The 237,019-nt window shown below is 41.2% G+C and overlaps 1 protein-coding gene across 1 annotated transcript; it reads right to left on the bottom strand.

Annotated features, from left to right (window-relative positions):
* Positions 1–11,456: 11,456 nt before the first annotated feature.
* SCUBE1 (signal peptide, CUB domain and EGF like domain containing 1) lies at positions 11,457–219,140 on the bottom strand (the record flags this gene model as incomplete). Its single annotated transcript, XM_084262753.1, has 23 exons — positions 219,050–219,140; positions 216,174–216,296; positions 183,434–183,562; positions 159,849–159,983; positions 106,629–106,754; positions 97,957–98,073; positions 95,069–95,158; positions 77,307–77,423; positions 56,881–57,003; positions 34,696–34,812; positions 31,212–31,334; positions 29,671–29,790; positions 28,084–28,176; positions 26,570–26,686; positions 24,086–24,244; positions 22,834–23,037; positions 21,240–21,401; positions 18,187–18,354; positions 17,155–17,316; positions 15,489–15,686; positions 13,272–13,424; positions 12,672–12,751; positions 11,457–11,609 (listed from the first exon to the last, which is right to left on the bottom strand). The coding sequence occupies exons 1-23, from the start codon at positions 219,135–219,137 to the stop codon at positions 11,457–11,459; spliced, it is 3,057 nt and encodes a 1,018-aa protein (XP_084118879.1). The 5' UTR covers positions 219,138–219,140.
* Positions 219,141–237,019: the final 17,879 nt, after the last annotated feature.

The raw sequence follows: 237,019 nt of genomic DNA, 5'->3' as shown, positions 1-237,019 counted from the left end.
GCTCATGTTCTGCAACTATACAGCGCTGTTCTGCAGTTGAGGATCCAACACAGTCTTCAGGTTGGTTATCTGAATAGCAAATGCAGGCAAATCTTCCTCTTCACCTGAGACTGTCTGCCTCACCAAGTGCTGTGTTCCCACGCTTTCCCAGCATGAAGGCTTTACTAGGATGTCACGTAAGAGACTTAACTGGTTAAACAGCAGAAGGTGAAAAAATATTTGTATTTCCAGAGTTCTTGACTAGGTTCCTGACATGTTACTCTGAATTTGAGCATGTTTTTTTGCTAATATTGCGGTTTGGAAAAAAGAGGGTGGCTGTGGTGACAATCTTGCGTTAGTGGTATAAAATGTAAAGATTACATCACTTACCGGTCCTTACTAGGACTTGCTTACTGCAAAGGTTCCCAGTGCCACCCTTCCCTCATTGCCATCGGCTCCATACATCATAGCACGTTATGTATGCACACAGCATGACATGGTTCTACACAGCCTGTATCGAGTATAGCAAGTTACACGACTTGGAGGTTTTGCATAGATTTTTGGTCGCTACCCAAATAGTGTCTCAAACTGGAAGCGTTTACTAATGCTGATCTGAACTAGTTGGTTGTTTAATTCTTAAAATGACTTTATAAAAATGAGAAAGCTCCCAGCAAATATGTAATAATAGTTTTATAGTTGTCATGGTTTAACCTGCAGGCAGCTAAAACAACCTCGCAGCTGTTTGCTCCCCCTGCCCCTCCCAGTAAGATAAGGGAGAGAATCAAGGGGAAAAAAGTAAAACTCTTGTATTGAGATAAAGACAGTTTTCTATGACAGAAAAGGAAGAGAATAATAATAACAACTACAACAATAATAATGCATCTACAGACCAAGTGATGCACAGCACAATTGTTCACCACCCACAGACCATTGAGGTCCAGCTAGTTCACCGTGGTCTAAACCCCTGGCTGGGTTCCTGCAAGTTACATATTGAGCATGACATTGTATGGCATAGGATATCCCTCTACCCAGTTTGGGTCAGCTGTCCTGGCTGTGTTCCCTCCCGTTGCTCTGTGCTCCCTCAGCCTCCTTGTTGGGGCAGTAGGAGAAGTGGGAAAGTCCTTGGCTTAGTGTAAATATTGCCTAGCAACTGCTGAAATACTGGTGTGTTATCAACAATGTATCCTAAATCGAAAACACCAGCTGCTAGGGAAAAAATGCCCCATACTGGAAGTGTTCAACACCAGGTTGGATGGTGCCCTGGGCAACGTTGTGTAGATACAGGCGTGGAAGTTGGTGGCCCTGCCTGTGGTAGGGGGGTTGGAACTCTGTGATCCTTGGGGTCCCTTCCAACCCATGCCATTCTATGATTCCATGATTCTAAATTAACTACATCCCAGCTGACACCAGTAATTAAGTTAAACTTTTTAATTGCCTAAAAAAAAATTAAAAAGTCAGAATTTTTTCCCTAGACAGACCAAGTAAGAGGAGTGGGATGTATTTTCATTTCTTTAGTCAGTAGAGCCACAGTGATCATGCCCTGTCCAGAGGCAATGGGAACGTGATCCTGCTCCAACATGAGATTTACATAATTCTTGTTCTCACCAAGCGCAGGCAGGTGCTTTCTCAATGCCTGTTTGCACTTCCACCTCACTTTGGGTAGGAGTTCTGGCCCCTGGCCAGCAGTCTGGGGTTCCAGGCTGTTTGAGTGAGTTTGCAGGTCTGGATGCAGGCTACACTGCGGCTGATAAACTTGGAGTGATAATAAAACATGGCCAGAATAACTAGGGTTAAGCGTAGATAAGATCCTGAGATGCAGAAGCAACGCTAAGTGGGCTATTCCCTGACTTTGTTTAGCAGATACTTAATGCAGTCTTATCCAACTGCTGTCCTTGGCAGCCTTACTCTGCTTTTTTGCTGGAGTGATTCCTGGGGCAGGGTGCAGAGTCTGTCACTCATCACTCTCCTGTCACCTTTTCAGCCGCCAGCTGCGCAGTGAGGCTTTGGGAGCAGTCATCCCTACGCTCTGGTGTCGATCACCTGTGATGCCAGGCCTGTAGTCCAGCGATAGCAGTGCCGGCCTCTCATCAAAGCAGGTATTTGTGGATAATTTTTGTAAAGAAGAGGTACCACAGTATATTATTCTGATTGTTTTCTTAGAAGAGCGACTAGTTTGCAGTCCCCAAACAACTGCAGCCCTTACTCAGGCAAAGTGCTCGCTAAATTTAATGGGTTACTTTATGTAGGTATTTGCAGGGAATGAGCAAGGCTGAGCTTCCCAGCACTACCCCAGTCTAAAACAAGAGAACTTAGCCTTTTGGCACTACCTGTAGGGGGCCCGCCCCATGCAGCCCCTGTGCCTCTCTGTCACAGGAACCCTGATGACTTATCCACCACTACCTCATTTATTTCCTCCCTGCAACAGCCCCTAGCTCGAATTTATCATGAGTTACCATATGCGAAGCAGCATTTGCCCCCAACAAATGCAACTAGAGTTTTATAAAGTTTTGCTAGTCAGTTTCTGGCTTTATTCCAGACATTTATGCCTATCTGATCCCAGTAGATCTGATGTGCATTCCCCACTTCATTTACCTGTTGTTTCATGGTAGAACCTTTGGCAATATGTCATGAAAACCTTCTCCTGAAGTGAGGTAGGGATGTAAGGGGCAGAAGAAACCAAATATAATAACAAAAAGGAAAGGAGAGGATGTATTTCTGGTGCATTTTACAATAGGTGCTGTAATAAGTTATCAGTGAAACCATTTGCTTTCAAATAAACAGCTTTCTCAACAATGAAACGCTCAAGTTCTATGCATAGAAAACTGAGATGGGAACTTAGATGAGAATATGAGAATAAAATTTCATGTGCTAGAAATACCTTATCAGAGCTGTATTTGTAGCCTAAACCCTCACAGATGCTGTTATAGCAATGCAAATGTATAAAATAGAGGGAAAAAGAAACTGCACCCAGGCAGGGGAATGTCTTCTAAAATGCTCTGGGAATCATCTGGTTTGCAGTGTACAAAAAGACTTGAAGACCTGGTGCCAGAGATTCACAGATGACTGCCCATTTAGACGATAATTTTTTAACAGGCAAAAATGGCCATTTATGATGATTTGAAAGGACACAGCCCTTCTGCAACACCAGAAGTCAGTCAGTGTTGATGGCTAAACAGAGAGAATAATAAATGTATGCTGAGCCTGCCTTCACTTACCTGCTGGGTCACGCTGGAGTGCTGTTCATATGTTTTTGTGTGCTTGTTGGGAAGTTGTGAGAAGATGTGAGCTGAGAATGGATCCCTCCGTGATTCCCAGTGGGCAATGCCTATTTCAGTGCACTAGCATCTTGTACTGAAATGCACATTTATCACAACTGCTGGACTTTCAGTGGCTTTTGCCCGGGTCTGCAGGTATTTCATCACCAGTAGTTTGACTTCCAGTGACCTTTAGGAACTTCTGAGTTCAGCTTTTCTCTGTCTTTGATAGGAGGAGCTGACTTTTCCCATTATCCCTTTAAGGCTCTGAAGCTATAGAGATGAATAATATCCCATATGGCACTGTCTGCAGTCAGGTAACAGTGTATCTTCTGTATAGCTGTATCTTCTTGGAGTGTAATGAGGATAATGAGGATACTGCCTGTGTTACCTGAGTGGACTGCTACTAGCTGAAAAAGGCAGTAGCTGATTTTTTTTGCAGCCAGTCGGAATGTGGCTGTCTCTCTTTATGCCTTTCAAATTTGCCAGAGATATCCATAGTCACCAGTCACATTGATAGTGTTTATATAATTTACACCATAGATAAAAGCAGAAGAGCAGGCTGCCATGCAATAAATGCTTTCTCTTAACAGGATAAACTGCTTACGTGAGAGTATCAGCAGAACACCACACACTGTGCTGGGACTTATATGAGGTCTCCCACCTGTTCTACAGCAGGTGGCTGCTGTAGTGCTGGCAAAGCTCTGCAGGCCGTGCTCACCTCCTGACAGGCACTGCTTGCTGAGTGGAGAACCTCTTAGCAGGCTTTAGTAACATCTGTGCTTTCTGCCTGGCCTGGCCTCCTGTGCACCCTTAATGACAGCTTGCACTTCTTAAGCGGCGAACGATGAGTTAAATCAGATCTGAGCTATCGGTGTCACTACAGATAGTTGGTTTTCTGTCAGTCTGTCTGTTAGCAGCCATTTTCATCACTACCAGCAACAGGAGCCTCACCTGGGCCACTGATTGTACAAATGCTACTTGCTTTGTAATCTTGGACTGCAGAAGTGTAACCATCATTGTAAAATTCAACTGCAGGAGGGTGGAGGGGTGGGGGCTTGGACAAAAACACTCTTCCTACAGCAGGACTAGAAAGGGAAAGGACACTTTTGGTCCCTCTTTAAATCTTACTTGTGGATGCAAATGTAGTTTCTTCTCAACATAGTCCTCACTGGGACAAGCAGCAGGTGAGTTTGGAAGTTACCAGTCTTCTCGACAGCTTGTGGTGGGATAGCCCATCAGGCCACTGTTCTTTCCATGCTCAGTAGAGGGTCTCTGGAAAGGGCAGCTGTACAATACATGCACAGTAATGTCAGAGTTGCTTCATGAAATGGTTAAAGGTCCTGGAGGGATGCTGGTGATGTGATGCTTTGCTGTAGCCAGGGTTTCTTCTCACTCTGCAAAACTCTCTGTGAAGTGCATTTGGAAGTTAGCTCAGTGTCCAGCACTGACAATCTCCAGGTGCTTGATGAGAAAGAAAAGGGTTCTCTGTTGCTTAAAGATGAAAATTAGACCAAGATGTGTAAACCTTATAAAAAAAGAGAAGTTCTTTTCTGAATCCAGCCTAGATTACACAGGTACGTGGAGCCTTTTCCATGTACAGAAATAAATGGCAGGCAGGTATGTCTGTTCCATTTTATGTTTATTATGAAAGTGATTTTAACAAAAGTTTTATTACATGCTTCACTTTGAGCTCTGACATAGAAATCAAAGCTATTAATGTACAGAGGCAAAAGGAAATGTATTTTCTTATAAGGTACATTTACAACAACATTTTCTACTACAAATCTGACAGTATTGTTAAAGTATCGGTAAAGCTTAGACCACTGTATTTTATTTTCTAAGTATCAAAATTTGTACAGTTATTCACTATCTTTGCTCTAAACTATCATGGTACATTTCATATGGAAATAGCTGTTTGTACATAATTTACATTGGTAATAAAGCTTAGAAGTCCCAGCAGCATCTACAAGGGTTTAGTTCAAAACGTCACTCGTGCCCACTGATTTACACAGAACAAATGGGTACAGAAACCAGTATCACACATACAGGTGTTTCCCCCTGAAATCGAGTCTATCAGAAGTTCCTGCCTAACAGATGGTGGAGGTGATCATAGCAAACTTCATGCAGGTGAAACTACCGGTGACCTCAGTGGCAGTTTTGCCTATAAAAGGCTCTATGAGCCGATCCAGCACAAGGTTTTATTACTCCCACTGCTGCCTAGGCACACAGAGATCACATACTTTCCTTGTCTTCATACTGTATTGGGCATAATCTTTTGAATTCCCTTTTATTTCTGAATTTTGTGTGGTTTCTCATCCTAACAACAGAGGAAGAACTAGCCCTAACTTAAAAATACATATCCTTTTTATGTTACGATGATGGCAAGCACTTCAGAATGAAACTTTGAGAGTCAATCCTATGAAAATTAGAGAGTTAAACTGCCCCAGAAAACTCTTCCCATGATGCCAGTGAGACTGTGGAAATAACAGCAGCAAGAATCTGGAAGGATGAATCTAACTACTGACCACATCTGCCCCAGCCTCCTAAAGTACCTTTTCAATCATCGTGGTGAGTATCTGCTGCTGTCAATGCAAATTAATGGCCTTTCTAAGGTATAAAACATAGGAAACAGTATTTACAAAATAAGTTTAATTAAAAAGGCAACAAAAACTCTAAAAAAAAGGTATTTTCACAATCATTAAAATAAAGTTTAATCAAGCAAAGCTTCTTCTTTTTCTAGATATTGAGAAATTCAGCTAAAATTGAATTGCAACTGTTTGTGTATCTTTGAACTTGTTATCTCCGCTTTCTGAATACAGATGGTTTAAATTATTACATCTACAGGTACTTCTGTACATTTTACTCTTGTATATTACATATTAATTTTATAGATTAAAAGCTTAGTGATGAAACAGAATAAATAAATGAAATAACAAACTGGAATTGTATATATTCAGATACATAGATAACAGTTTTTTGACATTAAAAGTTTATTTCCCAGTCTGCTTCTATTCCGATGAAAAATGTTATGATAAAACATGAGACTTCTCACTGAATCCAAGTCTCATACTGAGGAATAAGTTTACATAAACTTATGGAAATTTCCTTTCTTCCATAAATTCTTATGGGAGACAAAAGTATAATTTCCCCCCCAAGTGCTTACAACAGTCTCTCTTCCTAGGAAACTATTTCATTACATTCTCAAAGTATTGAGAGTCTACAGAACTTCTCCAGTTACTACCATTCCTGTCAAACAGTGGTTTTAAACTATGAATAAAATGCAGCTACTCGAACCCATGACACAGGTACAAGTAACTGCATGTGTTGCTCACTCCCAGCTTTAGAAAACAGCAAGTTCAGACCTCAGAGGTGACTGAGAAATTTGCCACTGGTTTCAGTTGTTGAAGATTTCATTCCAGCTTCTTTTTAAGAACACTCAAAGGCATTTGGAGTCCAGACATGGGAACTGCCACAGAACAGTTAGGTTTTGCTGGCAAAAATCCGTCAGCAGTTCCTGTATAAGAGCCATACCACTACTTTTGCTATTGATGTTTGTACCTTGTTACCTGCCAGCATAAGACCAGGTTGATAAAGGTAAGAAAGTTGAACCTGTTAGGCACGCTTCCAGAGGGGCATGGGGTGGGGTTTGGCTTCCCTCTTTGAACGTTTAATGTGTGTAACCATGCTTCTTGTTCATGGGGCATTCTGCTTACACAGGGCTACAGGTGAGCTGTGCTCTTTCAAAACCAGCTGACAACTCAGACTGCAGATCGTCTGAAAACTCTGCAGCCCAGCCTGTTTTTAGTAAAGCTAGTCTAAAACAGAACTAAACCTAAACCAAACCTTACTACATAAGCTAGTTTTAACTAACCTTATTTGCTTTTAAGTAAGCTGATGTGTTGGAAAGATCAGTCTAAATCTCCAGGAGTTACAACACCCCCCTGTGATTTACTTTTATTCTATAGGGGATGCACAATGAGGAAATGTTGTTTCTTTTGAAAAGCTGGTCTGTGGTTAAATATCTGAGGTGTGGTGGAGGAAGGCAGGCAGGGCAGGAAGATGGGCTGAAAGAAGACTTCAGCGCCTTCAAATCCAGTTTCAGTGAGCAATACCTTCAGGCAAAATAATTACTGCTATTGCAGGCGGCCATCTACTGAACAGCAAATCCTGGTGCTTGCTGTACTCAAAGGACAGGCACAGGCACCCTGCCCACAGCAATCCCTAACACAGTTTAGGGCTCAGTTAGTACCTTCTGATTGTTGCAGTCTCCTGGACTGCAGCAGGTACCCAGGCAGTGATTTGGTGGCACATGAGAAAATTCAGGGATGATTCACTGCTACCTCACTAAAAATAAGTGCATTATTTAAAGCAGGAGGAGAGGCCTAAAGTGGTAAGTGCTACAGGTGTGGCTTTTCAGCATCCACGTATTTGCAAACTGACACGGAATTGGGCAAACGGGTGGCCTTCGGTCCTCCTGCACTAACACATAAACACGTGACCACACCTCTCCTGCGTGCAACATGCAATTCTCTAAGAGCGGTTTGCACTGACTGAGTATGTTCAAATGCAGTATTTCATGTTTAGCTAGTAAGCCAGATTTATACATTCAGCAATGTATTGGCTGACCTCATGAAGCTGGTTTTCTTAAAGGTGCCCATACTTCTCCTTGCATGGTTTTTGGTTCCTGAGTCCCTAATGCGTCTCAGTCTTCCCCACAGAAGACGACACGCTTTGTTGTAGTTATTACATAGTAGCAATATGTTCTTCGACTCCTGACAATAAAGACATCCTACTCCTACATTAACAAAGGAAGAGCTGAGCTCGCCTTCTGTTTGGTGACTGCCGGTTTTTTGTAACTATACATCTTGTTTGAAAGTCAAAGCATTTTTAACTTCTAGAGCTGATATAAAAATTCTGTGCTGGTGCACCTATCAGCTGAAATCCATTCAGACAGTCCTATATACCACTTGTTGTTGCTTATTTCATTAGGAATTTGCATATCCAAAGGCATTCCTATGCAGAGCTGCAAACATTCAAACCTGATTTGGTTTCTAAATCTATCACATATGAAGCCCCTATATATTCAGGAGCATTTCACTGTATACTTTTGAAGGCTGAATTAGTCTCTCTTTCACTGCTCTTGGCAACACTAAAGCCCACATGTGCCCTGAGTGCCTTGTTGTGGCTCCGGGGAATATGAGCTAACACACACTCTCAGGCTGTCTGTCAGGATGAACTAGGCAGAGCCTGGTTTAGTCTAATGAGGCTGTAAGTCAGGGCGAGTTGTGCCAGAGCCAAACGCAGCTAGTCCCTTCCGAATTTGCCTTTCACAGCTCTACCAAGGACCCGCTAACCAGCAGCCACAACTGGGCCCCGTCCCCCTTGCAGCCGCTATCCGGCAAGGCATTCCCCATGTAGCTGAGAACCTGAAGAACTACATGGTGCTGCCAGTGGTTTCAGGCCTCACAAGGCAATTACCCGCAGGGCTCGTCCTGCTTGACATCAGTGTCGTTCAGCAGAATTACACCCAAACACGTGGGTTGTTCAATAAAACAGTTTAGCAAGGATTTTACTAAACTCACTGCACAGCATCAGGTTCCAAAGTTTGCCTACTGACGTTTGAAATACTAAAGATCATTGTAAATTGTTCAGCAAGCGAGGAAGTTCTTTTTCTCCCTGCCTTTCCTTTATTTTCCTTCATATCTGTCAGCAGGATCGCTGCAGTCCTGACCCATTCTAATCATTCTGGGTAAAATCTCAGACTTGGAAATACTGTTTGGCTGAAGTAGTTTTTTAAACTCTACACTTATGGATGACTAAAAGATTAGATACGTGCACCTAAAAAGATTTTTGCTCTGTTAAGGTTTATTTTTTTTCCTACAAATAACACCTGTGAGGGAAAAATACACACGTAACTTCTTTTTTTTTTTTGTTCCAGGCATACATCTAATCTAGGACTGATATGTTCTCCTTCAAATGTCTACCTTTAGTAACCAATAATGAATATTTAATAAAAGCAGTTTCTACATCCTTGTGAAAAATTAACTTAAACAGTATTTTAAAAAGGAATTTTATGGAGATGTTACATTTTGAAATGAGGATTTTTATATACACACAGACACACACAGACACACACACATATGTATAAAAGAAAAAGAGAAATCTTGTCAAAGACTTACAGTCCATGAGAAAAATGAGCTGTTAGGCCCTAAGTTGAAACTGTTCAGGCACAGAAAGAAAGAAAGAAAATAAATATTCTTCAACAGAGAAGGCAGACAGGCCAGCAAAATCACAAGATGGCTAAGTAGAAAACCTCAGGTGTCTCTTGGAAATGGAATATTCAACCACTTGTAGCCAGCAGGAATCAACTTTGAAAATTTAAACAGTACTTGCCCAAAGGAAAAAAAAAGGGCAAGAAGAAAACCATAGCCACCCTTCATGTATGTCTTTGAGAGCATCCAAGAGTCTGTTCAACTACAGAGTACATACGCAAAAGAACCCACAGTGAAGCAAAACTACATGCTGTTTTTTTTTTTCTGAAAGGATGCTGGTGTGATAGTTAATTTCTTCTTGTGAAAAACTTGCAGGATCAAAAGAGAAAAGTGATATACAAAAGGAAGGGACTTTAAAGTAACGGCTGAAATCCTAATTAAACTCCCCTGCGCTCTCATTGAAATTAGCTCCTGAGCCAGGAAAAGAGCAGGAAATTTATTGTCATTTTAACCTGCCAGAACTGGCCACTGTGTGAGGGAGGAATGCCTGGCCGTGAGGCTAACGCTCTCTTGCAGACCATACAGTCCCCATGGCTGATGGGCGCTGTCCCTACAAATTTGTGGTGAAAGGGAGCTCCAGGTCTCTGAAGACTGCAAGGCCTGCCCTCCAACTCCTGCAAAACCACTTCCTGTTCACTCCCTCAACCCCCTAGGAGTCTGGGCCTGTGACATAGGTACGTTCCCAGCTTTTTAGAGACAGCAGGACCAACCAAGATCCTTCCTTGGTGAACTCCCCTCATGTGTGTCATCCTCAGGGGTAACTTTTGGGTCTGCACGTGAGGGGTGCCCACGCAACAGGCAACAGCTGGCCCTTTACCAGACAGCAGCTGCATCTTAACTGATGTCACTTTTCCCGGAATAATATATGTTGAAAGAGATAGTCCCAGAGTAAACCATTATCCAGTATTATAAAACTCCAACAGGCTTCAGTTTGGTGTTAATGGAAGTGGCAAGCACTTGGAGAAGTCATTTAATCATCTAAGCAAAGTTACAAATAGATATGAGTAAATAGGGCACGTGGGAGTAAAGATTTAAGCATGGATAATATTTACAGTAACTAAAGATAACATTACTAATGTACCCACAAATAGAAGTATATATTTATATATTTATATATTGTACTTAATTAGATGCTCTATTAACAGAAAGAAAAACAAGACTACTACTGTTGTTCATTTCTCACCTATCCTATTGTAAATGCCTTCAAAGGGACCACCCAGTGTACAGAAATACAGACCTAAGTCTGTTTCAGTAAAGTAACTGACAGTGGCAAACCTCTGAAGAAGTTTAGAAAAGGACAGACAAAAACATTAGAACATTAGGGTGTGGGACTTAATCTTATGTAATTCATAAAACAAAATTATACATCTGTTTTGTTGGGTTTTTTAATATTCCTTCTTTTTTTTTTTGCTTTTGATTGCTACTTGGGCAGAGGTTCCACTAAGCCACAAATGAGAAATAACAAAATTTAGATTGTTTTGTTTTCTTCTAAAGATTCAAATATAAACTTCAAGTGCAATTCAAAGTCCAAAATTATTTATACTACATACTTCTTTCTACAACAGAACTTATCTGCAGGTAGTTTAATCAGATTTGAATAGATTACTTCTTTGCTTCGACAAAACTTATTGTTGATGAAGAACAAAAAGCCAGAAAGAATATTTCCTACATAATGTAATTTCAAATGGAAAGTGAAGAGATACACTAGTGCAGACACAAGTTTGGATCTTAACTAGATGCACTCGGGGATGCACAATTTTTTTGGTAGTAAAAATCCCATTCAGAACATTGGCTTTTAACAATTATAAAACATTATAGGTATTCTTCAATATACAATTGAAAACAAAGACTGCAAAAAAGAGCCTTCAAATTAGCAAATGTTTCTACTATGGAGGAAAGACAATATTTCACAGGAATGCAAAGTAACCATAAATTGAATACCACTAGACTACTTGTATGGTCGTAGAAATCTGGAAACTTTTGATCGCAGTAGCTTTATAAATGATCTTGGAAACATCTCTTTTGACTCTTGTGCTGTGTACTTGAAATAATTTTGTGGGTGTGCCAGTACATCAAAGAGAGCTTTAATCAGCTTCTTGTCCTATGGGAGACAACATATATATTAGATAAAAATAGCCTTTGGATTTAGTGTCTGCAGCTTTCAAAAGAAATGAACAGCCATCAGGGTGGTGGGTTTTTTTTGCAAAACCTGATTCTGGGTGAAGCAGCATAAGGAAACTACTCCATATTGCTGTGGACTTTTATCCTGATGAATCTTTCTACTGTGCCGGATGGTTTTCTGGAGTTAGAGTTCCTGGAAGGTCCTGAACTAAGAGGGCAGCAGCTGGGTCAGCCACCAACCGGCTGCAGAAGTTAGGCGCTAGAATTGCAAACTCCTCTGACCGCCCTTCCTGCCTCTTTCATGTGGTTGTCCAGGGACTTCCCACCACGAACAAGAGAGAAGGATGGTCTTCAGTGATGCTGAGCTCTTTAAGAGCCTTCTCCTGTACATTGACAAAGTTTTAATTTAGGGCCTCTATGGACCCTGTGCCTGACAGCTGCCTATACACTGCAGCTGGGACCTGTGTACCCTCAAAGCTCAAGTGGGAGAATGCAGGTGGGGCTGGGGCAGGAATGGCCAGGGAGATAAGCAGTTTCTGCCCTTCCAAGCCGTACATTTACATGGCTGAATTTTGCCTTTTTTCAATTTTAATTAGTGAGTTGTTATAGGTGGCAACCCAGCGGCCTTCCTCCACAATTACCTCCAGTGTGTTACCTGCACCTTAGGAAAACCATCCCCTGGACAGCTTACAATGTTGTGTCTTGCTGAGGCAGGGCAGCGATGTAGGTAAACACATTTTTTAACGCACAGGAAATTCTTAACAACTCATTTAATCACATGCCAGATGGAGGCTGAAGAAGGCTCTTCAAACAATAGGTTCTTCATTCTTGGTTAACTAATTATTCTAACGTAGCATCTTAATAGCATACATTTCGCTTAGTTCCTGATTCAGCAAGGGACGTATACACATGCTCAGCCCAGCTGAACTACTGATTTTGTGAAGCTTCGAATACCAGCATAAACCTCAGCAGGCAGAGAATTGGGAAATATTTGGTAAAAGGAATTCTTGGTTATGCTTAGATAAAGCAGGATTTTCTTTACCTTTAGAATTTCTTGATGATTTTCTGATGCATATAATCGTCCATCTCGAACAATGTCTTCTATTAGCTGTTGGTAATCCTCTGAAAAATAAAGATCAGTTCAATGACTGTTTGTGGCATCGTTTGGGAAGATAGCAGCCAGACATTAGCTAGACCTCTTCAAGACAGAGTTGAGAAATTGAGTACCCAGTTAATCATTCAGTGTTTCTCAAGCTGTTGCAGGCTAATTTTCAAAATTGTGTGGGTTACCAGTAGGACTTGACAAAGGGGGTTCCTAAAATGCACAGCAATTAATGGTATTCTTCATTATGCGTATGATAAATGCAAATTTAAGAGAGACTTGTTGAATTTAATGGGAAAAGGATTAAGTTTAAATAATTCTGTGTAACTTACTGTCCATCCTTAAAATATTAGAAAAAATATTAAAATTAGGTGTTAATTCAAAGTATTTACATCTGGTTTTAAGGTAACTCACTGAAAACAAGTTACATCAGGTTTTTCCTCATTTTTCTCTCCCTCTAATCAGTGCGAGAGATATTGTAAAGGACAATTTTCTGTATTTCAGATGTAACACTAAGATGGGAAACAATCCCATTCTCACCATCGTAAGTCACATAGGGGACCTGAAATCCTTTGCCACTGTTTCCTTCATTTGACTTGAACTGAATCCAGAGCTTCCTTGACCTCGAGGTAAATGCAATAGGTCTCTCGTAAGTCTGGCATGTTTCATATGTCGTAATTGAAGTAGGAGAAGCTAGAAAGAAGGTTAAACAAAGAAATGTTCTTTACAAAATAACTTTTTGTACATCTAGAGGTCAGAAATATCAATTTGACAAGACACTTCTCAGCTGACCTGTTCAAGAATGCAGAAGGGGTTTTTTTTTGTGGTAGAAGGACCGTATCTGTCTATAAGGAGAAGTAAGTTTTTCCACAAAGATGATGGGAACCCCTCTGTCCCACAGCAAGAACCTTAAGTAGACGGCAAGGTGCCAGAGATAATTTTTGACATTTATAAAATTACTATCAATATTACTTACTTTGTGTGCTACTCTAATATTGAATTCCAGGGGCCCTGTATGCTCGGCCCAGATAGATAAGAACAGGTCAGGTGCACCGCAGGCTGGCAAGGTAACCAGCTCCTTACATGGCCGGTTTGGGGAGTTCACGTGATAGCAATAAACCACTCATCAGAATGTAACAGCCCAATGTCGTGATTCTGATCAAAAGACAACTGCACACCAAGGAACTAGGGATCCACAGGACAGTTAAGCTGGGTATGGCCAGGCCTGTGCTGTGCGGCCTGCGCGGCCTTCGGGCCTGTGCTGTGCTGTACAAATCCAATGGCTGCAGGAGAACCTCAGCCAGCTCAGTGTAATGAGAGGAGCTTGCTGGCAGCTCCCACTTGGTACTAGGTATTATACTGTACCTTGATATAAAAGATATTTTTATTCTAAAAAGAAGTGCTCATGAAAACAATGTTTCTCTTTGACAGCAGAGACGATCAATATAGTTGTTTTCTTGTAAGAAAATCCTCTAATAGCTCGAATGACCAAAATGGAAAAAAAAATAAATCAAAAATTCAAAAAAGCCACTCCACAGCCACAGGATAATTAGGGAAAATAACAAGTGTAACCTAAAATCTGAACTTGCTAGGGCCTGATTTAGCTTTCACCAATGTTAGCAAAAGGAGACCTTTAGTACAGATGGGTATTTGGATTCTTCAAGTGCAAAAATGTGGATATAACTCTAACTCTGGAGCTGCCATCAATTTTTCCTCAGTAGCATTGACAGCTGACTGTAAATGAGCTATGATAAATATTTGTAAGATCTACTCTTATGATACCAAACATACAGTGATCATGAAACTCTACTCTGAAAAACCACCCTCATTTTCTAGTGTTTTGGTACTGCTATTGGAAAGGAAGTGGAAGGCAAAGCTTTCCCTGATGCACCTGGCTTTATTCACTGTGGGAACCACAGTTTGGGATTAGGATGAGAAGTGATTTGTTTTGTTATAATAAGAGTTTTGCTTCTGAAGAACTGATCTGGACAGTCAGAATTTCCGTCCATCTGTAGTGAGCGGGTTTCTTCTTCTGATACATAGAGATGTCAACACAAGTCCTCAAGGATAAAAAATTGTGAAAAATGTTTTAGCAAATAAATGTAATGCACTGTTTTAGTAAACAAAATGCATTGTTTTAAACAAAGCTTCACATAAACAATCACCTTTCAAGTTTGGTGCTTCATGGGAGCTTTTGCAGTCCCTGAGAAGCTGGATGCCAGCACAGGGCTGAAGGAGTGCATCCCATCAGTGTCTCATCTTCAGAAGCTGTTGAATTAACTTCACAACGGAAGACACAGACACTCTCCACTCCACATAAAATTGGGAAAACTTTGGATTTCTTGAGGGTGTCAGGTGGACCGACCTGTGCCACTGCACTGACTCAGCAATAACTGCAGCATATATGTACTTGAAAAGGATGAGGGAGAGCACAATTTGTCAGATGAGGAGACAGCTCTCCCGCTATGACTCACATAGCTGTGTTGATTTCTACAGTGGCAGTGATTTATCCCACATGATAACTGGGACAGACAGAAGCCCATTAACTGCTCTCTGATTCAACCAAGACACTTGAATGATTAATATCACTCTGTTAATTGCTATTGATACAGCATTCTGTTTTAACTTGCTGTGCCAGTTCATTCAATGATCCTTTTTGAAACACTGGAGAGATGAAGGTGGCTGTCCCTTCAGTACGAACTCCCCATTCAGGGAGTTTGCAATAAATATTTATATAACCCATGCCTGGCAACTTACCACTTTTTCTCATTACTAAAACATCACCGCATTCATCTTCAATTGGGAGAAATATCTCGGGTACTACGATGAGTATTCTCCTCTTTGGGGGTGGATTTATATTCCAAATGCATTCAACATTAGCTGGGTAGTCTCCGGGATAGTTGGGCGATTCAATGTAGCCAGTGTAATCCCCAAGTTCTCCTCCACAGTGCTGGTCTGTGGAGAAACATAAATTAGCGTTTGTGTTAACTGATTAGCTAATTTGAGGTGTTTTTCTAGATCTGTCAAGAGCAAGTCTAAACTGCTCCTTGTGGCTTTAGAAATGCATCCATTCTCCAGCTGCCTCTTTGTTTGGCGTGGAAAGCCTTTAAAGGAGTACTTGATCTGCAGGGCTGCTCCGACTCATTTGCAAAACCTTAATCTCCAGTGTATAAACCGATTCAACGCTTCATTCAGGCTGCTTTAACATTTGATTGAGAAATGAACGCAGACAAGTAAACACGATCCCATTGTGGAGGTACTCACACAGTGGTTACCAGTGAGACTGTGCTGACATGCAGAAGGTATTCTGGTTTAGCCCGGCTTGTTTTTTAACCTGATTTAGCTGAATGAGGGTGATGATCTTAATAGCCACCCTTATCTTGATTACAGATCTACCTTGCTTTATCTTAAACCAGTTAATAAAGAGTCTCCATAGATGGATCAGCTTTACTTTCTAAGTTTTCAAAACTATCGGATTCGCCACAGAAGCCTGATTCAGTAAGTTACCTCACTGTGATCTCTCCAGGCCTACTCACCCACATAGAGACTAGATGCATGTTTAAATATGTAGCTTAATTGAAGCCTCAGTGATTATTCAAAGCCAGATACTGGCTTTAAAACAGGAAGCATCTAAAACAGCGAAGTGACAAGGATGGTTTTATTTTACAAGAAGATCATAAAACTTCGTCAAATTCCTTACAAATATCTAATTTACTCGAATTACATCAGAAATTATAAAAGGCTTCTGAGACCCACGGCACATAACCAGAATAAAAAACTTCTGACAGAACTGCACATGAATAGTTAGTTGAGGCGACACTGCCTCGTTGTTATAGAGATGTTCTCTTAAATGAGCATGGTAGAGGTAAAAAAAATTGCTTGCCTAAAGAATCAGTCAGTTGCAGAAGATCACATAAAATCACAGTGGAATCCTTGGGGATATTTAAAATGGAAACAGATGATAGGAGGAGGCAAAGTACTGAAAAAACGCCTGTGAGAAGATTTCACTGTCATGAGCAATTATGTGGCAGTCACAGTATGCACGATCATATCTCCCAGTATTGTTTAAGTATTATAAAACAGCAGTTATCCTGATAGAAGATATCGTGCTCAACAGAGACACAGAGCAATATGCATCACTGCAAGACAACCTACAACATCTGAGAAACCAAATGTAGTTTTGACTTGTAGCTGGCGTGCTGCCAGATTATGTGAAAGCTAAAAGTGGTCATATGCATCCACTGGTACTTTTGCAGGGGTTTTTCCCTCATTGTTTTCCCAGTTTTTACTATTCCCTCTGGCAGTAGACGTATGCTAACAAGGAAATACAGAACTGAAGTCCAGTGTGACAGGTAGAACCTTCAAGTTGCAGTTCAGGCCCAAAGATACACTTCATCTCTCAACTAATACAAACACAACTTACTTTTGCAGTGTGTAACATTAGTGGAGCCATCAAAATCTGTGCTTGTGTTGCCAGGGCAGGTGATGCAGTAGTTCTGACCAAATTCGGGCTGGTATGTTCCCACAGGGCATCGGATACATCTGTGTGTGGTGGAGTTGTAGTAGTGTCCAGGAGAACAATGAACTGTAAGGCATTTTCAGACACCGGCAATCTTTAGTGCAGAGAGAACTTTTCTTGATCCCTGTTTCACAACGTACTTGCTAGGCCATAAAAGGCAAAAAAGACACCAGCTCCCTGTATTTCCCACTACAAAGGACCTTCTAACTAGAATTACATTGCAAAGTCTAGAGCTAAACCCTTAGGAACTAGTAACACATGCTGCATATGTCTCCCACTGTATTTAATGCAGTGGTTTCCAATGAGTTTGTAATCAACAGAAGCTGATCCTTATCTACATCAGCTGTAAAAATGCCTTTCATGAGAGCAGGAGAGAGGTTTCTGTGAGTGTCTTTTTGCCAGGGCCAGCATGTCTGTCCAGTAACCAAACCAAAATGCATTTGGGCAGGTTCCTTCTTTAGCGTTCACGCTGCCAATTGACATTATGGACACCCAATGTGCTGCATGCTTACAGTTTCTGCCTAGTTCATTAATAGATGGTCTTTAACTCCATAGAATTTCTGTAGTGTTTAGTTCTTCTGATTTGTTAAATGAAAATATGTATGACATGAAGGCTAAAGCATTGTCTAATGTGAGTTTGTCTTATCTCTTGCCATGCAGTGGGGCTGATTCACTCACCAGCTGCAGTGCTGACTCTGCACCTGCCTGTGGGAAATTCCAAAGAAAACCATAATCCCTGTTCAGTCTCCACAACCTTGGGAGAACATTCCTAGTCTAGAGATTTCCCCACCATTTAATTTTATCACAGACTGTGTTTCTACATGCAGTGACTGTATTTGTTTGGGAGCCTTTCAAAGAAGCCCCTTGGCATTGACAAGCAGACAGACAGACAGGCAAGCAGCAGGAATACGAATTGTGGAAAGATTTTAGATTCACCTTTGGTTTCGCAGTCTTGGAAGGAAACGGCACCTTCATACTTGGTCACGAGGCCACCGCCACAGGGAAAGCAGAGGGTCCTTCCCGGTTCAGGCTGGTATGTACCAAGAGGACAGACTCTACAAGGTTTAAAACCATCTGAAGAATAGTGCCCAGGAGAACACTGCCCTAGAAAGTGAAAATTATCATCTGTGTTAGCGAGCTGACTTTTCTGGACAAGGTATAAAACCCAGCAGTAGTTAGCGATGCTTCCTGTAGCTTAAGCACGTGACCTGAAGACAGCTGCAGATTGAATGCTAACCTTACCTGCTGATTTTGTATTGTTTGGTAACTGCCTCCTAAAAACAACACTACTAAATATAGGTAGTTTCTTAATAAGCTCCTTGCTACCTATATTCCTGTTTGCTATATTTTTAGCAAGGGCTCTATTAAGATATTATTAGAATACTTCATACATTCACCAAGTCTTTAATCTGAGAATCTCAAAACACTTTTCAGGAAAATGTTAAACTTTGCACCATATCTATGAAGGAAGTAATTGTTTGGCTTTTTTTTTAATTATTATTTTTTATATTTCAATTTTATAGATAAGGAAACAGTAGATGATGGTATTTACCAGACCGGATGGAACCAGTCCAGCAACCTGTCTATGAGAATAGCTGACACCATCAGCTTTCCAGGTAGCTGTGAAAACTAGTGTTTGTCAGAAGCTCTTCTGCCAGAAATTGGTGATTTGTGTAAAGCAAAGCACTTTGTGAATGAGTCTACTGACAGATATGAGGTAGTTTCAAAACTTGCTCTCCAGGCAGTTTCTGAGAGGCATTTGTTGGGCTTGGGCTTTGCCAGCTTGAGTACTTTACTCCTCCGCAACCTACCTGAGAATCAGGCTGTCAAGTTTTTCCAGATTATGGCACTAACGCGTATCTTCACATCACTCCAGCCTGGGAGACCAGCACTTTGAGATGTCAGGTGTTCCCTGAAGCTGCCTAATCCCAGTACTTTGTAATTAGGCTTTCCTGAGAACTGAACAGCAGGCAGAAAACACTGTCTTGACAACCTGAATGTTGTGAGAGCTTTAGGTGCAGTTGGGGTCTTTTAAGAGCCCCGATACTTGCTGGGAAATGTTGGGGACACCCAGTATCTTGAGTACTTGGCACTTCAGATGAACTAGAGCTCCTGAGTGAAGTTCAAATTCTGTCCCTACAGAACTCAGACTCCTATGGACACTCCTATGGGACCAGGATCTCTGGGATTGAATTGCGCTTTCATCCCAGCTGGCTGTACCTGGCGGTACAGGTGGGTTTTAACACTGCTAAATACCCAGTGCTTTCAGCACTGATGTGTCTCAGTCCTTTCCTGTCCATAAGAATGAGGTAACTTGCTCCCTTTGTGCCTTCTGTATTGAAATTGCCAACCAAATAGATGCCCTGACTGCTGAGGTTTTCTAATTGTGTTTTGGCCTTGTACCTACAAGGATCCCATCTGAGTATCACAGGACCTTACTCACCTGCATCTGCAGCAGCCTCTGCGCAACAGAGGCTTAAAACCTCGTGCAGGGCTGTGTGTGCCTCACCCGTTGGGATGGGCAGTTCAGCCACAGCTCATTTCTTCCTGCACAGGCAGTACTGCTCCAGGAGTTACGATGCAGAAATGCTACTGACTATAGGTGGTGACTACTCTTCTAACGCATTTTAGGGAGACATTCTGATCTAGATACAGACTTTGACAGGGAGGTTTATGAAGTCTAAAACATATTCTCTGTTGCCACTTTCAGAGAAAGAGAAAAGGGGGGGGGGAGACCTGAGCCAAAAACTGGACTTTTGTGATCTGACAACAAACACCGAGACAGATCCACTCTGCAAAAATAATCAGAAGAGTTTCTTCTTGTTGAGTAGGACAATAATTCAAATGCCAGGCTTGAAAAAAAACATCTTTTTCCTCTAGTCATTGTGCTGCTTTGGTCAGTATACTAGAGTCACTCTTTAGAAACTCAGATTTTATTTTGATAATCTATGCTTGCTGGATTTTGGATAAATACAAATCAACATAAAGATGCACATTGATTTTGAGAATTTTCCTAGGATAGTTACTTCACATGGTAAATCAGCAAAATGTACCCTATGTTTGGACTAGAGATCCCTGAGCTATTTTTTATTCAGTGAGGAGCTGGGATTTGGACTCAACTTATGGGTCCCTTCCGACCCAGTATATTCTATGGATCTGTGATGCTAAGGGACATTCATTGTGTGTTCTCCTAAATATCCTTGAAGACAGCATTAATATAAATTACACATATGAGTTTTAAAGTTAGAACTTGCATAGCAGACAGGACAGATTTCTTTCAAAGCCAAATAATGTATTTACAATAAACTAAGTTTCACTCATCTGTAATGAAATAAGGTAAAATAATGAACATTTGTGTCTCAAAACGTTATCTTGATTAAGTTGCAGTAGGAGCCCAGGTCTCTTCTGAAACCAGGCATTACATCATTATCATCTAACTTACGTATCACAAAGCTGAGTCAGAGATGCTGCATCACTTGCCAGAAGCTGCAGTGAATTCGAGCAGTGTTGAAAATTGCAGTCATTAGCTCTGAGTCCAGGCTACAGATCCCTGCAGCGTTAACTATCTCAAAACGGTGATTGCCGCAGGTTAGACCAGGTAAATGGCACCTCATGCAAAGCATTAAATCAGCAGGTTCATTAGACTCACCAAATACGAGTCCAAAGTAATCCATCCCTTTGGCTCACAATATACCTGACGAGCCCTTGCAAGTCGAGGTATGTCCAGATTCCATACCTGACTTGAAGCCAAGTGCTTTGCTCAGCTTGCTCATCTCCATACCATAACTCACATTGCGGTCCCGTCGTCTTGTCGGCAATGTCAGCGGATGGAACAAGCATCAACATTTGTGTACTGCTTGTAAACGCACAGAGGTTTCTTCTGTTACCTTTACAAGACAGAAGTGTGGTAGGCTCTCCCCTCTCCTAGCCTCTGTGCCTCACAGGCTGTGTGGTGACACCTAATCTCTTTATAATCAAATCAAACTTGCCTCCACATTCTGACACGTTCCGGGCGCCTGCTACTCCTTGTCCATCGTTACTTGGGCAAGGCTCACAGGTAAGTTGACCTTCTGTGTCTTGGTATGTTCCTGGCGAGCAAGGAACGCACTGATTATGTTCTCCACTATAAAAGGTGCCCGTGCTGCAGGTAACTGAGAAAAGAAAAGGGGAATTTACGTAAGGACCTTAGTTTTGATCACATTATTTGCCTTTATATCAAACATTTAGAGACAAAGGACCTCCTTGGCCCCAGTATTAGAGTGGTTTAAGTTTCGCATATGTTAGTCCAGGATCCTCACCTAATGTAAACAGGCCCATCCCCACTGTGGTCTAGGTCAGTTTACATCAGGGCAAGGTCCTCTGTCTACTGTTTAGGCTGTTTAATGGCCTTGTACTGCACAGAGTGCTTATCAGTTATAACTTGTTAATAAAGCTGATGCAGTCTTAAAAGGGTGTACTGTGGTTTAATTAAAACGGGTGCATAAGATATGGGAAGTGATTTGAATTTTTAGTTTACATTATTTACGTGTTGGCTTTATGGCAGATGACTACAAGTTTCTGAGATGGGTTCTGGAGATTTCTCTGAGGGCAATGTATATCCTCTGTGATATGTTATGCCTCTTGATACTCAAATATCCCAGCTGGGAGGCATTTTAAGTATAGATATAAATACACGTGTTTGTCTTGCTGCAGGGGTGCATCAAACATTTTGCTCTGCTGGAGTTAAAACATGTGGGTTTCTAGACACTAACAGCAAGTCTTTAGGGTCAGGGTTCCTATATGATGAAAACAGCCTCAGAACTGAGTCATCTAGGGACACCTATCAGCTCTGCACTTAACTATTCTGTTTTAGCTTGTAAGTCACTTGGTGTCTATAAGAAGATGGAAAGATAGATACGCTGTCCTTAAAAAGATGTCTTGGTGATTAGAAAGTGTGCAGTGCTGAGAACAGCCATTAGTAGGCTTGCCCCAGCACCTTGCCCCCAGGAAAGCACTAGAGCCTCATAACCTGGGAGAGGGCTTAAAGATATGAGGTATTGTTGTGGTTTTACCCTGGCTGAGAGCCGAGATCCACACAGGTGGACAGGTATTTTACATAAAGTTAATATAGATTTCTATAGATTCCTTTTTTTTTTTAATTGGACCTCTTGGGTGTTAAATATAAATATGCCCATAGATGATGGATTATTTGGTGGTGAGGAGAATGAGAAAGGTGATTATATAGAAGTAAATACACAACACCTAGGCAAACATACTGTCATTTTACAGAACTAAAATCATGTTTTCCTAGGATGCTGGGAGTAACTGGGAACTAATTGCTTACACTACTTTGTGGCAGGCCTTAATACCAGCTGACAGCATGGGAACGGGTGCCTATATATGCTTCTCTGGCTTTCCTGCAATCATTTAAAGAATCTCCTTCAAAGTCTTATGAACCATCGGAGGTCCATGGACACATGCTGAGAGATAGTGATCTAAATCCTCTGTTATCTCCTAGATTTCCTGCCTGGCTCACTAGGGACAAGTTAATTTTCAGGTTGCTTGTTTTGGGGGGTGTGGCCGAATAGTGTTGTCGGGACTTACCGCATTTTCCATCCTGCAGCACTTGCCCTGTACTGCAAGCTTCATGCCCTTCAGTAGCTTTAGCTGGCTTCTGAGCCACTTCATATTCTGTCCCAGAAAACTGAATGTAAAATTGCTGTTTATTAATAGATTTCCTCAATGTTTTGATTGCAGTTTGCAGCTTCTGCTCCATCCTTTTCCGAACACAGTCAATGTTACAGGTGTCTAGATGGGAAATGATAACAAAACTAGAAGCAATTGAGATTCATGTTTAAAAAGAGGTGCTTAACAAAAAGCTTAGCCTGCATCGCCTTAGGATGACACTGTTTGCTTCACTGACTTCTATGTATATATTGTAGAAGCAACTCACTGTATTCAAAACCAGGCCTTTTAAAGGGCCAGGACAGTACTCTGAGGTCCATCAAACTGAGTTTCTCAGCCTGTGAGTATACACAGAGTGCTGATATCTTATCTCTAGCATTAAGAAATCTGGTTATACTGAGTGCCCAGGGAGACAGCTGCAGAAAGCATCAATCCCACTGGGCTGTACTGCCAGATCTGCATTCAGTCTGCCACCACTAACTTTTTTTTTATTTTCTCTGCCTGTGCTTTATCCAGTTGATTAGGAATTCTTCCCTCTTCCCTGACCAAAATACCTAAGTGACACCAAGAAAGGTGCTTTCTGGCACAGCTCACTTGGCTAGTGAGGTACCCCTCAGGGTTAACAGAACTGCCTTTGAGGACTGATGTGTTTATAGAATTCAGCCCACATTTTCTTTGGCTCGATTTTATAGCATAATGTTCCATCTCATTAATAACTTGAAGCAATTCTTTTTCTTCCTGAAATTTGTTATGAAAACAGGAATTTTCCAAACGTGTGATAAAAAAAGTTTGATTCTCAGACTGAAGTTTCACCAACTTGCATTTTGGAGGATATTTTTATTGTCATTGTTGCAGAACTTCTACCTAATCCTTACGTTCTCTGTGCAGCACTTCTGCTGTTTAAAGAAATCAGACTAAATTCAAGAACATGACTTAATGCGTCAAAGGAATTTTGCTGCAGGTTCACTCTTTGTTCCTTTGGCTTTATTTCATACCCAATTCATTTCAATTAAACCTCTGAAGCCCTGGAGTTTGGACAGGCTGTTCAATGAGACTTGTGCTAAAAGGTTTGCGTGGCAGCTTGGCAAAAGAGCAGCAAAGAGATTCTAGGAACTGAAGGAGCCAAGGAGCTGAATTCTGATTTCTCTCCAGAGACAGATCTCTCACAAACCTGAGACTTCTTCTGACTTCATCTCCACTTCAAACTCGGCGGTGATATGGGATACCTCCTTGGACGGCGACTTGCGGCCTCGGCGCTTTTTCTTGGAGGAATCGCACTTGAGATTCACAAAGGTCACCTGGCAGTTGTCTGTACAAGGGAATTGACCTCCTTTGCGTAAGAGAGGCAAGACAGAAAAGAAATCAAGTAGCAAAGTAGCAAGTGGCAGGCTAATAAGCACTATCTCAGCTGGGTTATCACGAACGCAGTGACAGGCATCATAGCATTTCACAGGCATCGTTAGGCACCTCCCCCTGTGTGCAGTTTAGGGTTTGCCCGTGTTGCTAGTGAATGCAGGAGGCAGAAATACAGCGTGGTGATGCTCAGCTGCACAGCGGTGCCTCTAGTGCCCACACCTGCCTGTCTCTTTTCTGTGTAAGGATTAGAAAACTCTTTACAGAAACTAGTTAAGATCAGCAATGCTATAGTCAGTTATTTGATGGCCAATCAAAGCAAGAGAACCAAGTTTCATAATTTCATGAGTGGCAAGCCTGGGCCTCCAGAAGCTACCAGCTGATACTCTGTTTCAGCAATGGCAGTCACCAGATATCAGAGGGGTTTTAAAAGCCTCTGATTGGGAGGTTAGGAAAATATATTGAGGGGAAAATTTATTTGAGGGGAAATCATAGAATCAATTGTGTTGGAAAATACCTTTAAGATCAAGTCCAACCATTAACCTAGCACTAAGCCCACCGATAAACCATGTCCCTAAGCAGCATGTCCATGTGTCTTTTGAATGCCATCAGGAGCAGTGACTCTACCACTTCCTTGGGTAGCTTGTTCCAGTGATTGACAATCCTTTTGGTGAGGAATGTTTTCCTAATATCCAACCTAAACCTCCTCTGGCACAACCTGAGGCCGTTCCCTGTCATCCTGTTACAAGCCAAAACAACTGAACGCCTCTGTTGTTATGTGTAACCACTGAGGAGAAAGGCAACATTTTGATACACAATCACATAAGCATCCTCTCCCTTCACAAAGAAATCTACGTGAAAAGCAATAGGCTATGAACCTTCCAGGCAGGAAGAAATTGCTGGCACTCAAGCCACCAGAAGGGTTTCATTCCATGTGTGGTTGTACGATAGAATCTTACAGTTAGACCAGAGGTTCAGATGACATAACAAACACAAAGCAAAGCAAAGGAAATGCAGCCAAGATATACAATCCCATGGTGACTGTATGGACCAAAAAATAAGCTTCTGTGACTTTAAGAGTGAGTCTGGTGGTCAACATCTTATTAAAAGAAGAGAAGACATGAGGACAAGGTAAGCATCTTGACAGCTGAGGCTTGGTCTAAACCAATACTCAGAAAACGAGAGAGGTGAGTGTCCGGATTGCAGGGTAGAGATAAAATATGAGCTTACATTTTAAAAAGGAAACCTTTAAGCCATTACTATTTTTTTAGGATAGTTTTTTGTACTCTTCTCTGTTCAGGGCTCACCCTATAACTGCTCACTCACTAGGAAAAGTGGAGGTGAGGCAGATTCACAACAGAGAACACATCACCAGTAAACTGCTGAGTTGCTTTAAGCAACAATACTAGCTGTTGCAATGTCACCTATTAAAATCCAGAAAACTGTGAGTTAATATTAAATTTAAATGAACTTCAAGTAATTTAAGATGTGGAAATGCACAGCAGTAACACCCAACCACTCTTTAATTGTCCCTGTCATGATACCAAGGAGATGCAGGACAAAAAATCACATCACAAAGATCTACTGAATATATCTGCCCTTTAAAATATCTTTTTTGTTCAACTTTAAAACCGATGTTCAAAACTACTTCTAATAAAAACACATGCTTAGTAATACCAAGGTTTAAACCATTTGATTACTTTGATTTAGCCTGACACAAACTTTTTTATCATTTCAGACCTTTGGTAATTATGCCTAAATCTTCAAAACATTTTTCCTAACATCATAACTACTCATTCCAACATAACGAAAGACCAAAGGCTGTGTAACACCAGATTTTCATTCCAACTTTCCTGCTTAGGGGTTGTCTTTGCTGCTGCAATGGGATATTAATCCAGCATAAAGCTAGTAAACTATAGCTTTTGTTTTCTTTTACAAACCTCATTTGGGAAAACTAAACCAAACCAAACCGACATTGTTTTGTGTAACTTTGGTCACAGCTCTTTGTCTACGGATATTTCTGCCATTACCGATGCCAGAAAAAGGATCAGCTTAATTCCAAACTCATGTACTTCTGAACAAAGGTTTTACAAAGCAACTGGTGACATTTCAGCACTGTTAGATCCAAATCCAAGGTCTTGTGAAGCTGAAGTGTGAACCTTGGCCTGAACTTAAATTCAGATTCAAATATGAAAACCATTATTTGTTGTCCCCCTCTGCCCTGAGAAAACAAAACATGTGAACGAGACAGCAAACAATCAGAAATGAGAGTGCTGTTTACATGTTAGAAGAAGGCACATACCTAAACCAGCTTGCTTCCCAGAATCTTTTGTTTTTTCTTTGCTGCGAGGCCGTAAATGGCACTTTGCATCTTTAATTTTAAAACGAGCTTTCTGCTTGATTGGAGGGGCTAATGAATCTGTTGATGGGAAGTAAAAAAACTTTAATTTGGGATGCAGATGAAATGAAGCCTGAAACTTATTTTCAAAAACCGACTCGGAAGTTTTCCTGTGGCACAGAAGAGAGCCAGCCCAGGAGTTACACTACACACCTTGTACAAGAGGATCCATTCCTAAGTTCTTTTTTTTTTTGCAAGAGCACTTACTTGAGCCCATGGAGACAATGAATTGCTAATATCACACATTCTCTGCACGTGACACTTCCTTTCCACCAGGCCAGCACACCTTGGTGGAAAACCTGGGTGAATTTGTCTTGCTACAAAAAAAGCTTAATTCCTGCCTTTTTGTTTTTTTCCCCCTTTTACTCTTTGTCTGTGATTTCCCATGTTACTTGGCTGTAGCTCTGCTCTTGCTAATGCCAAGCAGGAGTAAGATTAATTTAGTGGAGCGATGCTGCTGGCAGTTCCATCCAAAGGAAACGTCTTTATTTGACTGCGGTCTGTGGCTCGCGAGCTTTATTCTTCCGCTTTAAATCCAAGCCAGTTATTGTCTTGTGACTTTAAAAGGCTGTTACAGAGCCATGACTGGCTCTGAACGTAGCTGCTGGCTGGTGTCCTTGCAAAGCCTGTGGTGGAAAAGGCTGGGCCTGGCCCCTCACCTCCGAGCCACTGTGAGCTGCGCACAGGACCTGGGACAGGTGGGGAGTGGTCACAGGAGAGTGCTGCGATGGGGGTCCCTGTGTCCTTGGCAAGGCCTCACTGCACCAAGGCTACAGAGGCAGCCTGCCCCCACGCTACAGGCAGCCACCTCTGCTTGCTCCATAGCACTACACGGCCTAACAATGCCTTCCAGGCAGGTAAGAAATAAGTGGTTGGAGAACCGGCAAATCGGAGAGGAGCGCAGCAGGTAACGGTACGTAAAGCGGGCCCATGCGTCCCACTGCTGGGTGCTGCTTCAGCTGCTTCTAATTTTGCCAGGCTTCAATTGTTTTAGGCTGAACAACAGTTTTTAATGCTGAGTATCAGCTTTAAGAGATGTCACTGGAAAAGTAACTCAGCCGCTTCTAAAAACAAGATGAATGAAACACAGTAGGTACTCATAAAAGTCTTGGAAGCTTTCTGTTGGGAATGCCCAGCAGGAGGATCTGTGCTCCTAAGGAAGGACTTTGCTGGTGAGGGTTGGGACCCACCGTAGCTGTCTTCTCTTGTGCTGCTGATGGGCCCCTCTGGCTCACTTCCACATCTGGAAAGCAATGCCATTTTCGTGTGCTCGCTGTTGCCTTGCTGGACCATGGAAAGTGAATTTCTTCGAAATACTTTTACTCTATCTCAAACCTCCAGCACTCCTGTGCTGATCTACCCACACATTGCCACACTGGAGGGCAGATACTGAGGCCTGGGCGAGCAGGAGCACCTACCTGCGCAGCTGGGCAGCGTCGCGTTGCGTTTCTGCTGCGCCTTGCCTTGCTGGACCGGGACGCCGCAGCTCAGTGTGTAGCTGTTCTCCGAATCTGTGGGGCAGAACACAGAGTCAGCACACCCAGACAGAGCCCCACAAAGCATCTGCTCCCCTCATCACCCCCAGCATGAACTTGGATTTTAAATGGCTGAAATAGTTTGCCAAAGGCTGTGGTTTCACAGTGTTGACTACAAAGTTTCTTTCTTCCAGCACTGAAATGGTAAATTTTTATAAACAACTTGGCATGAGGTTAGCTGTAAATAATTCTATGGTGCACAAGTAGAAAATATTTGGTGTTCATCCATGGCAGAGTCCTTGCACTTTCATCATCTCTTAATATGAAAAAATGAACTTCCATAATAATTTTAGCTTCAGACTCTGTCAGAATTTATTGGCAGAAACAACATCTAACATACTTTGAACAGTAACAGGCTTTACATATTGCACAGATAAAACTGTGTATCGGTGCGTACAAATTAAACACATGGGTCCAGTAATCCCTGCTAAACTGAAAATAAAGTGTGATCAGCTCTACTGCACGTAATGCCAGGAGTAACATGCTAAGTAGGGACGCTCCTATGGACAATAATCCTCTGTCAGAACCAGAACACATGAGAAGAGACAACAGCAGCCTCCCCGCCCCACCTGCTCTACAAAACTGTGGAGAGGAAAATTACCCATAGCAAGTGAAATGTCTGAATACTCAGCTGAAATACTGCCAGAAAAATTTATTAAAACCCAGTCACTGCGGCAACTAATATGGAGAGAGCTTTCTGCCATACAGCCTCCTGAGACAGATTTAGTTGTATCCATTTTGTATGAGACAGTAAGACGGGTTTTAAAGCTGTTGCTAGGTCATCCTTTACCCTGCAGTGCCGTGGCCTGAGCTGATGGAAGTTTTATGCTGTCCTGGCTGGTGTGGAAGCTTGATCACACCCTGTGGCAGCCACAGCATCAGATTTCCCAGCAAGTCCCACCTGTCCTCTCTTGCCCCTGGCTCATGCTGTTCCTCTCAGGAGGACCCTCTGCTCTGGGATTAGTTTCTGCTCCTGTTCGGTCACTCAGTTACAGGGTATTTCAGGCCATGGCGCAATGTCCGTCATTTTAAGCAGATGCCCGGACAGGCATAGGGGGCTTGACTCAAATTGAAAAGCATGTTGTTAAAAACTAGTAGGAACTCACTGAAATAAACTGTTTGGTTTCTTTCCCCCATCCCTTTTGACATAACGATTCAATAGATTAAAAGAATTTCTTTTGCACCATCCTGGTTAAGGTAAATGAGTAACTCAGGTTTTTGTTAGAATTTCCCCATCCCCCACAAACAACACCTCAAACTAAGCCAGGAAGAGCCAAAAATCTAATATCATCAACCATCAGCTCTTCTCACATCTAGTGATGTGCATGTCTGGCCCAATTTCATTTCCAGTGATGGCTTTGCTCATTAGAATTGTCCACAACAAAAAACGAACACAAGAATCACGAATACGTTAGCAGAGAAAAATGAGGTCACATTCTAGACTTAAGACAACAGATATTTAGTACAAACCTGGAACAAAGAGAGTATTGGATGGGCATGACAGGAAGCAGCTCTCTATGCCTCCTGTCTTACTGCACACGAGCTGAGCCTTGGGAGCTGGTTTGGCATTTGGGAGACATTTCACCATCTCTGAGGAGAAAAAAAAACAGAGAGAAACGAAACAAAACAAAATCAGACACTGCCCAACCCAGAACCTCGTGCATGCAGTTGCACACTGATGAGGAAAGGCAGGCACAGCAGCAAAGCAAAACCACAGGCCTGGGCATAAGCACATGTTGGGAAGAGAGGATCTGCATCTTGAGCTGAGACTTGAAAATGAAACTCCTTCAGATTTTTAGATTTAAACTCTAGATCAGCCTTTCCTTCCTATCCTCCACTTTGGGACTGTTTGGGTCCAGGCTGCACCCTGAAAGGCAGGTGTCTGTATGAGCACAATTCAGTGTGCACATCTTGATCTCAGGAGCAATGGGTAATACTAATGACTCGAGCTGTCCTTTCCCCTCTTTTGGGGGCACAGTTTTCCAGTTTGGCAGGCCAGCCACCCCACCATGCACAGGAGTCACCCTCTCAAAGCTCCGTTTATTTAGACAACTGCTAAACGGGTATTTTCCACTTCTTGCTCTCTTACAGACTTCTGAATTTCAGCCTCATGCTCTATCTTCCAGAAGCAGAAGTCTTCCCAGCCGGGCAGAGGCGAGGCAGGACACGCTGGGACTGAGATGGATAGTCCCACTGGTCCTTTCAGCTCTGCAGCTGACAGGTGCCATCACTCCCTGCACTGCAGCAGCCTCCCTGCTTCCCTTCTTCCATACCTAGTTATACCTAAGGTATGCTTTTCCTGTTAAGCATGTAAAAATGGAGCTAAAATCTTCCAGAAGATCCTTTGAGTGGCTGTAGCCATGGCCATGGCCAAGATTTGCTGCACCTCAAATAAGGACCCAGGAAAAAACAAGTGTCATCTACTTAAAGGGTACCAAGTACACAGCATGTGCTGTAACTTTAATGGTCTCAGGATTTGTGCCCATTGCAATTAATACTTCTGGCCCAGCTAGTAGCAGTACTTTATATTAAACAGGGTACCTTTGGAGATAACCTGAAAAATTGGGGTAGGGTGCTGCGAAGGTAGATATTAACCAGAATCCAACATCCTACTTGTAAACAGGCAAATGTTTTGAATATTCTATATTAGTGTTTAGAGGGAAATAGTTATAGCTGATGTCAGAGAGATGAACAAAGGACAAAAAGGGCAGAAGTATAAACCCCATAAAATAATAATAAAACATCTCAGATTTGTGTGAATGGATTTGTAAAGTAAAAAGAAAAAATTAACACAAATAAAATCCAACATATTGCCCATTCTCTAATCTGCCTGCAGTTACATCCTAGCCCACGGACCCCCATAGGATCAGGTGTTATCTGACTCTAGAAAATGAATTTGGGGATGTACAGTATGAAAACAGAGCCTCCCTTGGACAAAACCACAGGCTTTTCCACCCTCCCAGAGAGCAGGAGCAACACCAGCCACCTCTGAGTCTGCTTCCCACTCTTACCAACGCAGTCCTTTTTATTCCAGTGCAGTTTCTTTCCAGGTGGACAGACACACTCATAGCTCCCCATTGTATTAAGACACCCGTAGTCACAGCTGCCGTTGTTGATGCTGCATTCATCGATATCTGAAAACATAATTAAAATTGAGCCGAGTATTAACCTTATGCACACATGTATACTGTGCATTATAATATTCTGTGTATAAGGGTATCTGCTTCTGCTATATCTTTTATATTTAAGTCTATATAAACATGCATAAATGCAGGTAATTAGTGCATATTGCACGTATCTGTCCTCAGACACATGTATAGCTCCTCCTCTTTCAAGGGTTTATGCATACGATACAATTTACTTGCCAGTACTAGCTACACTGAAATGCTTGGAAGTACTCACAGGATACAAAGCATGCCTGAAAATCCCTGCAGCATCTGGACAATAATGTATACTGCACTGTATGGAAAAACATCAAAGGCATAAACCTCTGAGAGATTAGATAATTTTGTGTAGTAGGAAGACAAATTCTCCATGGTGATTCGCAGAATTTGCTTTTAGAAATGTTTCAAATGAAGGAGGAAAGTATACATTTGGTAGGAACCAGCTGAGGTGTAGTTTATTTACTCTTTGCTCCTCAAATGAAAAATGAAAAGTAGAAGATTGCAGGAAGGCAAGGCAACTACCCGCTACGTTCTCGCGGATATTTCCCAACAAGAAATCCTTCAACTTTTGATACTGTAGAAAAATATTTACTTGATTGAGGTACCTTCTTCTTAGTCTGTGCTATCAGCATACTTGTGTCTGCACAGCCAACCTCTCCTCTCCCTCTCCTCCAGCACCAGAAAGGAACTTTGTTCATCATGCCCAACAGGAGCTGAGCTGCCATGTACCCACCTCAGCATCACACTCGGGGACATTTGGGACACGGCATGACACAGACCAAAATCGTCACATGGCACCAGTGAACCATCAGTTGCACCTTGCTGCTCCCAACTCTAATTCCCTAGCGTAGCCATAACCTAAAAGCCCTTGTTAGGCACCACAGCCCCGTTATTTTAGGCACTGCACCAACCTCAACAAGTGGCCTCTGCCCTTTGACCACAGCTGCCCATCTGCCTGCTAAAATGGTATTGCTGCTGTGATGGACTTTCACAGGGTGCAGAGGCTGTGCTGTTTGACATAGGCTCAAATGAGCTGGAATGACACCAAATCAACAGGAGATGCACTGAATTGCTAATACTCCAGCTTAATGATAGGCCTCAAAATGCAACCCTAGAAGGAAAATTGTCACTTTATTTGTTTCTGAGGGCGGTCTGGCTATAAAAGCTCACAGGCTCAGCTTCTCACTGCCTTTTCAAGCCATGCCTGAGCTCAGGCTGGAACTTGGACTGCTGTGTGCTCAGCACCATGTGAATCCACATGGTTTACCAGTTCTCCCCAGGCCCCAGTGTCGGAGCTCAGTGACCCCACCTGAAGCCCAGAGCGTGAGGTACAGGGAGCAGATTGGAGCTGATGCAGGAATGGGCTTAAGCACACACTTAAGACCTGCACTGGTTAACAAATGGAGGCCTACACACACTTAGCCAAATCTTCATCTGGCATCCTGGGGCACTCAATGGGAATGTGGGAGTATTTATCAGGGCTGCTGCTGGAATCCAGAAACAGTTTGTTTTTTCTCATGCAAGATTTCAGCCTGTGTGGTTAAGTAAAAATCTAGAAAACATGGACTATACACAAAAGAAACTGAGAAAGACACCCTAATACAACTGGCATGTTTTTAGACAACATTTTGAATTTTGTGTCAGAACCAGGACTTCTGGAGGTCCTGGGTCAGCAGCTCTGAAAGCTAACAAGGGAGACAGTCTCAGAAAACAACTTTTTCTGGGGCATATTGTACATAGTGACCAGGCATATGCTGAGTGGGATCTACTTGTGAACCCATACTTTGAAACACATTTTGTCCACAGTGCTCCTGCCATCCAGCTCTGGCCCAACTGTTCAAACCTGAGATCCTGCTCTCAAGTACCTCAGCCCAGAACCAACTTTCTGTAGAGACTGCCAAATTCCCAAAGCCACTGAACAGTCCCCAAAGACTCTACCAACTTTCCTAATGTCACTAAATGAGTCAATGTGTTTAAAAACAGGATAGATGATGTACTTAGGGATATAGTTTAGCATAGGACAGGAACGCTTGGACTCGATGTTAAATGTCTTTTCCAACCTTGTAATTCTGTGAATACATACTGGAAGTGGGGCTTTACCTAAACAGGTCGTGCAAGTGCTAGTGCTGTCCTTTCATTTAAGATTCCCTTATGATATATGACCTATTACAATAGGTGCCATGAAAAGGATTCCAAGAGAGCAACAAGGGTTGCTCCTCGGCATGGAAAGCCCAGAACAAGGACACTGCCATATGGTTTGTTAATTACTAGTGGAGGCGAAGCAAGATGCAAAGAAAGCTTATTAAGACATAACCTTGCACCGAATCTTTTTGTAGATTCTCACTATTTCTCCCTCGTTTTAACTTCTGCTCAGCACCACGCGGATGGTGGCCAGGGTAAGTTATTCGTTCCACTGTGAACATCACACTCCAGGGGCTGCCCAAAACTAATGATAGGCCCGAGCAGCAAAGCTCAGGGCCTGGGAAGATCTGGATTCAGAGCTGTGATTTTGGATCTGCCCATTACAGAAAAATGCAGGAGGTTTGGATCCGGTTATGTTTTTGCCCAAAGTTCAGCACTGAGTATTTCCAGTTAGAGTTTTGGTCCTGCTTCAGTCTTACTCAAAAGACTGAGGCTGAAGGTTATTTAATGACTGAGGCTGAACCCCAAACTTTGAGGCTTTCCCTAAATTACTACATGAATCAAAAGTTACAGCACCAATTCTTTCCAGTAATGTCAAGAAGATCAAAGAACTGAAGTAGCTCCACAGAAGAAAGTACCCCACAGGCAGTTCTATGTCACAGCCTGGAAAGGACAAATACCAATAGAACCAAAATTCATAAACTCTGTCAAACGCCCTTCTCCTGTTCCCTTAGGTGCCCACCATTTGGAGCCTTCCTTCTGTAAATACAACAGTGACTAACCCCTCTCCTGGGAAAGTGCCGATTGTTACCCTGAGCTCACCCTGCGCCACGCGTGTGGCGAGCGCCAGCCACCCCAGGCTGCTTTGCGATGGTTGCGGAGGAGCGACTGCGCCCATGCAGCAGTGGATGCAAGTGTCACAGCTGAGGGCTCCTCTGTACTGAGGCTGCTAGGTACCACTATCAACAAGCACCAGGACATTGTTTTTATGTTCTTCCCCTTTCTTACATTTTGCTTTGGCAAATGTAAGATGCTGAAATTTTAGTCACACCCAGCTCATGCCAATGTAGGTTCATTTTAACTTTATTCATTTGTCCTCTTTGGTTCTAAAATCATTTGCTAAAAGGAGTGGCGGCTCAGTAAACAGTTTTCACAAAGCAAACAGATAAACAAAGCTCAGTTTCCAAACCTCCACAGTGCGTCAGTCCGTACAAGGTGTAGCCTTTATGGCAGAGACATTCAAAGCTTCCAGGGTAGTTGATGCAGGTGTGATCACAGGTCCTCTCGAAGGAACACTCATCTATGTCTGAATTCACAGAAAAAGCAGTAAGAAGTTAGAATTCAAGTAAGCTGAATGGCTGGAACGTCACAGTCAGTCACAACATCTTGTTACTGATAACGTGTGAGTTATCATCCCAGGTAAAATCTGAATAGAAGCTCGTCCTCACTCCTCTAGTGCTTTATAAACGGCTTGCAGGTACGTGAAGGAAGGTAAGAAAACAGCACTTAAGGGTCACAAGACCTTATTACACGTGTTCACCATTAGATGGCAACCTTGAACTTCTGATCATATTTACCCAGCAGGGCTGTGAGGGGTGTTCAGGTTTTGGAGGGTTAGTTTTGGGTTGAATCAAGTCATTCCCTCTTCCATTGACCATTCCTCTGCCACCTCTCCCACCAGGACAGGGAGGCACCCGCAGACCTGTGCTCTGCCTACGCAAGGCTGTGCAGGCTCTTGGGCAGCTACAAGCGGGGAAGCAAAACACCACCCGAGAATAAGCCAGTGTCAGGAGTGGACAGGCTACACCTAAGATACAGGAAACCTTAGTCCAAAGTCCACATTTTTACCTAATTTGGGAAAATTTGACCTCTTCTCAGGCATCTCTAATTATCACTGCTCCTTAAATGCAAAACCCTTATTGAAATAGGCTCTTCCACCCATTAGCCTATGAGGAAAGCAATTCACATGACATTGCTCTAAAGATACTACAGAGAGAGGTTTTGCTGAGCAGGGTGATGGGAAGATTTATTTGAAAGCAGTCATGGCTTCAATGAATTTGCTGCAAACCATTAACATTACAGGTACATCAAACAGCAACGCGTTCAAAATAACATTTTTGAAAGAAATTTATCCTCAAAGAATTGTTGGGTTGGGTTTTTGGTTATTATTTTTTTTAAATCCTCTTTGGTTATTAATTTCTCTGATAAAAGGCCAGATAAATTAATACCATAGCATTATTTGAGAGTGGTGATTTCAAGGAATCTCATTCCTCCCAATACTCCTGAGGTATACATGAATGGAATAGCATTCCTCTAATAGCTTATTAAGAACATAACCTGAGCAGCACCGTTACTATATATAAGTTGGGTTTTCATACTGTACATGCCTAGAAAGCTGTGGGAGCTTGAAAAGAGTTGAAAACTCACCAAATACTTAAGGGTACACTACCAAATTCCTATATCCAAGTATTATTTCTATGTTTTTGATGCTTAATGAAACATTCTAGTCCACATGTTGCTATTATAAACACAAATCCTTAACTTCAAGAAGTATAAAATTAAGATTTTGCATATGCTCACACAAGCCCAAAACCTGTGTGAGAGTTTCCACACAAACTCAGAATGCTGTAAACAGCTATATTTTATATGACCTCTATAAAACATAAGTGTTTCAGAACAGTCACGCAAAAGAGATTTCACAATGCGGAAAGCCAACTGTCAGACACACGTGATGAATAAAATATTGGGTTTTATTTGTGTATCATGTGCACTTGATGTGATCAAGTGGCATGGAAAGGGCAAGGGATATTTTATCTTTTTTACATCTATTTCATTTTTATCGCATTTCCCTACCAGTTTTAAAATAGCATTACTTGAGTGTGGAAAAGTAATTTCTTTTTAAGGTTTCTTTTACAGTCTTAGAAGTATGCAGCTTTTGAATACACATAAATGGCAAACTGTTACTGGTTTCTCTAAATGCATAAAGTAAAATCATTGGGGAATGAACGCTGGAGTTATAGTTTTACAGGATTTTTTTAATGCATAAAAAGCCAGATCATACATCACTGTTTTCACTCACGTGTGACCTTGTTCACTGTAGGGTATTGCAGGGAATTTACAAAAGCAGCTCCTTTTCTGGCCTCTGACAACCTTGAAAGGCTCATTTTCAAAAATAATTTCCTATTTCTCAGTAGTGCCCTTCCCCTGTACTAGTTTAGTCAATGGGGTTTACGCGTTGCTTTCGCACAGGCCGCGTTCTGTTGTTACTTGTTACAGTTTAGGCCCTGACAGGTTTCTCTCCCCATTAAGAAAGATGCATATCCCTCTTTGCCTGCTGAAACAACAGCCTGCCTAGTAATACCACCACTCATCTGCCCACCAAGTAACAGGCGCTCAGGATGGACAAATGCATTTCTATTACACAAAATATCAGCTACTCATACGCTTACATTGCTTACACTGGCTGGCAGAGATGCTGAAATAAACACTTTTATTACAATAGAAAGGCTGCTGTTAAAAGCTTTTTCACCCTTTAAACCCCTCATCCCACCTCCTGCTGCTGTTCTCATAAATTCAACCTCTGTTGAATGCAGCATCTTGATTTGGCTGATGGAACGTGGAAAAGCCTCTGTGCAGATTTTCCCCTCGCTTAACAGCCCCCCCGCCCCCTCTTCTCCTTGCCTGTGGAAGGTAGGGCCAGGCACTGCCCCCGGGACCGAACTTTCTGCAGCGCCCTATCTGCAGAATCACCAGTCCCCTGAGGAATTCAGCACTGGCCATAGAAAAGGGAAAAATATGCACCACATACTCTTCACTAAAAGAAACCCGCCCTGTGATACAGGGCGCTGAAGTCCTCTCGCCTTTTCCTTTTATTTTTGACCTTTGACATCCACGCTCTGGTTGCTGTTATCCTCTGGCTCCCAGAAGCTTGGAAGCTGGTCCTCATGCCTTTGTGGTGCTCCACAATACTTGTCCATATTGGAAGGACATGCTGATTTCCCACCACCCTCACCAGGCAGGTACATCTCGTAGGGGGCTGAGGAGCAGGGAGTTACACCTGGTTTCACCTTGCACAGCCCTGGGTTTCAGATTCTGCTTACTACACAGCTGGGATTGAACATAGGCACCCAAATCTTGTCTCCTCTGTACAAACAACACTGCGCAATCTGGTAGCACTATTAGCTGAAGAGAAGCCCAAAAAAATACAAAAGCAAAGATATGGCAGGTTACAGCTAGAGAACTGAGAACAAATAATTTCTCTTTCAGTTTTGTGGTCAACCCCTGCCCCATCCCTCCCCCCACCCCCACCACTTGTACACAAGCACGTGCATGTTTTCGCATTGGGTTGCTCTGAATGTCCCCCCAGCTCCCTGCACACCAAAACAAATATTGAGAAACTAACCTTCTGAGTGCGAAGTGCTCTTAAAATGATTTGAAATTAAAGTTTTTGAGCTATTTTAACATGAAAAGTCAAAATGCTTTGTGTTTTGAGGAAATGCAGTGGAAAAGCTTCAACCTCAGGTTGAAGTTTCTATTCCATTTTAGTGAAAATTGGCAGGAATTCACAGGTAGCCCAAGCTGTCTCGGAACATTTCAGATTTGCTAGTGCACTCACTTGACATCGAACACATTCATTCTACTTTCACTTAGTCAAAGATTCGTATCACAGTCACCACTGTAATGGGTAAAGTATGAGACATCTTCACCGTTTAACCATCTGAAAGTTACAGGAACTGCCGGGCTAAGTTAGTCTCTGGTCGCACATGATGAGTTTCCTGCCAGAGGTAGTCTTTTTTTAGGATTACTAATGGTATCATATGAATACTAAGATGAGGACCTCCCTACTTTGCTGCAGATGATGCAGTGGAAGTGCCAAGTTCAGAGGTTGGAGCAGATGACCTTGGAGGTCCCTTTCAATCTCCACCAACTCCTACACACGTGCCCGCTGGCAGATCCAGCCCTCCCAAGGTGCTCCCTCTGTGGTGGCCTGTGCTGCTCAGAGTTCTCCTTCCATTCACAGTTTCCATGACATCAAGGCATCGTCTTGGGCTGAATAAAGTCCAGCATCTCTTCTATCAATCCATGTTCTCATCTCCAAAGAGAATGTTTGAACAGTGGAAGGACTCCTTTATTTTTGCCCAGAAGGGATTTGACTCAGAGAGACTTGTTCAGTGGTTTAATAAATGAGCAGGATTTCCCTGTGTTTTTGAGGGAAGCAATTGTTGCCAGCAATGGTCATGCCTGATAATATTTGTTTGGCTCTGTTTCTATTAGCTCAAGTTAGCATTTAGATTTAGTTGTTGATTTTTCAATCCTACTTAGCATTTTTTGGTTTAGTTCGTGCTTTCACACACTGAAAGATCCCATAATGGTCTTTTTTCTTTTTTTTTCTCCCCCCACAAATATAATGTTTGTTAGTGGGTGTCAGACTGTCAGTACTGGAAAGTAAAGTCTTCCATCTATCTCCAGAAGGGAGCTACTGCAGATCAAATTTCTCCCTAAGTTTCCTCACACAGATGTGTCTCAAAGGTGACCTGAGGGAGCAGGGAGAACGCGGCTCATTTTCCATGCTCATTCAAGTCCCTGCCCTTTCCACTCACGCTGCCAGTAGACTCCCAATTACAGTAGCACCAATTGTTCTGGTGGTTTGTGTGATGTGGACACTGACTCATTTGTGGACTTCGAATGCAGGGCACCGAGCAGCCATCACACAGTAATGATTTTTGCTACTTCTGAAACGCAGCTGGATTTCTACCAGGAGCTCTGAAGTGAAAGGCTCCTTTCTGTGCTCTGTTTCCAGCCCTCGGATGCAGTTTCCCTGTATTCTTGATTGTCATCATTTTCTTCTCTAAAATAAATTGCAGGGTAATTAATGGAAACCTACAATCAGGAAATTAAAAGCACGATGCAGGGCATTTCCAAAAAGCATCAGCACTGAACGCCAGCAGCTGGCCACTAACTGCATCCAGGTGAGGCTGGCGAGTAGCACCCAGTTCAGAGATGTTTCGAGCACTGCAAACAGATGGAGAAACAGCTATGACTCCCTGACAGAACACACACACCCAAAACTCACCCACACAGAGGTACACGTGTGATTTGGGGTTGTGGTTACAGAACTGAACTAAGCAGGTAGGGCCTGCTTTGCCCTACCTGACATTAAAAATTCATTGCAAAAGTAAGGGATCTCCCCCTCCCCCCCCCCCCCACCTTTTCCTTAATATAATTTTGTTTGTTATTAACAAGTGAAGAAATTGGTTAGAGAAAACTAACGGTCATCATGAGTCAGCTTTGCTCAGAGACACACATTAGGCACATAGGTTAATTTTGGAAACTGGGAGCCTCCTTCCGAAACACAGGCCCCACGAGTCCGGTCATCCTGCCTGAAGTGTGTTTCACCTGGTCTAAAAATAAACACGGGGAGGGAGGGAGGGGAGATCACTGCGGTTTGGCGGTGCTGTTGCCTTACAGAGGACAAGACAGGAGGAGCTCAAACACCATCAATAAAAGGCACGACAGGGATTTAGGACAGTTTCTGGACCGTAATGGTTCCAGACACCACAAGGAAAGAACCCATCTTCTATTTGGTTTGTCTGTGTTCAACAAGGCAGGACATGAAGTATAGACTAGATCACTGCACATATGCAAAATATATTAATTTAATTTAAATGTACTATTAAAAATTGAAATAGAACAGAAAATAAATACTTTTTTCTTAGAAATAGAAAGCAAAATAAAAAGGGAATTTCTATCTCTACTGTCACGTCCTTCATCTGTTTAAGTGACTCATGACACCCTGAATATTGGGCGACCACTTTGGCAAAAAACTGTCACAATACTACAGTGATACCTTGAGATGCTATCACCTGCATGACTCCATACACTCCCAACCCTCCCAGTTAGCTTAAGCATACCTTCATTATGGCAGCAAAGATTTACATGCTTAACTCATTACTGCTGCCCAGGATGCCGTGAAGAACATGCACAGAGAGGAATCTGCTCTTCAGATTCACGTTAGCCGTGCCTGATCCCCAGGCCAGAAGCGATGGCCCAGGTGCCCCATCACAGTGGGCTCAGCAAAGGTGCTGCTCAGTATGGTGGGGTTATCTCCCAACGTTCTCCTAATGCAAAAGTCCACAATACATAGCTTTATTTTGTCCATCTCACAGGCCCTTGGTTTATTTTTAACCCCCAAGCCACACGTGACTCGCTGTGGAGTACCCCACTGAACTGGTCAGGCACACAAGCCAAAGTCAAGGCTAGTCAGAATGTTTTGTGTTCGCATTTCTCAGCCCCCAAGCCATCGGCTCCTCTGAGAAACAGAGCCTTTCCTTTTTCTCACTCATTAAGCACACATTCATAGAAACGCTAAAGAAGTGTTACATGATGTTTTTAAAATAAACACTAATGCTTTTTCATATGTATCTTGGCTGAAAGTTATTTTCTGTCTCTCCCCCCTCTCCCCTCCCCGCCTCCCCTTTGATTTCTGCAGGGAACTGATACCACCCATGTAATGTTGTTCACCTTACAGCCTCACCAGCGTGGTTTCCAACAATATTTGACAGACATTAGGGAAACCACATATCTTAATCGGAGCGGTTGCTGGACCATAGGGAGTCATGATTCAAGCTATGTTCTCCAACAAATGCTGGTTTAAACTCAGTCCTGGGAAAGGTGCTGTTTTGCTACAGCAGCAATATGATGGGGTTTCCACCACATCTCACATTTTCTGATCTGTGGGACTTACCCCTGTTGGCAGTTAGAAAAAAGGCGTCCTCCATCTGAGAAGGCAGCTCTCTAACACACACCCAGCACCGACCAGAAGGAACGGCTTAGAGCTACCCTCTCCTTATGTTTCAAAGCCTTCGATAATAAAACCAACGAAGAGGAAGCACGGAAAGACATAGTAATACACAAACCTTCTACTTCATTACCTTCCCACTGAGTGCCTCTGGAGCAGGCTCACACAAAGGGGGGAAGGTGGGGAAGCCATAACCCCAAACCTTTAAAAGTAATTGAAAAACCACACCCATTTAGACTTCCCCCTGCATTACCGACTTGCAATCAAGTCAACTTGCTGCTGAGACTTAATTGTTAACAACATACTAATGACCTGCAGGAAAACCAGATCTGGCATTAATTGCTACACACTTAATGTGGATGTAAGTGCCTAAGTAGCGCGGCCACATCTCGTGTTTCAGAAATGTAAAGTGGGAAGCGGTTCGTTATGACTAACGGTGACTTGGAGCAGAGCATTTATTTATTTAAGAAATTTATTGCTCACGGTTAACTATGTGATTAGTGAAGACCAAATGGAACACACTAACCAGGGAGTGAAAGACTTCTGAAGGAAATTGATTCTGCTCACGAGGAAATGTGCTTTTTATTAGAGATGATTTGTCCTTAGAATGCAAAGCAGTAGTAAAACAAATAAATGTATATAAACTGCAAAAGAAACCTGCAAAACATACTCGAGACAGAGGCAATAAATAATTAGAGACCTGTGACTTATTATGAAAGCATCCCACTGAGGAGGTATTTCAAGGATTTCGCAGCACAAAATGAAATGACTTACTCAGGGGTAGGCAGACAGCAGCACTCAGTGACAAATTCTGCAGCATGTTTGGTTCCTGTCCCCTCTCACACAGGTAAGGCCATTGTTCCACACGTTATTCAAACATGCTGCTATGGTTTGGTTCAGGAACAGAAATTTTCTTGGAGCAAATTAGAGCTAATCTAGTTCCCCCAGATCAGACTGCACCCTTGATTCACTTGTACTAGAGTATCTGTGATCTCTAGCAAGCGATTTTGGCAGTAATGCTGTGAGCAGGTCCATGTCTTGGTCCATGTGGGAAACACAGAAATCAGTGAGGATCTGCGATGGCACTGGGGTCATGCAGATGCACCTCCAGTCACGTTCCCACTGGGGGCATTTGGGCTCCAGTTAGCTTCTGCTCTGCAACCCACAGAGGGCACTTGCTGCCCCAGAGTGCAACACCTTCTTGTATGGCAGTGACTTAACATGGACTTTGATCATTAAGACACATTCCTCTGGGTTCAACACACCAAAGAGGCTGCTTTCTTGCAAGCTACTTGGCAGCTGAGCTTCTTCCGCAGCAGTAGGGTCTCCACAGACAGACCTTAAGCCTGACAGCTCTCCCAGGCTGGCTCAGCAAGAAGTGCTCTGCTAAACAACCAAAAACATCCCGGAAGATGCAACTGGGCCACAGTTTCTGTTTGTTTAATCCAGCATGGTATGAAACCCCTGGAGTGGGAATCCTGTCCCTTCCAATCCATAGCTGCCCTAAGGACCACTAATGTTATCATCTACCTAGTTCTACCTCAGGGCCTCGGTATCCTTTGACGTCTGTGTGGTTTTATTTGGTACACTGAGATCCCGTAAACATCTCGTCTTCATCTTCCTCACAGCCTATCTTTGCCCGGTATCTCTGTTCTTGAGGCTGTCAAACTGGTGATGACTCTTAAGAGAGGCAGTGTATTTCTCTGTCTTTACACAGTACTGAAAGCAGTATCAACACTCTGTAGCTCTGGTGTCAGTGCAGTTCAGGGAGCCACACTTGTCTCTGTTGTTTATCGTTATGGTCCAATGATTCCAGATACTCTTATTTTGTGCTAAGGAATATATGGGTGTCACTCATTTCTCCCTTCTCTGTGTGTTCCTGCACTTCTGCTACATGTCTGAAGTTGAATGAGGTCTTCTAAGTCCTAGCAGTGTGGATAGAAACTGGATGTTTATTTTGATAGAATGAGTGTATTTAATGCCAGCAAGATGACCATACTCATTTAGTCTGACCTCCTGCACTTCAGCAGCCTCTAGCATTTTGCTTGGTAGCATCTCTTCTTGAAAGGATTCTCCAGCTGTTTTCCTGGACTCATCTCTCTTCTCCATCAGTTTAATTCTCAAGAATTAAAATTCATATGATCCCATTTAATTGCTAAATTTAGTAAAGACTGAAAAAGTTCTCTTCAAAGACAGTAATACATACCTGATCCTTCCAGGAATCAGTAGGTACCTCTTGATATATTTCTTATATTATTTTGTTGGGTCTGAGGTCGCACACAATAAAGCAGGATTTCCAAGCAAGTTTTCCAATATTTCCCTTGGGCTGACTGTCTACCTCTATTAATTCATATCACTGGAGCAGCTCCTTTCAGAAGACAGTAATCTTTCATTGGCCCCTTCAGCACTTAGAGGAACTGCACTAGTCAAACCCTTCTTGGATGCTACACACCAAGGGGACAACTCCTAACCCTGCAAACTCATCACTCTCATTAACATCAGAGCAACCGGTTTCCCACTGTTTACCTACAAGTTACAGCAAGGGGAGTTGCCTTTGGGAAGAAGACGACTATACATTTGGGACAGGCTTTAAAGGTAAATGGCAGCTCATTTTCTTTATCTCTGCTATCAGACCTTATCAAAACAGATCAGTTGCACTTTCTGGGCACCACTGTGCTATCTCTGGGTTGTGAAAACAGAAGGAAAGCAGGTTAAAAAACGAGACTTGGCAATAAAATTGTAGGCCTAAACTGTTTGCTCCCTCTCCAGAGTAAATTCAATCCTTTCTTTAGGAATTCTTCCAAGGGAGTTTTATGTGATCTCACGTACCAACAAATTAATTTTCCTTTCTCTTTTCAGTTTCTTTCAAAAATTCCCTATTTAATTTTCTTCCGCACGGAGTCCGCAAGCTCATTCTCTTCCACCAGCTTCCCTCAGGGCTTCCTCAGAGTCGGCAGAAATGGGGCTGCAGAACAACGTCTTAATGTAGTAAATACCTCTTCCCTGTGTGTTCCCCTTAACGCATGTGCCAAGTCAACTGACCACCATACATTTCTCTTCCTGTCAGCACTGCAGAGCCAATTCTGCTCCCAGTCAGTGAGTACGGTTTTGTTCTGCCTCATTCATCAGCCACGGAACTATTTGCTTGCTTTTGGATCACCAAAAGCTTTGCCTGAGGGGCTAGGAAGATTAATGGTTTTGGATGGAAACCACAGAATTTGGCAATTTCAGCCAGGCAAAACTTGGCAGCTAACTTTGGGGTCTTTGGGGGTATCTTTGACTATAGTTGGTGGCATTTGGCCCAAGGTTTTTTACATCTCTATAATGACATACATCATCATCATCACCATTATTACAGCATTATTATTTCTCTGCTGTTGGGCAAAGAAAAAGGTTTCCAACACTTCTTCCCTGTAGCATTATGAAGGACCCCACCGTCTTTTTTGTAAGCAGCACCAAACTAAAAACCAGAGTAATGGCAGAGGATTACTTGATAAATTCCCTTTCTGGCAAGTAATAATTTCTTCTAATATTTTAAATATGGTTGTGCAAAGCTACTCGCTACATCTCAGTGCTGCAAAGAGAGCTGGAGAACAGCAGTGGCAGCTTTTGCCTATGGGACTGCTGAGGAGGAAAATGTGCCCGGCCTTGGAAGTGCCAAGCTGAGCTTCCCTCTTCCTCTGTTTCTTCAGCTGAGCTGAACTGCTCAGCTATTCTGAATTTGGTCAGCTGTCCTAGCAGAGAGAGGAATGAAAAAATCAGTGCCGAGTCCTGAGGCTTTCTGAGTGTCAGGCAGCAGTACATTTCATTATCTAATGAGGTAAGCTTATTTCTTCTGCACAGATACATCATCGCTCACATCAGGAAACACACCCAGAGCTCTCCCTAGCCCAATGCTCCCTGGTGCCTCTGACCACATTTCAACTAACCCTGCCATGGCTTCTCCCCTGATTGTGAAATCATATGACAGGTAACCTTAGTCAGCCTGGTGTTCAACTTAATGCCCAGCAGCACCAGATGTGTCAGCATCCGAAGCTGGGGAGAGGCCACAGATCTGCGCTGCGGCCTAGCGATGCATCATGTCCTGTGAGCCTGCACTCCAAGGTGCCTACACATCTGGCCATGGGACACTCTTTGTGCAGACACTCTCCCATTGAATGTGCACGTCCTTCCAAGAGAAGAAACTTTAGGGATCGCCATCTGCTCTCAGACAGGGGAAAAGGGCAGAGAGGGAGGAAGAACCCACTGCCAGGGGAGTCTCCCCACAGGGTTTGTAGAGAGGTGTGATCACCAGAGACAGCTCTGCAGACACTTTCAAGTAAAGAAGTTACCAGGGGAAAGGAATTAGTTTTGCAGGTAAGAAGGTTTGCTGGGTCTCTTATGGAACATGAGAAAAACCTACTAATAACTAGACACAATGGTATAAAATTAGCAAGTCTGCCCAAGGTTGCAGACACAAAGGGAGCCAAGGGAGGTGCTCTATAAAGGCATTTGGAAAGGAAGATTTCAAATTATTACTGGTTTTTGATATGAAGCTCACAATAGGCTCATGACAATTCCCTCATTTTATTTCTTTCTCCTTGTGAATAGCCATCTTGAAAGGATTTCTAAAGTATTCTAAAAATACTTAAAAGTGCACTACAGGGATCTGAACCTGAGTAAAGCACCACTATCTTCTAAACACAACCGAAGCTAATAGTATAAAAAATGCATAAGTACATTTAACAGTATTGTTCTTTTTTAGAACTTATTACTGTAAAAATCAATAGAAAATGGGTTGAGCCAAGCACTTCCTCAGATCACAATTTTCTCCTAAGAGCTACAAAATCTACCTGCTACTGGATGAGGATGAGCTGGAACTACTTGGTGAAAGGCCACATACCAAAGAAAGTCTAAGTATAACCTTTCAGTGGTGGCAAATCAAAGAAAGTTCAAGATAGCTGTGATAAATGAGCCCAACTCAAAACCACCTCCTAATGCTTGGCCTGGAGAATGAGAGCACCACTACAGTCGACAGCATTTGTGGTAAGTCAGATCTGTTATGTACCCGAGCACCAATGAAGCTGGAGCACTATGGGCAACAGGATGTGTGGCTTCTGGATGACAGCTCTTCTCAGTGCTCTGTGTGAGCACTTTGGGGATCCGCCTGTGCAACCACATCTTCACTGTTATGTGAAAGGTGCATGCATCTGCTAACAAATGCATTCCTTGGCAGATGTGGGGGACCACCATCCCCAGCACATCTCAGAAATTCACTTCTTTTGTTTCATAGCCTGTAGGCTTCCCAGACATTACCCTTGCTCTCGGTTCTATCCTTACCTGTCCTAGATCTTTCCCACCCTTCCCACTCCTCTCCATTACATGAGGGCTCTGTTAATCTGAGGAACCCAGTAGGAGGCAATTGGCTTTGGCTCCTATTACGTCTGTCCTCTTACCATTGTTTTGCTAGGACAATCTAAATTTCAATTAAAGTCAATACTTCCCAACATTTTTTAAGAAAACAAAGTACTTTAATCAAAACATTGCCAAGATTTTATATGCAAACATGTATCATTTTCCAAAATCAATCACTTTCCAAGACAAAGGCGAGCTGAGTTATCTACTGCTATTATGGCAATAAACTGTGCTACTACTTCTAGTGCTGGGGGCAGAAGCCATACATCAAAAGTAGAAGTGCATTAAAAGAAACTTCTTCATGCAGGTTTATTTGTTTTCCTACAAACATGAGCATGTTTAGTAGTCTGCACTCTGCTCAATCCACTATTTACACAGCAATTCTGTAAGAGCAGCTTAACAGTCCGATGAGACAAGGTAAAAAAGGCTTTTACTCTTTCTGTATCAAGCAAGGAATAGTCCCTCTATCCTGCAATACATCTGATTTTTAGACATATTTCTGAAAAGGGGAGACTGCTCTCTTTGCTAAGGTGTTTTGTCTCCAACACACTTTCCTTGGAGCCGCTAGTGAGACTTCTTGAAGGAACAAGGGACTAGTCTGGGTGAAAATGTACCTGGTGTTATACGATGGTGTTGAAAGAGCAAGTACAATGACACAGTTTCAATTTTCATCTGAAAACTCAAATGCAGCACTTCACCTTCCGTGGACCTGATTCTGCATTCCCTGCTTACTTCAAGCTCTTGCTGAAGTCAGTGGCAACCGATTATACACAAGAATTGTTGTTCTCTGGCTCTGCTCCAAGGGCTTGCTTAAAAACTCTGCCCAGAAAGGCCTCTGAGGGGTCAAGAAACGTCAGGTGTCCCTCTGAAAACACTGAGAGAAATGTTCTACAAATACACATCACAAAAACATCACCCAGCAAACCTGGTAACTGCTCCATTCCACTGCCTCTTAATATTTGAGCGTAGATTTTTGTTTTCATCTCACCTGTACTAATTAACGCTTCATCTCCAAGTTATCAAAGCAAGTAGCAGCAGTTCATAAAACGGCTACTGGAAGAAAATCACAACCCTCTGCTCAATAGGTTAGACTTTTCTTCTCCTTAGAACAAACCAATCAAGACAGGGCATATTTAAAAGGCCGAGAAGGGTAGGTGCAAGCACAGGGAAATGAAATTCTTCTGAACATTTGGGGTAGGTTTGTCGTTTTATTGCAGTTCTGTAGAGCACTTAATGTGAAGGATATCTGACCTTAATCAATATGAGTGCAGTAATATGGCATTATCTCAATGTGCACCAGTGCAATAGTAGAGAACATACATACGTATAGTCTTTCTCTGGTTCTCTTTAAAAAACAATTCCTATTGAATTACAGCTTTCAGTGCTATTTATCAGGAGATTATTGTTTGTGGAAGAATGCTACCTTCCTGCTCAGACTATTCCAAGACTGACTCACATCCTGGTAATTCATTAATACATAATGTGGTTCTAGTCCAGTAAAATAATTTCTGTGCTACACACATCATAAATCCTACAGCATCAACTGAAAAATATATCTGAAATTCTCTTTCTAAACACTAATGGAACATTTTGCTTGGCTTCCCACACACATCATCAAGGGGAGGGGGACAGACAGAACTCTGTACAAAGCAACTGGATAGCAATACACTTTATAGAGTTTTACATAGGAATAGAAGAGCTGCCATACTGAATGAGACCTGAGGTCAAACTAATCTAGCATCTTACTTCCAACAGTAGCCTGTGTCAGGAGCTTCATGAGAAAAGAGAGATGGAATGATCTGTCCCATCTGCCCTCTCCACATTAGGTCTCATCCCACTAGAAATTGATTTAAAGCCTAGATTGTGAGATTTAATATTCCTTCCAAGGAGCAGCAACCAAAGAAAATTTGCCTTTAACTCACAATAACACTGTGCTACAGAGAAGAGAACTGGAGGTGCGGGGGGAGGTAGGGGGATGTATTTGTTTTCATGTCTCGGCAGACTTAATTGCTACAACCAACAAGGGAGATACTATCACTTGGCAAACAAACTTGTACTGGCTGGAGCTGTTTTTACTTCATGCCTGGGGCATTTATTGTTTCTGGATATGATCTTGCAACCCTTTTTTTCTCACAGAGGCAGACTGTACCACTATTCAACAATCTCTCTGACACCAAGAGTAAGCACCATGTGTAACAGAAAGGATTTGAGAAGTATTCCTTTTATTGACAGCGTAACATGTTGCTTTCCAGCAGAGTATTTTTTTTAATCTGATGCTAGAAGCAATATGGTGCTTGTCATAAGCAAGATATTTTTGAAAGGCTCAGTGACACAGAATGCCTTAGAGGAAATCTGCATAAGGAATGAACATCATCAGTGACAGGGAAATCATCTTGAGTTTGCTTTCTGTGAGCTAGTCTGATTTTCACAAGCAGCTCCCAATACTCCTCCGATACACCACTGATTCTCACTGGTTCTTGAGCTACACTGGCAGCTGAACCACCACTGTTGTTTACATACCAAGTGTCCACGCAATTAAACATACTGGGCCAGACCCAGCTGGACTGGCTGAAAAAACAACCTATATCAAGTCACTGCATTTTATATCTGATGTGGATGAGTGTCCGAGTGCATCAAGGCAAAATCACTCTCCTTCATGTGTGTCACGCAGATGAGTTGAGTGGGGAATGGCTTCAGGCCCTTCAACCCTCTCTCTCTCATTAACCATGCAGCACTGGCACTGGCTCACCCTGCTCAAGGAGTGTAAGAAAATAGGGACCAGCAGGTCCCCTTAGTGTGACAGCACTGTAACCCTGCTGAGTATAGCAGCCTTCTCTCTGACATGAGAGCAAAATGAAGCCCTGGGTATTTCCTCTGACTGCTGAAGAGCTCCAACTTAAGAGTAAATGCCCATGCAAACTCAGGCCAAAGTCAGAGAGTGGACTTGTAAGCCTGCTTGCTGCTCACTCCAGGCAGCAACATGGCTCTCTGGGATCCCTGCTGCTACCACCCTCGCAAGGACACAGGCAGCAGCATCTTCATGGCTTGCTAATGCTCTCCAACGCTCTCCAGTCCTGACCATGAGGGTAACAGCCTCAGTGAGAGGTTTGTGTGAGTTCAGGTAGAAGTGAATTTTAAATACAAAGAAAAAATGCCAGACCAAGCAGTAGAATTTTTGCTGGTGTTCTCTCTATACCGTCTCACCTGGCTGTGAAGCTCTATGTTATTGCCACTCCAGAAAGAAGGGGAAGACCAAATAATGCTATTTTTAGTGAACATTTGCTTCTTGCACATATATAATGGGGAGAGGAAAGGAAAGAGAGGGGTAAACCAAGAACAAAACTTTCCAACATTTTTCTCAGGAAAGCTGGCCAAACCCTAACGCTGACACACTGAATCTGAGGGCTCTGGGCCTCACCCATTGTCTTTCAAACTCCCTTGCACGGAACAGGAGTGCCGATACAGCTTAGCTGGAGGGTTTAATCCGTCTCTTGACTGTGGTACGGTGCAGCTGTACCCATTTAACACTCCTCACAGCCCACTGCCTCTAGGACTGCACTAGGGTGTACTCAGCTATACCTTAGAGCTCAGAGGGTAGCAGTAAGGTAAAAAGACAGCCTGGCTTGCCTGGGAGAACCACAACATAAAATTCCTTTCTCCTGCTATTCCAAGGAATTTCCTCAGGATTTTAAAAGTGAGACACAGAACATGGGATTGTCCCCATTCTCCATTTTCATGATGCAATGAGAGGCAGAGAGGAGCAGATGCTCCAGCCCTGACCTCTCCCCATGCATTTACTTAAGCAACCTACGATTGGCGACTGTGCCCTATATAAATCAAGGCAAGGGGTGTACCCTCATCCTGAGACCTTCATCAGGTTACGTGATTGGGAGAAGGCCAGTTGCTTTACTGGGTTACATGATCAGGTGTGGGTGGCAAGTCACTGTCATGTAATCCAAGGGTGCAAACCTCTTAGGCCTGTCTTATTTTTTTTGATTTGGTCACTCTATGTCAAAGATGTCTGGTGATTCAGCACTGCCAGCGTGGATGCACTGATTTATTTGGGATTAAGCTGGTCCTCTACAGCCATATTTATCATCAATGGTTCCATACAGAAGAGTATAGTGAGATCTTTGTGGGCTCCTTTAGGCCAAAAATAATTCCCACAAACACTTTCTACATGTCCTTCCCTGTATGATTAATCCCTCATTTCATACCTATTTTCAAAATGGAGATACCATGCTGGGAGATTCAAATCTTGCCCTTGGAAAGCTAACAGTGTGTATTTTGTACATATAAGTGAAAAGGTGGATGCTATGAGGGGGAATTACATATCCATCCAGTTAATATGGTGATGTTTCAAGTCCAGGCCTGTAGGATCCTTGGAGCATGGACAGTTTCTGTATTTGAAAGGTGCTATTTTTCTTTCTCTTACTCTGGAATGAAAGAAGGCTTCTCTTGGCAATTATGCATTGGGAGCCCTGCATAAAGCATCCCTCTACCAACAGATCAACCACAGGGTCTGCTAGGTCTAATCACATCAAATTCTCTGTAATGAAGACCCACTTGGTAGTAAAGAAAGGTCAGTCTCACATAACAGTATTATTTTAGGACTGCCTGGATTGCAGTCCTCTGGTGCACTGGTTAACACAGAAGGCCTGAGGCTGGGTTCAAATCACAGAATCACAGAATCACAGAATCTTAGGGGTTGGAAGGGACCTCAAGAGATCATCGGGTCCAACCCCCCTGCCAAAGCAGGCTCCCTATCTCATATTACACATATTATATTGTACATATTATATTATATTATCTCATATTACACATATTATATTGTACATATTGTTACATATTATTTTGGATCATGAATCAAAACCAGTTGTGGATGGCAAGAGTTGGGAGGTAAGACAGTAGAAAGCTACCACAGAGCTTGCTATGCTCAAGAGTTCTGCTCAGAGACAACCTGAGAAACAACAAAACAGAGCTGTACAAGGTTTGAAGTGTTTTACAGGTCAGCATTACAGTATGCTGGCAGAGTTACTAAGAAAACTGCCTCAATATCTGTCCACAGTATCCTTGGCTCCGACCACTACTTCAAGTTGCTCCATACTATGAGCACCAAGTTTTTGAGGAACACTTGATGGGAAGTGAAGCTAAGGAGAGAGAAAGGGGGGATACAGTGGGGTATGTAAGAAACCCATTTGTTTTAAAGTAGAGAAAGTCCCAACACACAAATACAGTAATGGATAAATGCATGTCTTTCTCTTGTAACGAGAGGAAAAATCCACCTCAAATCAGCTATACTTGGACTTCGATTGGATAGCTCTGTAGTCCTAAAAACTCCCAAACTTCTAGCAAAATGGAGCCCCAGAAAATCACTAGAGGGAAAATTCAATATATCATGAAGCTGGGTTGGAGCAAATTCTCTTTGGGACTTGTTGCATAAACCACCAGCACTGGATTTCCTTTGGATAGGCACCAGCAGTACTAATAGTAGATTACAATGCCCTGTATTCCAAGGCCTAGTTGGAAGCAAAGAGTCAGTTGCATTTGTTTGAAATCTGTTAGGAAGGCAGTAAAGGATAACCAATAGTCAAACAGCCAATACATCAAAGCAAATAAAAAATACTGTCACCTACTGTGTGTGAACAGGGCCTTAAAGAAGCCCTGGAAATGCCAGATGCCCATGCAAGTATTCCACATGCTCCAGAGGTGCTTTTTTCCTGGTGGACAATCAACTCCTTTTAGAGAGGTTGTATCAATTAAAATGGTCAGGGAAAAGCCTTCTTGGGCAGACTTGGTTATGGCTGAACATCATGGCCTGTGGGATCTAGCAATCACCAAGCACCACTTGAGCCTGCTTTGGAGGCTGTGAGTGGACTGGAATGATGTAAGTGCCTTGAACTGCTCCCTCCCCTCCCTCCCCATGAAAGTTTAAATTCCTCATGAGAGGAGGAGGATTTGACTCTGTTTTGGACAAAGGTGGAAGAGGGGCAGAGGGATAGAGTGTAGATGTAGGAAGCCAACGTATTACATGTTGATCCCTGGATGTTCCCACTAAAAGGACTTTTTTCCCCAAATGCAGCTCATCTTTCCAGCTCTACTACTCCCTGGAGAGAGTTATGACAAATGCCTGTGCTGTTTCTCCTTGTCCCGCTTTGCAAAAGGCAATTCCTACAGCAGGAAAATTATTTATGATAGAATCTCACACATGTCTCTGGGTGCTTAATGAAGCCTGAACTTGAGTGGAGCAGAGAGACTGCTTATTGTCGAATTTTTTTCGAGATCACTGCACAACAAACAGAAACTGAATAAGCAATTAAGTTAACTGGCTTTAAAACTCATATTGGCTGAGGATTAAGGTAATTATGTCTGCGCTTACACACATTCATTGCAGCTTTAAAGAGTCTTGCTTGCTGTTTTGTTGCCCATGTGGTTCTAAAACTAATCTGAGTTGTTGTCCTGCTGTTAATTACCACAAGGGTTACAAACACAAGCTCTCTTTGCGATAAATTTAACTATTATTTGTATTACATGTGCAAAGGAGATGCAGGCCTCTTTCCCTAGGTTTATACAAACAGATCCAACCGTTTCTTCCCGTATCAAAGAATTTACGACACCTTAGACTTAAGGGATCTGTTAAAATAATACACAATAGATGGGTTTGGCATTGTCACACAGTGATTTCACCGTCAAAGGGGAAAAGGAAACTATTTCTAAGTTTGAGTGAAAAGAGAGACTCTGGGAAAGTGCTATCAGTCTCCACAATATCACTGGCAGGGCAAAGAGGATTCTTCATCTTCTGGGTTACAAATAAGTTTCCTTTTAAATGGCTGGAATGCAGGGGAGGGGAAAGGAAGGGAAACCCCCACATTCTCCTTGTCTAACAAGGAGCCACAGCGTGAGAACCACTCCCTGGTAGAAGTAATTTGTGATTGACAATGGTTTTCTTTGCAGCCGGGGCTAAAAATGGTTTAGCTGTAAGCAGACGAATGCAGAACATTTTAATGCCCTTTACAAACGCAAGGGCTGCTTACACAAGCACTCTGCATGCAGCATGGCCAGCCAGGGGCACCAAGCAAGCCCCAACCTTCAGAGCTCCTGAAAAAACAACGAATTTTCCTATCAGGAGAAAAAGACCTTAAATTTGTGTAATGGGCAGATTCACAGAGAGCAGATTCACCAAACTGGAAGTTTATTCTCCAGGCTGTCCAGGCATTCATATGTGTGATCTCAGGCAAACTGCTATATTTGGCTTCACCCTTCCTGCCTGAAAAACCAAGAGAAATACTTCTCACAGAAAGGATGAATGCGTGTAAGGCACTTGGTAGGATGGGGTGAGAGCTCTGCAAACAACCAGGACAAGGTCTCAGACTTCGATACAATTTCCCTGCAATCTTAAAGTTGGCTTCGAGGTCTACAATGAAAGGACCTCAAGGAAATGAGGTGAGGTGGGACAACCTCAAGGAAATGAGGTGACATGGGACAACCTCAAAATTTCACAGGGAATCTGAAGGAACCTTTTCATTGAAAGGTGTAAAATTTCCTTGTGCTGAAGCTAATGATCATATGAAGTTATGCAGCAAAAACTTACCTGTATTTTTCAACAGTTTGAAAAATGTTGCCAATGTGAACTGCATCTCTGTGGCTTTGCTGTTCACTGATTTTTTCCTGAGCCAGACACAGACTTATCCAGGGGTTCTGCAGGTTAGTAAAAGGGCAACCTTGCCAGCTGTTTCCATGAGTGTTTTGCCTACAGTCAGCAGAATCTGTTCCCTGACGTTAGTGACGAACTCATTTGGAGATGAACTCCCTAAGGGTGCCACCTGGACTAAATAAGATTCAGCCCCAAACAAGGTGGACTTCTAAGGTCCTAAATGAGTGTTTGGGAAACATGTTGATTTGTAACCAAAAGAAATCTTTGTTTTAAAAATAAAAACCAGAGGAGAAAGGCAATGTTGACAGCAGGATCATAAGTCACAGAAACTCTGTTGTGAATCAAAACAACAGATGTAACATGAACAACATCATCTTCTATAAATACAAATCAGACTTTTCTATTTCACCCGTTGGAAAGGCTAATATGCCCAAAATAAATTTCCCTGAATCTCTTTGTAATGTTGTATGGTCGGTGTTTACTGGCTGTTCCAAAAAAAAACCCAATCCAAGGATGATTTATATTCCAGCAGAGCCAGTAACCCCAAACCACATTTTTCTGTCAGATCTGACATCAATAACTATAACCACTTCCACTAACTATATTCTTTTTTTCAGAGGAAGAAGCAAAGTACAGGTGATTCATACATCAGACATTTCTTGATCTATATTCACTTTCCTTCTGCCTTTATTAGCAGGGCTACTGGCTGCATGAGTCACCAATTATCACCTTGAGCACCAGACAGGAACTAAATTATCACAGTGCTCCCTCTGCAAAGCAGGCATCATACCACGCTTGCCGTTATCAGTCTCTGGGGCCCAAATACCTCAGACTTCAAACGGGGTGTAACTTTGTCCTCCCCATTTCACAGTGTGAAGAGCCAGCAATTTTAGGACCAGAGGAACTTCTTCGGCCCAAAAATTCTCTGAGGACACACTAAGCTATCTGTCACAGCAACAGATAAGCCACACTTCATGAATCAGTCAAAATACCATGTAGAGGCAGAGAGAGTGCTCACTGAGGATGGAAAAAGTAGGATGGTCAGACCATGTTGCTATTTCCATGTCCCTCACAAGGGAGAAGACATCATCTACTGCGGCATTCCGTGCGTGGTTACTGTTACACTCACCCACACAGCAGCCCAGGCAGGCCAAGAAACAAAACTCAGCTGAACAACACTTACAGAGCAGCTTCTGCCGCCCCGTTATTGCGATGGACACACAATTATAAGTAGCTTTCAAAGCCTATTAGTGACTTTGCATGATGAAGAAACAGGCAGCTTTTGCCTAACGAGAATGCAGGCCTTGATTCTCCTCCAGAGTTTTTCACTGGTGTAACTACAGTTAGTTCACTTGGTGAAACCTCTGGCGGATGCCACAGTGAGAGCATGTCAGGACACAAGAAATTAATGAACTAGAAAGTATTCCTAGCCTTCTCTGAATACATCATGAGGAGAAACTTTTGAACATCTTGCTCCCATTTTTAACAGGTACATCAAAACCCAGCAACTTACCTTGCTTACAGTGTGATTTCTGGCTAGTCATGTGGCACTAACCGTGCCCCTCACAGCTCTTCCCATCCTGTCCCAGCTTGAAACCAGCCTTGCACTGAATCCTTGTGCCTAATCACACAAGTCAGGGTGGAATAGGCTTCTTAGGTGATAGAAGCACCAGTGAGATGCAATGGAAAATTTTTGAATGGCCCATCTTATCTTCAAACCTTGGTTTCTCTTTTGTTGATGAACAAAGAAGCTCTAAAATACTAGTGCTATTTTGGACTTTGTAACTTTTATGTGTTCAAAACCCACACAAATAATTATGAATTAATGCATTTAACAAAAAATTAATTTCTCACTCTACTGATGCATGCTCATATTTCTATCCTTTCCTAGGAGGTCTTTAAAGAATAAAGTTACAGAGCTCAAATGCTTAAAATGTCATTTCTCCAAATGTACATGGGTGTAAATGGTTGTGCACTTCATTAATCATAGAATATATAATATCATATGACTCGGATATCAAATGATGAGTTGCACAGCAAATGATGTAAAACACACTTCATTTGAATTCTCACAAAACATCTACATTATCCCTCCATAAACAGATTCTCTCAGGCAAAGGTGAGTTCAAAAATTAGATTCTCCTTACAGTTTAAATGTTGCAAATGCTCTATTCCAGTAAGCTGCTCTAAATGACTCCAGTGTAAATAAGATAAGCCTCTGTCCCATTAAGATCATGCCACATTAGAGGATTTGGATGTAAGGCTCTTTGCCCGAGCCTATTTCACTAGACCACATAGATTTTCATGTTTCAGCAGGACACTGGCATTCCTGCCAGTAAAACCATAAAACCAAGAAATTTCCAAAAATCTTCTAACCCCCCTCAGGAAATGGAAATGTGGTACTATTTTTCTAACTTTACTTCCTATGACAATATGATTAAAACCTGTAGTACAAATGACATAATTAAAAAAAAAAAATCAGCTGAAAATGGCATCTTCACTATAGGAAGAGTAAAATAACTGATTACCTTGGCAGGTCCGTTCATCTGTGAGCAGTTTATAGCCTTTCTGGCAGCTGCACTCAAAGCTGCCAACCGTGTTTCGGCAGAAATGGTCACAGCCGCCATTGTTCACCAAGCACTCATCGATGTCTGCAAAGAACGGACCGGGAAAGAAGTTAGTTCCTGACAATGATTTGGTTGTTCAGGGCAGGTGTAAAGGAGTTTCCTCAGGTCCCCAGGGAAGCTGCTGTCCCTGTCAGGGATCAGGCTGGCCAGATGTATCCCTTCCCAATCCTTTCTCGCAAGGCTTACAAAAGCGCTACGGGCCGAGTCATTCCGGAGACAGGTATTTCTCTCTGGATGGGAACTGTAGGATGACCCAAGCTGAGAAGTTTTGATGTTAAAGAATGTTCAGGGAAGTTTCTGTGTAGGTGTAGAGGTCTGGCTGACAGAAGACTTCAGCCTGTGTAAGACACGAATCCCTTACCTTACACAGGAACTATGAAAACCGAAGACGATGAAAAATTGAAATGACAGCAAACATGAAGTAAAACTTACTGAATTCTGGAAAAAAACACATCTGTTACCCCTACATAAACAACTATGGGGACGTAGGAATTCAGCATTATAGGTGGCATTATATGCTAGTTTGCCCATTATGAACATGATGTCACTGAATACCCATTTTTCATACATTGAATGTCTGATTTGGTGTAACAGAGAAGCAGCTGTGAGCACAGGTGAAATGTTGCTTCTTTGGTTGCTCTGAAAGCAGAGCTCCCATTGCCTTTATTTGAAAGCCACCCATGAAGGATGGCTCTCACTTTATGTAATCATTACAAAGTGCACTGATGAAATTGTAAAGACCCCTGTTCTGAATTTCAGACTGGAGATTCTACTTCCTCCACCTTCTAACTTCTCCCAAAGATGCTGAAGAACTGGAGTGACCAGTCCCTTTTCCAACCCATAACAGCTTCTGTGATAAGTATATAGTAAGTTCACAGAACCTTGTATGAAACACAGGGCATTTTTCCATCCTCCCCCACTTATAAAACCAGGGATCCATGGCTTTTTGAAAAAAAAAAAAGTACTTTTGAGGGGGGAAGGGGGAGAAGAATAGAGCCACAAAAATAGCTCTTTCTGGGATGCATACCATGAAGAAATACTATGACATAAAGCCCTGGCTGCTCACTTCTAGAAGTGAAAACAAGATCTTTCAGAAAACTGAGTGGAGGGTGACGTTTCCTATTGAAAAGCCTCTTGCTATTTAAAAAGCAAATCTTGCAAAATACAAATCTAGGTGCCAAAAGGGCTGATATGTGGAGATGGAAAGTTATCAAAGATAGCATGATGCTGGTGAATAAAGGAGGCATTTAAAAGTGATTTGAATTTAGGATGACTTATAGTGGATGTCATTAATTTATTTTTGAAAACATATGATTACAGACACAGGAGAGTAGTGTGTGGCTCTTACAATATTTCTGCATGAGAAATATAAAAATGCTCAGGAGAATGTACTACTCAGATAAGCAAGAACAATGTATATTGCTATAAAGGTTTGCTTCTGAGCTACCTTTGTGGCAAAGAAAGAAAATTTGCTCTGAGACCCTCTGAACTAATACTACTGCTTACTGCTTTTGTGCTGGGCTCTGTGAGGAGTGGCATTTGCATTTAGTGCTGTTAAAAGCATGAAGTTAGAATGGTAGGTAGCTGCTGCAGTGGTATTATGCCCTGAATGCCCTATATGAAGCCAGTGCAAATCTTTATGTCTCGGATAACAAAGGTCTCAAAGTCATCTGAAACCAGGAGTCGTGACTATTCTTTGTGGTCCTTGAGTTTTGGTGATTAGGCTAGCCAAGGTCAGGTAATCTTAGGCTCCCAACCTGATAAATCTGGTGAAGAACCCACTGAGGGTCACTCTATGTAGTACCGTGAAGCTGGGGGCAGCAACCTGTTTGGTTTCAGCTGCCATCACCAGCACAGGTCAAGATCAGCAGTGAAAACACAAGACTTCTTGGCCCAATTCCACAGGCTGGCATTTCCATTTGTAGAAACAATTCTTCCTAGCTCCAGTATGTGCAACTGGGGCTGTGTTGCAGGTTTTATGATGGATTACCACAACAGTCCCATCCTTTGGCATAGCACAGCTGTATCAAACTATAGTTTAGCTTGTCCTGACAAAACTGGTGGACAAATGGAATTGTGAATAAAAATTACCACTATATTATGCATCATAAACACACAGAGCAGTCATCCATCATGAAGATCTCTTTTATCCATGATAAGAACAACATGACCTTTGGGCTACTCCGCTACCTGAGACTGCTTGAAGCAGAAATTACTTGCAGCCTGTCAAACACCATTCTGAAGAACAGATTGATGCTTTAAACGATGGCCCCTGGATTTCCCACGTTAAATTCCAAATTCCAGTCTCACTACCTTTCTTTTCACAGTCTCCGAAGACTGTAAGGGACAAAAATGAAAACCTCCTGGCCTCACAGGGTAGATTTAAGGCTGTTAATCATTGTAATTCCACTGACAAGGCAGCGTACCAGTTTTACGCCAGCAATTCTTTGGAATAACTTTGAACCAGGATCTGGGTAAAACCTGGGAGAGTCCACAGGAAAACACAGTATTTATCCATTTCTTCTAGCTGGAAAACATGACGTGGCCTTCTGAAACCAGGACCATCAAAACAGAATAGAGGTCAAAACTGTTAGCTGCAAAAACACTCTAAATAACACAAACAGCGCCAGTGTCTCTGCTTCACTGTATTTCTTTCCACAGCCATAGCAAGACTGACAAGGTATGTAAAAATTATTTCACTCTATGGAAAGCAGTGCATTGCTGCATTTCACTTGTAAGAGAGCAGTATCCAACCGTATCATGTCTAACTGGTTCACAGAAATTGCATAAGGTCTATATCCCCACTATTTTTCTTTCCACAGCTATAAATAATTTGTGTTATGAGCCATGTGAAAATAAATGATTGCACTGTCTGAGAAGGTGAGGCCCCATTTATCTTTAAACTGACTGGTACCCAACTTTGTCATGTGCCTGTTTGAACTTCACAGAGAGTATACACATCTGCCTATCATGTAGGGAAAGAAAACACAATGGAAACCCATCACGGTATTTCTACCAGCTTGTAAATTATTTAGTCAAATATCCCCGTACTATTACTGGGACTGTCCATAAAGAAGCCATAAACCTGGTGTCTTCAAACAGAGCTCTCAAGTGGCTCCTTTTCAACTGATGATGCAGGTTGCAGAAGAATGGCTCAGACTTCCCACAGTGCGCTGCTGCTCCGTATTACCAGGAATGCACAACTGTGTAAAAACTTGTATTTCTCCGTGTGTGTGTGTGTGTGTGTGTACATAAAATGCCCTGATGATCAGTGTTCAGACAATGCACTGGTCATTTCAGACTAGAAGTTCTAATGGGCATTAGTAACGAAATCCCAAAGGCTTCGTCGTAATGCAGTAAATCAATATTGTCAAATAATACCTTGGCTCATACAAGCTGCTGGCATGCTACAAACAGCAAGTGATGTACCCAGCACAAATGGGACACAGGCAGAAATAGAAAATATGGGCCAGTGAAAAACCACAGAAGCCTTAAAATTTACTAATCAAAATGTCAGGTGAAGTGATGGCGTAACAGGCAACTCGGTACTCGAGCCTCCCATTAGCCCCGAAAATGGTTCAAGAAAACATGAGTTGCACAAAGGTAGTTAAAACCTTCTTTAAAGCTATAGTGTTTGGGGTCAAAAAAAGAAATCATAAATATTCGCCTGGATATGAAACGAAGCAACATCATCGCAAAAGCCGTGGGCTCATCTGAACCCAGAAACAAACCCTGGGCTGTTTTGTGATTCACAAATAGTGGAGAAGTTCCACTGAGGCTTCTGTGACTCCCCATCACCTCTACGCACATCGTTAAATAGAAGCCCAGGTTTGCAGCAAAGACCGGACATCAAGACAGACACCTTGGTGAAGTCAAGCACAACTCTGGATCTGCTTACGTGACCCTAGAGCTTTGTGGCATTTGCTAATAAGTCACATTTTCGGTACACAGATCCAAACACTCCTTTAAAATGCCCATTCTTCATAGTTATTTTGCAAAGATGTCTGTATTCTTTTGATGCTCAAAAGCTAATTTCAAAAGAATGGAAAGGGCAATAATTTTACAAGAATGAAGGAGAAGTACATAAAATAACATGATTTCTGAAGTAAGTGATTACCCTAAGTTTTCTGAGGATCTCAAAATACGAGGGCAGCAGTGGAATCAGCTTTAAATAAAGCTTTGTAGCTTTAAATAAAGGACCAGAAACTCAGATGCTTTGTGGTAAGTTACATAGCCACGATTTGACTATTGGGAACAGGCAGTCCATTATTTTTCTTTTCATGTCCTTGTGCAGATTAATGGGAGTGACTGCTCCTGTTCCTCTTATACCTTTCTAAAATCCACCCAGCATAACTCACATTTGGAAGGACCTGGCTCCGATCAGGGATTGCGTGTGCAAGCGTGCATGTGTGCGTGGCAACTCACAAAGATCTGCCTTGCTGTGTACCAGTCAGAGAACAAATTAGAAATTAGGGGTTTTAGGCAACCTAGAATTTAACATTTCACATAAGCTGCTTAAAGGCAACTGAAAGGGTGATAATCAACGTGCAGTCTTCACTTAGCTGTTGAACAATGATGGGTATGGAGATTTCCAAAGCCCCGTCGCAGGCGGAAGTGAGGCTTCTCCTTTCAATGGCTGGATAAATATTTGAACTGATTGTGTCTGTCTAATCCTTTGCCATTTTTAAAATGCTACCTAGCTCCAGGAAAACCATATACTCCCAGATTAACCTCAAATAACTACAAAACCTTCATACCCTTCTTGTTTTCGCTAATGACAGCGTGTTTAGGATTAATGATGCTATTGCCACTACACAGCGGACATCAATATAGACAGATATTCTGCAAGTGAGCTAGTCTGTTAGTTCTTCTTACTCACTGCTTTCCTCCTCTTTTCTCTCCTCTTTTCTCATGCTCCTACAAATCACCAGTGTCGCCTAAACCTTATAGCTAGTGCTGCCTTGTTGACACAGGTATTAGTTCCCTGATGTGCGCAGACCACAAAGTACTTTATAAAGCAGCCGCAAAACTTTTTAACCCCGTGTCAGAGGTGGGGAAATAGAGGCACAGAAAAACAAACTATCTCATCCACACTTGAACCCAAGCCCAGCACACAACTCGACAGACTACCTAGCTTAGAGACAGTGTCAATCAGCACAGGCTTGCACAAAACACATGCTGTTCTACAAGTCCCTCCACATTACAAATATCGCCAGAGCTACCGATACTCAGATTGCAATTATTTTAATATTTGCCTGGCACTTTGCAATAAAACGTGAAATAGATGAAGTAACTCAGGATTAACGTAAACATAACCTATCAGGCTATGTTTGCAATGCTCTAAGTAACATTTTCCACAGTGTTTTAAATAATGTATGCCAGGGGCATATTACTAAGATATGAAAATAATTTCGCATCCTCAGACTCACTGGAATCAGTACCACTGTGAGAAAACCTAAATTGAAATAGAACTTAGGTTCTGCTGCTCCTTCCAGAAAACATCGAGCCAGCTGTGGTCTGGCAGTCAATTGGGGCTTGGACATCCTAGTTTCAGTTTTACAATGGGTTTATGTGAAAGTTGTAACATCTCTCTGCTTTACTCCATCCGTAGAACAGATGATTGGTAATTATCACTTGATATTTTCAGGACCAATACTTTAAAATGGATTATTCTAACTGAAAAAAGCATACTGAATCAAAAAGTCATTTACTGGACAAAATGTTTTAGTCAGATTACAGCTGTTTTTAATTTGTGGTCTGGGCTTCTGAATGGCTTGTCTGAATGGCTTGCTACAGCAGCCTGTTCTGCATAGGCAGTGCTTTGTGCAGGCAGGTTGTGTGAATATGTGCACACCGGCACAACCATCGTTATTTTAGGAAGGATCTGTACTGTTCCACTGCTCCACCTGTGACTGGGCTCTCCCAGCATCATTCATTTCCTCTAAGACGTTTTGCGTGTTTCAGGGAGGACCAATTCTATTTATGCAATGGTTTCTACTTGAGGATTTCAAAGGCCAGCATCTTATCAGCTTCATTACACTAAACATACACAACACTTCTGCAGGAGAGATAAGTTTAATTAATTCTCCCTTAACAAATGTGAAACTGAGGTAGGTAGGGTAGCATGTGACTTCCCCAGATCAGATAGCTGCAAAGAGAAATAAGGCACCTCTAATTTGAGTTTTGCACTTCAGCGACATCCTCGTTTTCCCTCCCACGGTGCTAATTAACTGTAATGTATGGCAATCATTACTGAACTGAAGTTCCACTAAGTAGCAAATGAAGGTTCTCTGTTTAATTAGCTTTATGGCTAGGTTGTGGGGCAAGGCATTTTCCTAATTAACAGAATTAAAACTCGACTGGGCAGACAGGAATGAGTGTAATTAAAATTTAATCTCCCTCATCCTGAAAACAGGCTGCCCACAAAATAGAGAGCTTTGTGTAAATGCTCTTAGAGCATGGAAAGGTTGAGGCAGGTTTCAACACATTTCCCTCATGTCACTTTCTCCATTTTCACCTGTTATCTTTGCAATTTTACGAAGAAATCTGTCTTCCAACACAGATGGTAATCTGTCACATATGGATTTAGGTGTCAGCTATTCTCCTCCAGGACATATCCACTCTGACATTATCCACCAACCAATCAATAAAAGAGTCTGCCAGGCTGCCAAGAGATCAATCACCTTGTAAAACAAACATTATGTCCTATTATTTTCTTATTACAGTTAATTAGATTTATAAAACACAAAAAGCTTGGAAAGGGAAAAACTTAGAAATGCTGTCAGGATAGTTTAGACCCTGATTTCTCATTCGTGAAAGGGAAGGGATTTACTAAATCTAATGTGAAAAGAAAGGATTTTCATTTAAATTTTTTTGCTGAACACTGAATTCTTTTTCAAACTTAGAAACATGTTAGCACAATGCTACGAACCCAAACAGTGTGAGCTGTCCTAGGCTGGCACACCAGAACATGGACCGGAGACACAGAGAAATAGACTGATAGAGTATTTTGCTGTCTAGCCTGAGCTGAAAGTAAAAACTACCCCCTCACCTCCACCTCCTCCCAGCCATAGGAATCCTGGAAAATAAAGTTTTCCTCCTACTGTAACATTTTATCAACCAAAATGCTTTTCCATAAAACACTGGAGAGGGATGATGCAAGTGTACAGTTTAGACTCCCACCTGTACCTGGGGACATCTCTCTATTTTACAAAGGCCTGGGCAAGCACGGGACATCAAGCTCCAGGAAACTCCAAACTCAGCCAGGTGCCTCAGCCTTTGTTGGTGGTACAGAACTGGGCAAATACATTGCTACTTGCCTACTTTATTTATGCACACAGCCACTCTGACTGTAACCATTCTGTGTTTAATACCGCTGCGCTGTACGCAGAGGGAGCTGAGGCGGGGTTGCTGCTGGAGGTTACGCACAACAGCAGCAGCAAAGGAGTCAATTCAGTGCTTCTTAAGGTAGAAATCAGACAAAATTGGGGAGCTGACATCCCTGGGCATTATCTCCATACTAAATTCCACTAAACCCCAAGGCCCTTGCTCTTACAATATTCACATGTAATCTCAATGAAGAGCAGAGGGGCAATCGAGCCAGCTGTGCGCTATTCGACAAAGGTACAAGAACCCCTAGACTTAGCACATTAACTTGATTTACCTCAACTCATAGTTGTTTTCACTTCCCCCCCTTCGGAATGATTATCAGCTCAGGAAAGCTGTGAGCTCATTTCCAAGAATCTACTTCCTTCTAAAAATTTAGTTTGGTTTAATTAAATAAAATTTTAAAATTAAATTAGTATTAAAGACAGTTGAAGATACTGATACTCTCACTGAAGTCCTTTTGAAACTACACTTGCTTTCCTATGATAAAGCTGCTTGTGCCTAAAAGGACAGCCAAATACAATTAGTCCATGCTAATTCAAATGCCTCATAGCTGTTCTAGTACCAAAGAAATGTGGCTGGTGACCAAAAATTAACCCTCCAAAACTTTTTGAAGACACGACTTCAACCAGCCAGGCATCTGTTCTGTACCAGAGAAGACAAAGACACTTCACGGGGAGCAAGATCTAGCCATATAAAAAACCAAGCTGGATTTTATGATAAAAAAAGCATCAATAAAAGAATGAAAAAATCCTGTACATTTTGAATGTTGGTAGCTATGATTATGTGAGTAGTCAACTCCCAAATTACAGAAAGCACAGCACACTCTTACATAATAAACTGTGGTTGCTGATCCTCAGGGAGCTTTATATTGGTGAATAAATGCAAGGTCTTTTCAACAACTGAAATGCAAAATATGACCCTCCCAAGCATTAATTTAAAGGATTTGGCATTTTCAAAGGAGAGGTTCACAAAGACAAATAACAACTGCAAGTTTCCAGGGAACAGGGATATTGCCTAGTCATGAAAAAACCCTAACTTAGTACACATGAATTTATTTTGTGGGAATAGATGGAACCCTTGGGAGGGAATGAAACTGAATGAGTTACATGGCAGCTGACCCAAGTCTGCAATTTTTTAAAGGAAGATAATCTGTTATATTATATTTGTCTGTCATGAAGAAGTCCACAGCAGGCAAATGAATTGTATGCCTTTAACCTAAAAAAAAAAAGAAAGAAAAAAAAGTAGAAATCCCCCTCTCAAAATAGGGAAGGGTCAGTGAAACTTTCATACACATTCTGGATTAGATAAACTCACATGTTAAATTTGCAGACTAAATTTGCTTCACTTAACAGTTGGAAGGCAGATGTTATACACAGTTTGCTTCTTGGATTCTGCTCTCCAGCCTCTCTTTTTTTCTGTCATTCATTCCATTTTCTTCTTTCTGACAAATTTCACCTGTGTTGGTATCTAAAATTTGTTTCCTCCTTTTTTTTTTTTTTTTTAATTCCATGGGTTTGTAATTGTCTTTTTCCTCTCTGTGGCCTGGAACTTCAATTCTCTCTTAGAAAGTCTGGATCAAATTATGCCTACATATGTAAAATTCATCGTTCTGTTGTCCAGTCGGCACACATATCCATCAGTCAGTATCCAAATGCTCATTTTTCTGATTTCCTCGCTGGGCTTCCGAGCACTTGCAGCCATCTACCACCAGGAGTTTCCTATCTCTTCTCCCCCCAAATCCCACATGTTTTTTGCTGTTGACTAGACCTTGCTGTCTTTCCAACATCTCTTCCACCAGCTATAGTTTCATCACCAACACTGTTGACCCTTCTCCTCTCTCTGCCGCTCAGTCAGACACTCTGTCCTTTTATCACCTGCCAGATCTGCCTCTGCACTGACAACAGTCAACTCTCTCCTTTCTTTCTTAAAGTGTGGGGGGGGAAAAATCACAGTCCTAATTTGGAGTCACCTCACAGTCTTATCATGCCCAGAAGCAGCTGCTTCCAGGGCAGCATCACCGGGCCAGATGACTGTGGCCCCTTCACTAGTCATGACACAGCTTTCTGCTGAGCTCCTGCAGCTGCCTGCCAGACGCTGTTACCGTGTTCCTCACACTGGGTTGATCTTGCTTGTTCTTTGCCGTGTGACTGGAAAACAGTTCTATAACTGCACAAAACGACTGTGGCCTCAGCAATAAGGCTACTGCAGACAGGCCTGAACGTTTGCTTCTTGAATGCACATTTGGGTAGCTATTTTGAAAATGTTTTTGTAGCTACCCAGGAGCTTGTGCTCTGGTCTGATACCTTAGTCTCATCCATCTCTTCCAAACCAAACAGCTCTTTTGATAAACTGAGCTTGATCATTGCTTTTCCATCAGTTCCTCAGTCTTCCTTCTTTCAGTCCTCATCTTTTTGAGTTATTTGGGTATTTTTAACACAGAGGATCTTGCATCCTACATAATTCCTACCAAAATAGAACTAACCTCAAAACTGCTTTTGTTATTTAATATTCCCTTGTGGCTTTAGTCTTCCATTTGCCTTTCCTATCAAATAAATTCAGAAAATTTCCTTTGCATCCTTTTCTTTCACCAACTACAAGTTCTACCTGTTATCTCTGCAGCATAGTTCATGCATACAGTTCATTTATATGCCAGAGAATTTCCTGTAGAAGCATTTACTGGGTTGCACTGTAACATGACCATCTCATTGCTTTCCTAGAGGTTATAAAGCACATGCTGTCAGAAACTCTTGCCAGTGCTCAAGTGCTGCCCAGGAGCACTGTTTTAATGACAAAAGTCCTGATTATCCTCTCATTTAATCTTAGTTTTGTTACTTTTTTCCTTTGGTTAGGCAGCTGCATCTATCGTCTCATAGTCCTAAATTACTCACTGTTTGTCTTTGGCTGCTTCTTTGGCACAAGTATTTTCTTCATTACACTTTGTCAGAAGAAGGGGAGAGCTAAGAAGGGTGAGAGACAGGGACATCCTTTGCTGCTGCTGCTGCTGCAACATCAACCCAGAAAATCTGTTGGTTTCCATACATCACTTGAGCAATTTGAGGTTCACATAACTCTGCCTTTACCAAGAAGCCATCTTCTGCCCCCTTCGTGAAAAAGGCACGTGATCTCATGACACTTTAACAAGGCAGAAGCACTGGAAATTGATCAGATCCTGGTTGTCAGAAGGCATTTTAAAGAAAAATTCAGCTATTTTCATTGGGCAGTTAATAGTACATTTGATCTGTGCCTCACACAAAGCACCAGCCTATATACTGGAGGACCCACATTTTCATTTCCATCATTCTTCACACCAGTCTCATGTTCATGAATTTATTTAGGTGCTGACTTCTCACGCATGACGAAGATATTCCTCTGTCTATTCTCTATTCCATGTCATACAATTCAGGCATGCAAAAATGTAAGAAGTTTTTGTATTTTTTTTCTCAATTTAGGATAAAAGACGGACCTCTGATACAAGATTTATATTTGCCTCCTGTTCAGCATGGAGAGGGCAAAGATATTTCTTGTTTTCATTGTGGCTGTAGTGGCATCTCTTCTGTTTTCTGATAGATCTTTGCTTACACATTCAGAGAAGCAAGCTCAAATGGTGTTTATATGTGAACATGCATTTATTTCTAGTTACAAACACTGAGAGGGTAAGTTGCTCTAGCTTGAAAGCAGACTCACGGGTCTGAAGGAATTAGAGCTGCTGTATAATGAATTATGAAAACTAAATCTTGCTTTGACTATTGGGAAGTTTACTCTTGGTTTAAGCTGATGAGAAGCAGGGAGAAAGCTATCAGGGAGAAAGAATGGCTCAAAATAAACCACTTCAGTAAATACTTAAGAGCTGTTCAAAGACAACACATGCTTTCATAACTAACTTCTAAAATTCTATCCCTTGGCTCAAGACAGCTTGTGGACTGGCTCTGACAAACAGGCAGTGGCTTACTGTCAGTAAAAATCAAGCAAGCTCAATTCCTCTGGAGTAGGACGTTTTTCTGAAGCAGAGACACAGAAGGTAGAAGTAAACCAGAGAGGGACTCAGATTTTGTCCTGCATTGACTTTCACATGTAAGTGGAGAGCACAGGTCTCTGCACTGTATTAACATCTGCTTTTGCCATGCATTTTGTTTCTGTTGTTGAGATCAAAGAGAGTCACTTTATTTCTCGCAGGTCAGACTAAAGGGAAGTGGAATCAGTAACCAAATTCAGAGATATATTCAAGGCAAGTGAAGTGGGTACCCTATAGACTGGGATTAGACTATTTGCATGTGCTTATGAGCATGTTATTGTAATAGGATATGAGTTCAGAGGGTACCAGGTGTTCCTTTTTATTTCCCAATGCACATAACTTTGAGCTTGTGCAAACGGAGGTAAGACCACTAATGGCATCAGGAATTACCAAGGTTGATGTGCTTATTTTTCTTGAGGTCATCTATTCTTCTGACCATATTCCAAAAAAGTAGGGCATTGTGGGATTCCTGAGAGAAGTAAAAGGCACGAAGTCCAAAATCAAAGTTGATGCCCACTGAGAGCTGGTGCATAGAAGGGAGGACAGACATTCTAGTTTGGTATACACAGCAGGGGCAATAGGGGCTTTGGGTATCAAACAAAGCATTACAGAAGATACAGCCTATACAAAGGCCTGAGGATGATGACCCTTGTTTAAAAAAAGAAATTATTTTTCTGTGCCTTTTTTTCTGAGGTTCTTTACTTGAAATCCCACAAGGATTCAATTTTTGGAAACATCTAGAGAGTTTTCTACCTAAAACCCCAAAGTGTATCTGGCCAATCACCTAAAAACCTTGTATCACTTACCACTCCCAGGAATGATGGTGAGCATGTTCTATCTGCTTGGGTTACCTTCTTCACGGAGGATCTAAGCACTCAGCGTATCTCAATCTATTTCTATTTTCAAAGTTTTGCCTTTTTTGCCAGTGGAGATACCAAAATAGTAAATTAAAGTCAACTGAGAGTAATCCTGCCTTTTCCTTAGCTACTTTTGACGGACTCCAAGCAATGTGCACAATATTGCTCTGGGATATCCCAGAGCAATCCAATCCAGATAGCTTTATTTATGCGCAGCAAGAGGAAGTTACATGTTAGCCTAAATGAAAAGCTGCTCTCACTAGTTGTCACTGTATCTTTGGCTAAGAGTCAGCCTAAGGGACCACTTTCTGTATGCTACTTTCCAAAGCAAGCTCTGAATCTAAGGCACTATATCAGCAGAATGTTATGAAAATTTAATGTGCTCTACACCCATTGACACTGGTATCAAGCAGAAATGAGATGAATCACTATTAAAAGTGTTCAACTGCTCTATTAACTACATAAATTATCTCAAAGATATGGCACAGAAGTAAATGGCCATCGCAGGTGCTGCACTTATCAAGGGGAATGTAACTGGAAGAAAAGGGAGTAAGACAAACAGGGCTCTGCCCGTTCTGGCTTTGCTGGATGTCCTCTTCAAAAAGGGCACTGCGGCATGTAATCTTGTGACTGACATTTATGCCGACATTTGCTGCAACCACAGCACTCAGACTGTGGTGGAGGCGATGACCGCCAGCAACTTACTTCATTGGAGTTTACTCTTTCACACTATTTGCATGTATGCTTTTTTTGGGTTTTTTTGAGAGAGCACTGCAAAGTGCTAACAGCTTGTTATGGCTAATGGCTCCCATGTTCCACAAAAAACGTATGTGTCTAATGTGGAAGAAACTAAACTGACCTCTTCAAACATGTTAAAAAAGCCAGTCATGTTGCTGGAGAAAAATTGAGCTGGAAAAAGTGTTTTTATATGACCCAGGATCTGCTCTGGGTGCGAATGCAATACCTACTGACACCAGCACCATGCAATGTAGAGCAGACACCAACAATCCCTTCACTGTGTGGAGTATCACAGATACCACACTAAAGGACACTGGTAATGGGATGAATGGAAAGTAGATGGAGGATCTCATGTAGGAGTAGTCAGGCAGCTATGAACATATTTGCCTCAATAAGCAACCTCCAGAAGCTTAAACTCTTGAGGAGATCATTTAAATGCCTTTTAATTTAAAACGCTGTGTATGTGAATTAATTCAACCAGGAAAACAATTCCAGCTTTATAGCACAGTATCTTAGTAATTCTAATGGGACACATTCCTTGGAGTTATGCAGAAGCTAAAGATCTAAATTCTGCAGCTGTACACCTTCAAATGGAAGGTATACACTTCAGCAGGGAACTTAGCTTGCCTTTCAGCACATTGTTATAGTGATGTCTTCTCTAATACCTAGGCATTTCTGAAAAAGTCATGTCCACTTCTGGTAAAATGCTGGTCTCGCTTAAACAGAAACCGAAGTATTTCTGTGGCAATCTAAGCAAGGAAAACTTTGTGTTTGGGTAACTACTTTCAAGGAGGTCTCTTTATACTGATGGAAAAAACTAGAACAGGGCCCAAAACAAAATATAAAAGCAGTTAATTCACATGAATTCATTTGTGCCTGTCTAACATTTGCCTCTTTGGCAAGACAGATCTGAGTTCAGAAGACCTGCTCCAAACATATAGACTCGATTCTAAAGGCACTGAGACACTTACATGATGTGAAAAGTGAGGTTGTACAAAAGCTCATCATAGGTCATTACTCCTGCTGCAAAAACTTCCCCATTTAGGCAATCAGTGAAAAAATATACCACTCTAAAACTTTTCTAATCAATCACAGTCAAAAATAGTATCATAACTGAAGCAAGGCAATAGTTGTTGTACCAGATTAACAATTGCATCTTACTAATAACAAACAGCAAAAATAACCTGCAACTGCTTGTGGTGTTACTTTCCAAAAAAAAAAAAAGAGGAAACATTTTCAGTTTCATATGAATTGATCAGGAATGACAAGATGCAATTCTAAAAGCTTTAGTCAATTTAATCCAATTTAGAGAAAAAACCTAAACCAAATTTAAATAATTTCGACTAATGGAATGATGGAGGAAATCATAACTGTTCACAGATATTCTGTACCCAGAAAATGAAGCCAAATTGGCCAGCTAAACTGTTCAGTGTGAGCTTTTCACTTAGTGTGTTCTAAATGAAAAGAGAGGAAAGCCTTCAACATCTGAGCCATATTCTCATACCAAACTGATGTCAAGTGTTAATTTCAAATGCTGGATTTAATGAAAGCTTTCCGTTCATCCTAACAAAACATGACATGTTTTGCTTCATTGAAACTCATTCTGTAACAAACTCTTTCTCACAGAGAAAACTCCATTTCCAAAATTTAATTAATTTTCAGGGTCTCATTTTTTTTTGTATCAAACCCCATTTTAAAATACATCCTCCTGCCATAATAGGCTGCAATTAAAGAAGATAAAAGAGAGTGATTACTATGTCAACTGAATAAAGCCAATGCAAAAATTCCCTTTTATTTCAATAAACTTGGAGTCAGTCCTTTGACTTCAATTGTTCTTAAGTCTCTGTGCTCCTGCTCTTCCTTTTCTAGACTGCTCATTGATAAGGAAGGCTACAGAGTTGAGTTACTGGACAAACCATTCACGGCTAAGGCATTTCTGATGCTCCCACTGCAGCACAGTCAAGTATTGAAGCACGTAAGCGCCACTTTTCTTTGCTGCATCTGAATGCAAAAGGATGGGGGCCTGTTTCAAGGAAGTAGAGAGTGCACCACATTGCTGGGTAACCATGACAATGAGACAGCAGGAAGAAGAAATGTTTGCCTAAAGAGCATCCAGTCACGTAACCCCAGCGTAACACCGCTCTAGTTAAACAATATGCCAGAGGGCTACGAAGGGCTTACTTAGTGCTGCATAGTAAATAAAATGCCCCATCGCTAGGCGAAGATGTGCAGGGACCTTTCTGTCTCCCAAATACATGTCCATGAGATCACCTGGGCTTGGCAAAGTTCTACTTGTGCACGTGAGCTAAAACCATTGCGTTCAGCCACAGCTGGTGGCAGATTATCAATTAAACATCATATTGCTACTAAAACCACCGACATTCTAGCTCAGCTGAGTATCTACCTTCCCAAAATCCCATTTTCAAGCTTACCTATGATGACACAAACCAGAAAGTTAGCTAAATAAAATAACATGCATCTCACTACTAGAAAACATCTATGGGGTATTGTAAAGTTAGGTCACACTCTGTAGGTGTTCACGGAAAAGCCATATCTGAGATGGGCCTTTTCCTCCAGAGCCCTTAGACATCCTGTTATGCTTCGCTTCTCTTGCTTATAAATTATATTTGCTCTGCCATTTGATTCTAGGAGTTTAACAAGTGCTGCACCCTGCACAGTTTCTCTGTGTCCATGCATACAGTGCTGGGAGGCTGCATTATTCAGGGGTACAAGAGTGCCTCAGGGGCAGTTTCTTTGTTAAATCCCTGAGGCAGGGATGGAGCAAATAAGACACATGGTCTTACATTTTACACCATGCCAGAAGTCTAAGGCCCTTCCTCCTGCTCTAACTCACTTCTTAGAGACCCCACAAAGAAAGCCCCTGTCTCTCAGATGTCTTTTGCAGGCATTCCCAGGCCTTCTCTACTGTAGTTCCTGGAAGAAGAATGCTGCCTTGCTCAGCTGCTCTCCCATCCTTCTGTAGCTGCCCTCAGGTAGATGAGCCCTTTACTGCATGGTCCAGTTTCAAACAACCTTCAGAAATCTGTACTGAGCCTCACCTAGTCTGACTTCACTCCTCTTGCACCCCACAATGTTTTTGCAAATGCATCTCCTACTTTATCAGCTTATAGTTAATATGATCAGAACGCTAAACTGATGAATCTTCTCATTGAGGGCAGATTACAGTGGGATGCATGAAAAGGGTACTCGGCAGGAAGGATGGACAGGAACCAATGAACCAGGAACTGGGGACCACAGGAACCCTGATACGCACAATATGGGGGATACCAAAAAGTGGGTAGGAGGAAATGAGTGATAAGCTCCCCTGGCCCCTATGCCTTTTAATCCTCTGGCTCCCTTTCTGTCTGTGTTAGCTGACTCCCGTGAGATGACTTGGTAGGCATTTAAGGACATGAACTACACTTTTTGTCATGTGTAGCACAATAATCAACGGCATGAAATGTACTCAGCATCAAGCTGGGATCATGCAGTTACAATGGCAGGAGGAATTAAACAGTGTGAATTACAGGGAGAATACACAACTCTTTCTGCCTGGGATGAGTCTCTTCTGTTAGCTGACAAAAACCTCCATGGTTCAGCTTATTGAGAGACAAGTTGACAGGAAAGCTGAAGGGAAAAAAGGAGTGTTGTCCATTGTGTGCCAACTCAGCTGAGGGAAGACTTGAATTTGAGACTGACTTTTAAAGAACAGCAAACGGTTAACAAATTTTTATCCCAGGCACCATTATTACATCTGAAGGTCCCTCTAACTAGACCACAGACAGCACTTTTGCTCTTACTTCACTATGAGATCAGGTAAGCAATATATGTGAAGGAGAATTAATTAGACATAATGACAATAATAATTAGAGATCATGATGACTTTTTCAGCTCTAAAACAACCTCCACTACAGTAGCCTTCCTACTGGCTATGCTGCTACCTGTACATATCACAGGTTAAAACTTTAGCCACAGCAATTTTTTCCCTATTTTATTGACATTTGATATGGCCCAGACTGCACCCTGCATTAACAAAAAGAGCTTGATTCTCTGAGGTACAATGAACTCTCATTTCCCATTGAGCCTGTGAAAGAGACTGACATGCAAAACTGCTGAAGGTGGGTGCCTTGCATTACTTGGAAATTGTTTTCCTGCATCTTCCATTCTCTGATTCTCTGGGAAAGGGCCAGGAGACATACCAGTCTCAGTTCTGTACTCTGTGATTTAAATCCATCCCAGCCCTTTTAAGACAGAACTACAGAATTTGAAATATGCTATTGCAAAATGTAGAACAATTAGTTGCTTTTAATAGGGTTTATTTATCATCTTTTATTTTTTTTTGCAAATAAACCATGCTTGCATCTACCATTTCTCTAAAAAATGCCTTTCCTTTTGTATGTATACTTGCCTTCTTTTTAATACTAAACAGTTAATGAAATTCCAAACTACAAAACAACCCTGTGAACACTTTGGACAGTAAACTCTTTTCCCCACGATATACAACATTTAAAGCAGTCTAGCTCTCATTTTTGAACAGAACCAGATAGGAATTTTTATATTTAGAAAAATATTTTCATTTATTTCATTAATACAAAAAAAGAAGTTTTTTTAATGTATCTGATTCCTTGTAAAAAACAGGGAAGAAAAATGGCAATAGATTTCCATACAATACCACTACAGTAAAACTGCACTACTGAGGGCATCACCTACAAGTGAGCTAGCATTACAGATTAATAAATTACACAATGTCCACCTCGGAGCAGTCAAAAGTTCTGATGTTTCTTAGAGTCTTATTTAAACCTCTTGAATCTAACCAGCTACATAATATCAAATAGCATAATTTCAGCTTTTCTTACATGCCCCATCCTTTAATAGATAACGGCATATCCTTCTCTCATATCTAGAAATATAACCTCTATTAAAATGCTGCTTCTATGAAAAACCTCACTTGGACCTGCTGTAACACTTGATGGACTTGAAAAGTCTGCCCAAGAAGACAGGATGTGACAGCTGCATGATCCCTGAAGGTGCTTTAAAGGGCATCCAATAGATAATTCATTGATCTTACCACACAGATGTAAGGTTACAGCTACAGGGACCAATGAACTGTATAGCTGAGAAATTGTGAAACTGTGGGCCGGTCAAATCAAGGAAAGTAAAGAGAAAAAAAAATTAAAAATCAAAGGAGAAAACCTGAGCTGATCACCCATCTTGTTTCCTACAGAACTCAGAAGTAGGAATGTGTGCACACTGAGTCTCCCCACCCCAGCCTTTTCCAGACTTTATCTATAGCCTAGAAAGCAGCAATGTCACTCCACCAACACGATCACTTTTGCACTCAGAAGACGTAAATCTCAGAGAGCAGTCTAGACTAAGGGCTGCCCGTGACAGCTGTGGAAGAAGCCTCACTGGACAGATTAAGTGCAGGATCCTTTGTGCGCAGGTTTAAATGGGAAGTTGCTTCACCTTCAGGGAAGTAGAATCTGGCCCAGAAATCTCACAGTGCAATATATCAGATAAATATTATTAATTACATATAAATTAAATGTAAAACATATATTTTACCATTTTATGATGAAGAATATTTCCTGAATTGTCAATAAAGTTTAAAAAGAAAGGGTCTGGTTTGTTTGTCAAACCATGTGATTTAATTTCCAGCTACTGCTTATTTTAAGAAAGACGAAGGAATCTGCAGCATCATAAAAATACAGATTCTGTTTCTTATATTTTCTCCTCATATAAAAAGGGGAAAAGAAAAAAATGTGAAGGAGCTTGGAGCTAGAGTATTCGGTTTGAGGATCAGTTGAATATTTCATTTTGTCTGTAACACTAATTATAGACTTGATCATTATATAAATATTGTTTCATATTAGTTCTATGGCCAACTTCTAAATTTAGAATAAATCTTTATTTTTTTCATGATGGAGTTTCAATAATAAACGTTATGATCAAGTCTAGGTGTATGTTACAGTATTAAAATGCCTTCTTTCTAAGCACTCGGTGGAATCACTGTTACTGCTCTGCTATGGTTTAGCTAGTCTGCCTGTAAAAATGAAGATTTATTTTTATGTGGCTTGAACTAAACCGACTGATTTTTGATGTGTGCTCACCCTTAACTATTAACATTGTGTGTGATGGCAGTTTAAATGTTTTATTTTCAAATAAACAGGCAAATGGACTGTTATTTCTATAAATACTAACAGGATCATGCTCAAGCACTGGGATTTTTCAGCCTGGAGCAAGAGGAAACCACACATTTTCTGTTTATTTTTGTGGGTTTTACTATTTTAAGTAATAGCGAGTCCTGGCCTGCAGATATTCTGACATTTCTGGTTACTTTGAAGGAAAGAAGTCCCAATAGTGTCTTACAAGTTAGGTCAACTTATGCTAAGTCACTGAGTGATAAAAAGGTATTCTCTGTGACAACAACGTATTCAATGTCCTCCCGGATGTCTGTCACCAAGTCTCTTGTAATGGAGTTTAAAAGAAATACATAGGAAGATGGGAAAATGGCTGGTGGAGGGCCTGGTCCTACTAACGTGTAGATCCAAATCTACTTAGGTGCATGGCATCAATATGTGTTTCTGCAAGGATATCTGAAACTCTCCCTGTCTCCTTAACTGAGAACAGATGTTGACAGTGACATCAGATGCCCTTTCCTGTTGCTTCTTCTGCTTACCAAGGATTTAACACACTCATGAAGGACAAAATGCCAAGCAGGGTTCTTGTGCTGCCTTTGGAACAGCAAGATCTGAGCATCAGTTGTATAGCTTAAACCTGTGCGCTAGTCAAAGTTGTTTTGGTTTTCTTTTGTAGCTGGCTACTTATGTTTTCAAAGGGCAGAAATGGGCAAGTGTCTGGGTTTTTTTGAGCTATACCTCTGCACCTTTTGCTTGGCTGGACATAGTAATAAGCCGTTGATTATCTGCAGGTAACAAAGTACTGGTTGATATTTTAACTCGCTTTTTGAATAGACAAATTCAGACACCATTAGATGACTGAAGTTTTACAAGGGTATCAAACTATCCTTTGAAACTGAACACTTTTTGCAGCCCAGAGTCATTCCTTTACATCTCTGGTCCGTCTGAAACACTTTGACCTCTGTATCTCATTTCTTTGCAGTAATAAAACCCTCTAATAAATAGAGAGAAAAATGATTGAAATAGGTAAATACAGAAAACTCAGGGAAGGGGAAAGCTAATGAACTCGATTGCAATCACTATGCCAGTATTGCCTTAACTTAAAAGTATTGATTGAATAACTGCATATTTACATCTTGTAGTGGAGGCACTGAAGGCAAATGATGCATTGCAAAGCAAACAGAAGCTGACCTTTGCACGTTTTCCCATCAGGCTGCAGGGTAAATCCAACTGGGCAACTGCATCGTACCCCTGTCGCGGTATCCTTGCAAGTCCGATCACAGCCTCCATTATTGACAGCACATGTTTCTGCAGAATGAAAGAGAAAGAGAGAGAGAGAGAGGGAGAAAGGGAGTGTAATGAAATGTTCGGGGGGAGGGGAGAGGCACCGACTCTTTGGGGCAACGTTACAACATTGTGAAAGCAATCTAAGTTTAAGCAAGCCAACTGAAGCAAGCTCTCAAGGTCATCAGGGCCCGTGTACTGGTTTTGACTGGTAAATCATGTCCACAAGTCATGATTTCTTTCTCCCCGCAAACTGGTGGTTTTATTTATTATATTTAGTTAGTGCTTTTGGACTCTCTTAGACAATAGGATGGGTTATTACATACGAAACGAGTTTAAAAAGAAAAAAAAAGTGATTGCCTTTAAAAGCAGAACCAAACATTCAGTCTGTTTTGTATCAGTCACTGTCTAGCCGAGGCTTTTTAAGGTTCATTTTTTTAAATGATGTTGTAGGCATAATGAACTTTAAAAAGCAGCAGAAAGCAAAGGAGAGTGCTAGACTTGGAACCGAGAATTTAAAATCCTTAGTTAAGAAAGAGTTAATGGAAAATGAACTACATATATCACTTTGACAAGAATCTACATGCCCAATCTGTTCTTACTGAACTACAAGCAAAAGGCATCTGGGTTTTGTCCACTTAAAGCTTTTTGCAAATTGAAAGGAGTTTGGAGTGGGTGGGAGGGCATAATTGAGGTCACTGAACCCATTCCAAGCTGTGTCATTGAAATTTCCCAGTGCTTGTAGTATGTAGAAGGGTGGCTGGGCAAACACAGGCAAGAGAAAGCTGCAATACTTCGGAGCTTTTACAACAGTGGGCAATGACTATTAGGTACCACTACGTTAAAGAAAATAATCTTCAACTTCATTAGAGAAAAAGCAAAAACCCCTCCCTCGTTGCCATTATTTTCTGTTGCTCGCGTGCACATGCGCACACCGCACGCACACATACGCACACGTACCCACACACATCCATAAAATAGATAAAAGGCAAGTGAAATGATTAACTTTGCTTTGATCCAGAGAATAGAGTGGATGTAAGGATGCCAATTTAGCACGTCAGTTTGAACTGTGCATTTATCTGAAAAGTATTTACTTCAGAGAGCAAGTCCTTTTAATAGTATCTTTTTCACTTGCTCTGGCTTTGATTAAATTAAAATACCCCCCTGCCCCCCAAGACTGTCATTATTCTACTCAGCTCACCTCATTCTGGCTCTCCCTAAAGAGGCTTTGTCATTACTTACGCAGATTTACAGACTCCTATTGCTGAATATTCACAGCCTGTGTCACAATTGTACCCTGTGGACAGGGTCTGACAATAAGCTATAGGATATGCTAATCAGGAATTGCCTTAGAACAGTACATTGATCAAAAATTATTTACACAGAACAGAAAAGGCTTTATCTTTCAATTGACTAGTACTAAAAGATTTTTATTTTAAAGCAGCCTCTGCTAATGCCCTCAAGGTGAACTTAGACTGGCCCTTTGGAGGGACTTCACTGCTTCAAAATACGAGAAAAAAAGTGTAACTGTGTTTTTTTTCCTCCTCTTTTCTCATTGCACTGGCACAGACCTCTGTATCAGTTGTGGAATAAGCTGCTGGCACTTAAGAACAAACCGAAAGCAAGGGTTTGGGGCACACATGCATTAACAGCATGGGACAGAACTCTGCCATCCATGCACATTCACACATTACTCCATAGATTTTACTTTTTTTTAATGCCATGTGTGCTATGTAATAACAGCATGTAGAAAAAGCAATCAGTATACAAGTGGATCTGCATGTAGCTGCCAGCAAGCACAGCTAACGAATGGATCGACAAGTTTTTCAGAACAGCTTTCTGAACACGGAGCTGAGTCTGCAACTCCGTGTGTTCAGGCGGAGTTCTTGTTCACCTTGGGTACGACCTGCAGAACCTGAACCTAACAGTTTAAGTAACACACTTCCAAATTTCATTTACCCCCCTGGGAAAGACTAATTTTATAGACTTAGATCCTGACACTGCTGTTGGAAGAGTTCTTCTGTAAACGACAACGCTGGCATTTCCATCTTCATGTGTAGGTGTGTGTGCATGTTCGTGTGTCCCCTCATAGCTGACATATCAAATGTTTTTACGTTTTAGAGAAGGGAAGAAGTTTCACCTCGTTTCAAAGTTTTTTTACTTGGGCACCACTTAATGGTAGGATGATGAGGGTTGGAACTCGATGATCTTTGAGGTCCCCTCCAGCCTTAACCATTCTATGACTCTATGATTTGCCAGGAGTGAAGAGTAGTTGAGGTTAAAAAAAAAGTGCTGAAGATGTACGTTTGGCATGGCACTGCAAAGAGCAGTAAATCTTAAGTTAGCAGATTAATTTTGGCACTTGAAGAGTCCTTTATTGCAGTTCATCAACACAAGATGAACATAAGCAGTAATATTTCTCCTTGCTGGATGACATCCAGTGAAAATGAATAGACACAACAATTTATTTTTTTTTCCCAAGGCATGGATGACTGGATCTATAGGGTAAGGGTCATTCAGTGAACAAGAGTTATTTCTATGTATAAATAGAGGGAATCAAGCCAGCTTTTCTTATTTTCACAGAGATTTAGTAAAACAAACTGAAAAGGATAAATACCCTTCAACTTTCCTGGTTACTCTGACTTTCATACATGACAAACTCTAACAGAATGAAGATCCAAGTGAGCAAGAAGACATCTGACAGTACATCTAACATTTTGGATAATCAGATGTACTGATGAAATTCCTTAAACTCAAGGTCATGAGAAAACATTGGTAAAAGAAAGTGGATGTGAATAGCAGAATGTGGGAAAGAAGTACTACAAGCTACATCAAAGAGCTGAAGCCTCCATACAACACAAACCGAAGCGCATCACCACCTGTATTTGTATTAGAAATGACTTCAACTCATTCTTCATCTCACCACTATCCAACTTTTGTATGTATTTGAACTGCAAGTTTTATATCTCAAATAAAGATCAGAAACAAATGACTTATTTCTGAGCTATCATGTCGAAGAAGCTGTACTTACAGACATGTAGTGACAGGAAAAGGGGTAATGGCTTCAAGCTGAAGGAGGCTAGATTTAGATTAGATATGAGGATAAAATTCTTCATCATGAGGGCGGTGAGGCCCTGGCACAGGCTGCCCAGAGAAGCTGTGGCTGCCCCCTCCCTGGCAGTGTTCAAGGCCAGGTTGGATGAGGCTTTGGGCAGCCTGCACTAGTGGAGGGTGTCCCTACCCATGGCAGAGGGTTGGAGCTAAATGGGCTTTGAGGTTCCTTCCAACCAGAACCGTTGGGTGATTCTATATGGAAGGGAAAGAATAGATGTTCAAAATTCACATCAGATCTTCATGGCAATATTGATCCTACAGACTATTTCCCACTGTTTTTTTCTCTGTGAAGGGCAACCTCAGCATACTAATCACTTATTTGTTTGTTTGTTTGGGCTTTTTTGCTTGTTTATTTCAGACTTTTTGGCACACATCTGATGTTTTTTGTTCTGATGAGGATACAGAAAAAGAACTGGAAGACACAAATAAAGCAGTGTCATGTAACTGATACTGTGATTCCTCTGAATAATGACAGAGCTCATAATTTGAAATTATTAGACTTTACCGTGAATTTAAAGTGATGTTTGAAGCCTTACTTACATCCTTATTGCATTTCCACCAGAAAACTCAGACAGAAACAGGGATCTAAAGAAAAGGACCTCTATTTACATAAGACAGTCTGGGACAGCTTACATTGTGTTTTTCCACTGTAAGGTTCTAATTCTGGAACAATCTCTCACTTATCTGCTCCCTGGTTCTACAGACAAGAAGTAACCTAAATCATTACCAATATGCTATACCCATGGTTTGCTCCACTATGATATTTGTTGTTTTATCAACAGTTCATTGCACTATGGGTATGTGCTGCTTCTGGATATTAAAATATCCTATTCAGCTAATGATATTAGGGCCAACACTGCCTAAACCTGGGGTTCCCAGTGGACAAACTGAATGGAAGTCAGCAGTGTTTTCTTAAGACAAAGGAGGTCAACAGCATCCTGGCTTGTAATAGTAAGAGTACAAGCACAACATCAAGGGAAGTGACACTATCCCTCTATCTAGTGCTTGGGGTAACAAAATCTGGAGTACTGTGTCCAGTTCTGGCCAATTCAATGCAAGAGAGACATGGACATACTGGACCAAATTCAGTGGAGGTCTACCAAGATCATGTTTAGGGGACTGGAGCACATGACGAGGCTGAGAAGCTGAAAGCTGGCCAGTCTTAACAAGAGAACACTCAGAGGAAATCTTATTTCTGCCTACAGCATGGGAAATTACAGCTTGACAGACAGTAAAAATTTTTCACCATGACAGTGGTCAAACACAGGAATGGGTTACCAGGGAGCCTGTGAAATATATATCCTTGGATATACTAAAAACTAAACTAGATGTGGTCCTGAGCAACCTGGTATGGGTCCCCTTTCTTAGAGCAGGAATTTGGATTATGTGACCTCCACAGGTCCCTCACAACTTACGTGAGTTTATGATTCAATGAAACTGGTGCTAGTATCCTCCAGAGATCAAAGAATCTGAGTTTCACTTTTACTTTATTTCTGATAAAGAATACTGGCAAGGAAAAAGGAGAAGGAAGTAGCATGAACACAGCAAGCAGTATGTCAATTCAAGCGCATGTCTAGTCAGTACCCTATTCAAGTTCAAGATCTCTTTGGAATTTAGCTCATTCATAACACCAGTAGATATTGATGATATATATCTGATACATCCACTGTCATCGATGATATTAGGAGGAGCTGTGGAATCCCTCGAGGGTGAAGAAACTTTACAGAGACATCTGGACAGATTACAGAGCTAGGCAATCACCACCTGTATGAAATTTAACAAGATCAAGTGCTGGATTCTGCACCAGGGATAATCCTGGTTATATGTATAAATTAGGGGGTGTGAGGCTGGAAAGAAGTCCTGTGGAAAGAGATCTGGGGGTCTGGGTTGATGGCAAGCTGAGTATGAAGTCAACAGTATGCCCTTGGCAGCCAAAGGGCCCAACTGTGTCCTGGGGTGTGTCTAGCGCAGCACAGCCAACCAGTCAAGGGAGATGATTGTCCCATTCTACGTTGCACTTGTGGTACAGTTTTGGGCACCTCAATATAAGAACATCCAACTATTAGAGTGTGTCCAGAGGAAGGTGACCACGATGGTGTAGGGCCTTGATGGCATGACTTACAACAGGTCACTTGGCTTGTTCAGCTTGTAGAAGAGAAAGCTGTGGGGTTACTTCATCACAGTCTACAACTTCCTCAAGGTAGGCAATGGAGAGGGAGGTGCTGATCTGCTCTTTCTGGTGCCCAGTAATGGGACATGAGGAAATGGAATGAAACTGTGTCAGGGGAAGTTCAGACTGGACTGAGGGGACCATGAAGATGATCAGACACTGTCCTTGCCCATGGCAGAGGGGTTGGATTTATATGATCTTTGAGGTACCTTCTAACCCAAACTAGTCTGTGATTATATGATTAGAAAAGAGTTCACTGAGAGGGTGGTTGGTCACTGGAACAGGCTTCCCAGGGAAGTGTTCATGACTCCAAGCCTGTCAGAGTTCAAGGAACATCTGGACTATGTACTTGGTCACATGGTTTAGTTTTAGGTAGTCCTACGAGTAGCAGGGAGTTGGACTTGATGGACCTTATGAGTCCCTTCCAACTTGAGATATTATATGAATATCTGTGATATTTCCAGTAGGAAATTCTCATTTTGGAAAGTTGGAGCATGGAAGTAGACATGTAAATTTCTAGCTTTCCATAAACTGCTATGTCATCCTTGGCAAAATACAAGAGATTCTGTGATATACTGGTCTCCTCACATAAAACAGACACAGCACTTCCTATACTTGTAAGAACTTTTGAAATTCATTAGCACACACATCCTATAAAAATAAAATACCGTTGTTTTTCTTGCTAACAATGGGACATAATTTACTGCCAACAGCAGCAAAATTAGAAGTAAACCTTGACATGCCCCACTCTTAATTTACCTTTTGCCCCGATAATATTTATTCCTCTGGAAATGTAACTTTTTACAGGGATAAGAGAATTCAATCTTTTCTATACACTTTTAAATTTCTTTAGATTAGCATAACATGCAACAGGATTAATATGAAAAAGTATTATACAACAGACAAGTTGGTGTCTCTGGTCTTAACCAAGGCCAGTCATTTAGCTGTAATTATGTTCTACTTTGGAAAACTAATCCCACAAACTCTGGAATGTGTGCATATACCTGCACCAATATGCAAAACTCTGCTTTCCCTGTCTCAGCCAACCTGCTAAAACATTTGATAATGTGTTCAGCGGGATAAAAAATTGCTTAAAATAACATAAATACTCAAATTATTCTCTTTGAAGACAAAAAGTTTTAAAAAACGTTAAAGATGCTGTAAAAGAGTATAAAGAATTAAATGGACAAGTAACCAAGTTTATTTTTTAAGGAGTTCTGACCTAAAATAAGCCTCTTTGGGGTCCCAGGCATGTAGGTAATTTCAGGAACGGGCAAGCGGCCTCTTTGCACCGTAAAGGTGCAATCCTGCCCATCACACAAGAAGGCTGAGCCAAGTGGCATTCACGAAGAGTGCTCAGGAAAAGATGTTGACTGTAACTTGGGCTTGTCTAAAAGCACAAATGCCATTGTGCAGCCACTGAGCCATTGTACAGCCACTGAGACACCAGTCAATGTAGTGTATTTCTACTGTGCTGACCTGAGCTGCAGTATCCTGAGCAAAATACAATACAGAGAAGTGCTATGTGGGTCTCTGTGTGAAGAAGGATGATATTAATTTCATATTATGCTCAGACTGCATGAAAAGTATAGAAATATTGCACTACTGATCAACGCCACTCCCTTTGTCTGAGCAATACATGGCTCTATCACAAAGAGCCTTTCAGCCACAAGGCATGAAAGCAAAACCAAGACATATAGCATCCAGCTGTCTCCTCTGGAGATAGGGAGAAATGTTTCCTTGAATTTTTTCTGTTATCCAGCATGTCAACAAGATCCAGAAGACCTATTTGTTTTTGGACTCTTGATAATGTCTGGAAAGAGCTGAGAACAACTGTAAATGAAAGAGCAGTTTCCAATAATGCATGTATAAAAATGCAGAGATGTCTTAGCAGAAGACCAAAAGCAGCCAGTTGTAGTGAAAACAAAATAAATTATATAAAGTGAATATGGAGAAGGAAGCCACATAGGTCATCACCTAAATTCAAGGAAGTTTTGTGGCAGCTGCTGTCTTGATCATCTATCTCTTAGAAAAAAGTATGAGAGTGACAGAAGAAGTTGTTCTTGGAAGAAATGAAATGAAAAAAACCTGTAGAGCTAATGATTGCCATCTCCTCTGAGTCTGAGAGGAAGGTTAGACTGATCTCCTGTCTTGAGGCCTTGTGCAGGCCAAAAGGATTATTTTCTGCCAGAGGTTTGGTCACATCTGTAGGTTTATTACATCAAACTCCAAAGACAGTGAAATCCATACACTGAACATACACTGAAAAATGTGTAGTGTACGCCCTCTTTTCTCATTAACGAGTGCCTGTGAAGAAGTATTGCCTGGCAAATGCGGAGTGAAAAAAGGATAAACTACTAGCAAAACTTCCTCAGCAGATATGCTCCAGCAGATAGGGCTGGAGTACTTGTCCTATGAAGACAGGCTGAGAGAGCTGGTCTTGTTCAGCTTGGAGAAGAGAAGCCTCAGGGGAGACCTTATAGCGGCCTTCCAGTACATGAAAGACACCTACAAGAAAGCTGGGGAAGAACTGTTCACGAGGGGACGTACCAATAGGATGGGGGGTAATGGTTTTAAACTAGAAAAGGGGAGATTTAGGTTGGATATTCAGAAAAAGTTCTTCAAAAGTGGTGGTAGACCACTGGAACAGGTTGCCCAGAGAGGTAGCAAAGGCTCCATCCCTGAAGATATTCAAGGTCAGGCTTGATGGGGCTCTGAGCGACCTGATCTAGTGAAGAAGTCCCTGTTTACCGCAGGGGGACTAGATGACCTCTAAAGGTCCCTTCCAACCTCACACATTCTGCGATTCTATGACTCCGTTGTGCCACCTACTATTAAGTTACAGTTAGGAAACAGTGGTGATGCTAAGGTACTAGAGCAGTTCTACAGGAGGGTCAGATCCTGCTCAGCTGAGTGGTACTGGCTCCTTAACATTAAAGAATGTTGAAGCCATTCATTTTAATACAAAAGGGTATCTGGAATCAAATCAGCCTGTAATATCCCCACTGAATTTCGTGTCCCACCAAAAACGCAAGCACTTCCATTCACAGTACAATGATTTGTCTGGCTCAAAGGCAGCCTGTGCTGAAATCTCACCTGCTCCCTCTGGGTTGGAATCACAGCACAGTCTCCACCAGACACTGCTCTTTCTGCACTCCAGGTAGAAGGAGTCTCTGCACAGTATACTCCTCCTCTCAAAATATGTATTATATAGGAGATTCTTACAGAAATAATTTTACCACTAGTGGCATCAGTGCTGCAATCAGGTAAACTGCATGGCCATGCCTAACAACAATCCATCTAACTGGATAAAACACTCAAAATCACACTGAAATTCTGAACGAAAGATACGCAAATTCTGAAAGCCTGAAACTTGGAAGGGATTGAAACTTCACCAAGAGAAGGCAATTATGAAAAAAAATAACATTTTGTTGATTATACAGCTGAGCTTGCTTTTAAGTAAGAGGGACTATGCAGCATGAGTAATGATGCAATGAGACAGAGACTATGTGATAAGACTGCTGCTGCCCTCCCTAAAAAGAATTCTACTGTAAGCAGCAGTACAGGATACTGAACGGGATCAGGGTACAAGGAGGGACCCAAAGGACAACAAGCACAAGGAGAAACTAAACACACAACTGAAATATTTGAATTTTCAGTTAAGTGAGAACTATGTTATTCTTATGCAAATTATGCTCCGTGATGCTGAAAGGCTAGAGAAAGAGCATTCAGAAGAGTATAATGAAAGAAACAAATAGCTGTGAACAGATGAAGGAGAAACTGAAAGAGCTTCATATTCAGGGAGTGAAAAAGGTGAGACAGAAAGGGTAACTCGCAGGATGTGGAATTCTTCACTCCGTTATGCTTGTCTCCTCATTTCCTTGCGATTTCATGATTGGTAGAATTTTATTTGCATGAAAATAGGATGAGAATTCTGCACTGCCACATACAGAATGTGTGAAGAAATGTCTAGGTGAATCTTGCACTGAATCAGGAATCCTGCAGCTCTCAGCTCAAGAAAAGTTTGATTTGTCTTTAGGGAACATCACTTATTTAGGGATTGTCACTTGATAGATTGCATCTGACATTTTATGAGTCCAGTCCCTTAAAAATAGCACCATCAGTTGGGATTGTGGCACTTTTTCTAAACAGAGAAGCTGCATTTAAGAAAATCCTGAAATACTCTGATCACACTGTTGAGGAGCATTATCTCCTGACCTTGGACAAATCCTTTCATTTAAAATGAAAAAGCAAAACAATGGGAGGTATTGGTAGGAATTCTGGATAAGGTCAGAGTCTTTATCATCAGCAAAGAAATGAAGAAAAGGGATTTTTACAGGAAATAGCACACCATTCACAAACTCAATGAATAAAAGTGACGATAACTTGAGATGAAAGGATCTGCCCTTGGGAGAGAGAGAATGCATGAATGACCCCAGTGATTCCTTCCCCCTGTTCTCTATGATTTCATAGAGCAAAGTAGAACTGACAGAAAGAGTTAAAGTGAGGTCTTGGTTTCACAGTTAGCAACTGCGTTAGAGATCCTCCTGGCAATACGCCTGTTAATATGTCTTAAATGCTTTATTGATTAAAGCACAAAAAGATTGTGATGCACACTTGGCTTTCTGACAGTGAGGATTTCTAAGTCAGATAAAAGCCATTCAGAAAAATAAAGACATATTAAAAATAATCTGACAGAGTCCTAGGAGGCAGTACAACAAAGCTAGGAACTGAAGTACACACTGGAAAGGTGCTCTTTCTCCAAAGTGACCCTTGGTAGGCTGTAACTATGATAGAAGGGAATTGCTTTGGAAGAACACCTGTAAACACTAGCTTGTCCACCTCCCTGCTCTTTGAGACAAAAAACTGGGAGTAGGATCACCTGGGAACTCTCACTCCATTTTGAAAGAGAACAAAAAATGAAGTCTGCTAAATCCATTTTTAATTCACATCAGAATAAAACAACCTAAGGCTTATTTGAAATTTTCTAACGGAAAAACCAGACCTCATAAAACTCTTTATTTCAATGGCTTTGTACTTAGGGCATTACATGCCATGTTAGAAACCCAGGTCCCATTTTCTATTCTCTTATGGTTACAGAAACTGAAGAATCCCAAGCCCCTATGAGGCTATCAGTTATCAATACTGGCCCTAAGGGCAGAGCATCTTCATGAGACAATAATGACAGTCCGACTTTACAGCCCAACATTCCCCTTGAACACGGGTGGCAAATCACCATGAAAGGGTCTTCAGCATAATTTCCTCAACATATAAATGAGTGTTCTAACCAGACTACTGTGTATATTCTGTCCCCCTATTTCTGAAGAAAGTTCTGGGCAAAAACACTGTGAAAAACAGTGTCTTCCCACAAAGCTTACTTTCAAGAAAAAAGAAAGGCTTTTGCCAGAAGACTTTCATCAAATTAAAGGAATTTTTAGGTAAAGAATGCATGGCTTCAATGAGTTCTACAGCTCCTTCCTGAGCTGTAGATGAGCTAAAAAAAATTCCACCGGGGAGTCCTGAATTCCAGAAAAATAGACAGACTTACACACGAACTACAAAACCATTGTGTGTTTGACAATGATTCAAGACAGAGATTTAACTTTGGAGAAGTTATTCACAGTGAACCACCAGAGAAGAGATCTTTGGACGATTTTAAAAATGACCAGATGAGGTTTCCATATTGATATGTCCTTTTATACATGGGAGGACAAAATCACATTAATTATGAGACTCTGGTAATTCTAGTTAGCTTTGTGGCTTCTGTTTTCTTGTAAAGTATATATAGCTGTATGTCTCTGATGAAAAGAAAACAGCAATTCAAAGGGATTTAAGTCCTAAAATTCCTAACAAATGAAACACCAGACTGGAGGCAACAGCTTGGGCTGGGTAGGCATAACGGACTAGAAGGTCCACAAGAACAGTTACTCTGATTCCAAAAATCATAAGCCATAACACTTCCTTGCTGTTCTACCAAGCTTCTGGTTTTCAACAGAAAAGACTATAACCCTCAAATTTGCAATGTGTCACAGGGAGGGGTGGAAGTAAAAAGATGACTGCACACTAGAGAATTTAGAAGGTTTTTATCTGTTACTGGCATGCACATTCATACAAGGCATAGATCCTTGCAAGTAAAGACCTGAGACTTTTTAGCCTTAAAACCACACATTCCCAGACCATCATTTCTTCTCAGCTCTGGAATCCCAAGAATTTCCAGGTGGACTAGGAGAAAGGAGGGGAGAAGGGTGGCTGACCATATAATGTGCAGATGGACAATGCATGTCAAGACAGTGACCTTGCTTTCTCCTCCCATGATTATCAAGTTCATGCGCTGGGTGTGTGCCTATTTTATGCAAGCTACCTGAAGGAGGATCTTGATTTATCCAAATTGAGGAATGTGGAGGACTGCTGTGCTAAAAGCTGCATAATGCCCATAAGCCTCTGTGAGGGGCAACTGCAAAAGAATGGATGGTGCTTCAGGCAGCCTTTCTGCCTTCAACTCCTTGGGAGTATGTTCAGCTCATACCTGACAGTTCTACCTCTGCTCACTGACAATCAGGCCTGACACAACCTGTTACCTGACAATATATGATAAACCCTGATAATCTGGGGTGGAAATAGCTACAATTAGGTACCTTACTGCCACTGAGACAATCAGGTGAGGGGTGCTCCTCAGGAGTCTCCTACCAGATAAATAACAATCAAAGAATGCTTGATATTCAGGGTGAATATGGCAGCCTAGGGATTAGATAATTGTGGTTTAGGAAAAGATATGATATGGCTGAGTTCAGATGACTCAAGATATACAAAGTTGGGTACCACTTTAGGTTCAAATGGGTAATCCTAACAAAAGGTATCAACTCTCACATTGTAAATCTCTCTGACTGATACATTTGCAGTAACAGATGATATGTTTGCCTTTACTGCAAATGCAGTAATGCAGCACCATAAACCCAAATTGTGGGATTTTTTAATATGATGTGAGCAGCTCATTAAAATCCATTGTATGGATTCTGAATACCCTGAAATCAAAACAGCTTTGACCAGGACAGGATAAACACAGTTACCTTGGCTGATGTTTCTAGACACCTTCAGGAGGCACAAGACTGGATGAAAGGGCTGACCAGCACACAGAAAGGAGGCCTGGCATGACATCAAAGTGGCCAAAGCAGAACCTGCACTTGTGATCTAGTAGCCTTAACTGGCTCTGGCTACCTGCTGCAATGTTTGAGATCCCTGGAACTGAGTTGATAGTGCAAGTACACTTTCCAAAGCAAGCCCACATTAAGGCAAAAAAAAACCCCAAAACATATGCAGTGATGTTCTCTGTCATAAACTAATCCATGGGAGAAATGCCGAAATTGCAATTCCCAGACCTCACTTCTCCAGTGACTGCTGCAGAGAGGAATCGGTCTTAGTGGACTGCAGCCTCAGCTCTCCAGAAAGGCAACTGGGTGCTCAGCATAAACGGCTGAAGGCTACCAAAATGGAAGAGGAGCCATCTGCAAAAGTCAAATGATCTTGCCACAGCAAGGGAAAATACAGAACTAGGGAATATACTACCTTAATTACTGGTTATGTGCCATGAATATAGACAGACCGAAGCCCTGCCTGGAAGCTACTCTTAGGAAAGCAGGGATGGAATGTAATATAGGTGCACATATAACATATCTCAGACAGGCAAAGTTGGTCCTTGCTGGATTTTCTGAATGAATTTAAGTGCTTCCTATACTACAGAAGCCATCTAGGCAAACCTTAGCAGTAACAAAGTCCAGATCAGTTCCAATGCTCTTTACAGTTTACACAAGGTCTTCAGTTCACAGTAAAATGATTTAAAGGGATCTTGAGAGTCAGCTTCAAGGGAAGGGAAGGGAATTACATTCCTGTATCTGAAGTGGGCTGCAAATAGCTTTATCGATAACCCAAGAAGTCAGTGTCCAATGGCAAAATCTAAAGCTGTGTTAACATGCAATGTGGTGAACACACCTTGTGAAGGAGTGAATTTCAGCACAGAGTCTAGGTTTCTGAAGACACCTGTAGCAATGGTACTATTGCCATTTGCACCCTTATCCCTGCCTTAAACATGCAAGGGAAATTACTGCACTTCCACGACTTCAAGATGGGCTCAATGTCCTGTTACTCTTTGCTATACTGAAAAGAACTCTTGAGACAAGAAGGAGCAAACCTTATGTCTTTTAGGGCCACAGGAAGAACATTTTATTGCCAAAGGGAGCTCCTACAACAGCCAGCTCTGGGAATAATGGAAAAGGTGGATTGAAGGTGGTGGAGAGAAATGTAGCCTTTGCAGTTTTTCTGAAGTCACTCCGATTCAAGCTCAAATGAAACTGATCCATTTGACCACTAAAGAGTACAGAGAGGTAAATGAAACACAGTGAGAAAAATGGGTCAGGCTCACCTCTTCAAAAATTCCTGATCAGGGAATAAGATCCAAGAAACACCATCATAGTTATGTTCCTAAAGCACCTTTAGGATTCATGCAGTCCAGTAAGGCCCGCAATGATGACAATGTAGCATGTGACTGCATTTTAAAGGCAATATAAAAAACATATCACAAAATTTCTAAGAATTGCTGTGAAGATCAGTCAAAGAGCAATGCATTACTGTTGATGAGGAGATGAGGACTTCTTGAGTCTTAGGACTAGACAGTTCTGCAGTCCCAGTTGCTCAAAGAGGAAGTTTTCAGCTGCCTGTCACATCTTTGTAAGCAGCTGACTTAGCTGTACTGAGGCAGTCCAATGGCATAGCTGATGCTATAAAATCTATTTTGGCATCCACAGCATCAAGTTCTATGTAAAAGAGTACTCCAGGTTATTAACAGACAATTGCTTTATAACCCCCCTGCAGCCTTTTCAAGCAAAAGACAGCGCCCAAGAGAGTGATGCTGAGCCAGTGAGACTTGGTAATTTACAATATACACAAAGATAAAGTGCTAGACTACTGAATGACTTGTGGTGCCACTGGACTTATGTATCCTATCCAGGGCCACAATAGCAAAAAGAGATTTGGAAACTGGATACATGAATAAAAGCAACTTCTATTCCTGAAGATCTCACACCAGAAAAAACATTCTGAGGATAAGGGTAAAAGTAGGATTGAGTGGAAATTTGGTACTTCTAAAGCTGTGTGCCCACACTAGAAAGGCTTTCATCTAGGGAAGCAGGGCATGTCAAACTGCTGCATTATCAGGTAGGGCAGTCTCATGATACGATGCTATGACAGGAAAAACAGTCCCAGCAAATAGGTTCTTGAGGCAAAGAAGGTAAAGGAAAGTGAGGAAGTCTCTGTCACTGTTCTTAAGAAATACGCTGAAAATATTTGTATTAAAAAAATTACATCATACCATACTAACCAGAGATATGAACATAATTTTAAGAGCTGAAGGCAGTGCTCAACTAACAGCAAGATAACCTATACCAGATGTTTAAGAAGACCTGAGGACATTGGTTGTGCCCTACTGATTTACAGTAAGTGCAAAGTGTTCTGCAACATCTGCAAGGTAGATGTAAATGTACCTTACATGTACTGGAAAGGTTTTAAATGCTTGGACGTGTACACTTCTTCAAGATGAATGTGCACTCTCCTTCCTCATCTACAGAACATACATGGCTCAATATCCAGTTTATGTCACCCACCACAGAACTCTGGAAGATGGCAGAAGCTCACCAGAAGTCTACTAACAGGAAGGAAGGAAGGAAGTGTATTTATCTACTTTTCTCCATTTAAGGCTTAGCCACAAGTCACAGGACCACACCATGACTGGGACACAGGCCCCTGTAAGAGTCAGTCTGAGCTACAGAAGTAGCTGGTCTTGCTGTAGCAAAATGAGTGACATAGGCAGTCATGGCTGACAATAGTCTTGTTCTCCTAAAGTAATCTCATGCAAGCTTATTCTTAGCCTTGGCTGATATTAAGGGTTATAAGGATCATAGTTGTTTTAAGAGCATGGAGCAAAATGAGAGGAGACTGAAAGCATCTTTCATCAGACTACTAAAATTACATAAAGTCATTTGCTTTTCCTACTCTCCTAAGACTGCCTGCAGGAGGGTCGAAAATCACAGTCCATTTACAAAAGCTGATAACAAAGTTTCCTGAGGAGGCTTCCTGTACTTTCTACAACATCTGTTTAGAAAGCATCTGAAGACACATGGAAATGCCACAGAAATGCCACTGTATTTTTGAAAAATATACTTAAAAAAAAAAATTGTGGATTGTCTGAGCATCAGAAATCAGTACAAATAAACAAGTAGAAAAGTCCCTAAGTAATAAGCCACCCACTCAGATCTCACATACTAATTAAATTTCTTTTCAGCTCTAGTTAATATTTTTCTAAGGAATCAGTTGTTCAAACACAGCATGACCATAAACTCTCAGCTCTTGGCTGATACCTACTAATACAGGAGGCACTGAAGAGTAAGACAATGTCTTTTGCAAACTGTTTTTTAAACTATCTCCCTAAACCTGCTCCTAGAGTCTATGCACAGCTTGAAGCTCAGAACTTGCAGACCTGGTGTAACTAAGAAGCTGGCTGCTGATCGTAACTTCTTAATTCTATTTGGATTGTTGTGAGCAGTGGGAGCTTATTTTCAAGTTGGATAATTATTTTTATCAGAGGGTGAGGTAGCAATGCAGTGAGGTGTGTTGCTCAGTCGCTCTAATCCATGTTGTACATACTGTGAGTGGCTGGGCAAACTCACCAGTTAGGTCTAGAAAGCTGCATTTTCCAGTGGCCTAAAGGCCTTTTGCATTTTTTTCCTGACTTCCTGTAAGACAATGGGGCTTACTGAAATTACAGCTCAAAGTGTTAAATAGCACCTCTAGAAAAGAAGATGAGCTATCTCATAGCTTTTGTTAGCCTGAATTAATATAAATATAAATTCATATAAACAGAGCACCATTAAACCCACACGTGGGGTCTGCAAACGAATTGCCAATTAATAGATCATAGATAATCAAAGAATAATAGAACATATGCTCAGGTTCTCACATGTTTTACCTCAACATTACCATCTAGTACTGTTTTGGAGTTATAACACTGTGTCATTTCCTACACAGTGGTTGTATGCTGGCCTCGGGTTAAGCGGGTGGTTTGTCATGGGTGATGAGATAGAAGTGATACAGAAACTTTATTGTAACCTACTGCAACTATTAGCCCAGCAATCAATTAAATATTCAAAGTGAGGCTTCTGTCTCCTAGAGGTGGTCCTTCCAGTCAGGTGTGATCCTTACAGACAGAGCTGAGCTTGCCAAGGGCTAGCAGGACAGAGTCTGCAACACTCAATGGTTTTAAGAAAGGAAATAGTAACCAGGAGGTAAGAGAGCAGAATCTTGTCCTGCCAGAATCTTTTCTGTGAATGAAGAATCCCTGTCTTGTCAATGGTTCATTGGGTACCTCTCACCAATGCTTGCTATATTTAAAACATAGTGGACATAATTATATGTGGTGAGTAGGGCATCAGAATGGAAAATACAGAGTAATAAACAGCCTGAAAACCTCCACACTGCTGGCATCATTTAGAGGTCTGTGCTACCCTGTGCTCTTTGCAATGTGGCAAGAGTCTGGCAGAGGTCCAGCCACTCTACCTGTTCTATTCCCAAACGGTCATTCTCACTAATGGCCATAGATGCAACGTGAAGAAGACAAGGATGGGGTGCACAATGGGTTAACTGAGAGCAGAAGCTAAAGAATTATCTTAATTGCTCAGAGCAATTCCTCATCCCTTCCACTCTCGGGCTCCAACAGCACAGAGAAACAAGCCATGTTTCAGTCTTGAAAGAAGAACATACGGAAGCTCACTAGTCATTAGGGAAAGGTCTTTCAGTGGTTACTAACGTAGCTGCACAAAGGAAATAAATGAACTTCCAGTCATAATATTTACATTTCAATCAGAAGTACTGCGAATTTTAAGTAGGCAAATACAGTTGTTCATTTAACACCACATATGTAATAGAACATTATTTTATATCATCATCATCATCCACTTTTAAGTCAATAGGCAGGTCTGCAACATGAGATTTTTCAGGACTGCTACAGCAACACATACACACAAACACACACAAATCACGTGTAAGGAGTAGCTTGCATAAGGTAAGTAAGGTTAATGGCAAAAGCTTCTTTCTATGCAGAAGAAATTGAACATTAAAGCTGCAGCATTAGGAAAAAAAAAGTTTAAACACAAGAAATGAAGTCGTACAACAGATGAGAACTTAACAAAATTGGTGACCTTTCCACGCAGATGAAGTCAGGTTAAAAAAATCAAACCAAACCAAAACCAAAGGGACCAAATGAGACCAAAAGAGAACCTCCCCCCACACACATACAGACAAAAGTGAGAGCACAACAAAGGAAGTGGAAGAAAAGTGTTACCCATAAGTAGCCGCCGTTTCACCCGCTTGTCCACATCAGCTACTGACGTGGCATTGTACTCAGAACTCTCAATTGCAGCCTCATCCTTCTCTAAAACACAAGTAAGGGACAAACATGGAGCAGTTGGTTAATCACAAGCCCAATTTTCCGCTGCCTAAGACAGTTTCTTGGCATGGCACAGCCAAAGCCAAGAAGCAAGGCATGAAAGCACTAAATCCCCGTTAGAGAGTTAATTCCCTTTGAGATCCCAGGAAAAAATTAAAGGGTGTTTAGGGAAAGGAGGAAGAAAGAAGGGGAAGTGGAAGAATGGTCAACTATAGAGTAATTAACCACGTACAGGAGGCTGGATTCCTACTGGAGAACAGGACAGCTAACATGAGTGCTCCAGAGAGGTGTTAATGATGAAAATTAAAATTCAGGGGTGCTAGTTAAACAAACTACCAAAGACAAACTCTAAAAGTGATTCAGGTACCAGGATCTGAAGGTGGAAGGCAGAAGACCAAGACAGACAGAGAGAGCTACAAGAGTCCGGTGATGGATGGGCATGGGTGCACCATAGTCCCGTACACATTGACACATTGTGAAGAGAAACCAAACAACAGCATGCAAATTAAACAAAACCAACAAAAGAAACAAACAACAAACCAAACAAACACAAAAAAAGATCAATTTGGGCAGTGCTGGTTGCCTGCTTGTCTATGAAACACTACTAGCTAAACATTCAATGCTAGGAAAGATGTTGCAAGAACAGGGTTTAGTAATTTTATAAGCATGCAGTAAGCAAGATGATGTCAGCAAAGGTCATTTTACAAGGTAGTCTCTGATATCCTACATATAGCATAATGAGGACTTTGGTTATGCTTCATTGGAAATACACAGAAACAGTCACAAGTGTGGGAAGAGATGATCAGTAAGCAAAATAAAAATAAAGATTTCTGGTACAGGAGAGCAATGGAGAAGCAGCAGCTGGGTAAATAAAATGATTTAGACAGAGAGGGAAATGCTTATTAGGAAAACAAAAACCAAAAGGCAAGTGGGGACTTTCACATGCAGCAAACAAAAATAAAATAAAAGGATAAGTCAAGCAAACGAAGACAAAATATGTTAGACAAAGGGTCAACAAGTATTTATCTGGCATTGCAGGAGTTTGCATTCTTGCAGTGATGCCTCGAATATATACACCACTGAAGACAGCAAACAGTGGAATCACTGAAGTGAGGAGGAGGAGGAGGAGGCTGGCAGGTTTTGTTTGTGGCAACACTACATGGTTGAGTGGTAACAAGAAGTTGTTTTGTTTTGTTTTTAACAAGTTCTAGATGGGATCAGGCTGCAATAGAGGCTTTTGTTTGAGGTTTTTTTTTATTTTTCTCTGAAAATAATTAATGAACGTCAGTTATCAGACAAGACAGGCAATCAGGAACCATCACCAGAAAGCAGGAATAAAAATGAAAAAATAAATAAAAAAAATTAAAAGTATTCTAAGAGAAAGAACTACTTAGAGGGAAGAAAATAAGCACAGGCAGTAATATGTGACTTACATCACAAGACCAAGGAATGTAGCATGGAGTTGTATGTATTACATTACAAAAATTGAAAAAAAAAAAAAGTCAAAACCAAGTGCAGTGTACACAGCTTTTAAAATAATTTTTACATGCTGGACAGAGTAAAACATCAATCCAAGGATATTAGTAAATGCTAAGGAATAGAAGATCAATTATCCAGGAAAAATCTGCTGTGGAGGCCCCCGCTCTTGCAAATTCTCCACATCTGGAACTGCCAGAGGCTTCAGGGTGGGTTATTTAAACAGAGGGCCTGTACCATGGAGCCCTCCATGTTAATCAAAAGTACTAGTTGAGAGATCTTGTGAACTGAGACACAGCTTGGGTATAGAACGAGGCAGAGCCCAGCGCTGAACCCTGTTCAGCTCTACCTCCACCATCAATAACCCTCACGCTACCGCATCATTTGTGCAGCTGAACCCATCAGAGGTGGGGGAGGCTCTGGGCAGCCACGGAGTTTTATGCCATGGATCTGACCAAGGGACCGCTAAAGATAACTGACAGGTTTCCATGGGTTTGAAATGCTCTGGCTTACAGTACTGATAAAGGAGAGGAAAGTTGATAAATATGTGTCCACTCTTTTTTAACTACAGGAGTTTACTAGGAATTTGTGAGAATTTGAAAATAAATGAACAAACAAAAAATGTCATTTTTACCACAATGCAAATGAAAACCATCATGGTTTTGAGAGTAAGAATTTCCAAATTTTAACTTGCAGCATGCAAAAATATCCTTTTTTATTTTTTAAACATAAATGTCTGCATAGCATCTCCCAAGATGCTCCATCTCTTGAACAGCTTCTTCCTACTGATAAATCCGAGTGAAAACTTATTCACTACAAACGCCGTAATTTTTACAATCATAAATCATAAAACATACAACAGGGAAGAAAGCACATCACAATGATTAATTTTCCCCAATAACAACTTAGAAAAGAGGGTCATTTTCCTCACCTTGCTTACACAAGGAAGTCTTGACTCATGAAAGTGAACGGAAGAGCTGAACTTTCATTCATAATTATGAACGTTCTACACAGTTTTACCTCAAAATTTACTGGAGTTATGAGAAGAAACAAAAGTTGCCAAAGAGTAACAAAGGGATACTTCTGTAACAAACACTGAGACAGAACACACACAAATGCTTCTCTCTCTGTGTATCATGACCTTAGCTACTACGACCAGGAGCTGCTGCCACACGCTTCTCTCAGCAACGGTGCGGGACGCCCGGGAGGTACAACCACGCGCGCGCGCACACGCACACCCACACATATGTGCACAGGTATACTCTATGAGGAATGCAAAACACAACGTGCTGCAGAGAAGTACTTACCAATGCAGGTTCGGCCATCTGAATGCAGGGCGTACTTCTGATGACAGCCACACACAGGACCAGTATCTGTGTCATCACAGGTGTGCTGGCAGCCTCCATTCCCATAGTTACAGGTTACTAGTTAAGCCCCAAATGAATGTGTATATATGTATACATAAATAAAATGACAATGAAACCAATTAGTCTTGAGCGCCTTTCACAATATGGAAGAGCAGTAACAAATCAAGAAATAAGGTAACATGACATTTGTATTTGCAGTTATTTGAATTTCTTATTCTTTCTGACCCCCCCTTATCTTAATCTTAAACCACGCTCCTGTCTCACGCCCTAATCTCAATCCATGCAGTGAGGAAAAAAAGAGAAAGCAAACAAGATGCACGTGCTACTTTTTCCCCAGTCTGTTTGTATTCATAATTTTAGTATGCACAGTTAGCCAATTCCATCTCTTCCTAAAAGCTTTATGCTTTGTATCCACAGCATATATGGTATGAAGAAATGAGCAGTCTACTGAGGCAGACGTATACTTTCAAGCCTACAGGCAACATTTCTCTTTTCCTTCCCCTTCATTTTCTAAGTGGAGGAAGCAGAGACTGAACAACAAAACCAGACCATGTAAGTACTGAAATCTATTATTTCAAGTGCTAGTCCTCCTAGAGCAGATGAATGTTTAAAAATAAAACAAGAAACATTGTTTTGTTTTGTTTCTTTTCTTCTCTGAAGCAAAAATATACACAGTTGTTAGGGCCCTGCAGTGGGCTGGCCACAACTAGGAAGAAAGCATTAGAGATGTCACTTTCACTTCCAAGCATACAGTGCAAAATGGCCTTTAGCAATTAAAATGTCATTCAGTGAAAAAATACTAAACATATATTACAGTAAACATTTTTCATGAATGAATAGATCAGTTTCAATTTCCTCTGTCACATGAAGGATTAAATTTCCGACTATTAAGACAAACCAGTTTTTAAACATTAAGCTGTCTAGCGCCATTAACAACGCCTCTCATTTCCCCTCCTTCTGTTTAATCCTTTGCAGTCACTGAACTTGATGCTGAATGACACAATTCTGATCTGACTGAATTCTGAATTCAGTTCTGTATCTTCACATGCAGGTGATTTGGACTCAGTTCTTTACTGGTGTACATATACGCTGGCAGGTACTGGGGAAATCCAATGTACTGTTAGCTATCCAGTTATATCATACTCATCATTTCAGAGGACTTCAATGCTTTGAAATGTTGCAGTAATTTAAATACTGATGACAGTAATTTAAATAATGACCCTACTAATCAGAAGGCACTTCCTCACATAGGTTTTCCTTCTAGATAAGAAAGTTTATGAAAGAGCCAGGGTAGCAAATTGCAATATACAGTAAACTCAAGATAATGGTTTACAGGGGTTTAAAATCAAGTATCGAAAGCTAAACTGTGGTTCTATCTAATCCAACAGGGCTAAGATCATGTAATTTCCCACTGAGATCAGTGATTCCACTTCAATGCTAGCTTCTTAAAGTGGAGTAGGCTGTAATTCTCTGTCACAGTAACTGGGACTGAAATATCCTACCTCAGGTGAGACTGTCCAGATGATGAACAGTCAAGCCACTCTCAGTAATCATTTAAGTATTTTTCTCAAAAAGGAACAATTCTAAGAAAAACAACTGAAGGAGACCCACCACAGCACACCCAACAGAAACCTCCTGCTGGCATGGGCATTAGAATCACAGAATCATAGAATCATAGAATGGTCTGGGTTGGAAGGGACCCCAAGGATCATAGAGCTCCAACCCCCCTGCCACAGGCAGAGCCATCAACCTCCAGGCCTGGATCTACACAAGGTTACCCAGGGCCCCATCCAACCTGGCCTTGAACACTTCCAGGGACTGGGCATCAACCACCTCTCTGGGCAGCCTGTTTCCAGCATTGCAAGTTTACATCTGCAGTCCCTGGGTTCTGGCAAAGATTGCAAAGGGAACTGTCCTCCCAAGCAATGGGAGAGTGGCCCGAGGCCACTGCAGGTCCCAGCAACCTTGGTTCTTTGCAGTGTACACTGTGAATCAAATGCCTGTGCTGTTCAGGGTAGCAAAGGAGCAGACTCCTGGCCTAGTGGTAAGAACAGTCCCTGAGCAGAGGGCCTGCTTGCCTGGATTCCCACTTTGCCTCCTATGAATACTGCTGTTTAATCCAACTGGGAAGAATGGGAAGAATGGTCCTTATTCACCTCTTTTCCTTTTGCCCATTCTTTGATGTGCTTTGGGGTAAATCTTTCTCTTGTGGCTCTCTCTCTCCCTGCCCCATCACGTGTGAAGCAGTAAGTCTTAGTTTGTAAGGAGGCAGGTGGCATACTGGTTTGCAGCCTAGCTGAGAGCTATAGAGGAACAGCCAGAGGCGGTTTGAATCTGCTGTCTGCAGCCCAACTGGAGACCTGAGCTCTCTTCTGGCTGGATGGGATGTGATCAAGCAAGGGCAGTAAGTAGTACAGAAGGCAGCTGCTTGCAATAGTCAGAGTATCTGGTACACACTGACTGAGATAATCCAGGACAAGGTAATTTCCTCTACCTATCCTCCCCTCCTTCTTACCCTCTTCCCCCCCATGCCTCTTGGACAATGTGGAGGTTCATCCAGTGTTTATATGCCTGTTGGACATAGTGCCATCACAAATTAACTTATAGGTGTTGTGTATGCCAGATGTTTAAATACATTTCAAGCCAAGGGTATTTTTATTGACAATTTTAAAGTGCAATCAGCAACAAAGTGTATCTTTTAAACAACTTGATGGCAGCAGTTATTTTTGGCATTGCTTATTGAAAGCTTCCACTGGCAGAGATGAAAATATCTTAACATGGTTCCTCTGATTCACATATTACGAGGGACTTTTCCTTACTATATTTATCTATGAAATGCTGCACTAGACTTAGGGGGTTTATAGTAAATCCTGCAGAACCACACACTTCTATCGTTTCCCTGTATAATAAATTTGCTGGTTCCTGTTCTACCCATTCAATGAATGCAGATGTGGGTCAGTTCCTTTTCTTGTCTCTTACAAATATTAGTAAATGACATTTTTTTAGAGGAACTGAATTTCTGCCTAGACCACACTTTATTTATTTACTTTAAGCAACCTGAGCCAAAATTCTGGAGCTTAACAGCTCTGCAGGTGAAATTGGTACAAAACCCACTTGTAAAATATGTTGTTTCAATTTCCTTCCAGCTTTAATTCTGTGGCAGTGACATGGTGAGAAGTTTGTCTATATTTAAGAGGAAAGGGACATCCAGATCTACTCAATTTTTTTTTCCAGAAAGCATTAAAGCAAAATTAATGAGAAATCTCAAAGTGTTCTTTTAAAAATTATTTCTGATACATGTGGACTCTACAGCTATGCAAAAGACTGCTCATTCAGAGTCTGTGACATTAAAGAAGCAAACAAAGAGGCAAACTAGTAAATTCTGACAGACACAGATGACCTTAAAATATTATTAAATTGGAAGGGGGTAGATTTAGAGTGGATATTAGGATGAAATTCTTCACTATGAGGGTGGTGAGACACTGGAACAGGCTGTCTAGGGAGGTGGTGGCTGCCCCCTCCCTGGAAGTGTTCAAGGCCAGGTTGGATGGGCCCTTAAGTAGCCTGGTCTAGTGAGAGATGTCCCTGCACAGGGCAGGGGGGTTGGAACTTGATGATCTTTTAAGGTCCCTTCCAACTCAAACCATTCTGTGACTCTATGATTATAAATGCTACAATAAAAGAGATGGAAAATTATATGGGTTTTTTTCCAAAGGAGAACTTATCCCCATATAGCAGAGTTAAAACCAGAGTAATGCCATTGCTTTTGACACAGCTTCACCATTCATGTATGTCTTAAGCACAACCAGACTGCTGGGCTCTTTCCCTTAGTGGGAGAAACAGTCTGTGCAGCTGCCTAAAGCCAGCATCTCATAGAGAAGGCTTTGCTCGTGTTGGCTACAAACATGAGTAGAAACAGCACCCAAGCCCTACCAAGATGGACACCATCTATGTTAGGTGTGCAGCGCTGGGAGCCAAGTTACCAGTCTGTTCTCCCAACACTGTTTCTACAGTGAATTAAGAGCTATGGGGCATCCTGAGCCAAAGCCCTGTCACTGGTGCCTCAAACAGCCTTCAAACAAGGTTGATTCTTTTCATTCACTATAATGCTCAAGCTCCTGAACTGGCCAGGCACCTTTCGGGGCCAGCAGGGTTGAAGCAGAACATAATGTCCCTGAGTCATCACCCTTGAAGGTATTTCAAAGATGGGTAGATGTGGTGCTTAGGGACATGGTTTAGTGGTGGACTTGGCAGTGCCAGGTTAATGGTTAGGCTTGATGACCTTAAAGGACTTTTCCAACCAAAACGATTCAATGACTCTATGAATTGCCCACCTGCCTGTTCTGTTAGCAACAGCATCTTTTCTGTTTGCCTGGGTTGATCTTAGCATGTGGGTCAGTGCTTAGATCCGTAGAAATATATGGACTAGTCTTGAGATGACATTTTGATGACTAAAGACAAACCCAACTGTCTGGAAGAGGAGTGACATTTTAAAGAACAAAAGGAATGTTCATGTACTTATTCTACTAAATAATGATACTGATGTCCCATGCTAAAACCCCCAGAAGATACAAAATACCAGAATTCATTCTTATTGTACAGGCTAAATCCTGCTTAATCTGACCTTTCATATAAATCCTTGTTCTGGTCTCTTCCACCTGACATGCCCATGACTAGGAGTACGGGAAAACATATGGTCAAATATTAAATCTAGCATTTAGTATCTACTAACCCAAAAAATCCCCTAACATATTTTGAGTTTGTAGCATGGCTTTTTGTGACAGTTCTAACCAGCATGTTATAATTCCAGATAAATTAAAAATTGCACTGCTTTTTAACTAAATTTGCCATTTAATATATAATTTATATAAATATATGGGCATCTCTTTCTATGTGACAAAGCTAGACACGCACCATTGCTTGCATGATTTATTCTAGTATGACCTTACACTTTTAACATTCTGGAGATCTTTCCACTGACAGCAAATAGTTGCAAGAGAACACTGTCAGCGGGAGCTGAAAAGCTGCCACTTGACACAGGTGGGACAGCATTTTATTGTAAACACACAAGACAGGATTTTTAGAATTACTTAGCTCTAGCCCTCCTGCTCACTTGAATAATTATCATCTGAGGGGGCAGGTAGAAACATCTGTAGTTAAGGTTATCTGCCATTTTTCATTAAAAGATTCAGCTCCAACTGTTTATAACTCTGCTAGAATTAGTTCTTTTAGGTCGCAACTCACAGGTATGTGTATCTGCTTTAGGTTCCTTCTGGCTTTTTCAAGTTCCATCTAAACTGACTGAGCTAATAGTGAGATTCACAAAAAAATGTCTTGGTTTGTTCATGTTTGGGGAAAAACCCTTCAGTTCATCAAAAGTTCCTAATGCAATCAGATGTGGCAGCAGGATCTTAAAATCTTTTTCCACTGTAATCTAGAAGTGAATTCACTATTCCTAACTCTTTTCTTTCTGCTGCCACCAAGTATCTATGAAAATCACTGGCAAAGCATATTCTTCTACTGCCTTGGGTATAAAGAACATGGTAGTTTACTGCTGCTTTGGATCTAAAGGACACAGCACTCAGGAATTATGATCTGTATGATTCTGCTTGGTGTATTTCTAGTTGAAGTCTTGAGGTCCCTTCCAGCCTCAATGCTTCTGTGTTTTCCTGGTGTGTTGGAAAGATCTACTTAATTTTGTTCAGTTTGTTTCCTAAACTGAGAAACTGCATATTTAAAATTTACACTAAGAAACCATTAAGGTTGCAATATTAATCACTCAAAAACTACAAACTACCAGACTTCTGGTACATGAGGCTTATTGTATCATGATAACCATCCTTAATGACAAATGCAGAAACCACTCCTGTCTTATTTGGTGCACAGTGGAGCTGGGACAAGTCAGGAAACAGAATCTTGTCTCATTTGCTCCAGAACGAGTCAGAAAGGGACTATCAAGAAAGGGCAGTGAATAGAGCCCTTAAATACTCTAATCCATGAAAATCCTACTTGGGCTTGGCAAGCCACTTGACTCTCATCTATTACAAGTTACTAATATTATATTCCTTTCTCCATGGCATTTGCAACTACAGCAGGAGCCACTGGCAGCCTGGCTTTGATCATATTGAAGTGCTACAAACACTGAACTGGTTTCTGGGTGTTTCTTGTTTCTCACCTATCCCTACTAAATGACTTTGACATCAGTGGCTTTATTATACTCATTTCCCATTTGTAAGATAGGCAAACCAGTACTTTCTAACTAGACAAGAATGTCCTGATTATACATTACCAATGCCTACAAAGCACTTTGATATTACAATAATGAGGAACATGGGAAAATCCACGAGGAAATTAAAATATTTTATGTTCATAATGGGGTTTAAATAGGAAAGGCATGGCACTGAATGAGCACTGACCATCATGTACATTGACTGAAGCAAGACAACAATAGTGACTGCCTCATTAGCATGTGATGATATGATCAGGTGATACGTAATCATGTGAGCAGGATGGAATGACATTCTTGTAGTGCAGGCATAAAAAGCAGGGAGCCTCCCTCCAATTTTCAGTGCTTTCTAATTTATGTTAACATCTATTTTTTTTCGTCCTTTGAGGAGCACAGGTCTCATTACTAGTGAACTTGGGCCACTACATCTGAAAACCTCTCCTAGTATTCTGATTCTATTGCAAACTGGCTGATAAAATTTCATGTAGTGAGGTACTGGTTCTTTGCCACTTGTTCACATAAAGAAACAGAGAAGCAAGCTCTGACCAACCCCAAAAGGCGCAGTCTCCTGGAGGGACTATGATAAATCAGAATAATTGAGAGGGATACAAGGATACACTTGGGGTATGTCAGACCCTACCAGTCCCTGGTACTCAGGGCTACAGACCCAGTCCAGCATGACAAAGGGGCAAGTGTATTTTCCCTGTAGCTATACTCAATACTTGCAAAGCTACAGCTCAAGACTTAAGCCAATTCCACTGACATGGATGGTTAGCTGTGAAAAAGGTTTTTTTAGAAGCCAAGATTTGGTTTCAGAACTAGACCTTCCGAAACTACCTGCTGCAACCTCACAATTATTGTCCCAGGCTATCTGGCTACAGCTTTATGCTTCTTTGTGTTTGGAAGGACTAGAAGTAGAGCTATTATAAATACAACACTGGAACACATTTGCAGAATGTGATGTGGGTTTAGGGGTCAGTGTACTCTGCAGAAAGCTCTGCAGCCTTGAAAAACTCCATATCCCTACTTAGAGGTCTGCCAGCAAAAGTTCATAATATATCCAACTACAATCTGAACAGCACAGGGCACAGGGTAAAGTTAAGTTTTTCACTCTATTAAACCTTGAGGCATTTAGAAATACTGTTCTAGGAAAAGCTCTAGTCCTACTGTTGCCATCTCACTATAAAAAAGGATAATGCAATTCCTAAAGAATGTACATTTTGTGGAAACAAACAACAAACAAGATAAATAAACATCCTCCCTCACTTCATCAACGTAACTGATGTTGCACTGCAATTAACAGCATGCAATGTTCACTTTAATAAACACTGAGATGAAAATTACCCTAAAGGAAATTTTTCTCTGTGCTTTTGCCTTTGGCCCTGTGCAGCATCCTAATAGTGAGGAGCAGTCAGGCTGTACAGTATCCTGAGGCATCTCTTGATGATATTCAAAGGTGGTCCTTTTGTCTTTGTACTTGGGAACTAATACCATCTACACATGTTTACACAGTGGAGATCTCAGGAAGAAAACAGTTGATGGGGAAGAAAGGCTATCACAAAAATACTGGCCTTATGCAAAGCACAAAGTGTGTTTCATGTTGTTTTATTGCACCTGCCTTATTTTGTCTCTCACAAAGCTACTGAGTAGGAAAACAAGCTGTTGGACTCAGATCTAACACTCACTGAAGCTGTCAGAAAGACTCCCATGCAATTCAGAAGCTTTCAGATGACAGTGCTGAGTTACAGAGTGTCATTGATTTTAACCTGTAGAGCACAATTTCCAGTTTTGTGGGCTAATGGATATCTGTATCTTCAGCACCCCAGACTCAAGAACACATCACTCTGGGTTTTTCTTTGGAGAACAGTACATATGATACAGCTGAATGCTTTCCGAGTAATAACAGGAAAAGTAGACTGCGTGCGGTGGAATCAAGACTAGAGCAGAAATTTCTATCCTTTAAAAAAGAGGAATTAACCCTCTTAATTTAATTGCTCTAGTGGGTATATCATTGAATCCAATAGATTTATCAGCACATCCATCACTGTGGACCTTCAAAATACTGTAACCCAGAATTCTCTATGCTTTTTTTTTGTTTGTTTTGCTTTACAAGGAAAGCCTGGGTTAAACTGATCAATTATTTTTCTGCATTCATAGGAAGGTAGAAAAGTTGTTACCATTTTGCTAACAGAGTCACTGCCAACATGCTGTTATTCAATCCCTCTCATCCATCCCCAAGTACACCTTCTCCAGCAAAAAACACATTACTAAAATTACAAATCACCTTTGGCCAAAACAAAGTTGATTTCTTGGTTTCTGGAAAATAACAACAATGAAGAAAATAAGACATTTTGGGGCATTTGAAATTTAATCTTCATCTACCTACATTTGCAGTCCTTCTGGTTTTTGGCAAGTTCAAAGCCAGGCCTACATTCACAGGCAACCCCACCTTTGGGCGTCTCCCGGCAGATGTGTGCACACCCATGATCTTTGTTCATACAGTTCATACCCTCTGTAAAGAAAAAAAAAAAAGAAAGAAAAATTGAAAATATTAGTATGAAAAAAAAAAGATAAAATAATTATACACATCCAGTCCTCCAGTAATTGGAATTCAAAGTTTTATTTTGCATCTGGACTTATTTTCCATCAGACAAAAAATGCAGCTGAGAAGAGGGATACAGTCAACAAAACAGTGTAATAAAGGACAAGCCTTCTCTACAAGTAATTCTCTGCAAGTATTACTGCAGAATACAGGGTGTCTCTGATGCATATAGAAACCCAGGACTTGTGATTTACCTACTCCTTACCCATTTCCTAATCTTTTTAAAAATAGCATGGCTTTAATGGATACTTTGGGAAGTTGCCTGTCCTACAGGTGATACCAGAGTTGAGTAACTGAGCTCACAGATATTTTTTCCTTGTATAAATGTAATGGTTGTTACTGGTCTGATGCCTTCTTTTTTGCCTGTTAATGTGCTTTATATTTCCTAACACAAAAAAAATCTACCAAATACTATATGTAACCATTTTTTTCTTGTATCTGTTTTTTCTACATCTCAATTACCTGTGTCATCCACTGCAAGTGCAGCCTCTCTTCAACAAATCTACTACTGCTTTTCTCATGGACTATATTAAAGAAAACATGCAGTCTGTTCAATAAACATCCAAGTGCCATGGGTGGATTCCTGTTAATGTTTATGCCAAGGAGCAGTATCAACCCACTTTCTTTTAATCATCACAGGGCCAGTTTTAGCTGTAAGTGATTCAGATATTGAACGTGCCTTATGCTCCTAGAGGCTTTCATTACTGGGTTAATTCAAATCCCACATATTCACAGAAATCTTGAACTCAGTCCTTATGGGTCAGCACCTAGCATTCCTTGTGTGAGGGAAGGCTAGCTAGATTTGCATTACAAAGCCTTCCCAGACTTCTCCTTGGATATCTGACCTGGAAAGGAGAAGCAAATTCTCTCAGAGTACACTAACAGAGAATCCACAGCGTAACTTGGCTTACTACTGTGAAAACAGCACCTATTTCCCAAAATGCTGGTGCATGCAGTGCAGTGTCACTGTGGACTCAGCAGCTCATCTGTCAGTTGGCAACATGGCTGCTCCCACCTACTCAAGGTTAATTTCTAGAAAGGGCTCCAGTGTAATATGTTCAACATAAATCTACAGTGAGAACGTACTGTAAATAAATGGTGTTTTTTTTCCAGAGCTGTTGCAAAGCTTTTGCTTCCAAAGATGAAAATGATCACTGCCCTCTTTTTTTTTGTTCTTACAGAAACTACATTGAACATTCCTGCCACTTCTGGCCTCTATCTACACACGCTGCCCTGAGGCTCAGCCTGGCCTCACACTAGCAAACACTTGAAATGAAGTCTCAAGGCTTTACAATGAATGTGAGAAAATGTTTTACTGCATCCAAAATAGTTTTTAATTGAACAGAAATTAGGGTATAAGACAACTACTAAGAAGCTTGAGGAGGAAATGCCCCAGAAAGTCAGTCAGAGATTCCCCCATGTTGACAGAAGCTAACAGCTTCAGAAGGTATTTGCATGGCTCGACTTTACCTTAGAAAGGTTTACGTGGGCAGAGCAATGTAAAACACACATCACCAGTCCAGGTGGGTATTTTTGTTCATTTCTGCTACAAAAAAATAGCAGGATCTTCAATCTCACCACCCATGAAAACCAACACTAAGAACAACAGATGTATTTCTGCCCTCTAAATGTCTCCCCTTGATGAGTCTAAAAACTTGCCAAAGCACAAAATAAGTTATTCTCTGTAAACTGCTGCTGGGACAACAGAAGCTATTGGAAGATATAATACTTACTATATACTGTACCCTACCATCCTTATACATTGAAGTGAGGTATGACTGTTTTGTTTGGCTAAACAGATCTAAGAAACCTGGGAACGGCCTTATTGAAGGTTTTGAGGCATTTTATAATCTCTTTCTCTCCACTTCTCCCAACAAAGGATTTCAGGCACAATGTGTTTGACAAACTGCATTCCTGCGTACTACCCTATGTTCAGAAAAGGATCAGGGAAAGATAACACATGCCTGATTGAGTCACACTGCTGAGGCAATGAGAAGAGAGAAATTAGATAGATGAAAGAAGATATTTAACGGCCCAGAAGTGTAATGAAGCAAGTGATTTTTAGTGTTTACTTACAGATACCGAATATCTGCCATTGTTAAAATCACTTGGGAAGGCAGAAATTCTGCACTGCTAAAAATATCGTGAGAAATTAAAGAATGGAATGATCACGTTTTGAAACAAAAGTGAAAGACAAAGCAGAGTTTTATGCTGGTATTTGTGCTAAGGGCCCAGTGCTTCAGTTATTGTATTTAGCAGCTATTTGGAGCTGTAGAAAAACTATTTCAGTTCTGTGTTTAGCTGGAGAAGAACACCATAGAAATCTCAAAAACCATTATTTCAGGCAATTTGAGTTTTTCTGGTGAAAGGAAAGACACTTATTTTTCAGTGAAGAGCAGGAACTCACCCACAACAAAACTCATTTATGTCTTAGTTTTTTGCAAAATCTGTAAGAATTAAATTACATAAAACTCCTAAACAGAACCTTGTTTAGGCCTGAAAAAAAATTAAATAAAAATGCAGCAAATAAATATTTTGGCTTGTTTAAAAATGTAATCTAAAATTAATTTGTGTTAATTTGGAAACAGTTTTAATCATTCCAAATTTTAATTTTTGACCAAATACAGTATTTGGCCAGATGCCTTCTGTATCGATCTACATACACAAATGATTGATGAATCATTGTTGACACATAACATTTACTTTTTTTGCAAGATGACTCTTCAGTCAATACTGTAATTTTATAATATATCATATAAATCAAACAAAAAACCACAAAAATATGCTAAATACCACCCTAATACTAGTCTAGTGGCTATAAAGATTCATATAAAGGGGAGAGAAAAGTACTCCTAAAAGCGACTTTTTCAGTGTTCTATTTAGCGGGACTCTGTTTAGCAGATTGGGGGTTGGACTTGATCTCTTGAGGTCACTTCCAATCCCTACAATTCTGTGATATGTGGTCCAAAGTCTGAAGAGAACTAGAAATACATACAATACCTGATAGATATTTTCCTATACTGAAACTGGATGGAGTGTACTGCTGGTAATAAAGGAACTGGTCTGCTGCCTGCACACCACTCTGCTATCACAGCAGTAATAAAATGTCTGAGTTATCATCTCCTCTCACTATCACCTCCTGAGAAAGAAAGTTTTGTCTTCTTTAAGTTAATGTTTAGGAACCACCTAACGAGCACATCTTTTTACCTAAGGAGCCAAGAGTGTGAATAACAGCATGTAAAAAGTTCCCCTGATGCTAAAGGGCGTGTGTTTCTTAAGCATCTCGGTGCCCACCTTGGAGTTCAGCCTCCCTCATCCCCAGGACAAAGGGTGACCCAAAGGAAACACCTATGGAATTATTCCAGGCCTTTCCCAAGACCGCACAGAATTATGCAGTTTTACTTCAGGCAGAGGATTTTCCACCTGAGCTTTAACCAGAAAGTGTCTGCAGAACTACCTCTTTTACTACACAGCCTTTTGGCTGTCCTCTCTCTCCCATCATGCATGCAACTGCATCACCCTGGTTCTGAACACAGGGAGTCGATTTTTGCAGTGATCTCTGTGTCCCAGCTTCTAGAACTGATGTGGCCATGGATCAAGTGAAAAACCATAGTTCCCAAAGCAAGGGAAAGACTACATGCTGATAAAAGTCTGTACTCCAAAAAAAATCCTTAACTTTATCGTCATGACACTAAAATGTCCAGCATCAAAAAGTTCTAGGTTTTTCATGTTAGCTGTTAAAAAAAGTAGCATCTTAATTCTGTACGCTGCTACTTAAGGTAGTCTCTAAGGCCTAGCACAAAAATGGGTGCATGTTCTCTTCAGTAGTGCTGGCAGACAGTAAAATAAACTTTTCAAATGCAGACACATTCTCAGCAAATTCACCTTACAAAAAAGGCAGCAAAACAGAATCCAATGGAAAATATATTATAAACAGGAAGAGAAATACCACTTAAGGAAGGAAAACACTAATCTAATTAAACTAAATCCTCTCTCAGCATTTTCTATATGACTTGAGAAACTCTCTCTTATTGCATTCCTGGATTTTTTCTGACTTTCGGTTACAAAAGATTGTTCATGGGAGAGTGGTAGACATTGTTATATGACCCACAATCCACATTCATTTTTGTTCCTGGCCTAGGAGAGATTTGAGTGTGAGTCTACGGCATTAATCCAGTCTGCCACCTAGTTATTACAAATCTCTTAATAGTGCTGCTCTGCAAAATGTTCGGTCTGATACAATGACCTCTCCATTGTATTATGCTTTAAAAATGTTTTCAGCTCAATGGCTCTGAAAGTGCTTAAATCGGGCTGACTGTGACAACTAATGTACTGATCAGCCTTTATTTTTCATTAACACTGCCTGTTCTCATCTTAATTAAGACTTCTAGCAATTAATTTACTCTGTGGCTGATCATCTATGCTTACATTATTCTGTGTTGTGATAATTCTACTTAGTATTAATATTGCTGTTATCTTTTACAACATCCAAATAAACATGCTGATCCCAAACACAATCTGAAGAAGAATACTTGAAATTGCATCAGAGACATAATGCAGGAATAATTTTTAGAATATTGTTAGAGTATATGTGGTTGAATGCAGTATACAAGTAAGAGAAATCTTGAACTTAATCCATATTTACACACAGCTTATAAGCAATAATAAAATAATTGTAGAGGAAATTTAGAAAATTCATACATCACACATAATTTGTATGATTCTATTCCAGAAACTTTCAACAAGAGTTAAACGACATTAAATATAAGTTATACACAAGTCATTGGATTGCTGGACTCAGATAAACCACAGTGTTTAATTATTTATGAACTGGTTTACACACTATTTATGAACACACCCTGTATGTAAAGTAAAGCATAAATCTTTATAACACAAACAACAAGCAATTGTTTTGGTTAGTTTCTCTCCATCAATCTCAGTTATTGGGAATAATTATTCCTGCTTGGGTAGGGGATCCACATGGTGCTATGAAACTGCTACCAGTGATACTCAGTACTTTCCCTTTCAGAGAACTGCTAATGTAAGGAATGGCAGAGTTCAAATGTATCAGGATGAGTTGACACAGTTCAACTGTATCAGTATGTATTATATATCACAGGAAAATAAAAGAATACCACGTATATTGTACTTATACTAATGGCAAAGTAAGAAACAATGCAGCATGAAATAGGATGTCTTTAGATAGTCTGATTTTCACAATCATTCCCTCAGCGCCTGGTCCTAGAAAGGTGAGAATATATCTTCAGCAACAGAGAGAGGAAAGAGTACAAGAGGAAACAAGCATTCTCATTTTAGTTGTTAACTAAACTAGTGACATAGTGGGATTTTTGGGGTAGTTTGTTTTCTTTTTAAAAATTCATGTGAGAAGCTCAAGTACTACAATAAAACACTTTGGTCAATGACCAAGGAATTTAGGAGACTGACAGCGATAACCTCTCTCCCAGATTTTGTGTTTTATTCTGTTAGGAATGGAAGCCAAGGAAAACACACAACGTTTCTGATGGAGACAGGAATATTATGTTAGAGAAAGTGCAAGATGGTTGTTTCAAGCCAAAGTTACTTTAGGCATATAAATTTTGGTCATACAGATGCAGTTAGATGGTTGACTATCCAAAAAAAAAAAAAAAAGAAAAAGCATATGATTAACTTTTCAGTGGTCTTGTGGAAATCAGCTTCCTGTTTACACCTGTGAGTGTCCCTGTTTTGGCCTTCCAACTCCAGCATCTTGTCTGTTTCACAAGAGTGATCAATATCAGCAGTTGGCTAAAACACCCAATTATAGTCAACAAAAACATGTAGTCAGATCTTAGCTCCACTGAAGCTGAAGGATCATTTTCCAACAGCCTGGATCTGACCTTTATGTTGCACAGTTGCATCAGATCTTCTGGATAATTTGGGCTCACTAATCATAATTCTGTGATATGAAGAATATCTGGGTGAGCTGAGGTCCCCAATGAGAGCTAAAGATGCTCTTGTCTCATAACAGAATATGTCCTTGTGTGAGGATAAAAAAAAATCTCACCAAGATCTGTTCTCTTCAGCAAGAAAACAGAGAAAACTACCTGACAGAGGCTGCGACCCTTCTTCTGCCGACCACAATGTCATGGGTAAAAAGCATCCACATCGGAACAGACTGCTGGAGCTAAGTGAGAAACCCCGCACTGGGTACACTGGAAATGTAATAACTTATCTCACTGTCTAATGTTTTTCATATTGTTAACTCAGTGAACATAAGACTTTATTTCTGTCTTCATTCCTGAAATAAGTTGCTTGATTCTGCCCAAAGCTTTAGGAAAATACAGATTCAGTGACTACAACTCACCCCAATAGAGGCTGAAGAGAAAACAAACAAAGCAGGCAAACTGACCCAAGGAAACAGAATTCAACACTATTAAGTAGGTTGGCTGGAGAAATCCTGGACATCATACAAGAAAACAGCTGCTGGCATAATACAAAATAAACAAATTCAAGTTTGTTTAGCAATTACATGTGTTTTCAGTTTGGATATAAAACGTGCTTAGGGACAGCATCTTCAGCAGGCAGGCTTGCAGTCTGGTCTCTGACAAGATGTTCCTGCTCTGAGTGGCAGCCAGAAAACCATGTGTCATCCAGCCCTGAAGAGGGGTTTTGTCTTAAGATTTAGAAATAGGCATGTGTCAGAAATGTAACTTCATTCTGTCAGCAGTAAAAGCAAAGATTTGCAATTCTGCAAAAGTACTGTAATTTCAAAAAAAAGGATAGAAAGATTAAATGAATGATGGGAGTGAACAGACCAAGTTTAATTCAGCAGAAAAACCATGTAGGTAGGGAAAGGAAATAGATTCAAAAATTTGCTGAAAATGTCAGAAATTCTTGTTGGACCAAGAACAGAGACTAAGAAAGACTGGCTGAAATCCAGCCAAGGCTGGTTGTGATTGACATTTCACTGTCTGAGTGATGGCTATTTGGTGAATCCAATGGAAGAAATTTGGCAACCTCAGTCCGTTTCCCACATTGCAGAGCTACTAAGAGAAGATGGTACTCACTGAAACCCCTTGCAATAGTCTCTGTTATCTTCTCACACAGAGGCATGGTTTATCTCAAAGAAAATTCAGCAAGGTAGGCCAGGGAAGGTGTGTGGCTGCTGCTCGGGCAGAATCAAGGCTGTCAGTCTCTGCCAGTATCTAATTTAGCAGCTGACATTACCACTTGTTTCACAAAAAGGGAAATAAATGGCAGGGGAAGAGAAAGAAAAGGGACAAGAAAGGAAAGCAAAATGAAACACAGCCAAGACTACTACAATCTGCTTTTAATTTTGCTTCATTTATAAATCTCAAACACCTTAAACAGTAAAGCAAAGCAGAAGAAAAGGTGGATTTTTGGGGCATCACTACGACACAAAGTTCATTGGCAGATGGAGGTGACCCTGAGGACAGACAAGGCCATTCTAGAGATGAGAATGGAGGTGAGAAATGAGCTTTCTCCATTTAAGTCTTCACCAATGTCGTGTTATTTCTTGGTGGCTTGGTAAAAGCTGATAAAACTTGTATAGTTCTGAAATCCTGTCCCCCAGTGCTGGCAAATGACTGCACCATCAAGGAATACTCAAAAACCCACAGATGGGTAGGAGTTCAGTAATGACAAAAAAGTCACAAGTTGTCGCAAAAATGAGAAACTCCCAGTTTATTTTGAAAAAAACCTAGGCTTCCAGACCTTATAACATACTAGAGATGAAAACCTGGCTCACTATTTTCTTAAAAAGGTTCTCACAAGGGATAAAATGTACCTATTTATAACATGGGAAAATTGTAGAGCATTAGACCAGAGAATGGGAAGAAAATATTTTTTCCCTTGTTGGTCACAGGAAAACTCAATCTCTAAATCAACATTCTCCAACTCTACCAAGAGAAACTTCTCATAAAGATGTTGCAAAGTTTTTAAGCCTCCAATAGAAAGACTTAAAACAATCTCAGAAGGCAGTCACTTTCCATCAATAGAAATAAATAGTTTAATCAAAAATATCACATTTCATTACTGTTTCAAGAGGTTTTGAACTGGGTTTAATCAAGATTTAAATTATTGCAGGACCACTTGTATAAAGATAAGGCAAGGGATGTGATGTTGGGATTAAAAAAAAGAACTAATATAATATTATATTTTTTTCCTTCTTCTAAAATCTGCACAGCTGACATGAAAGAGCCTTGGTTTTCAGAAAGAAATATATCTAATAAAATGTATATTTCTAGGGCGCTTTTTCAAACACAAAGAATACATTCAAGTAGAATGACACTAAATATTTCAAGAATATTTTGCTTTGCAGGAACTCCTTCACATCCCCAATTCTTCCCGGGAAAATTTTATAACTTCTTGAAACACCATGCAATTAAACATAAAATGAATTATGGGATTCATCAGCTCCTTTGGAAGCAAGAAGAGCTATTTAGCAGGTTTACTCCCTGTTGTTTAAGAAAGCTGTGTTGTGAGTAAACCTTGCAAAGCAGTAGGAGAAAACCGATTCTTCTTTTGAGCTCCTATTAAGCTGTAACTTAATGAGACTGCTCATTCCTCACGGAACCAACGGATGATGAAGGGCCCTGGGTGTGTGTGAGGGTTTACTTTCAAATTCCAACTGGAGGAATGACCTCAGCAATGTCTACTCTGCATTGGGAATATTCTCACAGCTCTCAAATTCTTTTTCAGGGAAGTGAGTGTCTCCTGTGGCCTTGACTTACAGCACTAGATTTCTAAGGCATAATGCAGCCCAAATCAGACAAAGGTGACTGAACAAATCTGATAGTAATTTTGCTGTTCTAGTAAGAAGACTTTAGTACCAAAGCACAACACATAAAGATATTTCTAAGTGTTTATGGCTGGAAAAAGTTTCATACATGCAATATACATTTTCCTGTTTTCTTTTTTACACAAATGGAAAAAACATTATAGGAACAATTAGAAAAAATGATACATGATATTTTATATAGATGTATATTTTATATATTAATATATATGTATCAGTATATGTGCACTAATTTTGATATACATATAATGAGTATTCATAATTATTTATAATGCTGTATGTACAAGTGCAGATATAACCTACTTAAATCCAAAAATATCTCATGCCAGAAATGAAGACTGTCTCTGCTGTGCAGGAAAACACAGAGCAAAGCTTTTCTGACATCAGGATTATCATTTTTGTAGAACTAAACATGACCAAGACTCAAAGCTCATTCTGATACTTTGTTCCTTATAAAATAAGGAAATAAGGAAAAACTCTACCATGACGTTAAGGAATTCACAGACCCACTCCTGTGCAGAAAGGAACATGTAGCACAAAGGTGCTCATGTTTCTCAAAGATAAAGGATAAAGCAATGGAGTTCCTAGCCTCCTGTTCAGCTTTTTGGGGGTCGCTTAATCTCTAGAAAGCTGAAGTGAAGCAATATCCATACATATCTGTCCTATAGTCCCCAGAGCTTCACATATCCATCAACATTTTGATGGTAGAAAAACCCAAAGGTCTAAGTTATCATCCAATAACCAAACAGCTGCTTTCTACCAGCCCTGCTAACTTTCAGAAAAATCATATACAGTGTTAGGAGCCACTAAGTCAACTACAGTTCCTCTCAAAAATGAGGCTGCAAGCATACTTAACTAGTAAGTTTACACACAACGCAAGTTCCTTTTAGGTGCAAAGCTTTCTTGCATTCAAACCTCAAGGTTTGTATAACCTAATTCCACACACTACTGGGGAGCAGGAAATAGTTTGTCCAACAGGGAAGTCAAACTGGAAGGTGTACACTAGAGTGCCAGAAACACCACCACAGAATGCAGAATGGATTTCAATGCAGAATGGATTTCAAACTTGTTGCCAAATTGATTTTTTTTTAATAAAACACACATATATATATTTCACTGATGAGTATCAGAGAAACAAAGTAATCCAACAGAGAACCGCAGTGGAGTCAAGAAAGAAGTGATACTACGCCTTAGAAAATACCATTGCTTCTAAAATGTTTTTCTAGCAAGACTGGCAATACCTGAGGACAACAGAAGACTGAATATGAAAGGCAAAATATGTTTTTGTGAACTGTCTTCTGAATGGGCAATTTAATTTCCCATCAAAATGTTTTAAGATGTGTGTAGTGGCTGGGTTAAAATCTATGCGGTCTGGAGTACTGTCATAACTCAATAACTACTTTAATAAGCTGAGTGTTTGGCTCCTCCATTCTCCTCTGTCTCCTGATTGATTATTTGGTGGGTCTGGTGCTGGAGCTCATAAATTTCAAAATTCTTTCAAGTTTTTTTTGTCTTTGTGATCAAAGAAATGTTTATGTATCCTTCCCATACTGTGTCTCTTTAAACCATTGGCTTTTTCAAAGTGGGTTGTTTTTTTTCTAACACCATAATGTGATGTACACAGAGAGGTAAATGATGTCGGAATCCTTTCTGCCCCAAACCAGTCTGTAAATCTTCAGAAAAGCAAAGTTCATGGGTGCATTTAAAAGGGGCACAATCTGTTTGTGCTTTGAAGAAAGTCCCCCTTTTTTTTGTGTGCGCAGAATAACAATGCCAGAATGTGTTATTCCAAAGAACGGTTGCCATGGTGATGCCATCAATAACATCATTTTCTGCATCCTTGTCCTTTAAACACATAAGGAACGCAACAAGCATTGGTAAATGTGAAAAAAGAACAATTACCTTTTCTCTCTCAACAGCAGAGGAAGCCTTTTTTTCACCTCATCAATAGAAAATTATGTAGAAAGGAATAATAAAGACTGTTACAAGAAGCACCAAGAAGCCTATTAGTGACAAAGGCTTTTTTTTTTTCTTTCCATGAATAATTACAGCTCTTCAAGAAGAAATCAGCCCAGGCTAAGGACCCTTTGCAAGCTTTAGATGGTAAAACAAACATTTGACTATACAAGGATTTCCCTTTCATGTACCTTTCCAAGGAAAAACAACTAAAATCCAGAGTGAAATGGGAGAGAGAAAACCCAGAGAAACATCTGCTGCAATTAAAGAACCCTGCATTCACCTAAAAGTCTCATACCAAAAGAAGCTAGATTAGTGACAGAATCAATATAAATTTCAAGCCAGCAGGTTAAAGTTGTCTGTGGCAGGAAAGTTTGGCTTTTTAAATAGTATAGTAACAGGAAGCTCTTCTGATCCTATACAAATGGGGGAAAAACAGGATCTCAACACTAGATGTGCTACCAAAGAGCTGTACAAAACTGTTATGTTTAAAACCTCAAGGGCCAAAGCAAAATGGTAGATGCGCTTACTACACAACATCACTTCACAAGTAATGGAACCTTTACCAAAGCGAGATCTGACTGCAAGGACTTCAAAATAATATATAATTAGGGAGCCCTTCTGAAACATTACATTTTTGTCCTGACTCTGATGGGTGATGTGCGTAGCTCCAAATGTGGTGGTTGGTGTTTTCTACGCGAAGTGAAGGTCAACGTGTTGCACAATGGCTTGTTTGTCTCTATTGAGCCTTTCCCGACATACCTATGCTAGGGTCAGAGGCTGAAAGATGATGATGAGAAAGCGTCTTGCTTCCTTCTCCTTGCCTCTAGGTAGCAAAAGGAAGATAAGTAAGAGAGAAGTGCACAAGAAAGGAAGAAAAGAGTGAGAAATTTTACAGGTAGTTGGAGATGAGAGTAGGAGTTGGTAAGCTCAGACACATATCCTACAGAGTTAGACCAAGGAGCTGTTAGGGTTAACGATAGCAAAGAGACATAGCAGAAAACTTCAATCAGATTTAAAGTGGTAAAATTAATTTATTAAGATAATGCAATTCCAAATTCTTAAGCTGAATGAGAGTGGCCTGTGGGTGAAAGATAACAACCTAACCAATATAGCTGCATTATACAATGGAAAGCCTGAGCTAGTCAGGAAAGGGAATGGAAGATGTTTGAATTATTTTCCTGAATGCGTTATTGTCTTGCACTGTCCTTTGATTTCTCACTGCTTCTGTCTCTCCACCCCTATAGTCAGAGATAATGCTTGCTCATTTTGGATTAGCTCCTTCAGCTCTCCACTTGCTACTGTGGAAATCCTAAAGGAATCGTGGGCCAGTAAAAATGAACAACACATGGAGATGGCAGGAAACAATTCTTTTCCATTCTGTTTTCGAGCCTCTGCAAATGTTTCAAGGCACTCCACTATTCAACTCAGTTTAAACGCAAAGACTGACTGGTTCTGTTGCATGGAAAAAAAGCTTCCATGTTCTGTCTAGATTTCATCACACTTAAGAACTGTTTAGAAAGCTCTGAAGAAAGGCTTTTTAACAGGTCAGCTAATGGGCTAACTCAGTTTACGAGAGGGGCTGTTGACCAAATTCCCCAGAAGATAAAAATTAGTGAAATCTGTTTCTCGGTATCCAAACATTAGCCTTTATCTCTGAAACTTGAGGAATAAAAGACAAATTCTTGGAAAGAAATGTTATGATTCCCTTCCCTTCTGGTTTGCCTGAGACTTGGAAAGAAAATGTCTACTTTTGTAATTTTGTAGCTAGACTCAAGAGTCTAAAAGCTGAGCGGCAATTCCCAGTTGACCTGTCCTTCAGATCAACACTCAGGCATGGTTGTCAACAAAACAAACCAATGGCTTTGATGAATTGGTGAGAGTCTCCTGAACTCCTCTGAGATCCTTTAAAGGCCATTGGAAGTTTATACGCTAAATTTATGGAGTAAGTATTAAAAGTGTATATGTGTTTTGTTAAGCAACAGTTTCTTAACTCTGTTGGACTCTGTGACTGGAAGGACACTTAGTAATTTTAATTGCTTATAGGTTACCTCAGAATGCATGCAATACATAAGGGTCATTTAAATATGAACACATTCTTAAACAGATCTTTGAGAAAATCTTCTTTTTTTATTCTGGAGAAAAAAAGCTTCTGAGATGAGACATTAAAAAACCCCATGCCACTATTTACACTATTATTCTCTTTCATCAGTAACTGCAAAAAAATTAAATTCCTTACAATAATCAGGCAACAGCTAAATCATTCTCTTTTTCCATGCCCTAAATCCTCAGATGGAATTTCCTCCATTTGATCATGTAAAATTGTACCATTTTTCAATGGAGATGCAGAAGGAATGATGTCAAAATTTAAACTCCCCTTTGCTAACATATTCTACATAATGGCGCTTCTCAAAAGAGAATGATCTTTCCATTTCAGGGATGTGTGCAGAATGGCAGCCTGAAGACGAAGCCAGAAGCGTGCCTTTCTGGCTATTTGGAAATAATAAAACTTCCACTGTGGCAAAAGGCAGGCTATCACAAAAAAAGCAACCTACATAGGCCATATCCCAATTAAAACTTCAGCTGTTCCTTCGGCCCTGCAAGAATGCATCCACCTCTACATCACCAACATTTCTACTTGAATAGTTGTGTTTCCTTACACTTAAGTGATAAAGGTATTGTTTAAATGTTCTCAAAGACAGCACTGAAAAACTTCAGTGGCATATTTCTGGTCACAACCTGCACACCAAAAGCTAGAACTATACCTTACAGCTCTGCTTTTATCACCATGTAGGTAACAGGGTAGACTTTTTCTGACGCATCTTTGCTCAAGAACTTGCCAGAGAGAAAAATGAAAGGTGTGAGTGAGTGTGTGGGCACTGTTCAGATGGAGAAAGCAGATGAGAGATGGGTCCTGGGGAAGATGCAAGATATAGAGATGAAGGAGGCTAGACAGGAATGAAGGGTCAGTCAGTCATTGCCACCGAGTCAGAGGATTTGGACAGAGGCCAATGAGTAAAGGACATGAGTAATAATGCTGGCACTTGGGGTATAAGCAATAAGGAAAGAAGGTCTTGGTTCACAGTCCCATGCTGAAGAATGAAAGGGAAGGCCCACAAAGGGAAAGAAAACAAAGCTGTTTCTGTGAAGTCCTGGAAATGATCTAGTGTGGATATAGAACACAGAGACAGTGCGCTGAGTAGACTAGTGAATTAAATTCCTGGGACCTAGAATAACAGGGGAAAAAACAAACAACAAAAAAACCCAACCTGGAAAAAGTGGGATAATGGAGAAATGAACGGGAAGGATGGAAGACAGAGGGAGTGAACAAGTACAGTAAGTACAGCCTTCAGGCTTACCAGAAAAAGGTGTGCCACTCAGTTTTATTCCATGTTCCTCAATGACATTGTATGACAATTGCTTGCATGTCACTGAAATTCTTGGCTTAAGAATATATGTTTTCCAGCATCTCTAATAGAGTTTTGTGGTAAAGCTTGATTTAATCTACTACAATCTTTCTCACCACAGCTCTGTATAACCAGGCTGCTTGCGGGGTGACATCAGACCAAAGAAACATTATGAGCATTCCTCTCTGCCATCGGCATAAGGACCATCATTATCAATATCCAGCAAAGCGTAACAGTGGAAATTCTCTCTGTTCAGAAGCAAAGTACTGGGCAAACAATCTGTGCTACAAATAGGAGTCTCAGTCTCCAGGTGCTATACTGGATGAGGTTAGCATTCTTGAATGATTATGAAGTTAAGTCCTTTGTGTGCTTAACAATATGTTTCTTATTTTACACGCACACCCCGCTATAATTAGCTGTGTTATTACCATCATTCAGAATAACTCGTGGACCTGGAAAGTTGCCACAGGGTATGGGTTGTATGCCACTTTAATTGATATTGTATGTTGGTTTTGGGTATCACTGATGCACTTTTTTTTCTACACTCATTGACACACTAATGGAGATAAATACATGTATTTAGGCTCAACTTAAAATTTTAAAATCTAGTTTAATGGTAATCCACATCCTTATAAATTACAGGGTACCATAATCTGAAATAAGACCAAAATATGCACAACAAACTCCAGCTACCTCATTGGTTGGCCAAGGAAGAGAACACAATGCTACTTTAGGATGTGTATATTTACTGGATTGGAAGCGCCACCCTCACTTCTTGTGTAGGCCTTTTTCTGTCAAAAGGAATGAAGAAGATGAGCCAAGTGGTGTGCGCCAGACAGCAAAACTAGGACAACATCCCCTAAGCACCCCCAGGATGCTATAGGAAACCTTTCTCCTCTCCTTGTGCCTGCAGTTCTTCTGTGAAGCTGCTTTGATGACCTCACCTTCACAACTCAGACACATAAATTTATCAGCCTGGCACATCTGCTAACTGGGTTTTATATAACGCAGTCTAACAACAGTGAGGTTCCCAGTGTTAGGAAGCCACTTTACACTATTTGTAACATTGTTGCTCCACACTGATGCTACTGGGTTCCCATTACGTGGAAGAACCTTTTCACAGTGAGGGTGACAGAGCCCTGGAATAGGTTGCCCAGGGAGGTGGTGGAGTCTCCATCTCTGGAGATATTTAAGACCTGTCTGGATGCCTATCTGTGCCATATGAGCTAGGGAGCTGCTTTGGCGGGGGGGTTGGACCCGATGATCTCTCGAGGTCCCTTCCAATCCCTATGATTCTATGATTCTATGATTTTCAACTTTGTGGCATGAACAAGAGGACAGAGATCATCCTCCCATCAACTGTTGTGAAACCCCACTGGCAGCCACTCTACTTTTTTTTCCATGAAGGCAAATGGCAGATTTCATAAGTACTGAGATGTACTGTTATGTTCCATTTAACCCTAAATCTTGTCTTCCAGGTCTTCTCTCTGGCATGCAAGTTTTATTAATGTTAGTGGCTTAAGAAATAATACGGGATTGGACTAATGTTAGGTAAAACCACATAATCTTATAAATAAACAGTACTTTGTAAGAGCCTTTGTACTAATGTGTTTTTCTCAGATGACATTTGCACTTACAGTCCTAAAAAATAAGCTTTTTTAAAATGAAACATTGAGTAATCAAATCAGAGGAGTCATTGCTCTTTACATGGAATTTAGGATGTTGCAAGAGCTTTCAGATACAAAAGCTATAGTACAGTGCAATAATCACTGGCAATCTTTTTACTCAGCCCAGTACCACCACCTTATTTCCTTATTAAAGAAGTAGCTAGGAAGAGGTGTCCATTTGCACAGAAAAGAAACCCGCCGTCGACTTGGTTGTTCAAGGGATCCCAAGCTGCTAATGTCAGAACAAAAATGAAACTTTTGAAAATGATTTTGTGGTCATTGATCACAAGCCACCCTAGAAGTCATCCCTTGGGAAAGTGTTTGAAAAGACTGCTAAATGAAACTGCCTGTTGGGTCAGAGAATTATACAGGTTCCTTCTTCTAAGATGATGTAAACTAAATATGCTTTCTACTTGCTGAATGATTAATGTAGCTATTTGCTTCCACATGAATGACACAATGGATTAATTTTTTGTCACGCTGTATAAATTACCATTGTTGCTGTTACTGAAAATTCTGTGACAGGGATTGTGATAACCTGGCACAGCCGACTTAGAAGAACTAGTGAAAGCTCATTTTTTAATGATGTCCTCTGCCTGCGTAGGTACCTTTTCAAGAGAAACAAGTCATGGGCAGATCTGTTATAAATGCAAAGTATTATATTTAGTTTAATATCAGCAACTTCTTTGGTTCTGTAACAACTTTTCATAGTTTAAAACTGAAGAAGTTAAGTAATTTTTCACCCTCTCAGACAAGGTCAGAGGCCTCGAGTGCTAAACTTCATTTCTAGGAGTAAGGATAAATTAATGTGCATTCCTATGCCATGCAGTGACGTGAAGAATCAGTGTTATCTGAACAGTCTCAAATAAGAAGCCCAAAATAGGAAACACACCTAATTTAGCCAGAGTTTTTTAGCATTATTAAGATTGCTTCTTGATAATTATGTCTGTTTTCAATATCTTCAAAAGTTTTCCAAAGATAATAAAGAAGTTTGAATAAATTAAATAGCATTGTTCTCATAGTATGGCCAGTTAAATCATCAATTTTAAATGCAACTTCTCACAGCAAAAATACTGCTTCCCAGAAATCTCTAAACCAACTGCATCTTATATGAAGAAACAGCAAACCCACACTCGAGACTGCTGACATTACATCAGTAACTCTGAAGAGATGAAGGGAGGTGAAAGCGGGAAGTCTGTGTTTTTACAATCCATCTCAAATAGTTTCCCTCTGAAGTATGAATTGAGCATTGGTATTCTCCCTGTATGGTTAAGGAGAGAAATAAGCTCCCCTAGAAGTCAGAATATCTCTTGGATGTGTGACATTAAATGCACAGAGACAATGTGACTAACCCTCGATTACCTCAACCTCTTAAAGAGTTTGCTGGTGAACTGCAACTTTTCCAACAGTGTCAGATGAATGTTTTTGGAAAGATGATTAAATACATTCACTATCAGATAATGGTCAGCTATCAGGTCAGTTTTATGTCTCACACACAAAAAGCTGCATCAGCATCATAGGCCTCTTTGGTTCTGACTCCGCAGACAAATGAAAGAGAAAATAGGAACAGTATAGCCATTTTGATTAAAATAAAGCAAGTCCCTTCCACAGAATTACAGAATCATAGAATCATAGAATTATAGGTGTTGGACGGGACCTTGAGAGATCATCGGGTCCAACCCCCCTGCCAAAGCAGCTCCCTAGCTCATATTGCACAGACAGGTGTCCAGACGGGTCTTGAATATCTCCAGAGATGGAGACTCCACCACCCCCCTGGGCAGCCTGTCCCAGGGCTCTGTCACTCTCACTGTGAAAAAGTTCTTCCACATGTTGGTGCGGAACTTCCTGTGCTCCAACTTGCAGCCATTGCCCCTTGTCCTGTCTCCACAGACCACTGAAAAGGGGCTGGCTGATTCCCCCTGCATCCCACACTTAAGATATTCATAAACATTAATAAGGTCCCCCCTTAGTCTTCTTTTTCTAGGCTGAACAGTCCCAGCTCACTCAGCCTTTCCTCATAGGGGAGATGCTCCAGGTCCTTAATCATCTTTGTAGCCCTTCTCTGGACTCTCTCCAGGAGATCCCTGTCTTTTTTATACCAGGGAGCCCAGAACGGGACACAATACTCCAGGTGGGGCCTGACCAGGGCAGAGTAGAGGGGGAGGATCACCTCCTTTGACCTGCTGGCCACACTCCTCCTGATGTACCTCAGGATCCCATTGGCTCTCTTAGCCAGCAAGGCACACTGCTGGCTTATGGCCAACCTGTCATCAACCAGGACCCCCAGGTCCTTCTCCACAGAGCTCTTCTCCAGCAGGTCATCCCCCAGCCTGTACTGATTCAAGCAGTTGTTCCTTCCCAGGTGCAAGACTCTACACTTGATTTTGTTGAACCTCATCTGGTTTCTCCCTGCCCAGCTCTCCAGCCTGTCCAGGTCTCTCTGGATGGCAGCGCAGTGTTCCTGTGTGTCAGCCACTCCTCCCAGCTTTGTATCATCGGGTACTTGCTGAGAGTGGATGCTATTCCCTCATCAAGGTCGTCAATGAAGATATTAAGCAGGACTGGACCCAACACCGAGCCCTGGGGAACACTGCTAGTCACAGGCCTCCAGTCAGATTCTGCTCCACTGATCATCACCCTCTGAGCTCAGTCCAACAGCCAATTCTCAACCCACCTCACTGTCCACTCATCTATCCCATGCTCTCTCAGCTAACAGGCTGTCACTGATGACAATGAAGGCAGTCTGTCTCCAGATTAGACATATATGGTCTGTGGAAAAAAGTGCAGACGACTCAATCAAGTCTTCATAGAATCACAGAATGGTTTGGGTTGGAAGGGATCTTTAAAGGCCAGCTAGTATAACCCCCTGCAGTAAGAACATACATCTTCATCTAAATTAGGTTGCCCAGAGACCTGTCCAACCTGGCCTTGACTGTTTGCAGGGATGGGGCATTCCTCTCTGGGAAATCTGTTCCTGTGTTTCACCATTCTCATTGAAAAAAAATGTCCTCCTTATATCTAATCTAAATCTACCCTCTTTTAGTTTAAAACCATAACCCCTTGTTCTGTTGCAACAGGACCTAGTAAGAAGTCTGTCCCTGTCATTCTTATATGCCCCTTTCAGGCGCTGGAAAGCCAAAACAAAGTCTCTCTGGAGCCTTCACTTCTCCAGATTCAACAACCCCCTCTCTTGGCCTTTCCTCATAAGTGAGGTGCTCCAGCTCTCTGATCATTTTTGTGGCCTTCCTCAGGGTGCTGGGGGGTTGCGTGGCTGAAACTTGTAATACTCTTCTAATACTGCTAATAGAGAAAAAGACTTGGACTTCATGAACACATGAGAAAATGTAACTGAACAGTGAGATGACTAAGGAACTAGAAAAAGATTGGATGTGGACTTGTATCCATGTGTCTGGCTAAGACATCAGTCTAGTACATAGCACCAAATCAACTATTTTTTTCAAAGGAATATAGGGTTGGGGTTTTTTTCTTGTTTAAATACTGCTCAGCACCTAGATTAGTGTTCAGTTTCAGTTAAACTGATATTCTTGTCCTGTGTGATGTATAACACCGAAGAAAGCTCCTGGTTCTAAAAGGGTCTGAGGTGCAGCAAAGGGAACAAAGACATCAAGACTACTCTCAATGAAAATGAAAAATCTCCAAGTGTAATATACTGGCACAGTGGAACAAAAAGCTGATGATCAAAAGACTTAGCACCTAGACTTACAAATGACAATATACAATAGAAAAGCTGACAAATCTATTTCACTCAGCGCAACATCTACATCTGGAGTATTTATCAGTGTTTCCTCCCAAACTTTAAAGTACTTTTATCCTACTATTCTTTGCCTTTCCTGCCACCAGCACCACTGGTGACCATTTATGCCACAGTTGTGCCTCGCCTTTATATGTTCACATTGATCTATGCAGGTACCAAGAACTACAGGTATCAGTTATCTCTCAAAGTTGTTGCCTTTCACTTCGGTGCTATATAGATCCTTTCCTCAGCTTTCAGCCACCACCCTTTATTACAGTAAATAGGTTCTTTTTCTGAGCTGCCATGTGCAAACTTAAAAATGAAAGCTGGAAATGTAGTATTGAGGGTGTCAGGATTGCTGGCTCATGTGGTTCTGCTGTCCTCAAGAACTGCAGTCCAGAAGCATATGATGCTAGAGAAAACAAAGTGATTAAAACTACCTGCATGGTGAAGGAAACAGAGGACAGGGAGGAAGGTTTTTGACCCTTCCCTCAGGACCGTCCTCTCAGACCTTCCTGTATGAGAAGTGGCCTCAGCCCTTCCTTTGGTCAGCTGCAATAAGGATGCAATGGGAAACATGAGCTGAAAACTCAACAAATTAGAAGAATTCAGGGAGAAAACACATGACAATTACCATTGCCCTAATGGTAATACTTTACATTGAGAGAACAAGTACATAGTCCTGAAGTACTTTTGACCTATGTGGTAACTACACCAGTTATCCCAGGTAGGGCTTCACAATAATTACATGTCCTTGCAGCTCACCTGATAATTACTCTCAATTGAATCCCCAAGTATTTACCATGTATCTGCTCTGTGGTTTAGAAGATGAGATAGTTATATAATTTGATGTTATTTTTCAGAGCTAAACCCTACTATTACATGGTGCAGTACTTACCGCGAATCATCAACAGTATGGTCGACATAGAGGTTAGTTCTGAGCAATAAAATTTCATATGATTGGAGACTGAAGTTAGAATGCAATACATATGTTGTCTTTTTTTAATACCCAACACACATCTAAATTTTAGACTAAATGCCCCTGGATGTTGCATTCTTTTTTTTAGGCATGCTTTCAATGAATTTCACACAGATAACTGGCTGCCAAAAGCATTTGCTGGCACAAATTTTAAGCTGGAATTACATATTATTTTTCAAAATAGCAGTGTATGTGAGTGTATGTGAGGAAGAATTCACACCTAAGCTCTGATTTTCAGAAATTTATTTGCCCACTCACAGAAAACGTATTTCTTGCATGATCTGTGCTTTTAATCAGAAATCCATGTTGAATTTAAGGAAATTGTGAACAGCTCCCAGTAAAAAAAGCTGCAGATGAAGAAGTATTGTGATGAAGTTGTGTCCTCAAAGGCTGGTCTGATGGATTGAGTAAAGAGATACAATTCAGTAAGCCTGACCTCTTGCAATGCCTGAAGGGAATTCAATTAAATTCCCATGCCTCTGTTTCTCTCTTTGGCCTCTCCTGCCCATATAGATGGAAAATCTCTGCTGTACTTGCTCACTGCCTGAATGAATGGGCCTAGCAACACAGATCCAGGAACTGACCCACCATGACTAGTCAGCTTGGCCATATACATCATGAAGATATGACTTCTAATGGAGCATGTACATGTGAACAGAAAAATCAGCCTGTTCTTCATGAATGAAGACTCTGAGATCTAACTGCTGGAGACTAAGCCTTCTCTTTTGTGCTACTGCAGTACCTGCAGTCAAATAAAGTACTTCTACTAATCTTTAGTACTACTGGATTCCGGCTGGGCCACTGGATCCAACCAAGATCAACTTCCTTTCAGAACCTATCACCTGTAACCAGGGAATGAATCCCTGCCAATGAGTTCAGTAAAGATGATTGAAAACATCCATCTAAACTTTTTTTCAAATAATAGCAGCGTATGTTGGTCTAAAAATAACATCCTTTTCTTCTCACCATTAAAAAGATGTGCCTACCCAAAGTGAGAAACAATTCAGCAATAAAATTAAAGTGTAGGGGGAAAAATAAGCCCATAGACACAGTCCTACTTTGCATGCTTAAGTTGAAATACTGGAATATTACAGTTGTTCACAAAATGTTAGTATGCACAAAGCATGTTATGGTTTTGTTAAGCAGCCAATTCTACATCTGAAAGTCCAAATGGCCTTTCTGCTAATTATTTGGTACAATTTCTAGGGGTGTGAGACAACTTCTTCCAAACATTGGTCCCTCCAAGCCTGTGTAAATTTGCTTTCAGGACATGGCATTGTTTCTTTTAGCCTGGATGTAGTATTTTGAAGCAAAAATCTTGAAAATTTGAAGGCTGTTTATTCTTTGTTTATGCATGCAGTGCTCAACACAAACATACCAGAGTCAGTCCAGTAAAGAGCTATGGATTTGTTTAAGGGGTTGTAACATTTGACATGTGAGGAGAAGCTAAACCAGCTGACATCATTCAGCCTCAAGAAAGAAGCCTCAGGGGGGATCTTGTCAATGTGAATAAACACCTGATGGGTGTAAAAAAGAGGGAGCCAAACTTCTCAGTGGTGCCCAGTGGTAGGACAAGAGGCAGGGGACACAAACTGAACACAGGGAATTCCACTGAAACATATGAAATGTCTTTTTTACTATGGGAGTGATTGAACACTGGCACGAGGTGCTCAGACAGGATGTGGAGTTTTTATCCTTGGAGATATTCACAACCTGACTGGACACAGACCTGAACCATTTACTCTAGGTGATCCTGCTTTGAGTAAAGGGTTTGGACTAGATGATAGACAGAGCTACCTTCCAACCTCAACAATTCTGTGATTTTGTGAAAATTAAGAGATTCTATGGCCAGACAGAGCTCATGGAACTTGTGCTATGCCTTACAGACATGTGCAAGTCTTACACAAACACATAATAAAATAAGTTTTAATGCAGACCTTTCAAACAAAGACCTCTGAAGGCGGACCTTAAATGAATACTTATGTTTCATTAATGAAGAGAAAAAAACACTATACATAAAGCTGCAGTACAGAATGAATGTATCTGTATGCCTCTATAGAATCATAGAATGCTTTGGGTTGGAAGGGACCTCAAGGATCATCTAGTTCCAATCCCCTGACATGAGCAGGGACATCCTCCACTAGATCAGGTTGCCCAAAGCCTCATCCAAGCTGGCCTTAAACACTTGCATTCGTATGCAAGATGTACAGGGTATTTTCTTCTTTCCTAATATGCTCTTGTCACAGTATGACATGCTTGCAACATCCCAAACTTTCAGTTCGGATTGGAAAGGCCTGAAAAGGTTATGGCTGACTTGCTGCTTCTGGACTTAAGGGACATAGGAGTGGCTCTCTGTGATGCAGTATCTAAGGCTTAGGCTGTGCAGCCTTCAAAAAGAGAAGCCAAATGTGCAGAGATTCGGAATACTTTGTATGCTATTTTAGAATACGCTTTGTAAATCAAATCAAATCAAATCAAATCACTGACAGAAGAGGAAAAGGGCTTCACATAGTTCCCTAGTCTGGTAATGTAAAGAAGGGGAATGTATACTCAGAAATCTTCACCTTCACTCCTTATATTCCCTCCTCTTCTAAGAACTGATCACCGCATGTTGTGACTCTGATGTAAGAGTTTGTGAACAAATGTACCCTAATACCTGAGTAAGAGATTTGAGGTTCAAGGTCACTGGGGAACAGTTTCAGTGTCATGCAGTCAGATAAGATTTTTTTTCCATGTTCACTCAGGGGGAAATTTTAGAAGCAATTACATAAGCTAGGTGCCTCCAAACAATTTTTTTAAAGTTTCGCCTTTTTTTTTTCTCCCCCCAGCTCAGTGCTGGGCTTCTCCAAAGAGACAAATATGAACATTCAGAAAGAGACAAATATGAACACAGAAGCACAAGACATTACTCTGACTTGGTTCTGTACATTCATTCTGAGGTACTTCTAGGCTTTGCAACATATTGCAATTGCTACATAGATCCAGAGAACACTTCTTGTAGCCCAAACGTTTTACACAAGATACCTACCTACATATTTATCATATCATCAGAACCTCAATTACAGTAAGTCTTGCTTTCGTAAAATTATTGATAATTTAGGTTGGAAGGTGTCTTTAAAGATCATTTGCTCAAAGTTCCAAAGTTAGATTTTGTCCTGCATTGGATTTTGCTTTGTTAAAGGTACCTATTCCTTAGCTCAGCAATTATGGACCATGTTACACTTGGTCAAAGGGCTTTTTAAAATATTTGAAACTTAATTCTGAGTATTTTTATTACAGATTTGTCAAGCATTTGTTACACAATTGCTACTGAGTTCATGCTGGTGGTATTTGTCACTTACACTTTTGCCAGCTTAGCAATACATGTCTATAAAATAAATTAAGTAACTAAATAAACCAAGTTACCTGCACAGAGGAGATACTGCAAGAGTACCACCTGAAGAAATTACACCCCTCTTTCTATCTTTTCTCACACTGAAGATAACAACTTTATCACCCTTTCTTCCCCTGCTCACTACAGCCAGTGTTTCCCTCAGTGCACCTAGGCAGAAAACATGGGACAACTGTGCTCAGTTCATATTTAGTTTTGAACATTCTTGTTTCTATTCCAGACCTGAAGATTTTACATGCACAAAGCTTGCCAGGTTTTCCATGTCTATCAAGTAAGCCTGATAAAATACTGTCTCTTCTGATGATTCCTGACAATTTTTATGCCATTAGACGATTCCAGCCATGACTGCTGTACTGTTCTAGCAAGAAATCTGTAACACACAGAGAAGTCCTCCACAGTGTGGGTAAATCCTTGGCTTTAAGATAATGTCAAAATTTGTTGAAATTTCAATATAATTACATTTTCACTGTTAACACGATTTTAAATCCTCCCCATATTTTGCTTAGAAAAAAGGATGGAGAGAGTTTTGACATCTGACTCCAGTCAGCTCCCGTTTCTACGAGCTAGGGCATGGCCCTCAGATGCCTGGAAGTCTGCCAGAGCAGTTGTCATCAGGGGAGAGCTCAAGCACCCCTTGCTTGTGGTTAAGCCCTGCTCAAAGGGTGATGAAAGTCAGTTAGAAGAGATACCCAGGTGTGAAAAGACATTTGAAAGGGATCATCCTAACCTAAGTATTAGATCCACACTTCCCTACTCCTGATGCTGCACTAGATTCACGATCAGAAATATGGACAGCTACCATCCACAACTGAAGTGCTGTTTTGGGGGAGAGGGGTTCTTTGCTGTGTCTAATCTATTTGTGGGATACTCACTTCCACTTTTCTTCTTTAATCTGTTCCAAAAACTGGGTCATATCTGTGCACATCTGATAAGAAACTTCCAGCAAGTGAACATATGCTGTGGTAAAGAGCTTTATCCAAAGTCATCTCTATTGTTTATGATGTGGTGGAAGACCATAAAAGGAAAAAGAAAGACACTATTTCTCTGTGCGCATGTGGCCAGGTATTTAGCCATGCACAGAACTGGCTCGCTGGGAAACTTTTCCTTTATGACCACATAAATCTTTTTCATTAAAATCAGAGTTATTTATGCCTAGGACTACCTGTGCTTGCACCAGACCTGGTGGGCCAGCAGAAAACCCTGCCAAGACCACAGACTAACCCAACTCTCCAGGGATTCCTAGTTTGCCATAAGGAGTGGCTTAAGAAAGCAGTTTTTTGAAGTCAGGTTATGAGTCCCTGTGGGCCTTCTGCTTATTTTATAAAGGAAAAATTCATGCTACCTCTTTACCATATAACCAACACCCATATACAAGAGGAAACACTTGGAGAAATTTACAGAAAATTATCTTTGAAAACTGTAGAATACTGTACACCTTGCTCATGCTGCTGCATATCCATTAAAGACAACTCCCTAATATTTTGAACTGAAGAGTATCATTCTAGGAACCGAAATACAACAGTAGACATTGAAAATACAACATTCATAAAATCCTGAGCAAATATTTGTGCTAATGAAGGTTAAGGAGTTGGCAGTCCTGAAAACTGTAGTCCTCTATTTATCGACAGTCTAATTTCAATGCAGGCAGCTGGAGTGGAAGCTTCCCTACACTGCCCTGCCAATGCTTTCAACCCTGACCTAAAGAGACCCTCTCTAGAAGCAAGAAATAATTCATTCTTTATGCTTGTTTGGCCCTGGATTTATTTCAAGCAAAGGCTGCCAATTCCACTGAATCTGTACACAGTGGTTTTATAATATGGTCTACAGTCAACTGGGATCTGAACCGAGACCACCTAAGTCATTCCATTAAAACAACACACTGTAGTAGAAATAGAGTGCTGGGAGCAAAAGGCCAGAGCTGTTATCCACTTCAGCTTATTTCTGTGATTGGAAGGTGGTTGCAAAGGAAGGGAAAGCAAGCTGAGTCACACCTAATCACCTTGAAAATGGCATAATAAAAATTAGGAGGAAAGGGCATTAGAAAAGAGCATTAGAAAGTAAGCTTGGCCCTTTATATACTTGTATCACCTCTTGTGAACACAAATGTTCCCCATTCCTTTTATGAAAATAAGTGCATTCCTCTTGATGTCAGAATCCACTTGCTGTAGGCATGTGGAGTCTGATGCAGCATCCATTAGTAATAAGCAGAAGTATTTCCATTGACTGAGACAGAGATTATCAGCTCCTTTTTAATTTAGGTCAGCTTTCAGCAATGGCTGCTTCATGTTTCAGGATCTACCTTTTAGTGTCTGCTTAAAGAGCATGATTTTCAGAAATTACTAAGCACTCTCCCTCTGAAAATAGCTCATTTATTGCCAGACTGTAGACAACCAGATGTACAGGCACACGGTCCTGCTTTTTTTTGTGAAGCTGTTGGGAAAGCTGAGATAGTGTCAAAAGGCCTGCATCAGACAAATGGTACTCGCCTCAGTCTCCAATACAGCCTTCAATTTAATCTTTCTTAAGTGTGCATAGAAACAGAAATCTCCCACCACTGTTGGGAAGGGTGAAGAGTTTACTTGCATCAAGCCCATGCCATCTGCTTTAGGAACACACCTGATAATCCAAAATGTCAGCTGAGAACACAGTTCTGTTTATTGAGACTCACTCCTCAGAAGTTCATTTCACCGCTGACCTTTGTGAAGCACAGGCTTGCTCATGATATGACTGAAGGGCCAGGAATCAGGCGGTACAAAAAAATTGAGTTATCTGCAAAAAATGCTTTGTCTGTATCATTTGTGACAACATCTATTGCTTTTGGAAGTGTGCTTATCATAACGTATTCCACATAACTAAATCGTATGACAGGAAACTGTAAAGCAAGCAAGGCAACAGCACGAATAGGAAAGCTCTTGGAAACTAAACAAAAACCTCAGTGGCTATGTGTTTAATCCTGCTAAATTCAACATAAAGATGCATTGATTTCTGTACTGTCAGATTAATCCTGTGACTGTTTTTATTTGCTCAGAAATATCCAGTTCAGATAGGATTCTTTTTTTTTTTTTAAAAAAAAGACAAATTTCCTTTTTTATTTTTCAGATTACTTTTACAGTTCCTTTCTTCAGACCTGATTAGATGCCTGACAGAGGCCTTCATATGATCTAGAACACAAGACACTACTACAGTCAGAACATGGCTCCATTTATTTTCCTTTTTAAGATTTAATAGGGATAACTGTGCTGACTTTGACCAAACAGTCCTATTGATATCATGTTAACCTTTATGGAGCAACTTGGCTTCTAAAAATGTGCAAGACCGGACCTAAATGAATGGTTTAATAGAAGGATAACTGACAATTATTTCTGTAATTCAAACAAAGGAGCAAACTCCTCCCTGATGTGGCATTTCTAACAATGTACCTTCATCCCTTTTCCCTGTTACTCAGACGTCTTGATGCAGTTAACAAGTTCTGCTACTTGTATTCTCCACCTCATATCAGTACAGAGCCAGAGCTCTGATACTTGGTCTAATTGCTTCCTCTTGCCTCACCCCACACCTGGATCCACTTACTGTCTCAGGACAGAGTCAGCACCGTATAGGGAGCATCGCAGAAAACCGTGTGCTTATATTTTCAGTAAGACTGTAACATCCGATATGGAGTTGTGAGGCGGCTTAGTGTGAAGCAGCTGGAAGGAAGAATTACCAGCAGCAAAGAAAGTAGAAAGGACCAGAGCAGTATTCTGGTCTGGTTAGCTGTAATTGGGCAGAAACCGTTTTTGAGAAAGAGAGAAAAAGTGACCCTTTTGTACTACTAAGTGCAACAAAAATAATCCTTCTTAATAGCAAGCTGCCCATGAGGAACAGAACTTTACATCAATTAGTCTGTTTGGAGAGAGGGAAATAAAGTCACAGGGTTTTTTTACAGCTACACTCAATATTGACTTTGAAAGGTATTTGACATTTTTGCTAAACAACTCCTGGTTTAATTATTCAGAAATCTTTCTAATGCTTGCATTTTATCTGTGTTTCAAACACAGATGCCATGGAATCTCCAAGCAAGCAAACTCACACTATTTCTCACGGCACTCCTACAGACATCACCATGAATATACATTGTTTTGGCTTCATCCCTAAGAAAGTTGAAGTCAAATCAGAAAACATCCACTTCTTCTCATTATAATAAATCTAGGCTAGTTTATACATGCTAGAAAATTTAAACTATAGATTTTACCTCCCAAGGAAAAAAATAAATTCAACTATTGAAAGTAAACCCCAATCAAAAAGGTACCCAATAGGGCTCACTTCCCCTTCCTTACATTGATGCCCTATTCCAAACCCACAGCCAGTAGCAAAACCTTACCTCATTCCGATAACCAGTAAATCACTGGTTAGGTATGGGTGGCAAATGGTGTCATGTGCAAGTAAAATAATTGGCTCTTTTTCACTGTTGGCTGTATTCCCTCACTGAGGATTAAGCAAGCTGAGGATCAGTTCCGGTCAGACTGGGCTAACTGCAAAATCACACAGTATTGTGTGCTCACGAGGTCATCTCCTATCAGAAGCAATCTGCCCATATTTGCATGCTGCATTGTTAATAAGATTGACTGTACCCGAGCTGACTTCTGGACAGGTACCCACAAGTCTTTGTATGGAACTTGTGATTGCTCTGGGTGCCCTCATGGGCTTGTGCACATCCTGGCGTGAATGCACAGGGCAGCCCAAGCAGGTCCCCTGAGCCTGGAGGACCTGGTGAGGCAAACTCCTGAGCCCTCAGTACAACTGCCAAAGGGGGTGGGTGTGGGATGTGCGCACCTCTGCATGGCTCTGCAGTTGCTGTTGGCCTCCAAGTTGTTTTTTACCCATTCCGGCCAAGCGCTGCCCACGCTGAGGCTGGATCAGATGTATGGAGTACAATTAGAGTGAGGGGATGCCACACGGGCCTGCATTACCATGAATGAATGTGTGAGAGTGCATACAAACCAGCGGTTCTCCTTCCCTCCCACCCTGGGAATAAGAGGCCACCAAACAGAGGGAGCAGGAGCCAGGATGAGACAAACAGGAGGTGCCAGCTCTTCAGAGAAGAGGCAGTAGGCCTGTGGGGCTCCTTGCAAAGCACCTACATGGATTCAAGGGTAGACAAGAAGAGTATGTGTAGGAGAGATCCACCAATGGCTACAAAGCAGACAAACCACTCCATGTTTAGGGAATCCACCTGAAACAGTGCCAGGAAGTATCACATGCACCTGCCCTGGTTTTTCCCTTCCCTAGATACTTATGGCTATTACTGGAGGCAGGATAGCTGGCAAGATGGACCTGTACTCTGAACAAGTACCACTGTTACAACTCTCTGAGAAGAGTCCCTCTAGCACGTTTCCTACAGACTCTGTCGGTTTTTTCCTTACTGTTAACAGATTATTCCATTCCACACTTCTGGGTAACAAATTATTTTACTCATATGGATGATGAAAGATTTCTTAAACCCTCTCCTTCTTAGTCTTTCTGCTGCTAATTCCACAGAAATAAAACTGGTGAGTAAGCACCAACTCACACACTTGCATTTCTGCCCCCCCTGTACTCTTATGGATAAGACAGCTTTCTGACTGAAAACAAGACCACTTGTCCAGATTGTTATGGGTGGACTACACTCACCATGCAGAACACAAGGTTAGGTATGTATATTGGAAAATACAGGCTTTTTTTTTTTTTTTAAGGCTATGTTGAAAGAGTTTTAAATACTTTTAAACAAGTTTTTACCATATAAAATAAAATTTGGGGTGCAATGGAGTTTTATTTCAGAATTTAAAGAGAATGTTTCTTTTCAGTTTACTTACTGGATGTTTAATTGCCCCTGAGGCAAATGTTGCATGCATGATATACACTTTACACATCCATGCATTCCACTTATATCCATAATACTGCTGGAGTAAATCCTGTTCCTTACTGCCTTAGTTGACCTATAACAGGATGTAACCAGCTGCTTTGTTAAATAGGAATAAGCTTATCTTCACAGCTCTTGACATTACACCAGAGGACTGAATTCATCTCAAACTCCAAGGCAGCAGGATGCATTTGCATTAACTATAGGCCTGTAATATCAGTGCTCCTGGTGGCCTGATGCAGATGCTTTCTGCTCTCCACAGAGAACCTCAGCTTCTAAACTCAAGTGCTCAGAATCGCTTCTTGGTTAGAGTTCATAGTCATTCCTGATACTGACCCGAACCTGAAGCTTTGGAGAACCTCTTTGTTTCATACCCGTCAGAGGGGTGGCTTTGTGCATCAAGTCTACAACACTTCTGGTCTTTGTTCAATTTAGGTTCCATGGATTTTTTTTGTTTTGCAGCTTTCTTGGCAAAATGAAGCATTGTTTCATTTAATGACAATCAGAATTATTTCTTGCAACTATTTCAGGTATTTTACCTCCTTTTCCCTTAAAAATCTAAATGAAATATATGTGTGTTTAATTTAAAATTGTTGTTTATCTGGCTGAATAACTTATGATTTCTCTGTGAATTTGCTTATCATTCCAGGTTACAGAAACACGGTTTTTCAACTAATGAATAGTTTGCCTGTGAAAACTTGCTTGATGCCAGTAGTGAAGGCTAGAAATCTAGTGGGCTAGAAATCAGCAGGCAGTGTTCTCTCCCTGGGGAGTCCAGCTGAATACCATGCTTTCCCGCCTGGAAAGTAGGGATACACATCTTTTGTCTATCTGAATGGCAAGGGAGAGCCTCAACCTCTCAGTCTCGGTCTCTCTCTCTCTTTTCTGTATAGAGTGTAGAGCAGTTAACACAATAGCCCTCGATCTAAAAGCTACTGTAATACAAATTAATACTAGTTTTCCACAAGCACTTCAGTAATGCTGCCTAAATAATATATATATTTTTGGCTAAGGTACCGTCCGCAGAACAAATGTGTTGCATTAGAGATTTTCACCACTTGTACTGCAATTACCATGGTGAAGTAAGTCTTTTAAGAATCTTGGTGGTATAAAAAGAAAATAGCATCATCTTGTTCAATGCCAGCTCCTCTGCTGAAATATTCATCACCTAAGTGATAGTTATGTGCTTTTTCAAAGTGTAAAATGCACAAGCTTTGCCACCGGCTGACTATGTTCATGCTACGCTTAAGCCTGTGTAGAATGGACATAATTGTTAAGTGTGAATGGCCAAAAATTACAATACATTTTCAGAGAGTATATTGTTTTATTCAAACTATGCATAGAAATTTTTAAAAAGTAAGAAAATCTCAGAACTGAAAAGTGCAAGCCCAGGCATTTGAACTTTTCAAGTAGCCATTACTTTAAAGCAAAAATGCAGCTGTATTTACCTGATAAGTGAACAGTTATTTATTTTTCTTACTTGTTACTATTGGTGCAATTTGGTGTTTGTTATTATTGTTGATTACAAGGAAATTTGTATTCGATGTTTGTTATTATTGTTGTTTACAAGGAAACAATGCTCATGCAAATGTGCTATCTGTCCACTTGTCAGCCCTTCCACCTAGTCACTTCTGAACCCACTGGGCAACCCTAACTCACTTATTAGTTAGAGGGTAGGGACATCAAAGATAATTACATTCCTAGAAGCTTCGTGAAAATGGGCTACCAAATAGAGGGGAGAGAACCAGACTGGCATTGCCAACAGGGAAAGACCTGTTTAGGTGTCTTTTTATTAGTGTGAGAGCTGCCTGTTTTATCTGGTACACCACCCGCTCAGTCAGAATGCAGGAAAGAAATAGGACTCATTGACAAAAGCACAGCTGAGAACCCACCAGAGCACACGTAGCTTCACAGGAGATCAGGGACACTGGAGAAGCACAGTTGGACTCAAGGTCACAAGGGGTTACTGATATAGCGTGTGGGCATGGGTAGGGAGAAAGTGTTCCACTGGCCATGAGAGAACAGGTCCTAAACCTCAGTTATGTGCTGCCTCCTCGGTCATTCTTCTTGATAACAAAACCATAAGGAAGCTTCTTTATGGACATAACCTGAGCAGTTCCACATAAGAAATCACCAGAAATAAAATCAGCAGAGTGTTTCACTACATAAGCTCCTGGATGAAGCAAAGTTTAAGGCAACTTCTGTGGGGGTTGGGGGCGGGGGAGAAGAAAAAAAGATCTGACTGATGAGCAGAACTCGGGGGGTGGGGGGAGTTGTCCTATTAGATAAAAGGATTCATTTCAAATAAAGCATTCCATTACATCCTCCTTGGTCATTCTATATCCATAAAGGAGGCAGAATTTATCTTAGAATGACCAGTCTTTTGGCATTTGTCTTTCCTGTAAAGCCCATTAATCGCTCTGCTGCTTCCAATAATGCAGCAGTTAAAGGTTCAAGTATCATCATATCTGCCCCACACAAACTCAGATAAAGCAAAGAAGATTAAATTCATGAGCAATTTTCCCTTGAAAGGGCACTGACCTAATACGCTGCCATTTGTGCTCCTGCCAAGAAATCCTGCTCTTTTTGGGCCAAAGCTTTAGCAATTCATAGGGTCGAAACCCTGTAGCTTCAAGATATAGCTTTAAGTGTTGCATGAGATCTAATGAGATCCAAATGACTTTGCACTTCTCTGCAAAATTGCCTTAGCTCCCCACTCCGCTCAGGACCTTCACCCTTGAATCCCAGTATCTGCACTGACTTGGTTCTAGGTGCTCTCCAAGACAGGCTATAAAACTTAAGGATTCGCTCGGATTTGTAGGAGGGAGACAGAGCTTGTGATCTTGGTAAGATGAACAACTCTGCTAAGACTATGTAGTTTTTATTGCTGTTACAATAGCTATTCAAAGCATGTGCCAGTGTCTATTGGTACACTCTCTTCACTTCTGACCATGAAATTTAGGGACAAGAGAATTCTTATTCTAGGTCAGTTCAACAGTGATCATTCTGGGTCTGCTGGGCACAGAACACTTGGGTTATCTGTGAATTTCATTAAAGTTCCCTGGGACTCCAACTATCTAGGGAACTGGAAATGGATTTTTTCTTTTTCTCACAGTGGTAAATTATAGTTGTGGCTTTCAGGGTTCTACTATAACTTCAGAGTTTATTTTGCCGGCAAATGCTTTGTGGCTCATGGTATTTAGGTGCATCTGGAATAAATGTTCTCTGAACCCTTCTGAGCATCCTTGCAGCTCACTTCAGCTGCCAGTCCTGGTGGTCTCTTTAGCTGTATCTTACTATATTCTTGGTATTTGTTGACTGAGCTTGCTCAGACACCAATTCAGTGAGGTGCTATGCTACAGAAGTCCCTGGAATAAAAAAATAAACCTAGAAGCTTTATAAAAGGCTCATCATGTACATTAAAAACTGTAAATGGCAACTACAACTGTAGCTAATCACAAATAACTAAATTAGTTGTTAAGCAACTGTATTTATTTCACAAGTATGTTTTTCCTTTCTAATTTTCTAATCACTCCATCAATGAATAAATTAGTTAATATTGCATTTGTGCTAAAAAAATCCAATAAAACAACCCAAAACCCAAGAGCCTTGATCTGAATAAAATTTTAGGTCTATGGGATATTTTTTATTTCAAAATATCTTGCTCTGAGATGTATTAAAACACTCATTGTTTCAAAGCATGATGTTTGATGTTTGTAAAGCATATTAGACAGACACTTACATGCTTCATATTAAAAAGGCAACGACTGGCTTCACAAAGAGCCACACAAATACCTTTTTAATTGAAATCTTTCCATCTCCCTTACTTTCAGGTCCCCAAAGGTACCAAGCTATGAATTTCAATGAGGGCTCTGCAAAACAGTATTTAATTAGTGCTTTTCCACCAGCCTTTCTTCCATCACTCACCTAACCATTCTTGTTTCTACAGTGGTATGGAACAGCAATTCAATATTACAGAAAAAGAGCAACAGTCTTTAACAGATAACAAGAGTCTGAAACACAGTGGTTCAACCTACTTTTGATACAGCTGTTTTTCAAGCCTGCATGTAACAGTGTCTGTTCTTACTGTGGAGGTAGGAGACCTTTATTAAAAACAAAAACACAAGCCACATAAAAAAACCCAAAAAGAAGAGTCATTCTGTACCTGAAGGAACCAAAGGCTTTCAACACAGAGCTACAAAACATAATCTGAAAGTGAATCCCTTGTTTTCGAAACGGATTGCTGAGGAGTTCCCTGTAACAGGAGCAGACTGTTCTATCACTGTTGCATTTCAGCTGTCAATCTGAAAGCATCGCATGAAGCAGTGCTACTAAAGCTGAACCATAGCAATGGATGTGGTTCGACACAGGACAGTGTTTTGACCAGCTTGCAGAGACTCTGCAGCTTCTTTTGGTTCTATGTTAATTGGTAAATCCTCTCTGGAGCTGAAGAAGCCTCCTGTATTCCTTGTCAAGTAAACTCTAACACTGCAAAGTTCTCAATTAGCACCTGCTACACCTTCTGGCTGAATAGGAGACAGGCCTCTAAGGCTGGCTCATAATGTTACCCTCTTTGGTCAGGAGCACAGCAAGGTGATACACCCAGGCTCAAAACCTTTAGTGCTTAGAAAATGCCACTGCTGCACCAAAAAAACTGCAGTGCATTACCTAGGTTAGGCATATCAGATGTCTCCACCATTTTCTACTCTGTCTTGTCACCAAAGTGTCATCAAGTTCTTGTTTCTTAAGTACACTCAGTTTCTCATCATCTCCTGAGGAATTAAAAAAGCCCTACTCTGAATTCCCCAGCTAAAACTCACTTCTTCACCAAGATGTAAATCTCTAAGAAAGGTAAAGCTGGCTTACGACAGACACACATCATTCCTAAGGGTGAATGGAAGGAGGAAAAATGATATCCTACGTGTACTTCCTCTGGAAAAGATGAGAATACAATCAAGCAACATGGGATAGGAATAACCACTATTGACAGTGCAGATTAATGTCCCAGTGTCTTTATAGTAAGGTGATTAAGATTCAGTAGCACATATGGGAGGTGACAGCATTGCATCAAACTAACGCCACTTGATCTTTATCCTGGAAATGTAATTTCAACTTTTGAAGTAAACTGCAGAAAGAGATAATTTGGACAAACCTTCCCATACAAAGTCATTAATTTCAGCATGACCAACAATTCCTTGCTCAGATAAGGGGTCAGAAATGGAGCAAAAGGGATGCTACCAGGAGATAAGAAGGATGAAACTTGAGAGCTGTGATGAAAGGTACTGATTCTGACGACATCTACCTTTTCACAATATTTCTTCTTCTTTCAAATACCTTCTTAACATTACACCAAATACACACAGAAACCAGAAGATCAAAGCAATTAAATATTTCTAAACATCTGATGGCAGGCTGAATTGGGAAAAGATGTGATTGTACCCAGAAATAAGACCCACAAGGAAAGCTGACAGTATCACATGAATCACTCATCACCGTACACCTTTCTGTCTTAAGTCTTGGCTACAAATTTCGAGTCAGTATCAAGACACTACTTTTGGCAAAGAGAGCCGAGAAGAAAACGAAGCTAGCAGTAAAAGCCACAAGGCACCACAGGAGGGTGCTACACACAGTCACTGTGTTCATGTCGCAGGAAGAGTTGAAGGCAGCAGGACTTTATGCTTGCCATAGAGTTTGAAAGCAGGAGTAAGTCTTTCTCCCTCAGAGTGAGTGCATTTACTTGCAATCAAAAGCTCAAAACAAAAGGACAACAGTAGCGTTAGCCTGAGATCTGTGTTGGCTGTAATGACACTGCCAAGTGCGGCCACATAGGTAACACTGTAAGGAGCGAGGACAAGCTAAGGAAATGACCGATCCAGCGCAGGGAGTTTAATGATGGTATAGATATTTTATTGTGCTTATGCTGCCTTCAAGAATAACCCCTCTCTACCTCAACGTGTCAGCAGTTATGCTTTGCATACTTAATATCAATCCATCCTCAGAAGACTCCACGATTCTTAGAATGAAATTGCTGTGTGAAGGGATATACGCTTCTATGAATCAGCACGGAACAATACACCGACTGTCTACGAGTACTTTGCTGTGCCCAGATAATGTTTTCTTTCACACTTCCCACTTACTTTTCAGTGGATAAACAAGCCCACAGCACTGTACTGTATACAATGCCACCACTAACCATGTTTTACTGACACTCTTTACAGCAATTAAAAAGAATGATTTTGAACTACTCATCCCTTTCCCCTCCCAACAAATAAAACTCAGGTTGTAATGCTATATAGAAGCTGATTAACATATACGAGGCAAAAAGGATCCCAAGAGGTTTCTCCTAACTTTCCAGGACAGAAGTAACTCCCTTCTATATCCTGGTGAAGGTAAGAGCTCACCATAGTAATCTGATGCATCTTAGGTGTCCCTGGTGATATAAAAACTACGTGCACTTTCTATGTAGTATCTTCTACCACAATGGAGGGTCTGTTGTCCAACTGTCCAAAAAAGTATGACACATCCTTCCCAGAACGTGTCTCTTCATTGCCCCATCTCAGTGGAGCTGCTGTTCAGAGTCCTTAGGTATGGAAAAAAGGGTATGCTAACCCACAGAGGTGGCTGAACTACTTGCATTCTCTTCTGTAGGGAAAGGGAAGATAATGCAAGGGAGACTTCCAAGCAAGGATCTGGAATTCTTCCTCTTCCCTCCCTGTTCCACTTACATCACTCATCCTGCTTTCTTCTGTCATTCCCTGACACCAATTTAGTTCATACTCCTGAGGTGCCCTTCTTCTTTGTGTTGGTTTTCTTGCTAACTCCCTTAATCATAGAATATCTTGAGTCAGAAGGGGCCCATAAAGATCATCGAGCCCAGCTTCCAACTTAATGTAGTGTTGGCCAGTAGCTACTGCATAGCCAGCTTTCTTCTGTCTTAATATCCCTTGCAAGTCACCCCTCAAGTTTTCCTCTTTACCTACAGAGTAGCTACGACTTGCAACTTTCAACTTTTGCTTTCTCTGTAAACCCCTGTTTCCTTGTTTCTCCCTATGATGGAGCTTGCACTCTTCAAGGAATGAGTCCATTTGCTGTTCATTCTTTGACCCTGGTTGCTTGTTAGCATATCCACTCCATAAATCATCAAAGCTAAGGCTTTTGCCTTCACCTGTCTGTATCCCTTCTTACTTGATGAGTTCCAGTTGTTCTTCAGAGAGATAGTGACTGGAAAACAATCCCTAGCTCCTCCTTCTGTCCCCTTGATTCCAGTGTTTGTCACTATCGGCAGTCTTACAGTTTGGATGCAGTAAAACCCAGAGTATGCCTTATGTGCATCCTAAACTATCCATGTCTTCAAGCACCTCTATCCAGAGGTAATGGCATTTCCTAGGACCACATCTGTAAAGCACCCTGGAACACTTCAGATTGAAAGGTACTGTGTTAAAAAATAGGTAACCACCTCTGAAGCAGCACTGTGAGAAAACAATACTTACTAGTGCCTTAAAACCAGTGGTGGTCTACTCATCTACTAGTCCACACAGGAATTCCAGGGTAATGAAACCAAGGATTGGAGACAGTATCACGATGCAGGACAGAAAACCGGCCTGTCTGGCCAGGAAATAATGCCAATATGCAAAATAAGATGCAGTCAGCAGCACTGCTTCCTGCAAGGTGGAACTCTGGCACTATTGGCTCTACTGGGGCATGATCTTGCTCTGAGAAACCCATCAAATGGTAATTGAAAGTGGAACCCAAGACCCCGACATAGCTGCGACATGAACAGGCTGGTGGCCAACTGCACATGCTACGCACAGCAGTGCCAGTGGAACACTGGAGCTCCTCAGCTTGCCTGGCCAATTCGCTACTGAAGGAGAAGCATCAACATACAAGATGACAAATAATTTAGCAAAATGGTAACTCATTTGCCGCCTAATACGTTGTGTACAAACATGTGTTTTCCCAATCCAAACACCACTGTGGAAATTCCATTCCAAAGGAGAAATTTGCCAAAGAGATGCACAACTACTCTCCCATACTCCAAGCTGGAAGCACTGAATTAGGCAAATGCTTTCTGTCAGCCTGCACTGAATATCACTCTATTTGGCAGCTAAATTCTGTTTCTAACACTGTCTGGGACATACCACAAGGAAACAGAGTTTGGATGGGAAGAAAAGGGGAAGAGAATTCATCTATCAGGAGGCAATACAGAACTACTAACTACTGAGGAGACATTTTTACATACAATTTCATAAATAAAGAAAACAGGCTGCTGGTCACCCTATATCCTATACAAATACTGGAAATACAAACTGTCTGGAAAGAAGAAATAGAATGCTATACCCTGGTATGCACACTAATTCATTAACTGCTCTGTGGCTCCAATCCAGCAAAACACTTAAGCACATGAATAGTCCCAACAACAAAGGCCTGAAAGCCTGACCATACATTAAAGTAAAATGCAATGTAGGCACAAGCCTCTCCCTTGCTTTCAGAAAAACCTACAAAACCCAGAGAACAAAATCAATGCTGCCTCCCTTGGGTATACCAGGCAAGGAATGGGGCCACAGCAGCCGCATTCAAGGACAGCTTAGGAAGCCGAGTTTACAAAATGCATATGCATTTGTATATACAACTTTTAAATATACATACATTGGTGGTATTACACATTGTTTTCTAAGCCTTGCAAGAGTCCAGCATATCTGCGATATGAAAAGGCCATTTAACTATGAAAAAACCTCCAAGCTTTTTGCTGGGTTTGCTTTCAGGGGAAGACAGTTCGGCGTGCTGTGGAAATGGAATATGTTGCTCTGTTTTGCTGGAGTTTTCCTCAGAGAAGGAATCTGAATAAAATGTCAGCCTGAGACATGCAGCAATCCTAGCTTACACAAATCAAATGTCAGGGTTCAGGCCAGCATGATGATAACATTTGATGGGGGCACGAGGGAGAGAGATGAGTGATTCACAGTCTGGAAGGCGACATTGCGGGGTCTAGGTCAGGGGAAAAGTGAGAGGTGCTGGGGAAAGATGGGTGTGCAATGGACATGATGAATATATTGCTATTTGACAAAAGTTACCTGCTATCATGATTTACTCAGACAGCACCAGTAAGGCATTCAAAAAACAATTTCTGGTGACCTCAGACAACAACATCCTTTATTATCTGAGCAAGAATATTACCAAAAGGACCATTTTAAAACACAGTTATAATTTCTCCTTTCACTCTCATTGGTATTTACATTCATCAAAACAATCCTCTTGCTTCCCTGCTCAAATGCTACAACCAGCATCAAACACAGACACAAGGTGGACATGCAGGCAAACGCATTTTCCACACAGCAGCAAATTCAATCCCATTCCTGTCAGAAATGGTTAATTTTTTTCTGGGGCAGTCAGCATCAGGTTTCATGTAGAGGCACCTGAAGGAGCAGTCCTATGTTATTAGCCATTTAAGACCAAATGCTATCACCAACACAATGAGCGGAAGACTAATCTGAAAGCTGTTCTTCAGAAACGAATGAAATGTTTGTAGGGCAATAGCGGTGTGAAAGTGGAAGAACCTGCTTCTCTCAGATGTCTATGTGCTCTGTCCGCACATTCAGGGTGAGAAACATCCTGTGTGTACACAAATCACTCTGGTGCTCTCATAACACTGCTCTTTTTTGGTGCGCTGATGTTTATTTGTCATTGCAGAATAGCTTCCCCATCTTAAAGTTAGCATGTTCTCTTCTGTACCAAAGTGACTATCTCAGCACTTCTTTATTGCTCTGCTACCATGCATAGTGACTTCTGATTTACTGTTACAATCACTGGTAGTGTTCAGGATTAGTAGAGTATGTAACTGCTAGGCAAACATATTCTTCAGTACTAAGTTGCCTTTAACTTCCTTCTCACATATTTGTTTCTTTCTGGCACTTCTTATCCATTTTCTCAAAGTTCTGTGTAGCTCCTAGAGACAGTTCTGTCTCCAGGTTGGTGGAATGGTTTGCTAAAGTCTTCCACAGCAAACAAGAAGTTTATGACAATAGTAAAGTTATTCACAACTTTCTCCACCTGCACGATGGTGTAACCTATGATAAATAATCACAACTTCTATCACCTTCTGATCCAATCTCTGCAGCTGGCAAATGTTCACAGTCTCGTGACACTGGTTGGAATCCTAATGAAAGTACTGGGAGTTTGTGGACTTCTGAACCGGTTTGATCAGACTTGCATCTCATCTCCACTTCAGAGAGCATTACAGCTCTGGCTGGACCTGTTGCTAGCATCTACAGATTTCATGGTCTTCTAAAAAAACTACACTAAGTTGTCCTAGTCTCCATGTATACACCTAATTGGTACTCCATATTTCAAAAAGAGCAGGGAGGTGAACGCAGATGAATGAAGATGAAGATACACTGGCAGAGCTGCACCTGGTAATAAGCATGATATCTGCTAGCAGTGTACTTGGTTTGTAGGCATCCATGAAATTAATGATCTAAGAAAATAAAGGTAATGAAAATCCTTTGGATGCTATGAGTTGTTGGCAATTAAGTCAACAAGACTTCGAGGCATAAGTAGAGTGCAGTCCATAGAACTGTGCAAGGGTGAACACAGAAAACCAAAAATCTTCGTGACAAGCAAATCTCTGTTGGATTTGTATACTTTGATGAAAAGTGTCAGCTAAACACTGAATATGGATTTTAATTTGGACAGTATTTGTTGGTGGTCAAGGTAAGCAGAAAAAAATGGCAGTGTTTTTCCTGATACCAGGTCACATTGGGCAGCAGGGAAATCCTATTTCTGCCTGTAAATAGACTGTAGAAGTCCAAGGAGAGAATAAATACGGAACAGGAAAAATGGGATGTCATTCAACACAGCCACAGTCCTGACCACAACATTGCTTTTGAGCTAGCTCAACTTATTGTAACTCAGCACAGAAGTATCTCCATGAAGTGAGTCATAATAAACACTAAGAGAAAATGAGGCCTTTGCAGGTGTTTTTAGAAGAAACAAAGAAACAAAACAGTCCCATAAAATATTTAACCAAATGACACATAAATAAACTTTAAGTGCTTGGAGATATTTTTACATTCTGGGTTTGGGCACCTGGTGGCTAATAGCAAGACGTGAAATTTACAGACACTCAGAAGTCATGGCTTTTACACTAGGTCTAGGAGCCTCAGAGCCGAGTTTAAAAAAACCCATATCCGCAGTCTGGACAACAGGAAAACTCTTTTAGCTGCCTAATGTCCCTCTTGCATGAAACTAATGAGAACAACATAAAGAAAAAAAAAAACCACAAAGGGGCTTTTCTGGTCCCACCAAGGCTATAGTTTTAAAGACTCTAACTTCAGAGAATTACTACTGGTGCTCTTTGATTTTATTGGGGTTTTTTTGGCATTCTACTCTACCGCAGAGCTGTTACATGGAGCATTCCAGTCAGCTCCTGACAGGTAATCCTCCAGATTAATTCAGAGTTCATTTGGCCGATAAGTGGTCAGCTTCTCTCAGAGATAGCACAGGAATGACAGTTCACTATCTCTCTCCGTGAATTCTCGGAAGATTGAAAGGCACAAGGTATTTTCAACTAACGCCAGCTGAAGACAAATAGCAACTTAGCCAAATGCTAAAAAGTCATGTTGTGATCTCCACAAAAAGCCTTTTCAAAATAAATCTCCAGGTAAACATACAGTTTGGGATTCAAGAGAGACAGACACAGATTAGTCTAGGAAAGTATTGCTCACCAAATCCTGGTTTAAAACAGCTTATTCCAGACTTTTTTTCTTTTTTAACAATATGTTTTTCAGACTCCAATTAGAGCAGAGTAATTAAATGTCCATTAAGGAAGCACTTAGGCCAAATGATAGCTTTTCCTGGGAAGCTGATAGGGAGCTGTGAAAGCATTTTGTCTGGAGAAGCAAGGAGCAGACACAGAGTACTGTGAAAGAGCATGCAGCCATCCGGCAGCCCAGGGCAGGCCGGTCTCCCCTCAAGCACAGCACTTGAATGCTGCCCTGTGGCAGGACCCATTTCTTTGTTTGGTTTGGCCTTTTTCTTGGAAAGCTCCCCAAAAGCAAAACATTTCACCTGCGAAAGAAAACAGGTGATTCGGAAACACTACCTGGAACACGGTCCTTCGCCTGGCATGTCAGGCTTTGTGTTTGAGCTGCTTTTTGTCCTAAGTGTCTGGTTTCTCCTGTGGATCAGAGGGCTTCGTGGACATCTGTTATGGTGCAATACAACAGCCATCTACAGGGGCAGAGAAGGCTCTCTAACAACCACCACTATAGAGCACTAAGGACAATCCCTCCAGGTATAAATCTTTTAGGTTTTTTTCTATGATTTTTTAAAAACATATATTTATTATTATTCCAGGAAAAGCAGCCACTTCAGAGAAGAAAATTTAGTTTAGTGGAGAAATGCACTCACTTTTCAGAACCTGCACACTCCCAGTGTCAATTTGGCTGCCTTCCCAGCACAAGGGCACAGTGCAGAGAGTCGTGAGGCATCCTGAATTCCAGTAAGAAGTGAAGCTGCCCGGCCCCATCAGAAATTGTTCAATTTACAACAGCGAGCCAACAGAGAACAAACAGAACAAAAAGTGTGGGGAGGAAAGGCAGGAGAGGACAGGATTTGCAAAATGCACTGTTATCCACCCGGCTCCTTGTGCTACATCTCTAAACATGTATGTGTAATTCATCAATCACTGATGTTAAAGTGCACCACGGATGAAAGAAGAGAATTAAATAGCAGACCAAAAGAATGGGGCTCAGGGTATCTGCATTCTGTTTCTAGTAGGAGCACACATATCCAGTTTTAGAAACCAGATTTGGTGAAATCAACGTAGCATCAATTAAACTGCACGTTCTGTCAAATGATTCTTTCACAGCTTTTCTGGAAAGCTCTTGGGATTTCTTCAGCTTTCTTGTGAAACTCTAGGCGAATTATTTAACTTTTCTGCCTTCCATATCTATAACTTAGAGCACATGGCATAATAGCTCCTATTTCAGAGGGAGCTTAAAGTCCTGAGGTAGTTTCTGTAGACTCCTGGAACATCCTCTAGTGAATTAGAAAAGCAAATACCTAGGAGTTCACTTCTGAAGCAGGCAGAACAAGAAATGCATGGCGTCCACATCACTGCTTCCTCATCTTGGCATTTGTAGCACTCCAAACAAATGTCAGTTTAAATAACCAATCCTCATTACGCTAAATACTGGAATGCCAACACCGGTCATGTGAATTTCTGTCAAAAATTGATGTTTGACTAAGGAATCCCTTAGCTTTGGCCTGCCTAGTACTCTGCAGTTTGATATGGATTGAAGATAGCAGCTATTATATTATCCTCAGCCCATGTTAACTGTAGGGAGAAAAGCTGCCAGCTCTGGTAAATCACCAATGTAACACAACGCTTGCAGCACACTGGACTGGATACTATTGGCTTACATTGTGTGTGCAGTGATTTAGCCAGCTATAAACACAGAGAAGAACTTTTAAAGGAGGTGCTCCATATCAAAGAGGGACAAAAGTGCTGTTGCTTTTACTCAAAGGTGAACACTTTACGCTGGAACAAGAGAAGAAAGATTATTTGCAGCTTCTCAGCAGTAGTAAGTCAGGCAGAGCCTTTTGAAAGTGCGCAATCGTACTATACATCATGCACAAAAAGCGGGTAAACCAATTGCCCACACAAGTGCAGTGCTCTTACCAATGAAGAACTCCAACAGCACACAGTATTTGTCTCCCTGTTATACTTAAAGCCTCTGTTTCTCCATCTCTTGAGTCCTAGGAGGAGCAAAGGAGTTGAACCCTTGCAGAGCGTCATCCTCATCACTTGTGCATGACTGCGGGTTGGCTTTGCAATCCCAGCACATGACCCATTCCTCTGAGAAAACCATTTGTGTCCAGAGACATTGTTGCAGTTTGACTAGACTAGACTGGACTGTGGTTTATACAAGAGAGGAGCTAGATAAATAGAAAACAATGAGGGAGAGAATACAGAAAAGGAATGGCATTAATGAGCCAGGGAATTAAGGAGACAGAGTAGTAGTACAGATTTTGCCTCATGCTGTTTCACACCCTTCTCCAGTCTCTCTAGCTCATTCCCACTTGGCTGGCTTCCTCCTTGTTTCTTTACCTGACATACTCTTGTATCGCTACCTTCATCTTTTGTGCCCGCTCTTAAAAATATGTTGTGGTGCTACTACAACGTTTCTGCCACGAAAGCATTCACAGTGACTGTGGTTTGTGCTGTCCCCTGCCCTATGTTTTGCCGTGTTTACTTAGGCTGTAAATTTTGCCGGTTTGTACGAGGCCTTGTGCAATCTGGCTCCATTCTTGACTGATGCTCAAGTATAAAATAATCAAAATACCATCAAGAACAGTAAGAAACCCATCAATTTTACAACTGAAATGCTTCTAAAATATAGCTTAACAGAGTGTAAGTATTTTTAGGCTTGAGAAGATACATGACTACTAATTACAAGCATCTTCCTTCTTATGCCCATGAACTCCTAAATTATTTCAGAATAGCTCAGAGCAACCTCAAACATAATTATATGGAATTGAATAATTAATAGAACTCATTAAATGCACAGTATGCATACCATATACAAGAGGGTAACAGTATACATGAACAGGCTACTTGGCATTCATGCCTTCAATTCCTCCTGGTTTATCGCCAAAAACACATTGCAGTATCAGCCTTCAGAGTTCCTGCTGGATTGCATCTCTGAGCTTTGTCATGAATAGCACTAAAGGGGAACAGTGCCTGCAACGTGGTCTGTGGCTGATTTCTCTGAACAGCGAAAAACACAAGACACACACACACAGAGACCCACAGTGACTACAGTAGGTATGAAAGAAGCTGAGCAGCTTTACATGGTATTCAAGCAGACCCTGAATTCATCATTGTATCCCTGATGGCACAAGAAAGACCCATCATGACAAATACAATGTACAGTATACTTAAAACAGAGTCCATTTGTAGTGTGCATGTGTGAATGCAAGCTTTTTTCCAGAACACTCTGGCTTAATATTCTTCCCAGATCTTTCTCACCTGATGTATCAGTCAACTGGATGCTAGCGACCTTTGAAAGACATGTCAGTTCTTTTATTTAGTATAATCCTGCTCTATCCAGAGCAGACAGTATGAACAGAACATTGGTTCACTTCCAATGCTATTGAGTGATTGAGTGTGAAAGCGCCCTTTGCATATTTTTTTCTAACGTACTACTTTCCAGTGTGTTTTCCCATTCGTGCATATAGCTTTCCCATCTTGTCAGCACTGCCACTCAGTGAGCTGCTGAGCTACAGACTGTTTGCAGCACTTTCTGTCACACAGGTGTGGAGAGATTTTTGATCTGACTTACAAATTCCCCGCTCCCTCTGGCAAGCTGGCTGGCTGGCATGCTGCTGCAGGGTGTTTCAAGCAGCTGCTCCTCCTGAGACACCCTTCTTTGCATCTCCAGATTAATTTTTTCCTTATACACTTCTTTTCCCCCCTTTAGTTTCATCCTTTTCATTGCAAAAGGCAGTGGCAGTGGAGCTATGCAGAAACAACTGCTGTACCTTTAAGCCATTTCAGAATCTGGCTCATTGAGAAATTATCTGCACATCCCAGTTTGTCACTCCATCAGCCATCCTCAGCTGTGCAACTGCTTTTACTACTGTACAACCTCTATATGCAAGTTACTCACGTGATTTCTAGATTACTTACCAGTTGATGTTTACTAGTACATCTAGGCTTTGGGGTTTGTTTGTTTTTTTTTTTTTTTTTTGTTACTATTACTGTAGTTATTACTTTCTGTCTTTTTTATTTAAAAAATATTTCTGCCTGTTCTCATCAGTGCATTGAAACCTGGGACCTGTTACAGGACAGCTTCTGCACAACGCTCTTAGAATTCAATCCCAGATTTTGGCACAATCCATCAATTTGCTGTTGCTCCTGAGAGTTGGGGGATTTCTCCTTTGGGCTTCACTGAACTTATCACCATTGCATCCTAATAATCAGGTGTTTTACGGGTGCATACAGAACTCATCTGGAGCAAAGCAGTAGATCCTACTGATTACTCAGCAAAATTTTGTTTTCTTTCTAAATTAAACCTAATTTGAAGTCCCAGAAAATCGTGAAGCACAGTATTTTTCCTTCAGAAGATCAAGTGAGCCATAAAACTAATGTAGAATATGTAGAGACTTCATCATATTTTGAGTGTGAGCATGATATGGCTCTGAACTGGTACCTAGGAACAAAACCAGAGTCTGCAATAAACTCTACTTGCCTGTATTTAACTCTGCAATATACCAAAACTCTGTCTTGATTTCGTATCTTGTACCATTTCCTCACAGCCTGATTTCCATCTGGCCTGCTGTGGGGAACAGGACTGCAGCTGCTCCAAGGGAGTGAATCTACCCTGCAGCACAGGCACAGCCACACGAGCATTAGAGAATACTGTAATATTTAGACCTCGGATTTCTTATGTACAAAAAGAAGACCACAGCCTCAGGTTTCACATACATTTTACATTTTTATATGTCAAAAGTGACATGCCTTTGCCTCCTTCTATGACACCCTCAGTGGTTACCATTTAAGCAGACCTTTACTGAAGGCCTTAATGTGAAAAGCTCAGGTGGGGGGGACCCAACGAAAAACTACTGACAGTTTTGATACATAAACCCCCGTTTTTGCAGTTTTATTTGGGTAGGCTTAGTTTAATTTGGGTAGTACTCAACGGGCAGCTACAAAGAGGATGGAGGCTCTCTTTTCACAAGGAACCACATGGAGAAGACAAAGAGCACTGGGCTAGAGGATGCAGCAGGAGACGTTTTATCTTGATGTAAGAAATAAATTTTTTTACACTGAAAACCATCATTCCCTGGAACAACCTCCCCAGGGACACAGGAGAGTCCCCATTCTGGCGGTTTTCAAGACACAACTAGACAGGGCACTTGATCTCATCTAGGGCTCCCTTTCTCACTGTCGTGGTTTCACCCGGCTGAGGGCCAAGATCCACGCAGCTGCCTGCTCCTTAAAGGAAAAGAGCAGGTTAAAGGGAAGAGGGAAGGGGGGTGAGAAGTAAGGGAAGGGAAAAAGGAAGAGAAAGGGGCAAATAACCCCAAAATTAAGAAATTAAGAGGCCCGTGGGTTGGGATAAGGATAGTTTACTAAGATAACAGAAAGATACAATGTAACAATACTAACAGGACTTCAAAGCAAAAATATATGAAGCTGTTGATACACAATGCAGTTTCTCACCAAACCACACAACTCAGGCTGTGCCACCCAGAGCCATCCCAGAACCCGACCGTCCCCCAAGAACCGCGCGTCCCGGAGCCGCCCCAGGCCTTCCTCCCGTCAGCCCCCAATATCCTGGGCAGGACGTAACTGGCGTGGAATACTCTCTTTGGTCAGCTCGGTCACCTGTCCTGGCTTCGCCCCTCCTTTCTCATGAAGAGCTGAGAAAGTCCTTGACTGTCTGACAGCAACTAGAAACATCAGGGTGTTATCAGCACTACTCCCATTTTACTCTCAAATACAGCATTCATCCGCTGTTACAAATGAATTTAACTCCATCCTGACCAAAACCAGGACACTCACCCATTGTGGGGCCAGATCATCTGTCAAGGTCCCTTCCAGTCAGAGCTGCTCTGTGATTCTGTGAGACTACTGACTTTGACATCTAGTCCTAAACTTTCACCTAATATTATTTTTATGATTAAATAATTACTGCTTCTCCTCCCAGCTGAACTTAAGTCAGATTTCACTTAAACTGGTTTAATACCAGTGCAACTTTACTAGTCATAACCACGATAAATCACTGATGCAACAGGAGGGAGAGCAGGCCTAACAGATTATTTTTTGCTTATACCAGGTGTTTCCACCTGTCGCACTTTCTCTCCAGACAAATTACAAACTCCTTCCATTCCAAAGGAATGGAGGAAGCAAATGTGCAGTGCCCTTCACACAGGCTGCTGGAGAAAATAAGAATCCCTAAAACCAACATACAGCAATTTTCAAGGGTTATGCACAGTTTTAAAAGGTTACATGCTTCTAACAGGTCACAATGAGATTTCAAATGGTTTGTTAAGCCTTTTTCCCTCAATACATTCTGTATCCCATATCCTGTGAAAGATAATCAATTGAACTATTTATCCAAAATGTATCAGGGGAATGTACAGACAGACAAGTTTCTATTACACTTAGGTCATGCTGTGTGCAGTTTTTGGAAAAAGCTTCCAAGATTACAGTATGCTTGTCCAGATAACGCTTAGGCTGCCTGAAAGACTTTCTCATTATGTTATCTAAAAGCACATAAATTGATGTCCTTAAAATTTACTTTACATACATTCCTGTACTTCACAATCATATTAGGATTCCAGCTTAAAAAGACGAATAAGAGTGTTCTGCTCCAGTGAATGGATGCCTGTACTTGGGGTAACTATAGCAAAGTATGTTCAAGTAATGGAGTAATTTAACTGGTTACATCATCATGAAAGAGTTTTCATAGTTGAGATGAGAAACCTTGTACTTCATAAAGTCTGGAACGGTGCTGGCAACACTTAATTATTTAAAGTCACCCTTCCACATTAATCTAAATATGAATAGAATATTGTGTTTTCTGCAGAAAAAGCACCTCTGTCCTCTAAAGTGCTTTGCAGAAATTCTGAGTCACAATAACCTTCTCGCAGAGTCCCACAAGGCACCAGAGATGGGAACAAAGTCCAGAATACCAACCTGCAACCTTTCCTGCACTGACTGGGGATCAGGCTTCCTCCCAGGGAGCCCTAACACATTATTCTAACACTATAAAATTTCACTGAACTAAGAAAACAGGTAAGGAATAACAATAAATCATGGAAAGTAGGAATGAAAAAAAATTGGACAAAGGTGGGTTTATAATCCTCAGAACAAGGAGAAGCTTAGTAGTTGGATGTCAGCTGACCCACAGACTCCTACGCTACCACTGCAAAATTAACAAGGGTTTAAACATATAATCAAGTTTAACAAGGTACTATGTATCAGCACAAGCATGGTAAGTCATTTCATAAACCCACTTAGCCCCTGACAAATGCAAGACAGCTTGGCTTAGCATGTTTCTCTTTCCTCTGGGACTAAACTGTTATAGTTTTAGTGTGGAAAGAGACAAGCTGGTTTTGAGACTCTGTAGCGCAGTAATTTGCTAAGTTGTAGTAGCCTGATTTCATGTCAAACTCCCTAACTCTGTTAAGAACATAAGGCTAATGGGATACAGGGAAGTGAAAAGGCATTTCCTTGCCAAATGTTGGTTATTTTTTTTAACAGGTTTGAAAATGATGGTGACAACTGTACAAAAAGCTTGTCCACCGTTTGAGCAGACCATCATGATTTCCAGTCTTCTATATAACCTGGTATTCCCACATCTCTTCTTGTCTCTGCTTACAATTACCACTGCTAGTGGCACCTCCCTTCTCAGTTTGCTTGGCACTAGCTGCATAAAAACATGGGCAGCGAATGATTAGCAGACACCAGATGGTTAATACACCTACGTTTCTGTTTGACGTTCAGGGGATGGAATCTAAACCAACAGAAGTCTTCCTAGCCACAGACCTCCTGAAGCATCCAGCTTGTCAGCAAACATCCTTTGTGCTTGAGGAAACTTGCCCTCTGGAGGTGGGACAGCGATGGCTTCTATACTGCCTTCAGCTGAGAATTTCAGCTGGCAAGGCAGTTTGTAGCCAGGGCCCGACCACCATACATTTTACACTTGTAATGCAAAGGGGATGTACTGTACCCTTCAGCCTGACCATTCTGAACTTCAACGAAAATGCAGGCACATAGATAAACTCTATTTTTATACTTTTCAAGCCAAATTTTGATTTTTGACCACCTTTGATATCACCAGGACTTTAAGGATGTGCCTTGCTGAATTGGGGCTTTTGGCTTTTTATCAAATTAAGGGAAAACATGCTGCAACCCACTCACCTGACTCGGTCACAGCTGCAGTGTGCAATACCAATATCCACATCTATTTAACACATGCTCCCTCTGGAGCTGGAGATGATACAGTAACAGCTGTTTTATTCTGGTTTCTTTTTTTAAGCCAGGAGGAAAAAACCACAAATGGGTCTCTGGCATAATTCATGGTGTTCACACCTACTATTGCAGTTAAGATGTAGGAAGATAAATATCTGTTAAATTCTCCATACCTTTTACATTCCATTCTCCCTCCAATACTCTCTCCCTGTTGTTGCTATCATTACTGTGAGTAAGCCAGTTCTGAAATCTGACTCAGCAAAGGGAAATTAAGTTTTATGCAAAAATAAATGAGGTAAGTTGTACTGGGCATAGTATCCTCCCAAAAGGTACTGAGGCTAGACAGAAAAAAAATCAGAGGGCCTATAATGAAGTCAATGAAATAAATACTGGGAAATCAGCATTTGCTCTCACTTTCATGTCAGCTCGGCCTCCCATTGGCATAAAACTAATATTTCTCTGTGGATCATTAATACTTTTTGTCTGCAGGAAATGATAAGAACTGTTCTGGATGGCAAGCAAACATGTCATATGGGACACAAGAATGATAGTGAAAACCCCTTCAATGAACTCCAGTGTGGCTTTTAACCACAGCTTGCAGGTAGGAGCATGGTAGTACAATACCTTGAAACACTAGGATAGAGCATCTCTGGAAGCTGAGGAAACTCACACAGCCACCAATTTTAAGGAGGGTGTCTGGAGGGTAGCAGAAGATGCCTTACCTGTGTGGTGTTTGTTTAGTGCAAAAAGGGACGTATTCCTTCTTCTGCTTAACCCTCAAGAGCCTATCCAACATCCTTTCTCGACTCTGAAGCTACTGCATCACTTCAATACGGGGGGAAAAGCTGATAGTGAACTGCCTGAAGAACCTGTGGTTGACTGTTTTAGACTAGCTGAGTCCTCGAAGTGACTTAAGGTAATGTCAAGGACAGCAAGACTGTGTGACTGCACATGCATTTTTCAGAGGCAGAAAAGTAATCCCATGCAATTAATGGATCTTATTATGCTCGAAGTCAACAAGCTTGCTAAAGAGCTTTGGCAAGCCAGCGCCTTTGTGTTTGGCTTGCACTGCTAGCTGCGTGGTGTGCCTTTGTCCACTTCAGCCTTGTTTACCAACAGTGGTATAGACACAATCCAGCCCCAGGCACAATTCTGGCTAAACATGTTGATGCATATTTTTGTGTTCTAACAGCTTCTGCAGTGGTGCTTACAAGTGAGATAGATGAAAGTGAGCAAACACAGATATTTAAAAAAGTCCTTTACTTTCTCACCGTGTTTACTATTTGCAGTTCAGTCAACCCTGACAACTGAAAGAGATCATTTAATTTCATTTCCTTCCTCTAGCATACCCACCCTATGTATTTGTGTGGGGGATCGTGACACTACAGTGTAACCCTTGCTGCTATTGTGAATGGGCACTTTATTTTTTAAAAGCTACAAACTGTTTGTTCATTAAGTGCTTTGCAATCACTTTGGCCTCTTTGGTGGGTTGCTTGGAGGTTTTTTTTTTTCCAGATCTAAAATAACCTGAAGGTGTTGCTTCAGATTAAACGTCTATGTCTTTTATGACATTTTCTTTGCAAATAAGTTAACACAAATACACTACTCCCATGCACATTTGCTATCTGCATACAGCAGTCAACCTTCAAATCCCCTCCGCAGGCCTTCTGGTAAACTAGGAATCCTCTTTGCCATAAGATTTACCCTTGTCCCTCAATAAACCTATTCCTTAGAAGAAACTTTTGCCTTTAGAGTCTCATTTTTCATTTATTTCATTAGTTTCCATCTCAGATAACTAAAGTCTCTTCTATTACAGCTGGGAATTTTTATAATGTGCAAATTGAAATAATGATTGTATCACAGTACTCCGCAAGTGGTTTTCATTAAGCCTCCAGCTACTACTCCTTTCTCTGTTGGATATCTTTGTGTCAGGGTTACTTTATGCTGGGCAGAAATTTGAACAATCTATGTTGAAAAGAATGACTAAAACCCTATTAGATAACAACCTTTAAAACGCACCAGTTGATGGAGCTTAATTGTGTGTCGCTGCCATAATCAAAATACCTCAACTGAATAAAACTTAACAATTATGCTAAAAAAGCAGACCTGTGAATATATTCTGGAGATTTACATTTCTGAAAATCCAAATTACTACTTGTTTATACAATTCTGTGTAAGCAGATACACGGTACCAGAAATAACTTTATATTTCCAAGATGCTAGACCACAACATTTTGTTTTCTTGCCACCAGCGTGACTAAATTCATTTAGAAGAATTTTCTGGTTGATTTTAGTGACTTTAAAATAGATCAGAACCATTTGTGTGGCTTGTTGAAATTTACAGCCTGCTTACATTGTTGATCACCAGACTCATCTTGCTACTTTGTCATCCTGTATTGCCTATTGGAAAATGAGTTTGCTAGCATATATTCCCACTGCTGCCAGGGTCACCAGAAGCCTGAATGAAGACACAGTCCACTTAATTGCAGAGATTTATAGCTGCGCTGTTTTCTTTTCTCTCTTTCCACTCAAACTTGTCTTCCATGTCTGACATGTATAGAAAAGGAAGAGCTGCTTTTTTCGAGGAAAAATAATCAGCAGCAGACAAGGATCAGAGTTTTGCAGGGATTCTACTGCTAGTGCACAGGCAACAGAGAAGCAGTTTTCTAATCCACCCTGGGCAGATTACTGAACCAGAGAAAAACGCTGTGTCAATACACTATCAGCCTCATCAGTGTGCAAGGAAGCAATGAGTTACATGACTGACAAAAAAACCCCACAACTGTGTAACTTCCAGAAGCAACAAGCTGATCGTTTCCATTTAAGATATCATGCTTTCTGAGGTGGAATGGAAGACAAGTGAACTATTATACAATAAATCGACAGGAAATTTATAAGTCTTGGAATTTCAGAAGCAGAAAGTTGTCATTTGAAAATCTGTCTCTGTCTGCCCAAAGAGCCCTCTGTTCAAATCACATATAATTTCTATACCAAAATAAAACCTTTCCCCCGTCTTATTTATGGCTCTGCTACAAGTTTGGGAAGCAGAGGAACCAATCAATTCCAACCAACTGGTGAAATGGTTTTGGGAGACCTCTGGGGGTAAAAAAAACCACCCCTCACCAAACAATTTCTACATTTCTGATTGAACACAGTTATTCTGAATAACAACAATTTACACACTGAAAACTTACCAATGGAGCGATGAATGCAGGTGTGCTGGTTATCACTCAGAAAAAAGCCCTCTTTGCACTGACATTCATAGCTGCCCATAGTATTTACACAAATCTGTTGGCACCCTCCATTGTTATCCTGACACTCATCCACATCTAGAAGAAAAAAGGAAAAAGAAATGCAAGGTAATACACGGATTCAGAACATACATCTAGAATAGGAAGGAATGCATAAAAACACACACTGTAAATTAAGCTAGTGAAAACTACCCGAACCCCCACCAGGCTTAATCCAAATTAATCCATCTAACTCTTTTTTCCTGCATCCCAGGTTTAAAGTCAACATAAAAAAATCAGTGGCGAGGGTTGTCCAGCTAAGTCTCTGCTCTTCTGAGCTGCAAATTGATTTCCAATGCACAATGAATGTTAACATCCTAAAAAGGCTGTGACCCCATCTGCCAAGTGTGGTGTTGCACTCTGTCATTCCCACTCCACTTGGAAAGACATACCTCAGGCCTACAGTAATTTCGAGCAGGGGTAGCAGGCAAACACAAAGGGCATTACTGGGTGAAAAGAGTCTTTATAGAGTTCTGGTCTTGAACAGAACAGCATGTTTCAATTACTGGAGTCATAACCCCCTACTTTGTCAGTTTGTTTAATGTTGTTTAATGAAAAGAAGGCTTCTTAAATCTAAATGTTCCATGTCTGTATTGTCATTTTAATAGGCAAATATATAAAAACCACAAAGGCAGCATTAGCTACTGGCTGTTTTGAGGGTCCCTGCCTACCCCCCATCACCTCTCTTTGGCATAGAAGTTTTTATGCTGTTGCGTTTAATGGAGACATATGTTTCAGCTTTTGGAAACCAGTGCCACTAAAAGGTATCTGACCCACATTCAACCTTGCAACTCTCCTGTTTTGCTCATAAAAGGTGTACCGTATCCATTTCTTTGGTTTTTTTTTCTTTGGATAAAAGCAACTTGCCACCTGAAAAACCCACGTTTTCCATTTTCGCTGAGAATCTGCAGCCAGTTAGCTATTTCACAGTATGTGCCAACATGTCAGCAAATGAGCTGGTGTATGTTTAGCTTTCATTTTATTTTTGGAGGGGGGTAAAAACACCACAAAGCTAAATGATCCACACCATTCAAAACCTCAGAAGAGCTGGCACAGTGCCTGCAGCAATTAATTCCTCCAGGACCAGCCACAATACACCAAGGTAAAACATCAAGCTGCTTTTGCCAGTACTCTTGCAGGCAAGGCCAGGAACCTTGGAAATGTTGCTGGTAAGTACTGCAGGCATGCTGGCTGGTCCAGGCAGCTTGCTCGGCTAAGCCTGCTATAGCTGTTTGTGCTGGTGCGCTGCTGCCGCGCTTCTCATGATGCAAACTGTAGCTCTTTCTCACAGAGAAAAAAGGCTCTAGGGCGATTACAATAGCACCCAGGGAAACCACGCAGGCTCCTCCTGTCCTGAACTACAGGGCAAGTGTGTAGACAGCCCTCCCCCTTTCTTTATTTACCAGGAAATGTTAAGCACTATCGCCTGAAATTTTCTGTATCAAAATCCTGCCTGCTGTCAAGTTCTTTCTCCCGCAGACTTGAACATTTTCATAACCCCATCAGAGCAGTTTGGGAGAGCATAGGGAAAGGAGGAGGCTCTCTTTGCTTGCTGTGCTATAAAAAGGAATGATAAACACAATAACTTTGTGGTATCCTTCCTCTGTAAGTCAGCAGCCCTTGTTGCCCTATTAGTCCCAACTCCTTCCTTCAAAACAGCACCCTGGAATCTAGACCCTCCTCTCTGGAAGGAAAACATCTCGGTTGCTACATGCACAAACCCCCAAATTTTGTTACAAATATGCAGCCTTCCCAGCATTCTGTTTATAGTATCACAAAGCAACTTGAACAATTGCCTTCCAGCTCCAATGAATAATCTGAAACAAACGCAATGATTTATAAACATCTTTTTCTGCTCTTGATAGCAAATGCTGGTGATTTACCACTTCTGTAAAGTGACAGCTCAATTTACCACCAGGCCTCAAATCCATATGCTGGAATAAAAGTTATTTAAACTCCTCAAAAAGTTTTACTATGAGGAATTTCATCTAATTGTTTTTGATTACTTGCCTCAGAATTATTTTAATATGCATTTATGAAGAGAAGGAGTCGAAGAAAGGAAGCAGCTGGGATCTAGGACTACTACATCTCTATCCCCATACTACATGCCTTCCAATAAATCTTGGCCTGATGGTGTAGGATTAACATTTTCTCTTCTTAGGCTTCAATCCTACTAGGATCAGGCTTTTTGGAACACTTTGTAAAACTGCAGTCCTTTTAAAAGGCAGTATTGCTTATTATTCACCACACCAAGCAATCTATTGGACAGGGTTGCGCAGGAAATATTTACTAATTATTAACTTGGTAAACTTTCTTTCCAATAATGTCACTTTATGATCAGCCTATTATTAACCCAGTTTTGAGAATGGGGTAAAAAAGTCTCCTGAAGTTAGGATGGAGAACTCAATCCACCAAAATGAGCTCAAGATTTAGTAGATGTGGCAGAAGAATTCCTTTATGCATCTGAATTTTTTCAAAGCTCACAAATTAAACAGTTGCCAAAGAGATCCTTCCTTCCTTTCCTTCCCTCCTTTCTTTCCTTCCTTCCTTCCTTCCTTCTTTTCCTTCCTTAGTGCAGTTCAAGTTACCCGGCTGAATGTGTCTGCATGGGTAATGCAGCATATGTGAGATTGCATTTTGGACCAGACTTTCTAGAGATTAAGTTCCCATATCAATACGAAAACAAGTAGCCAGGTTTCCAATAAAGCTCTTCTGGCTCCAGTTTTGGGGTGTCTACACGTCAGACTGGGCTGTTGACTGTTTTCAAAAACTGAAGGGTGGATCCTCAGGAGCTTTAATTGTTGCCACTCTGTGTGACAGTTTAGACCTGCACTCCAGGGCCTAACTTTAGAAACAGGAAAAAAGTCACTTATGATGTAAAATCCTTTCACTCTAACATCTACTCTAATCCTCAACTAATCCCATTTTAAAAACTTTCAAATTTACTGAGCACAAATATAAAGCTCACTTTATTATTCTACTCTTTATAAAAAGGTGTTGTTTTGTTGGGTTTTGTTGAGTGAGCAGACATGTTTTCTTTGGCAGCCTTTTCCATTAAATCAGATACCACTGGTTATCCCATCCGGAACCAGAGTTGTATCCCAGAGGATGGCAGCCCCAAGGCAGCAGGTGCATGTCTCCCTTCCCTTAAACCGGCCTACGGGAACTAAAACCTATGTCCTAGGTTCCTTATCTGGCAAAGGTTCTTCCACCCAGCTTGGCCTCACCACCTGACAGTGTGCTGATTCCTAGAGTACATAATCCAGTGTTTATGGGAGACGTGAGCCTCAAAATCCTACTCATGATCCCAGGTTGGAAGCTACAGCAAGGTTTCAGCAAACCTACACAACCCAAATTCACAATGAGATGGAAGAAGGTTCTCACCTGAGCTGAGCTCATGTATCCCACATGGCTGGTCCAACCCTCCTCCTCAAAAAGAGAAAAACTAGGAGAAAGTGCATATATGTCCTTAAGCTAGTCTCAGTAACACTTCTCAGAAAGAATTGTCCTGTGATTGCAACTACCAAAGACAATCCCTGATGGAAGCATCTAGAAATAACTCAGTTTCCATAGCCCTTAACTACTCCTTACCAGCACAAATAAATAGTTGAGGTGACAACCAGCACAAGAGCTAGAATTACCTATACAGAGTTTTTAAGGCTTTTTGTCACCAGAGTGACAAACCTACATTTCCAGGGAGGTGAGGGCCTGGGCTTCAAATTGGCCAGTCATCATCATCGTCAAGGACAACAAGGAAAAAGGGAAGAGCCAGATCAAGTTGATGCTGGGAAAGGAAAAGTGTCTTTCAAAAGAGAAGGAGAGATAATGAATGTATATACACATACATGCATATATATGTATATATGGATATACACATCCATTACAAATATAAAGACATATCTATCCATATATTAGAAGTATTATGCAAATTGATGCATATCCGAATTTGCATAAGACCTATAAGGTTTTGGCACACTGCCTTCACATAATCAAATTTGTGTTCTCTGTCTTGAGATCCTCTAGAAAGCAGTAGTGTGGAACAGTATCAAAGGGCAAAAAACATTACAGTTGATAAAGATGGATGTTTTATTTATTAAATAAACAAATACTTTTGGTTTCTCATTTAAATTTATCTGATAAACTTTTCAAACTAGCTCCACTGGTATTTCACCCTGATCTGGCTTAGAGCTTCCTGCAGTATTTGGCCTAAAGAAGCTACCATGATCGAGTGTCCTGGTTGGATACCATCAAGGGAGAAAGGTATGCTAAGGGTACCTAAAACCAAAACCATTAGCACGAAGACAGAAAAGTGGAAATGCTACGCAGAGTCAATGTCAAGAACAGCATGTCTGCTGTCCCCTCTCTCCCACGATCTTCTCTTCCTTCTTTGTGACATTTTTCTTTCACGTCAGCTTTTTCATAAGCACTTAAACCCCTCAGAAATCTGAGTCTCATCTTCAAGATTCTTTGGACGCTCCTAAAACCAGGACTTTTACTCATGACACAGGGTGCTGATCCTGCTAGTTTTTCTCTAAACTACTCTTGGAAACTTCTGTAAGATTTCCCCAAGATGCCTACTTTACCAGCAAGGAACAGTGTGCTAGAGAGATGAACCACCGATAGCAATAACACAGAGTTGACTCAATGATACCAACAAAACACCACTGACGAAATCTTGTATTTCTAAGAGAAATTATTAGCAACCACAACCTCAGAAAATAAGAGTGCCTGATTTTGGAATTTTAAACTCATTACATTCTGAATATTTCTAGTCAGAAAGCTGACTACAAGTCTTATTAACAAAAAATAAATCACATTCCTGGGTTTACAATAGTTAATCATTTCAGTTAATCATTGAAGCCTCAAAAAGCCTCAAAAATCAAAACTTATTGTCTCTTAAGTTACATCATTGAATCATCCTATACCAAAAGAACATCTAGTGCAGCATCCTGTCTGTGACGCTGCCCTGTTGATACTCAGAAGACCACAGAGATAGGACAGAACAGTTGCTGACACGCTTTGCCAGCTTTCAGCAATCACATATCTATTAACCTTCCTAAATCACTACCCAGACCATTGCCACTGCTGGATCTTTCCTGTATGAATTTGTCTAATCTCCTTTCAGCCTGAGATGATACAGCAATCACTTCTGTACTTTAACTATGAGTTACCTAAAAAAGATATCCTTTGTTTTATTTCAAACATGCTGCTGCAGCCTGAAGCAATGCCTCCTAATCCCATTATTGTGACAAACAGTAAAAATTCATTCCCTACTTGTGTCTTCCATGATTTTCCTGATCTTACTGATCCCCACAGCCTCATACTGTCTTCCTCATCTATTTTGAGCCCTAAAGCACAGCAATACACAAATATGGTAATTACAGAAATAATCTGAATGACTTCAGTATATCATATTTAAAACAAAAAGTGCTCCTTTCTAGAAGCTAACCTTAATGACATCAATATTTGGCACATATTCTTCCCACTTCTCTATTCCATCCACCCCAAGTACCATGAGGTTCTATTGGAGTGGGTGTCTTTGAAGATCTGATTTCAAGATAGCCGTGGAAGCCCAAAGAGTAAATGTGTAATGTAGGAGTGAAGCAAGTGGTATCAGACTAGAGGCTGTAGGCAGGTGTTCCTGCTGGAATGGTCACACAAGCACCGACATGCTGTCAAGGTAGGGAGGGTGATACATTGCGTAAGCTGAGGGGGCCATGGAAACAAGAATCATTGCTAATTGAGATAACTGCTAAACCATCTTTCTTATACCAACTTTATATGAGCATACAAAGGGAAATGTTAGAAGAAAGAAACACCACTACCTACATACACAGCATTCATCTCTCCACAAGGTCTGAAATCAGAATTCACCAAGAATTTAAAAGCAGAAAAGCCGGGCCCAAATTTTCTGGTGGGTTGATTTTTTGGGTGGTTTTTGTTTCTTTGTTCATTTTTTCTTTCTGATTGCCTGCACAGTTATAGATGTGCAACTTGAAAAGGAATGCTTTGAATCTTTTCTTCTGTAGTTATTTTGTGACACGCAGCGGAATTCCTTAAATTTCACACTACACAAACACAGTGTAAACGCAGCTGCAACAGACTTCTCTGCTATGTAGAGCATAGGAAACATTCACCCAGCGCAGGAGCTTAAGGCTGCTGTATGTGATGTTTGCCCATTTGCTGGGCTGAAGTAAACAGCTCAACGGACATTGCGCGAATGTTGCATCGAAATCAAGTTTCTTGACGTCAGTTGTTTATTCCTTTCTTAAACAACTGGGCACCACTGTCTGTTCTTTTGAGACACCAAAATGCTTTTCACAGCTTTTAGCATTTCCAAAATAAACATCCAAGCCCCTTAATATGACATCTTAGTTGTAGCTTCTATCCTCTCACTTGGTAACTGTGTCTATTTTTTAGGCAGACACACACACACACACAGAGTGGCCTCCTGACCACAGTGCCGAAACACAACAAAGTTCCCAATTGATTATTTTTTAGTAAGTTATCTGTTCTTCTGATACAGGGTTTGAAAACAGGGTTCAATGAATTTGAACGTGCTGCTTTTCATTCACAGTGCCACGATCTAGAGAATGCCAGCAGCCTCCAGCTTGGCATGGGGTTCCAGCCCCATGAGCAAGAAGCCTGCAGTTCTCACTTGAGTCTAGTTGCGTGTAGGGCACTCTGAGTTGCAATGCTGGATTAACAATCTTCCATAAACTAGAGGGAAGGAAGTTAATTACAGATGAGAACAAGCAGCAGTCCTGACCAACTGAAGGAAAAATTTGTGACAAATTGAGTAGATTATCCTGTCTATCATCATGTGTCTTACTTTGTCTTACCCTTGGGCTTTTTCTGGAGGATTGTTAACTGCTACAGGTTCAGCTGAAGCAGTATTCTGTATCCTTCTTCCAAAATAACTACTGCTTGTACCTGCTTCCTTTTACATCTCCTTACAGACCCCGCCAGGTTTGGAAAAAATCTGGCTTGAATTAACTCAAAACTGGGGATTTTTGGTTTTGATTTTTTTTTCTTACAGAAATGAAAAATATTTTGCTGTGGGTGAAACAAAGCATATAACTTAATATGAAAAATGAAACAATATTTTCCTTTCAAATTGGTAACATTTTCCAGGTCTACACAACATGAAGCATTTTGTTCCTGAGCTCTGGCAATAAGCGTCACAGAAATGGCTCGATTCTTGATTTTCTTTGTTATCTATCAGTAACACAGTCAAGAGACACTCTTATATTCAGTCAAAAGGTTCTCTATATTCAGATGAGGGATTTTAAACTAAGCATTGCAGCATCCAGTAGGCTATGAAGTCATTCTCACCCTCTATACCAGTAACACTTGATGTCCATGAAAAGTGGAAGAAATGTGAGAGCCTGAAGCACAACCTTCACCACACTGAAAACAGAACTCTATCAGGAGTTGAGAAACACTGGCTTAGTCAGGCACATACCTACGCATTAAACTTTCAGGGAACGGGAAAATGCTGAACATGTTTTGCAAGTGCTGAAACTGCTCCCAGAGGTCATACCAAAACAATTACATTTTCCTGAAAGTATCTCCATTAGTGAAAAGTGTTCTGTAAATGCAACTTCAGTTTCAGAATAGCTTCAGTAGGTACATTTTCAGAGAATTAATGCTTCATTTGGCACAAAATGTTTGGGCAAATGGGTATTTATGCCACTAGGGAAACTAGTTCAGCGTTTCCGCTCTCCTAAACATGAGAAACACATAAAGCAGTATTTAGAACAACCATTTTCCCTGATTTCTCTTGACGAAAATACCTGAAAAATATTCAAGATTTTACAGCAAACATTCATCTCTCTCTTATATGGAACAGTGATAGCAGCTTGCCACTCAACCTAGTTGTGCTGCGTTACACAATACAAGCTGGATTGGTTGGTTGGTTTGTTTTGACTACCTGGTTTTAAGAAAACAGCCTTAGAAAAGAGTTGGATGCTTGTGCACCAGCTAAGCAGCAGCTACCCATCAGTGCATGTAAGCTGGAGTAAATTGTGCGAGCACTATGCCACTCAACAGATGAACACCACCAGCCATGTGCATCTCTTGTAGAGGGAGATTAGCATTGCCTTGATCATGAGGAGTGCAGGGAATATTCACTGAAAAGCAGCAGTGATCAAAAAACACGACTTCAGGAATGTTGTCACTATGTAAAGAAGGGATGAATTTAAGAAGTTTGGAGCTGGCATGGCAGTGTAAAGCCAAAACAAAGAAAGAAAGAACCCAAAATGAATCAACCAACCACCTCATACTCATCTTCCCCATGATATTTACCAGAATGGTATAGTCTTTTCACAAGCACCTAGAACACATAAAAGGATTTCTATAATGGCTATATAACAGTGCATTTTTTCTTAAATCGAAGTACTTAAGAGGCATGGTCTTCAGTTATCAGCATCCAATATATGAAGTTAATGCATCTACTCACTTTGCAGTTCTATCAGAGAGGTTAAATAAATATACAAGAGAGAAAACTTTGTTTTTCATGCACAAGTTAATCCGTAAATGACAGGAGTCATGCAGAGCTTTCTATGGGCAGCTTACTCCATTAAAAATAATGGAGTAATGGAATAACTTCTCACCCTTTACTCTATCTGATGCTGGTTGTACAGAATCTTAAGTCAGAGGGAAAAGTATTTACATGTTAAGGCAAACGGACTGACCACCCACTGACAAATTCTTCAACTTGAAGTCTCTGAAGTCCCACTCAGACATGTAGCCCGTGTGAAATTACAAAGCGGGCACATGTTGGAACCTTTTTATTTGGAGATCAGTTTCCTAGAGTTCTTCTTTGAGTTCTGATTTCAAACACACTCAAAGCAAAACTCAGTCCATACCCACGATACCCATGTAATTTCAGAGCACAAGAATGAGTTTTCACTTTCTTTCAATGAGCAGTCACTAACAGGCAGTGCCTGTGGCCCACTCAGAGCCCAAAGGGTACTGAAGTTATAGTTAGGAGGTGGTGTTCAAGTTGTTTTTAAAGAAAGTAAAATCAAAACTTCCCTAAGATGATCCAGAGGTTTTTGTAAGTACAGAACACCAGACTCACAGTGGCATATAGATGGTCTCAGGGCTATTCAAGAATATGCTGCTCTTCCGCAGCCAGCAGATGCAGTGACTTGTATCTGCTCTGCACCTAAAAATTTTGATGCACTGTGACCGAGGGGCTTAGCACCTTTATATAATCAAGACATAAATGATTCCTAAGTCATATGGCAAAAGTCTGGCTCCCTGTCCTGTGGCGCAACTCCAAGCCTGTCACCGTAAGTCATTGGTGGGATCAGGAACCCATTCATTGCTGTCATATTAGTAATTTTTATTGTGCCGCTGGTCAATTTCAGAAGAAGGTTATTAATTATGCCTTCAAAATAAGCTACAGAAAATAATTAAATAAATGAAGTTTCTCAACTTTGTTTTAAGGAAGATCATTCAAGCATCTAATGTATATTTATAACATCTCTACTAACATACATTTAAAATGTCTATACTAAATATATTCATGATATTGAATTGCAAAAAACTATTTTTCAGAAGGTAATGCTGAAACATTGCTCCTCTATTCACTAATACGTGTCTGAAACATTTGAGTCTAGTTCTTTAATGTAACAGTATAAGCTATCAGCAGAGGGAAACATTACAGCCCCTATTACTCACTATAGAAACACACTGGGAATATTTCCGAAAAATCACTTCAGGGATGTTTTTGTTTATTCAGATACACAAAACCAGATCACCTCCCTTTTGAGTTGTTCACACACTTATAAACACATTATGTTGGAGAAACTCTGTGGGAGGAAAAAGCCTTGTAGAAAAATGTAGTTCTTTCCCATTGAAACTTAGTTTGTTGAGAAGAATTATAAAAAATGTCACCTCTAAGTTTTCCTGCTTGGTATGTTGCCTGATACGGTAGCTAATACAAGGTGGGGGAAGGGGGAAAGCATGGGAGACTGACTGGGAGACAGTCCTTAGGGGCAAAGGAGCCCAGGAGGGCTGGATGTTCTTCAAGAAGGAAATCCTGGTGGCGCAAGAACAGGCTGTCCCTGTGTACCAGAAAAGGGAGAAAACCAGCTTGGCTGAGAGATCTGGGTGGATATCAGAAAGAAGAGGAAAGTCTGTGAGCTTTGGAAGTAAGGGCGGGTGTCTCGGGATGAAGTAAGATTATGTAGAGGGAAAATTAGAAGGGCTAAAGCCCAGCTAGAACTTAGATTGGCTAATTCTGTGAAAGATAATGAAAATCTTTCTACAGATATATCAACAGCAAAAGGAGGGACAAGGAGAATCTCCAGCCCTTACTGGATGCAGGGGGAACATCAGTGACAAAGGATGAGGACAAGGCTGAGGTACTTCATTCCTTCTTTGCCTTAGTTTTTAACAGTAAGGTGAGATATTCCTCAGGTATTCAGGCTCACAAGCCAGAAGACAGGGAGGGAGAGCAGAACAAAACCCCCGTGATCCAGGAGGAAATGATTAGTGACTTGGCCAGTTAGACATTCACAAATCAATGGGATTGGACAGGATCCACCTGAGGGTATTGAGGGAGTTGGTGGATGCTTGCCAAACCCCTTTCCAACATCTACAGGTATTCCTGGCTGACTGGGGAAGCTCCACTTGACTGTAAATGTTGCACCCATTTACAAGAACGGTCAGAGGGAGGATCCGGGAAACTACAGGACTATCAAGTCTGACCTCAGTACTGGGAAAGATCATGGAATGGGTCATCCTGAGTGCTATCATACAGCACACACCTGATAAATGGGTGATCAGGCCTGGTCAACATGGGTTTACAAAAGGGACATAACACTGTACTTGGGACATAACTCCATGCAGCACTACAGGCTTGGGGGAAACTGGCTGGAGAGCTGCCTGGCAGAGAAGGACCTGGGGGTACTGGTTGACTGCAGATTGAATATGTGCAAGTAGTGTGCCCAGGTGGCCAAGAAGGCCAATGGTATCTTAGCTTGTATCAGAAACAATGTGGCCAGGAGGTCCGGTGAAGTGATTGTGCCCCTGTACTTGGTATTGGTGAGGCCGCAACTCAACTACTGTGTTCAGTTTTGGGCCCCTCACTACAAGACAGACATTGAGGTCCTCAAGCAAGTCCAGAGAAGGGCAATCAGGCTGGTGAAGGATCTGGAGAGCAAACCTTCTGAGGAGCCTCTAAGGGAACTGGGGTTGTTTAGCCTGGAGAAGTGGAGGCTGAGGGGAGACCTTATCTTCGCCTACAATTACCTGAAAGGAGGTTGCAGAGAGGCAGGCATTGGTCTCTTCACCCAAGTGACAGGTGATAGGACAAGGGGGAATGGCCTCAAGCTGCAACAGGGCAGGTTCAGATTAGATATTAGGAAAAATTTCTTCACCAAAAGGGTTACTGGCCATTGGAACAGGCTGCCCAGGAATGTGGTTGAATCACCATCCCTAGATGTACTTAAAAGACAGGTAGACAAGGTGCTTAGGGATATGGTTCAATAGAAGATAGGTACAGTTGGACTTGGTGATCTCAAATGTCTTTTCCAACCTTGTGATTCTGTGAAAAGTCAAAACCCCCACATTTTTTCCCCATGAAGAACTATACAATTTTACAGTCACAATTTTCAAAGTAAAGCCAACTTTCAAGGTCTGGCAACAGAAATCTTGTCAGCTCTTCTTACAAGAGGAGTAAAACTCATGAAAGTATGCTCACTAACATATAACACACAGTAACATGAAGCTGGAGAGTCCCAGAACTCTGGATGCCAAACATTTCTTGAGGAGTGTCTGTAATATGGCCATCTCAAAAAATCCAGCAAACACATCTTTCTGTTCTTCTAAACTCTTCAATTCCACTTCTGTTCTAGTTTACCGAAGGTATAAACCCTCAGCCAAAGAGGCTGTACTATAACCTAATACTCATTGCTGAAGCAACTTTCTCATCACTTAAAATTTTCTTTCATTAAGATGGAGTGGAAAAGCTGTGCCATGATTCTTATTTCTGTTCCTGTCCTACAGCAAAATACCATACGTCCTCTGCAGTCTCATCTATTTAATAAAGTGTATTTCAATTGATTCCAAGTATTTCTTGCCATATCCCAAAAGGTCTCTTAATTTTGCTTTAATCCGAAGCCTTCCTTCTTGTAAAGTATGTCCAGTGACTTTTAAATTGTTTTGATGAATGAATAATTATTATTATTTAGAAGTTAGCTGCAGTCATCACAAAGTCATATTACAATATGTTATCATCAACTAGTCCCTGTTCCTTCCTGCCCCTCTTTTATGCAAAACCACACCACATGCTCTGATACAATTCCAGTAAAGTATGTGCAGAGAGGGAATATTTTGAGATACTTGAGAAGGATCAGAATTGAAGTCTGAAGAAGGTAATAGAAACAATAAAAATAACCTTTTATCTTGGTCTTGTAGATTGAGTCAAACTTTTAAGTTTGTACATCATACACTACAGTCAAAAGGATAACACCAAGACACATTCCAGAAAGCTGAGACCCTGGAAGCTATTTCACAAAGAAATTCCCTACCAACATTTCATCTGGTACTCATCTATACTGGAAAAGTTTTCTTTTTCTAATACAATAAGCAACTATGCAGCAGCTATTCTTTTTGATGGCTATTTCCTGACTGTATAAATCATACTGTTTAACATAAATCAATGCCACCAGGAACTGACTGCATTCCAGGCATCGTATGATGACAATGATGATATTTGAAATCAGGGACCAGATGACTTTGCTTATGTCTGATGTCTTTTTGTAAACCGTATTAATTCAGTGTTTTAATTGGATCTATGTAATTTTTAGGATTTGCAAAGGCACCATTCCACAAGTGCAGGTTGGGACACCATGCACATCTGATGGGTAAACACAGCTACTGTAGGCTGAAATCCTGCGCCCTCAGGTGAATACATTCTCCCTTGCTTCAACTAAGTGCTAAACACAGTGTGGCTCCCAAAGCTCAGTTAATTTTAATAGATTTTAAAGTTTTTCTCTTTAAGGTATAGAACAATATAGGCCACACTGTCTTAGAAATTTGCTATCATGAGAAAGTCACAATGAATTAACAAAAGAGACAAATCTAATGCAATCAAGGTAAGGCAATAGGATGCAGAATAAATAATGCAGAGTAAAACTCTGACTTTACTGAACTAAGAAACAGCCATCCACAGCTGTATGAGGCCAAATAAGACCCATCCATAAGGGATTTAAGTTAGCCATATTCACACTCTAAGCTGATTATTCCTTACTTCCCTGAGTGTTCCAATCTCTACTGTGATTGATTACTTTCTCCAGGGAGTAAGTATTAAAAAAAAAAAAAAAAAAGACTCAGACAACAAGAAGACTTGCAGAAACAAGAGACCGAGATTGATGCTGCTGTCACATAGCTCCCAGTTTAATTTATTATGACAGTCTGAGAGTTTAACTTCGTCGTTGACAGCGACCAAGATTTATTCTACGCTTTTGATTATTTCTCCATACCTAACCAAAAACCTTGAGCCTAAGCTGATTTATGCTCTCACTTGTTTTGGTACTTCCCAAATCACATTGGCTTAAGAAAGCAAACATGGTAAATTAACACGTAAAGAAAGTGAGATCTCATTTGAACTCAGAAGATTAATGTGGCGTGACTAAACATTAAAGTACTTTTGAAGGGGAAAACTTTCTGATACAGAAAGAGAAAAAGGAGAACAAGAAAAGCAGTGTGTTCAGACCCTAGCTTCAGAGAGGGCTGCATATCGGAGGCCTTTCCATCAACAACTATGAGAACTCATTTTGGGGATATTTTTTTAACTGGATTTCCACGGTGAACATGGGTGTATTGTAAAAATCAGTCTAATTTTGGGCTCCAAGCTTCTGATAGCAACAATCCTGTTTTCAAAGGCGTTGATTAACTGAAGTCAATGGGACTGCATCCACAAAAAAACAGGGAGCAGTTCACGTGGGCTACAGTAAACATATACTTTAGGATGAGGGCAGTCACACACACGAAACACCCATTTCCCCTGAAGTGACTCGAAGGAGAGTACAGATAGATGGTTTAGATGTGGACATTTTTACTCCATCAGCTGAAGCACAGTGTATGACATTAGAAGTACTTCATAAGTTTTTTAGAAATATAGGGCTTGACTCCCTGGTTGTTAAGAGTTTTTCAGATTTGTATGCAAACACCATAATGATTCTCAACTGTTCATCATGGAACCTGCTATGAAGAAAGGAGGCTGCAATGACTCAAGAGTCTCGAAATTTCTACAGTTACCAGGTGCCATAAAAACTAAATCTGATGTTCAGAAGAGGAAGATCATCAGAACTAACATATTATAATCCCATCTCAAAAGACAGATTTAATTTATTTCTACGATTGTCACCTACCACTTGCACCATGAAGAAGTAAACTCATATATACAGAAGTTGCATGTAAACATCTAATTCAGATTTGTCTATCAAATGTTTACTTATCATGATGAAGAAACATATCAGAAAAGAATTTTCTTTGACATGGAGGCTTGCATCTGAGAAACAAAGAATTTGTAAAAATACACTCAGGTTTTTAATCCTGAAAAAATGAATTGCTTGATAAATTTCATCGAATTGTGCAATTTTCAGTGTGGATTTTTGTATATGCATCCACTGCAGCGTGTTGGAGGGAGGTTCAGTAGCTTAATCACAGCCAGTCATCACTTGCAGAAACACAGAACACAAAGAGGTTCAAAACATACAGAGACATCTATTGTTAAAACTTGCATTTCAACACTTTTCGTCCTGTCTGTAAATAGATAGGGCCCCATCTTGTGCCTGGGCCCCTAAACCCTGACAGCCTTCCACATTTACAACAGATCTCCACTACTCAGCCACTGAGCCCTGATTTGGGAGTCTGGCCTCCTTCTCTTAAGACATAAAACAACTGCCAAGTCCTCAAGTTCTACTCAAGCAAAAAGTCTCACTGCAATCACTGGAAATGAGTAAGAGCTTCGATACTTAAATTAGTAACTTTCTCTACAAAAATACCATTATTTTACATGTGTTTTAATAAAAATGACAAGTTATGAGAAGGTGGCTATTGGGTTTATTCAACCCTCCTCTGTCTGCCAAGGATCTTAAGATTAGCAACCATGAAAATCTGGATGACTGATAATATTATTTGAGGCCCTGCTGATGTGCTAGAGGAGGACAATACTTAACTGTCGGCTCACCTAATAGTCTCCTGGAATTAGTAAAGAAGGGCAAGGAAAACTGAAAGATGGGCAAGAAAATGGACCATTTTTCAGCTTCTCCTTAAAATATTTGTTTTTATGAAACAAAAAACAACTTTCCAAAATATGGCTAGTTTTATATTAAAAATATTCACACAAAAGGAAAAAAAAATAAAGCTATTTGAACTGTTGAGAAACATAAAGAAAAAGAACCATCAGTAATAGAAGCATTTATCTGGAGTTCAAGCGAGCAACACATTGTGCACAGCTGTCTGGAGAAGGAAAATAAAGCTAAATTAAAAGGAAGACATTGGTCTCAATCATACCAGTGATTATGCAATCCTAAATGAGTGATGTACCACTTGTTGACATTTTACATCTGGGAGCTTTAGAAACACATACACTTCACAGATTTGCAACTCTCACTTCGTGTTCACAGGCAGATGAGGCCATATAGCTTCCCAGCCCAGCGTGTGCATTCAGACAAACAGCAGGGTGGGAATAGGTAGATCTGGGGGAATCTAATGGGTTTGGGGGGTTTTTTTGGAAGAAAAACATAAAGCACTGGAACATTCACTGAAAGACTACGAATGATGATATGATGCAATATCCATACACACGCAGAGATATTAATGGTTTTTTTGTCATCTGAGTCAGACTGTAGATTACTATTACCCAGCCAGGAAGTAAGACCACATGCCAGGTTTAAAACCTCTGCTCTCTTAAAATAAGATTTTAAAGGAGCGCTATGATTCTATGATTTCAAACATGAACCTCATTTTTATACTGATATGGGATCCCAAGGCCCATTTTAGAACAGGTAGATAATCTGTGATCATCTGTTCCTGGTTTGTCTCAGAAGTTTTTCTTTAGGCTGCAGGCTCCCAACTGCCTTGCTGCAATTGTTGCTCTGCTCCACCTACCAGAGTTGGCAGACTTGTACTACTCCCGGAGCAGGTTCAGTTGCTCCGGGGAAAGTGCCACCTCACTCTTCCCACAGGGACTTCCACATGACTTAGTCACTTTGTCAAGAAACGCAAAATAGCATCTGAGAACATCTGAGACAAATAAAACAGTAGTGTCTTTTTTTCAGGCTGGAAAAATCAAGCCTTCTGCCCAAAACACACCTTTAAGACTGTGGACATAACCAGGACTTTGCTATTCATTTCTTTGCTACAGAACTCACAGCTGACACTCCTTGGATTTTTATCTATCAGACTGAATATTCAGCTCTTGCAGAGATTTCTATGGAATCTATAATGCACATTAGTAATTGCCATTCTGGCCTGATCTATAATCAGAAGTTCACTTTGTTTCCCAGAACAATTCTCAGTCAGACACAGGATTAACTGCTGAAGAACCATGAACTATATTGGATCATCAAAACCTACTTCTGTAGTTATTTTCAGGATGTCTGACATACAAAGAGAATTAATTGATATTTCATATTATAGATGTCCAAATTTAGTATTTATTATTTTTCTGTAAGAGAAACCAAAATTACACAGAACATTTGAAATCAGCGTGTAAGCAGGGATTCAGCAGGGTAAGGTTTCTATTCTTGGCTAAGCTGCAGACATATAGACATCCTGTGTGAAGATTGAGAAGTAACTTAATCTGTCTGCCCTAGTTCCTCATCTATGAAACAATGAACATTATACTCCTTAAAGGATTTTTTGAGAACAAGCCTATTAGTATCTACAGAGTGTTCACATATGTTCCTATATCACAGCAATAGAAAAATCTAAAAACACCACAGAAAAACCTAAAAATAGATGTCTTTGAACATGTTATATTTTTTGTTCATGCTTCCTTACATCTTTTTTGAAGGTTTCTAAGAAGATTTTACAACCTTCTTGAGTACTTACTAATTAAAGACATTATAAAGAGCGGGGGACTTCATGAAGCCTAGGCTAATGTTTAGAAGAAAGAAGAGTTAAGATGAGTGCAACCTGGAAGTAAGAAGTGGTTTGGCAAAAAACCCAATGCTTACTCCCTGTTAAAAGGGACTATCACCAATCAGTGGTAAAGAGAAAATTAATTTTAAAAACCACGACACAAAACAGAGAGATGTAAGCAGCACTTCATAGCTATTCATACTTATATCTGAACAGATAAGGAAAAGAAAACCATCAGTCCGTGCAATCCCGTTCTTTAACCTGAAATATTTTTCATGCACAGGTTTGGTTCAACAAACAGAAAAAACCCAAGGACTTGTGTCGATTTTGTAGGAAGAATTCCCTAACTACATTTACACAAAAGTCTGCCTGCGGGAAAAAGGGACAGAAGAGCAGATTGTGGAGGAGGTATTACATGTTTCTTTTACATAAGAACCAATGAGGGGCAGCTTTTGTTGCTATGTATTTTTCTTGTGCAAGCTTCATGTCCCATTTTTTCATATTCTGATCAGACAGGTGAATTCCAGAAGTCTTGGAACAGCTGGAGCATCAGCTGATATGTGAACCCTTTGGCAAGGAAATTTTGTGAAGCAAGGCTCTCCATGTTTCTGGTCTAAACAGCTATGGCATTATCTTCCACTTTCTATCTGCAGATGCTGAATAAATTTGTAAGACTTAGTCAGGAATACCAGCAAGAAATGCTCTCAGGAAGGTTTCCAGCAAGCTTTTCCTGGATGAATCCCAAGGTTTAGTAATCCATGATAGGCTTCAGAACTCTCTTCTTTAGTGATGCCTCAGATGATCACAGCACATAATGCTCTTCCCAGGAAGCTTAAATTTTTATACAGTAGGAAAGAGATTAACATAAGATAATGGTACTCCATATCACAATCCTTCAGGAGAAAGGAAAAACAATTCAACGCTTTCTGAATTTCTGGAGTAACCAAATAGTATTGCACTACCTTGTTCACTTCTGTGGGGATACAAAATAAAAAGAGTAAAAATCTAATTATTTGCAGCAGCTTTTTTTAAAAAAAATTTGATGTCTATTGCATCTTTTTTTTCATCTTCTCTTCCCTAGAAGAAAACTATACCTTTTCTTTCGTTTGTCTGGCATTGGCCATGTTAGACTTCATGATCCTTAGGGGTCCCTTCCAACTCAAGATATTCTGATTCTATGTTTTCTATATCACTCATTATTCACAGCATTCTTTTTTGGCTTCATCTAAGTGCAATGCCCTGAACTGAACAGTCCCCAACCAGCTGAAGCCTTACTGTTGCTGAAGGAGCAAAGGATTTCTTTCCATATGAAAATTCCTATCCCAATAATTTGAAAGTAAACAAAAAACAACCAACCAAAAAAAACCCCAAACAAAACAACAACAACAAACTCAACCCAACAAACAAAATCCAAACCCCAAGAAATTCTCTTTAACCCTCCTGGGTACATTTAGGATTTGCCATAGAAGCAGTTCTGCCAAGCTCCCCTGAAATTCTCAATGAATAGACAAATTCCGAGCCTTCTCTATGGCATCCTCATCCATCGTGTATCTCAATTTCTACATTAGCCAGGCTTACACTATTAGGCTTAATCTACCTCTTCTGCTACCTGTCATACTAAAAGACTCAAGGACACAAGGACAGAGCACAAATATACTCAACTGCCAAGGAGGCCTCCGGTTGATAATGCACTTCACATATGCAAAAGTCCAGCCTCCTTATTTAATATAAACCAAGAAAGTAAAAAACCCTCACAGACCCCTAGTTGGAATAGGAACACATTTCAGTGTGTGCTGGTTTTGGCAGGGATAGAGTTAGTTTTCTTCCTAGTAGCTGGTATGGTGCTGCGCTTTGATTTGTGCTGGAAACAGTGTAGATAATTCAGGGATGTGAATTATCTACTATCTGAGCAGCACTTAGACAGAGCCAAGGCCTTTTCTGCTTCTCAAACCACCCCACCAATGGGATGGCTGGGGGTGTAAAAGGAGGTGGGAGGGGACACAGCTGGGATGGCTGACCCCACTGACCAAAGGGATAGTTCCATACTGTGTGACTTATAAAGCTGTGGGAAAAAGAAGGGGATATTCAGAGTGATTGCATTTGTCTTCCGAAGGATCCATTATGTATGATGGAGCCCTGCTTTCCTGGAGCCTGCTGAACACCTGCCTGCCCATGGGAAGTGGTAGATTAATTCCTTGTTTTGTTTTGCTTGTGCATGTGGGTTTTGCTTTGCCTATTAAACTGTCTTTATCTCAACCCACGAGTTTTTTCACTTGTATTCCTCCAATTCTCTCCTCCATCCCGCCGTGGGGGAATGAGCAAGTGGCTGTGTGGTGCATAGTTTCTGGCTGGGTTAAACCACAACAAAGCATCATGCTGAATCAGAGCAGGGAGCATATTTTGAATAACCAGTTTTAAAGGCGTAAGTCTTATCCATTGATACTCTGTATTACAGATTCACATATTTTACCAGATATCTGAGAACAGACTTTGATTTAGTACAAATGATATGGGTAAAGTGTTTGGAACTAATAGGAAAGATGATCATTTATGCCATAATCTCTCCTAAAGGCAAGAGAGAATGAAAATGGATAGCATGCCTCAACATGTGTAAAATACAAGGAAGGAAAAATCAATTTATCAGTAAGATCATGGAGAAAAAAACTGATCAAACAAGAAAGAACATCTGGACCAGTGAGCTAATTACTCATAAAAAAACCCAGACTATTATTTCATATATGACAGGGGAAAACATATTTCATTACTGGTTTCAAATAAAGGATAAAGATAACCTATTGCATGAGACCAAACATTAGTCTTGCATTCACTGAGCAGAATTTAGAGCAATTTTGAGAAAGAACTACTGCTATTTCAAGTGATTACAGTGCTAAATAAATTATTTTTAGCCTGAAAAGGATCTCATCATAGTTTGAATTCTCTGTGGTATCATTTCATGTTATACGTGAGAAATTTCTCAATAAAAATGTCAAATAGAGAGCGAGTTGACTTCCTCCAAGGACAGTTTTGGACACTTTCCAGTACAAATCTTAACCATGAATTCTTAACCAAACACTTCCTCCTAATAAATAAACAAATAAGAAATTTCACTTGATTAGAAAGAACAAAAAATGTTGACACAAGAACTCAGGAAACCTGTCATCTGATCTAATTAGTTGTCAATATTCCAAATTTGCTATTTATACAGAAGATTTTAATCATCTTGCTATACTGACGTTGCTAGAAAGACATCCAGTGAAAGTTTAAAAAGGAACCTGACCACAAGAGATGGCTTAAGATGTTGCATAGACTTCATCCAAGCAAGAGATGCAGAAATCCTGATATAACGGTCTTGTCCATTGCAACCTGTTCCCTAGACGGCCTACAGGTCTATCAGTGAACTGTCATGGGGTCCTACCCTGCAGCTATTTAAATGCACCAGACAAGGATTTCTGAGGATGTATGCATGATTAAATGTGGCCCAATCACTGAGACAGCAATTCAGCTGTATAAACATCAGAGTCAAATGCCATCTTAATATTATTCCATCTAGCCTCCATCTCACGGTCCAGATCTAGTCTTGTAGATCTTGACTTGATGATCCTTACAGGTCCCTTCCATCTTGAGACATTCTATGACCTCACATCACATCTGCCAGCTCCAGTGTGTTTCCTCTATTGTGACTGTCCTATGTTTAGGCAATCAAATTGCCCCCTAAGAGTTTGTGCTGCTTGGCATCCCATGTGCTGACAAAAGGGACACGAATGGTAATGGCTGGAAGGCCAAAGGATAAGGGGAGAAGTAGGAATCATGTAGTCTGGTGTTGGGTCACTCCTAGCAAGTCTTCTGTCCAAGCACATAAACATCCATGGCGCTGTGTGAGAAGACAGTTCAGAGAGGGTTTTCACAATCAATCAACCACGAGTTTTATAGACTCATCTAAAAATTTGATAGAAGTGACATCATTCTAGACAAGATCCACTACAGTCCTACTTAATGTGTATACAGACTTCAGCATGCCAGTTAAACATTGCATGACTTCTAAGAGGAATGCAAAATTGATACATAGAATATATGATGCAGTACTTAACTAGCAATCTTCATTTTGACCGTTCTGTAAAGTCCTACAGAGGTTGGGGTGAGGAGGAGGGGACCTCACTGCATCCTCTTAAAAACACTCAACTGTATTTACATGTTTCTGGTAGCACAAGCGAAGGGAAATGCAACTACTTTAGAACATAAATAGACTACAACATATTCCTTTTCAAAACTGATACTGTACTAATGGGCACAAACAGACTATCCCAGCAGTCAGCATAACTGGTGATGCCAGCTACCAGCTAGGGAGCAAATAATGACAGAAAAATTAGGTTCTCTCTTTTCCTAGCAATGGTGTCCCAAATCTGAGTTCGCACACAACACACAGTCACAGGAAGATTTGCATGGTCACCATCAGGATTAAAAAATTCAGTCTGAGATCTTACAACCAGACACTTTTGTCCTCAGTACACTTACTCAAATTTTAAAGATGAAAGGAAGAGTAACAGGCCTTGAATCCCTTTTCAGTACCTCTAAGTAAGAACAGGTATTTTACTGACATACATCAAAGACCATTGATTAGTTGTAAACATTCAGTCTGCGTTTGAGGAACAGAAACTTCCCCAGTCTCAGAATTAGAAAGGCAACTGTCTCTCTTAGTGTCCTGAAGTTTCACGCTGGGAGAAATGAAGCCCTTTGCTATTCCCAGCCACAGTATCATAGAAAGGTGGATCTTGAAAGGGACCTCTGTACATCACCTAGTCCAGCCCCCCCCCCCCCCCCCCCCACCCCGGCTAAAGCAGGATCACCTACATACACAGGATTGCAGTCCATGTGGGTTTTGAGTATGTCCAGAGAAGGACACTTCACACAGCCTCTCTGGGCAGCCTGTCCCAGCACTCTGTCACCCTCATCTGTTCACTGAACCTTTTCTAGAAGCAGTGTGATTTCTAACACTTTTGTGGTAATTCTAAAATACCAATTCTAAAAAACCTGAGAGATCTCTTGGCAAGCTTTGGATCAATACTTTCAACCATAGCCACCTGTTCATATTATCATAGGCCTTTTCTCCCCCCAAAAAATAATCCCAAGTCGCTGAAGAGAAATTAATGAAAAGAAAATGAGAAATCTGGCTATCTCTGTGGATCCAGCCTGTATGTTTCATGACCAGAGGACAACAACAGAGAGCAGGGGTCCAAAAAAACCCAACCAAAAATCCACAGACCTCCATAACAGTTCACCTTTTATCAGATCACTACTTTTCCTGTTCATACCTGCCAATCTACTTTTCCCTGCTACAATGGGAATCATTTGGAAACAAAGCTGTTTGAAGTAACATACACGCAGTTATTTGAATTCCCAATAGTTGAACTATTTGATTATGTTTATACCCATGTTTTATTAAGAGGTATTTATGAACATTAGTATAAATACAGTTTTCCTTTCTTTTTTAAATGGATGGCTGGCTGCTCTTTGTATAAGAAATACCTCTTCCACAATTAATCATTTGATCACCTCAGGTTGAGGCAAATAAATCTATTTAGCCTGTTCTATAACAAATTAAATTTGCAAGTTTGAGTCAAAATCCTGGCGATGGTCAGGGTTTGTAATCCATCTGAAAAAATATTACTCAGTTTGAAAGTGAACACAGTAGGAAATACAGCTAACTAAAAGGCAAACCAAATCCTTGCTCTGAAATTCTAGTTGTTCCACAGCTTCAGTAAGTACTGACTGGTTTCACTGGAAAAAAAAACCAAACATAAATCCCCAAATCCTCAGACTGCTGAAGCAATTAAGATCCTGCTCTGAACATGGCTTTGTATAGTTAGTGGACTGTGTCCCTCGCCTTCACAAACAGCTATTACTGAAAACTGTTTCTTCTGTCCTTTTTGTCCAAGTATGCCTTCATAACAGTTTCACTTTCAACATTCTGTAATTTATGTTCATATCCTAGAACTATGTTACCCTAAAAGGGAAAAAAGGGGAGAGGGGATCTCTAAAGATACGACTGAAATTACAGAAGTTGAATGAAGCAGACAAAATATATTTAAGTGGATGGGGTAAATTACTTTTCTTTAAAAAGAAGCCCAAACTTCCAGCACAAGCTTTGGAGGTAAGGGGGTTATTTTTTGCAGTGTTAAAGAGAGGCAAACTGATTTGAGTATGTGGGGATTAAGAGTTTAGCCTAAACCACACTGGAGTTAACAGACAGGTTTCAATTTATTCACCGTGATCTGGATCAAGTCTTTACTGAAAATATATCAGATAACCAACCACAGCAAGCAAATCAGGCCTCCTTACCACAGACATGAAAGGAAACTTCCCTACCAGCATTCACTACTTACCAAGACAGTTGTGGCCATCGTGGGCTAACATGAACCCATCATAGCATGTACACCTGTAGTTGCCTGGGATGTTGATACACTCGTGAACGCAGCCCCCATTGTAGAAGTCATTTTCACACTCGTCAATATCTAAAACACAAGAGGGGGAAGAAGAAGCTTTTGTAAAAAGAAAATACCAAGTATACAGAAAAATTTCCTCAAACAAACAAGTTTTTTTTTTTTTAATTTAGGAATGTTCCTAATCTTTCTATATTCATATTGTATATTTCGTCCAAGAGATGGCTCAGGAAATTACTGACTGTCATGTATGACCTGCTGACTGAAAGACAGCAAGCCAATGTATAGAACATTCCTTACCAAAATAACTAGTATCATCACAGTAAACAATGATACTCTGCCAAAAAGAATAAAACCAAACACCTGATTTTGGCACGTTTTTTACATTTAAAATATAGGTTTTATCTTTAAAATAGTCAAGTAGACAATGAGTTAAACCTCCAACTTTGTTGTAACAACCAACTACTTGAAACTTGCTATCGATAGGACATAAGACAAGAGAAAAGTATGCCGTATTTAACATAAAGCTGTCTTCTCAGGACAAGATCTGATATAGTCCTGACAATACATAAGGCTGTAGTTCTGTACAACAAATCTTAAAAACCACATTTCTGAAATAGCTGGTACACTTTTGTTTGTCTCCTCCTCCCCCCCCCCCAATAAGTCCTATTATCATTTTCTATATTAATTCACATACAGCAACAACAAAAAAAATGTTTTATTCTAAGAAGTTATGCTAGAATTTTTTTTTTTGTGCACTGGCCTGTATCTGAAAGACTACTATAAACTGTGAGAGAGATGAATTCTGCTTCAATTTCAAACAATCCTGTTATGATCTTCCCTCCCTCACACAAAAAAATAACTTTTTCACTCACTGAAGAAAGTGCAAACTTGCTTGTTTTTACAGATTGCATCTTGGTTTGTAGATGGAATGTCAGCCTCACAGTCACAGCTATGAATCATTCGGTGGTGCACACCAACCAACTAAAAATACACAAATAATTATAGACAGACTCATAGCTTGATAAGTATCAGCTCTAAATCTGTGGTGTGCTAGACCAAAAACCCCAGCTACTTTCCCTAAGTTAGACAACGCATGATAAACAGATAAAGTCATCTTTTTAGAAAATCACCTGTTAGTACATTTGAGCTATCACAGAATGGCAGAAGCATTAAGGTTGGAAAAGACCTCCAAGATCATCTAGTCCAACCGTCCCCCTACCAGGTGTATTACTTACTAAACCATGTCCTTAAGTACCTCATCCAATCTTTCCTCAAACACCCTGAGGGACAGTGACTCCACTACCTCCCAGGACAACCCATTCCGATGCCTCACCAATCTTCCTGAGCAGAAATGTCTCCTCATTTCTAACCTGAACCTCCCTGGCACAGCTTGAAGCCCCAACACTTGTCCTATGTCCTATCCTGGACGTACATTTCAAACATGCCTTCCACTGCAGAGATAACTGAAATATTTCTGAATTAGGCTTACTTTCACACAGCCATTTTTTTTTCTTGTTTTGGTTTTTGTTTTGTTTTTTTTCTAACTTTTCAAAGTACCCCAGGAAAAGCTTTGCTATCTGGTATCATACCCAGCTATAATCCCAAGACAGCAAGGTAATTTGGCAAACCCAGGTTCTGCAAAGCCAGCACAGACTCAGTCACTCAAGGCTTTCAGCATTTCTACCCCTTGGATTGAGGCTGGCTAGGTTTGTGCCTCTTTGCACAATCCTCTGAGAAGTTTGATCTGCCAGAGAAGTCACAGTCTTCTCCAAAATGTTTTTGCAAGCTTTTCCCTTCAAGTCATCCCCTCCCCAAAAATCTACATTGAACTCGAAATTGCTCAGATCTTCATCCACTTCCTTCCAATGGCTCTGAAGCCCCCTTCTGCAATCTCTTCAGCAGCTTGAAAGGGGAATTACAAATTTATCTTTATCCACAAAACCAGTTAAGCTTTTTTGTAACTCCGCATTCAACACCACAAAAATGCTGGAAATAAAAAGCTGGAGAAAGGATCTTCCTGACAAAAATACAACCTGCTGTTTAAACATAAACTTCCTAGCCTTGCAATCACTGCTGTGTTTCAGAAATCATTCTTCGTTAACAATTTCCACCCCTTAGTTGTACAAGAGCCAAGTCAGCCCAACCTGTGGATGCACTCAACCTTCTGGAGTTTGCCATGAAAACAAAAAGAGCCTTTTGTGATTTTTTTTCCTAAAACACTAACCAGCAAGTCAATTATTGTGTATTGGGCTCATTAGGGACACACTTTATAGCATGGCAGTGCAAAGTCCCTGAGAAACCGCTCTCCTATATGTACAGCCCCATGTGCCTGCATACATATTGCCAAAGCATTACAGTGAAGCTCCCACTTAGGAGATCTTTGTGGCTTCCATAACTATTCATGCATATTTCCTGAAACTTCCTATCAATCTCGGGCTACAGGGACAAAAACAGAGCTCTACAGCAATACCATGTTTTAACAGGGCAAATTAATAACCAAAAAAAGGTGGGACATGATTTTGATGCCAGGTGTGGTGGGCATTCCTTCAAGACACCCAGAAAAAACAGTAACTTCATTTGAAGATTTGCTCTTAACTGTTATCCAGCACCGAGTTTCTTCAGAAAGAGGGAATTCAGAAGAAAGGGTTATCAGTTCTTATGGTACTCAGACTACCAAGGGCTGATCAATTAATTCCCCTTTTCTCTTCCCTCCCCCAAACAATGAATCAAACAGGACTATTTGTTTAAATAAGCAATGGGAGAGCCTTCAAAAGGGACAAAAATCAAAGAAACACAAAGCCTCTTAAATGCCTGCCCTTTATACAATACTTATTTCTAAAAAGCTGTACTGTGATTAGCAGCACAAGGTGCTGATGTAATACAAATACTTCAGCTCCAGAAAGGGTAATCTAACAGATACATAACCCAGAAAAATAACAAAAGGAACAGATTCTTCTCACATCTCTCTCTCAAGGACTTCCAGTTGCATTAAATTCTGTGAAAGGATTAGATTACTTCTCCCTTTTGTACCCCAAGAGCAGTACAAAACTAGGAGTGGAGCCAAATATTCTACCTAATTTTAAGAACCATGTTGTAGGTTTTTTGGTGCTTCCCCCAAACCACACTGCTATTTAAAAGACTTTGCCTGGTAGGCTGATGGAAATTTCTGTCTCCAGTATTGCTAGTAAAACACCAAGGGGATAAGATGAGGGAATTTAACACTTCAGCTTTTAAAATGAAACCAACCAAACAAAACCATGCAAGAAGCCCGTGAAGGCCAAATGTTGGTCGTTTTTCAAGCTCCAGTCGCTTCAACAAAAAAAAAAAACAGACAATGTCCCCACAAACAATGTGAACATCACCCATCTTCTCAGGTACCAGGAGGAGGACATTATTTCAAGAGCACCCCCGTGAAAGTGCTGAACAACTAATTTACAGGCAGAATATTACATCTTACATGGCAGGATATGACTTCCTTAGCAAGCTTAATATAGTGATAAAAGCAATAGCAGTACAAACACACAAAACCTTTATGCTCACTCTTACTTTATCTATTGTAAGCCCCAAAATTTGCAGGGGCCAGCTATGTTAATTTCCTTTTGGTTAGGTCATATCCTATTACACTTTTTTCCCTGAAACCGATAGGATTGTGTGTTAATCAATTTCTTGGCTCCAAACACATCCAACTCAGAAATTTAACTCTTCCCACTAATTTTGGGCCTTCAACTATTCCGAAGATTTTTAGTGTTTCATCACCTAATATTGTCTTTCAGGATGAAGCAATTACCGTAACACCAAAACTAAGCAAGAGAAACAGGAATGTTGCAGTCCAACCATGAGGTTGCTGTGCTTGATGCAGATGCACGTGCTGTTGAAACAGCAAGGTTTGCTGGGATCTAGCTCTCAAGGGGAATCCTAAGGTTTTATCTACATTGGCAAAGTATTTACCAAGTTTTCACTCCAGTAAATTCTGCCTGGGTAGACACCTTGGGGTGTCTAAGAAAGCACCCTAAAAAAGTAATTGCAATTTCCTCTCTAAGAGGAATTAATTTCATATGGTATTACAATGGCAGCAATTACAGGTGCCCTGGAAATACTGAAATGCACCAAAATGATTAAAAAGGCGTAGGGTCATTTATAACAACATGTTCTGCCAAGAACCTATGTGGGCTGACTGTATTCAAACGGGACAGCAATTCCTAACGCCAGAGCTGGTTGCATACAACCACGTCTTCAGCTGCTGGAGAGCTAGTTTTGACCATCTCTGTCTGGAAATGTTTTGGGAAATCTCCAAAATCCACTCCTTGTTTCAAAAGTTTTGAAGGAAAAAAATAAGCAGGGATAAAAAACAAAACAAAAAAAAAGAGATAAAAAGAAGCTTGCCTACTTGGGTGCACTAGTAGCTGTCCTGGTTCAGCTATTTGCCAAGGTGAAAGAAGCTTGGAAACTACATCATAATTCCTTCTGGAAAGCAGAGGTGAATCTTTTTGTCACAGCCTGGAAATAACTTTCTTTCAGATACCCAAGGGAACACAGCACCACCATGCTCTGCTGTTGTCCTCTTCAATGACCACTTGTGTTGTTTAAAGCGTGTATAGTGTATAAGACCATAATTATTATATATGCATCCAAGAACTTAAAAAAATCCCCAAACTCAGACAAGTACCAGAGAAAATCCGAGCAGTTGTAACCATGAGGAGTACTGTAATTTACAACCACTGTATTCCAGTTATACAAAAAGTTGGCTTCTTTATGTGACCTAATTCTTTTTAGCCTGAGGGGACATGTATCTACCTTAAACAGATTTGGGTTGATGCTTTTTTCTTTACTACAAGTGAAAGTGACACTAGCCCACAAATATTTTTCATCTGCAACAAAGGGATGGCACTCTCAGGAGTGTCACAAGGCCACCCTGCAGACAAGCAGCTCTCTTGGAGGCAGATAACAATGTGACTACAAAACGTTCAAAATCAAACAAGAATCAATTTCTTCTTCTTCTTCCAGTGTCATAGTATTTCAACTGTTTCAGCAGATAATAAAGACATGTTATCACGCAATAACTAATGTCCAAATGACAAACCAAGCTGTAAAACACAGTGAGGAAGACAGGCAGTTCCCTTTTTGCTTAAACATTTTCAGCACAGTCATGAAATCTGCTCTGTGCTAGCCATCTTTTCCAAGCACTAACAATCTTTGCTAGAAGGTGGCAATGACTTTATGCTGGGAAAGTACAAAATCCATGTCCAGCAAAATCCATCCATTATACCAGTTACCATTCATTAACCTCCTGAATGTCCAAAAATCATTACAACTCACATAACAAAACTTATTTGTCAGCACAGCTACCGATCATTGTGGGCAAAGTTACCAAAATCAAAGCAAATGTCTGCATGCAGTTGATGAATTTTGGATCAGTGTCACAGCAGAGCTGTCACAGAAGCCTTGAGGCCATTAACATGCAAAAGGAAGAATGGCTGAGGCCCGAAAGTCAATGAGCCAAATTCAGCTTTCAGTGTCGAATTCCACAGATTTCTATAGAAAATGGGAAAGGGTGCATTGGCACAACTTTTATCTTGGCATCTGTCAAGGCCACACATCCCAACACTCATGATGCAACAGAATATGTTCAAAATAGGAGCAGGATTGGGTAAAATCTGTGTTCGTTTTAAAGTATTTCTTGACTACTAATGTAAGGGAAAAATCTGGAGCTAATTTAGTAAACACAAACTTCAATTGACTTTGAAAGGAATAATTTATATGCTTGGACATTTTAAAATAAATAGCCAAAGGAAGCTGTCTGCTCATATCAATTCCTTCTAATTTAGAGAATCACAAACAAAACTTTACACACAGGTATATTATGCAGATGTGGAATACTTCCTAAAGGACCTGAGTGCATAAAATCACTAGAAAAAAAAATATGAAATTCTTTTTAAGTGTATCTTGACGGATAAATCCACATGTTTATTCAGTATCTGAAAAGAAAAATATGTTGGTGTTCATCTGTATCTGCTTATCTAGCAGCTTTAAGCAAAATGCTGCCAAAGAGGCATCATGGAGACAGTAAATAACATTGTCCTTACAAATGTGCCAGCAAAGAAACAGTGTTTTTCACCTTGCTGCTCCATGAGAAGCTGTTACTAGTCCCCTACAGAAGACAGAGCATACCACTAGCAGAATTCTACACTGTCAGTCATCTGCTAAAAAGACATCATACTCCAGTTCTGTAATTGCGGCATGTTGCCTGGTATGTAGCAAAGGACATTGCAAAATGCTGGAACACTTATTTCTATGTGGTAATGTTTTACACTTTTATGGCTTCACTCTCAAAAGCTTTCGGAAATGTTTACTGATTCTTGACTGAATGTTGGTCACTGTTCCTCCTAGGACTAATATGTTGTCCTCATTTCTACAGAACAATGCAGGACAAAAGACCCACCCTAGGTTTCAAATCTTACACAATTAAAAATAAAGCTACAGCACAAAGAGAGTTTTCTTCATCTCTGCAAACTTGATCTTGAACAGTAGGGAAAGAAGGAACCTTGTAATATCCAAAAGTGAAATGCCCTGAGGTGAAAACCCAATCCCGCTAAAGTTACGAGTCATTTTTACCACTGGCTTCCCAGTGCCAGGAAGAAACCTTTCCTGGGACTCACAGTAAAGAGCTATCTGAGATGGGATCAGCACTTAAATCTCTTGTTCCCACTTCCAACCCAGAACAAGCAGCAGTGTAGCATCAACACTGTTACTTTATTTTTGAAGAAACAGGCTGAAATGAAGAAACACGTGCACTGACAAGAATACAATGAAAGTTCAAGTCCTGGATCATAATCAGATCAGCATCTTATTTTTTTTTTAATGACTGGATTTGGGGACTGTAAAAGCCATTAAAATAAATAAAACCAACATGGGAACACTTTTTCTTTGGCAGAGTCTATATTTAATATACTTTCAACAGTTAAACACTCTCACTGGCTATCCTGAACCTACGGCGTTTTGTTCTTCTCGTATCGAGTTGCACTTCCCTTAAGAAGGGAACCAGCTCCAGATCTAAAGGCCAGAAAAAGACCTCACATATACATTAAGGACCATTTTGGTTAAGTGCAGTTCAGTGCTCTGGAAAGCACTCAACACAAGCAAGAATACTAAAATGATTAGATTCTCAAGAGGAGTTTAGCACAAGCACATTTCCACACGTTCAAAACAATTTGAAGTCTGTTCAGGTATGCTCTTCAAATTTGGAAGAGCTGACCCAGTTAATTGCATGAAGAATCAGCTGGGAAAATGTTACCAGTTTGACTCACAGAATGGTTTCTGTTGGAAAAGACCTTCAAGATCAACATGTCCAACCATCTATCCAGCCCTACTAAGTCCAACACTAGACCATGTAACCAAGTACAACATCTACCCTTCCTTTAAACACATCCAGGGATGGTGACTCAACCACCTCCCGGGGCAGTCTGTTCCAATATCTAACAACCCTTTCAGTAAAGACATTTTCCTAATGTACAACCCAAATGCTTCCCCTGATGCAACTTCAGACCGTTTCCCCTCGTCCTCACTCAACCCGACCTGCTTCTCTCTGTGAGTTTTGTGACTACAGAAATCGGCATCTACTCCAAGTCCAAATTTTATGAAGAAAATATCACCATATCAATATTAATTTGATTTTTTTTCTACCACAAAAGGAAACCTCAACCTTCAGAGTGAAGGTTTCTGTTTCAGAAAATCCATTTCCATAAAAAGCTTTGTAAGTCACTTTTTTTTATAAGAGAAAACAAATTAATGTCACTGGTTACATCTGGTGCTTCCTGAGATAACATTTACGAGTCAAAAAATAAAGTAACATCTTTATTCTTTTGATGGTGTGACCTTGGAAATGTTATGATCCAATGAATCAAGGAGGAACACACAGTGTAGCTTTTATGACTTTCAAGTTGTTGTGATGTTTTCAAGACGCTTGTGCAGAATAAAACAGTAAAATTTGATAGCCATTAGGACTACTCTGAGAGCCAAGGTCAAGGGTGAGCAGGCTGGGAATAGGGTAAAATGAGAAAAAGCAGCCTGATTTCTCAGTGGAGAAAGGAAAAAGAACAGGTACAACTGGTTGTTTAGCATGAGGGTTTTTTCAGTGTAAATTCCTCAAATATGGGTACTGCCCCTCCAATGTTTGTCTCATTAGTACATTCACAAAGGAAAAAAAAAATTCAGTTTTACAAGTACTTTCAAAAATGTCATAACTCCCTATTTTCCAGTATAAAACCAGCAATAAAAAGAAAATGTCATGCCAACTCAGTGGAGATGATTTGGATGCAATCTGCGGTTGGGGTGTTTTCTGGAAGCTATTTCACACAGTTTCCAGAAAACATCCAAGTGCTCTGTAGCAGTTTTGGTTCCTTTTCTTCAGTAGGTGGCTGAACACAAAGTTCATCACACTTTGTATCTTGCTAAAGTTCCTGTCTGCAAAAAAAGGAGGGAAAATGAAATCCAAACTACATAGAGGTACGCCTAGCTGGTTAAACAGCACAAATATTTTTAAAGTGTGAACAGCTTCATATTTAGAACTAGCTTGCCTAAAAATATTTAGGATGCATTTGGAAGGGAGATGAGATCATCCCATTTATCACGAGTTGTAAGATGGGGCTTTCTATTTGCTTAATATTTTTTTCTCTGACCACAATTATTATCTCCTAATTTGAGAGAAAGCACAGAGACACACCTATGTCAGGTCCTTATTTTGCCTTGTGTTTGTATTTGTTTCCCATTACTACACTGATCACAGCAAGCGTGACTCAAACTGTCAAGTTGCACAGAGTAAGGATGGCTTGATAAGAGGCACCTTCACTGCCTGGGACAAAACAGCTAAGCTTTCACACCCTTGAGTCCTTCTCTAAAGGAGGCAATGGAGTACATGAACTTTGTATCAGCTGAAGAAAAAATATATGTGTTTAACTAAAACTTGCAAAATAACAAGTGCTAATGATCTTCAAATATATTTATTATACAAAGGGAGAATTGAGTCATATTTAAAGACTAGTGGCTAGACAGTGCCAAGCATGCAATGCTATAAGCAGAGTTCAGCTGGTCCAATTTATGTATTGTTAAATAAAACAAGGCAACAGACTGAAAATTCAAACTTTCTACAGTAGCTGAATCCATTCACTGATAAGAAATACAGTCTCTGGTAACCTCCTTGCCTGTATGTTTCTTGAATTTAACTTCCCCTCCTCAGTTTCTTGTCTCCATTCTCTTTCCTGTATGTTCCACTTCTTACTCAAAGAGCCAGAACATTTTTAATGGCTGGACACTGATAGGCCAATCAAACTGACAACAGACAAAACAATCTACCCCTTCTATTCATTCTTTCAGGATGCCTGCAGTTCGAGCCAGGTATTACTGCTTCAGCGTACACACACCTTGCGAATAGGACGTTACCACTGAAGTACAGGGGAGTAAAAAATACTTTAAAAAGTTTAAAAAACCACAGAAACTGAAAGCTGAGATTCTGCATGCACTTGGTGCAATTTTCCAGCCGCCTACATACTCTTTATGGTGGCATACATAACACTCTGGGAGCAGGAATGGAGAGGAGATCAAATAAATGACACAGAACACTTTCCATTTAGGACCTTATGGAGTTTGTGACTTCTTAACTGACAAATCTTCCTTCTGCATTAACATTAGATTTATAAAGCATTTTTTAACTAGAGTACCTTTGGGGGTCTAAACCCTTTGGACAGCTACAGTCATTTATGAAAAATACCCAACAACGACAACAAAAAAAAAACCCCAACCAAATAACCTAAGCAGAGTCCTTTCCCTGGGGAAAAAGATATTTTCTATTTATACACCTGAGTATTATTCCTATGTGACATTTGCCATCATTACCAGCACAATGCAAACTTATCTGGGACCACTCCAGCTCCGTTCGTGGTTAATACAATATTTTCCTAGATAAAACCAAAATTACTGTTATCTTGTACTACAGCCCTTGAACCTTTCCTTAATTCATTGCAATTTGACATTTTTCTTAATTGATATTTAAACAGATTGGCTGCAAGTTCTTTGAACTGCAAGTGAGATACTCAAGTAAAGATGGATACCTGCAGAGCACATAACAGTTTTAAGAGTCTGTCTTTATTTAGGAGTTGCCATGCCTGACAAGCTCACGCAGAGAGATTTCCTGTTCGCATGCTGTTATGAATGTGAAACATGACATTTGACAGCATTTTCCCCTTTCTTCTAAATCACAGCCATTTCCACCACAATTCCCTCTTTTAATATAATGGGAAATGTTTGATTCCACATCTAGCCTTGCGAGTTCTTGGAGATCTGAAGTGAGAATATTTTTGTGCACCTTACTGCCACAACTGGTGTGCATGCATCCAAGTGATTATTGTTTCACCAAAGCATGGCAGGAGATTACTCCTACATCTTTATTGAAATACACATCTAAATACTTTGAGGGAGAGGTTTAAAAGAACGAAACTAGCTGATTGATACAGACATCATTCACCTACTTTTCTTCCAACCCCCTCATTCTCAGATTCTGTACCTCTAACATGCCTTTCCCTTTCATTATTAAGTTTCTGTCCATTGACAAAAGGATACAATTCCAAACTTCAAGTCCGAAATAAATTTCCTTATTACCTGTCAGTGGATGAACAGTAACTTCTTTTCTGTGGCCCTTCCCATGAGAGAAGGTGGCTATTCTTTCTTGCTCGTTTCAGAACGAGTCAGTGGCAATCACATGTAAAATGGAAGATTTCTCAATATCATATAGCACGTGCTTCATTAGTCCCTGGCAGATTAACACTTCTTCAGTTTCAGTCAGAGACAGTTAAGCCCACAAGCAGCGTGAGACACAATATAACTGTATTTTCAACCTTCATGCATAAGAGGAGCTGCTGTATCTTCCAGCAGAGATACAAATCCTGGTGTAGCAAATTTATGTCTTCTGACAGCAGGCTTACCTTTTCAAATTATTTTTTTCCACATGTGCTTTAGCAGTAGTCCTTAGGCTATTGCAGACTCCTGGCTGAGAACGGTTCTGCTGTGCTGGTTAACCACTTGGGAAATATAATGAAATTTATATTGTGTAGGATTTGTAAAACCGAGGGCTTCCTGTTATCCCGTATTACTCGGTCTAACTCCCTACCTTGTATGGGACACCTATCAGACACCAGCTTCACCAGCCCACAAAAGCTCCTGTGATGGTCGCACACCAGCTAATGCATCTATGAGTGAAGGAGCTCTGCATTCTGTGCCCTGCTCTGCAATGACTCTCTCACAGCTGTGCACATACTCAAATGGCCTGTTCAGGGCTGCCTCTCTTTTCAATATTTACTAAAGTCATGTGGCTAATTGTAAACATGATACACAGGGGATCCATGGATTCGTGTCCCCTGATGATGCTGGTCCTGATAATTATGAAACCCAAGAAATCAACTCTGCTTATTATTTTGTCACGTGTTCCCCAAACACAGCCAAATTCATACAGTTCCCCAACAGCATCTGTTATGAAGTGAAAACCTCCCAGCATTTTGGTTTGCAGAGAACAGCAAAGAACAACCTGTAAAAAATCATAGAATGGTTTTGTTTGGAAAAGACCAAGATCATCAAGTCCAACCATCTATTCAGGCCTACTAGGTCCAACACCATGTCACCAAGTACATCATCTACTCTTCTTTTAAACACATCCAGGGATGGTGATTCAGCCGACTCCCTGGGCAGCCTGTTCCAATATCTAACAACCCTTTCAGTAAAGACATTTTTCCTAACATCCAACCTAAACGCTTCCCCTGACACAACTTCAGACTGTTTCCCCTTGTCCTGTCACTAGCTACCAGGGAGAAGAGACAGACCCAGACCCTCATCTTGCTACAACCACCTTTAGGTAGTTGTAGAGAGCAATGAGGTCTCCCCTCAGTCTCCTTTTCTCCAAACTAAACAATCCCAGCTCCCTCAGCTGCTCTTCATAAGATTTGTCTTCTAAACCCATCACCAGTTTTGTAGCCCCCCTCTGGACACACTCAAGCATCTTGATGTTCTTGTAGTGAGTGGCACAAAACTGAACCCAGTACTCCAGGTGCTGCCTCACCAGCACATACAGGGGAAGGATCACTTCCCTGCTCCTCCTGACCACACAGTTCCCGATGCAGGCCAGGATACCACTGGCCTTCTTGGCCACCTGGGCACACTGCTGACTCATATTCAGCCAGCTGTTGATCAACACCCCTAGGTCTCTCTCCTCCAAGCAGCTCTCAAGCCATTAATGTCACTCTAAGTCCTTCACAAGTGTGATGACTGTACCTCCTCACCTATTAAACAGCAGCTGACTGGAGGACAACTTGGATGATCAATGCACAGATCCCTCTGTTTCAGAATCATTATGTTTATTTTTGCTGTAACTAATGTTTCTAACTACAGAAGTGTTTATTTGGACTAGGAAAGTTGACACAATGGTTCTGTAACAGGCACAGAACACACTGAAAGGCAAGATTATGGGTCATTCATTAAAACTCAATCACATAAAAGTCCCTCACACCTTGTGGTAATCAAGACTCCAGAGTTACATACTAATACCAGTGTGTTGCCTAACTTGCAATATCAATCATTTTAAATTCCGTTCTTATCTAGGAGACAGTACTAAGGATTTTGTATTTTCCCTCTCTTTTCTGTGGTGCTGTGCACTGACAGTAAGTCTGCTTGAAAATTATTTCAGTGCTCCAACCTAGATACAGCTATATTTTCTATATATAATTTATGTTTTCAGGAGAGTGGTTGGTATTCATTTTTCTTATGAGTCCCTTGAAAGGCTGTGGGTACTCACCATCTTTAGGGAACCACTTGATGAAAGTTAGTTGAGAAATGTGTCCTTTATCAGCTTGATACATTTGCTTCAAAATTGTCTTAGAAGACAAAACAATAGAAATTTGATCAAAGATTTACAAATTTCTTTTTTTCATCCAAGATGGAGTTACATAATACTCAAAATAATTTTTGCCCAGCACCCTTCAGATTTGTGCACCATATAGAAGGTAAAAAAAAAGGCTAATAGGCTACAGCTTCTGCTATTATGTGTGAGTTGAAGATGATGAAGTCACATTACATTTCTGTAATGACAAAGTCATCTTGTCACAGAATTGTATTGTAGAATCTCAACTTTCAGTAAGTTAAACCTGTGATAATAAAGATAATACCTTAAATGTGAGCGCACTCAAGACACTGTCTGAAACAGTTCACAGCTCTAAGAGCTATCTCAACCAGGAGTCTATGGATTTGGGAACTGTACAATCATGAAACATGGGATTATATTCAAGATGCCAAAACATCTGGAAATTTTGGTGCACAACTCTGAATTCTTGCACAGCCTCTCAGCTTCTTAGAAATACCATCTCTGCAATGTGCAAAGTACCTGCCATGCAGTTTTGTCTGAGTGGACAGATCAAATATTTTCCTTTTTTTTCTTGAAAGCACAGGCCTGGCCAGTATCAGCAAGAAGCCATAGATGTTGTAATAGAACAACGCAAAAGGATTTTATTTTCAAACAAATATTACATCAATGTAATTTTGGATTCAAGCATTTTATTCCTGAAACTGAGAACCCTGTCCTACTGATACACAATGACAGTTCTATTTTTTCATCAAGGGAATTCATCAGTTATGATGTAGGATCTCCTTAGTCTTCTAAAAAGCCACACAGAAAATGGTGTAGTGAGCCAGAGCTCTATTTATCCCCAGAGACAAATAACAACAGAGAACCTGAAAACCAGCAGTAAGCAGCCTTTTGGGTTTTGACCTGTGGATGCATAACAGTTGTCTAGCAGAGCTGCAGACATGCAGCTAGGGAACACCAGCACGGAACCCATCAGCTTTTCCATCAGTATCATTTACAGACCATTCAAAGCATTGCCTGGACTGTCTGGCCAGCAGAGAAGTAAGAGCAGGGGCTCTCTGAACAGCAACTAATGAAGTTACACACTCCCCCTTTCCCTGGCACACAGGGGTGAGGGTTAGATGAGGCCAGGGCAAGCTGTACAAACACCTATTTCATAGTGAAGGAAATCCAGGAGAAGCGGTAAGGATTAAATTTAAAATTCAAATATGAAAAACACCATTGTTGACCGGTGAATCATCAAATATTTTCAATTATAAGCTGTACTCACATCTCATGTTTGGACAAGAAAGAAAGATAGAGCAAACAGATGCAATCAACTAGCTTTGCCAAGAAATTTAGACATTTCAGCTCCAGCATTCAAATATCCTGTACTAGAAAGCACAGTCAGCTTCCAGCACCACTAATGCTATTCAGTGAAAAAGGAATGGAACTACAAACATGAAAACAGTAACATGGGCATTTGCTGAAAATTGAAGAGAGCTCATATTCAGAGCCTGGAAATTTTTCTTTTGTATTTTATGTAATTATATTTGGGTTTTATGTTGGGGAGGTTGTTAGGTAGTGTTTTGGGTTTGCAGGGCAAGGTTTTGGCAGCAGAAGGGGCTGCAGAGATGGTTCCTGCAAGAAGCAGCTAGAAGCTTTCCCTAGGCCTGACAGAGTAAACACCAGCTGGGCTCAAGGCTGGACCCGCCACTGACCAAGGCCGAGTCCATCAGCAACGGTCACAGCACCTCTGTGATAACACATTAAGAGGAAAAAAAAACCCCTGAGCGGAAGTTTTTTTGTGGCCAAAGGAGTGAGAAGATGTAAGAAAATTGTCAGACACCAAGGTTGGTAAAGAAGAAGCATGAGGAAGTGCTGTAGGTGCCTGAGGAGAGGTTCCTCTGCAGTCTGTGGAGAAGACCATAGCGAACCATGAAGCCCATGGAAGATGATGGGGGGTAGAGATTCCACCCACAGCCTGTGGCAGACCCCATGCTGGAGCTGGTGGAGATACCTGAAGGAGGCTGTGACCCTGTGGGAAGCCCACGCTGGAACAAGCTCCTCCTGGCAGAAACTGTGGCCCTGTGGAGAGAAGAGCCCAGGCTGGAACAGGATTGCTGGCGGGACTTGTGACCCTGTGGGGGACTACATGGAAGCAGTCTGGTCCTGATGGTCTGCATCCTATGGAAGAGACCTATGCTGGGGCAGTTTGTGAAGAACTGTAGCCTGTGGGAAGGACTCACATTGGAGATGTTCAGAGGACTGTCTCCCATGGAAGGAACCCCATGCTGGAGCAGGGCAACAGTGCAAGGAGACCTGCCTCTGACAGTAGGAGAGTCAAAGGCAACATGGGATGAACAGACCACAGCCCCCATTCCCCATCCCCCTGTGCCACTCAGGGGAAGGAGGTAGAGAAACTGGGAGTGCAGTTGAGCCTAGGAAGAAGGGAGGGGGATGTGTGTGGGGATGTTTTAAGATCTAGTTTTACTTCTCATTATTCTACTCTGTTTTGATTGGTAATAAATTAGATGCATTTTCTTTACTGTTGAGTTTGTTTTGCCCATGACACTAATTGCAGAATGATCTCTCCCTGTCCTTATCTTGACCCATGAACCTTGCACTATGTATTTTCTCCCCTGTCCAGCTGAAAAAGGGAGTGATAGAGCGACTTTGGTGGGCATCTGGCCTCCAGTCAAGGTCAAACCACCACAGTGAGAAAGACCAAAACATGCCTACAACTTCTGTGCAGTATTCAAATAATAATAATAATACATATTTGACAGAACACACCATAGAAAGCCAGTCAGTCTAACTGTACTGCCCTCTTGCCCAATAGCAGTGGAATAAAAATAGGTAATACTCTCATTTAGATGATTTTTCATTAGATGCCTTTTACAGCAATGCTGTTTTATTATGCACAATTAAGCAAAACACAGCCATCTCTTCACTAAAGACTTGATAAACAACCCTATAAACAGTTTGGTTTGTATTTTTTTAATTGGACAGTGCATCCAATATAAAGCTACAGATTAGAGAACACACTTTTTAAAAAAAAGTTCCTGATTAATTCCCCATGCTTCCCCCTTCCCCATTCTCAGATTTCTAGACAATCTTTTTTTAAAGACATATCTGGTATATATTCATAGTATTTCTAAGACATATAACCAGAAGTCCAGGGAAGAACACATGTTGGTTATCCATGGAAAACAGGGCACCAAGGCCTAACTAATTAAGTCATACATGATTAACACAGGACTCCACCCTCAGTAAAAGGCTCAAAATGAAGTAATAGGGTTATGGCACCTGGTTTAACAACATCTAAAGTTAGGTTAAAAAGCCAGATTGAGTTTTTCAAAGCGGCTATTCATTTTTCACAAGTTCCTTGAGAGTCCCCTTAATGAAGTCTCATTTTCAGAGAAGTAGAGAGGCCAGTTATGATGAAGATAATGTGAGTTGCAAGCCCAAAATTAATATTTGGGTTTATAGACTTTGGTCATGTAGAGAAATGTGATGTGACACTCACGGTGAGCAACAGTAGATTAGAGGGTGAAGAGAGTGGTGTATATGGCTCCCTGCTCCTATACAAATTCTCTTCCAGTACAGCGAGCACAACTATCTTCCTACCTCCCAGCTGTGAGCTTTGTAGAACACCTGTAGAAGCAAGCATACTAATTTTCTGTTTCTGTTCTGAATATGCCATTAAACACAGCAATTTGAATGAAACTTCTGTCTCAAGAAGCCTCTAAATCTTTAGCTGCATTCTTCCATATCCCACTTTCTATATCTACCCTAAGCATCCACTATTGGCCAGTGTCAGAGATGCACACAAGCTAGACAGGTCTGTATTCAAATGCCATCTGGCCAGATTACACATTTTTATATTAAAAATAAATACAGGTAGGTATGTGGCATAAGTAGGGACCAGAGTTCTTCGAACCCACTGTAAAGAGCCCAGATTTTACCTTCCCGTGGCGGGTGTAATTGCACAGTCCTTGGATACAGCATCAGTGCAGTACAACAAACCGGATAATAAGGAGATGCTCTAAAAAAATGCATAGTGGTATTCCAAAGACCTGATAACTAAGTAAATGCGTCTGTTCTTTAAGAACATCTGTGCATCACAAAAACTGGCACAAGTGACTTTTCTTAGATGTAACCTCCAAGTGTACATAAAGGTCTGGCAGGCTTAGTGTAAAGGGCTCTTAAATGGAAGTTTACTTTATGCAAGCAGACAACTCAGCTACTGGAACTAAAAGCAAAGCAATTTAAGCAAAGGTATGATCACACAGCCTGAAGTGTTTCCTGAGTATAACACACCAAGAAAAATCCGAGTTCTAAGAAAACCAAATTAAAGCAATCAGCTGTCTCCTAATAAAAAGCAGGGGATGGGGTAAGGAGTATTGGGGGGTTGATTTTGTTGGAGTTTGGTTGTTTTTTTTTTTAAACTATATGTCTGTGCTGGAGAGGTCAGGGCCTATTTTAAATTAAATTAAAGAATAAAAACATGTAAAACTGAGACTGGGAAGATTAATTTCAGAATGATCAAATGATAATACTAGAGCTTAAAAATCCCCTGTCCTAGTTAAATTCAAAGAAAAATTAAGTACAGAATATTTTCCATTAATTTTAATGGACTCTGAACCTCATAGCTGCAGGCTCTCTGGCCCAGATACACCTCATCCAACTTTACATGCCTACACTGTAGATGTCCACACCTGTGTTAGAAAGAGACTTCTTTTCAGGACATGATTTATCTGACCTGTTTTTGTCTCCTTTAATAAGGGACAAACTTCATTAATGAAATTCCTATTTCTCTCCATCATCTAAAAGGGAAAGCAAGGCAAGCCACAGAAGCATACTGATCTGTACTACCAAGATTTATATTTGGATAGATGAAACCCACCCTTTGTCCTTTTCAGAGGGACACCCCAGAAATGAACAGAAACTCTACCAGTATACCAAACGCTCAACAGATAAAGCCAAGGCCTCTTGCCCAGTACAGCAGACTTTATTTTTACTGGAAGTTAGGTCTCAGGAAGGAGTGCAATGTGAAGGCCGCCATCAGCTGCCTGAGCACAACTTACATCTTCAACTAAATGAATTATAGGATGCATTATTAACGGCTGTAATTATGTGCCTAGTACACCAATTAATTGAAGCAACTGACGAATGCTCATTTGAGGATAAAGAAATGCAGGAAGCCAGTATTTGTATTAATTCACACGTTAATTGTGTAACTTGTGACCCCAGAAAACTTTTAAAACAAAGGGCAGCAACGTGTTTTCAAATTACCACAGGAAAAGTAAAGTAATCCCACCCCCTACCAGCCAAACAATTTTACAGCCAGCAGAAGGCACAAAACCACATGGAGGAGATATTTCTAATTAAGTGCAATAGAAGGAGAATAATGGTTCCCCGTATTCGGTCTGAACAATTATTATCAAAAGGGCCTTACCATTTTAAAATAAGCCATTTAAGAAAGGCTTACTGTTTTAAGCATAGGCTGTTTCCGATTATAAAGTAGAGCTTTTTAATTAAGATTAGTAAGGCCTAATTCAAGCTATAATTTGGTTCCTTCAGTTAGCAAATGTCTATTAAAACCGAGCAATTAAGGTTAAATGGGTTGAAGCATTTAAAGCACTCCTGCCTGCTTCAAATACTATAATAGAAAAGACCATGTCAGTGACTAATTCAGACCAGAAGACACGTACTTTCCTTAAGTTTTATACTTCCTTGTTGATCATAAAATTTATTAAAGCAGAATCCATTGGTAAACTAGATCTTCAGTGGAACATAACACTGTTATATGTTTGCATGTTCCAGCTTACTGTGCAGAATTTCAAAAGCAAAATACAACATACAAATTCTGTCATTTTATAAATACAGCATATAAAGTTTGCTCCTATTATGCCCTTTTCTCCCTTAATTTTATATAGTTCAGCAATAAAAATATGTAGTAGACTTCCCAGAAGCATATTTCCCTATTTGATAGTTGTGTGCACACTTGGCATAATGACCTTAAATGCCTATGTGTACTTCTCACAGCTAAGGACAGATGTATGCTATGATTTGTATTTCTTACATAAACCATATTCACACCTCACCTTCCACTTCCCATCTCCACTATGTCTTCAAAGACTGAAATCCTTCATGCTTGGTTTGATTTTTGAGACCAAGTTATTTTACCAAATCCAAACAAAACCAGCTGAGGAACCTGGAGAACAGTACTTCTGAAGGCACAATGCAGACCCACACAGATCGCTACCCAGCTGTGTTGGAGCCCTCACCCTGCTGGACTCTCTGCAGCACACCACACCCAAAAAGTACACCTCTCCCTCATTTTCTGGACCCTTCAGGACTCTCCACAAGCACACAAATGTTGCCTATAGAAATCAGACAATGAAACCAAGACACCAACAATGCTGTCCTTTTCATTAAGCACGAGACCTACAGAATGTACTGCATGAAAACAAGATCATTCAGGTGGCTTCACAAGCACGGGGACTTTCCTCAGTGGCAACATTAAGAGGAACATGCTTGTCTTCCTAGAAAGCATCCTTTTCAGGCCTCGATCCCTTGCTAACTCAAGCAGTTAGATCATGTAATCCCACTCAGGATTAAGGATTGATGTTGTTTTCCCATTGTGGAGTAGGCCATAGCAACTGCCTGTTACCTTCCATACAGATCAGCAAAATGCTTGTCTTAAAACCACCAAGAAATTACCACCAGCACCTAATCAGAACCTCAATATTGCCAGTAATGACTACAAGCCTTTCAATATAAGCAGTACAGGAATGTATTCCAGTAATTCTGTTCTACTCAGTTACAGGCTAATGCACAGATTTACAGGCTGGAATTCCTCAAGATACTTACATGCATTATAATAAAGGCTTTCTGAAGGAACATGGGCGCGCACAGGTGTTCCATACATGCATATGTACTCACTTTGTGCAATAAAGCCCAGTGAAAGTACTCAGAAACATGCACTGGAAACTTTTGCATTAACTCAAAGTAAATAACATCAAGAAGCTATTCTAGAATATTAATGCAATTGCTGCTGCTATCCTGAATATATCTGCATGCATTCATTATTCAGAATAAATGCTAAAGCTTCTAGGTTTTGCTTCATAAGAACACAGGTAAAGCAGTCAACTGATTTTCTTTAACAGTGCAGTTCTCACACTTCCCTCGAGAAAAAGAATTATTAAAATATTTCAAAACAGAAACAGTGAAAGGATATAAAGTACCAAAAACATGAATAAGAGAAATTATTCTTATATAGGTTTAAAAGTGACCATTAACATAAAATTTAAAAGCAATTTTATCCATATCAGAAAAAATGTTGTTTCCCAGTCAACCGGAATGGTTAATCATACTATCAGCAAGAATTTGAGGGGGACATTGTGATTGCTGAAGTTTTTAAGAGAACTGTAATAGAAAAGTTCTTCCATTCTGAAGCCATAATCTCCTTACACATAAAACTGTATCAAGAATGAGCCGATTCCATTTTCACACAGTGAAACAAACAGCCTATACCCAAACAAACCGTTTTTCAGTCTTCAGGTTTTTATGTCAGCAAAACAGGATGAGGTTGTCTGTTCCCGCCTTATACTCATTCCCTGGCTCACAAACCGAAACAGTCACAGGTCAGAGTAATTCTGGCAGCCCTTCTTCCTGCGTTTATTCCTTGTGCTCTGAATATGTTTACACACTCCAGCCTGAACAGAGGTAAATTTGCTTTCTGAGGAACTCAAACCAAGCAGAAGCCACAGGGCTCCGCTTGTGCCTGCCCTCTAGTAGCCAAATTGCTCACAGCTAGGCTTGCTCATGACGCCTTCCCACAGCTTTGGGTCGGTCAGCAACACCGGCCAAGCAAGACTGCTTTTCTCCAAGTCAGGCAGAGCCGCTATGGGAGCCCTTGGGGAAATCCTACTGCTGTCAGAAGCGGGAGGGATCAGTTCTGAGCACCTGCCTTTCCTGTGTGTGATACAGCGAGACCAGATCAGATGTGCTCTACCGCTGTGCAGGCGGTAACTGGGCAGGTTTAAGAGAAAAGGGGCATATGGTGGAAGGTTGTAGAAAAAGCAACATGGGTCATATTCATCTTTAGACAGGTTGGAACACATAGAAAAATAAAAAAATGGCTTTAGTGATTTGTGGGTTTCTTATTTAGAAAAAAAATAAATAAAGCCATTCAAGTCAGACTTTGGTGCTTTGTAGTTAGGTTAAAAATACAGCCATGTCTCCAAATCACAGTTTTTATGGAATCCTTTTCAAGAAAGTTTAGCAAACAAAAAAGTGCAGAAAGAATAAAGGCACAACTCTACTAAGTAAAGACACTGCCGTCTCTAGAGGTAGGAAATCAGAAAACAAATTCCTCCTACATACATGCTGCCAAGAAATTTAGATATGTATTTAACTAAGTTCCCGATGCAACTAAGTAGATACTCACATCAAGCACTTTTTCACTGTAGCAGGGAGACAACCTGCTTGAAAGTTTTGAATCTAGCTTCTACTTCCAGATAATAAAATCAGAACAAAACCACTTCAGTGCAATCTTCCTCTCACAAGAGCAAGAACTAGGATGCACAGCAGTTACGTCCTGTAGTGTTTTCAGCAATGATATGTCCAACAAATAACTCCCTCTCCAGTTTCCCACTGTCTGGTCTCTGAAGCACATTCTGCAGCAACACCACCCACACCTCCACCCCAAACATTAATCATCACCAAATCAGTATTATGCAATGCTCTGGTTTTATTCCCCAGGTAAATTTTTGATGTTCTGTGAGCCCAATGCCTTATTAAACATAAGGGCTGACAGTGGTTCATGCAGACTACAGCATGGGAACAACAGCATGCAGAGTTTAGCAATCTCAAGCTGAGAAAGTCAATGAAAATTGGCTTCTTATTCTCTGAGATCACAGTTCATCTACTTAACAAAATGATTACAGGAACCAAAACAGCCTGAATGTCATTTTGTCTGTTTAATATTTCTGATTCTGTCTTTGGTGGCTGCACTTTAAAACATGATCAACAGTTGTGAAAGCACAGTCTTAAATTTGATATGTTATCTATGGGGCCTACAGCACCAAACAAGCTGCTCACGTGTTAAGCACTGAGTTCAGGTCTAAAGCACCTACAAGATAAAAGTCTTACATCAGCTTATTGAATGACCCAGATCTTTTTTTTTAAAATATATTCGTTGGTCACTGAAGGAAAAGTTGTGATCATCTACAGCTCCAGAGAAGGAACACTATAAAGACACGACAGTATCTTGAATTTAATAAAGCACTTAAACAGAATTACTTTAAAAGGCAACCGCTTCTTAAGATTAAGCACACGCTCAAGTAGTCCGATGAATCAAGGCATTTGAGCAAAACAAACTGTAATGTAAGTGTATTCCTTTTGCTGAGCATCTTCAATGTGTAAAAACGTCTTAAAATTTCAAGGGGTTCTGTCAGACTCTATCTTCAGTTTCTTATAAATTTGTATCGGCTAGAATTTTTCATGCATGTTATCTGCTTTAAAGCCAGTCCTTTTTTTTTCAGCTGAAAATTTAAAACAAATACATATGTACTAAACCAAACAAAGAAAAAAAATCCAGAAAGTTGGTTTCTTCTTTGTCTAAAGTGGTTATATGGAAAATTCACTGCTTTACTATGTTTAAAAAAAAAATCTCTCCCAATTACTTGAACAGATTTAATGGTCTCAGATTTTGTTTCTTGTAAAATGGCAGAAGTTACCTTTCATTAGATTTCTTGGGACAGAAAAATTACATCTGAAAATTCACCACACAAAAATATCCATTTAAAAAAATCATTAGAAAAAGAAGAAAATCACAATCTAATAAATTAAGTTCAGCAGGCATCTGCTGAAATTTAACTAGCTAAAGTTTCCCAAACGTCCTTCTTGGTTGGTGTTTTTTCATCCTTAAGATGTAGTTTCACAACACATTGGCTCCAGAAACTAAGCCAGATTAGGAAATCTATTCACCTTGTCCACCACCCCCTTCTTCCTGCCATTTCTTTCAGACTCTGTATCCCAGTTCATTGCCTTTTCAGTGCAGAACAGCTTATAGAGCCATACTGTAATCCCTTGGGTTTCCTTCCGTTTTGGGGCAGGGAGGGAGGTGGTGTTATTTCTGTGATACTCTTCTCAGCATAGCCCCAAATCAATTGCCCCTGTGATAAATAAAAACTAAAAAAAAAAGGAAAAAAAAAAAAAAGGCAAGCATGAATAAGCAAACAGGAAGCTCCTACATCAGTGAACTGCTGAGGAAGCAGAGCGTTGCTCCTTTTTCCAACCAGACTGTACACACATTTTTCCTACGACTTCCTGCCACACATCCTCCATCCCAGGGCTACCTTGGTCAAACTTGCCCTGTGGGTAAGGCTCCAAGCTATACTGGTCTAGAATGGAGTTGCACTAGTACCACAGGTACAGAGACTGTATCCACCATCCGTGATTCCCATCAGCTCCACAGTGTCCTAAGAGCATCAGGGGGGATGCCACCTGGCTCAAATGCAGAGGAGACAAAAGCCACACTAGCAGAGCTTATTTAGGGAAGGTTTAGGGAAGTAACACGTCATATTCCCCAGATCCTCTGCTGCCACCCAACCAGATGCTCCTTGACCACATCATGCATCAGCTTAGATTCACCCTCAGAACAGAGAACACATGTTTTGGTAGTGCGATGGACGCACATGAAGACAGTACCCATAAACAAATGGAAGCTGACAAATGATGGCAAACAGCCATGTGAAGATGTCTGTCTAGCCAGCCACCTGAGGAAAGAGTTTCTGCAGGTCTGGGAACAGCAGGCAATGTGCTGAGGAACAGATGAACACCTAGCTGATGGTGGGACCAGGAAAGAGGTGAAGAAAGATGAAGATAAAGAGAAAGCCCTGAGAGCTGGAGGGAGCTGTTTTGAAGATGGAACTCAAGGGAAAGGACTGGTAGGGCATCCTCAGAGCTTGCAACTACCAGCCCTTCATTCCCAGAGGTCTTGCTGCAGGACACTGTCTCTCCAAATACTACTGCTATAACTGCAATAAAGCACTGACAGAGTGGGCAAGGGGAGGAGAACTAAATAAAATAAAAAAAGAAGCAGGTGAAAATACACAAGGAGAGGACAGAAGAAAGAGAAGTAGGATTTGCAGTATGGAAATTACAAGGTTAAGAGGCAGCTAAGTAACAGAATATATAAGACAGGTGCAAGGGAAGGGGACTGCACCAGAAGTAAAAGGGGCTGGTGGGAAAACAGGGAAAAACGGGTAGTGCCTGGCAGATTTGTAAAGAACGAAGACAAAAGAAGGTTGGACTCTTCCATATTGAGCTTAGTACATTCTATTTGTGGTACTTCATTTTATTATATTCTTCCTGGCAGATAATTTACACTGTGTATTTGGGGAAAAGGAGAAGTTCCTTCTAAATACCAAGTTTACATCACCACAGGAGGCCACCCTGGGTTCTGCAGCTTAACAATTGTTGAGACTGATGAAATTTTATATATATTTATAAGTTCCCAGCATACCCATAGACCATCCAGCAAACAGGGAGCTTATCAACTATTTAGAGAAGTGTCCTTGGAAAAAAACATATTTTTTTTTCCAAATTAAGAATTACATGTAATTCTACTGAAGAATGAGGCCGTATTTCTAGCAGTACGGTATTTGTTTATGCAAAATATAGTGATACTTGTCTCCAAGAAGCATTTCTGGATGGGGAGGGAAGAAAAAAAAAAAAAGAGGGGAAAAAAAAAAAAAAAAAGAGTTGGAGCAAATGTTCTTTTTCTAAGTAAAAATGGAAGATTTCCAAACTGGACCACCGGGGGAGCTGTTCACTGAAACAGCATTATGGGCTGCCAGAAAGTAGCTCTGAGAGGTAGGAAAGGGTAAAGGAGGAAAAGGGAGAGGAGAAAACAATAAGCTGTGTGACACATGGGGACTGATGGCACTGCGGGCAGTTAAACGGGTCATGTCACCCCCACTAAGGGATATGCTGGTTTTATTGGTTAAACTGCTGAATGAAGCCAGGAAAACAAAGTGATCTGAAAGAAATAACTAAAATCAAGGCTCGGTCCTGGCCAAAGCAAAAGCTCTGTTCAAGGACCAGGAGAAGCATGAAGGAGAAAATAAAAAGTTATCATAAGCTGTTAAATCACGTAGGCCCTAATAGAACTCTTTTATTACAGAAGGTTCTCAGGACTATTTTCCTGCTTGCTATTTCTTCTCCATCCCTTAGGAAATTCAATTCCCTTGAAGTAACTGAGAAAACTCGGCAAGCTGAGAATCGAGCATTAAAGGGTACCAGGCAATAAAAAACTAAAATCTGAAACAAGCCCCAAACACCCCAACACGGATATAACAGACTTCAGAATTGGATTCTGGGAAACACTTTTAGCAGCCTAAAGCAAAAAAAAGATGGTGCCCAATCAAATGAGTAGGATTTATGGGGCGGGGGGCGGGGGGGAGGGGGGAGGCGCAGGGGGAGCGGCGCAGAGCGGGGAGAATGTAGCAGTTACTAACTCAAATAAGTTAGTTTATACACCCCTCCCACCCTCCTATTTTTTGACAACATGTCATTCCACCTTCATTCTGGAAGCAGCTTTCAGTGAAATCAGCACAATGGCTCACCCAGAGTAAGCTGTAGTCTGCATGAATGAGGCTGGAAAGGAAGATTTAACCCTAAAATAGGAATTGTCACAAAACCAGGAGGCGGCAGAGTTATCTCCTCCTCTGTGCTCAGATGGGCTGCTGAAAGCCAACAGGACAAAACCAGCATCACAGACTTGTCGAAACAGAGCTCATCCACAACACAGGCATTACGGGAGGGCCACATGAAGTTCAACACATGACACTGGTGTCACCTGTTAAGGTATCGTTGCTGTAGAAAGAGAAAGCCCAGCAGCTTCGGTACTTAATGTTCACTGTGCACCTAAAGCTTAATGGACAGCCAGTTCCAAAGCAATCAGATCTGTGCCAAAGCCTCAATCACCAAACTAAGACCAAGTCACAGAGTGGTTATACAGAAAATAACAAAATTAGAATACAGATAAGAACAAAGTATGAAACAGTATTTAAGGAAGATGCTCACATTCCATTCTGTCTTCCTGCAGCTTTTCAGAACAGGCAGACAAAGGGTGAAGGTACCTGTGGCGTGTTCTGGGGAGGTAAAAACTCAATGCACCAAAAAAGAGCTATTCAGAAAATCCTTTGTTCCCCTGACAGATATGTAGTGGGGTATTATTATTAGATATTATTAGTGGATTTATCAAACCAACTTCCCAGTAGCAAGACTATGGATATAGTGATAACATTCAGCCTGAAATGAGTAGTATTTGCAAGATCCCAGAGGATGACCCTTCCTTGAGAGAATGAATTCACCTTCTACTGCAATTAGAAAAATCATCAGTCAGAAAGAAATAACTTAAGCTGCCTTATTCAGCTGCATCACTGTTACTGAGTGAGCAGCAAGACAGACAGCATGAGCCTGAGCCCAATAGATGTGTGCAAGCATCAAGATATCCAAATGCCAAAAACAAAAGGACACCCAACACTGTTAATTTACTCTCATACGACATCATTGTTAAAAATGGTCCACTCAAGAAAGAATTGCTGAAAGTGGATTGACTGGACACCATGGTGGTCTTAAAAGACATGGGATCATTGCTCCATTTGAAAGACATCTAGAAAGCCCATACTTACTTATCCCTACAGACAAGAGAAGGCTTCCACGTGAGATGCTGGACCATGAGCTGGGAAGTGAGAACACTGAAATGTCCTGCTTTGTTTCCAGGTTGACCAATTCAGCGTAGCCCTTTCACAAGATTTGGATTAATTTTTGAAAAGCATGAGAAGAACACAGCAGGCATTTGAAAGACTACAGTAAAGTTAAAATCCAATGAGTGAGGCCAGCTTCTTCAGAAAAAGAAAGATAAAACCTGTGAATAAGATCAAGGTTGTAAGAAGAATATTAAGTCTAGAGAAGAAAATCATTATTATTCAAATGGGACTGCTGAGGAGATAAATTTTCTGTATGTTTGTCCAATTGTTAAGATTTGGTTAAAACTCTTCAAAAACTGATCTATCGAACAGGTATAAGAAGAAATTTGGCCTCAAACACACAAAATTACTGAAGGTGGTAATGATCTATGCCATTTCTGATTCATTGCAAATGCCATGAGCTATCATTTTATACTTTAGTGCATTGCTGCAAACACTGCAGGCAGTTTTCATTTTGGCTTAGGGACATAACTGCACCTGCAGCATGAAGACAGAATTGAGTGTGCTGTCACAAGAGTCTAAAACGTGTGCCAAAGAAAGAAATTCACTATCTTGTTACCACAAAATTAGAATTCCTAGTTCAGAAGATGGGTTTTAGTTAACAAGTTTAGAGATGAGCTGTACGATGTTCTGCTTTTCTGCCTGCAGCAACAGCTCATGTGAGAAATAAAGCCAGATGTCACAGAACATCAGTGCAAGTACCAAAATCTAGGTATACCAATGCAAGTATTTTTCCAGATACCATTTTATTTCCACTCACTGTACAAAGAGAACTGAAGTACAGAGAAAGGAACTATGGCTGAAGTTGCGATGAGCATGCAAGGAGACGCCTTGCTAGATTCTTTGGCTGTACATTTTCCAGAAGCTTCCCTCAGCTAAGCCCTTAGATGGGCACTGGGGTTCATAAAGGACAATTAGCCTGTGTTTCCAAATGGACATAAGTAGAGTACGATCTGCTGTGGGGTTGAATATACCTGTGACTGAGGCAGGAACAGTTTGTCTTATTTTGAGACTGTATCGTGCTTAAACCTAGAGAGGTGCTATCACTGGGGTAATCAAAAAAAGTAAGAGCCCCCTTTGCAGATCACCATGATGACCACTGCCTGTTTACCTGGAACGATGAGGAAAAGCACCGCAGGTACATCCACATACGACAAACTTACATCACTAGAACTGCACAGAGCTGCTCAACCAGCAGTCAAGCAGAACTGCTGCTGACATCACAAGCTTCCAACACGAGCAGATACCTGAAAGTGACCCTCTGAAGGCAGACTCTGCCAAGATACTTTGCCATGGCACATGCACGTTGCCCTCAGCAAGAAGATGTTCATCAATAACACTGCAAAGCTTCACAGCAGGGATAAGAAAAACCAAACAAGTACAGAGCATATCTCTTCTGTACAAAGAGTTCAAGAAACATGACAACAACTCTATGAGACCAATAATTAAAAGAACTGCAGAACACTTAAGCAGATACTATGAAAGGCAGTAGGGAAAAAAAAAAAAAAAAAAAGAGATGTACCAATATGGGAAAGCTCAGAGCAGAGTTTTGCAGCCCAGAAGCAACAGGTCCCAGTAATGATCTCTTAAGTATCACAATCACATCAACCCAATCACAGGCTCTACACACTGTAGAGAATGAGTCCTACACTTAAAGCATCATCCAAAAAGCAAACAAACAAACAAAAAAACCCCCCAAACCCACACCCAAAAGAAACCTCTACAGCTAGAGCAACTCGCTGAAATCAGTCACACTGAGGATGAACAGCAGGCTAAGGAAAAAAAAAAGTTTAAAATGAAGTTAGCATGCTAACTGAATATAAAATGGACACAGAAATACACGAACCAGAAATTATACAGAGTATTTTAACCATTAATGGCACAAGGGTTTGGAATAGCCTGAGAAGTCCCATAGGCAAAAAAAAAAAAAAAAAAAGCTAGGCTTAAGAGCTAAACTCCTTCATAAACTATAAAACTTAAGAGTATCCTACAACACCAGACACACAACATTGCCATCAGGGACAAAGGAAGCCCTGTTGAGCTCAAGGGAACCTGAGGGCTTGGAATTCTTTTGAATCCTCTGGAATTTCCATTGCTTTGACACACGTGTCCAGCTACAATTTTATTGAGGTACCAACCTGTGGGGACACCAAAAGCCAAAGTAGAGAAGGCAAGGAAAGAGACCTAGGGAGCAGGAAAGAGCGTGCTTACAGCTGCAAGGCCACTGCCTTTGAGATGCTGACTAAAATCACAACAGGGAAGATTTCCTAGGTAATAGTAGGTCTGCAAAGGCAACCGAACCAATTATCAATGAATACATTTGGTATGCTGAACAGAAATGGACAAGTGAAAGCAAGCATTTTTAAAGGTCACCTGGGTTGGCCATACTATTCTGTCCTATGAAAACACCAGCACGAGAATCTGTGGTCAAGGGGTGCTGGTATGTTACGTGACATGGGGAAATACCATCACAGCAGTGCTGACCATAAGGCTTGACAAAGAATACCAGAGAGCTGGTCGAAATAAAGGTAAATTTAAATCTACAGGTGGAAGCAGGAGACAGGAAGAACAAGCAGCTCTTCTGTTTGGAGAAATAACTGTGTTCTGTGGAAAGAAACAGGTCAGCTGGTGCAAACAAGGAGGCTACCCAGGGCAAGGGAAAGAAAAAAAAATGGTAGATCTGCAAATTGAGAAGTCATCTCCAATCTTCAGAAATTCTGGAGAAACCCAATCCAGAAGACATTTTTTGATAAAAGCAAAGTTTAGGAACAAGCTATCTGTTAAAGGAATTTAACAGACTGTCAAGAAAAAGTTTCATTTCACTATAATTGCTTCTAGAGCTTTCCACATGTCCTTAAAGGAATGTTTCTGTCTTGCGTATTTCTCACTGCCCTTTAGGTCAGAGCAGCAAAATATGCACAAAATCCTGCACAATTGGCTGGGGTCCACATTTCCTGCATTAGCTGAAATATCCCATTTTTATGCTATTAATTTTCTTTAAATAAGACCTATAAATAAAGAGTACTTAAAATGCATATTCACATACTGGACATATTTGTCTAAGGATGTGCTCTGCTGCTTTCATAAAACTTAAGAATCCTCCAAATCACGTTAGTTCCCATACTCTATCCCTGGCTCTAAAAATGGATTTTAAGTGAATGGAAGTGAGATTTAAGACTGATGCTTACAGCGAATTAACATGCACACCTTTCTAAATTAATTGCAAGGTGTGATTATAATGTAAACAGACAGCTCACATTTATTAGAATAAATGTGATCACAGAGTATCATTTCTTTCAGCCCACTGCACTGTATGAGCTGCAGTTGTGCTTCTTTAGTAAAATCTATCTGTACAGGAGAGCCTGCAGCGTAAGGGAGACAGCTATTCTATAACCAATGTTCTTTAGACATGAAGCTGTATAGGTAGATTGCTATAAACTTAGCGAGAGAGGCACATTATCGGCACAAAAGGCATCCTCTTCTCCTAGGTAAGTGCTTTCTTAAAAAGCTCAGTTAGAAAGACCCTGAATCGTTCAATGACCCAGCTTTTCTCCTGGCACACCACCACCCGCTCAGCATATTTCACCTTCCTTATTACAAGGACAGTCCCTTTTATCTTGTATGATAACTTTTAATGCCTGATTACTTGTGTTGACTTGTGATAGAACATTAAATACCAATCAATACTGCTACTCTGTTTATTGCTGTAGGTTTTGAATACCTGACCTCAAGATGCAAACTAAACCCCATCTGTCCTGAGGTAAGCCTTGGGTTCGCCACTGACTTGTATGGCCCTTCCTTCACCTCTGTAGTTTTGACTTTACTCACAAAAAAACCCTATAATGGTATCTGCCTGTCCCTGAAGGTACAAGACTTCAGTAATGAAGTTTCAAAGTATTCTGGGATCAAATTAAGATGTACTAAATAACTAATCTAAAATTAGCTCCAGAAACAAACCATCCAAAACCATTTCAAGCTTTCTGCTTATCCCAAAGTTTGGTATCAATCACAAAGTTAAGATAGGAAGCTGATGTAAAATCTTTAGCACTGTTTTTGTCACACTGTAAGAGAGTTGCCCATCATGCACAGCAATACCTGGTTTAGACACCTTACATTCATTTACCTAACACTGAGCAAATGACATCCATGAAAAATGTGTTGCAGTCTGTCCCTGCCTATTTACTTATCAAGCTTGTCAGACACTAAATTCCATCAGAAAGGAGTTTGACCTCAGCCCCAGAAATTTCATGATTCTGTACATTATCCCACAGAAAAATCTGACTTTTTTTTCACTGCATACTGAGCTCTCTTTTTTACTGAGCCGAGGTAAGCCAGGCAAAGAGAACTATGTGCATTAAATAAGCATGAGTATCAGCCAGGTGTAGCGTTAAAGACAGTTCAACAGCTAAAATATGAGTAACTAAAGCTTAAGGACACTTTTGATGTGGAAAATCAATACAAGAAGTAGTACCAATTCTGAGAATGCTGTACTCAAGGCCACAGCTGTGGAGGTTATACATTTTCTTTGCACAGAGCTCCTTCCCTGGAAGGGATGAATAAGAGGAGGGGGAAAAAGCGGTGCTGAATGGTCATTCTGTTTGCAAGAAAGAAAATCTGGTTTCCAAATGAACAGCAGCTCAGAGATGCTAGAGCACCAAGAGGTGGACAGTAGGAATTTGTCTCTGTCAGTTTAAGCCCGAGACAGAAAAATATGACAACCACAAAAATGCTTTATGAGGGCACTTGAACAAACACTTTGGAAGTCCATGGAGAATAATAAGTGGTTTCAAATTTTTGTAGACTTCAGCAAAGTCATTTCTAGGTCTTTAATCTTTTTAATGGACTGACCATACACATTTTGAAAAAGCTTCAGTTTGCCGTAGAGAGACTTGGAAGGAGAATTTTTATAGCTGCTAAGCATCTACAAGGAGGGGAGGGGAGGGGTAAATCTTGCATCTTTTATTTTTAAGCCATTCTGCTGTGATTACAATATTAGTTCTTTTCGCCAGAGAGCAATCCCTCTGCTGAGGTTCGACGGACAAGATGGGAGTTCATAAAACCTGAAACATGAGCACTCGCAGAGCCTAATAAAACAGGCTGGGGCTCTTTCAACTGCAGGAACCGATGTAGGGACGTTTTAGACCCCGTGTAAGTACAATACTCTGAAATAATTCCTTTCAGAAGTCTTCGGCAGACCAGAAATGAGGGCACGTGCGGAGCGTCACACCGAAGCGAGCCCCGGCGCGCTGTCCCGTCGCTAACCAGTAGCACCGGCTGTAACGGGACCGGGGAGGACGAGGCTCCGGCGGGGCGAGAGGCGGGACGGCAAATCACGCCTTAGCCAGGCGGAAGGTGCAAGCTTCCCTCGCTTACCGGAGCCGAGGAGAGCGACCGGGACGGGCCGCGATGGGGAAGCGGCGGGCGCGGCCCCAGGGTCGCGGGGCGAGGAGGCGGCCTCGGGGGCTGACCCGGCGGCGGGGGAAGGTACGAGGCCTCGCCGGACGCCTGCAGCCACGGGGAGGGAAGGACGGCCAGCCGCAGGCACCGCGTCCCCGGTTACTCACCGCGGACAGCCCTCCCCGCCCGCTTCGTGCCGGGGGCGGCCCGGCCCGGCCCCGCCCCAGCCGGGCGGCCCCACGTGCTCGGCGCGGCGCTTCGCGCCCCCGGCGGCAGCGGGGCCCGCGCTGCCCGGGCCGAGCCGGTGCTAACCCGGGAGTCGCCTCGGTGGGGTGGGGAACGGAACAGCCCAGCCCTCCCCCTCCTCCCGCCCCCTCTTTTTCTTTTTAAATTTTATTTTTAAAACTAGCCCGGCGGACACGATGTTTGCGATGCCGGACAATTAGCAAAAGCAGCAGGGGGATGCTTGCCAATAAACACCGAGATTTGAGGTTAAGCAGCTGTAAATCTGCATTAATCGTTTCAGGAATTCAGCTATTTACAAAAGCTTCTAAAGAGCAAACAAATAAGAGAAGGGAGGGAAGGCGAGATAGGAGAGGAGGCGAGCTGTCCTTACCTTCGCATTGTTTCCCTTCGCCTTTATAGCCCGGCTTGCAGATGCATTTGTAGGATTTCGGCGTGTTCTGGCAGATGGCATCGATGTGACAGTCATCCGTAGCTTCCGCGCACTCGTCGACATCTGGAAGCACAGAAGGAACACCGAGGGGACAGATAAGAAGGGAGACCCGAGGCAGGGGGAACGGGCAAGGACAGATACTCCCCTCGAAGAAGCTGCTCGCTGGCCTGCCTTCCAAGTGTCACCCTAGAAATGGGAACAGCTAAGGTCAAGTAACTGAACAAACCCACGCCTTATTCTCCTTACGCCATTCATAAGCGCCGCTCCGCCAAACTAGAGGAGCCCGCTCCCACGTTTCTGCATTAGGAAATCACTAGGACATACTAGAAATTAGCCTCTGTTGTATAGTATATACTGGAGACCCACATCTTAGTAAAACCAGTGAGCGTTTAAATGGCCTATAAGAAAAAAAAAAATCCATTTGCATGTTCTAGCAAAGAGATCTTCTTAATTTAGAAAGATGGACCCCAGTTTAAATAAACTCTGCTGGCAGGGGAACGAGAAAAAGAAATATTTGAACAGCGAAACCGCATTAATCCTTTTTATTAGGAGGCACAAGAATAAATAAATTGAAGACCATATGAAACTCGGTAAGTTACAGCAGAGCAAAGCAACCTGCAATAACATCATCTACAAGGACTAAAAGTAATTTGGAAGGAATAGGTCCCAGCAGTCTTCCCGGCCCCTGCTCGAGCGGGTGCCTTACTGGTGAGCCAGACTCTGAAAGGGTGAACCCAGCCCGCTTCTCTTGTTTTCAGGGTAGGAAGCCTTTACAAACATTTCAGTGACGGGCATTCGTTTTCTCCCCCGGATTTAGAGAGGATGGGGGAGGGAGAAGGATGAGAGAGAGTCGAGATTTGGTAGTCGTGGGAATGTTAATGAAGTGAACATAGGGGAAAGAAGGGGGGGGGGAGCTCCGACCTATTCAGGGATGGGGTGTGCTGCTAACATGGGAACATTTAAAGCCCTGCCTAGCCTGCCGTGTCCCCACAGACGGTCCGCAGCCACCCCGTCACCCGCAGTGCCCTACGCGAAGGGCTGCGGCGGGGCGCCGGGGCCGCCGTGGGGGAGGCGATGCCGCTGCCGGAGACCGGCTCTGCCTAGGGGAGAGCGACCGGGCCGGGCCGCCCGCCGTGTAAATAACGCACCTCACACGGATTGATTTCCTCACCATTTCGGGCCAGAGCCACATCTGGGGTTCCCAGGAGGCGAAAGGCAGCAGGCAGGCAGGGAGGGCAGCGCTCTGCCCGGGAGGGGCGGGTTAGCAGCCGGGTAACAACTAGCAGGGCTGCAGAGAGGGCAGCCTCCCCCTCGGTTTTGGGAGGGAGGGAGGGGGGTGGCCAGCGAGAGACATGTGCAGCTGGTTTCATGCCAATGAGATTAACAGAGCCTCAAAAAACGTGCACTAAAGTGGAAACAGTTTTACTTGTTAGCTGGAAATCCTAACGCGAATTGTTTCACAAGTGCTCGCCCCGCCACCTCCGGCGATAAACCCCGGATCCTTCAAAGTCACCGAGGACTGGAGGGGGCAATATTTAGAGGAGAGAATAATCAGGTACCGGGGCACACAGCGGAGAACTTCTCCGAGAGGCGCAGACCAGCACCTCGGGGCTCCCAGCAAGAGAGCCGCCTGCGCTCGGTATTGTTGTTATTATTTTAGAGAGGGGAACGGCTTCCCCTTCCCAAAAGCAGAGCCTTGTATTTTCTGGAGAAACGCACGGCTTCTGTAATCTGTTTCCTTCTTTCTTGTCCATTCGTTTATTTTAACCGCTGAGCCGGTTCAGATCTAGCTATGATTTACGTGAATTAGCTTAGGGGGTCCGAAGGTGTTGCCCAGATCAGACACAGATCCAGTCAAGCACGAAAAGAAGAATTTAAGCAACAACAACAAAAAATTCGGGTTCATACTTTTGACTCATTAAACCTGCACCCATCTCCCATCAAGATCAGCAAAAGTGACAGCTGGACTCTTTATAATGCCGTCAAAAATTCAAACTGCATTGAGCCAAGGGGGACATTTCACAGCAACCAGAGGATGCCTGGGAGTCAGGCGTGAATGCCAATGAGTCAAATGAAAGGGCAAAACCAAATATGAGCCCCTGCTCTGCTCCACATCTCGCATTGCATTTCTTAGACTTTCAGAACTTCAATGCTGACTTCATTCATTCTGTTGCATTTAAAATCTTGCATCTGAGGAAAAGGGATTTCCCTCCCCTCCCCCCCCCCCCCCCTTCCCCACGAATCCTAAAGGATTTCTTCTAGCACAACTTCAGAGACTGCATACACATCTTTAAGAAATTACTTTGGGCTTACAACATTCCTAGGCAGATGGAGGTTTGGGAATTTTTCCTTACCCCCCCCCCCCCGCCCCCTTCCCAAACACCGAAGCAAAGACTCAGTATCATTCGTGCTATTAAAAAGATACGAGCGCGACTGTGAAGAAACAGCAGGTTAACGCGCAGGCAGGGAAAACCTGTGAAGATCCAACATCCAACGCTTCCCCTGCGGAGTCTCTAGGGCTCAGCACGGATTTATCTCGCAGGCACTCAAGAAAAAGTAACTTTTCCTTCACAGTCTCTCCCTCCAGACGTCCCTTGGCTCCGGCGGTGTCAAACACGTAAAGAAAACGCCTCCCCACCGCAACTTCCAACACCCCCGGCACTACTAGCGGCAAGAAGCGACCTCCCCCTCAACACCTTACACCAGAGAGGAGAGCGGACAAACACCGTCCTCCCCCCCCCCCCGCCCGCCGGGGCCACGGCTCCGCGCCGCCCGAGCCTGGGGAAGGCGGCACGGCGGCGGAGCCCCCTTCTTACCTGCGCCCCCGCTGCCTCCCGCCAACCTGCCGGCCCAGGCGAGAGCGAAAAGCAAACAGCAGCGCCGCGAAAAGCAAACAGTGCCCATGATAATGATGCGATCCCCGGCCCCCGGTGCCTGTCTGCGATAAGGGACGCGCTCGGGGCCGGCCGCGCGGAGCCGCCGGCGCTGACGCCCTGACAGCGCCCCGCTGATTCGCCGGGACTCCCGCGGCGGGGGCGGTGTCGGCCGCCGGGGCGGTCCGGGCCGGGCTGGGGCGGGGCGGGACCCGCCGCTGCCGCCGGGACTGCCCCTGAGCCCCGCCGCCACCGCCACCGCCGCCGCCTGGGGTGGGGGGGGACGGGACGGTCGGCGGAGGCTGTTGAACTCTTCCCCGCCCCGGGAGATGTCTGTTAGTCTGGCGTGCGGTGCTTATCGGCGCGATGCCCGCGCCCCTGCTAGCTACCGCTCGCGTCTCCCAACAGGTAGGAAGCCCGCAGAGAGCCATTCGGGTCGTCGCGGGGCTGCGTCCCCAGCTGCTCCAGCACCGAGCTTTGTTCCCCTCAGGGAACAACGCGCCACCCCCCCACACCCACCCCCCTTCGGCGGCTAGGGGCGGCTCTGGGGGAGCCGCGAGGAAATGCCCCCCCTACTCACTCTCCCCCCCCACCAGCTGCGGGCTTTGAAAGCAGACAGTCCGGCGAACCCGGCCGCCCATCTCCTTGACAACCACTGAGAGGGATTTTTTTCCCCCTTCCTGGACTCAGACTAAAAGAAAACTTTTTTTTTCTCTTACCCCCCCTCTCCCCCCCGCCCTTCGGTCATCCCCCCCGCCTTCCTCTTAGCCTCGCCTCACTCGTAGCGCTGCCGTTCCACTTGCCTCGGGTCATTACCAGCCGCGGGGTTTCCCTCTTGCCCTTCTCTAGCCGGCCCCCCCGGCCAGCCTTCCCTTAGTCCCGCTCCTTCAAGCCCCGTTGCACTCGAGGTAACCGCAGCTCCACAGGTGACCCATGCGGCCCCGACCCGGGTGAGATGCTCCCCAAAATCATGAGGGAAACTGCAAGCACCCCTGCTGCAGACCTGTATTCACGAGTGTCACTGTCACCACCACCCTGAAGGAGAAAATCTGTTATCTTTAAACGCAAACGTGAGGAATTTGCCCCCTCAGAGGCAAATTTTGTGACCTTGAAGTCTTCCAGACAGGTTATTTTTAAAGCACTGAAACAGCTTGCAGACAGCCCATGTTATGACCTTGCACGTCTATTCACTCATGTCTTTCACAGGCACCCCCATCCCAACCACTGCAATGCTTTGCTACTTTAAGTCCTCCTAATTCCCCAGCGAGGCTGCTGGTTGTGCGTGACATCCACTTGTCATCCAGAAGATAAATACACCCTGCCAACAGCCTTCGATGCCTCGTTTTGTCAAGTTCCTCCCAAACGTACTCATGTTTTGGTACAATACGCTTGCCCAAGGAGTAGCGCTACTAAATACATCTTTAAGCCTGAAGAGATGGGAAGGAAACGTAAAGGAAAGTTACTCAGCCCAGCTGCTCGGTTAATAAAAGCACACGCTGCACTCTTTTTCCTTCATAAAACCAACCACTGCTGCAGCGCAAAGGCTGTTTGCTTTCTGACTGTTTACACCTCCGCTTTGGGCATTCCCGTCCTTAATCCCTTAGGGGTAAGGGCAGGGGTATTATTATTTTAATTCCAGTCCCTTATTTTGGTGTGAATACGCTGAGGTGCAGTTGGGAATTCCATGCTCGAGTCTTCCCATGGATACACCGAGCGTTTCTTCTCTGGAGGTCCCCGGAGGGATTACCTGGTACCTTAGAGCTCCACCTAGTGAGCTGTCTGGCATGCTGTAGCAGAGCCACCATCACGTCACTGATTACAGCTGCCGGGAGGGTGATCTTTACCTTGTTAACACCGCGCTTCGATCTTTCTGGAAAGGCTCTTCTTTCCAAAGACTTTTTAACATGTGTTCTGGGTGAAAAATAAGGCTAAGCCTTCTTACTAATTTTTCAATAAAATAATTCATAGTCGGCCTTGTCATTCCATTTCATGAAATCACACTACAGTTTGTCACGGGATAGATTGTAAAAAACCAAACATTTCCATGAAGGAATGCACTAGAAATGTCTAAAACTTTTAAAAGTCACAGTGTAATAGCAAGGTTTCCTAAAGCAACAAAATACTCCAATTGCCTTGGTGGCTTGCTCTCTAGCTTGTATCCTAAATGTCACACTAACTGTGCCTGTGAAGATACTCTTAAGGAAGTCACTATGCTTGCGACTGTTTATCTTCCCAGATTTCCTGCATTTGTAATCTGTACAGCAGTAACACTACCTCTATGGCACTGAGGAAAGCGAGTCACCTTGATCCATCCATCACACTACCTATATACGTCCTTGTAGTCACCAAGGGTGGCATGCAACTGAAGGCTAAAGATCTTCCTATCAGGTGCTCCTCTCCCTTGCAACCTTGCTTATTTTATTTTATTTTCAGTATTTTTTTAAAGAAGCAAGTTACTGACTGGGAGAACATATGGGGAAATAAAACTGTACACTGGTTATTGAAAGAGGGCCTGCACCCTAGATCAGGATCATCACACAGAAAAAGGAATATGATCCACAGTGCCAGTCAGAATATTTCCAGAAGGGTCTTTTCAGCAGTTGTCCTTGCTAAGGGCAACATCCTAGAAAAAGGATCCTTGTGGACTCACCTTTTCCACTTTAATCATCTAACATCATCCCTATGTCAACTGCACAGATGCTTCCATTAAAAAATACTGATATTTGAAGCAATGACCAAGCAGCTTCTTCCAACGTAGAAACCAAGAGCCAGATTCATGGCCATAGATCTGCTCTGTATAACTGGGGTAAGCGAGCGCTCCCTGAACTGAAGGCGGAGGGGGCCTCGCCAGGAACCACTGCCTTTGTTTCAGCTCTCTGCCAACGTGCTGCAGCTCTGCCTGGGAACCTTTGGGCAGTCTGTGCAACAGCTTGCATTTTAATGGATCACATGGGCTCCTAATGTTCTTTCATGCCCATGTCTTTAAAGCTTTTGGGAAATATTCCAATAAAATAATCATAGTCAGATGTATTTTATATAGGTCCCATCTCTTGACAGAGTAGAAGGTCCATGAACACCTGTGTACTGGGAAGGGCAAGGGCACAAATAGAAGCATGGTTGCAGAACACTCACATCGCCTCCAGAACACTGTCTACCACAGTCATGTACCAAAAATACTTTAAGGATGACAGAACAGTACCTGCAGAATTAGCTGGCCTCCAATTTTGCTCTTTATAAACACAGGTATGGTGGGGCCAGCGCTGCCATGGGAGGCATCTCAAGCCATAGACCAGGCTAGGACTCACAGCAGTCATTGCTGTACCTCTGTTTCCTCTTCCTATCCATCCTGACTCTGTATAGGGCAAGGGGCCCATCTATCACTGTGTGAATTCAGCACCTTACAAAATAACACACTGAGCTTATTTTGTCTGTTTCTCCAACTTGGGCATTCATGAGGCCAGTGAGACATACAAACCCTAATAGGAGAATCCTTTTATTTAACTTCTGTTCTCATCTTTCCCTGAAATACAGTATGAAAGACTGAGTGAAACCTGGCTCCCTCGGACAGGGACAAGTAGACCATAGGTCAGAATCTGTGCTACTCTGAACCCCAGACCATGTATCTTCAGGCATTATTTAAATCTTTTCTATTAGGAAGAAAGGAACAACGTAAAACCAGCTCTTCAAAGCAAAATAAAGTCTTCAGCATTCCTATGAGAAGCTTTTGAACCTAGAGGCAACGGACACGCGGGGCACCACATGCTCTATGCCGTGTCACTTCTTTCCATAAAGATACAGGGTCTAAATTTCCCAGAAGTTAAGTAGCACCACGCAGCTGAAGTATTTCAATGATTTGTCCTTATACTTTGGAGAAAAAAGTCCACCACAATCCATAATGCAAGTATTGTACAAGAAAATTCAGGGTCTGAGGAGGGTATTTTTTCTTTTTCATTGGAGGGGAGGGGGAATTATGTACCAGCTGCTGTAACCATTAAAAGAGCATATTTATTCTGTAGCATTGGTAAGGTTACAATTGATTTTATCTTGCTCTCTCATCATTGAGACAATGGTTGAAACCTTGTGGAAGCAGTGGTAAATTTGGTATTGACTTACAAATTTTTTTGACCAGAACATCCAAACTTTGGAGACATACATCAGCTCATGCTTGAGGACAGTTGCTCTCCTATTTCTACTGCGATGTTACCTTCCTCCAAAAGGTGTCACCTGCTTCATCCAACTGACCCTCCCCATTCATTGCCAGGGTGCCAAAAGAGATTTAAACTTACACAAAAACACTCCTTAAACCTATGAAACTTTTAACATGGAGGACCATGACATGCCCTATTGAGCAGTGCATGTCTACAAGTTCCTGAAGTGCTTTGCCCTTAACTGTCTTGTTTTCCATTCAGAAAAATGCTCTAGCAGCTAGTGTGTGTGTGTGGGGGGGGGGGGGGGGGGGAGGGGGGAATGCATTACTAGAAAGACTAATGGAGATTTTTTTTCTCCTTCCTGCTTGGATTGTAACCACCACAAAGGAAAAACGGTAATACTAATGAAGAGCTGGAACATATCGCCATCTCCACAAAGAGTAGAGTAGATCCTCCATTACTGGTACTCGCTCCATCCTAGTAAAAGGCACGTTTTACCACGATGAAGGCTGCATCTCAAACAGGGAATGACTTGATGCATAAAGAGTTGGGTAAAACTTCATGACCCACAATATGCAGGAGACTGGATACAGCAGTCTCCCTTAAAATAAATAAGGGACACCTATTACACCTGCAAGAGGAATCACATAGAACAAGGTTGTACGTACTACCTGTTAGATGACCACACAACAGCAAGTGGAAGAGGAGGACAAGGGACTATGGAAACACAGAGCTGTAAAGGATACCTTTCTTAAAGTTCCACTTGTCAACCCTGTTGCCAAAATACTGTTAGAGATGGCGACATGCCTTTGTGTTCACAAGGAGATGGGCTGCACCATTCTGAAATGGTTTGCTTTTAGGAAGTGGAATAAGGGAATCAGAAGGGAAATACCAAGGAAAACCAAAAAAAGGCTAAACCAAAAAGAAAATAAAAAGGAAGGCTAGGGAAACAGCAGCCAAGTGTTCAGATTTCTGTACCACTAGATGTTACAGGGGAAGAGAATGGATGATGAGAACACCCACCCATTTTAACAAAAAACATGCCAACTGGTGGAAGCTCAGCCACAGTGTATTTACCTGGACTTCAGAGGAAGATGTAGGAGGTGCTAAAATGCCAGCATTGAACCCTATCCTGAGTACAAAGGGGATGAAGTTCACAGGATCCTCTTTCTCCCTGTCCATCCACTAACTTTAGACCAGAGTAGGATCAGAATTTTCACTCAATGACTCCTCCACAGAAGCCTTCAATACAGTGACTTTATGCTCATAAAAGCTCTGGCTTCTGATCCAGTACAGGATGACATACCACTGTATTCTTACCACTGGCAGCTCAGTTACTCTTCAAATTAATTTCACTTATTATTGTGATTGCAAAGAAATATGTTGTGCTGCTGGTGGTTTAACGTCCTGTTAAACCCAGTCTAAAAAAGATGAAGCAACTCAGAAGAAAGTATTGTCTTGGGTATTTTAGGCTGATACCTGTCATTTCTAATCTTCAATCCTGGATAGTCATTAACTCTGACTGTACAGGACAGCAGCAAGAACTATATCAAGCCAATAGATTAGAAAGCTTTTGGGTTGTTTTATGAGAGATTTTGTGATCAGTCTTTTAAGCAAACTTGTCCTTCAAATATGGCTACAGACGGCTCTGATTTCTTCTTCAAAGCCCTGATTAGGGCACTTGAACAGAGGTATTTTCTGTGCCCTTTCTTACTGTTATCCATGACCTGCAGTCAGTTATCTGTGTGCTTTCCTGGTCTATTCAAGGCCCTACACATGCAAGGAATGCTGAAGCATGTACACAGGCATCAGCAGGACTACTCTCACATGTAGACTTCTGCAAAGACTGTCTCAGCAGGCTCAGAATCATATACTGCAAGATAAAGAGAAGGGGCCATGGCCTCTACTCACAGTCCCTTTATCCTTCAGCTTAGCTCAAAACCAGATGTGGGCAGTAACATGGCTCTAATCCACACAGGCAGTCTTCTCTGCTCTGTAGAACATACCACAACAGCAGTACAGAGGAAAAAGCTGACTCCAGTTCACAGAGGACTCAATATTACAAAACTTTATTTGGTTCCAATTCAGAGCCCTGCCTACTCCCCATCCCTGCCCCCCTCACGTTTCCCCCCCCCCCCAAAAAAAAAAAAGACCCAGACAAACCACTCCCAGAAGCCCCAAGACTTCCAGATGCTGCAAATTTCAATTGCAGCCTGACAGAGCAGCTGCAGAGGTGGGTGAGTTGGCAGGACATCTTGCCAAGTCATGGCAGGATCCTGTAAGATCCCTGCATCAGTTCTTTTGGACCTTTCCTGAACTCAACCCGTTCAGGTGCAACATTAATAGCAGCAACAAGAGTCTAGGAAAATTTCAACAGTTCTTCAATCAAAATTTTTCCTGACTCCACAATTTTACAAACAAATTAAGGTTGCTTCTCAGGGCACCCTCATACAGATGGGAAAGAAAAATTATCTGTAATGAAGCCTGCTCCTGCAGTTTTCCTCTTCCCCACCCATGACCCTGCCACTGAGGGAATGAATGAGATTTGTGAATCAATCTGAAATTCTGCCTTCTTCAGGGAGGCCCACAGTACCAAAGCTGCTCTCAAGGCTTTCCCTTTAATTTGCTGTAATACGGAAAGGGTCCAATGGTGTTGAAAATGAGATAATTTTGTATTGCAGCATCTGTTCAATTTACTGCAAGGAGAAAAACTCTTCCATCAAAACTATCTGGGGGACTAAGGACCAGGTCAGGGTATCGATCCCTTTACCAGCCCAAGTCCTAGCTATCTGTGTAGTGGTGGAGATTTGCATACAGGTTCCCTAAAACAAACATGCTTATTTTAGTGCAAGTGTGTATACACACTTATCCCCTTGTTTAGCTGCAGTCTTTACTGCGCATGATCCATAGTGCAAGAGCCCCTTGCCACATAAAGTGTGGTGCTAAAGAGGTGCTTTAGATAAAGGCCTGACTTTATTCAGCAAGTCTGGTCTACTATGAGTAACAAACCTGTGTTGACCAAGCAGAGCTTTATTCCAAAGGATGTGTACAAACACATCTAATTCCTTGTCCTGTAATTAAATGCATCCTAATTTAGTTATTCTGTTCATCCAACACAGCTGAGCCGAGATATGATCAGCTTTGTCTCCCCTGCTTTGACTGTAGCCTATGCCTCTCCAGCTGTGATGAATGAACACAAAATACTCCAGCTGTCACCCTGAAAGACAAGTGAATATGGGGTAGATTGGCAGCAGGAAGTTAGGCCTATAGTCTTGTAGCGTGATGACTGTGGCGTTCACCTGATGAAAAATGAATCGCAGAGCAGCACTACAAGACAGGTCAAAGGTTCAAAATGAGAAAAGGGAGGTCCTGTCTCTTGTAGCAAGCAACTCTGTTGCCATCTCTTGCTTCTCAGATTAGCTAAAGATTGTGACAGGTACAAAGTTTCAACCACTTCCCAGTAAACGGAATAGCACTTCTGCACGGAGAAGTGTTCAGACCAGGGGAAAAATTATTTTCCTCAGTGTTTTTCAAGAGAGAAGGAAAAGAGACTGTCTCATCTCACACTAGGATCTTTATAAGAATACTTGGATGAAACTTCTTTAACTACCAGAATATATTGTGTAACTTTTAAGATGACTGAACAGATTATTACATGGAAGGATGATCTGTGTTCCTCACGTTTTTAGATATTCAAAACGTTGATGCTGAGCACTATTGTGACCATCACCCAGGGAAGATGAGCATGTTTTAGTCTGAAAGACCAGCCACAGTAAATGAAAAATAAAAGCTAGACCTAAGAATACAGATATGTGCTTAGGGTTTCGATGGACACATGTAAAATTCAGTTCCCACAGGGCTGTGCAGCAATAGGCAAAGAGCATGTTTTGAGTAGACTCATACTGAGCTTCTCAACACATCAAACAAATCTGATGGAACGAAACTAGCACGATCATTATGGTTGAAGAGAAACTTCCAACTGAGAAGATATTGCAGAAAATACCCAAGCTCAGGTCTCTGTCTCAGACTTTTATACATCAACCAACACCTCCCCCTTCTTAAAATAAATAAATAATAAAAAAAAGCCTATATGCCCATGGGTGTTGATATTTGCAGCTCCTCTGAGTTTGCAGAGAGTTTATCAAAACAAAAGGTCACTAAATCTTCATTCCTTCTACCACATTTTCCCCAAAATTCCTGGATTATATTTCAGAGTCCTATTCTGACTGCAGGTGCAATTCCAGTTACTGTCAGGGAGCCCGTGGCTCACAGTCCATGCTCAGACAGTCACCAGCCCATTTTCCCAAGACTGCTAAGGGACTCAGCAGTGATCCCTCTCTAGCATAGAAAGTAAACATCAATCTCCTCCACTCCCCACCCCCAAAGCTTCTCATGGTAGAGTGTTTCTCTCATACTTACATGTTTTCCCAGTAAACATTTTTAAAGGAACCAGGAATCAGGGGTGCCTAGTAGCCTACTTCACCCTGAAAAACACAGCCTGCTTGGCTACACACTCACAGAGGCTTTTAAAAGACATCATCCCATCCAAATATACAGTGACAATTCCAGAATAATTTGGAAAACCCAATTATAATTTTCTGCTAAATGAGTTCTTCTCCCCAAGGGCTCTCCAGAGGAGCCAATGTTTTAGTGCGCTAAGCTACCTAGGAGATAGCTGAAGCTCAGACTAACTCAATTCCTGACAGGCAGCTGCAGTTTCAGGTGGTGTGAAATGGCAAATAAAAGAGAAGATTATAAAATAGAATTAAATGCAGCATCCTCAGGAGGCCTTGATAGAGGAAGGGTAAAATTTCACTCACCTTAATCCTGCATATTATCCTGATCAACTGAATGGGCACAGCTGTATGAATAGACACAGCAGGATTTGGTCTCATATGCTTTAATACTTCTCCTTTCAAATTATATAAAAATGTACACTCTACTAATAATCTTGCCATTTGTTAGTATTATTACGCCAATAGAGAGGGATTGGATTAATTACAGTGAAAGTAGTTTACAGAAGAAAACAGGATGGTAAGACTGGTTCACAAAGGTGTGCTCAGTATGCTCATGAAATCAGGAAAAAGGTGTACTATCACTGAATGAAAATACAGGAAGCAGAAGCTGCTGACTGCTTGAGAGCTCCCAGATAAGTTTTCATCATACTTCAACTGATCAGGCTTTAATTGCACATCTAAAAATAATTTGGAATTCAAATCAAATACCTACGGCAGAATTACAAAAAAAACAGAATTCATGTTTGCCCCACCACTTTCCAAATGAATTTAAAGAATCCTTAGATGCTAAAAGGGTCAAGTTTGGTGTATGTAAATATCTACATGAGTCAAGACCAAGACCACAGATAGCACATGTAAGGAGTTGTTGATGATCATAACCTGCTTTAAACACAGCATCTCAGGTTTCTCTTTGTACCCAGAAGGACAACACGTTCTACTCATTGAGTTGATTCCGAACATGGCACTGTTTACCTGCTACAGCTTTCTCTGTAGGTTTTGTCTTCAGCTAGCACATGACTAAACATCAAAACAGGGACCCAGTTTTCATCTGCTTTCTACCTCTGCATGTCCAACCCAACTCAGGGTAACATAGAACTTTCTACTAGCTTATTTGGCCTCCAGTTATGGATTCAAGTTTGCTCCGAGGGTGTGCAAACCCTGCCAGATCTAAATGGCAAGATGAACAACTCTGCAAGGTGCAGGACAGTAGTGTCAGCCCTATGGGAAGCATGCACTGCTCAAACTGAACACAATGGAGGTGCAGTAGAGCCCCCAACTGTACCTGTAGCAGGAGGATACCAGGAGTGGCTGGTTGACAACTGCAAACGCTGACAGCCAGAGTCACCTCTCCATCACTTTTTGCTCCCATTGCTTGTCAGCCACAGCTTATCAGCCTGATTTGGGAAGAAAAACAGTTAGGAACTTACTCCCCACATCAACAGACAGGATACAGCTCAAGGATGACGCTTACATCGAGCTATAGAAACTCCTGCAGATTTCCAGTTTGCAAATTCAAAAATTATTTATGATGAGGCCAGTATTGTACAGCTCTCTTCTGCACAAAGACATTAATAAATATTCATGAATTCGGTCCCATAACACAGAAAAGGGGAGTATTATTCTCCCCTAGTAAAGATAAGGGAAAGAACATACAGAGAGGTTAAATGAGTTTCTCAGGTTCACATGGGAAGTTTGGAGATGCAAAAATAGTCAGAGTGGAGAATTTTTGAGGGATTTAAGATGTCTCCATTATACAAGTCAGAGACACTTAACGCACTGACTGCCATCTCTGTGCATGCTTGAAATCAGGTCACTCGAGAGGGTCCATGGTTAGGCAACCATTGCTACTAATGACCTTGGCAAAACTTAGTCCATATTCTTGACTCCTACTCCACAGTCTTTGGTATTGCAAATAACAGTGTGCTGTCCTACCAGGATACGGTGGGAGCTAATTAAAGACTGTAACTTATCCTTAGCCACCCAAAAACTAAAGCTCTGTGTTCATTAAGTGCTGTTTTGTTTTCTAATCTGATCAACGGAGCTTAAATACGTTATTTTTAGACTAAAAATTTGGGAGAAGTCCTGTTTTTCGTGGAATAGTTATGCTCCAAGAAATCCTTTCACTCAAAAAATAGATTATTACAACAGTTTCTATAAATATAAATTGTTTTACAGAGAAAGACAGACATTACAGTTTGTTCTAGTTTTCACTGAAATTAAGCCAGAAAATCTCTCACACCAATACTATAACAATAATCATGCTGATAGTGTTATTTCAGTTTACCGAAGCCAAAATCCAATATGCTACAAATTAGATCAAGCACCAAATAAAATGAAGCAAAAGATAAGCAATGTTGAAGGAAATGAATATTAATAAAAAATGGAATGTTTACATTTCTTTGCTGGGTTCAGATACAAGCTCAACATATACAAGCAATCTTATGTTGAGCTATAGCTTTATTTTCCCCCCCCGCCATCCACCCCTCCCACCCCCCCCCCCCCACTTTAATTTAAAAGCAGATTTAGCAGACAGAGATACTATGAGGGAGCACATTCTGGCTGTAAGGCTCCTGGTTTTAGGAGAAGGGAAGGAAAACAGGGCTCAGACCAATTAAAAGCTTTAGAGAAGAAAGGCAAATCAATTAAAAATGCCAGAGGGCAGACACTGCTTAGAAAGGGAAGAGACTCTGACAAATTTGAAATAGCTGTGTTCTACCAGGTCCATAATGGCAAATGAAAACAAGTTGTGTTCATATCCACAGATATTCACAGGAAAATAAGGTGTCTGATCCATCACGGGTCAGGCAGCTCTGCGCTCTCACAGGCTGAGCACACAGGCTGCGTGACAGAGTTAGTGCTTGGCCAGTACTTTGAAGATGAAAAGCCGTGTATAAAGCACGAGGTGTTATTCTTAAGACACCCAAGGCAGCCAGCCTTCAAACTCAGCTGCTGAATTATTAGACTTATTGATCTGGCATTGCATTATGTTTTTTTACTCAATAGAACACAGGCATTGAAAAGACAATAGTCATGAAAATATTCGTAATTTGGGACTTAAAAAAAAAAATATCTTCCAGTTTTGGCAACTTACTAGGAATAAGAATCAAACCTGCCATTGCTGAGTGTATCCTTTGACTGTAACTATAATTTAAAACCATTGTCTGATGTAATTTCTTCTTTTTTCACACAGTGATTCCAGGCCAATTATTTATCCCCCCTCTCTCCCCCCCCCCAAGAATAGTGTTTTGAAGTCAGCCAATGAAACATGTTTTATTTAAGGACTATATTCCTAGAGCAATGGATTCTTTGGAGACCTAAAGGTTGCAGAGCACTTCATTAGTTCCACATAATGAAAGAATGGTGCAATTGAAGGAGGTCTCTAAGGGAGAATGGTGTGAAAATTAGAGACCCGTCTGCTCACTTCCAAAAAAAAAAAAAAAAATAAAAAAAAAGGGAAAAAAAGAAAAAAAGAAAAATGAAACAAAAAATGAGAAAAAGGAAAAAAGGAAAAAAGGGGAGAAGAAGAGAAAAAAGGAGAAAAATGAGAAAAGGAAAAAAAATTGTGGATTTTCTAAATAAAGCACACCGTCCCCATTCAGCCCTCGGAGAAAGGGTGCCTACTCAATCCTCTTACCGTTGACAATATAATAAAACCAGAGGAACTTTTTTGAAGTAGATCTGCACATTCCACATTTGGATTGAGGGGCAATGGACTGTTTAAATTGCTATTTACATTTCCAGCTGTTTTACCAGTGATTTGCCCAACTTAATAGCTCTTTAAGCTTTTAAACAAGAAAATAGCTATTCTCACGATTCAAAGAAGAAACCATGGTTATTTCAGGCTGCCTCTATTGTAAAAGGCTTAGACCCCTCTGTCTTTATAGATGCCCTTCCCTTTATAGTACTTCCCTTTTCCATCTCCTCCTACTTTCTAAGTCTTCTTCCATTTTTTTTTTTAGTTCACTTTTTACATTATATACTTTTAGCAACATAATGCATCTTTGCTGATACTGGTGATTCAAAGAAAATGTTTGCAGGCAGCCACCAAGGTTCCCAAGAGAGGCTTAACTTAGCAAGAAAATTAGATTTGCCTGTATAATCTTCTGCTAGTTACTGGGGAGTTAGCCAATGTTAAACAAATGCTCTACAACTATTGAAAAATGTGTATTTATTTATCCACTTTCCTCTGGGGATGCATTTAAAAAAAAAAACCCAACAACTAGATGTGTGTACAGGCATAACATAAATTGTATTTTCTGCTTATTTCTCAGACGAAGTGGAAGAGGAGGGCAAAGGGGCAGTCCACTGATAAGAATGAGACTAAGATGAAAGGTTAAAAAGGGGAGGGGGGTATTTCATAGTGGCTCTTTAAACCTCTGCAATTATTTTGTTATAATTTGAACCCATTAGCTTGTTTAACCTGCTGCTAATAAACTGTAAAATCATGAAGAAGAAATTCAAAAACAAAACCCACCCCCTCCTGCTTTTCCCTTGATCAAAGCTTCAACATTTTGCTTTTATTAACTCTAAATGTCCCCTGTGTTTACGGATGATTGCAACACCAGAGAGTGGGGCAAACAATCAAATGCAAGCCTTGCAAAAAGTGGTAGGAGCAACTCTGATTTTTGAAAGATGGAGCTCACTACAGAAAATGATGGAAATGCTTGGAAAAATGGGAATTCTTGTCTCTCTAGATTGTACCCTAAGATAAATATTTTAAGAGGAAGGAACTGCAACTGGTATAATGCCAAACATCTAGGATTTTGTTTTAAAGGTTTGTCCCGGTGTCATACACTGGCACATCACTAGTAACAGCTACACTAGACAAGACAGGAACAAGAATCAATGTGTATTTGAGTTACTGTGGTTACAAGAAAATGGGTTTGCCACTGGAATACCTATTCTCTTAAAAAAAAAAAAAGAAAAAAAGAAAGGGGAAAAAATCTGCACACCTGAAAGGTGACAAAGTCCTAGAGAAAGCAGGTTTATGGGCAAATTATTTGCAGGGAAAGATAGCACCTGAAACAAAATAAATTATCAAACACCACAAAAAAAAGCAAGGTCTAGTAGGGGCTAGAAAAAGCTAGACAAATATCCAAAAATTCTAAGTACAATTAGACTTTACGAAATTTGGTAGCAAAAAGAAATTCCATTGATTTCTAGTACTCTGCAGGAGGGTGAAAAACAAGCAGAATTTGGCAGATTTTTTTCCAGAAAAAACTGTTTACTTAGATTTTGAAGATTTGGGGGGGGGGGCGGCAGGAAGAAGACTTTGTAAACTTCTAATGTAACAAATCCAGCCCTGCTTAGGGGTACTGGTGAAAAAAAGGAACTCTGCCTAAATATACAGAATAAGAACACATAAATATGCTGAAAGAATGGCTTGAAAGGAAGTTCCTTAGAGCAGTCATTCATCTTGTGGCACTTAAGTTCTGAGAAACTTGATGCTTTCCCACCCTACACAAGACAGATTTTTAGTTATACATAAAATAACTCCTGTTTCTACCATGTTTCTGTTACCATTGTGCAGCAGTAAGAAAGGAAGGCTACAAATCAGATCTTGTTCCATACTAAGGACTTGCTCTATGAATTTAGGTCATTAGGTATATTCCCCTAGCCTTGGTTTCAACAACTACAAATAGCATTAAAATTCATCTCTGTGGAGGTTCCTAACAGAACAAGAGGAGAGAAGCTACTGTGTACCGAGTGAAAAGAATTAGCTTACGGTCCAAAGTCTATTAAGAGCCCGAAAACCCACACAGCAGAGTAGCCACCGGAAGTCATGCCTTGAGTAAAAAATGTTTGAAAGTAAAGCTTTCCAGCTCTGGGTAAGATTAACAGCAGATGTACTCCTGTGAGCAGCCCCACTAAAAACAATTGCTTACAATAATGAAAACAGGTATAATCACAGCTGCAGGATCAGGACCCATTCCTGAGCTGCAGGAGCCCTGATTAGAAAATACATTTGTATTAAATCACTGTGACTACTTTGTCACAAAGACGGAAGCTTTACTGCCAAAGGAACCGTAGTAAAAGGCCAATGACTCAACCCAAGAGCTCTGCAGCATAGGAACAGTTGCACATTTTATGCAGCATTCAGCTGCCACAGCCACCAGAGCTCAGTAATGCCTTCTGGCAAATCTCGTTAGGCTTCTTCCTGCTCCACTGGAGGTTAGGAAAGAAGGATCAAATCTACTTTGCCCTGCACGAGGATTTGTTGCTGCAGATCCCCAGGTACAGGCCTTTACACTTACCTGTTTACTTACACAGGTAAGATTCAGCTCAGAGATTATAATTTCTCTAAGAATCTGCTTAACAGAGATAGATCTTGGTGCCCACAAGGTAGGATTTAACCTGACCCAAGCATGCTGTAAATGCAGATCAACATGCACCTTTAAAACCTGAAAGGCACAGCAACTCTGAAAACAAGCACAAAACCAGCAAGTTACCTTCCCCTATGGTGTCCTCTTCCAATTTCACAGGCTGCCTTCACTTCTCCAAGCAAAAAACCCAAACAAAAACCCCAAAAAGCTCACATGGCCAACCAGGGCTCAGCAGGCTCTACACCCTCCTCCCAGCAAGGCCACTCCACAGCCTCCCCTGTACAGCCTCCCTAAGTGCTTCCAGCTGGGTGTTAACACACCAGGTGCGGCTGAAGCCACCCACCTCTGCAGGCTCCTACAGACTCTCCCTGGTGTTCCTGGGTTTACTCACCTGCAGCCCCTCTATCAGAGGGTGCTGGGGTGGGGATGTGGAGACAGCTACATTTACACAGGCTATACAAATGCAGCATCAGAGATGAAGGCTAGAAGAAACTAGTGATTATTTAATGTAGATATTCCCATCTTGGATTTTTTTGGCATTGTCTTCCCCAAATGACATCATGAGCACAAAAAGGGATTTGCAACTCCAGAGATGGAATTTCAAGCAGAGTTTAGAAACAAAGGAGTTACTCTGATCTTCATTGCAGGTTGCTACTTTCTTAAAGCCTCTGAGGTACTGGGAGATTATTTGGAGGTGAGGATTGTTTGGTGAGACACACACACAGCCTGTCATGCTCTTGTGCTGCACGAGGTGCTCTGAACAAATGAGGAAACTGCTTCCCCTGGGTACTGGAGAGAGGAGACTTGGTATAACCCCTGGCCACTGTGAGGTTCACCAGGGAGGAGTTGGTCTCTAGGCATGGCCAATTTCCAGTGCTTCAGAAGAACTAAGCAAACACTAACCCAGAGTACATCTGGCTAATTGTATAGTGGGAGAAAAAAAAAAATCTTTCTTGACCCCAGTGGTTACCCAGCTAAACCCCTGAAGCACAGGCTTTTATTACAACCATTATCTTTATGCAAATGATGATCATGCTGAGGACTTACTCTGCCTGTTACGTATGAAGGAAAGAGCTGAATGAATGATACATTCTGGACAGATTCCTTGTCCAGAAGGGACCATTCATGCCGAAGCCAGTTTGAAAGAATATCTTTTAGAAAGATATCTAAACTGCCTCTTAAAGACTCCAAGCGATGTCAATCATGCTGCCCCCTTCATCTATTGTTCTAAAGTTCAGTTACCCTTACTGCTCGGATGCTATCTGAAATCAGTGTAAAATTTATCTAGTGTGAGCTCTTCCCAGTCAGACCAGTTTCTGCAAACCTGAAAAGTAGTGATAAACTGCTTGGTTGCATTGCTCTGTTACCATGCTGACTGATGGCAGTTTTACGAACCACTCTGTTGTAGGCTTTGGTGGGATTCATAAGGTGTCAGGGAAATTCTCTCTCGGATGCCAAAAGTTAAGCAAGGGAACTAGGCAAAACCAAGTTTGTTTTGGTTTTCTTAGATGGAAAAAACAGAAAGACATACCAGAAGCAAAATGAAAAATCCTCCAGTTTACAAGCTATGGCACAGAGCATGGCTGTAAGGCAAACTCTTTAATCTTATTTATGCCTCTGTCCATTCCAGTAATATATACTGGCCACGCACAAAAAAGGTGCTTGATCTCGACCTATCAAAACAGACTCCAGGAGAAAGCACAAGATGGGAGAGAAAAAAACAATCAGTGCAACAGTGGGATCTGAGACAGCAGGACGTTCCATGCAGCTATTGCCACAAGCTCAGTGAGTTCTGAGTGCTAGAAAGGCACAAACCAGTAATCTAGCTGTAATGGATAAAGCATGGGTTCTTGCCAGCTGGAGGTATTGCAACCAAGTATAGCAGAGGCCATCTTAGACTATGTCTTCTTGTTCCAGAAATGTCCAAGACAATAGACAAGAGCAGTCACACACATCATCTGGCATCATGGAAAAACAGCTCCTCAGCAGCTCTGGGATGTGCTCAATCAATAGCTGCAAAATACTATTTGGTTGCACATTGAGTAGTAGCAGGTGCACCTACTATGCAGCTATTAAAATGCCTATTTCCCTAATCGATTCCTTACATGAATACTCCTTGGCCTACAGACATACCAGCTTTCAAAAGCTCTGTCACTTCAGGCTTTGCTTGTTTGGCTCTTTCACCACCACCGCAGCAGCCATGTGAGCATATGTGTACCTGGGTTAGGTCAGTCACTGTGCTTCCTGCAGGACACGCTGCATTTTTGCCAGGTGACGGCTGCAAGAATGCAGCTCCCTGGCTGTGCCTGGTGCCCTCCTGCCCTCATTTGCTTCTGCCTTTACTCGCTTCAGGTTGAACAGGTATAATTTTGGCTGTCACAATCACTCCACACTTGCTCGGTGCACGTCCTTTCAACTGTAAGTAACGGCCCCATCGCTAACAGAGAATCAACTGCAAACTCTTTGTATGCCTGCTTCCTTGCTGGTGCCTGACTCACGTGTTGAAGTCAGTCTAAGTAGAGTACATGCAAGCTGAAAAATCTTTTGGGCTTCAAGGTCAGAAGTACAGTAAAATTTGTGTTCCTTGACATTAGCCCACCCAACACTACTGCTGAAAGGCCTATGCTGGGAGTCCAAAATACAAGCATCTGTAGAAATTGCCACTCCTAATTCTTTTTAGGAGGATCAGAGTCGGGAAGCATTAGCTGAATAAAGATGACAGGCAAAGCGAAGACTTCAGACTCTTACTGTGGATCACACTGATCAGCACCATTCTGTAAGTTTCTTTTTTAGAGCATGGGCTTCAGTCACTGAAGATATGCAACGTGTGTCTGCACGAACAGCTTAACTTGCCTTCAAATGCTCTGTGCCTTAATATGCCTCGTGCCTGCATGTGAGAGCCATCCACAATTTGATTCCCAGAGT

This window comes from Gallinula chloropus (genome assembly GCF_964237585.1).
Source record: "Gallinula chloropus genome assembly, chromosome: 1".
Lineage (NCBI taxonomy): Eukaryota > Metazoa > Chordata > Aves > Gruiformes > Rallidae > Gallinula > Gallinula chloropus.
The sequence above is the reverse complement of the archived record's forward strand: the minus strand, read 5'-3'. Positions and strand labels throughout refer to the sequence as shown.